A 288,358-nucleotide genomic window follows, 5' to 3' on the forward strand; every position below is an offset into this window, starting at 1 on the left:
AGATGCTTATTAGTTTGAAGGCAGTCTGGAAAAATGTTTAAATATGGATTTTAGCCAAATGAAGCAAACAAAAACAATTGAACGCTTTTATACGTACAGTGGTGCTTGAAAGTTTGTGAACCCTTTAGAATTTTCTCTATTTCTGCATAAATATGACCTAAAACATCATCAGATTTTCACACAAGTCTTAAAAGTAGATAAAGAGAACCCATTTAAACAAATGAGACAAAAATATTATACTTGGTCATTTATTTATTGAGGAAAATGATCCAATATTACATATCTGTGAGTGGCAAAAGTACATGAACCTTTGCTTTCAGTATCTGGTGTGACCCCCTTGTGCAGCAATAACTGCAACTAAACGTTTTCGGTAACTGTTGATCAGTCCTGCACACCGGCTTGGAGGAATTTTCTGTCCACAAAACTTTTTTTCCAATAGCTTTCTGGCTTGTCCACGTGATCTTTAGCAAACTGCAGACGAGCAGCAATGTTCTTTTTGGAGAGCAGTGGCTTTCTCCTTGCAACCCTGCTATGCACACTATTGTTGTTCAGTGTTCTCTTGATAGTGGACTCATGAACATTGGCTAATGTTAATGTGAGACAGGCCTTCAGTTGCTTAGAAGTTACCCTTAGGTCCTTTGTGACCTCGCTGACGATTACATGCCTTGCTCTTGGAGTGATCTTTGTTGGTCGACCACTTCTGGGGAGTTCTCTAACAACGGTCTTGAATTTCCTCCATTTGTACACAATCTGTCTGACTGTGGATTGGTGGAGTCCAAACTCTTTAGAGATGGTTTTGTAACCTTTTCCAGCCTGATGAGCATCAACAACGCTTTTTCTGAGGTCCTCAGAAATCTCCTTTGTTTGTGCCATGATACACTTCGACAAACGTGTTGTGAAGATCAGACTTTGATAGATCCCTGTTCTTTAAATAAAACAGGGTGCCCACTCACACCTGATTGTCATCCCATTGATTGAAAACACCTGACTCTAATTTCACCTTCAAATTAACTGCTAATCCTAGAGGGTCACATACTTTTGCCACTCACAGATATGTAATACTGGATCATTTTCCTCAATAAATAAATGACCAAGTATAATATTTTTGTCTCATTTGTTTAACTGGGTTCTCTTTATCTACTTTTAGGACTTGTGTGAAAATCTGATGATGTTTTAGATCATATTTATGCAGAAATATAGAAAATTCTACAGGGTTCACAAACTTTCAAGCACCACTGTATATAAAAACACTGATATATGTGTTGCATTGATGTTTTCTGGGGGTTGGGGAGGAGGGTAAGACACTTCCCTTCAAATTTACAGAAAAATACCAGAGAACAAGAAAAAAAACTTTTACATGCATGTTATATATTTTTTTAAATAGTCGCAGTCGTAGCAGTCAAGCTTGATGAGGAAGAGGATGCAAATAATTAATAATTATAACAATTTTTGAATGTATGAAACAGGTTTGGTCATTTTAGATTTCAATATAGTATCATTATGTTAGCTTCACTAAGTTTCATTCTTAATAATGTTTTCCAGATCGCTTCAAAACCACTTGCTGTTTCCTCTCTTCCACTGCAGCACAGTTGTGCTGATGTGCTGGTCAATGTGTCGTAACAGCGCCATCTCGTGGCTATATGCATATTACATTCTGTTCAGTTGCACACTGGATAGATAGATTCTTTATTGTCATTGCACATTCCGATATAACGAAACACTGTTTGAGGGCTCAGATAACAGCAGCATATCAGTAAGATAAATAAATAAATAACCTTGTGAGATGTCAGTAGGAAAGAAATTTTTTACTATAGAACTTTAATCTATATTGCAATCTCCTAACCCCCCCCCCCCCCCCCCCCCCCCAATTTTCTTTCCTACTGACATCTCACTAAGTGACCATTTTTATCCAAAGCGATTTACAAATGAGGGTAATTCCAACTCCAAATATGAAGAAGACAGATAAATGTTATGTTTTGAGTCAAAGAACAATAGCAGCCTAATATTTGTAATAATAACAGAAACACACACACACACACACACACACACACACACACACACAAAATAATAACATGCAAAATCTCACAAGTGCACTTGTGAGATTTTGCATGTTATTATTATTATTATTATTATTATTATTATTATTATTATTATTATTATAGTTATTATTATTATTATTAAAGTTATTATTGTTATTATAAAGTTTTCCAACAATAACTAAAACATGCTGAAATAAGTTTCTTAACATGCAGGCTAAAACAGTTAATTACTATAGTAATTAACTGTTTTAGCCTATATGTTATGAAACTTATTTCAGCATGTTTTAGTTATTGTTGGAAAACTTTTCTGTTTGGCTGTTATATCTTTTTTATTTTTAGCCAACCTAATAATGATGACAACATCATAATAATAATAATAATAATAATAATAATAATAATAATAATAATAATAATAATAATAATCTCATTCTCATTATCTCTAGCCGCTTTATCCTGTTCTACAGGGTCGCATACAAAATCTCACAAGTAGTAATTAACTGTTTTAGCCTATATGTTATGAAACTTATTTCAGCATGTTTTAGTTATTGTTGGAAAACTTTTGTTTGGCTTTTATATCTTTTTTTTTTAGCTAAACTAATAATGATGACAGCATACTGTGAATAAAATACTTTATTCTTATGCTCTCCATCTGTCCAAATGCTTTTTTCTTTGGGTTTCATTTTTAGTCGATATTTAAAAAAAAAAAAAAAGCAGTAGGATGTTTCGTTTCATTTCCTGTTTCTGTAGAAACGAAACCTATCACATGAACAGCCCCCATAGAAAGCCTTATTTTATATCCTCCAATAAATAATTAAACACGAATTTCCTGTTAATGGAGCAACCCTAGTTTACTGAATCCACACTTTCTGTGGCAAGTCTAACAGAATTAAAACACCTTTCCACTTCTATAACTCCATGTGAAAATAAATACTGAGAGGGTTAAGTTTTGTGACTCTTTCATGTGTGACTTGTGTGTTTCTGTCCCCCTCTCTGAGCACATAGTGTACCATGCACTTTAATATCTGCACAAAGCAAATGACTGGGCCTGGATGGCTGTGACGCTTTACAGGAGGGAGGATCACAAGCTCTGTTTAATGTTTAAACTTTCAACATCCTCTCACAGGAAGGTCACCCACACATCCTCAAGAAAGCTGGTTTCGTTTTGAGAAAAAATATCTGCAGAACTGCGAGTCCACAACCAACAGAAAGGTAAGAGTCTCAAATCTTGCATTTCATTTGTCTGTTCATTTGACTGAACATGTGGAGCTTTACCTTGGTGACCCTCAGAAGGTTTAACTTTTTCTTTTTTCAATGTTTTTTTTTTCTAGTACGATATTTTACAACTTTCTAACTTGGCACTGCTATAGTTTTCCTGTTACGGGCCAAATTCCAAAGTATCACAGCACACTGTAAAGAGCAAGTTTACTTTAGCTTCATGCTTTATGGACATGGACCTGCAGTTTATCTGGAGATTTTTAGTAGAGCAGCAGCTACAGTTATCGACACCTTAATCATCTTGGCCATTACAAAAGCAGAAAAGACTTTCAATGCATGAACAGTTACTCAAACTTCCACTGTAAAAAAAAAAAAAATAGCTGATCCCAGATTACTTAGCGTATCAGATCATGAGACACCATTCCACAATTGTCGACACCTTTGTCTACAGTTATCGACACCCAGATGATTATTTATAACAAAATAATCGGTATATAGATTTAAGTGGCGGCACGGTGGTGTAGTGGTTAGCGCCTCACAGCAAGAAGGTTCTGAGTTCAAGCCTAGTGGCCGGCAAGGGCCTTTTTGCATGGAATTTGCATGGTGTGAATGGTTGTTTATCTGTATAACTTGTCTAGGATGTACCCTTCCTAGTCACTGATAGTGAGCTGGGATAAGATCCAGCTTGCCTGTAGAACAGGATAAACAGCTACAGATAGTCGGGTCATAATGTAAGGTTCTGTGACCATCCTCTGGCAACAATGTTTTGATGATTGATTTGACCTCTATGGACCCTTTAGAAAAGATTTACACTGTAGCTCCCATGTCCCTCCCAAAAATCCCGGCATTTTTTGCTACAGAGCCAAATTCAAAATGGCGCCCGGCGCCATCTCTAAAAAATAACTTTTCATCTGAATGACCTAGAATCATGTATGAAGGCACTTTTTCATACAAGTCAACCCTGAGGATTCCAAATCTGACATCATTTAAATAATCAAAACTAGTTTTGATATTGGGGCGGCACGGTGGTGTAGTGGTTAGCGCTGTCGCCTCACAGCAAGAAGGTCCTGGGTTCGAACCCCGGGTCCGGCGAGGGCCTTTCTGTGTGGAGTTTGCATGTTCTCCCCGTGTCCGCGTGGGTTTCCTCTGGGTGCTCCGGTTTCCCCCACAGTCCAAAGACATGCAGGTTAGGTTAACTGGTGACTCTAAATTGACCGTAGGTGTGAATGAGAGTGTGAATGGTTGTCTGTCTATGTGTCAGCCCTGTGATGACCTGGCGACTTGTCCAGGGTGTACCCCGCCTTTCGCCCGTAGTCAGCTGGGATGGGCTCCGGCTTGCCTGCGACCCTGTAGAAGGATAAAGCGGCTAGAGATAATGAGATGAGATGAGATGAGTTTTGATATTGAAATTCAAGATGGCCGGCATTCAGTAGAGTGAAAATAGCCAGATAGCCAGCTGGGGGACTGCTCCCTTTGGGCCTGCCATCCCGCCCTGAACCATTCTTCGTCAGGCCCCTCACCAGAGACCAGTTTGTCATGGGAGGCCCTACCAAGAGCACGAGGCTCCAGACAATATAGCTCTCGGGTCATAGGGACGCACAAACCCCTCCACCACGGTAAGGTGACAGTTCCCGGAGAGGGTTTTTTTTTTGTTTTGTTTTTTTGTTTTGTTTTTTTTTAGTTTTTTTTGTTTTGTTTTGTTTTTTTTGTTTGTTTTTTTGTATTTTTTTAATGCGGAGGTACCACCCGCTGCATTATGTGGAGAGGTAGTTATCATCACCAATAACGGCAACATACGGCAACCACAAAACACGTATCAGTCTGAATCAGAGCATTCTGAGTCACTGCCTTCTGAATCATCGGATTCAGATGACTCCACCCTCTTCTGTGCAACATCCTCCTCCTCATCCTCACCTCTTTCAACTTCCTCGTCCCCTTCAACCAGCCCTGGTGCAGGTAGGTGTGTGGGGAGTGCAGGCCGAGTGTGGCGGACAGGACGACAACGACCACCCACCAACTCCCAACCATGTCCGAGTGGCGACAGGTGGTCCTTCAGTGTGGGGTGGCGCACTAGATATGCCAAGTAGTTGGCACGGAGGCAGTGTTGCCGTAAGCTATCTGCATCTGGAGGGAGACGGATAAAAGACTTTCTCTTCATGGTCTTCCACTTGGAAGCACGGGCTTCAGCCATGGTGCTACTCTTCTTGTCTCCATAGATCACCTGTCTCGTGAATGCAAATAGCTCTTGTTCTACCTCCTCTTCAAGGTGAAGGCTGTCTCCACACCGGGAGAGTTGCTGCCGTGCCACAGAGCTGTTTGCCACCTTCTCATACACTGATGATTTCCCTTTGCCATAGAAACCTGAGTTGGCATCACAGCCTGTAAAACAGTGTAGCTCCACAATGCAGTGTGCCATCTCTTCTGTCAACATGCCACGACAGAGGACTGTCTCTTTATTCCTTTTGATGCAAAGCATGCCAGGGAGCTGCTGTGAGATGACCGATGCTGCGATGTATACATCAGTATCAGCTGCATCAATAACAACAGGGCCACTATAGCCTGATTGCCGTAGACCAGCATAAACAGTGAAGAGGATGGTGTCAGCTTCAGACTGGTCAATGCTGTAGTCTTCCATCGGTTGCTGTGTTGACAAGTTGGTACAATGTGGGCCAACAGAGTAGACAATCTCAGCTTTCATGTTCTGTGCCAGGTCAGTGAGGTGGCTGCATATTAGTTTTTGCAACCGCCCCTTGTTGCTGACACTACATAGTAGCATTTTGAATGCCTTGGCAGAGGGGAAGGGGCCATCCAATTTCATGTAGGTGTTTGGTACATGTACCTTCCCTTGTATCCGCAGGTCTCGCTCATCATCTTTAGTTGTATATGCTGCATCGTATGGATCGTTCACACAAATGATACGGTGAGCATCAGAGTGGCGGGCAAGGATGATGGATGACACCTTTTGGACATAGTCCAACCACTTGTATGGGCTGCCGTCTTGGGTCTGCCGATCTTCTGCTGATGGAGTTGCCATCCTCCAGATCATGCCCATGTCAATGAGAGCAACGTAGGGTTGTCTGATAACAATTGTTTGGAGGGAGAGCTTCTGGATGAGCTTGCTCTTCTGTGTCTTCCTGTATGTGCCATTGGGGTTGAATAAGGCCACACATTCCTCAACAACATGGTGTTCCAGCAGCTCGGGGAGCTTGACAAGTTGACTGTCTTCAACCAGGTTGATCACTGCTTTGAGAGCACTTCTTTCCATTTCAGCAGCTCTTGCCTTGAGTTCCTCGCCGGGCTTGTCAATGCATGCCTGCTTGGAAAATGTCAAACGTTTGCTCAAACTGACAGGTGAATGGAGGGATTTATTCTCGCTAAAGGACATGTCAAGGCATGAAAGGTAAAAAGAGTTAGAATCAAGAAAACTGGGTATGATGTGCACAATATAAAATGAACAAAATAGTATGAGTGCATTATTCACTGGCCTTTTTTTGCTTTTAAACAAAAGTTATGTTTTCTAACCTATGGGTCGAGACACAAGGTGTTTTTTTTTTTTGGGGGGGGTGATAATGTAAGAAACTCAAAGTAAAACCACCTTGGCTACTCGGTAGCGTACTGTAGGTCGCTCTTGATGTACTGTACGTACCTTCACATAAATTGGGGGGTCACGGCCTGAAAAGGTTGAGAACTATTGTACTAGATGGCAGCCATCTTGAATTACGTGATCAAAACAAAGTTGTATTATCAAAATGGTGTCAGATTTGGAATCCTCATGGCTGACTTGTGTGAAAAAGTGCCTTCATACATGATTCTAGGTCATTCAGCTCAAAAGTTATTTTTTAGAGATGGCGCCGGGCGCCATTTTGAATTTGGCTCTGTAACAAAAAAATGCTGGGATTTTTGGGAGGGACATGGGAGCTAAATCTTTTCTAAAGGGTCCATAGAGGTCAAATCAATCATCAAAACATTGTTGCCAGAGGATGGTCACAGAACCTTACATTATGACCCGACTAAGATAATGGATGGATGGTATTAAGTTAACAAAACATAGTTTTTATTTTAAATTTGTTTTACATACTTATATTTAGTACAAAATATCCTTCCATTATCTGTAGCCACTTATCCTGTGCAGGGTCGCAGGCAATCCCAGCTGACTATGGGCGAGAGGCGGGGTACACCCTGGACAAGTCGCCAGGTCATCGCGGGGCTGACACACAGAGACAAACAACCATTCACACTCACATTCACACCTACGGTCAATTTAGAGTCACCAGTTAACCTAACCTGCATGTCTTTGGACTGTGGGGGAAACCGGAGCACCCGGAGGAAACCCACGCAGACATGGGGAGAACATGCAAACTCCACACAGAAAGGCCCTCGTCAGTCGCTGGGCTCGAACCCTTCTTGCTGTGAGGCAACAGTGCTAACCACTACACCACCGTGCCGCCCCAGTACAAAATATCTTTTATATAAATATATCGATGTCGGTGTTTGCGTAAATGAGGACGTAATTCTAATGTTTGTAAACAAATTAAGTGATAATGTTGAACCTGTGTCAGAAAATCTTTTTGTTCCACTTTCTACCCACTTTCTAAGTATTTTTGTAGATCACATTTTGTTAATCATTCGTTGTTGTTTGGATTAATTTCTAGTTTTGTAGTTTACCAATAAATGTCCACAGGCAATTGACATTGTAACCACTTGAAAATCCAGGTCAAAGATTGATACATAACAGTTGTAAATGTCACTTAATTCCACAGCGTGTCCATAATGGTGGACACCGGTGAAAATGATCACTATTATCGACACCTCACGTGACTTCTCAAACGCACGTTTAGATACAAAATGGTGACTGTCAAATGAAAGAGTGCTGCAATACAGATGCGAGTGGGGAATCAAACTCTCACGGTTACCAGAGGACTAGCCCCCCATTGTAACCCGAGCTATGTAATAGGTGAGAGGCCGAGGGCTACAGAAACGGAGATTGGCGCCGCCATATGGTGTGGGAAGGACTTTCGGACTTTTTTTTTTCCAGATAATCACATAACCAGCTACACTGCCCTGCAAAAAAAAAAAAAAGTTGTGCATGCTAATATTTGGTTGGACTGCTTGTAGCTTTGATTACAGCATGCATTTGCTGTGGTATTGTTTAGACAAACTTATGCAATGTCACAATATTTATTTCAGTCCAAAGTTGTATTAATTTTTCACCAAGATCTTAAGTTGAGGATGGGAGAGTCGAAGCACTGCGTAAAGTCTTCTCCAGCATCCCAAAGATTCTCAATGGGGTTAAGGTCAGGAGTCTGTGGTGGCCAATTTATGTGTGAAAATGATTCCTCATACTTCCTGAACCACTCTTTCACAATCTGAGCCCTAAGTTTATGCCCGTGACATCAGGGAAGAAAAATCCATTGATGTGAGAATAACCTGGTCATTCAGTACATTCACTTAGTCAGCTGACTTCATTTTCTTGCCCCATAATGTTGCTGAGCCTCGACCTGATCAACTGAAGCAACCCCAGATCATAACACTGCCTCCAGAGGCTTGTACAGTGGCCACTATGCATGATGGATGCATCACTTCATGCGCTTCCCTTCTTACCCTGACACACCCATCACTCAGGAATAGGGTCAATCTGAACTCATCAGACCACATGACCTTTTTCAATTGTTCCAAAGTCCAATCTTTATGCTCCCTAGCAAATTGAAGCCTTTTCTCCTGATTAGTCTCACTAACAACTGGTTTTCTTATGGCTACACAGCTGTTTAGTTACAATCCTGCGAGTTATCATCACATTGTGAGTGCAGAAATTTTCTTAATTTCACTATTACTCATAGCTGTGAGTTCTACTGTCAAGATTTTTTTTTTCTACGATTTGACGTGACCAAGTGTTTAAGTGTTTCAGAAGGGTCAAATTATTGGCCTGAATCAAGCAAAGAAAACAACCAAGGAGATCACTGAAATGACTGGAATAGGTTTAAGAACTGTCCAATGCGTTATTAAAGCCTGGAAGGATAGTGATGAACCATCAACTTCTTGGAAAAAAATGTGATTGGAAAAAGATCCTGACTGACCATGATCAAAAATCACAGTAACATCTTTTCCATGAGCACAGGGTATGTCTTCTGACATGTTTGTTTAAGAAATGAGAAGCTACTCACTGCATCATCTCATCTCATCTCATTATCTCTAGCCGCTTTATCCTGTTCTACAGGGTCGCAGGCAAGCTGGAGCCTATCCCAGCTGACTACGGGCGAAAGGCGGGGTACACCCTGGACAAGTCGCCAGGTCATCACAGGGCTGACACATAGACACAGACAACCATTCACACTCACATTCACCTCACTGCATCAGTTAGGGTTAAAAGAATTGTTGCCAGCTGAAACATATCAATCACTGCAGTAATTATCCAATCAAAGGCTCTTATATATTTGCTTATTTAAATCCAAATGGAGACTCTTTTTTTTTTGGCTGGGCAGTGTATTTGTGGCATCTTCATCATCATCATCTTCTTCTTCTTCATTATCTTCAACCACGATCAACCCACTGCAGAACAGAAGCCTCCCCAAGTTGGTGCCATAGATGCCTACCTTGTGCTAATGCAATCCATTTGTTACCAAAGAACTTTGTGAACTCATCACTCCATCTCAGCTTCTGCCTTCCCCATTGTCTTGAGCCCAAACAAGGTCTCCATTCTGTCACACATTTAGTTCACCTATTGTCAGATATTATTGCAAGTTGGCCAGCCCATCTCCCTTTCTTTCCATTGATTGTCTGTATTACAGTATGTCCACTATTCGAGTCTGGTTTCTGATAATAAATAACAAACTTTATTTATGTAGCACTTATACCAATAATTGTTCTAAGCACTTCACAAAAAATATATAAAAATGTAATTACAAAATGTAAATTAATACAACTATAAGTCAAATTAAAAATATGCTAACTATAAGTTACAAAAATAATGCTAAATATATATTAAAAATATATTGCTAAACTCTAATTACTAACTTAAGCTTAAAACTAATTACAAACGCTGTTGTAACCAAGAGAAGTAGGCTTCTCAAAATAAGTGAGTTTCCAACTGACTCGTAAAGAAAGTAATAGAACTTGCTTGCATAATATTTAGAGGGATCAAGTTCCACAATTTAGGTTCTGCTACTGAAAACCTAGGATCCCCATACGTTTTCAACCTAGACTTAGGAACTTGTAACAACCCATCGGAGCAGGAATGCAAAGAGTAAGAACTGGTGCAAAAACTTATTATGTATATAACTCAGTGCCACCAGTCCATTCAGTCCCTTATATACTAATAATATAACCTTATAAATAATACGATATTCAATGGGCAGCCAGTGTAACTCAATTAAACTAGGCATTATGTGGTCATCAAAAAAGTCAAAGTCCCTTCTACGCCAGGATCTGGTCTTCCCAGGCAGTCTCCTGTCCCTGTACTAACCAGCTCTTTGAGGCGCATGGGTGCAGCGTCGGTCTCCATTTCTATAGTCCTCGGCCTCTGGTAACCACGAGAGTTTGACTCCTTACTCGCATCTGTATGCTTGACTTGCAAGTGACGTCAAAGTAAAATAGATAGCACTCATTTGCTTTACAGAACTGTGCTCTGCTTTGGTCAAATTCCATTGAGACTTCCTCCTTTCTTTCGAACAAACAAATACCTGAAATATAAAGTAAATGATGGTGCGTTTGAAAAAGACTTTGGATGAAATGACCTGTATTCGTACTCGATGGTCAGTAGAAGCATCTTATCTTCAGAAAAGTCTGACTTTTTAAAATAATATGGGTCAAAACCATACATATCTATCTTCTTTTTGTACCGAGTCTTCTCTCGATCGTTCAAATCATGGTAATACTGAGAAAATTCAGCATTGTTTACAGACACGCTTTCAGCGGCTGTCATCCTACCGTAGTTGCTCTGTATATCCACCATCATGGCGGACGCTCATGATGGAGCACATTTTGATCACATAGTTACAAGTCATCTATTGCAGTGTGCCTTGCCAGATGGCAGTAGGTACCATTTTTATGATGGTCTTTGGTATGACCTGACTGCGAGTAGAACTCACGATCTCGTGGTCGAGAGGTGGACACGCTAAACACGAGGCCAGCTCGCGGTCATTATGTGGTCATAGTTCTTAGTAAACATTGCAATATGTGCTCAGTGTTCTGAACTAGCTGCAGCCAGCTCAGAAGAACTTTAGATAGACCATATAAAATAGCGTTACAATTGTCCAATTTATAAATAATAAAAGCATGGATAAGGATTTCAGTCAATTCACAATTTAAATACTTCCTAATTTTACTAATGCTGTTAAGAAGGAAATGGCATGATTTGTAAATCTTCTTAACATGATCTTCTATACTGACGCTTGGGTCGAAGATAATTCCCAGATTCCGAGCTGATCCACTGGAGCGTCTCCTTATTGCGCTTAGGTATTCCAGGCGTGGTACGCTTCATACTGTGCTGTGTAGCTTTAAGTTTCTGTTCCATTTTCTTTGTTAGAGCCCAGGTTTCCGATCCATAAATCATTGCAGATGGAACACATTGATTGAAAAGTTGGGGCACCCATTGCCAAATCACGTATTTTGTTGATTTTTGATTTGAAAGGAGGTAAACGCAGCCTCTGCTAGCAAACTATTTTCAAAAGTAATATTTAAAATAAAATCAGAACTATGTCATGTGCAAAAGTTTGGACAACCTTCCAGTTGTAAAGTCTCAGACCTTGTTAGGCCTTAATTGATCCATTAGGACTCATTATTCAGCTCATGAATTGTCTGATGCAAAATAAATTCTTTGACTTTTCATACTTTGAGTAAACACTTGACACCCAGTGGATTTCTAAGCAGAGGACTACTTAAAAAAAAAAAAAAAACAGCTAATGCTTTGGAATGTCCCTAACAGTCCCCTATCTTAAAGTGTATGTAATACCTTATTGTAATGCTTTAAAGTGAATATATATCATTAGTAATGACCAAAGTTAATTAATAAAGTGGGGGGGAATAATATTAATTATTTGTTATTTTATTATCAAGCACAAAACTATCGATAAATTGTGGCTTCCGGATCCTGTAAAAAGGCAGCCTTGCCCCAGGACTAATCTCACGTGACGTCACACGTGGAACCCCGGTTATTTGGGTCATTTTGGTTCATCTGACTCTGTGCTTGTTTACTCGCTGAAATTGGATATTGTTGTTGGAATCTTACAAAAATAATGATGTGAAAGCGCTGAGTTGTGTTTGTATGTTCAAATTCATATACAACAGGACGTTCAGTTCAAGAATTTCCGAGAAATGACCCTAATCTAAAGTGACAGATGGTGAGGTTTGTGCAAACAAAGCGGGCAGGTTTTGTGTCGCCTGCAAATAATAAATCTGATTCATCAAGTGTTCATCACCACCAGAACGACCACATGGGTCTTACTGGAGCAAAGAAGAAACCCATTTATTTAATAAATGACATTTGATTTGACGTTTGGACAGTTCGTCGATTCCCCTATTATCTCACACACACACAGTGCACCAGACGCAGATTTATGGGCAACATTTACATGCTTGCGACATCCAATCTTATCATATCTGATGCACTTTAACATGAAGAAAAATGCACGCATGCAATCTCATCTCATTATCTGTAGCCGCTTTATCCTTCTACAGGGTCGCAGGCAAGCTGGAGCCTATCCCAGCTGACTACGGGCGAAAGGCGGGGTACACCCTGGACAAGTCGCCAGGTCATCACAGGGCTGACACATAGACACAGACAACCATTTACACTCACATTCACACCTACGGTCAATTTAGAGTCACCAGTTAACCTAACCTGCATGTCTTTGGACTGTGGGGGAAACCGGAGCACCCAGAGGAAACCCACGCGGACACGGGGAGAACATGCAAACTCCGCACAGAAAGGCCCTCGCCGGCCACGGGGCTCAAACCCGGACCTTCTTGCTGTGAGGCGACAGCGCTAACCACTACACCACCGTGCTGCCACGCATGCAATCATCATCATTAATTATTAACTGAAACGTGTTAAATTCTCTCAGATTGCAACATGGTAAAACTTGATTTGTTTTTAGTTTTGTTCAGGAAATCATGATGAAAGGTAACCACTGCATTCTGCACATCTCTCTCTATCTATCTCTCCATCTCGCGCGCGCTACAGAGGAAGACTGTTGTGAACTGAGTGAACTGGCAGTTTCTCATCTTGGGGGCTCGAAAATATAACCATTTACTCCGGAATATCCTTGATAATCATCTGCCCCTTCATCCGACATATAAGAATCCCAATCACTAACAGAATTCTCTCCAAAATGTGATTCCATATCGAGACTGGTCTAACCACTGCTGCGCACGGGAATGAAATTGATACCTGAATTGTTACACGTGTGACGTCACGCATCCCTTCGGGATCTTCCGGTTCAGTCTCGGCAGATTCCGTGAAAATCATCTGATCTTATTGATTTTCCATTCATTTATGGCCTTTTGGATCAGCTGTGGTTCGAAAACACATGGTCAATCAACATAATGATTGTTGCTTTGTACAAGGAGAAAAAGTGGGGTTTAGAGGCATTGCATACACTTTAAACAAAATTGAAATCTTAAAGATACTACAAGATGGCCCATGAATATCTCAGAACTAGAAACCTTCTTCAAGCAGCTGACTGGCTCAGAAAACAAACCTGGTGCCTACAAAGCAGAGGAAGTTGATAAAAAGACATCAAAACACTTCCGGCTCAAGATTCCTGTAAAAGTAAAGATAAAATCTGGAACACCAAGAAAGGTTTCAGATAGAACTGCCTGTATAATGGAAAGAAATGTAACGCTTGGTGGCATGTAAGGACCTGCAGGAATGTTTAGCTGACACAAGAATGGTGGTGCACACTTCTACTCAACAACGTTGCTTGTACAAAGATGATCTGCATGGTCGAGTCATCAGAAGGAAACCTTACTTGTGAACTCATCACAAAAATACCAGAGGCATTTTTTTGGGAAAAAAAAAACAATTACCAAAGGTATATTTGAAGAAGTAAAAGGGGCACGATTTGAGAACACCTTTTCAACTCTTAAACATAGGGATATGGATCTACAACCCCGATTCCAAAAAAGTTGGGACAAAGTATAAATTGTAAATAAAAACGAAATGCAATAATTTACAAATCTCAAAAACTGATATTGTATTCAGAATAGAACATAGACAACATATCAAATGTCGAAAGTGAGACATTTTGAAATTTCATGCCAAATATTGGCTCATTTGAAATTTCATGACAGCAACACATCTCAAAAAAGTTGGGACAGGGGCAATAAGAGGCTGGAAAAGTTAAAGGTACAAAAAAGGAACAGCTGGAGGACCAAATTGCAACTCATTAGGTCAATTGGCAATAGGCCATTAACATGACTGGGTATAAAAAGAGCATCTTGGAGTGGCAGCGGCTCTCAGAAGTAAAGATGGGAAGAGGATCACCAATCCCCCTAATTCTGCGCCGACAAATAGCGGAGCAATATCAGAAAGGAGTTCGACAATGTAAAATTGCAAAGAGTTTGAACATATCATCTACAGTGCATAATATCATCAAAAGATTCAGAGAATCTGGAAAAATCTCTGTGTGTAAGGGTCAAGGCCGGAAAACCATACTGGGTGCCTGTGATCTTTGGGCCCTTAGACGGCACTGCATCACATACAGGCATGCTTCTGTATTGGAAATCACAAAATGGGCTCAGGAATATTTCCAGAGAACATTATCTGTGAACACAATTCACCGTGCCATCCGCCGTTGCCAGCTAAAACTCTATAGTTCAAAGAAGAAGCCGTAACTAAACATGATCCAGAAGTGCAGATGTCTTCTCTGGGCCAAGGCTCATTTAAAATGGACTGTGACAAAGTGGAAAACTGTTCTGTGGTCAGACGAATCAAAATTTGAAGTTCTTTATGGAAATCAGGGACGCCGTGTCATTCGGACTAAAGAGGAGAAGGACGACCCAAGTTGTTATCAGCGCTCAGTTCAGAAGCCTGCATCCCTGATGGTATGGGGTTGCATTAGTGCATGTGGCATGGGCAGCTTACACATCTGGAAAGACACCATCAATGCTGAAAGGTATATCCAGGTTCTAGAGCAACATATGCTCCCGTCCAGATGACGTCTCTTTCAGGGAAGACCTTGCATTTTCCAACATGACAATGCCAAACCACATACTGCATCAATTACAGCATCATGGCTGCGTAGAAGAAGGGTCCGGGTACTGAACTGGCCAGCCTGCAGTCCAGATCTTTCACCCATGGAAAACATTTGGCGCATCATAAAACGGAAGATACGACAAAAAGGACCTGAGACAGTTGAGCAACTAGAATCCTACATTAGACAAGAATGGGTTAACATTCCTATCCCTAAACTTGAGCAACTTGTTTCCTCAGTCCCCAGATTTTTACAGACTGTTGTAAAGAGAAAAGGGGATGTCTCACAGTGGTAAACATGGCCTTGTCCCAACTTTTTTGAGATGTTTTGTTGTTATGAAATTTAAAATCACCTAATTTTTCTCTTTAAATGATACATTTTCTCAGTTTAAACATTTGATATGTCATCTATGTTCTATTCTGAATAAAATATAGAATTTTGAAACTTCCACATCATTGCATTCTGTTTTTATTTACAATTTGTACTTTGTCCCAACTTTTTTGGAATCGGGGTTGCATTATGCTTTGGTGTTTTGTGGCACAGAAAACATTTCTGGAAGCTAATGTGACTGAATCATTCAAAGAACTGAAGCTGAAAAGAGATTCACTTCTACAAAAGCACAATGATCCAAAACATCATAATCTACCATGAACTACTTAAAAACAAACAAACAAACAAACAAACAAACAAACAAACAAACAAACAAACAAACAAACAAAACACAAGCTGAAGCTTTGGAATGGTGCTAATAGTCCCTTGTCTTGAGCATCATTGAAATCTTAAAGATACTGCAAGATGGTCCAAAAATATCTCAGAACTAGAAACCTTCTTTAACAAATAGTGGTTTAAAATTCTTAACGCAAGAATTGAGAGAGTGTAGCACAGTGGTGAGCCACCTCACAGCAAGTAGGTTCTAGGTTTTAACCTGCCAGTTAGCTGGGGCCCTTCTGTTTGGAGTTTGTATGTTCTCTTTGTGCTTGTGTGGGTTTCTTCCAGGTGCTCTGGTTTCCTCCCACAGTCCGTAGACATGTGGATTAGGTCAACTGACTACTCTAAATTGCCCATAGGTGTGAAAGTGATTGTGAATGGTTGTCTATCTGTCTGTGTTAGCCCTGTGATAGATTAGCGACATGTCCAGAGTGTACCCCACCTCTTGCCCAGTGTCAGCTGGGATTTACTCCAGTTTACCCATGACTTGCAAAGTAATATAGAAGCTGTATGAATGAATGAAGAATAGAGAGTCGCAACTGGCTACAAAAAGCATTTGTATGTTGTGATATATGATAAAGGGGGTGTTACTAAGATACTAACTTAGTAGGGTGTCCAAACTTTTGCACTTGGCACAATGTTTATACTATGTTTATAAAGTTGTATAAAATAACTGTGCATTAACATTTACAGAAAAATGCTATGTATTACAATATTTTGCTGCACAATGTGCGTTTACTTCTTTTAACTAAAAATCAACAAAATATGTAATTTGTTGAGGGATACCCACACAATTGTACCAACGCCTTTTTGGCTTGGTAAAAGCATTTATGGTATGGTGTGTTAGAAGAGGAAAACACAAATATTTATCAGGCTGTGGACCTTCAGGATCAGAGATTTGACCCACGATCTAACCTTGGTATTTAGACTAACCAAAAAAAAAAATTGAGCTAGATGTGAAATTTAGCAAAGCGATTACTATACAACAAATTAAGAAGAGGAACGTCAAGTCAAGTTTATTTGTATAGTGCTTTTAACAATAAACATTGTCGCAAAGCAGCTTTACAGAATTTGAACGACTTAAAATATGAGCTAATTTTATCCCTAATCTATCCCCAATGAGCAAGCCTGTTGTGATGGTGGCAAGGAAAAACTCCCTCAGACGACATGAGGAAGAAAGCTCAAGAGGAACCAGACTCAAAAGGGAACCCATCCTCATTTGGGCAACAACAGACAACATGACTATAACATTAAGGAAAGGGATGTTACCCAACAATACAGTTCTGAGTTGTTTAGATGTAAGAATTCAAAAAGTCAAAGTAAAAGAGCTGTGTACCAAACTTGATCTCGGTTGCAAGCTAGACTTCAATATACCTTAAAAGACAAAGTCCAAAAGCGTGTCCTGCTGTAGTAAATAACACATAAAAAACTTATTCTGTTCGTCAAAACTGTATGATTTTATTCTTTCACTGTTTTGTCTTTTGAGGTATGGCAGTCCAACAACAGATTACCACAGTGGTGTCGCACACAGCACACTCTTCTGGCACATGGACCACAGGCATCTGTGACTGCTGCTCTGATATGAGCACTTGTAAGTCATTTTTTTCTATAAAGTCATGCCTATATGCAAGACTTTTGCACTTTACGATGAGCATATCTACTTCTCCATTTTTAATCTTTTTATGCACATCATAAATTCACAGGGATGTAGAGTTACCGTTTTTGTTTTTTAATTTTCTTATTTTATCTGCTAGTGTGCTGAAAGATTCCCCCCCCCCAAAAAAACCCCAGTTGATTGCAGTTCCTGTTTTTTGTTTCTGCCTTTTTATTTCAGATAGAAATAAGATTTAGCCTTTATATCTCTCATTGTAGCCCTGTGATGACCTGGCGACTTGTCCAGGGTGTACCCCGCCTTTCGCCCGTAGTCAGCTGGGATAGGCTCCAGCTTGCCTGCGACCCTGTAGAAGGATAAAGCGGCTAGAGATAATGAGATGAGATGAGATCTCTCATTGTACAGTCTAACTGAAAGTAAGCAGGGTTAACTTTATCTTCTTTTGCAAGAGACTCAACCCTAAAATTAAGCAAAAAGGACAGAAAGGAGAACCTCTCTAGCCAGGCCTCTCATGGTCTGATCACCATTCAACTAACAAATAGCTCAAAAGCTTTATTGAAGCTCTCAACACACATAGAATAAACAATTCACCTTCTGAGCCACCTGTTGATGTTGTAGTTGGAGGCCCAGCTGAGATGTACTGTGCGTAATGAATCTCCAAGGCAGTATCCACTACTAGATTTGGTCAGGTCACATTCAGACAATTATCATATTGGTTCAAGAATTGTTCTCCCTGGAGTTGGGATGGACATTAGGTTGTACCCAAAAAAGCATCAAGGTTTCATGGACACAGAGTTTTTTACATCAGTATCTAAGCTTACTTGCTGAAACAAACCCAAGTCCTACTGTATATGAGAGTGTGTGTCTTCCTCTATCATACAACAGCTATGAACCAGAGAGGCTGAAGGCCAACACGTCCTTCCTCTGAGATTTTTGTTCATTTTGCTCCCTTTGAGTCTTAGGCACAGATACCTGTGGGATTCAAACTCTAGTTTGAACAAATTTCTATTGTGCCACTTGGTAGCAGTAAGTATCATTCAACTGTTTAACCTTATAGCTATGGTTTTTTACAAATTTCTTACTCAGCCAGTTTTCAAAGTAAGAACCAGTGACGCTTCGCAAACTTTGTACACAATCTCTCTTCTAGGTCTACCTTCCATGTCCTTCACATACATTCTTCTGGCATGAGAATGCTACTGGTTGCAATGGCAAAGTTGCAACTCAAGACACAGTGGACTTGTCAGGGAATTGACACTGTGGATCTGTGTGTTACAGGTTGCTGTGGTCTGTGGTGTTTCCCATGTATGCAGTGTCAGACTGCTTCTCAGTTCGGCTGGTGTTTCTGCATGCCCCTTCTGGACTGCTGTCTGGCTGTCTCCTGCTGCCTTCGCAGCAAGATGAGAGAACGCTACAGCATTCATGTAAGACACAAACACAAATCAGAATGAGAATCAGAAATACTTTATTAATCCTGAGGGGAAATTGAGTACATCTGCATTTGCTCACACTCAAGTAAAGAAAAGAAATTACAAAATTAAACAGATGTGCAAAAGTATAAAATAAGTAAAACATATATTTTTTGGTCTGTAACCGCTATCCCGTGCGGGGTCGCGGGGCAAGCTGGAGCCTATTCCAGCTGACCATTGGCGAAAGGCAGGGTACACCCTGGACAAGTCACCAGCTCTTTCGATTACGTTCATTATGTCTTATATTAAATATAGTTAGTTTTTTTTTTTTTTCTTTTTTATCAGACATCTAATTTATGGGTTTGTTTACCTGACATGTTTCGACGTACAACTTCCGTCTTCCTCAGAGTGTCACCGGATGTTAATTGGTGACGCATCTTTTATCAGCTGCTGTTTCTGAAGGCGTGGCCTTCCTGTCTGGTTTGACAGGTCGGTCACGCCTTATACTGTCTGTTCGTCCCCTGTAAGATGTCACTCCAGGTATGGGAGAGCATGTATGCTCCCTCATCCCGGTTGATGGTCCTCGGGCTTCGCTTACGGATCTCTATGGCCTCTATGGCCTTCAGAAACAGCAGCTGATAAAAGATGCGTCACCAATTAACATCCGGTGACACTCTGAGGAAGACGGAAGTTGTACGTCGAAACATGTCAGGTAAACAAACCCATAAATTAGATGTCTGATAAAAAAGAAAAAAAAAAACTAACTAAGTCACCAGCTCATCGCAGGGCTGACACACACGTAGAGACACAAACAACCATTCACACTCATGGTCAAATTAGAGCCACCAATTAACCTAACCTGCATATCTTTGGACTGTGGGAGGAAACCCACGCATACACGGGGAGAACATGCAAACTCCACACAGAAAGGCCCTCGTTGGCCGCTGGGTTCGAGCCCAGAACCTTCTTGCTGTGAGGTGACAGTGCTAACCACTACACTACCGTGCTGCCGGTAAAACATGTATAAATATATAAAATGTGTAAAATTATGTAAAATGTGTACCATATATTATTGCACATAAATAGCCGTATGGAAGGAATAATAGCTGTGCAGATGGACTGAAGAAAGTTATTGCACAGTTATTGTTAAAATTATTGCACATAAGTAGTAAATAATGGCTATGGTACGTACAAGTTATTACACTAGTATTGCACATTGAGGTATCCAATAGTTATACCGTGTAATTATTGAATGTAGATACAGTGTGGATGGATGTAGTACAATGGAATTATTACACAAGTGCAGTATTGAATCAATTGGTTACTGAGTACCTGAGCCTCTGAGGGAGAGCTTGAAAAGTTTCATGGCCATGGGCAGGAATGACCTCCTGTGGCACTCTGTGGTGCATTTTGAGGGAATGAGTCTTTCACTGAAAGTATTCCTTTGATTGGCTAGCATGCTATGAATTGGGTGGGAGATATTATCCAGGACAATATGCAGTTTAGCCAGCATCCTCCTCTCAAACACTGTCTCCAGAGAGTCCAGCTCCAGTCCCACAGTGTTACCAGCCTTGCGGATCAGTTTATTGAGTCTGTTGGCGTCTGCTGCCCTCAGTCTGCTACTCCAGCAAATGACAACATAGAGGAGAGCACTGGCCACCACAGACTCACAAAACATCCTCATCATAATCCTGCAGATGTTAAAGAACCTCAGTCTCCTCAGAAAGTAGAGATGGCTTTGGCCCTTCTTGTATATGGCCTCTGTATTTTTAGTCAAGTCCAGTCTATTGTCAATATGTACCCCTAGGTACTTGTAGTCCTCTACAATGTCCACTTTGACCCCATGGATGGAAACGTGGGTCACTGGTGCCTTGTTCCTTCTCATGGCCACCACCAGTTCTTTAGTCTTTGTCACATTGAGCTGCGGATGGTTCCACTCACACCATGTAACAAAGTTTTCCACCACCGCCCTATACTCAGCCTCGTCATCCTTACTGATACGTCGGTAGGTGCTTATCAAATCAAAGCAGGCTTATCAAATCAGTCTCATGTAAAAAAGGGATCAGTCTCATAAATTCATTAATCACTAATTCAAGTGTCTGATATTTTATAGCTAAACTATTAAAATCAAAAGAATAACTTAGTGGTGATGTTGCTATAGTTTAGTGAGTATTGTAGCTCTAATGTAATACGTTTACTCTAGATCTATAACATTCATATAACAACCAAATGGGCGAAGGCAATTAGAATACTTGTTTGGCAGAGGATGGCACTCAGTGAATGTTGTAGCAATAGACAGGACACAGTTTATTCCAAAGATACCATTTATTGAAATAGCTGACATGAATTAGCAAACTAATACTGATCAGATATAGCAACAATAGCAGCCAAGGAATAATTCAATATAAATGGTGATACAATGTATACAAATAAGAATCAGTAATGAATATGATGATAACTAAGGCACTAATGGCGATCAGAAGTAATAAGCTATATGCAAGTTTACAGTGTAGAGGCAAGTGGATGTTAAACTGTGAGAGGGAAATCATGTGTTTATGTGTCTGTGTGAGAGTGTGTGCATGTGTGTGTATGTGTGTGTGTGTGTGTGAGTGTGAGCATGTGAATGGAATGCGCGAGCTTTGTGCTAGGCCTCGCCTAAAGGGGGATAGGCAACAAGGAGAGAGGGAGACAAAGGATCTGTAGTTTAAAACTAGTCTTGGCTAGGCCTTAAACCCAACTTCTACTCAACCCTTAGCTACTCCTGAAATCCCAATGTTGAGGAGTGTAGTGTGACAGAGGGAGTTAAAAAGAGAGTGAGAGAGAGAGCGAGAGAGAGAAAGAGAGAGAGAACACATGCACGATCTAACTAAATACAGATAGTAAACAAAGCAAATCAAACAACACGCGGTCTAAGACCGACTTTCATGTGAATCAAAATACGTACATTTAAACTATGAATGAATTCAAATAAACAACACTCCTCACATTAACTAGCCACAACTAAGACTAACAATTGCCCAGATGCCAGCCTTACTTGAGATCGCTCTTGCTTGGCAACTAAAAGTGCGCTGTCTGTTATCCGAAGACAGCGCAGAGCGCAGGTCCAGGGAGAAAACAGTTCTGTTCCTTTCACTTTTACAGTTTGTCAGCTGAAGATCTTCAGTGTCCCGTCGGTTGTCTGATGATCTGGAAGGAATCTTGTTTGTAGTTTGTCGATGTTGAGAAAGGGAAAAGGGATCCGGTTGCTTTTTCTCTTTGAAATACTGCGTGGGCTGCAGTAACTAACCGGTTCAGTTATTATTACAACTATGCGAAGATCAAATACATTGAACTTTGGCTAAAGGTCTGGTATCAATAGCTCGTTCTTTGTCCTTTGTTTTCCTGTAGCACAGATGCAACGACGTCTCTCTTTCACGCTTGGAAACCCACCGCCAGAGAGAAAGAATTTCGATTCCACAGTGGGTTTAAAGCACAGTCATGACGTCACTGTATTTGGTATCCGGTATCATCTCTGTATCCAATACCATTACAGGGAATCAGAAGAATGGGCGGAGATAGAACATGGCATCGAGTACAGGGATTGGTGTGTTCAATGCTGTACAGTGAAAGGGGGAAGATGGTTACTATGCCTACGGCATGGCAATCCATCCCTACACATCCAACTACAGCAGAGTCATCAGAGTACTTCTGAAGATGGCAGGATTCTGTCTGATAGTTGAAGTCCATCATGTAATGAGTGAACAGGAAGGGAGAGAGGACTGTCCCCTGTTAGGGCCAAACTAAATTCAAGTGTAGATGCTGTACAGTCATTACGCGCTTATCTTAAAACACTGTGCCCGGCTGTTGCTCATACCTGTGTTCATAGATGGTAGAAGAGGCAGGCGAGTAGGGAGAGGGCACACGGTCAGGCAAGCAGGTAGCAAGCAGGCAAGCAGATAGAAAGAGGTAGGTGGCAGGCAGGCAAGCAGGTGGTACACAGTGGAGTAAATCCAAATTTTTTGTAATCCACAGGGAGAGGATTAATCCAAAGTATAAATTTCAAGCTTCAATATAAGTTCCAAAAAAGGGTGAAATCCAAGTATTCTAAATTCTATTTAAGTGTAGTTCAAGGTTTAGAGTTAAAGCAGTAAAAAACTATTCAACTACGGCATCTTCCATTGTCTAATTGAGACTGAGCACCATGTGGAAGACGCCATCTTTAACTTGACAGGTGACCTAAGGCTATGTCAAAATAAAAGTTACAGGCTGAAGGCCAGCAAATCTCAAACAAAGTAAAAGTCTAAACCAAAGCAAATTTTAACCAAATTTGGCTCGAACAGTTCCCTGTGGTGCCCCAGTATTGCTAACCACCTTACCTGACACACAGTGTCGTAAGTGTACAACACCGATTACAAAAAAGTTGGGACAAAGTACAAATTGTAAATAAAAACAGAATGCAATAATTTACAAATCTCAAAAACTGATATTGTATTCACAATAGAACATAGACAACATATCAAATGTCGAAAGTGAGACATTTTAAAATTTCATGCCAAATATTGGCTCATTTGAAATTTCATGACAGCAGCACATCTCAAAAAAGTTGGGACGGGGCAATAAGAGGCTGGAAAAGTTAAAGGTACAAAAAAGGAACAGCTGGAGGACCAAATTGCAACTCATTAGGTCAATTGGCAATAGGTCATTAACATGACTGGGTATAAAAAGAACATCTTGGAGTGGCAGCAGCTCTCAGAAGTAAAGATGGGAAGAGGATCGCCAATCTCCCTAATTCTGCGCCGACAAATAGTGGAGCAATATCAGAAAGGAGTTCGACAGTGTAAAATTGCAAAGAGTTTGAACATATCATCATCTACAGTGGATAATATCATCAAAAGATTCAGAGAATCTGGAAGAATCTCTGTGGGTAAGGGTCAAGGCCGAAAACCATACTGGGTGCCCGTGATCTTCGGGCCCTTAGACGGCACTGCATCACATACAGGCATGCTTCTGTATTGGAAATCACAAAATGGGCTCAGGAATATTTCCAGGGAACATTATCTGTGAACACAATTCACCGTGCCATCCGCTGTTGCCAGCTAAAGAAGAAGCCGTATCTAAACATGATCCAGAAGCGCAGACGTCTTCTCTGGGCCAAGGCTCATTTAAAATGGACTGTGGCAAAGTGGAAAATCGTTCTGTGGTCAGACGAATCAAAATTTGAAGTTCTTTATGGAAATCAGGGACGCCGTGTCATTCGGACTAAAGAGGAGAAGGACGACCCAAGTTGTTATCAGCGCTCAGTTCAGAAGCCTGCATCCCTGATGGTATGGGGTTGCATTAGTGCGTGTGGCATCGGCAACTTACACATCTGGAAAGACACCATCAATGCTGAAAGGTATATCCAAGTTCTAGAGCAACATATGCTTCCATCCAGATGACGTCTCTTTCAGGGAAGACCTTGCATTTTCCAACATGACAATGCCAAACCACATACTGCATCAATTACAGCATCATGGCTGCGTAGAAGAAGGGTCCGGGTACTGAACTGGCCAGCCTGCAGTCCAGATCTTTCACCCATAGAAAACATTTCAAATCAAATCAAATCAAGTTTATTTGTACAGCGCTTTTAACAATAAACATTGTCGCAAAGCAGCTTTACAGAATTTGAACGACTTAAAACATGAGCTAATTTTATCCCTAATCTATCCCCAATGAGCAAGCCTGTGGCGACGGTGGCAAGGAAAAACTCCCTCAGACGACATGAGGAAGAAACCTCGAGAGGAACCAGACTCAAAAGGGAACCCATCCTCATTTGGGCAACAACAGACAGCCTGACTATAATATTAACAGTTTTAACAGGTATAACCCTCAACTGTCCTCATGGGGCCGTCCTTCACAGGAGTGGGGCGATAAAACTCCGACCAGACACAGGGCACCAGGATGGATCAAGCAGGTCCGAGGGGCAGAAGAGGCCAGCATCTCAATCCCAGGATCAACATGTAACTCAGAGGGACAGATGGGGGGGGAGAGAAAGAAAACACGTTGTTAGGTATGCCCTAAAAATGACAAGTATTAAATCTGTGTGGTAGGCTCGCAGAGACGAGAGTCTTTACATCAGGCATGACGCACAATGGCATGTTAATATGGTAAAAAATATATCATGACCTGCTCTGGCTGGATGCTTGATTGGGTGATGGGAGCACACTCCTCAGCAATGATGAGATGCAGATGGGACCCTTAGGCCTGGCCAAGACAATTCAGTTACATTTCACCGGGTCTGGGACATGCGACAGAACGTCTGACGGCCGATTCCCTGCAGGCTACGATAGCCAGTCGAGGTCCCCACCGTCTCCACCAAAAGATTTCCTGTTGACTCCATGTAACTCAGAGGGACAGATTTGGGGGGGGGGGAAGAGAAAGAAAACACAGGTGGTTAGGTATGCCCAATGTCACCTGAATAAGTAGGAACAGTATACATATTGCACCGAGTACAAGCAGGGACTCCGGCAACTAACTATGACAGCATAACTAAAAGGAGAGAGCCAGAAGGTAACACAGGCATGAGGGGCCCCGGGACATAAAGCAGCCAGCCACTGCACCGTCAACAAACTCGAGTGAGCAAGCGAGTGGGGACTGACAGCATCCATACATCCCAGTTTACCAAAACACTCTATGTCTGAGGACCCTCCAGATCTACTCCTTTACCTCATAAACACCATTAACAAAAGGCTTGACTAAACAGATATGTTTTCAGCCTAGACTTAAATGCTGAGACTGTGTCTGATTCCCGAACATTACTTGGAAGGCTGTTCCATAACAGTGGGGCTTTGTAAGAAAAGGCTCTGCCCCCTGATGTAGCCTTCACTATACGAGGTACCAGCAGATAGCCTGCACCTTTTGATCTAAGTAGGCGTGGCGGGTCATAGAGGAGCAGAAGTTCACTCAGGTACTGTGGTGCGAGACCATTTAGTGCTTTAAAGGTCAATAGTAGTATTTTATAATCAATACGAAATTTGATTGGGAGCCAATGCAGTGTGGATAAGACAGGCGTGATGTGGTCATATTTTCTAGTTCTAGTAAGGACTCTTGCTGCGGCATTTTGAACTAACTGGAGCTTGTTTATGCACTTATTGGAACATCCAGACAGTAAGGCATTACAATAATCCAACCTGGAGGTAACGAAAGCATGGACTAGTTTTTCTGCATCATGCAATGACATTAAATTTCTTATCTTTGCAATATTTCTGAGATGAAAGAAAGCTATCCGGGTGATGTTATCAATGTGAGTTTCGAATGAAAGACTGGGGTCAATAATCACTCCGAGGTCTTTTACTGCTGCACGTGAAGAAACAGAAAGGCCATCCAGAGTTACTGTGTAATCAGAAAACTTACTTCTAGCTTTATGTGGTCCTAGCACAAGTACTTCAGTCTTGTCAGAGTTAAGCAGAAGGAAATTTATAAGCATCCAGTGTCTAATGTCCTTAACACATTCCTCAATTTTATTAAGCTGGTGTCTCTCATCAGGTTTTGCAGAGACATACAACTGTGTGTCATCAGCATAACAGTGGAAACTAATACAATGTTTACGAATAATATCGCCCAAAGGTAACATATATAGAGAAAAAAGCAGTGGACCCAAGACAGAACCTTGTGGAACACCAAACTTTACCTCGGTACGTCTAGAAATATCACCATTTATATCGACATACTGATAACGATCAGTTAGATAAGACCTGAGCCAGGAGAGGGCCATTCCCTTAACTCCCACAACATTTTCTAGTCTATCCAGAAGAATGGAATGATCAATGGTATCAAATGCTGCACTAAGGTCAAGCAACACAAGTAGCGAGACACAGCCCTGATCAGACGCCAACAGTAGGTCGTTTACTACTTTAACCAGTGCTGTCTCTGTGCTATGATGAGGTCTAAATCCTGACTGATACATTTCATGGATGTTATTCCTATGTAAATATGAGCATAACTGCTGTGCCACAGCTTTTTCAAGGATCTTGGAGATAAAGGGGAGGTTTGATATTGGCCGATAATTGGACAGCTGACAGGGATCAAGGTCAGGTTTTTTAATCAGGGGTTTGATAACTGCTAGTTTAAAGGATTTGGGTACATAGCCAATCATAAGAGAAGAATTTATTATTTTTAGAAGCGGTTCAATTACTCCAGGCATTATCTGTTTGAATAGATGTGTCGGTAAGGGATCTAGTACGCAAGTTGAGGCTTTTGATGTAGAGATTAATGAGAGTAATTCAGTTTCTTTTAGGGGAGTAAAACATTCTAACTGATGATCTGATACAGTTATATTGTTAACTACAAGGTCGCTTTCATTGTCTAACCTTAAATTAGTAGTTTGAATTTTTTGTCGGATATTCTCAATTTTGTCATTAAAAAAATTCATGAAGTCGTTGCTACTACATACTGCAGGTGTGCATGTGTTGATAGTGGACTTATTCCTGGTTAATTTTGCTACAGTATTAAATAGGAATCTAGGATTATTTTTGTTATCTTCTATTAGGGAGGAGAGATATGTTGATCTCGCAGCACTAAGAGCTTTTTTATACTTCAGGAAGCTCTCCTTCCACGCCAATTTGAACACTACCAATTTTGTTTGACGCCATTTACGTTCCAATTTTCGAGTGGTCTGTTTTAATGTGCGAGTGTCATCATTATACCAGGGTGCTAATTTTTTGTCTCTGACCATTTTCCTTTTTAGAGGAGCTACATTATCTAAAGTATGGCGGAATGTTGACTCTAAGCATTCAGTTGCCTGATCGAGTTCTGCAGGGGCTGACAGTGACCCAATCAAAGTTGACAGCTCTGGGAGATCATTTATAAAGCTCTGTGCAGTAGTTGACGTGAAAGTACGTTTAATACAGTAGCGTGGTGAGGTGCATATATTATTACTCAGACATATTTTGAATGAGATGAGACAATGATCTGAGATAACTTCAGACTGTGGAAGTATGACTATATTGTCTACGTTTAATCTGAATGTTAGTATTAGATCAAGGGTGTGACCACCATTATGGGTCGGTCCTATGACATTCTGCTTAATCCCGACTGAATCTAAGATGGACACAAACGCTGTTTTTAAAGGGTCTTCTGGGTTATCAAAGTGAATATTAAAATCTCCGACAACTAAAGCTTTGTCTAAGGAAATAACCAAATCTGAGATAAAATCTGCAAATTCAGAAAGAAACTCAGAATATGGCCCCGGGGGCCTGTAAATAATAAGCAATGGAGATAACTGGGTAGACTTATTTTTTGAGACTACATACATTATATGAGTATGAAGAACTTCAAATGTATTAAATTTATAACCAGGTTTGTGTGTTACACCTAGATAATCGTTATAAATAACCGCGATGCCTCCTCCTCTGCCAGTTAGACGAGGCTGGTGTATATAACTGTATCCAGGAGGACTCGCTTCATTTAATGCTATATATTCATTTGGCTTAATCCATGTTTCTGTTAAACACAGTACATTAAACTCCTGATCAGTAATGAGTTCATTAACCATTAGCGCTTTAGATGTAAGAGATCTAATATTTAATAGCCCCACCTTTAGATCAAAGGTGCTGGCAGCAGCTGTACAGTCAGTCTGATCTAATTTTATATTGATTAGGTTACTGGAACAAACTCTCTGAAAATTTCTACCTTTTTGTTGAGCTCGGGGAACAGACACAGTCTCGATGTAGTGGGCCCTGAGTGACGACTCTGTGCAGCTAGCAGACAGTCGGTTTAGCCTGTTCGTCTGCTCCCTGGCCTTGGCTCTGGATTGTCAGAAATTAACTAGGCCTGTTCTGAGACTATGACCTATGCTGCAGGAAATGAGAGCAGCACCTTCCCGAGTGGGATGGATACCGTCCCGCCCTAACAGGCCAGCAGTGCCCTCAAAATTAGCCCAGTTATCTATAAAGCCCACACTGTTTTCAGAGCACCACCTGGACAGCCAGCAGTTCAGCGACCATAACCTGCTGTAAGCTACATCGCCACGCCGCATTGGGATGGGGCCAGAGCATACTACAGCATCGGACATCGCCTTCGCTAATTTAAACACCTCTACAAAGTTACTCTTAGTAACCTCAGACTGACGAAGGCGTATATCATTAGCTCCTGCATGGATAACTATCTTTGAGAACCTATGCTTGCCTAGGACCCTAAGATTACCTGCTATGTCCGGCGCCCTGGCTCCCGGTATACACTTGACTAAAGCTGCTGGTGCCCCTAAAGGCTGAGCTAATTTCACGTGCCGTATGATAGAGTCCCCTATAACCAGAGCTCTTTCAGGTTTCTCAGTGGGTGCATCACTAAGGAGAGCAAACCTGTTCGACACGTGACGCGGAGAGGAGTGGTGCTCCCGTGGGCGAGCCTCAGCGGTAGCTTTGGCTCTACGCTTATGCCGCCGAGCCGTCACCCATTCGCCCCGCTGTAAGGGCTCTAATGCCGGAGTTGGGGGATTGCTAACTCCACCTAGGGCGTCCAGACTTTCCCTAACAGAAACTACACTGTTCTGACGCTCACTAACCTGCTCTAAAGCCTGGACACGCGCTTCTAGCACTGAAATCTTCTCCGTCAGAGAGCTAACTAATCTGCACTTATCACAAGTAAAGCTAATAGAGCTATCGCTAGTGACGGAGGAAGAATGACTAAACATCCTGCACTCAGCACACTGAACAGGCTGAAGGTGTGCCATGATGAAAAGATTCACGTACCTTAAATGAAGATCTGTTGATATTAAAGCAGATCAGATGGCCTCCGCTTGTGGAGGAGAAAAAAAGAAAAAAAGAAAGCTTCCGGTCTCGGGGTTCTTCCGAAAAAAGAAAGAGAAAAAACCGGAAAAAAAAAACCGGAAAAAGGAAAGCGAAAGTGAAAAGTACAAAAATGAAAGCGACAGTATAATAATGAAGACAATACTGGAAATTTATTTATAGAAAAAAAGTTAAAAAAAGGATTAGTAATTAACGCCGGCACTCGCGGGAAAAAAGATTCGGCGCGAACAACTCGCGAAACGGCGCGAAAACATTTGCCGCATCATAAAACGGAAGATACGACAAAAAAGACCTAAGACAATTGAGCAACTAGAATCCTACATTAGACAAGAATGGGTTAACATTCCTATCCCTAAACTTGAGCAACTTGTCTCCTCAGTCCCCAGACGTTTACAGACTGTTGTAAAGAGAAAAGGGGATGTCTCACAGTGGGAAACATGGCCTTGTCCCAACTTTTTTGAGATGTTTTGTTGTCATGAAATTTAAAATCACCTAATTTTTCTCTTTAAATGATACATTTTCTCAGTTTAAACATTTGATATGTCATCTATGTTCTATTCTGAATAAATATGGAATTTTGAAACTTCCACATCATTGCATTCTGTTTTTATTTACAATTTGTACTTTGTCCCAACTTTTTTGGAATTGGGGTTGTATATACTGCATCGGCGTCGCCAGGGGTATTTTACTGGGGCACGTGCCCCAGTATAGATCTGTAGTGCCCCAGTAAAAAAAATCCAGTGACGAAACGCTCTGAATTTTAAACTTGGGAATAGCTGCAATTTAATTAATTCATAACGTGGGGTAGGCTAACCGATGCGCGAAGAAGACCATCTACAATGCTTTTACATTGGTAGTTTTGGCTGGCCTCGCGCACACTAAGCAATGTGAAAAAAGTGTGCGCGTGACATGAGTAACATCTTGGTTGCTATGGGGACCGCAGACTCCAGCAGCCCTCAGATGCAATGAAATTCAGAGCAGGGGAAACCATCTCTCCGTGTTTTTCAACTGTTTACAGGTTAGTAGACAGTAATTCCACTGTCATTTTTGTAACACACACACACACACACACACACACACACACACACACACACACAGAGTGGTGCTTTTAGAGGCTTTTGGATTGTGTTTAGAGATGTTCAATGCTGAAAATGCGTGTGCTTACAAAGATATGTTTGGTGATTTAAAAGGTATCAAGTGTGAATACTGTTGGCCATTAAGTACTCTTGGTTGAGTTTAAAAACTCGGCGGTGTTGTATTGTATGTTAATATGTTCTTTTACAATATTACCAACAGTATAAGTATTACATTGCTATTATCACAAATGTTGCAAATATTCATACTGTTATTATTAAATGATTGACCTGGATTCAGTGTCCTCGTAATCATTTTGAGTTTTACAGCTCTAGTGACTAGTTTTAAGCAGGCCGTTTCTAAATATAAATATCAATATATAAATATATATTACATAAAATATAATATATATTACATAAAATGTAATATATATTATATAAAAAATATAAATATAAATATAAATATAGTGCAAAATTTTTAGCTTGCGCGCTTCGCGCGCTCGCATACATTTCCTGTGCCCCTTTTGTGCCCCAGTATGGTCTTGGGTCTAGTGACGCCCCTGATATACTGTGGCCTGCCAATCAGGTAATTGGCAATCTAGGACATGAGAGAGGCCTCCACATGCATCACCATCAGCTTCTCACCTAGATGCACTGGCTTGATGGTGCTAAAATCACTCAAGAAGTCAAAGCATGTTATCCTCACAGTGCTTACCAGTTTGTCCAGGTGGGAGTAGGTGTGGTCTAGCAGATAGAGCTGGCATAGCAGTAATAGTCTGTTATTTTAGAGACATTCTCTGTACCTGTGGTTATGTGTCATTGTTCCTGATGAATTATTTTTGCAGTACAGGATGCACCTGCTTGTGACCACAGTTGGTTTCATGTTTTAAGTGAACAACTCAAGAATGTCAGTAATTAGTAATAGGGCCTTGAGAATATTAAAAATTGACTTTCATTTTAGTAATATAAGGCTACTGTCAGGAATGCAGGGGACAGATGGATATAAATGCGTGAGAGTGTTTATTCAGCAAACTGGCGAACAGATCCAAATCGTAAATCAAGCTCAGTGTCAAAGTGTAGCAAAAAGTCAGGCGAGGCACAAACAGGCTATCAAAGGCAGATCAAAAGGCAAAGTCCAGAATACACAAGTGAAGTCAACACCACAGAAACAGTGCAGTAATAGAAAAGCTTGGTAAAGTCAGGCAATCAAACACTGAGCATTTACTTTGGAATCCTGAAAGTTGGTGATGCTGCCAAATAACATTGGGTTTCTGCCAGCATACAGCAATACTATAACTAATGCTGCTGTGCCATCTGAGCTATTTAGCAACTTTTTGTGAACATAAAAATGAACTGAATATACAGCAATGGGAGTTTAATATCATGTAAGTTGCATGTTAATGGCAGTGTACCAAATGTCCAGTGTTAGCATTGTAAACAGTTAGCTCGAAATATGTCTTTAAAATGAACAATTAACAGCTACCTATCTTGGTTCATTATTCTCTAATGTTATACACTATATGGGCAAAAGTTTGTGGACACCTCATCATCATCACACCCGTGTGTGCTTTTTGAACATCTTATTCCAGATTCAGTCCCCCTTTGCTATTAAGGTAACCTTTATTCTTCTAGGAAGGCTTTCACTAGATTTTTGGAGCATGGCTGTGTGGCATGTGTTCATTCAGCTACAAGAGTATTAGTGAGATTGGGCACTGATATCAGGCAAGGAGGTGGGGTGCAGTTGGCATTTTAATTTATCCTAAAGGTGTTCGGTGGTGTTAGGACTAGGACTGTTTTGGCCTCTAGAGGCCGCTGTTATTTCCTTTTCATGTCGTGTTTATTTTGGCCTCTAGAGGCCGCCACTGTTCCTGTGTCTTGTGTTTGTGTTAATTGCCTAATTATCTTCACCTGTGTCCTTAATTAGTTTGTCTATTTATACCCCTGAGTTCAGTCCTCTTGTCACGGAGTCTTTGTGCTGTTATGTTTATCTCCAGTTTCCTTTGTACTGTGTTTTTTGATCTTCTTAGCTTTTGAATTTTTGCACTTTGCTTTTCTTTTGGATTATACTCTTTGGTTTTTTTTTGTCTTTTGTTTTGCCCTGTATATAGTGTATATAGTTTAAATAAACCTTTTGATTCTTTTTCTACTTCCGCCTCACGCCTCTGCATTTGAGTCATCCCCCTGGTGGCCTAGTGGGGGTTTGCTGGATTATCACACCAACGAACCAGGTTCGAATCCCAGCAAAACCCTAACAGAAAGACTCCGTCATGACCGACTCAGCAGAGGCTGCTTCAACTGTCTACCCGGCCAACCTTCAGGGAATTATGGCAGCTTTGACACGCTTCGGAGCGACCATGGACGCTCATGGACGTACGCTCACCAGCCAACGTGAGGCCCTCGCTCGCCACGAGGAACTGCTTCAGCAAATTGGGAAAACCCTGGCACAGCTGACATCTCTGCCTGCATCTCCTGCTCCTGATCCAGTTCCTGCTCCTGATCCAGCTCCCACTCCTGCTCCAGTGCCTCCTGCAATGCTGCCTTCTTCACCTCGCGAACCCAGCCTTCCTGCACCACAGAGGTATGACGGCAAGCACAGTGAGTGCCGAGAGTTCCTTACCCAGTGTCAACTCACCTTTGAGCTTCAGCCTACCACCTACACTACGGATCGCCGCAAGATTGCCTTTGTGATCACCTTATTAGCTGGTAAGGCGCGAGCCTGGGCTACTGCTATCTGGCAAAGACAGGGACCTGAGTGCTTTGATTTCCAGCTGTTTTCTGAAGAGATGCTTCGGGTCTTCGATCAGGCAGACATCAGTACCGACGCAGCCCGAAAGCTCATGTCCATCCGGCAAGGAGGAAGCGTCGCAGATTACGCCATCTCGTTCCGAACACTCGCAGCAGTAAGTGGATGGAACGAGACTGCCCTGGTGTCAGCCTTCCACCATGGTCTGTCTGACCCCATCAAGGACGGTCTGGCCTCTATTGGATGCCCAAGTGACCTCGAAACCCTCATCTCACATGCTATTCGTCTGGACAACAGGATGAGAGAACGCCACCAAGCCTTGAGCCCCCCCAGCCTCCCTACCTCTACCTGGAGACCGTCTACCTCCTTCAGTGACTGTCCAGAACCCATGCAAGTGGGTCGTACTCGCCTCTCCGCATCTGAGAGGGAGCGCAGAAGGAGGGACAAGTGCTGCATCTACTGTGGCAAGCCTGGTCACTTCCGAGCATCATGTCCCGAACTCTTGGGAAAAGGACCGCCCCGTCCAGCCGAGGGAGGGTTGTGACGGGGCCTACCCTCTCTCCCGGACTCCCTGGCCAAGGAATCTACATCCCGGTCTCCATCTCCTGGGGTGAGTCTGTCCACTCTTGTCAAGCTTTGATAGACTCAGGGGCGGCTGGGAACTTTATGGATATTCACTTCGCCCAAAGCATCAATATTCCGACTGCACCTCTTGAAGTCCCACTGTCTGTGTCTGCCCTCGATGGCCAAGCGTTAGGTGATGGAAGAGTCACCCAAGTTACTTCTCCAGTTTTCCTCCAGTCTCAAGGTCACAAGGAAGAAATATCCCTGCACCTGATTCCTTCACCTGAGTTCCCAGTTATTCTAGGCCTTCCTTGGCTTACTCGCCACAACCCTCGCATAGACTGGGTAACAAGCCAGGTTGTGGAATGGGGCCCTGCATGCCATGCCTCTTGTCTGCTCTCTAGCTCTCCTGTGTCTCCTGCCGAGCCCCCTGATCTCACCGAGTTATCTCAAGTTCCCACAGAGTACTGGGATCTCAAGGAGGTATTCAGCAAGAGCAGGGCCGCCGTTCTTCCTCCGCACCGGGCCTACGACTGTGCCATCGACTTGCTCCCTGGGACTACCCCTCCTCGTGGCAGACTGTTTTCACTCTCTCAGCCAGAACGCAAGGCCATGGAGGAATACCTCAAAGATGCCCTGGTCTCTGGGTTTATTCGACCCTCCACTTCACCTGCTGGAGCCGGCTTCTTCTTTGTCGGCAAGAAGGATGGGGGGCTCCGACCATGTATTGATTACAGGGGCCTGAATAAGATCACTGTGCGCAACCGATATCCCCTTCCGCTGATGTCCACAGCTTTCGACCTGCTCCAAGGCGCCACCGTCTTCACCAAGTTGGACCTACGGAACGCATACCACCTCATCCGTATCCGACAGGGAGACGAGTGGAAGACTGCCTTTAACACCCCGTCTGGGCACTACGAATACCAGGTGATGCCCTTCGGACTCACCAACGCACCAGCTGTTTTTCAGGCCCTAATCAACGACGTCTTAAGGGACATGATTAACCTATACGTTTTTGTCTACCTCGACGACATCCTTATCTTTTCCAAGACCGTGCAGGAGCACCGCCACCATGTCCGCCAGGTTCTCCAGAGGCTGCTACAGAACAATCTGTTCGCCAAGGCCCAGAAATGCGAATTTCATGTTCCCGAGGTCTCCTTTCTGGGATTTATTGTACGGACAGGCCAACTCCAAATGGACCCTGCCAAGACCCTGGCCGTCCGGGATTGGCCTACTCCCAAGTCCGTTAAGGAGGTTCAGCGGTTCTTAGGATTCGCTAACTTCTACCGCAAGTTCATCAGGAACTTCAGTTCTGTGGCAGCACCCATGTCAGACCTCACCAAAGGGACAGGTGGATCTTATGGCTGGTCTCCTCAGGCAGAAAAGGCATTCAAAGACCTCAAGGACCGCTTCTGCACGGCACCCATTCTGGTTCTCCCGGACACCTCCCAACCATTCATCGTGGAGGTGGACGCCTCAGACAGTGGTGTCGGCGCGGTGCTCTCTCAACGTTCGGAAGGAAAGCTGCACCCCTGCGCTTACTTCTCCCACCGCCTGAGTCCTGCTGAGTCCCGGTACGATGTGGGGGATCGAGAACTGCTAGCGGTCAAACTGGCCCTTGAGGAGTGGAGGCACTGGCTGGAGGGAGCACAACATCCATTCCTGGTTTGGACTGACCACAAGAACCTGGAGTACCTCCAGCAAGCCAAGAGACTGAACCCTCGACAGGCTAGGTGGGCCCTGTTTTTCAGTCGGTTTGACTTCACCCTCTCATACCGCCCCGGCTCCAAGAACACCAAACCTGACGCACTGTCCAGACTGTTCTCTGCCACTAACAGGGAGAATGAAGTCGGGCCTATTATCCCTGTGTCCCGGATTGTGGCCCCTGTCCGCTGGGGTATTGAGGAGGCTGTCCGACGAGCCCAACGCCAGGACCCCGGTCCTGGGACGGGGCCACCAGGCCTCTTGTACGTCCCACATCAAGCCCGGGCCAAGGTTCTCCAGTGGGGTCACTCTTCCCCTCTCACCGCCCACCCGGGAGCTCGGAGGACCCTGGACTTCCTGAAAAGACGCTTCTGGTGGCCTAACATGGAGAAGGAAGTAAGGTCATTTGTCCTGTCCTGTGAGGTTTGCACCAGAACCAAGAACCCACGACAGCATCCCCAGGGTCTCCTGCATCCTCTGACCATTCCCCGGCGTCCCTGGTCCCACGTGGCAGTCGACTTTATCACGGGTCTCCCTGAGTCACAAGGTAACACGGTCATTTTGGTCTTAGTTGACAGATTCTCCAAGGCCTGCCGCTTCATACCACTGTGCAAACTCCCCTCTGCTCTTGAAACTGCGAAACTTTTGTTTAATCATGTCTTCCGAGTCTTTGGTCTTCCACAGGACATCGTCTCAGACCGAGGGCCCCAGTTCTCCTCCCGAGTGTGGCACGGGTTCTGCAAGGTCATCGGAGCCACTGCCAGCCTCTCCTCTGGGTTTCACCCACAGTCCAATGGTCAGACGGAGAGGCTCAACCAGGACCTGGAAACCACCCTGCGAGGCCTGGCTATGGATAACCCGACATCGTGGAGCACCTGGCTGCCATGGGCGGAGTACGCCCACAACACCCTGCAGTCATCGGCCACCAAGCTGTCGCCATTCCAGTGCCAATTCGGGTTCCAGCCACCTCTGTTCCCGGACCAGGAGGAGGACGCGGGGGTGCCCTCGGTCAACCAATATGTGAGACGGTGTCGCAAGACCTGGAGCAAGGTCAGGAAGACCCTCATACAGACCTCCAGAACCAACCAGACTCAGGCCAACCGCCATAGAAGACCTGCACACGCTTTCCGCCCTGGGCAGCGTGTTTGGCTGTCCACTAAGGACCTTCCACTGCGGGTGGAGAACCGCAAGCTTGCTCCTCGCTACATTGGCCCCTTCAAGGTGGTGCGCAGGGTGAACCCTGTCTCCTACCGGCTCCAGTTGCCCCGGACTCTGAGGATCAACCCCACTTTCCATGTTTCCCTGTTACGGCCCGTACTGACGTCTACGTATGCCCCTGCCCCTAGGAACCCCCCACCCCCCCGCATCTTCCAGGGGCAGACTGTGTTCACTGTGAATCGCCTGCTTGACTCCCGCCGGGTCCGCGGCGGGTTGCAATATCTGGTGGACTGGGAGGGCTATGGTCCTGAGGAGCGCTGCTGGGTTCCTGCTCGGGATGTCCTTGATAAAGAACTATGTCGGGACTTCCATTCGGCCCATCCGGATCGCCCTGGGAACGTCAGGAGACGCTCCTAGAGGGGGGGGTCCTGTTAGGACTAGGACTGTTTTGGCCTCTAGAGGCCGCTGTTATTTCCTTTTCATGTCGTGTTTATTTTGGCCTCTAGAGGCCGCCACTGTTCCTGTGTCTTGTGTTTGTGTTAATTGCCTAATTATCTTCACCTGTGTCCTTAATTAGTTTGTCTATTTATACCCCTGAGTTCAGTCCTCTTGTCACGGAGTCTTTGTGCTGTTATGTTTATCTCCAGTTTCCTTTGTACTGTGTTTTTTGATCTTCTTAGCTTTTGAATTTTTGCACTTTGCTTTTCTTTTGGATTATACTCTTTGGTTTTTTTTTGTCTTTTGTTTTGCCCTGTATATAGTGTATATAGTTTAAATAAACCTTTTGATTCTTTTTCTACTTCCGCCTCACGCCTCTGCATTTGAGTCATCCCCCTGGTGGCCTAGTGGGGGTTTGCTGGATTATCACACCAACGAACCAGGTTCGAATCCCAGCAAAACCCTAACAGGTGGGGGCGGCATGGTGGTGTAGTGGTTAGCGCTGTCGCCTCACAGCAAGAAGGTCCGGGTTCGAGCCCCGTGGCCGGCGAGGGCCTTTCTGTGCGGAGTTTGCATGTTCTCCCCGTGTCCACGTGGGTTTCCTCCGGGTGCTCCAGTTTCCCCCACAGTCCAAAGACATGCAGGTTAGGTTAACTGGTGACTCTAAATTGACCATAGGTGTGAGTGTGAATGGTTGTCTGTGTCTATGTGTCAGTCCTGTGATGACCTGGCGACTTGTCCAGGGTGTACCCCGCCTTTCGCCCGTAGTCAGCTGGGATAGGCTCCAGCTTGCCTGCGACCCTGTAGAACAGGATAAAGTGGCTACAGATAATGAGATGAGATGAGAGAGGTGTTCGGTGGGGTTAAGGTCAGGGATCTGTGCAGGACACTTGAGTTCTTCTGCTCCAATCTTGGCAAGCCATGTCTGTATGGATCTCGCTTTGTGCATGGGGCATGGTTATGCTGTAACAGGTTTTGGCCCTTACTTCAAGTGAAGAGAAATTGTAATGCAGCAGTATACAAAGACATTCTAAAATTTGTGGGCTTCCAAGTTTGTCTCAGTAGTCTGGGAAAGATACACATATGGGTGTGATGGTCATGTGCCCACAAACTTTTGGTCACATAGTGTGTTTCATGTTAATTTTTATAAAAGAAAGCAAGACATTGGCTGTGACTGCACCATCTACAACTGACAACTTTATTAAGAACTCTTGGAATATTATGTGATGTGTTTGATTGAAGGATTTGTTGGGTAATGTAAGGTTCATTTAACTGATATTGTTACTTTTTTATTATCTGATGATGGCTATTATTAAATTTGCAGGATAAAAAGGTGCTATCATTGGGAATATGGGGTTTTGTTCTGTCTCTTGGTTGGTGGTGGTCTGATTTGAACAGATTTTTGTTAGGCTGGTCTAGATCCAAAGTTTTATGAATGTATTGGGCTTGATAGAACAATCTGGGGTTATGGTCAGCTGGTTTAAAATGTATAGTTAAAGCTCTATGTAAAAGTGGCTTTATAAACTTTGCTTAAAACATTAACAAAACATTTATTTATATAACTGATAACTTAATAACCTATCATCTGCCAGCTTCAGTAGGGAGGTATCTATGTGGCCATTCAAATTTCTATAGGGACTGTGGCTACTGCAGGCACCCTCCAGAAACCACTGCATCACTAACTGAGCAGACATAAGAGTGTTTTGAACTCGCACTCACCTTTCTTCCCTCTCGATTAGGTGAAAATTAAGGAAATATTTCAGGTGAGAATGATTGCTTGAATCATGAAAAAGTACTAAATGATTAACTCTCTCTCTCTCTCTCTTTCTCTGTCAGGGTTCATGCTGTGATGACTGCTGTACTGTGTGTTTCTGCTACACCTGTGCCTGGTGCCAAATGGCACGTGAAATTAAGATTCGTGCTCGAGCTGGCACTGGTGCCACTGTTATCACTCAGCAGGTTATGGGCTAGCTGAACCTTTGCTGTTTGAAAGTTCAAATGCTAAACCTGAGCATTTAGAATTTAAAGTTTAGTGCATATTGCTTACTTTTATTTTGATTTCTTAAGTTCTGATCACACAATAACAAAAGTACATATAAATAGATGCTTTCTGTTATGTTAACCAGTCTGTTAAGTAAATGACTTTGATATATTGCTTTTGCTTAGCATGTTCCCCCTTGCAATGTTTATAATTTGATAAATAAAGCATACAACTTGTACTAAAGCCTTTTTAAAAAAAATTGTTTTACTATTGAATCATATGTTTTGCTAATTCCACTAAAAGATTTTTACCTTTCTTCTCTCTGTTATTCTGTGTGGTTCCTTGTATCAAAAACCAGCATGTTTCCTGTTTTTTAACAGAGTATGTTACATTGCAGGCAAGAAATTTGCTTGTTTTAGCAGGTGTACAAAGCTTTACTGATTACATTTACATCTCTTGACAGTTTGCGGTCTCCTTTGAAAACATATCCTCACTCTAGTACAATAAGCCTTGGGTTTAATTATACTATGATGGGGGATAGTGATAAAAATTATAATGGGACACATGAAAACAAGTCAAGGAGTTAATCCTACATCTCACAGAGAAGTCATAATGGGACACATGAAAACAAGTCAAGGAGTTAATCCTACATCTCACAGAGAAGTCATAATGGGACACATGAAAACAAGTCAAGGAGTTAATCCTACATCCCACAGAGAAGTCACATTTACAAACCGATAATGATCATTCAGAAAAGATCTGAACCAGGAAACAGCCTAAACTCCAACAAAATTATGTAGAATATTGTAATGAATAGTTTCAAAAGCAGCATTGATAATAAGTATACAAGCAACGAGACACAACCCTGATCAGAGGCGAGTAGTAGATCATTTACCACTTTTACTAGCACAGGCTAAACATCAGGGTTTTTATTGAACAAATACTTTGGAAACTTCTAGTTTACAAGTTTTATGGCCACAACTCGTGCTATTTTTGATAGCGATTGGATTAGTTCAGAGTTCATCGCTGTAAGTAATGATTACCTAAGGTTCAAGAGCTTTATTGTCAATACGTCCATATACAAATATACAGTGCATTGAAATACTGTTTCCCTCAGACTCCCCATGGTGTATTTACAGAGAAAATAGAACATTACAAAACAAGGTATATAAATAACTCTATCTATAGCTAAGTAGACATTTAGCTATTTAACCATCTAGTTGTCTAAACATATATCTATCTAAGCACAATAAGCAACATAAATGGAAAAAATAAAATGGAAAAAGTGAGCATTGTAGCGGCACGGTGGTGTAGTGGTTAGCACTGTCACCTCACAGCAAGAAGGTCCTGGGTTTGAGCCCAGTGGCCAACAATGGCCTTTCTGTGTGGAGTTTGGATGTTCTCCCCATGTCTGTGTGGGTTTCCTCCGGGTGCTCCGGTTTCCCCCACAGTCCAAAGACATGCAGGTTAGGCTAATTGATGGCTCTAAATTGACCGTAGGTGTGAATGTGAGTGTGAATGGTTGTGTGTCTCTATGTATCAGCCCTGCGATGACCTAATGACTTGTCCAGGGTGTACCCTGCCTCTCACCCGTAGTCAGCTTGCCTGAGACCCTGTACAGGATAAGCAGTTACAGATAATGGATGGATGGAAATGAGCATTGTGCATTACAAACCTTATGTAATCCTTGAACCTTACATAATCATCACTTACAGTGATGAACTCTGATCCAATCCAATCTCTGTTCAAAAATAGCACTAGCTGTGGTCATAAAACTTTTAAAGTAGAAGTTATCAAAGTTTTATTGGAGGACTCCCTAAAGTGAATGACGCATGAAATGGAATGACGAATGACAGGTAGTAAATTTGAACAATAAATTGTCCCTTGTCATTCAGATTCTTACAAATGGAATAACGATTGAAATCTTTAGTTTTAGACCTCCCTAGGATAAGATAAGTGGGTGCTTGGTGGGATATCAGCTTTTACAAATGGAATGACAAGGTTTCTATATGTATTGACTTACTTTGAGCTAATGTTGTCAGTGATATCACCTTTTACAAATGGAATGATAAGGTTTCTAGGTGGAATGACATACTTTGAGGCAATGTTATCAGTGATATCAAATTAACAAATGGAATGACATTGTTTCTAGGGTTAGGGTTAGGGTTAGGTTATAGGTGATATCACTGATAACATTGCCTCAAAGTATGTCATTCCACCTAAAAACAGTCATTCCATTTGTAAAAGGGGATATCACTGATAACATTGCCTCAAAGTATGTCATTCCACCTAAAAACACTGTCATTCCATTTGTAAAAGGGGATATCACTGATAACATTAGCTTAAAGTATGTCATTCCACCTGGAAACGCTGTCATTCCATTTGTAAAAGGTGATATCACTGATAACATAACCTACAAGTATGTCATTCCACTTAGAAACAATGTCATTCCATTTCATGAGCTGAAAGCATGTCATTCCACCTACATTTCAATCGTTATTCCATTTATAAGAATCTGAATGACAAGGGACCATTTATTGTTCAAATCACTAGCTGTCATTCGTCATTCCATTTCATGTGTCATTCACTTTAGGGAGTCCCAAGTATTGGTTTAAAAAAACAAACAAAAAAAAAACCCTTGATGTTTAGCCAGTGTTAGAGAAAGTGATGAATGATCTACTACTCGCCTCTGATCAGGGTTGTGTCTCCTTGCTTGTATACTTGATATCAATGCTGCTTTTGATACTATTCATTACAATATTCTTAATTTTATTAATTAATTATTAATTATTTATTCTAAATAATTTTGTCTGAGTTTAGGCTGTTTCCTGGCACAGATCTTATCTGAATGGCTATTATCTGTTTGTAAATGTGACTGCTTTGTGGTATATGTTGGAACAAAAAGTCTGATCCACTGTGACTCCACCTCACAGCATACACGATTTAAAGGACCTGCAGCTAATTTCGTGCTGCCAGATACCCCATGGCACCATCAGAGATCTTGTAGAAGCCATATCTTGGTGGGTTGGAGTTGTTTTGGTGGGACGCAGAGATCCAATAACCTATTAGGCAGTTATCATAATGTCTTGGCTCACTGATGTATAATGTCATTGCATTACACCCCTATTACCAACAAAGCCAAAAACACTAGTCCACGAGGCTCTTTCAAAACATAAGGAAGACCTGCATCATGACTCACTGTACTGGCATCAGATGGTGGAATGGACTCCGAGCTGACCAAAAAGCCAAGTCTTCAAGTAAAACCTGAAGATTACAAAAGGAAGTTTTTTTTTTAAATATACAAAGCAAGATAATTTATATACAAAAGATATAAAAATAACTCTTAAAACATCAACCTCCCTAGTTGGGCTTTACTGTAACAAGGTCAAGACAGAGTACATTTCGACATCCTCGGATCCCTCATCACTAACTGCCATGTCTGGGAAGAACATCAAATGTGTCGATAACTTCAAGTATCTGGGCTCTTTTATAATGGACTCCTTTAGGGACTTCAAGATTTGTAAGGCACTGGCTTGGAAAGCCTGTAATGACCTCGACAAAATATGGCACTCTAACCTGGCCAAACACCTGAAAGTAAACCTGTTCAGATCTGTAGTGGAACCCATCCTCCTATATGGTGCCAAAACATGGACCATGATGTACAAACAACAGCAGAGTCTAGATGAAACTTATACCAACCTCCTATGTCAGGTTCAAAACATCCATTGGTCTACCCATGCCACCTTGGAGGAGATATATGGGAACTTGTCGCCAGTCACAATGAGACTCAAATTGAGAAGAGTCCTCTTTGCAGGGTACTGTTTTAGAACCGAGGGGGATGTGATGTGGGATGTGTCAAAAGGGGGGATGGTAGCAGAAATAACAAAGAGATGGTTCACAAAGGGGTTTTCAAATTATGCTGTGAAATTTTGCAAGCAATGCTTGATATGTGCACAACATAATGCAGGTCAAGGTATCAAACTAACTCAAGCAGCACACCCAATACCAGACAAACCGTTTGATCATCTCCAAATGGACTTCATTGAACTGACACCTAGTGAAGGGAAAAGGTATTGCCTGGTAATAGTTGACATTTTCAAAATGGGTTGAAGTATTCCCCACAGCTAAACAAGACTCAGAGGCAGTAGTCAAAGCACTCCTGAGAGATATAATTAATAGGTGGGGTATACCTAGCAAAATCTCAAGTGACAATGGAACACCCTTTGTTAATGCAGCCCTAAAGAAAATAGGAGCATTCCTAGGGATAGAATAGAATAGAATAGAATAGAATGCCTTTATTGTCACTATACACATGTACAATGAGATTAAAGCGTCTCCAATAACAGTGCAAACAGCATGTAGAGAGAGAGAGAGAGGAAGGGGGGGAGGAAAAAAAAGGGGGGTGTAAGGGGGGTAAGGTGCACAGTCTGAGGTGTATGTGTTGTGTTACACATTATGGAGTGAGGTATTGCACATATAAAGTATTGCACAGAGACAGTCACATTATAAATTATTGCATGAGAGAGTCACATTATAAGATAAAATATTACACATTATGAAGTATTGCAAGGTAAGGTAAGGTGCACAGACTTGGTGTATGCACTGTGTGTAAGGTGCACAATACTGAGGTGTATGTGTTGTGTGTAAGGTGCACAGTCCTGGGGTATACGTGTTGTGTGTAAGGTGCACAGTCCTGAGGTGAATGTGTTGCGTTTCACATTATGGAGTGTGGTATTGCACATTATAAAAGTATTGCATAGAGAGTCATCTTATAAAGTACTGCACATTATAAATTAGTAAAATAGTAAAATAGTAAAATAAATAGACTATAAAGTCAGAGCATATCCGAGTTCAGGGCGGTTATGGCTTTTGGAAATAAGCTGTTTTTTAATCGATTTGTCTTTGTCCTGATGCACCTGTAGCACCTCCCTGAGGGATAGACCTGAAACAACATTGTGCCTACCATCCTGCCAGTGTGGGAGCAGTAGAGAGGGAAAATAGGTCCCTTAAAAATAAATTAAGCAAAGCTTGTGCAGAAACAGGGCTAGGATGGACAAAGGTCCTCCCTGTAGTACTTACATAAATGAGGATGCAAACTAGGCCTAAACATGGGTTAAGCCCATTTGAAATTCTGTTTGGACGAGTACCCAACACGGGGATAGGGCCAGCTCAAGGAACACTGCCGGACACCACACTGTGTGATGATGCAATGTTGAATTACTGTGCAACATTGTCCTCTGCTTTGAAATCTATCCACAAACAGGTAAAAGAAGCACTTCCCAAGCCTGCTGAGGGACCTCTGCATGATCTACATACAACCAGGGGATTGGATAGTAGTGAAGGACTTCCGACGAACCAAGTGGAACAAGCCACGGTGGAATGGCCCATTCCGGGTCCTGCTCATGACCCCAGAGGGAGTGAAGGTCACGGGCAGAGTGACATGGATCCACGCTAGCCACTGCAGGAGGGTTCCTGAACCGGCTGAGCAGGAGGAAAAGGAAGGCCTAAGTGACCCGGACGCTGACCAAAGCTCGTGAGGAAGAAAGGCATCACTACATGGAACAATGCGAGTATCACATCAATCATGCAAGCACCTGAGAATTAGTGGACACTGGAAGGTGTAACCCATTAGGAGATGGGCTGTGGGTCCTTATCACGGACGAAGAGGTCAGGGCGACAGCTCTGGGAGGACAATCCCAGCGGACAAATCTGAATGACACCAACGAAGAGAAAGAAGTGTTAATTGAGTACATCTTAGCACAGAACCCCAACCATAAGGTGAGACAAGTGGTAACCCAAGATTCAGGAGGAGAGGTAAGCAATTATCATTTAGAAGGTGTCCCTCATGTCCGCTTTCCCACCTTGATCCAAACCACGTGGCGAGCAAGTTCAGCGGAACTGAGAGCGGCAGCACAGTTACACTGTTGCACCCTCAATAGAGAAGAGTATTTCAGTATCTAGTCAGTAAACTGGTTTCAGAAGTCCCGAGTTTCTCCAAGCCCTGATGAGGTGGGACGAGGGCTGATAGGGCATGCCCGCCCTCTGAGCACCAATACACGTCAAGAAGGGCAAGGGTTAACTCAGAGACCTAGTTAACATAAAAGGCCTTCAATTTCCTGGGAATTACCATCTAACAAGACTTGAAGTAGGAATCCAACACCAACTCCATCCTTAAAATAGCCCAGCAGAGGATGTACTTTCTGCGACAACTCAGGAAGTATGGTCTATCACAGGAGCTGCTGACACAGTTCTACACTGCTATCATTGAATCCATCCTGTGCACATCCATCACAGTTTGGTTTGAAGCAGCCACAAAACAGGACAGGAACAGACTGCAGCAAACAGCAAGATCAGAAATATGCACATCAGTGTGAACATCACAATAACAGAGTACTGGGTAAAAATGCATAGGCTAATTTGGTTTACGGTTATTTAGCACCGGTACTTTGTCATTGTGATGTTCACACTGATGTGCATATTTCTGCAAAACAGAGGAAACTAGATGTAGCCACTGGAGATAATCATTCAAAGTCTGCTGACTCGTGTTTTTCAAATAGACCACAGATTGGTTGCAATAACGTGTTTTTCCCAGAGAGGTCTCCAAATACCCAGATTTTTTCACTGCTAACACAAGTACTGAGGGCTGCGTTTAACTGATGCTTTTCCACATGCCCTGTCATTTCTTCTTCTTTTTTTTCATAAATGAAAAATATTCCAGTATATGCTGAACCACTAGAGCAGTGGTCGCCAACCTTTTTAAGCCCAAGATCCCTGAGCTCCACCTTGGTGACAGGCAAGATCTACCTATTGAAGCGCTGAAAGAAAAAGACAGCCCAGATTGCAGATTGTACTTCTAACTCGACGCCTTTTATTCAGGCTAATTGGATTTGAATTACATGAAATGCTTTGGTCCAACGTTCATATTAATGAAACCAAGAAAACACTGTAACTAACATATCAAACTGGCCATAGCTGTCTTCTACAACACATCAACTTCAATTCTAAGTTTAATTATTCATTTCAGCACAAAAAAGTAAAGGCATGCGACCTATTTTCCACTTATATGAGGACAATATTTTGTTTATGGTAGACAAACAGATCATATCAAGTGTTATGCTTATCCACTGAAGCTTCATTCAAGTCACATTAATAGCATTTTAGAAAATAGAACTGTAATGCTAACAAAATTCTCAGTCAATGCAATTGGGCCAAGTGCAGCTTTATGTCCAACACATAAAATAAAGGTGTGGCCTATTTCCTTTTGTATGAGGCAATTATTTTGTTCATAGAAGGCACACACACACACACACACACACACACACACACACACTATCAGTGAGCAGATCACATGCAAGTTACATAGCGTCAGCATTTTAGAAAATAGAACTGTAATTGTGTGTGTTAACACAATTTTCAGTCAGTGTAAATAATGCAGTTATGTCCCATCTTATGTATCATCACTTTTCACATTGCTATCAGATGTCAAAACTGTCATGTTATTTGCACAGGTTAGTGAGATGGCTGTGACTGCATGCTGTCTGTGAGTGCTTTGTAGTTTGGCTCATAACTGCTGACAGCTAGTCTGAGACAGTCTGTGAGGTGTTTGTCAGTAAGGCGGCTCATGTGCTTTGATTTGATTATTTTCATCTGTGAAAACGCCATTTCACAGAGGTAAGTGGATCCAAAGTAGGCACTCACTCTTAGTGCACATGAGGTGAGGAGGGGAAACTTCTCCCTGCTGACAAGTCCCCAAAAGTCACTGTCCTGTGATCTTGCTTTAAGTTCAATGTCATTTTGCAAATCAACCATCTCCATGTCAACCCCAATAGGCAGAGCAAATACCTGCTGAAATTTGGCTGCTACCTGTTCTACATCAGTGGTCAGGAATGGGTTTGAGACGAATGCAGCAACATCTTCCATGACGTCTAATTCACCAAAACGCCGACTGAACTCTGCTACCACTTTGTCCAGGTGAACACAGTACTGCTCAGGGTGAAAAGCGTCCTTGTCACTGATGGCCTGTGACATTTTCTCCAGGTTGGGAAAGTGTGTCAGCCTCCCGTTTTTCAGATGTGTGTTCCAAACACCGAGCTTGGCCTTGAACGCATTCACTGCGCTTATCATGTGGGGCAGGTGTTGGTCTTTTCCCTGGAGCTCGTTGTTCAGTGCGTTCAGTTTTGCCATCAGGTCTGTCAGAAACCCCAGGTCCAGCAGCCACTGATCATCTGACAGCTCCTCATGCTCCTCGTTCCTTGTCTCCAGAAAAGTCTTTATCTCGGGCAGCAAATCAACAAATCGCTGCAGCACTTTGCCGCGACTCAACCACCGGACATCAGCGTGGAGGAGTAGGTCTCCATATGCGGCATCGAGCTCATCCAATAACACCTTGAATAAGCAGTGCTGAAGTGCTTTTGCTGGAATTGAGTTGATCAGTTTGACCACCAGAGTCATAACATGAGAAAAGTTCACGACCTTCCCCACCAAGGCCTGCTGGTGAATGACACAGTGGTAATTCACGAAGTCAAGAAAATCATGGTCATTACGGCACAGCGCAATAAATCCAGTGCGCACACCGCGCATTGCTGGGGCTCTATCAGTAGTAATTGCCACCAGTTGTGAATAGGGATGTCATTATCGCGGACATATTTTTTAAACTCGTTGTAAATATCCTCACCTCTCGTTCTCTCCTTTAAGTGCAAAAGAGTGAGGAGATCCTCTTTTGTTGTAGAGTCCAGGAACACCATCCTGACAAACACAACAAGCTGAGCTGTGTCCATTACATCCAGGGATTCATTAAACTCATCTCATCTCATCTCATCTCATCTCATCTCATCTCATCTCATCTCATCTCATCTCATCTCATCTCATTATCTCTAGCCGCTTTATCCTGTTCTACAGGGTCGCAGGCAAGCTGGAGCCTATCCCAGCTGACTACGGGTGAAAGGCGGGGTACACCCTGGACAAGTCGCCAGGTCATCACAGGGCCGACACATACTGTAGACACAGACAACCATTCACACTCACATTCACACCTACGGTCAATTTAGAGTCACCAGTTAACCTAACCTGCATGTCTTTGGACTGTGGGGGAAACCGGAGCACCCGGAGGAAACCCACGCGGACACAGGGAGAACATGCAAACTCCGCACAGAAAGGCCCTCGCCGGCCACAGGGCTCAACATACTCAACAGTATGTCCCAACATAGTGTTTTGAGTGTCAGATAATCTTAACATGTAAAATAAACACATAATTAGAATGTTATAAGCATAGGCTATAATTTTCCTGAAATTCACAAAGCATAACTGATTCTTATGTATGTGTGGATCTGCTTTGAGTCCTTTTTTGTTTTCCATAGTGATGGATAGCTTGACGGACGAAGTGAGGCAAGAGTCACTGTGGAACATGATGTTTGTGGATGATATTGTGATATGTGGTGAAAGTAGAGAGGAGGTTGAGTTGGGTTTGGAGAGATGGAGGGATGCACTGGAACGAAGAGGAATGAAGGTGAGCAGGGGCAAAACAGAGTACATGTGCATCAATGAGAATGGGGATGAGAGTGTAGTGAAGATGCAAAGAGTAGACATAAAGAAAGTTGGTGAATTCAAGTACCTGGGGTCAACTCTTGCAGGAAAATGGGGACTGCGATAGTGAGGTGACAAAATGAGTGCAGGCAGGGTGGAGCAGTTGGAGAAGGATTTTGGGAGTCATTTGTGATAGGAAAGTCCCAGCAAAAGTGAAAGGCAAGATGTATAAGAGAGTAGTGAGACCAGCTGTGATGTCTGGATTGGAGACCATACCCTTAACGAAGAGACAGAAGGCAAAGTTGGAGGTGGTGGAGTTGAGGATGTTAAGGTTTGCAATGGGAGGTTGGACAGGATAAGGAACGAGTACATCAGAGGGACAGCACATGTGGAGAGCTTGGGAATTAAGCTAAGAGAGATGAGACTGAGATGGTACGGGCACATCCTGAGAAGAGATGCAGAGCATGTGGGAAGGAGAATGTTGAGGATGGAGCTGCCAGGCAAATGAAAACGAGGAAGGCCAAAGAGGAGATACATGGATGTGGTGAGAGAGGACATGAAAGTGGCAGGTGTGGTAGAGAAGGATGCGGAAGACAGGGAGCAATGGAGACGAAAGATCCGCTGTGGTGACCCCTAATCAGGAGCAGCCAAAAGAAGAAGAAGAAGACTGTTTTGAGTGTCAGAGAGTGTTTTTGCACATGTGCTAGGTGTAAAAACGCAGATATGCAAAGTTACATGCAGGTTTTGTCAAATTGTGAGGATAAATTGCACTTTCACATCCACAGAATAAAATATGTATTATTAAATGGATAGGCTTGATTCTCAAATATGATACGAAGAGAAAAGGCAGCTGAATTTGTTGTTAATCTGTGAATCATCTATTGAGCCTGCATATGTTTTGTAATCCGCTACAGTTGGCCTCATCAACAAGGTCAGACTCAGACTGTGATCGCTGAGTCTGAACTCACACACACTCCCAATGCATCACATTAATGCACTTTCAAAGATTCAAAGATTTTTTATTGTCAATTCACTATATATCCAGGACATATAGAAGAATCAAAATGCCGTTTCTCTCTCACCTTACTTGTAAAAACAGATAATTACACAAAAAAATTAAGAAAAACAATATATATAAATATTTATAAATATAGATAATATAGATAAAAATACACTCTAAAATCAAACAATGTACAAAATAGCAGTAATGCAAATACAGTATAATATCTAATGGAGAAGGTGCTTAGAAGAGCAGCTTATGAGGTGTGTATGAACAGTAGTGCAAATGAGCAATAGCAGCAGATACAACAGTAATGCAAATGATTGTAGTGTGATGTGCAAACGGATGAGAGTTTCTTGTGTGAATGAATGTGTTACAGACCAGGGGTAGGTAGTGAATAGTGTTCAGCATCCTGACAGCCTGGTGGATGAAGCTGTTCAGCAGTCTTGTGTAGCGGGCCCGGAGGCTCCGGTACCTTTTCCCTGAGGGCAGGAGGCTGAAGAGTGAGTGTGAAGGGTGGGAGGTGTCACCAGCGATGCTGATGGCTCTGCGGGTAAGATGGGAGTGATAGACATCCATAAGGGAGGGCTGAGGGGTACCAATGATCTTGCTGGCCGTGTTCACTATGCGTTGCAGAGTCTTCCAGCAGGAGGCACTGCAGCCTCCGTACCACGCAGTGATGCAGCCAGTGAGGACACTCTCAATGGTGCCCCTGTAGAAAAAGCACATGATGGGGGTGGGACTCGTGCACTCCTCAGTTTGCGGAGGAAGTAGAGGCAAGTTTGAGCCTTCTTGGCCAGCGATGCCATGTTGTTGGACCAGGAGAGGTCTTCAGTGATGTGCACCAAAAGGAATTTGGTGCTGCTCACCCTCTCCACTGCAGCACCATCGATGGTCAGAGGGGGATGCTGTGAGTGACCTCTCCTGAAGTCGACTACAATCTCTTTGGTCTTCTCCATGTTCAGGAAGAGATTGTTGTCTTTACTCTACTGGACCAGTTGGCTCACCTCATTCCTGTAGTTGGCTTCATCGTTGTTAGTGATGAGGCCCACCACAGTCGTGTCATCCACAAACTTGATGATGTGGTTGGTGCTGTAGATTGGTACACAGTCATGGGTCAGCAGGGTGAAGAGCAGCAGGCTGAGCACACACCCTTGTGGGGCCCCTGTGCTCAGCATGATGGTCCTAGACGTGTTACTGCTGACCCGAACATTCTGTGGCCTTCCTGTAAGAAAGTCCAGCACCCAGTTACAAAGAGAGGTGTTGAGTCCCAAATGTCAGAGTTTTTGTATTAGCTGCTGGGGAATTGTATTTCCCCTCTGGATTGCTGTTTGCACTCATACTCTTTGCACATACTCTTTCAATTAGAAATCACTTTATTTCTTTCCTAACTGTATATTTTAGGTTTCTTCATATTTTTTATTCTATTTATATTTCTACTTTTGTCTCTTTACTTCATATTTTTTAACCTTAATTGTCACGCACTAAACACCAAAGCAAACTCCTTGTATGTGAGAATATACTTGGCAAGAAGCTTGATTCTAATTCTGAACACAAAAAAAGACTTGTTTTTTTTATTTACACCCATTAATTGCCTTGGCTATCAAACTCCAAAAACAGCAATTAACAGAAAAGACAAGCAAGTGGAGCATAGGATGATGCAGGCTCTTGTTCTGACAATTCCAAAATCAGTGACTCTAAAAAGGCTTCCTGCATCTGTGACTTTGCCAAAGTGGCCATTTCCTTATGAACGCATTTTAAAAAAATTGTACACTACCGTTCAAAAGTTTGGGGTTACCCAGACAATTTTGTGTTTTCCATGAAAAGTCACACTTTTATTTACCACCATAAGTTGTAAAATGAATAGAAAATATAGTCAAGACATTTTCTGGCCATTTTGAGCATTTAATCGACCCCACAAATGTGATGCTCCAGAAACTCAATCTGCTCAAAGGAAGATCAGTTTTATAGCTTCTCTAAAGAGCTAAACTGTTTTCAGCTGTGGTAACATGATTGTACAAGGGTTTTCTAATCATCCATTAGCCTTCTGAGGCAATGAGCAAACACATTGTACCATTAGAACACTGGAGTGAGAGTTGCTGGAAATGGGCCTCTATACACCTATGGAGATATTGCACCAAAAACCAGACATTTGCAGCTAGAATAGTCATTTAGCACATTAGCAATGTATAGAGTGGATTTCTGATTAGTTTAAAGTGATCTTCATTGAAAAGAACAGTGCTTTTCTTTCAAAAATAAGGACATTTCAAAGTGACCCCAAACTTTTGAATGGTAGTGCATGTCCAAGATGGTAGTGTATGTGCTGTGAAGCCGTTTTGTTGTAGCCAATAACATCATCAGAGATATCCACTTCAATCATGTTCAATAATGTTATGGGTGATTGGTGTATATGGAATTACATGGCAAACAAAAAAAGTGTTAAAAAAAGCAAAATATGCTTCATATTTTAGATTCTTCAAAGTAGCCACCATTTACCTTGATGATGTTATATCTGTGTGGCAGCGGGGGCGTGGTCAAGCGCCGGTCTGTGACAGGACGGCGGAGTCAGGGAAGGTAAGTGGCAGAATCACTACACCTGAGAGCAATTAACCTGTGTTTGTGTGTCTTCCCAGTGACTGCGCCCTATATCAGGAGGGACAGCGAGAGCGAAAGGAGCTCCCCCAACCCAAAGACTGGTGTGTGTGTGTTAGACTGGGAGAGTGCATGTTTAACGCTGAAAAGTGTAAAATAAAACAGTCTGTCAAACCTTATCTCTGTCCTGCCATCCTCTGTGCTCCACCCACCAACACAGAATCGTTACAGTGGTGCCGAAACCCGGGATCTGGAGCACAGCAGCCAAACAGCCCCGTGGAGTCCTCCCCGTTCGCTGAACTGGTCCACGCCCTCGCCACGGCCCAGCAAAGCCAGCACCAGGCGCTACTCACCCTCCGAAAGGAGCAAGAACAGTGGTTCGAAGCCCTGGTGCTGGCTCAACAAGAAGATCGAGAGGCGTTCCGGCACCTCCTCGCGTCGGCGGGGTCCACCAGCACTCCTACCGCGGGCCCGTCTCCCCTCACCGTCACCAAGATGGGCCCGCAGGACCACCCCGAGGTGTTCATCACGCTCTTTGAGCAAGTCACCGAAGCCTCGGGGTGGCCGATGGAGCAGCGCGCGGCGCGCCTCCTCCCCCTGCTAACGGGAGAGGCACAGCTGGCCACGCTACAGCTCCCCGCCGACCGCCGGCTGGCCTATGCGGATCTCCGCCGGGCCGTCCTCCAGCACGTGGGGCGCACACCAGAACAGCAGCGCCAGCACTTCCGCGCGTTGCGCTTGGAGGAAGTCGGCCGGCCGTTCGCATTTGGCCAGCAACTCCTGGACACCTGCTGGCGGTGGTTGAGGGCCGACAACTGCGACGGTGAGGAGATCGTCGATCAGGTGGTGCTGGAGCAGTTCGTCTCGTGCTTGCCAGCTGGAACCGCGGAGTGGGTCCAGTGCCACCGCCCGGCATCGCTGGATCAGGCAGTCGAGCTGGTGGAGGACCATTTGGCGGCTGTCCCAGCGGCAGGACAGCAGATGGCATCTTCTCTTCTCTCCTCTTCTCTCTCTCTCTCTCCCCCTCCTCCTGTGTCCCGTCCTTGCCCCATTCCCCCACCGCGGAGGTGGGGGCCGGCACCACCCCAGCCGGCCCGCCGCACCCGCGGTGCCCTCCCGTTTCTCCCTTCTGTGTCTGTCTCTCCCCCACCTCAGGTGAGTGAGCCCCAGATCACCGGTGCAGAGGGAAAGCCCGGGCCGGTTTGCTGGCGCTGCGGGGAGCCGGGCCACCTTCAACAGCAGTGCACGGCAATGGAAGTGGGCGCGGTGGTTCGGATCCCCGACGCGCCAGAGGCCGCCCTCGATCAGGCCGGAGCGTATCGCATACCGGTGAGTATCCAAGGGGCTACATATCAGGCGTTGGTGGATTCTGGTTGTAATCAGACCTCAATTCGCCAAAGCCTGGTTCAAAACGAGGCATTGGGGGGAGCACAAGGGGTGAAGGTGTTGTGTGTGCACGGGGATGTTCACTGCTACCCTTTGGTGTCGGTCCACATTATTTTCAGAGGGGAAAAATTTATAGTGAAGGCGGCGGTTAATCCTCGCCTTACCCACTCTTTAATTTTGGGGACTGATTGGCCGGGATTTCGGGGTTTAATGACATGCCTAGTAAAGAGTGGGTCCTGCCATTTGACAGGGGGAGGTCCCGGTGTTGCTTTGGCAGGAGCAGCTGTCACAGAGCCGTCTACATCATCTCCGCATCAGAGTGAGGAGCCGCCGGCTCCTCGTCTCTCTATTGGGGAATCCCTCATGGATTTCCCATTAGAAAAGTCGCGAGATGAGACTCTGAGGCATGCGTTTGACCAAGTGAGAGTAATCGATGGTCAAACGCTCCAGCCGAACGCCACCCCATCCTTCCCCTACTTCGTGATTATGAAGGATAGATTATACTGAGTGATGCAGGACACTCAAACTAAAGAGCGAGTCACGCAGCTTTTAATTCCGAAGAGCCGCCGGGAATTGGTATTCCAGGCGGCTCACTTTAATCCCATGGCTGGACACTTGGGGCAGGATAAAACACTAGCCCGAATAATGGCCCGATTCTATTGGCCGGGGATTCACGGCGATGTCCGTAGGTGGTGTACGGCATGCCGCGAATGCCAGTTAGTAAATCCAGCGGCCATTCCAAAAGTGCGTTTGCGCCCTCTACCATTAATCGAGACCCCATTTGAGAGAATTGGGATGGATCTCGTCGGGCCATTAGATCGGTCAGCACGAGGGTACCGCTTTATATTAGTTCTGGTGGACTATGCAATGCGATACCCGGAAGCAGTGCCTCTGCGCAATATCTCAGCACGCAGTATTGCAGAGGCGCTCTTCTGCGTCATCTCCCGAGTTGGAATCCCGAAAGAGATTCTGACTGATCAAGGCACTACGTTTATGTCACAAACACTGTGCGAACTGTATGGGTTATTGGGGATTAAGCCGATCTGCACCAGCGTGTATCACCCACAAACGGACGGTTTAGTGGAAAGGTTCAACCGCACCCTCAAAAATATTATTAAAAAAGTCGTAAGTGAGGACGCACGTAATTGGGATAAGTGGCTCGAACCCTTGTTGTTCTCAGTGTGAGAGGTCCCCCAAGCCTCCATGGGGTTCTCCCCGTTCGAATTATTATATGGGCGTAAGCCGCGCGGCATCCTGGACGTGCTGCGGGAAAATTGGGAGGAGGGACCTTCACAAAGCAAGAACGAAATTCAGTACGTTATGGACCTGCGCGCAAAACTCCACATGCTCATCCACCTAACCCAGGAGAATTTGCAGCAGGCCCAGGAACAGCAAGCCCGCCTGTACAACAAGGGTACGCACCTTAGAGAGTTCACACCGGGAGATAAGGTACTCGTACTGTTGCCCACGTCGAGCTCCAAATTGATCGCCAAGTGGCAAGGACCCTTTGAGGTCGCACGGCGAGTCGGGGACGTCGACTATGAGGTGAGGCGAACGGACAGGGGTGGGGCGCTACAGATTTACCACCTCAATCTGCTTAAACTCTGGAACGAGGAGGTCCCCGTGGCGTTGGTGTCGGTGGTTCCGGAGAAGGCGGAGCTGGGGCCGGAGGTTCAAAAAGGGACATTGGCATCACGTACCTCTCTGGTCCCCTGTGGAGACCACCTCTCTTCGACCCAACTCACGGAGGTCGCCCAGTTGCAGACCGAGTTTTTGGATGTGTTCTCGCCCCTGCCCGGTCGCACTAACCTCATAGAGCACCACATAGAGACGCCCCTGGGGGTGGTAGTGCGTAGCCGCCCTTACAGGCTACCCGAACACAAAAAAAAGGTGGTTCGGGAAGAACTTCAGACCATGCCCAAAATGGGCATCGTTGAGGAGTCCCACAGTGACTGGAGCAGCCCGGTGGTCTTGGTCCCCAAGGCCGACGGGTCGGTCCGGTTCTGTGTGGACTATAGAAAAGTCAACGCAGTGTCTAAATTCGACGCGTACCCAATGCCTCGTATTGATGAGTTGCTCGATCGACTCGGCACTGCTCGCTTTTATTCGACGCTGGATTTGACGAAGGGATATTGGCAGATCCCCTTGACTCCACTATCCCGAGAAAAAACGGCCTTTTCCACACCGTTTGGTTTACACCAATTCATCACCCTTCCGTTTGGGCTGTTTGGGGCGCCCGCTACGTTTCAGCGGCTGATGGACAGAGTCCTCTGCCCTCATGCCACTTATGCAGCCGCGTATTTAGATGACATCATCATCTATAGTAATGACTGGCAGCGGCACCTCGAACATCTGAGGGCCGTCCTTAGGTCGCTGAGGCGAGCGGGGCTCACAGCCAACCCAAAGAAGTGTGCGATTGGGCGGGTGGAAGTACGGTATCTGGGCTTCCACTTGGGCAATGGGCAGGTGCGTCCCCAAATTAATAAGACGGCAGCAATTGCGGCCTGCTCGAGGCCCAAGACCAAAAAGGGGGTGAGACAGTTCCTGGGGCTGGCTGGCTATTATCGTAGGTTTATACCTAATTATTCGGACGTCACCAGCCCGCTGACTGATCTCACTAAAAAGGGGGCACCAGATCCGGTCCAGTGGACGGAGCAATGCCAGCGGGCTTTTTCTGGGGTAAAGGCTGCACTGTGTGGGGGGCCACTTCTACACTCCCCTGACTTTACTCTCCCCTTTATGTTGCAGACCGATGCATCAGACAGAGGGCTGGGGGCGGTTTTGTCCCAGGAGGTGGAGGGGGAGGACCGCCCTGTCCTGTATATCAGCAGGAAGCTGTCGGTGCGTGAGGGGCGCTACAGCACCATAGAGAGTGTTTGGCCATCAAGTGGGCGGTTCTCGCCCTCCGGTACTACCTGCTGGGGCGCCCTTTCACCCTCTGTTCGGACCATGCGCCCCTCCAGTGGCTCCACCGCATGAAAGATGCCAACGCGCGGATCACCTGTTGGTATCTGGCGCTCCAACCCTTTAATTTCAAGGTGGTCCACAGGCCGGGGGCGCAGATGGTCATGGCGGACTTCCTCTCCCATCAAGGGGGGGGGGAGTTGGCTGCAGGCCGGATGGCCGCCCGGCCTGAGTTGGGCGGTGGGGGTATGTGGCAGCGGGGGCGTGGTCAAGCGCCGGTCTGTGACAGGAGGGCAGAGTCAGGGAAGGTAAGTGGCAGAATCACTACACCTGAGAGCAATAAACCTGTGTTTGTGTGTCTTCCCAGTGACCGCGCCCTATATCAGGAGGGAGAGCGAGAGCGAAAGGAGCTCCCCCAACCCGAAGACTGGTGTGTGTGTGTGTTAGACTGGGAGAGTGCATGTTTAACGCTGAAAAGTGTAAAATAAAACAGTCTGTCAAACCTTATCTCTGTCCTGCCGTCCTCTGTGCTCCACCCACCAACACAGAATCGTTACAATCTGGCATTATCTTAATCAGCTTCATGAGGTAGTCACCTGGAATGCTTTTCAGCTAACAGATGTGCCTCGTCAAAAGTTAATTAGTACAATTTCTTGCCTTCTTAATGTGTTTGAGATCAAACAGTAAATAGTAAATAATAAAAATACAGTAAATAGCCCTATTCCACAACTGTAGTAATCCATATCATATCAAGAACCTTTCAACTAAGTAAAGCGAAATGACATCCATCATTACTTTAAGATACGAAGTGTCTTTTAATTAATAAAAATAAAGAAAAAACATTGATTTAGAAGATGTGTCCAAACTTCTGACTGGTACTGTGTGTAACAGTCACACTGACTTTTTTGATACAGAGGCAACACATAAGACACAGGAGATAATACTCAAAGTCTGTTGACGTTCCACTTGCAAATAAAATTAGCACAACTAGCCATGTGTTGCTTGCAATAATACATTTTTCCCAAAGATGTCTCCATATCCCCAAATTTCCTCACTGAAAATTTAAATACCAATTTATCAAGGGCTGTGCTTAAGTGATGCTCTTAAACACTCCCCATCTTTTTGTTTTTACAAAAGAAAAATAGTCCAGTGACTGAAAACCGGCTTCATTCTGAGCCAATAGAGGATCTGCATAAGACAAATCCCACACTGAACAGCGAAAAGGTAAAGTAAGATTAAATGGTAAGGTTTAATTTCATTTTGTTTCAAGATGTAATTTAATCTTTTTCTACCTTTCTTCAAAAGAACAGGTGGATTTCTAAGGTGGATTTGCTTTATTTTGCGCAAGGATATTTCAGAGTTCACACTCGACTCATAAACAGTGTTATCACAGTTTTAGAAGCACATATAAATATTATGAATTTTAATTGCAGCCTTTCCACAGCCACCCACCTTTCAGTGACTGTTACTGGTGATTTTATTTAAGCTGCCTGCGATGAATATTTCAAATCAATCCACATTTGAGATTTTTGTTCAAATACACACTTTTCATGAGTTGTGTTGTGTGGGCCTGCTTGATAGGTCAGAATACCGTGGATATTCTTTTAAAATTAATAAACACAGACATGATAACCAGTGAAAATGGCAGAAGTTAATGTGAGTACATAGCCTTGGGGAAATAATGTTAACACAATTAAACCATTATACGACTGTTTTTTTTTTCCCCCAGGAAAATTATAGCCTAAACCTATAACATACTAATTACTTTTACATACTCGAATTTGTTTCATTTCTGGGGTAAATTGGTTTCACAACAATATGGTGATCCACTGGGATACATAATTATTTTAAGGGCTATTTACTGGTCAATGCTGGAAAGAGAGAAGCAGGGAAGACAGAATTTTCCAAGAGACAATGTAGGTTTACTCAAAACAGAGTTTAAAATACTGCATGATTAGCGTTTTAACTGCAAATTAGTCATATGCTAGAAATAAGATTGTGTCTTGATATCAGTGTAGAGTATATTGTAGATTTAGCCCAACATACTGCTTTGAATGTCAGAGACTGTTTTTGCATACACCAGGTGTAAAAATGCAGATATGCAAAGCTACATGCAGGTTTTGTCAAATTGTGAGGATAAATTGCACTTTCACATCCACAGAATAAAATATGTATTATGAAATGGATAGGTTTGGTTCTCAAATCTGATACGAAGAGAAAAGGCAGCTGAATTTGTTGTTAATCTGTGAATCATCCATTCAGTCTGCATCCATCCATCCATTATCTCTAGCCGCTTTATCCTGTTCTACAGGGTCGAAGGCAAGCTGGAACCTATCCCAGCTGACTATGGGCGAGAGGTGGGGTACACCCTGGACAAGTCAACAGGTCATTACAGGGCTGACACAGATAAGCAACCATTCACACTCACATTCACACCTACGGTCAATTTAGAGCCACCAATTAGCCTAACCTGCATGCCTTTGGACTGTGGGGGAAACCGGAGCACCCAGTGGAAACCTTCAGTCTGCATATGTTTTGTAATGCAAAAAAATACATTTAAAAAAAATCACACCCATTAATTGATGCGGTCAATTAATTTGCTCACTTGGGAAACTGCAATGTCTCTGGATTGTCACCTTTGTTTCCTGCAAAGATTGGCCTTTTAAACTCCCGCTCCATCACCAACAAAGCATCACTCATTAATGACCTAATTATCCAAAAGACCCTGGACATACTTCTGCTGGTGGAAACATGGCAACAGGGTGAGGACTATCTACATTTAAACATGTCTTCACCAGCTGGATACACACACATATCAAAGCCACGTCTCACAGGGAAAGGTGGATGTCTAGCTGCAGTCTTCCGATGTGGTTTGAAACTTAAAGAGATTGTTTTTCATGATGTTACATCTTGTGAATATCTGGCTTTGAAAATCTCCACTCCCACACGGATGTTGCTGCTCTTAAAGTGCATATCCTGGACCAAATTCATTTTTTTTATATGAAAGAATGTCCCTTTACACACTCATCCAGAAGGGTAATTTTGCACAAGGCCAGCTGTCTACAGCAGAAAAAAATAAAATAACAAAACGCGCCTGGAAAAATCCCAAGGGAGTCTGGAGCCAGATTCGTGACGTCACCTGCGGAAACACCAGCAGGCTGCGAGAGGTTGCGCAGTTTCAGTGCACAGCTTGTGTACACCAAGTTTAGCAGCTAGCGATTTTGCATTGAAATACGGAATTGTCACCTGATCGCAATGTGGAAAACGATGAGTACTAATCCCATCAAGGTTGGTGTTGCTACACCCTCCTACGATACATCTGTTAACCATTTTAATAATTATGTGATAGCGTTGAAGAAATTTGCAGAAAACCACCAGGTCGTTTTCTCATAAACAAACCAGAGCTGACGTAGGATTCAGAGGGAGGCGTCCCACACGCGACGTCATGAAAATCAATGCTTCCCAGGAAATCCAAATGGCAAGTTTTTTCAGAGGCGGACCAATTCGCCTCAAATGGCTTGATTTCAACTGAACTGGTTGAGTTGGTCAATGCGTTTATTGTTTCTTGTCTTGACTATTGCAATTCTCTCTTTTATGGTCTCCCTGCCGCATTGCTCAATCGCCTGCAGTCCCAAACTCAGCAGCTAGAGTCCTCACACTCACCAAATGCACTGCTCACATTACTCCTGTTTTACAGCAACTGCATTGGTTGCTAGTTATTTCTCAGATTAAATACAAAATCTTCCTTTTAATCTATAAAGCTCTTCATGGTTTTGCCCCTTCCTAGCTCTGTGAGCTAATTCATTTGTAGGGTCCCTCCCGCTCCCTCAGATCTTCTGTCTGTGGACTTCTGACTGTCACACGTTTTAAACTGGCATCTATGGGTGGCAGATCATTCAGTGTTGCTGCTCCTAAACTTTGGAACTTATTACCACAATCGCTTCGTGACTGTTCCACTCTCTTCCTTCAAAGCTAACTTGAAAACTTTTCTCTTTACCTCACACTACTCTTCCTAGTGTGGCTTTTTTTTGGGGGGGGGGGAGGGGGGGTAACTCCTATGTAAAGCATCCTTGGGTTTGTGAAAGGCGCTATATAAATTTAACTTATTATTATTATTATTATTATTATTATTATTATTATTATTATTATTATTTTCCTGCATCTTTCTTATTCAAATCCTCACATCTCCCCCTGCTTTCCCATTTTAATGTTAAGAGTGGAAAATGAGAAGTTAAACATTAGAAAAAGGTGAGAATTCAGGATCTTGCTTGTTTTATGTGAACCAATCCATGTTTGTTTTACAGAATCATAATAGGAACAAAATAGATTTTCATTTTGTTTTTGATTTCAAAATAGCCCTATGGACTCAATGGATGATGCATGGACTGTTGTAAAATCTTAAAGAATTAAGCAAAAGAGATGGGGAAGAACAAGATCCTAAAAAGATTGCATGTTACATGGCTGTGTTGTGGTGTAGGGCTGAGCAATATGAGGATATAATAAACATATCATGATAAATTATGTCGAAATACACAATTCTTGGAGATATCGCTGATATAATTTTTTTTAACTTTTTTAATTACAGTGGCATACTGTAATTAAAAGCAGCTGATTTGATGTTAAAATTTCGTACTAAATTCTGTACTAAAATGTATTCAAAAGTCATTATTAGGTTTTTTTGTATTATTAATTGGTTATTCCTTTTCAGTTTAAAGTAAATTAGTTTGATAGAAATTGAAGAAGAAGAAGAAGAAGAAGAGGAAGAAGAAGAAGAAGCCTTTATTTGTCACATGCACACTCAAGCACAGTGAAATTCATCCTCTGCATTTAACCCATCTGAAGCAGTGAACACATGCACACACACACCCAGAGCAGTGGGCAGCCACACCAGAGCGCCCGGGGAGCAGTTAGAGGTTAGGTACCTTACTCAAGGGCACTTCAGCCCAAGGCCACCCCACGTTAACCTAACTGCATGTCTTTGAACTGTGGGAGAAACTGGAGCACCCGGAGGAGAACATGCAAACTCCACACAGAAAGGCCCCCTGTTGGCCACTGCGCTCAAACCCAGAACCGTCTTGCTGTGAGGCGACAGTGCCTAACCACTACACCACCATGCTGCCATTGCAGACCTTTTTTCAACAAGGTTTTCAGAGTCCTAGTTGGGTTTCTGATCAGTGGTTACTAAACCTATATATTGTGAAACACATCATGAAAATATCTTCAAGAGATTATTTTTCTGTTATATTGCCTGCCCCTATTGTGGATGTATTTGGATATAGTACATTTCAGTATTTGTTTTGATATATTTGCATTATGTTTTAATACTCAGTGTACTGAACAAAACTGATGCAGTGAGGTTAAGTACATATTCTGAAACTTAACACGTGTTGACTCCTCCAGCCCTCCCATGGCATCATTAATATCCTCACTGCACTGTGGTCAGCATACCTACACTTTTGGCCCGAGATCTTTGAAGACTTTCACCACTACTGTATTACATTTTTTTTTAGCACTGTTGTGTCTATATGGTTTATACAGTGGTGCTTGAAAGTTTGTGAACCCTTTAGAATTTTCTATATTTCTGCATAAATATGATCTAAAACAACATCATATTTTTACACGAGTCCTAAAAGTAGACAAAGAGAACCCAGTTAAACAAATGAGACAAAAAATATTATACTTGGTCATTTATTTGTTGAGGAAAACGATCCAATATTACATATCTGTGAGTGGCAAAACTATGTGAACCTCTAGGATTAGCATTTTATTTGAAGGTGAAATTAGAGTCAGGTGTTTTCAATCAATGGGATGACAATCAGGTGTGAGTGGGCACCATTTTATTTAAAGAACAGGGATCTATCAAAGTCTGATCTTCACAACACATGTTTGTGAAAGTGTATCATGGCATGAACAAAGGAGATTTCTGAGGACCTCGGAAAAAGTGTTGTTGATGATTCATCAGGCTGGAAAAGGTTACAAAACCATCTCTAAAGAGTTTGGACTCCACCAGTCCACAGTCAGACAGATTGTGTACAAATGGAGGAAATTCAGGACCATTGTTACCCTCCCCAGGAGTGGTTGACCAACAAAGATCACTCCAAGAGCAAGGCGTGTAATAGTCGGCAAGGTCACAAAGGACCCCAGGATAACTTCTAAGCAACTGAAGGCCTTTCTCATATTGGCTAATGTTAATGTTCATGAGTTCACCATCAGGAGAACACTGAACAACAATGGTGTGCATGGCAGGGTTGCAAGGAGAAAGCCACTACTCTCCAAAAAGAATAGTGACCTGTTGTCCAGGTCAATATGTGAGGATTGGTTCCCTTTTGGGTCTGGTTCCTCTCGAGGCTTCTTCCTCATGTTATCTGGGGGAGTTTTTCCTTGCTACTGTTGCCATGGGCTTGCTCATTGGGGATAGATTAGGGATAAAATTGGCTCATGTCTTGGGTCATTCAGATTCTGTAAAGCTGCTTTGGGACAATGTCTATTATTAAAAGCGCTACACAAACAAACTTGACTTGACTTGACTATTGCTGCTCATCTGCAGTTTGCTGAAGATCACGTGGACAAGCCAGAAGGCTTTTGGAAAAATATTTTGTGGACGGATGAGATCAAAATAGAACTTTTTGGTTTAAATGAGAAGCGTTATGTTTGGAGAAAGGAATACACTGCATTCCAGCATAAGAACCTCATCTCATCTGTGAAACATGGTGGGGGTAGTATCATGGTTTGGGCCTGTTTTGCTGCATCTGGGCCAGGACGGCTTGCCATCATTGATGGAACAATGAATTCTGAATTATACCAGCGAATTCTAAAGGAAAATGTCAGGACATCTGTCCATGAACTGAATCTCAAGAGAAGGTGGGTCATGCAGCAAGACAATGACTTTAAGCACACAAGTCATTCTACCAAAAAATGGTTAAAGAAGAATAAAGTTAATGTTTTGGAATGGCCAAGTCGAAGTCCTGACCTTAATCCAATCGAAATGTTGTGGAAGGACCTCAAGTGAGCAGTTCATGTGAAGAAACCCACCAACATCCCAGAGTTGAAGCTGTTCTGTACGGAGGAATGGGCTAAAACTCCTCCCAGCCAGTGTGCAGGACTGATCAACAGTTACCAGAAACGTTTAGTTGCAGTTATTGCTGCACAAGGGGGTCACACCAGATACTGAAAGCAAAGGTTCATATACTTTTGCCACTCACAGATATGTAATATTGGATCATTTTCCTCAATAAATAAATGACCAAGTATAATATTTTTGTCTCATTTACTTAACTGGGTTCTCTTTATCTACTTTTAGGACTTGTGTGAAAATCTGATGATGTTTTAGGTCATATTTATGCAGAAATATAGAAAATTCTAAAGGATTCACAAACTCTCAAGCACCACTGTATGTGTCTGCTTGTTGAATCACGTCTTGCTTGGTGTTCTGGTACCTCATGGTTTACAAATTAAAAATTGGCAGTTGGTGAAAATACTGCGAGCACAAAGTGAGATTTTCACCTCCACTCAGATGCTCTGAAAACGGGAGACATCATCCTGTTATTCACAGCATGAGTACCTTTACAGCACCTTAGTAACTGCTTTATCTTGGTGATAATTTTCCATGGATCCAGAGCCTATCATAGTGAGGATATGAGGCTGGCTAGGATGGCAGATCATCTCAGGCTGCTATGCACAAAAATGTTAAACACCTACAGGCAGTTCACAAGCATGTTTTTGAAAGTTGGGAGGTAACTGGAGAACCATTGCAGACATGCAAAACTCCACACAGACAGTAATAACTAGCAATAATTTACTATCACCTCTTTTCAGCCATGGCGATCCAACAGCAGATTACCACAATAACCACAAGCATAACCTCCAGTTCAGGCACCTGGAGCACAGGCCTCTTTGACTGCTCATCTGATATGAAAACCTGTAAGTCTGCACCCATGTGGATTTCCATCTAGAACTCTGAACTAATTGCAAGACTTATGTTTCAGAATGATTTTATTTTTAATATGGACATACAGTAACTTGCATGATGGCAATCCTAGCAGGACAAAAAAATTTAGATGTTATTTGGTAGACTTAAACTTACTTGTTGGACCAGTTGGATGGCCCAGTATGTCTCGTCTCTCTCGTCTTCTTCCGCTTATCCAGGACCGGGTCGCGGAGGCAGCAGTCTAAGCATGGAAGCCCAAACTTCCCTTTCCCCAGACACCTCGGCCAGCTCCTCGGGAAGAACACCGAGGCGTTCCCAGGCCAGCCGAGAGACATAGATGTGTATGTGTTTAATAAAAAAAAAAGAAAAGTCCCAAGACATTTAACCCAATAAGTTATTGCTAAACTATACATTTGGAGTTATCACCTTGAATGATAATTCTATATGGCCACATACATCAAAAATTTAATTCTAAAACTCACAAGACCTAATTATCTACCTTATGATGTGAATTTGGTTAAGGAAAAGCAAAACACTCTTTAAAATATCCTCATTCTACACTTATTATGACAGCCAGGAACAGCACAAAATGAAGCCTTTCTCATTCATATTGACAAAAAACAGCACATGGTATCCAGGCAGAAATACGTAATCAAGTTCATGATCTTGGCATCATAAGCATGATTAATTAAACATTTTTTTGCAGCTTATTTCCATACATAGGCTGAGGAATTAAACAATTTTAAAAAGGAAATTGTAATTACTGTGTGTATGTGTGCTGCAGGTTGTTGTGGCCTGTGGTGTTTGCCATGTTTGCAGTGTCAGACTGTTTCTGATTTTGGTTGGTGTTTCTGCATGCCGCTGCTTGACTGCTGTCTGACTGTCTCCTGCTGCCTTCGCAGCAAAATGAGGGAGCGCTATAATATTGAAGTGAGACACACACACACACACACAAATTGTACTAACAGTACGAGGAGTAAAAAGTTTGAATAACATAGGCAAAGCATAGACATATCGTAAGTGAGTCTTTGTCTCTCTCAGGGCTCCAGCATTGAAGACGGCCTCACTGTGCTTTGCTGTTACCCCTGTGCCTGGTGTCAGATGTCACGCGAATTAAAGACCCGTGGCTAAACAGATTGTGGAAATTGCTCTTTTGCTTTAGAAGTTTCAACATTTAAAATCTTCTAAACTTGTGACTAAAATCAGCTTGTGATTAAAAAATTGCATCAGTGTGTAGCACATTGCTTGTTTTTTTTTCTTTGATCATGCCCCAAAACCATCACTTGTTCCAAATATTCTTTTTTATACAATATTAGCCTATATAAATAATCTCTGGGCACGCCCCACTGGGTGGAGACCCCGGAGCAGACCCAGGACATGCTGGAGAGATTACATCTCTCGGCTGGCCTGGGAACGTTTCGGTATTCCCACGGAAGAGCTGGTGGAGGTGGCTGGGGAGAGGGAAGTCTGGGCAGGTCTGTGTAGGCTGCTACCCCCATGACCCGGACCCGGATAAGCAGCAGAAGATGGATGGATGCATGGATACATGGATGGATGGATAAATAATCTCTTTTAATTTTATTTCATCAGACTTACAGCTCACTATATACTTTACAAAAAAATGTTTCACTCAGGCTTTGCATGTTACTTAGTGATTTTATAAAGGAGAATCAGAATTTATTGTCACTATACCAAGTACAACAAAATTAAAAGCTAATCCTAAAGTGCAAGACCACATAAAAATAGAACAAGACCACATAGGAATAGAACAGACAAAAACAACAAAAAAACCCCACAACAAACCAAAAAACCCACCCACACAAGACCACATAAAATAGAACAGTACCCAAAACATACAACACACACAACATACATTAAAAACAAACAAAGTGCATATTGCATTTGTTATTATTGCACTATTGAGGTGGATAACTAATAATAGATAATAAATAATATGGAACAGCCAACAAGGAGTGGGGTTAGTGCATGTTTGCATTCAGCAGGGTTATGACTCTAGGAATAAAACTGTTCTTGAGTCTGTTCATCCTGGACTTGATGCACCTGTTGCGTCTCCCAGAGGGCAGCAGGTCAAACAAATGATTGCTCAGGTGAAAACTGTCCTTAACAATATTCCTCGCTCTGGTGAGGCAGCAAGAGTTGTAGATGTCATCTAAGGTGGGGAGAGGGTGGTCGACGATTTTCTGCGCTGTCTTAACCACTCTCTGCAGCCTCTTTCTGTCTGCTTCAGTGCAGCTGGCATACCACACAGAGATGCAGTACGTCAGCAGGCTCTCAATGCAGGATCTGTAAAAGGTCTCCAGCAGCTTACTACCCAGGTTGTTCTTCCTGAGCACCCTCAGGAAGTATAGTCACTGCTGGGCCTTCTTGATAACTGCCGTGGTGTTTACAGACCAGGAGAGGTCCACAGAGATGAGGGTGCTGAGATACCTGAAGGTGTGGACCCTCTCTACATAGTCACCATTGATGTAGAGGGGGGTGAGGTCAGCACTGTTCTTCCTGAAGTCAACAATGATTTCTTCAGTTTTTGAGGTGTTAAGTAACAGATTATTTGTTGAGCACCACTCTGTCAACTTCAGGACCTCGTTCCTATTAGTTCACCTCATCATGTCCTGAGATCAGCCCAACCGCAGTGGTGTCATCAGCAAATTTAACGATGGTGTTTCCAGGGTAGGCAGAGGTGCAGTCGTGTGTGTAAAGAGACTAGAGTAGGGGGCTCAACATGCAGCCCTGGGGAGAGCTGGTGCTGAGCCATAACATTAAAACCACTGACAGGTGAAGTGAATAACATTGATTATCTCATTACAATGGCACCTGTCAAGGGGTGGGATATATTACACAAAAAGAGAACCAAAAGTGGTCCAAGCAGTGAACTGATGACAAGATGATGGTCACCCAAGGCTCACTGTTACACATACAGTGGTGCTTGAAAGTTTGTGAACCCTTTAGAATTTTCTGCATAAATATGACCTAAAACATCATCAGATTTTCACACAAGTCCTAAAAGTAGATAAAGAGAACCCCATTAAACAAATGAGACAAAAATATTATACTTGGCCATTTATTTATTGAGGAAAATTATCCAATATTTCATAACTGTGAGTGGCAAAAGTATGTGAACCTTTGTTTCAGTATCTGGTGTGACCCCCTTGTGCAGCAATAACTGCAACTAAACATTTGCGGTAACTGTTGATCAGTCCTGCACACCGGCTTGGAGGAATTTTAGCCCGTTCCTCCGTACAGAACAGCTTCAACTCTGGGATGTTGGTGGGTTTCCTCACATGAACTGCTCGCTTCAGGTCCTTCCACAACATTTCAATTGGATTAAGGTCAGGACTTTGACTTGGCCATTCCAAAACATTAACTTTATTCTTCTTTAACCATTCTTTGGTAGAACGACTTGTGTGCTTAGGGTCGTTGTTTTGCTGCATGACCCACCTTCTCTTGAGATTCAGTTCATGGACAGATGTCCTGACATTTTCCTTTAGAATTCGCTGGTATAATTCAGAATTCATTGTTCCATCAATGATGGCAAGCTGTCCTGTCCCAGATGTAGCAAAACAGGCCCAAACCATGATACTACCACCAGAATGTTTCACAGATGGGATAAGGTTCTTATGCTGGAATGCAGTGTTTTCCTTTCTCCAAACATAAAGCTTCTCATTTCAACCAAAAAGATCTATTTTGGTCTCATCCGTCCACAAAACATTTTTCCAATAGCCTTCTGGCTTGTCCACATGATCTTTAGCAAACTGCAGATGAGCAGCAATGTTCTTTTTGGAGAGCAGTGGCTTTCTCCTTGCAACCCTGCCATGCACACCATTGTTGTTCAGTGTTCTCCTGATGGTGGACTCATGAACATTAGCCAATGTGAGAGAGGTCTTCAGTTGCTTAGAAGTTACCCTGGGGTCCTTTGTGACCTTGCTGACTATTACACGCCTTGCTCTTGGAGTGATCTTTGTTGGTCGACCACTCCTGGGGAGGGTAACAATGGTCTTGAATTTCCTCCATTTGTACACAATCTGTCTGACTGTGGACTGGTGGAGTCCAAACTCTTTAGAGATGGTTTTCTCACCTTTTCCAGCCTGATGAGCATCAACAACGCTTTTTCTGAGGTCCTCAGAAATCTCCTTTGTTCGTGCCATGATACACTTCCACAAACATGCATTGTGAAGATCAGACTTTGATAGATCCCTGTTCTTTAAATAAAACAGGGTGCCCACTCACACCTGATTGTCATCCCATTGATTGAAAACACCTGACTCTAATTTCACCTTCAAATTAACTGCTAATCCTAGAGGTTCACATACTTTTGCCATTCACAGATATGTAATATTGTATCATTTTCCTCAATAAATAAATGACCAAGTATAATATTTTTGTCTCATTTGTTTAACTGGGTTCTCTTTATCTACTTTTAGGACTTGTGCGGAAATCTGATGTTGTTTTAAGTCATATTTATGCAGAAATATAGAAAATTCTAAAGGGTTCACAAACTTTCAAGCACCACTGTAGGAGTGCAAGCTAGCTTGTCTGGTCCAATCCCACAGAAAAGCTACCATAGCACAAACTGCTGAAAAGGTTCATGCTGGCTGTGATAGAAAGGACTCAGAACACATACACATTACAGCTTGCTGCGTAGCTACAGATCAGTCAGAGTGCCCATGCTGACCCCTGTTCACCTCCAAAAGCACCTTCAATGGGCACATAATCATCAGAACTGGACCATGGAGCAAGGTGAAGAAGGTGGCCTGATCTGATAAATCATATTTTCTTTTCTATCTTGTGGATGGCCGGGTGCTTGGGCGTCTCTTAGCCGGGGATGAGATGGCACCAGGATACACTATGGGAAGAAGGTAAGCCGGTGGAGGCAGCATGATGCTCTGGGCAATGTTCTGCTGGGAAACCTTGGGTCCTGGCATTCATGTAGAGGTAACAATGACACGTCCCATCTACCTAAACATTGTCGCAGACCAAGTAAACCTCTTCATGGAAACGGGATTCACTAATGACACTGGCCTCATTCAGCAGGATAATGCAACCTGGTCCAGTGCAAAAACTCTTCAGGAACCAAGGTGCTGACTTGGCCTCCAAATTCCCCAGATCTCAATTTTATCAAGCATCTGTAGGATGTGCTGAACAAATTAGTATCATTCATGGAGGCCCCACCTTAAGGGGTCATAAAAGCTCTGCTGCTAATGTCTTGGCACCAGATACCACAGCACACCTTCAGAGGTCTTGTGGAATCCGTGCCTCGACAAGTCAGATTTGTTTTGGTGGCACAACTTTTTTTTTCATTCATTTATTCAATTTCTGTACCAAATATCCATTGTGGGTCACGGGTGAGCTGGAGCCAATCCCAGGTGACACCCCAGCTATATTTTTATGTTCAAAAAACAATTAAATTTTTCAGTTTCAACATTGATCTGTTGTCTTTGTACTATTTTCAATGAAATATAAGGTTTCCAAGATTTGCAAATCATGATATTTTGTTTTTTATTTACATTTTACACAGTGTCCCAAATTTACGGAATTGGGGTTGCATGAATGAATAGGTGTATCCAAACTTTTGATGGTACTGTGTGACGGTCCCTGCCTCATTGGCTCTGCAGTTGTTGTGGATAAGTTATTGTGTCTATGTGTTCTTTAAGGTAATAGAGGGAGGTGATCACGGCCAGGGCCGTAACCAGGATTTTTCAAATACCGAGGTCAAACATTGCGATACATCTTATTTGCCAAAAAAAAATGTCCTAATATGGTGACTTTTCATACATTTTGGAAACGAGTCAAAATCACAAGCCCAACAAGATGAACATGTAGGTGAACATGTTTATTTTAACAATTTCAAAACTGCACAATCACAAAAGTATTTTGTGTGTGTGCGCGTGAGTGAGTGAGTGTGGGTGAGTGAGTGAGAGTTTGAGAGAGTGATGGAGTGTGAGTGAGAGTGAGTGAGAGAGAGAGTGTGAGTGAGTGAGAATGAGAGTGTGAGTGAGTGAGTTAGTGTGAGTGAGAGAGTGAGTGAGAGAGTGTGAGTGAGTGAGTTAGTGTGAGTGAGAGAGTGTGAGTGAGTGAGTGAGTGAGTGAGTGAGTGAGTGAGTGAGTGTGAGAGAGAGAGTGTGAGAGAGAGAGTGTGAGAGAGTGAGTGAGTGAGAGAGAGAGTGTGAGTGAGTGAGTGAGTGAGTGAGTGAGTGAGTGAGTGAGAATGAGAGTGTGAGTGAGTGAGTTAGTGTGAGTGAGAGAGAGTGAGTGAGTGAGTGAGTGAGTGAGTGAGTGAGTGAGTGAGTGAGTGTGAGTGAGTTAGTGTGAGTGAGTGAGAGTGTGAGTGAGTGAGAGAGTGTGAGTGAGTGAGTGAGTGAGTGAGTGAGAGAGAGAGTGTGAGTGAGTGAGTGAGTGAGTGAGTGAGTGAGTGAGTGAGTGAGAGTGTGAGTGAGAGAGAGAGTGTGAGTGAGTGAGGAGAGAGAGTGTGAGTGAGTGAGTGAGTGAGTGAGTGAGAGAGAGTGAGAGTGAGTTAGTGTGAGTGAGAATGAGTGAGTGATGGAGTGTGAGTGAGTGAGAGAGAATGAGTGAGAGAGAATGAGTGAGTGATGGAGTGTGAGTGAGAGAGAGAGAGAGTGTGAGTGAGTGAGAGTGTGAGTGAGTGAGAGAGAGAGAGAGAGAGAGAGAGAGAGTGAGTGAGAGAGAGAGTGTGAGTGAGTGAGTTAGTGTGAGTGAGAATGAGTGAGTGAGAATGAGTGAGTGATGGAGTGTGAGTGAGTGAGAGAGAATGAGTGAGTGATGGAGTGTGAGTGAGAGTGAGTGAGAGAGTGTGAGAGTGAGTGAGTGTGAGTGAGTGAGAGAGAGAGTGTGAGTGAGTGAGAGAGAGTGTGAGTGAGTGAGAGAGAGTGAGTGAGAGAGAGTGAGAGTGAGTGAGTGAGAGAGTGTGAGTGAGAATGAGTGAGTGAGAATGAGTGAGTGATGGAGTGTGAGTGAGTGAGAGAGAATGAGTGAGAGAGAATGAGTGAGTGATGGAGTGTGAGTGAGAGAGTGTGAGTGAGAGAGTGTGAGTGAGTGAGTGAGTGAGTGAGTGAGTGAGTGAGTGAGTGAGTGAGTGAGTGAGAAAGAGAGTGTGAGTGAGTGAGAGAGTGTGAGTGAGTGAGTGAGTGAGTGAGAGAGTGTGAGTGAGTGAGTTAGTGTGAGTGAGAATGAGTGAGTGATGGAGTGTGAGTGAGTGAGAGAGAATGAGTGAGAGAGAATGAGTGAGTGATGGAGTGTGAGAGTGTGAGTGAGTGAGTTAGTGAGAGAGAGAGTGTGAGTGAGTGAGTTAGTGTGAGTGAGTGAGAATGAGTGTGTGTGAGTGACAACACAATCTAGCCGAGCCTGAATGGACTTCAATTGCTTTTTAAAAAATATATGCCCTTTTCAGTAGCAAAATACTAGACGGTTATTGGACAAAACCGACTAGCGTCACTGGAGATGGGAGTCAATAAGAGGAGCGGGACAAGACTTCCCGAGAGGAGGCTCATCTCCAGCTGGTGATCGGAGGAGGAGCTGTGAACGCGGCTGGGCTCTTCATGATTGACAGAAAGCAGTCAGAGGCGGTACATCATGGCTACGTTCACATTGCAGGCTGAAGTGACTCAAATCCGATCTTTTCGCCCATATGTGACCTGTATCTGATCTTTTATTGACAATATGAACGACACAGATCCGATTTTTTCAAATCCGACCCAGGCCGTTTGGATATGTGGTCCTAATTCCAATTCCTATCCGCTCTTTTCATATGCGACTTCAGTCTGAACCGCCAGGTCGCATTCATCCGACTTACACGTCATCAACAAGCCACAAACGTCACTATTCTGCGCTGAAGTAGGCGGCGGGTCTCTCAAAAAAAGTTACAACAACATGGCGCATAATCACAGGCGCAGATAGAGGGGGGGACGGGTGGGATTCGTCCCACCCAGATTTAAATTCACTTCGTTCGGTCCCCCCCACTTATTGAGGTATTTCACTCACGTGACCAAGTCATGTGATGCTGCCATTTTGGACGGCACGGCTCGAATCAGTTTGAATGCGAGGAAGGCGACAAAGGAAAAACATAAAAGAAAAAGGAGCGAGATGCAGAAAACACCTTCACTATCCAGCGACGTAGGGCATTTACAGGGCGAGCAGAGGGAGAGGTATTTGCAAAAATTGAGGTTAGCAGTCTTAGAGAACGACGTTTACCTGCTTCCACCAGGATTGTTCACTGACGTACGGAAGTACACGAAGCCCTCGTCTTTACCTGACTTCGGCCAACATGATCTGTGTACCTATGTCGTTAAAAACCCATCGCCATACACAGGTATTGATCTGAAAGCGTATACGAGTTTGGATGCCTACAAATATTTTGTGTCAGGCTGGGTAACATGCCTACATCAGTGAGTCGTCCCTGGAGCCGGTGGTCGCCATCTGATTACAGCTAAGGTTTGTTCACATTTTCATTTACTTTCGGTCCTCAGGATAAACAAAATGTTATTAAATGTCATTGAAATAACTTCTTAGTCTGTTGAGACATGGCCCGTTATAAATTTGTTGTTACCAGGCAATGACTAAGAACTGTATTATTAGGGTCGGTGTAGTTGTAGCAGTGTATTAGCAACTAGCTGTTAGCACTAGCTAATGTCAACAACATCGTAGCTGTTACTGTAGCAATGTTTACGTTCAGTCATTTGGATGACTGTTAAAACCTTTCAGTCTCAAGTTTTTCCTTTACTGGATTTACTAGTTTACTGAGCTAGCGCGCTCGCCGGCCAAGCCGGGAGCCATCGCGCGCTCGCCGGCCAAGCCGGGAGCCATCGCGCGCTCGCCGGCCAAGCCGGGAGCCATCGCGCGCTCGCCGGCCAGGCCGGGAGCCATCGCGCGCTCGCCGGCCAGGCCGGGAGCCATCGCGCGCTCGCCGGCCAGGCCGGGAGCCATCGCGCGCTCGCCGGCCAGGCCGGGAGCCATCGCGCGCTCTCCGGCCAGGCCGGGAGCCATCGCGCGCTCTCCGGCCAAGCCGGGAGCCATCGCGTGCTAGCCGGCCAAGCCGGGAGCCATCGCGCGCTAGCTCAGTAAACTAGTAAATCCAGTAAAGGAAAAACTTGAGACTGAAAGGTTTTAACAGTCATCCAAATGACTGAACGTAAATATTGCTGCAGTAACATACTAGCTACTGTTGTTGACATTAGCTAGCTTGCCGTCCAAAATGGTGGACACCGGGGCGTCACGTGACCCTGTGACGTCAGGTGAAATACCTCAATAGGGAGGAAAAAACGTCTATGCTGTCTTTCTTTGCATAAGGCAAATCTCACGGAAAAATCAAAAGACTAATTACCATTCGGTTTATTGAGGTGCACAGCAGTGTATACATAGTTGCAACAACTCGCATAAAACAAAACAAAGACTGATATTCGGTTGGTTGAGCTGCGCAGACTGCACAGGTTGCGAGCTCGAGCTTGGTTGCTATGGTAACCCACAACAAGTTTGACAGGCATATCGGGGTTGGGGTTGGTTTGCTGGCAGCTTTGTCCCCCCCAGTTTTTTGTCCCCCCCAGTTCAAAAACCGTATCTGCGCCCCTGCGCATGACATCAATGCGAGGGACGCTTCGGGCTGTGAAGGTTCTGAATCTTCTCAATGGAAGGACGCAGAGGTTAGGGAGCTGATTTCCATTTGGGGGGATGCAGCTATTCAAGCTAGATTGGATGGGTCATACCGCAACCGGGTGGTTTTACTTCCGTAAACACTGGCCATGCTCACTGCGTGTGACGTCGTCGTATCCTGCAATGCACATGCGGAACACTTTTAGGTCGCTTTTCGTTCATACTGAGGATCACATACAAGTCGCATATATTTGTTAATGTGAACGACCTCACAAAAAAATCGGATTTCACAAAAAAAGCGGAATTGAGCATTAAGCCTTGCAGCGTGAACGTAGTGCATGTTGTAAATAAAATGTGAACATGATAAGTTTGCTACCCGTTTTCATTTCCGTTCGAAAATACAACCAATGATCAAAACAATAGTGTCTTGTGTTCACGTTAGCCTATAGTCTGGTAAGTTAGCAAAATAGTTCAAGTCTCGTCAGCACCCAATAACTTCATAAACAACAGGTCACGACTGTCCAGCCTTTTCTGATCTGAAACGCACCAAATCAAATCGAGAGAGAGAATAAAAGAGTTTGTGCCGCCTGGAAAACGAAAATCCTATCTAGCTAAGTGGCTTCGACTGTTGTTGCTTGAAATGCTAATTAAAATTGCACTGTTAATGATCATAAGCATTCCGGCACATAACTGTCAGTCACTGGCAAAATTAACTCACCTTCTTCCCTCTTTCTTTTTCTCTCACTTGCTGACTTTCCAGAGCTGAGTTTGGTTTGTTTTAGTGTAGTAGACTTCTTCATCTTATGTCAATTTTCAGATTCCACGACTTATTGACAAACTGACTGGCTGCGGAGTCGGACCAAAAATGATTATGTGGACTTTATTTTTAGACAAACAAATGAGAACAGGGGGATGCAAGCTGAATTTAGAATTTTCCACCGATCAAAGTCAGAACGATTTTCATCATATATTAATTTCACATTTCTGAGTGAAAAAAAAATACCGTGGGAAAAAAATGCCGAGGACATGACCTCGGTGTCCTCAGTGGTAGTTACGGCCCTGATCACAGCAGCCTAATTTGGAGCACCTGGGACGTGTGCTCCTGCAGCTTAAAAGCACGGGCCTATATCGCTCTCGCTCTCTCTCACTTGGACTGACTCCTGCGGGCAATGGCATGGTTTTCTCTGTTTGGTTTTTGTCTTTTTTTTGCCTTACGATTTGACACGTTTCATATTTATATTGGTTTCTTCAGTTGATTCAGGGGTTTTTTTTTGTAATAAATATTCAGACTCACCATCTGTAGCTGTGTCCCTTCCTTACTTTGTCATGGCCTACATGACAACTGCATGTGTTCGTCAGTGAAAGTCCATTTGCTTCAGCTGTCCGACTCAAAAGGCAAACGACTTTATTAGCTTTGTGGATGAACCTTGTGCTTTAAGGATGTGACACTTATGTGAGTTTCTATTCGTATTGTTCTTCAGTACATTCTGCATAGGTAACGGTTTATTACTTGCTTGTGGAAATCAAAACACTTCCCTGATCAAAATGTTTCCCTGAGTCATTGTTTTGACAACACTCTCTCAAGCTATATTAACTTTGATTTTCCTCTATTTTCAAATGTATATCTCTTAAGTAATAAGATACTGAAAAAATATTCTTTGCCCCCCAAACAAAGCAGCGACTGTACCAGAATTCACAAATAATGTTTTTCTGTCAATTTCTGATGGTATTGAGGGCTATACTGTAAAACTTTTCACTGTGAATTTACAGTAATTAACTGCAGGAGTTTTGCCAGCAAAGTACTGTATTTGTTACAGTTCCTTACTCTATTTTAGAATTACAGTATTTTACTAGAAATAAATGTGCAGTTCTTTACTGTATTCTGGTAATTTACAGCACAATGCTGGTCACAGTTTTGTCAGTAAATTACTGTATATTTACAGTATGTAATCTGAATCTACAATACTGTAGATTCAAGCACAGCTTACATACTGTAAATATTTCAGATGCAGTTCCTTCTCAGATATTTCCTGGGAAAAAAAGTGCAGCAAGTGACACCTGAATAAACCTCAACTCCCTGCCTGTTATTGTGTCTTTGCTTCATTCATTTGAAAGATTTACAATTTTTAATTTAAATGACAGTGCATACAATATTTGGTCACTCACAGTAACAATTTTTATGTGTATGTATTTAGAAAAGAACATCAAACTAGCTGTTTTTAATTAACCTGCTGCAGAACAGCAGCAGTCTAGTTTGCATGAGTATTACAGCAGGGAAGTGAACACAAAACAATCACACTGTTTCTATTTTACTGAACAGTATAAAACTTAAGATCCAACAGTTTGAAGAAGAAAAGACACTGGGTGTAGTCACATGAGTGAGTGAGGGAGTAAATAAATGAACACATGGCTAGGTGAGATATTGTGTGTGTGTGTGTAAAACAGATCAAGTCCCACTTGAAGTCACTGAGCTTCTTGATGAGTTTGCAGACATGTGGATTCAATGACATTGGCTTCTTTTTGACCATCTTCCCACTCCTCTTGCTCTGCACTTTCTCATGGCATGCTTTTGTGCCCCTCTCAGGATTGATGCCAATGCAGGTTCTGAAAAATATTGCAGGATGAAAAAAAAACTTCTTTCAGGTGACATTAATCTATGAATGTGGTGTATCAAACAAGAACCTGTTCAGTACAAAGTAGTGGTCCAGAATATTGAGCCACGTGATTAATACATTTCACTAAGTCGGTATGTATCAATTCACACCAGTGATCAAGTTAAAAAGAAGAATGTGATGGAAAGGAAATAGTATCAACCAGAACAATATTAGTAGAGGCAGCAGTAGCATGTATACAGTGGTGCTTGAAAGTTTGTGAATCCTTTAGAATTTTCTATATTTGTGCATAAATATGACCTAAAACATCATCAGATTTTCACACAAGTCCTAAAAGTAGATAAAGAGAACTAAGTTAAACAAATGAGACAAAAATATTATACTTGGTCATTTATTTATTGAGGAAAATGATCCAATATTACATATCTGTGAGTGACAAAAGTATGTGAACCTCTAGGATTAGCAGTTAATTTGAAGGTGAAATTAGAGTCAGGTGTTTTCAATCAATGGGATGACAATCAGGTGTGAGTGGGCACCCTGTTTTATTTAAAGAACAGGGATCTATCAAAGTCTGATCTTCACAACACATGTTTGTCAAAGTGTTGAACAAAGGAGATTTCTGAGGACCTCAGAAAAAGCGTTGTTGATGTTCCTCAGGCTGGAAAAGGTTACAAAACCATCTCTAAAGAGTTTGGACTTCACCAGTCCACAGTCAGACAGATTGTGTACAAATGGAGGAAATTCAGGACCATTGTTACCCACCCCAGGAGTGGTTGACCAACAAAGATCACTCCAAGAGCAAGGCGTGTAATAGTTGGCAAGGTCACAAAGGACCCCAGGATAACTTCTAAGCAACTGAAGGCCTCTCTCACACTGGCTAATGTTAATGTTCATGAGTCCACCATCAGGAGAACACTGAACAACAATGGTGTGCATGGCAGGGTTGCAAGGAGAAAGCCCCTGCTCTCCAAAAAGAACATTGCTGCTCATCTGCAGTTTGCTAAAGATCACATGGACAAGCCAGAAGGCTACTGAAAAAATATTTTGTGCATGGATGAGACCAAAATAGAACTTTTTGGTTGAAATGAGAAGCGTTATGTTTGGAGAAAGGAAAACACTGCATTCCAGCATAAGAACCTTATCCCATCTGTGAAACATGGTGGTGGTAGTATCATGGTTTGGGCCTGTTTTGCTGCATCTGGGCCAGGACAGCTTGCCATCATTGATGGAACAATGAATTCTGAATTATACCAGCGAATTCTAAAGGAAAATGTCAGGACATCTGTCCATGAACTGAATCTCAAGAGAAGGTGGGTCATGCAGCAAGACAACGACTTTAAGCACACAAGTCATTCTACCAAAGAATGGTTAAAGAAGAATAACGTTAATGTTTTGGAATGGCCAAGTCAAAGTCCTGACCTTAATCCAATCGAAATGTTGTGGAAGGACCTCAAGCAAGCAGTTCATGCGAAGAAACCCACCAACATCCCAGAGTTGAAGCTGTTCTGTATGGAGGAATGGGCTAAAATTCCTCCAAGCCGGTGTGCAGGACTGATCAACAGTTACCAGAAATGTTTAGTTGCAGTTATTGCTGCACAAGGGGATCACACCAGATACTGAAAGCAAAGGTTCACATACTTTTGCCACTTACAGATATGTAATATCGGTTCATTTTCTTCAATAAATAAATGACCAAGTATATTTTTGTCTCATTTATTTAACTGGGTTTTCTTTATCTACTTTTAGGACTTGTGTGAAAATCTGATGTTTTAGGTCATATTTATGCAGGAATATAGAAAATTCTAAAGGATTCACAAACTTTCAAGCACCACTGTATGTGTCTACTTGCTGAATCACGTCTTGCTTGGTGTTCTGGTACCTCATGGTTTACAAATTAAAAATTGGCAGTCGGTGAAAATACTGTGAGCACAAAGTGAGATTTTCACCTCCACTCAGGTGCTCTGAAAACAGGAGACACCATCCTATTATTCACAGCATGAGTACCTTTACAGCACCTTAGTAACTGCTTTATCTTGGTGATAATTTTCCATGGATCCAGAGCCTATCATAGTGAGGATATGAGGCTGGCTAGGATGGCAGATCATCTCAGGGTGCTATGCACAAAAATGTTAAACACCTAGAGGCAGTTCACAAGCATGTTTTTGAAAGTTGGGAGGTACCTGGAGAACCATTGCAGACATGCAAAACTCCACACAGACAGTAATAACTAGCAATAATTTACTATCACCTCTTTTCAGTCATGGTGATCCAACAGCAGATTACCAAAATGACCACAAGCATAACCTCCAGTTCAGGCACCTGGTGCACAGGCCTCTTTGACTGCTCATCTGATATGAAAACCTGTAAGTCTGCACCCATGTGGATTTCCATCTAGAATTCTGAACTAATTGCAAGACTTATATTTCAAGTAAAGTCAAGTCAAGTTTATTTGTATAGCGCTTTTAACAATAAACATTGTCGCAAAGCAGCTTTACAGAATTTGAACGACTTAAAATATGAGCTAATTTTATCCCCAATCTATCCCCAACTAGCATGCCTGTGGCGACAGTGGCAATGAAAAACTCCCTCAGATGACACGAGGAAGAAACCTCGAGAGGAACCAGACTCAAAAGGGAACCCATCCCCATCCGGGCAGCAACAGACAACATGACTATAACATTAACAGTCCTCACAAAGTCAGCTTCGTTGATGCTATAAACCCCCCACCAACGGAAACTTGAGTGCAAAACCGTTCATGACAACTTCAGTCCCAAAGTCAGCAAGTCAACTGCAGTCCTAAAGTCAGCAAGTCAACTGCAGTCCCCAGCCACAAAAACACCACTGCAAGAGTCCAGAGCATCCTCCAGGCGCGACCCCCAACTGTCCACATGGGGCCGCCCTCCACAGGAACGATGCGATGAGACTCCAACCAGACACAGGGCACCAGGATGGACCAGACAGGTCCGAGGAGCAGAAGAGGCCAGCATCTCGATCCCAGGACCAACATGCAACTCAGAGGGACAGATTTGGGGGGAGGGGGGATAGAAGAGAGAGAAAACACAGGTTGTTAGGTATGCCCAATGTTACCTGAATAAGTAGGAACAGTATACATATTGCACTGAGTACAAGCAGGGACTCTGGCAACTAACTATGACAGCATAACTAAAAGGGGAGAGCCAGAAGGTAACACAGGCATGAGGGAGCCCCGGGACATAAAGCAGCCAGCCACTACACCGTCAACAAACTCGAGTGAGCAAGCGAGTGGGGACTGACAACATCCATACATCCCAGTTTACCAAGACACTCTATGTCTGAGGATCCTCCAGATCTACACATTTACCTCATAAACACCATTAACAAAAGGCTTGACTAAACAGATATGTTTTCAGCCTAGACTTAAACACTGAGACTGTGTCTGATTCCCAAACATTACTTGGAAGGCTGTTCCATAACTGTGGGGCTTTGTAAGAAAAGGCTCTGCCCCCTGATGTAGCCTTCACTATACGACGTACCAGCAGATAGCCTGCACCTTTTGATCTAAGTAGGCATGGCGGGTCATAGAGGACCAGAAGTTCACTCAGGTACTGTGGCACGAGACCATTCAGTGCTTTAAAGGTCAATAGTAGTATTTTATAATCAATACGAAATTTGATTGGGAGCCAATGCAGTGTGGATAAGACAGGGGTGATGTGGTCATATTTTTAGTTCTAGTAAGGACTCTTGCTGCTGCATTTTGAACTAACTGGAGCTTGTTTATGCACTTATTAGAACATCCAGACAGTAAGGCATTACAACAATCCAACCTGGAGGTAACGAAAGCATGAACTATTTTTTCCGCGTCATGTAGTGACATTAAATTTCTTATCTTAGCAATATTTCTGAGATGAAAGAAAGCTATCCGGGTGATGTTATCAGTGTGAGTTTTGAATCAAAGACTGGGGTCAATAATCACTCTGAGGTTTTTTACTGCTGCACATGAAGAAACAGAAAGGCCATCCAGAATTACTGTATAATCAGAAAACTTACTTCTAGCTGCATGTGGTCCTAATACAAGTACGTCAGTCTTGTCAGAGTTAAGCAGAAGGAAGTTAATAAGCATCCAGTGTCTAATGTCCCTTACACATTCCTCAATTCTATTAAGCTGGTGTCTCTCATCAGGTTTTGCAGAGACATACAACTGTGTGTCATCAGCATAACAGTGGAAACTAATACAATGTTTACAAATAATATCACCCAGAGGTAACATATATAAAGAAAAAAGCAGCGGACCCAAGACAGAACCTTGTGGAACACCAATCTTTACCTCAGTACATCTAGAAATATCACCATTTACATCAACATACTGATAGCGATCAGTTATATAAGAGCTGAGCCAGGAGAGGGCCATTCCCTTAACTCCCACAACATTTTCTCGTCTATCCAGAAGAATGGAATGATCAATGGTATCAAATGTTGCACTAAGGTCAAGCAACACAAGCAGCGAGACACAGCCCTGATCAAACGCCAACTGTAGGTCGTTTACTACTTTAACCAGAGCTGTCTCTTTGCTGTGATTAGGTCTAAATCCTGACTGATACATTTCATGGATGTTATTCCTATGTAAATAGGAACATAACTGCTGTGCCACAGCTTTTTCAAGGATCTTGGAGATAAAGGGGAGGTTTGATATTGGCCGATAATTGGACAGCTGACAGGGATCAAGGTCAGGTTTTTTAATCAGGAGTTTGATAACTGCTAGTTTAAAGGACTTGGGTACATAGCCAATCCTAAGAGAAGAATTTATTATTTTTAGAAGCGGTTCAATTACTTCAGGTATTATCTGTTTAAATAGACGTGTAGGTAAGGGTATTTAACCTATAATATTTCAGGATTATTTAATTTTTAATATGGACATAACTTGCGTGATGGCAAGCCTAGCAGGACAAAAAAATGTAAATGTTATTTGGTAGACTTAAACTTACTTGTTGGACCAGTTGGATGGCCCAGTATGTGTTTAACTTAAAAAAAAAAAAGCAAAGTCCCAAGAAGTTTAGCCCAAGAAGTTATTGCTAAACTATACATTTGGAGTTATCACCATGAATGATAATTCTATATGGCCATCTCTCTCATTATCTCTAGCCGCTTTATCCTGTTCTACAGGGTCGCAGGCAAGCTGGAGCCTATCTCAGCTGACTACGGGTGAAAGGGGGGGTACACCCTGGACAAGTCGCCAGGTCATCACAGGGCTATTCTAAAACTCACAAGGCCTAATTGTCTACCTTATGATGTGAATTTGGTTAAGGAAAAGCAAAACATTCTTTAAAAATATCCTCATTCTACACTTATTATGACAGCCAGGAATAGCACAAAACAAAGCCTTTCTCATTCATGTAGAAAAAAACAGCACATGGTATCCAGGCAGAAACACGTAATCAAGTTCATGATCTTGGCATCATAAGCATGATTAATTAAACATTTTTTTGCAGCTTATTTCCATACATAGGCTGAGGAATTAAACAATTTTAAAAAGGAAATTGTAATTACTGTGTGTATGTGTGCTGCAGGTTGCTGTGGCCTGTGGTGCTTGCCGTGTTTGCAGTGTCAGACTGTTTCTGATTTTGGTTGGTGTTTCTGCATGCCGCTGCTTGACTGCTGTCTGACTGTCTCCTGCTGCCTTCGAAGCAAAATGAGGGAGCGCTATAATATTGAAGTGAGACACACACACACACACACACACACACACACACACACACACACACACACACATAAATTATACTAACAGTACGAGAAGTAAAAAGTTTGAATAACATAGGCAAAGCATAGACATAACGTAAGTGAGTCTTTGTTTCTCTCAGGGCTCCAGCATTGAAGACTGCCTCGCTGTGCTTTGCTGTTACCCCTGTGCCTGGTGTCAGATGTCATGTGAATTAAAGACCCGTGGCTAAACAGATTGTGGAAATTGCTCTTTTGCTTTAGAAGTTTCAAAATGTAAAATCTTCTAAGCTTGTGACTAAAATCAGCTTGTGATTAAAAAATTGCATCAGTGTGTAGCACATTGCTTGTTTTTTTTTCTTTGATCATGCCCCAAAACCATCACTTGCTCTATAATCATGTTCCAAATATTCTTTTTTATACAATATTAGCCTATATAAATAATCTCTGGGCATGTCCCACCGGGAGGAGACCCCGGAGCAGACCCAGGACACGCTGGAGAGATTACATCTCTCGGCTGGCCTGGGAATGTCTCCGTATTCCCATGGAAGAGCTGGTGGAGGTGGCTGGGGAGAGGGAAGTCTGGGCAGCTCTGTGTAGGCTGCTACCCCCATGACCCGGACCCAGATAAGCAGCAGAAGATGGATAGATGCATGGATGGATGGATGTATAAATAATCTCTTTTAGTTTCATTTCATCAGACTTACAGCTCACAATATCTCATCTCATTATTACCTAGCCGTTTTATACTGTTCTACAGGGTCGCAGGCAAGCTGGAGCCTATCCCAGCTGACTACGGGCAAAAGGCGGGGTACACCCTGGACAAGTCGCCAGGTCATCACAGGGCTGACACATAGACACAGACAACCATTCACACTCACATTCACACCTACGGTCAATTTAGAGTCACCAGTTAACCTAACCTGCATGTCTTTGGACTGTGGGGGAAACCGGCAGCTCACAATATACTTTACAAAAAGAATATGTTTCACTCAGGCTTTGCATGTTACTTAATGATTTTATAAAGCAGAATCAGAATTTATTGTCACTGTACCAAGTACAACGAAATTAAAAGCTAACCCTAAAGTGCAAGACCACATAAAAATAGAACAGTACCCAAAACATACAACACACACAACATACATTAAAAACAAAGTGCATATTGCATTTGTTATTATTGCACTGCTGAGGTGGATAACTAATAATAGATAATAAATAATATGGAACAGCCAACAAGGAGTGGGGTTAGTGCATGTTTGCATTCAGCAGGGTTATGACTCTAGGAATAAAACTGTTCTTGAGTCTGTTCATCCTGGACTTGATGCACCTGTAGCGCCTCCCAGAAGGCAGCAGGTCAAACAAATGATTGCTCAGGTGAAAACTGTCCTTAACAATATTCCTCGCTCTGGTGAGGCAGCAAGAGTTGTAGATGTCATCTAAGGTGGGGAGAGGGTGGCCGACAATTTACTGTGCTGTCTTAGCCACTCTCTGCAGCCTCTTTCTGTCTGCTTCAGTGCAGCTGGCATACCACACAGAGATGCAGTACGTCAGCAGGCTCTCAATGCAGGATCTGTAGAAGGTCTCCAGCAGCTTACTACCCAGGTTGTTCTTCCTGAGCACCCTCAGGAAGTATAGTCGCTGCTGGGCCTTCTTGATAACTGCCGTGGTGTTTACAGACCAGGAGAGGTCCACAGAGATGAGAGTGCTGAGACACCTGAAGGTGTGGACCCTCTCTACATAGTCACCATTGATGTAGAGGGGAGTGAGGTCAGCCCTGTTCTTCCTGAAGTCGACAATGATTTCTTCAGTTATTGAGGTGTTAAGTAACAGATTATTTGTTGAGCACCACTCTGTCAGGGCGGCACGGTGGTGTAGTGGTTAGCGCTGTCACCTCACAGCAAGAAGGTCCGGGTTCGAGCCCCATTGCCAGCGAGGGCCTTTCTGTGTGGAGTTTGCATGTTCTCCCCGTGTCCGCGTGGGTTTCCTCCAGGTGCTCCGGTTTCCCCCACAGTCCAAAGACATGCAGGTTAGGTTAACTGGTGACTCTAAATTGACCGTAGGTGTGAATGTGAGTGTGAATGGTTGTCTGTGTCTATGTGTTAGCCCTGTGATGGCCTGGCGACTTGTCCAGGATGTACCCCACCTTTCGCCCGTAGTCAGCTGGGATAGGCTCCAGTTCGCCTGCGACCCTGTAGAACAGGATAAAGTGGCTAGAGATAATGAGATGAGATGAGACCACTCTGTCAACTTCAGGACCTCATTCCTGTAGTTCACCTCATCACGTCCTGAGATCAGCCCAACCGCAGTGGTGTCGTTGGCAAATTTAATGATGGTGTTTCCAGGGTAGGCAGGCATGCAGTCATGTGTGTAAAGAGACTAGAGTAGGGGGCTCAACATGCAGCCCTGGGGAGAGCCGGTGCTGAGCCATAACATTAAAACCACTGACAGGTGACGTGAATAACATTGATTATTTCATTACAATGGCACTTGTCAAGGGGTGGGATATATTACGCAACAAGAGAACCAGAAGTGGTCCAAGCAGTGAACTGATGACAGGATGATGGTCACCCAAGGTTCACTGTTACACATAGGCATGCAAGCTAGCTCACATGGTCCAATCCCACAGAAAAGCTACCATAGCACAAACTGCTGAAAAGGTTCATGCTGGCTGTGATAGAAAGGACTCAGAACATATATGCATCACAGCTTGCTGCATAGCTACAGATCAGTCAGAGTGCCCATGCTGACCCCTGTTCACCTCCAAAAGCACCTACAATGGGCATGTAATCATCAGAACTGGACCATGAAGCAAGGTGAAGAAGGTGGCCTGATCTGATAATCATATTTTCTTTTCCATCATGTGGATGGCCGGGTCCTTGGGTGTCTCTTAGCCAGGGATGAGATGGCACAGGATACACTATGGGAAGGAGGTAAGCCGGCAGAGGCAGCGTGATGCTCTGGGCAATGTTCTGCTGGGAAACCTTGGGTCCTGACATTCATGTAGACGTAACAATGACACGTCCCACCTACCTAAACATTGTTGCAGACCAAGTAAACCCCTTCATGGAAACGGGATTCACTAACGACACTGGCCTCATTCAGCAGGATAATGCAACCTGGTCCAGTGCAAAAACTCTTCAGGAACCAAGGTGCTGACTTGGCCTCCAAATTCCCCAGATCTCAATCTTATCGAGCATATCCATGGGATGTGCTGGACAAATTAGTATCATTCATGGAGGCCCCACCTTAAGGGGACATAAAAGGCAGCCTGCAACAACTAGCTCCATCAGGAGGTGGTCCCCTGAAATGGAACATGCCCTCAGGGACTGTTATGACATCACGGACTGGGATGTCCTGCTTAGCCCACACTGTGAGGACATAGAGGGGCTGACACACTGTCTGACGGATTACCTTAACTTCTGTGCAGACGTGGTCTACCCCGCTAAGACTGTACGATGTTACCCTAATAACAACCCATGGGTAACACAAGAAGTCAAAGCTGTCCTCAACAGGAAGAAGGCCACCTTCAGGAGCAGGGATAGGGAAGCAATGAAAGCAGCACAGCAGGAGGTAAAATGCTGCGTGAGGGAAGCTAAGGACAGCTACAGGAGAAAGGTGGAGCAGAAGCTGAAGGAGAACAGCATGAGGGAGGTCTGGGAAGGTGTGAAAACCATCACAGGCCACAGTACAAAGACCAGAGTCGTTGAGGGGACAGTGGAGAGGGCGAATGAGTTGAATTACTTTTTCAATCGGTTCAACCAGCCCACGTCCCCCCACCCTCTCCCTCACTGCAGCCATCTCTCCTTCTTCCCTCAACACACCTCCCCCCAGTCATCACAGCAGCCCCCTCCTCCCCCACCTCCCCCCACCTCCATGCATTACTGCAGACCAGGTCAGAGGTCAACTGAGGAAGCTTCACCCCAGGAAAGCAGCAGGCCCGGACAAGGTGTGTCTCCGACTACTGAAGACCTGTGCTGCTGAACTGGGTGAACCACTCCAATGCATCTTCAACCTTAGCCTGCAGCTGGGGAGAGTGCCCACCCTCTGGAAGACATCATGTATCATTCCAGTTCCTAAAAAGAATCGGCCCAGCAAGCTGAACGACTTCCGACCGGTGGCACTCACTTCACATCTGATGAAGACGTTGGAGCGGCTCTTCCTCAGCCTCCTCAGACCCCAGGTACAACATGCCCAGGACTGTCTGCAGTTTGCGTACTGGGCAGGTGTTGGTGTGGAAGATGGCATCCTCTACCTGCTACACCGAGCCCACTCGCATCTGGATAAGGGAAATGGCACAGTGAGGATCCTCTTCTTGGACTTCTTGAGTGCCTTCAAAACCATCCAGCCCCTATTGCTTCAGGACAAACTGAACAGGATGCAAGTGGACCCCTGCCTGGTCACCTGGATCTCCAGCTACCTCACTGACAGGCCGCAGTATGTCAGGCTGAAGGACATCACGTCTGACACTGTGATTAGCAGCACCGGAGCACCCCAGGGCACGGTGCTGCCCCCTCTTCTCTTCACCCTGTACACCACGGACTTCTGCTAAAAGTTGGAGCTGTGTCACATTCAGAAGTTTGCCAATGACACAGCCATCGTTGGGAGTATCAGTGACGACAGAGAGGAGGAGTATAGGAGCCTGGTGAGGGACTTTGCTGTGTAGTGCAACAGGAACCATCTGCAGCTCAATACCTCGAAGACCAAGGAGCTGGTCATTGACTTTGGGAGGTCCAGACCAAGTTCATGACCAGTTCTGATCGAGGGAGTCGAGGTGGAGGCTGTGGATTTCTACAAGTACCTCGGGCTGTGGCTGGACAGCAAGCTGGACTGGACTTGCAACACCAAACACTTATACAGGAAGGGACAGAGCAGGCTATACTTCCTTAGGAGGCTGCGGTCCTTTAACATCTGCAGGAAACTCCTGTGGATGTTCTATCAGTCTGTGGTCACCAGTGTCCTGTTTTACACCGTGGTGTGCTGGGGGGGCAGCAGGGGTGTAGGTTTGGTTTGGAAAGTGGTGGGGACATAAATTTGGCATGTTGTCAGGGAATTCAATTTTTCACAATATAGTCAGATACATCGCGTGGAAATTTGGACCAGATAAAACTATATATTTGCATACCTCTCACACTGAAATACATAATAGCGGGTGAGACGGGGTATGTCTATAATATTTTACAAAATTAGATTTAGAGTCTTGATTTGTAGTTTTTTTAATTATTTTTTTGAAGAAGAATTTAATAATCCATGCATTAAAAGGTTACATACATACAGTAGGACTCATACAGAGATACAAATGTTTTTGTTAACATCTCAAGCTTGGCATGCAACTTTTATAACAAACCTACTCATGTGGCTGAACCAAAAACATATAAACTGTAACTCATGGACACATAATGAGCTTTACTCATTTGTGAAAATCATAGCTGTGTTGCTGGCACCTCACACTACATCCAGCTACAAGCTCAAATGAATGAACCAAAACATGTTGTCTTCTTTCACAGACTGACACAAGCTGCCTATTACTTTGAGGTTTACTTTATCCATTGTGTTTTTATGGACATGTCAGACTGCAGAATGGTTAAATACAAACAACTCATACAGACATACTAATTCCTTTGTTAATATCTCAAACTTGGCAATATCTATTACAAACCCACTTATGTGGCTGAACCAAAAACATATAAACTGTAACTCATGAACACATAATGAGCTTTACTCATTGGTGAAAATCATAGATATGTTGCTGGCACCTCACACTACATCCAGCTACAGCTACAAGCTCAAGTGAATGAACCAAAAACATGTCGTCTTCTTTCACAGACTGACACAAACTGCCTACATATTACATTGAGGTTTATTTTGTCCATCATGCTTTTATGGACATGGCAGACAGCTGCATGATTAAGTTGCTCTTGAGACATAGTTGATGTCAACCGTGTCTTCAGTCTCCTCAAAGCGCTAAAGCTCCTCTCAGCCTCTGTAGAGGACACTGGCACAACAAGTAAGAGCCTAACCAAGGCCTCTACCTGGTCAAACAACCCCCTCACCTCAATGGGCATGTCCCTGAGAATACTGGCTGCATCACCACTGGACTTCACCTTGTGTTTTAAAAGAAACATTTGCAGCTGGACCCTTAAAACATCCATCTCAAGTTCAGGATATGGCTCCACAACATCAGACACCTGGCCTGTAAGGAGGACCATTTCCAATTTATACAGAGTAGCCAAGTCAGCCTGACTAAAGTGGTCTTCAAACTGCTGCTCTACAGTGTCTAACACTTTGTAAAACTCTGACCTGAAGAAGTCTTCAGCAGATTTAGCAACATGTTGCTCTGCTTCACAGCTGTATCTCTTTCTAGGCTTTCTCTGACGTGGCATTTCTAACACTTTGTAAAACTCTGACCTGAAGAAGTCTTCAGCAGATTTAGCAACATGTTGCTCTGCTTCACAGCTGTATCTCTTTCTAGGCTTTCTCTGACGTGGCATTTCTAACACTTTGTAAAACTCTGACCTGAAGAAGTCTTCAGCAGATTTAGCAACATGTTGCTCTGCTTCACAGCTGTATCTCTTTCTAGGCTTTCTCTGACGTGGCATTTCTAACACTTTGTAAAACTCTGACCTGAAGAAGTCTTCAGCAGATTTAGCAACATGTTGCTCTGCTTCACAGCTGTATCTCTTTCTAGGCTTTCTCTGACGTGGCATTTCTATTGGTTCAAAGTCGAACGAGTTGACCATGGCCTCAGCATTCTGAAACATATTATGGAAGCTCTCCTCATTTCTCTTGGATTGTATAGACTCCCTCACATATTGCACAGCTTCTCTCATCCCACAAATGGTTTGTGTCTCTTTTTGTAATGATTTGTTTAGATTCTCCAGTTCCCCAATAACCTCTGAACCCATCATGAACCACAGGACAGTCTTTCCCTTACTAAATGTCTCGAACAGACCACTTGCTCTTGAGCCCATGTCTGATTTATTGGAAGATGCCATGTCCTCTAAAGTTGCCAACACATTTTCGTACTGCCTAAGAACAGATTGAACTGCTTTGTAGCACACTGTCCATCTGGTTGGACACAGTGGCTTTAAGGCAGTATTTGGTTCAGGGCCTGCATTTGCTTTAAACATAGCCTTAAATTTTCCTGACTGGTTACTCAGGCACCCTAGCTCATTAATCCAAAACAAAGAGTCACGGACAACAGTTGATGCATTGTAAGCAGACTGTGCAATCAAATGTGAGCAGTGGGCACCACAGTGCACATAGAGTGCCAGTGGTTGATGTCTCTTTACCAGAGCCTGTGTGCCATTGAATTTTCCTGCCATATTGGCAGCACCGTCATAGGTCTGTCCACGCAAGCCAGACAAAGGAAGATCCATACGCTGAATGACATCTTCAGCTACCCTAGCAATGTCTTCCCCTCTGGTTGCCGATACCTCATACAGCCCCACAAAATCTTCATGGGAAACCAAGTCATGGTCGACAAATCTGAAACATATAGATTCTTGTTCCTTCCCTGATATATCCTGGGTGCCATCAATGATTATGCTGTACTGCAGAACAGACTGAGATTTTATTGATGTTGCTATTTGTCTGACAATTGTGTTACCAAATACACTCAGAAGTTCATTTTGAATTTGCAAACTGGTATAATCATGTGATTGCAACAACCAATTAGCAAGAACATGGTCATCCTTAGCTAAGAATTTTAAAAGCTGGGGTAAATTTCCCTCGCTTACCACATGGCCTCGAATAGCAATACCCTGCCTTGCAAAGTAATGCAATGCACCTGCAATCTTTTCAAGACAGTGCCTAGCATCTATCTGTTTTTTCTCCCAAGCCCTAGAGAGATGGGCATCCACAGGGGTAGCTTCTTGGGCATTGACATGGACTGCATGATGGTGAGCTTTACTCTGCTTGTGTTTCTCAAAATTAATAGTTGAATTTTTCCGGATTTTGTAACCTCTTGTTGAAAATGCTGGGTCAGCATTTTTGGCTAAATTTCTCTTTTTAATCACATATGCTCTAACACAATCAAAGCAAAGCACTGCCTTTAGAGATGGGCAGTAATGAAGGAAGGGATACAGTTGATACCATTTTGCCTGGAAACGTAACACTCTATTCAAGACAATTTGGGGCTCTATGTATTTGGGGTCAGGTTAATTAGGCTTTGTGCCAATGTCCATCATGACTTCGTTTCCCTGAGGTTCCCTCACGTTATAGCACACAGTAGAAATCCTTACCTGGTAACCTCTTTCCCCTCTCTCCACCTGTCCTATGCTCAGGTGCTCAATCTGTGTGCCTTCAATTCTGTCTGATACCTGGTGTATGAACAGCCACTATGTTGTCATTGCAAAATTAGCCTATATAACATTACAGCACACAGTTGAAATCCTTACCTGGTCACCTCTTTCTCCTCTCTCCACCTGTCCTATGCTCACAGTTTCTCCACCTCTCTCTCTCTGTTTGGCCTCATCTCTATCTGATGCCTGTATGAAAAGCAATTAATATTGCAACACAGGCCTACGCAACTTACATTTGTAGCCATGTCTTCATCTTTATTGTGAATTTGAAAGATATGATTGATGGAAGATGACTGTTCTACAGCAGTAGACAAATTACAGCGCCATGTTGGCTATCTTACCTGTTTATTACTACTTTGCTCTCTCCCTGTCAGATCTGTACTTTCCCTCTTTCTTTTTTTGCCTGATGTCTGTGCACAGCAAAACAAATGAGTCAAATCATCTGGCATTCACATAATGCTATGCAAATTTCGAAATTAAGGTAGGCTACCTAGCTAATAAGCTTACATGAATTATTATATCATATGAAGTATTTTCTCCATCAAGTTACCAAGGCTTAGCATAACTGTCTAGATAGCCTAGTACCTAGATTCAAGAAATAAGACCTTATACGGTATCTCTTTTTTTTGTCCCAGTGTCCATGATGCTAATCCATCTGCCTGCTGAAATAAGGGTTGTTTTACAATCAGGGTACAAAGTTTGTGTCACAGGGGTCCAAAATTCAAATTGATTCAAACTTGTTCTTGTACCAGTTTTTAAGTGAAGGACAAGTTAAAGAACAGATTTCAGGTAATTTTTTGACAGGTGTGTATGGTAGTTTTGTGTAATCTGCTATAAGATGGGAGAAACAAATGAAGTGATTCTCGGAGAGGACATTTTTTTTGACAATTCAGAACCCACTACTTCCATAGTGCTTTTAAATATAAGGCTGTAAGCTTTGTGTTAGTTGTCTCTAATATTTATGTCCCAATATCTTGACCACATTTTAGGATGAAAATAATCATTTTAGATATGTTATTTTATATTGAAAAATTAGCTGTCTCGGAGAGGACATTTTTTTGACACAATTACATACTAATTTGATCAAAATAGTCTGAAAACTTACTGACATTCAACATTAAAACTTAACTATGTTTCCAATGATATGGAACCAAATATTTGTTTTATGGTATAAAGAATGATGTAAGTGCATCCCTTTTGGAGTTACCTGTGGTCAAAAAAAGCACTTTTTCTAAATGACACGAGTAATTTTGCTAAATATGACATATATTGCCATACATTCACCAAAAATAACGTTATCACCAAATTTTTTTTTTTGCATGGTAAATAGAGCTATCACAGGGCTACAATAAACAACCAAGTTTATTTAGTCAAGCCTTTTGATATTAAAGATAATAAGTGTTAAATGTGATTTTTAGCTTGTGTACCCTGATTGTAAAACAACCCATAATGTTATATTGCAAGTTGACCACGTGACCAGCAATAACACGAGCGCATTTCAGTGTGGCATTCAACGTAGCATCTACGTTACAGTCATGGGCGCCGCCAGGGGGGGAAAGGTTAGAACAATTCTAGGGGTCCAGCACTGCCATGGGGCCCTTTAAGGGGCTGATAATATGCTTTTAATGATTTTAATAAGACTTTTGAAATAACAACAATGCAATATTCCATCTGGTAAAATGAGCTAATTGAACAAGGTTGTCTATTTCTTGAGTTCTTCAACATATTGTCATTTAACCCTCCCCCTTTTGCGAAATGGTACGGTCCAGTTCTGGTAGAAGCGCGATGCGTTAAATATGTGTGCTGATCAGTGCAACGCTACTTGCTGCTGTGTCGCGGTGCAGCAGCCAGCCAGCCAGCCATGGAGTGCGTACAGTCTATGATCGCTAAATATGAAGAGTGGCTGTCAAAAACGTAAAGAAAGGCAGCTGAAAGCTGAGAGGGACCGGAGAGGCAGGCAACTGGTCACTCAGTTTTTCCCAAAGAAAGGTAGCTATCGCTCACATGTGTGTTCAAAATATTAGCGAATGGTAAATGAACAGTATGAATGTGGTTGGATTAGCCTATCAAGAGAACACTTTTACAGTTTGTACAGTGACATTTTTTCCATTTTAATAACTGAACTGACTTGTGTGATAAACAAGATGAAATATTACGTTATGCTGGTGCTAATAACTAGTGCTAATAACCAGTTTCATAACTAATGGGGTGCCCTAAATATGCACAGATTCAGCCTCAGGGGGACCTCCGCCCTACCAAACCACTGAACCCCCCTTTGGAGAAGGAGGTAAGCAGCAATACAACCCATAAATGCTTTAGGATTGAAGTTTTTAATGAGCGAGCGCCATATACAGTTTGCTAGATTAAAGTGTTGCTAATAACGGACACCAGTCAAGTGTTTGACATGGTTACATGTGTGGAATGTTCACACGTTTTAAACCATTGGTTTCAAATTGAGGAGCTGGAGAAAGCGCAGCACACATAAAAGAGGGATAGAGGTTACAACATATGAAGAAATACGTACGTAATTGATCAAAATGAAATGCAAAATCTTGAATTTTCATTTGTGATTGTAAATGCACCAGAATTAGTCACTGACCAGCATAGACGTCGCCAGACCCATTTTAGGGTAGCTCCAGCCACCCTATCTTATGGCAAAGCCACCCTATATTTTTTGCCCTTTTTTAAATTATTTATATTTTTATTTTTTTTTCCCAAAAAAAACAAAGGCAGTAAAGCACTGAACATGAGCCATCAACATCTGCCCCTCGGACCTGCTTGATCCATCCTGGTGCCCTGTGTCTGGTCGGAGTTTTATCGCCCCACTCCTGTGAAGGACGGCCCCATGAGGACAGTTGAGGGTTATACCTGTTAAAACTGTTAATATTATAGTCAGGCTGTCTGTTGTTGCCCAAATGAGGATGGGTTCCCTTTTGAGTCTGGTTCCTCTCGAGGTTTCTTCCTCATGTCGTCTGAGGGAGTTTTTCCTTGCCACCGTCGCCACAGGCTTGCTCATTGGGGATAGATTAGGGATAAAATTAGCTCATGTTTTAAGTCATTCAAATTCTGTAAAGCTGCTTTGCGACAATGTTTATTGTTAAAAGCGCTGTACAAATAAACTTGATTTGATTTGATTTGATTTGATCAACAACGCAAGTTAATCCGAACAACAGTTTCTGCTTGCTTATTTATTGTTTAATGCAATATTATTAATATCGTTATGATTCCTCCTCATTGGCTCTGTGTCAAGCGTCACGTCGAGTGGTAGGCTAGTAGGACTTAAAAAACTACGCGGGCATTCTGCAGCAGGCGCGGTGCGGGCTTCCATTGAGTTGGGTTTGCAGAGAGTCAGAATTCTATGCTTTCATTTGCAGACACACACGGTGAGATTGTAATTTGATGTCAGTGGTTTGCATTTGCTTAACTTTACCTAGGCTATATTGAGTCTTCTGTAGAATGTTTACATGATTTGTGAAGCACTTGCCCTCTTCAGTTTGCGCAGGAATGCATGACACCTACCATTGTTTTTTTCACATTTTTGTAGTTTAGCTGGTGAAGTTGCTTCAGCAAGCAATTAAATGATGAAAGCAATTTTAAAATAGAATAGAAATGGTGGGAAGTGTGTCCCCAAGGTGTGATGCTCTTGAAATAATGAATTTATTGACAGCCTTAGTAGGTGCTCTGAAAAATGTTCGGCGCGCGCTGCGCGCGCGCAATACCTTTAATCCTCTGGGTGCTAAGCTACCCCTGTCTCTCAAACCTAGTGACGTCCCTGCTGACCAGTTTTCATCTAGTCCCTGGTAGGTTAATACATAAAATGTAATAAAGTCACAAACTCAAGGTCCATGGGCTATCAAAAGTCAAATAATGACAATAGTGCAATTGTGACGAGGGTGGGCAAAGTTGGGGGGCCCAAAATTCTAATCTTTCATGGGGCCCAAAATTTCTGGCGGCGCCCCTGGTTACAGTTACAGTTGTTTTTTGCTAAAATAGATTAGTTCAAGGTCTAGAATGCCATAGATAGCCTACTTAAGCCTTAGATCTCTGCAGGAAATGTTGGTAATTGATTTCATACCTCCTCCTGAACAACCGATCACAGTTAACTGTCTCCTACTCATGCGTTGTGTGTTTCCTTTCAAATTATTCCGCTATGGTAAAACAAACATCCCAGGACTACACATAGGCGGGACCAAAGAGGGAAAGCACCAATCAATTGCTATTTCCCAAAATACTCTTTGGGGATATGACTCGGAGGCTGTTCGTGAAAATAGGCCTACTTGAGCATTGCGTAAAGCTACAGTATTTGCACGATTTGTGAAAAAGTGGGAAAAAGTGGTGGGGACATTTTTAGGTAATTTCAAAAGTGGTATGGACATGTCCACACCATAAACTATGCCCATGCTTATTTGTACTCTTTATATACTGCTTGGGAACATATATGTAGCTTTTTGGCCCTAAAAAGGTACACACAAGCTAATGAGCCCTACAGGGTCCATTAGTGTAGATTGTACCTTGGGGGACAGAAATGGACTCCTACTGTACAGTTTATTTGTGCCAAAAACCTGGATGTCTTTGGGACAATCTGCTGGTTATGTCATAGCCCGGGCAAGTAAATATTTGTCTGATTCAGAGAATTCCCTCTCCTTTGCATTTCACTCATGTTCAGTTTCAGAACTTAGCAAATGCAAAAATCTACTTTTTGGTACATGATTTTTAAAGAATCCAACCAGCAAGAAAGATTTGCCAAAAAAAGAGTGTAGTACTATAATCTGAATGTCTGTATATGCTCAGAGACACAGGGTAAAGATCCCTGTGCACGAGGCACATTGTGTCAAAACAGTTGGAGTCAAAACCAGAAAAATCACCAGTAACAAAGAACACATTGAAAAAGAGAATCCAGGAAAAGAGTCATTAGACAGGACAGGGTCAAAATATCAAAAATCAGATCAGGTTCAGCGAATAATGGACCAGGTAAAGGCAATATAAGTCAAAGACAGAGAGTCTACCCAGAAATACATGGCCCAAAATGATTATTAATGACTATCTTGGTTTTAGAGAGTGGTACTCTCAGTTCATCACTTATACTATAGTTTCCGATCCTTGATATGGTGACTTAAGGCTTCTTGAGAGTTTTAGGATGGTATATTGGATTGTACCTTAAATGCTAAAGGCTGTTGTGCCAGTGAAAGTTGTGACTAAACTAGTGGGCATGGACATATCATGTTCCTCTGAAGTACTGGGTCGTTTGCAAAGTATCTTTGATGTTTCCATGTAGATACATTTAACAATGTGCGATTCATCTGTATGAGCTCCACCTGTTACAAAGTTAAAGAACGTACTTTTCATACTTCCTTTCTTTGTGGTACTTTGCTGTATTTAGGAAAAGCATCCAGTTCCTACATTTGCTCAGGGTTTATTTCCTCATGCTCTGAAATGTGTTCTATTCAAAAACAAGCTCTTTGTCAGGAGCAAATGCCATTCATGCATTCTTCATAAGTGCATTTTGTTTTAAGTCTTTGACATTTCAAGCTTCACAGAACCATAAACATAAAATGATTTGTAATGTGAAATCTGAATGGTGAGGCAGGTAGAGTTTAAGTTTTTTGCATCATAGAATTTCTCAATTTTTCCGCATGTTCACTTTTGAATGAATCCCATATTATTTTTAAGTGACAGGGCACTGCAACCTTTCCTCTGCCAACCATAAACTATTTGGTAAGTGGAATCAATCTTTGTCATGCACATTGCTCCAAAGTCTGGTGTGTTTGGTCTGTTTTTGTATTTTTCTACAATGTAAACCTGACATCCAAACATTTTCATATTCTAGAATTCCGTCACACAGGATCTTTAGAGGGGCGGCACGGTGGTGTAGTGGTTAGCGCTGTCGCCTCACAGCAAGAAGGTCCGGGTTCGAGCCCTGTGGCTGGCGAGGGCCTTTCTGTGTGGAGTTTGCATGTTCTCCCCGTGTCCGCGTGGGTTTCCTCCGGGTGCTCCGGTTTCTCCCACAGTCCAAAGACATGCAGGTTAGGTTAACTGGTGACTCTAAATTGACCGTAGGTGTGAATGTGAGTGTGAATGGTTGTCTGTGTCTATGTGTCAGCCCTGTGATGACCTGGCGACTTGTCCAGTGGTACCCCGTCTTTCGCCCATAGTCAGCTGGGATAGGCTCCAGTTTGCCTGCGACCCTGTAGAACAGGATAAAGCGGCTAGAGATAATGAGATGAGATGAGATAAAGGGATAAAACTGCTAGAGATGAGATGAGATGAGGATCTTTAGAGGGAGACCAAGCAACAGCCTCTTGAACACTGGCTGATCTCTGTGTTTCTGGAATACGATCTGTTTCATTTCTTCACTATAAGATATGTTTATTTGATTTGTTCTTATAGTCACTTATCTCAAGTTCATCTTTCAGTTTGTATTGCATAATTTTTAAGGAACAGGTATCTGTGGAATGCTATCAAATGTGATGGCTGATATTGTTTGACAATTTTCATAGCAATTTTAATCCCATATGTCAATGTAACAGTTCAATACATGTGGGTGGAGCACAGAGGACGGCAGGACAGAGATCAGGTGTAAACAGGGCTTTATTGCCACACTTTTCAGTCTAACAATATATATTTCGAACGCACAGAGACACACACATCAGCGTCTCATCCAGGGATCAGCCCCTCTGCTCTCGCTCTCCCTCCTTACATAGGGCGCGGTCACTGGGAAGACACACACAAACGCAGGTTAATTGTCGTCAGGTGTAGTGATTCTGCCACTTACCTTCCCTGATTCCGCCCTCCTGTCACAGACCGGCGCTTGACCACGCCCCCACTGCCACATACCCCCACCGCCTGACTCAGGCCGGGCGGCTGTCCGGCCTGCAGCCGACTCCCCCCCCCCCCCCCCCCCCCCGATGGGAGAGGAAGTCCGCCACGACCATCTGCGCCCCCGGCCTGTGGACCACCTTGAAATTGAAGGGTTGGAGTGCCAGATACCAACGGGTGATCCGGCGTTGGCATCTTTCATGCGGTGGAGCCACTGGAGGGGCGCGTGGTCCGAACAGAGGGTGAAAGGGCACCCCAGCAGGTAGTAACGGAGGGTGAGGACCGCCCACTTGATCGCCAGACACTCTTTCTCGATCGTGTTGTAGCACCCCTCACGCACTGACAGCTTCCTGCTAATGTACAGGACAGGGCGGTCCTCCCCCTCCACCTCCTGGGACAAAACCGCCCCCAGCCCTCTGTCCGATGCATTGGTCTGCAACACAAAGGGGAGAGAAAAGTCAGGGGAGTGTAAAAGTGGCCCCCCACACAGTGCAGCCTTCACTTCAGAAAAAGCCTGCTGGCATTGCTCCGTCCACTGGACCGGATCTGGTGCCCCCTTTTTAGTGAGGTCAGTCAGCGGGCTGGTGACGTCCGAATAATTAGGTATAAACCTACGGTAATAGCCAGCCAGCCCCAGGAACTGTCTCACCCCCTTTTTGGTCTTGGGCCTCGGGCAGACCGCAATCGCTGCCGTCTTATTAATTTGGGGACGCACCTGCCCGTTGCCCAAGTGGAAGCCCAGATACCGTACTTCCACCCGCCCAATTGCACACCTTTGGGTTGGCTGTGAGCCCCGCTCGTCTCAGCGACCTAAGGACGGCCCTCAGATGTTCAAGGTGCCTCTGCCAGTCATTACTATAGATGATAATATCATCCAGATAGGCGGCCGCATAAGTGGGGTGAGGGCAGAGGACTCTGTCCATCAGCCGCTGAAACATAGCAGGCGCCCCAAACAGCCCAAACGGAAGGGTGACGAATTGGTGTAAACCAAACGGTGTGGAAAAGGTTGTTTTCTCTCGGGATAGTGGAGTCAAGGGGATCTGCCAATATCCCTTCGTCAAATCCAGCGTCGAATAAAAGCGAGCAGTGCCGAGTCGATCGAGCAACTCATCAATACGAGGCATCGGGTACGCATCGAACTTAGACACCGCGTTGACTTTTCTGTAGTCCACACAGAACCGGACCGACCCATCGGCCTTGGGTACCAAGACCACCGGGCTGCTCCAGTCACTGTGGGACTCCTCGACGATGCCCATTTCGAGCATGGTCTCAAGTTCTTCCCGAACCACCTTTTTTTTGTGTTCGGGTAACCTGTAAGGGTGGCTATGCACTACTACCCCCGGGGGTGTCTCTATGTGGTGCTCTATGAGGTCGGTGCGACCGGGCAGGGGCGAGAACACATCCGAAAACTTGGTCTGCAACTGGGCGACCTCCGTGAGTTGGGTTGGGGAGAGGTGGTCTCCACAGGGGACCGGAGAGGTGCGTGATGCCAATGCCCTCTTTTGAACCTCCGGTCCCAGCTCCGCCTTCTCCGGAACCACCGACACCAACGCCACGGGGACCTCCTCGTTCCAGAGTTTAAGCAGGTTGAGGTGGTAAATTTGTAGTGCCCCACCCCTGTCCGTTCGCCTCACCTCATAGTCGACGTCCCCGACTCGCCGTGTGACCTCAAAGGGCCCTTGCCACTTGGCGATCAATTTGGAGCTCGAAGTGGGCAACAGTACGAGTACTTTATCTCCCTGGGTGAACTCCCTAAGGCGCGTACCCTTGTTGTACAGGCGGGCTTGCCGTTCCTGGGCCTGCCGCAAATTCTCCTGAGTTAGGTGGGTGAGCGTGTGGAGTTTTGCGCGCAGGTCCATAACGTATTGAATTTCGTTCTTGCTTTGTGAAGGTCCCTCCTCCCAAATTTCCCGCAGCACGTCTAGGATGCCGCGCGGCTTACGCCCATATAATAATTAGAATGGGGAGAACCCCGTGGAGGCTTGGGGAACCTCTCGCACTGAGAACAACAAGGGATCGAGCCACTTATCCCAATTACGTGCGTCCTCACTTACGAATTTTTTAATGATATTTTTGAGGGTGCGATTGAACCATTCCACTAAACCATCCGTTTGTGGGTGATACACACTGGTGCGGATCGGCTTAATCCCCAATAACCCATACAGTTCGCGCAGTGTCCATGACATGAATGTAGTGTCTCGATCAGTCAGAATCTCTTTCGGGATTCCGACTCGGGAGATAACGCAGAAGAGTGCCTCTGCAATACTGCGTGCTGAGATATTGCGCAGAGGCACTGCTTCCGGGTATCACATTGCGTAGTCCACCAGAACTAATATAAAGCGGTACCCTTGTGCTGACTGATCTAATGGCCCGACGAGATCCATCCCAATTCTCTCAAACGGGGTCTCGATCAATGGAAGAGGGCGTGAAGGCGCTTTTGGAATGGCCGCTGGATTTACTAACTGGTATTCGCGGCATGCCGTACACCACCTACGAACATCGCCGCAAATCCCCGGCCAATAGAATCGGGCCATTATTCGGGCTAGTGTCTTATCCTGCCCTAAGTGTCCAGCCATGGGATTAAAGTGAGCTGCCTGGAATACCAATTCCTGGCGGCTCTTCGGAATCAAAAGCTGCGTGACTTGCTCTTTAGTTTGAGTGTCCTGCATCACTCGGTATAACCTATCCTTCATAATTGCGAAGTAGGGGAAGGATGGGGTGGCATTCGGCTGGAGCGTTTGACTGTCGATTACTCTCACTTGGTCAAACGCATGTCACAGAGTCTCGTCTCGTGATTGTTCTAATGGGAAATCTGCAAGGGATTCCCCAATAGAGAGAGGAGGAGCCGGCGGCTCCTCACTCTGATGCGGAGATGACGTAGACGGCTCTGTGACAGCTGCTCCCGCCAAAGCGACACCGGGACCTCCCCCTGTCAAATGGCAGGACCCACTCTTTACTAAGCGTGTCATTAACCCCCGAAATCCCAGCCAATCAGTCCCCAAAATTAAAGAGTGGGTAAGGCGAGGATTAACCACCGCCTTCACTATAAATTTTTCCCCTCTGAAAATAATGTGGACCGACACCAAAGGGTAGCTGTGAACATCCCCGTGCACACACAACACCTTCACCCCCTGTGCTCCCCCCAATGCCTCGTTTTGAACCAGGCTTTGACGAATTGAGGTCTGATTACAACCCGAATCCACCAACGCCTGATATGTAGCCCCTTGGATACTCACCGGTATGCGATACGCTCCGGCCCGATCGAGGGCGGCCTCTGGCGCGTCGGGGATCCGAACCACCACGCCCACTTCCATTGCCGTGCACTGTTGTTGAAGATGGCCCGGCTCCCCGCAGCGCCAGCAAACCGGCCCGGGCTTTCCCTCTGCACTGGTGTTCTGGGGCTCACTCACCTGAGGGGGGGGAGAGACACACACAGGAGGGAGAAACGGGAGGGCACCGTGGGTGCGGTGGGCCGGCTGGGGTGGTGCCGGCCCCCGTCTCCGAGGTGGGGGAATGGGGCGAGGACGGGACACAGAAGGAGGGGGAGAGAGAGAGGAGAGGAGAGAAGAGTAGACGCTGTCTGCTGTCCTGCCGCTGGAACAGCCGCCAAATGATCCTCTGCCAGCTCGACTGCCTGATCCAGCGACGCCAGGTGGTGGCACTGGACCCACTCCGTGGTTCCTGCGGGTAAGCAAGCGATGAACTGTTCCAGCACCACCTGGTTGATGATCCCCTCGGCGTCGCGGTCGTCGGCCCTCAGCCACCGCCAGCAGGCGTCCCGGAGCTGCTGGCCGAACATGAATGGCCGGCCGACTTCCTCCAAGCGCAGAGCGCGGAAGCGCTGGCGCTGTTGCTCTGGAGTGCACCCCACGCGCTGGAGGACGGCCCGGCGGAGGTCCGCGTAGGCCAGCCGGCGGTCGGCGGGGAGCTGTAGCGCGGCCAGCTGTGCCTCTCCCGTTAGGAGGGGGAGGAGGCGCGCTGCTCCATCGGCCACCCCGAGGCTTCTGCGACCTGTTCGAATAGCGTGATGAACGCCTCGGGGTCGTCCTGTGGGCCCATCTTGGTGACGGTGAGGGGAGACGGGCCCGCGGCCGGAGCGCTGGTGGACCCCGCCGATGCGAGGAGGTGCCGGAACACCTCGCGGTCTTCCTGCTGGGCCAGCACCAGGGCTTCGAAGCGCCGCTCTTGTTCCTTCCGGAGGGTGACGAGCGCCTGGTGCTGGCTTTGCTGGGCCGTGGCGAGGGTGTGGACCAGGTCGGCGAACGGGGAGGACTCCATGGGGCTGATCGGTTGGTGCTCCACTCTGGATCCCGGGTTTTGGCACCACTGTAACAGTTCAATATGTGTGGGTGGAGCACAGAGGACGGCAGGACAGAGATCAGGTGTAAACAGGGCTTTATTGCCACACTTTTCAGTCTAACAATATATATTTCGAATGCACAGAGACACACACATCAGCGTCTCATCCAGGGATCAGCCCCTCTGCTCTCGCTCTCCCTCCTTACATAGGGCGCGGTCACTGGGAAGACACACACAAACGCAGGTTAATTGCCGTCAGGTGTAGTGATTCTGCCACTTACCTTCCCTGACTCCGCCCTCCTGTCACAGACCGGCGCTTGACCACGCCCCCGCTGCCACAGTCAACAATGACAAGTCCACTCAGGCCTCCATTCTGAACCAAACTTTGCCAGAGATATTTACATTCATCCACACATACATGAACATATTTTCCTGGAAGACAATTTAATGATAGGATTCATTGTGCAGCTTTGACATTTGCATACTTTCACCTGATTTGGAAGTAAGGTTTGACAAGTACAAGAGGGTCTAAGACTGAATTGATATTGATACTATATGTGTAAAGCTTATAGCATTTTGTGAAGCATCCAGGGGGAAAAAAAAGCTCATTCACATCCATCCATTATCTGTAGCCGCTTATCTTGTTCTACAGGGTCGCAGGCAGGTTGCAGCCTATCCCAGCTGACTATGGGTGAGAAGCAGGGTACACCCTGGACAAGTCGCCAGGTCATGACAGGGCTGGCACACAAACAACCATTCACACCTACGGTCAATTTAGAGCCACCAGTTAGCCTAAACTGCATGTCTTTGGACTGTGGGGGAAACTAGAGCACCCAGAGGAAACCCATGCAGACACGGGAAGAACATGCAAACTCCACACAGAAAGGCCCTCGTCAGCCGCTGGGCTCAAACCCAGGACCTTCTTGCTGTGAGGCAACAGTGCTAACCACTACACCACCATGCCGTCCAGCTCATTAACATATTTGTCTTTATTTTTCTGGGTACTGCATTGAATACCATACAATCTGAAATGGGGCGTGGAGTTAAGGGGTGTTTGGAAGTGTCTATAAAAAGACTTATACAGTATACATTTCATTTTATTGAATCCACAGGCTGTCAATAAAAGGAAAAAATCGAAAACTTTTTATTAGGTACAGTTTATTTGTGCCAAAAACCTGGATATCTTTGGGACAATCTGCTGGTTATGTCATAGCCCAGGCAAGTAAATATTTGTCTGATTCAGAGAATTCCCTCTCCTTTGCATTTCACTCATGTTCTGTTTCAGAACTTAGCAAATGCAAAAATCTACTTTTTGGTACATGATTTTTAAAGAATCCAACCAGCAATAAAGATTTGCCAAAAAAGAGTGTAGTACTATAATCTGAATGTCTGTATATGCTCAGAGACACAGGGTAAAGATCCCTGTGCACGAGGCACATTGTGTCAAAACAGTTGGAGTCAAAACCAGAAAAATCACCAGTAACAAAGAACACATCGAAAAAGAGAATCCAGGAAAAGGGTCATTAGACAGGACAGGGTCAAAATATCAAAAATCAGATCAGGTTCAGTGAATAATGGACCAGGCAAAGGCAATATAAGTCAAAGACAGAGAGTCTACCCAGAAATACATGGCCCAAAATGATTATTAATGACTATCTTGGTTTTAGAGAGTGGTACTCTCAGTTCATCACTTATACTATAGTTTCCAGTCCTTGATATGGTGACTTAAGGCTTTTTGAGAGTTTTAGGATGGTATATTGGATTGTACCTTAAATCCTAAAGGCTGTTGTGCCAGGGAAAGTTGTGACTAAACTAGTGGGCATGGACATATCATGTTCCTCTGAAGTACTGGGTCGTTTGCAAAGTATCTTTGATGTTTCCATGTAGATACATTTAACAATGTGCGATTCATCTGTATGAGCTCCACCTGTTACAAAGTTAAAGAACGTACTTTTCATACTTCCTTTCTTTGTGGTACTTTGCTGTATTTAGGAAAAGCATCCAGTTCCTACATTTGCTCAGGGTTTATTTCCTCATGCTCTGAAATGTCTTCTATTCAAAAACAAGCTCTTTGTCAGGAGCAAATGCCATTCATGCATTCTTCATAAGTGCATTTTGTTTTAAGTCTTTGACATTTCAAGCTTCACAGAACCATAAACATAACATGATTTGTAATGTGAAATCTGAATGGTGAGGCAGGTAGAGTTTAAGTTTTGCATCATAGAATTTCTCAATTTTTCCCCATGTTCACTTTTGAATGAATCCCATATTATTTTTAAGTGACAGGACACTGCAACCTTTCCTCTGCCAACCATAAACTATTCGGTAAGTGGAATCAATCTTTGCCATGCACATTGCTCCAAAGTCTGGTGTGTTTGGTCTGTTTTTGTATTTTTCTACAACGTAAACCTGACATCCAAACATTTTTATATTCCAGAATTTCGTCACACAGGATCTTTAGAGGGGCGGCACGGTGGTGTAGTGGTTAGCGCTGTCGCCTCACAGCAAGAAGGTCCGGGTTCGAGCCCAGCGGCTGGCTTGGGCCTTTCTGTGCAGAGTTTGCATGTTCTCCCCGTGTCCGCGTGGGTTTCCTCCGGGTGCTCCGGTTTCCCCCAAAGACATGCAGGTTAGGTTAACTGGTGACTCTAAATTGACCGTAGATGTGAATGTGAATGGTTGTCTGTGTCTATGTGTCAGCCCTGTGATGACCTGGCGACTTGTCCGCCTTTCGCCCGTAGTCAGCTGGGATAGGCTCCAGTTTGCCTGCGACCCTGTAGAACAGGATTAGATTAGATTAGATTAGATTAGATTAGATTAGATTAGATTAGATTAGATTAGATTAGATAAAACTTTATTGATCCCTTTGGGATAAAGCTGCTAGAGATAATGAGATGAGATGAGGATCTTTAGAGGGAGACCAAGCAACAGCCTCTTGAACACTGGCTGATCTCTGTGTTTCTGGAATACGATCTGTTTCATTTCTTCACTATAAGATATGTTTATTTGATTTGTTCTTATAGTCACTTATCTTAAGTTCATCTTTCGGTTTGTACTGCTTAATTTCTAAGGAACAGGTATCTGTGGAATGCTATCACATGTGATGGCTGATATTGTTTGACAGTTTTCATAGCAATTTTAATCCCGTATGTCAACAATGACAAGTCCACTCAGGCCTCCATTCTGGAACCAAACTTTGCCAGAGATGTTTACATTCATCCACACATACATGAATATATTTTCCGGGAAGACAATTTAATACTATGATAGGATTCATTGTGCAGCTTTGACATTTGCATACTTTCACCTGATTTGGAAGTAAGGTTTGACAAGTACAAGAGTGTCTAAGACTGAATTGATATTGATACTATATGTGTAAAACTTATAGCATTTTGTGAAGCATCCAGGGGGGGAAAAAAGCTCATTCACATCCATCCATTATCTGTAGCCGCTTATCTTGTTCTACAGGGTCGCAGGCAGGTTGCAGCCTATCCCAGCTGACTATGGGTGAGAAGCAGGGTACACCCTGGACAAGTCGCTAGGTCATCACAGGGCTGGCACACAAACAACCATTCACACCTACGGTCAATTTAGAGCCACCAGTTAGCCTAACCTGCATGTCTTTGGACTGTGGGGAAAACTGGAGCACCCGGAGAAAACCCATGCAGACACGGGAAGAACATGCAAACTCCACACAGAAAGGCCCTCGTCAGCTGCTGGGCTCAAACCCAGGACCTTGCTGTGAGGCGACAGTGCTAACCACTACACCACCGTGCCGTCCAGCTCATTAACATATTTGTCTTTATTTTTCTGGGTACTGCATTGAATACCATACAATCTGAAATGGGGCGTGGAGTTAAGGGGTGTTTGGAAGTGTCTATAAAAAGACTTATACAGTATACATTTCATTTTATTGAATCCACAGGCTGTCAATAAAAGGAAAAAATCTAAAACTTTTTATTAGGTAAAACTTTGAATTTCTTATTCATACTTGAGGCTGTTTAAATGTAAATACATTTTTCTTTATACTTGCAGTATATTTTTGGCTACCGGTTTCACTTTTAATTGAGTCAAACTTTCACACAGTACTTTTGCACAGGAATCCTGTATTGATCACTCACACCCCACATATAGCAAAAGTCATCTGAGGAAAGCTTGACGCATGTCAGACGTCACACACCTCAGTCATAATTTGTCTGACTCCATGCCATCTGAGAAGCAGTGCGAAAACATTTGGGCACAAACCACCATTTACCATCAAGATTGTCACAACAGCAACATTTACATACCTTGTCTGATTAAGAAGAAGCCTTTATTTGTCGCATGCACACTCAAGCACAGTGAAATTCATCCTCTGCATTTAACCCATCTGAAGCAGTGAACACACGCATGCACACACACAAGTGAGCAATGAGCGCACACACATATCCAGAGCAGTGGACTGCTATACTATAGCACCCAGGGAGCAGTTAGGATTAGGTGCCTTGCTCAAGGGCACTTCAGCCCAAGGCTACCCCATGTTAACCTAACTGCATGTCTTTGGACTGTGGAGGAAACCAGAGCACCTGGAGGAAACCCACGCAGACATGGGGAGAACATGTAAACTCCACACAGAAAGGCCCCTGTCGGCCACTGGGCTCAAACCCAGAACCTTCTTGCTGTGAGGCGACAGTGCTAACCACTACACCACCGTACTGATTATTTATACTTGATATTTGTAAATGTTCCCAATGTCTAGTGCAGCAGGGCAGTGAAGGTGTGGGACAGGGTGTGTCTTTCACCACATCACCTCATTCTTGCTGTTTCTCTTGCACCTCCTGTTGGGAACGTAGTCACAACTGTTTTTGAGGAATACAAATATATATTTTATGTCAGTATCAACTTCTAAACACTAGGTGGGAGAGTTGCACAAGTAAAAATACAAAGCCTCTGTAGTGATCTGGCATAAAGTAGACGATAGCTTTGAAATATTAAAGTTTCAAAACATTAAAAATCAAACAAATGTAATTAATAGCAAATTATTTTTTTAAAAACATTTGGTAAAGATATGGTGAATAACTATCTTGAATAAATTATTATTAGTATGACAACTAAATATCTAGCTGGTCTACACAGATGAATAAAGTATTTTGATGTGCCTTGATCTTTATTAAAATACACACAATCCCAAATTCACATGTATTTTTCAGTCATTATCCTTCTGAATAACTTTAATGTTCTTCAAAGGTAAAAAAAACATTAAGCTGTCATTTATGTTAATCAGTGTTGTCATTTTTCTCTACACACTTCTTTATATGATTTTCATTTCCTGTGCTTTCCGAGCACTTTCTCAACCACAATCAATGCGTAAAACCAAAAATGCTCTCAACTGGTAAATTTATGTCTGGGTCCAGTTGTCGTCATGTCAGTTATCAGTTCTCAGTAAAACTAAACAGCTGTGGCAGACCTTTGACTGACATAAAATACGCTGCTCTTTACCACAGCCACCAGCATCATCATCATGTAGAATGTGTGCCAGGGTGCACTGAAGCTGTTCTGATGGTTCATGGTGGCCCAATATCTTACTAGGGCATTTTATGTTGATTTATTGTCACATCTATAAGCTGATGCCCCCTTTCAGAAGAGATTAAAGACTTTTGTGCTGTGTCTCTGGGGTGGGTGGATCCAGATTTGGCAATCAGTGCCTCCAATCAGTGCTTCCACTCCTCCAAGGCTAGTTTCACGGCCAGTAGTTCTCGGTCGCCGATGTCGTAGTTTTGTTCAGCTGAGGATAGCCAGAGGGAGAAGAAGGCACATGGGTGGACCTTATTGTCATTGGCCCTCTTGGATAGGATGGCTCCGACCCCTGACTCGGAGGCATCGACCTCGACGATAAACTTCTTGGTAGAATCGGGTATGGTGAGAATGGGTGCTGTGGTAAACCTGTGCTTGAGACTGGAAAAGGCTTTCTCTGCTTCCTCCCCCCACTTGAACTTGGTCTTGGTCGAGGTCAGGGCTGAGAGAGGTCCAGCCACCGTGCTGAAGTTGTGGATGAAATGCCTGTAAATGTTGGCGAACCCCAGGAAGCGCTGGAGCTCTTGTCTCGAAGATGGGGTGGGCCAGTCAGCGACTGCCTCCAGCTTGAGGGGGTCCATCTGGATCTTGGCTGGTGAAATGATGAACCCCAGGAATGAGACAGAGCCTTGGTGGAACTCGATCTTCTCTGCCTTAACGAGCAGTTTATTCTCCAGCAGGCATTGAAGAACCTGACGGACGTGACCCCGATGTTCCTCCAGGGAACAAGAGAAAATCAAGATATCATCCAAGTAAACAAAGACAAAGGTGTTAAGAAAGTCCTTCAAGACATTATTAACCAACGCCTGGAATACCGCAAGTGTGTTAGTCAGGCCGAAAGGGACTACGAGGTACTCATAGTGGCCTGCGGTGGTGTTGAAGGCTGTCTTCCACTGGTCCCCTTCCCTGATCCTAACTAGGTGATAGGCATTGTGTAAGTCCAGTTTAGTGAACACCTTAGCTCCCTGGAGTAGTTCGAAGGCTGTAGTCATGAGCGGTAGTGGGTAGCAGTTCTTGACTGTGATGGTGTTGAGACCTCGATAGTTAATGCAGGGGTGGAGCGACTTGTCTTTCTTCTCCACAAAGAAGAATCCCACTCCTGCTGGGGGGAGGAAGGGCGGATGATCCCAGCTGCCAGAGACTCAGTGATGTATTTCTCCATGGCTTGTCTCTCGGTGGGGGAAAGAGAGTAGAGACGTCCCTTGGGTGGCGCCGTCCCTGGCAGGAGGTCAATACCACAGTCATAGGGCCTATGAGGGGGAAGGGACACTGCTTGGGTCTTATTGAAGACAGGCTTGAGGTCCAGATATTCCGGAGGCACATGAGAAAGGTCGGGAAACTCGCTGGCTGAGGGCTGAGGTGGTTTGGCGGGAGGCAGAGCGGAGTTCAGGCAGGAAGCCAGGCAGGAAGGACTCCAGCCTAAGATGGTGTGGTCAGTCCAGTTTAAGTGGGGGTTGTGCTGCATCAACCAGGGTAATCCAAGAATAACGGGAATGTGAGGGTTGTTCATGACGTGAAGTTGTATAGTTTCGGAGTGATTGCCTGAAATCCTTAGGGTGAGTGGGGTGGTGAGGTGAGAGATGGTGGTCAAGCCAATGCCATTGAGTGTCAGGACGGTGGGAGGGACCTTGAGGGCGAGTAACAGGATTCCGAGATCCTTGGCGGTGGGGGAGCAGATCAGGTTCCTGTCTGCCCCTGAGTCCACGAGCACCTGAAGATGGTGATGCTGATTGTTGAGAGTGATGATGACGGGGAGCAACAGTTGGTCGGCAGGGGACTGGTTCTGAGCATTGCCTACCAGGGTCCCTTGATTCACTGGTGGGCTCGTCCTTTTAGTGGGCAGGCTCAGCAGATGTGTCCCTGCTGACCGTGGTAGAAACAAGCCCCCATGCTCCATCGGCGCAGTCATTCCTCCACTGACACCCATACCTGATCTACCTGCATGGGTTCAATGGACGAGGCGGGTGGTGGAGAGGGGTTGAAGTTGCGGCAGCAGCCCCTCCCTCTCCTCCTTTGTTGGACCCACGCGTTAATATGATTGGCAAGGTCCATCAGGCTGGAGGAGTCCGACGGCAGTTCCCACGAGATGAATTCATCCTTGATGGCATCGGATAAGCCATGTAGGAACGCATCAACCAGGGCACTCTCGTTCCAACCACATGACACTGCCAACGTACGGAACTCGATAGCATGATCCGAGGTAGATCGGGACCCCTGCCGCAGCTCCATGAGCTCTCTTGCCACCTCCCAGCCGGACAGAGAGTGGTCAAATGTTTGCCTCATTTCCTCAGAGAATTCCTTGAAGCTGGAACAACAGGGCGTGTCGGTATCCCAGACCGCCGTCCCCCATTCCCTGGCCTTGCCGGTGAGGAGCATGATGGTATAGGCTACCCAGGAGCGTTCTGTGGGGAAAGCCAGAGGTTGAAGCTCCAAGACCAGTGAACACTGTGACAAAAAAGATCTGCAGGTACCTGGTCCTCCGCTGTAGGGCTGAGGCAAAGGAAGTCTTGGTTCGTGGAGAGCGGCGGTGGCGGGAGGTGAAGAAAGAGACGGCTGGGCAGGGGTAGGCATGGCTTGGGAGTGCTGGAGTTGTGTGGCTAGGAGGTTGAGTGAGTCGGACAGGGTGGCCAGGTTCTGAGTGATCTGCCTGAGTTCCTGTTGGTGGGTCCCAAGGAGGGCTCCTTGCTGCTGCATAGCTGTTCTCAGATGGTTAAGTTCTGCTGGATCCATGTTGGCCAGAACGTACTGTTATGGGTGGCGAGATGTGGTGAGTTAGGATCCAATAGCAGAACACAAACCAGAAAATCCAATGAATAAAAAATGATTTAATTAAAGTCCAAAAAGAGTCAATGAACAAAAATAGCAAAAATAATCCAGACAACAATGAGGTAGACAAAGACAAAGTGCTAATATGAAAAAACATGAAACATATTTCTGACAAAAACTGGAGAAAAAAAAACGTAGTGCAAAAAATATTAAAAAACTGACAAAACGTGAGTGCAAAGAACTGTGGCTAAGACTAGGCAAAACAGAGAGCAAAAATCCAGGAAGCAAAAAATGGCACAGAGACGACATGAGAAACAGATAAGATGTTCTGGCAAAGTCCCCTTCTGAGAACGGCCTATTTATACACAGCAGAGCAGACCAGGAAGTGAATGCCAGCAAGATGGAAGTCCCGTCCCAGATCCGGATTGTGCTGAACTGGGAGATAGTAAATCTCCAGAGTGGAAGTCCGGGGCGGCTCATGACATGTCTAGCCAGTTACATACAGTGTAATGACTGTTTAATAATCTGATAATCTCAGTTGGGTGACACAGTGGTGTAGTGGTTAGCACTGTTGCCTCACAGCAAGAAGGTCCTGGGTTCGAACCCAGCAGCTGACGAGGGCCTTTCTGTGTGAAGTTTGTATGTTCTCCCCGTGTCTGCGTGGGTTTCCTCGGGTGCTCCGGTTTCCCCCACAATCCAAAGACATGCAGGTTAGGCTAATTGGTGGCTCTAAATTGACCGTAAATGTGAATGCGAATGGTTGTTTGTCCCTGTGTCAGCCCTGCGATGACCTGGCAACTTGTCCAGGGTGTACCCCGCCTCTCGTCCATAGTCAGCTGGGGTAGGTTCTAGCTTACCCATGACCCTGTACAGGATAAGCGGTTACAGATAATGGATGGATAATCTCAGTCAAAAACATTCATTCATTCATTCATTCATTCACTGCTTTGTTAGGATTGAAGTGGATCTGCTGAGGTGATCTCGGGAATACTTAGTGCAAGGTACACTTAGGACAGCAGTCCATCGCAAACAAACAAGCAAGCAAATAAGCACAAATTACTTCATGTACTGACCTATAAGGAAATACCAAAATTGAAATAAAATAGGTTTTACTGACTGATAACAATGCAAATGGTACATTTCTATCTGACATCCATATACAGTAATAATCATTTATGTAGAAGAATAATTGACAAGATTAGTTTCACTTCCAAGCTGAGTCTACAGTTTGAGTCTCTCTCTCTCTCTCTCTCTGCTCAGAGAAACAGGAAGTTTATATTCTCTTGACAGGAATCAGAAGAGACCGTTTAGTTTAGTTTGGTTTGGACCTACGCTTTCTCTCAGTTCCCTACTTGCTCTGCTCTCTGCCACACTGCTGAGTGCTGATGGAGCTTTTTGAAGAGGCGCTGCAGTATCTTATATCCTCCGGTATACCGGGTAGGTTCAGGGTTTCAAAACCCACACATCATATATTGTACACCATTTATTTCATGTTGTCATTGCATTCAGGTTTCCTGAGCTTAGAACTCTTTAGTATTTGAATAATGGTGCCTGCAATCTGCAATCCTGAGATGGCTTGATTATTCTGAAAGATATTATTATTATTATTATTATTATTATTATTATTATTATTATTATTATTATAGGTTTTTTTGTCATTATTGGCAGATATGGTAGGCTATTCTGTTTTTTTTAACATTTGACAGTGAAAAATTAGTTTGTAATTAACATTTAAAACTGAGATGAGAACTGATGCCTGTTATAAACAGTTATACATTTTATTTCTTTTTTATGGATTTGTCACTGCTTCTGTTTTTTTCTATTATTGTTATTATTTCTATGGTTATGTTTCTGCTGTATGAGTTTATTAGTAAAAGAGTAAGGCTGTTCAGTGTTTTTCATGTTGAATCTCTTTTGCTTGCATTGTAAAATCAAACATGCAATCAATAAATCATTTTAAGTTAAAAAAAAAATCTCACCGATTTCCATCTTGTTCCGACTGTCACTGATAGTGGAGGAAAATGAACCTGTGGATTCAGAATTCGCTCATGAAGTGTTTGAGGATGAGAATGACTGGATTCCTCACATCAGTGAGGAGGTAGCAGTATTTCCAGACACACCGGTGAGTCGATCATCTATCACAGTGCTTCTCAAAGTGGTGTCTGTGATTTACTTTTATTTTGTTACAGTGATAGGAATCACAACCCAGGTTTAACCAAGTATTTACTGTATATTCTATTATTAAGTTCTTTAGCCTGTTTAACTGGTCACATCAGAATAAGTTGAACCCAATCTTCAGTATCTCAAAGTAAGTAGCCTACAAATTAGGCTTAATATGTTCTGTCATGGGGCGGCACGGTGGTGTAGTGGTTAGCACTGTCGCCTCACAGCAAGAAGGTCCGGGTTCGAGCCCCGTGGCCGGCGAGGGCCTTTCTGTGCGGAGTTTGCATGTTGTCCGCGTGGGTTTCCTCTGGGTGCTCCGGTTTCCCCCACAGTCCAAAGACATGCAGGTTAGGTTAACTGGTGACTCTAAATTGACCGTAGGTGTGAATGTGAGTGTGAATGGTTGTCTGTGTCTATGTGTCAGCCCTGTGATGACCTGGCGACTTGTCCAGGGTGTACCCCGCCTTTTGCCCGTAGTCAGCTGGGATAGGCTCCAGCTTGCCTGCGACCCTGTAGAACAGGATAAAGCGGCTACAGATAATGAGATGAGATGTTCTGTCACTGGAAATGTCAGGAATAATATACTTTATGGCTCCAAAAATGACCCAATATACACTATATGGCCACAAGTTTGTGGACACCTGACCATCATACTCATATTTGGCTCTTCCCCAAATTGCTGTCACCAAATTGGAAGCACATGATTACATAAAATGTCTTTGTATCCTGTCGCATTAAGATTTCCCTTGACTGGAACTAAGGGGCCCAAACCTGTTCCAGCATGACAATGCCCTTGTGCACAAAGCAAGGTCAATGAAGATATGGTTTTCCAAGTCTGGAGTGAAAGAACTCTGACCTCAACCCCAGTGAGATCTTTGGGATGAATTGGATCACTGACTACACCCCAGGCAGATCAAAACATCTTGACATAGGGAGGCATCTCTAGGAGTGTATAGCAACTCACTCTTGCTAGGATTTAATTTCAGCTGATGAGCTGCCATCAATGACAAAATGGCCAGATGTACTGAAATCTGTGCAGAAACACAAATGTTTGAGGGAGGAAAGAAGAGAATGTGTTGAGTGTCATTAGTATAGCAGTGGTATGAAAACTCATGTGAGGATTTGACCTTGCTTAGAGAGTGTTTATAGTTAATGAACAACAACAAAAAAATGCAGCTGTGCTACAAGTAAGAAGGACACTAAACTTTATTTGAGGAACCAAGTAATCATTAGCTTGAAGTATTTCTGGCCAAGTAGTTCTTGAGATTTGGATATCTATACAACTACACTGGGTGGCACGGTGGTGTAGTGGTTAGCGCTGTCGCCTCACAGCAAGAAGGTCCGGGTTCGAGCCCCGTGGCCGGCGAGGGCCTTTCTGTGCAGAGTTTGCATGTTGTCTGCGTGGGTTTCCTCCGGGTGCTCCGGTTTCCCCCACAGTCCAAAGACATGCAGGTTAGGTTAACTGGTGACTCTAAATTGACCATAAATGGGAGTGTGAATGGTTGTCTGTGTCTATGTGTCAGCCCTGTGATGACCTGGCGACTTGTCCAGGGTGTACCCCGCCTTTCGCCTGTAGTCAGCTGGGATAGGCTCCAGCTTGCCTGCGACCCTGTAGAAGGATAAAGAGGCTTGAGATAATGAGATGAGATGCGACTACACTGCCTAGCTAAAAAAAAAAGGTGCTTTTTGGATTTAAATAAGCAGATGCTTAAGAGCCTTTGACTGGATAATTACTGCAGTGATTAATAAATTTCAGCCGGCAACAATTCTTTTAACCCAAACTGATGCAGTGAGTAGCATCTCATTTTTTTTAACAATCATGTCAGAAGATGTATCCCCTGCTCATGGAAAAGATGTTACTGTGTTTCAGAAGGGTCAAATTAACGTCCTACATCAAGCAAGAAAACAACTAAGGAGAAGGAATTCATTAAGAAGCTGAACTGACTGAAATTGAGTTAATGACTGTCCAGTGCATTATTAAAACCTGGAAGTATGGTGGCGAACTATCAAATTCATGGAAGAAATGTGGTTGAAAATTTTTTTGACCGACCATGATCAGAGATCACTTAAACACTTGGTGAAATCGAGTCGTAAAAAATTGACAGCAGAACTCACAGCTATGTTTCATAGTGAAATTAAAAGCATTTCCACATGTACAATGTGACGAGAACTCACAGGATTGGGACTAAACAGCTGTGTGGCCATAAGAAAACCATTTGTTAATGAGCCGATTCAGAATAAAAGGCTTCAATTTGCTAGGGAGCACAAATACTGGACTCTGGAGCAATGGAAAAGGTCATGTGATCTGATGAGTCCAGATTTACCCTAGTCCTGAGTGATGGGTGTGTCAGGGTAAGAAGGGAAGTGCATGAAGTGATGTGTCCAACATGCATAGTGGCCACTGTATAAGCCTCTGGATGCAGTGTTATGAACTGGGGCTACTTCAGTTGGTCAGGTCAAGGCTCAGCAACATTATGTGGTAGGCATGTAACAATTCACGATTTGATTCGATTCATGATACTGCATTCATGATTCGATTTTCCAACAATATTTTTGGAAAAATAAATTAACCTTTTTGGACACAAGGAAAAATGCTATGAAACTTCACGTGTACAATTGTACACATTATGTCCGAAGGGGTTATTTAATTAATTAAGTAAATTGTATTAGCAAAAAATCTGCAACATTTATTTTCCTATTCTTCCAACATAAGTTTTGGAATTTAAATATGACTTTTGTTAAAATAAAAATTGAATGAAAGGGTTTTTTTTTCTTAATTACCAACAATAATTATTTACCCACATTTATAAAGGTTGGCGTAGAATATAATAGCCAATTAAATAAAACATTCCTTTTAATTAAAAATGAAAAATGTTAATAACAAGTAGGCCTTTTCTTAATAAACATTTATGAACATTTGTGAAGGGTGTATCAGCTTAAACACCACCTTAAACAGCTACCTCCTTTACTTCTTTAGCTTTCGGTCATCGATAAAAAGATAGCTCTGATTTCTTATTAAATCTATTCGCTGCAGCACGAGAACTTCTGCTGAGGGTAAAGTCGTGTGCATTCCCGCTATTGTATGTTAATGCTGTCTAAACATTACTAAAATTACAGCTAGAAAAAATTAAGAGATTAGCTTGATAATAATAATTGCAATTCATTTTTTTATTTCCGTGATTCGAATCATCATGAAGTTGCATGATATATCGTTAGATGCCGATTATGTGGCAATCAAATAAAGTCAGTTGACGACCTGAATGTACTGAATGATCAGGTTATCCCATCAAAGGATATTTTCTTCCCTGATGGCATAGGAATAAAATTAGGGCTCAAATTGTGAAAAAGTGGTCCAGGAAGTATGAGGAATCATTTTCACATGTGAATTGGCCACCACAAGGTCCTGACCTTAACCCCATTGAAAGTCTTTGGGATGCGCTGGAGAAGAATTTATGGAGTCGTTCAACTCTCTTGTTGTCAATACAAGAACTTGGTAAAAAAATAAAATAAAATAAGGCAACTATGGATGGAAATAAATGTTTTGACTAGTGTTGTAGTCAAGACCACCTAAACCGAGACCAAGTCATGACCAAGACCAAAGTGTATTGAGACCAAGGCAGGGTGAGACCAAGTCAAGACCAGGACCAGACCACTGTGTGTGAAGGGGGGCGGGGAGGAGTGACAGCTGTTAACAGGAAGAAAATTTTCAAATTAGCAATGAGTCATGTTATTGGTAGCATTTGAAGCAAGAAATTTAAATTTGATTCTGAGACGAGACTGAGACCTTCAAAAAGTGGTCTTGAGATCAGTCTCAAGTACTACAACATTAGGTGTGAAGTTGTATAAGGTTGATGAAACAATGAACGCATGCAGTAATCAAAGCTAAAGGTGGTCCAAGTAAATATTACTGTGTCTGAGGTTTTTTGGTTTTGGCCAGGCAGTGTATCATTACTTCTCAGTTGTGTACAGTATGAGTATTAATATTAATAGTTCTCAGTATGACTGTGATTGGTTCTCTGTTGAACTGGCAGAAACAAGTCTTTAGAGTGAAGAATTTCTGAAGTGAGTTATTTGATTGTTTGATGTTCATGATGAGCTGTTGTTCTAGACGTATAAAAGCCCAGAGGACATGCTGAATAAAAGACTGCAGCTACTCAGAGAGATTTTAATCAGTGAAGAGATCTACCTGAATGAGTTGGAAACCCTGCTCATGGTAACACACACACACACCAACACATACAAAGGAATATACTTGTGGAATTTGCTATTTCTTTCATTCATTCTTTCTTTTTAGTAACCACTTTATCCTGGTCAGGGTCATGGTGGATCTGGAAACTATCCCAGGAACACTGGGTCCAAGGCAGGAATATACCCTGGATGGGATGCACCATGCATCCTGGGGCAATTTAGCATAGCACATGGACCTACTGGCATGTTTTTTGGAAGTGGGAAGAAACCAGAGAACCCACAGGAAACCCATGCTGACATAGGCTGTATAGTGCTTTGAACAATAGATACGATCACAAATCAGCTTTACAGTAAATATAGAAGTAGATCTGAATTTCTGATTTAAGGCATGTACCATCTCATCTCATCTCATTATCTCTAGCCGCTTTATCCTTCTACAGGGTCACAGGCAAGCTGGAGCCTATCCCAGCTGACTATGGGCGAAAGGCAGGGTACACCCTGGACAAGTCGCCAGGTCATCGCAGGGCTAGGCATGTACCAATGTTATCATATTATTCTATGAAGATAATAAATAAGTGGGGTGGCAGAATTGCTGCCTCACAGCTCCATGGTCCCCTGCTCAATCTTAAACTTGGGTGTGCTGAGGTTCTGTGCTTTGTTCTTCCTTCCTAAAGGTGGACTGGCTAAGATAAATTGTCCATAGGTGTAAATGAGTGTGTGAATGTGTATGCATGGTTCCCTGCAACAGACTGGCACCCCATCCAGGGTGTATTCCTGCCTCATCCGTAGGATAGACTCCCAGGATTGATTTTGTATCTCCTATGGCCCTGACCAGGATTAAAATGGAATGAGTAATAAGCAAATATAAAACAGTCACCTCCAAAAGTATTGGAATGGTAAGACATTTTCTTTATTTTGTTATGCACTGAAAACATTTGGCTTTGAGATTAAAATATGAATATGACATGATGGAGCAGAATTTCAGCTTTCATTTCCTGAGATGTGTAAAGCAACTTAGAACATGGACCTTTTTTTTGAACATCCCCATTTTTCAAGGGATCAAAAATATTGGAACATGTGACTGACGCATGTTTCTTTTTGTCCAGGTATGCCCTGCTAGATTGGTTGTTTAAACAATGAATGCAGCTTTGAATGTCTACTCATGCTTTGAGCACTGGGTTTTGTCTGTGTTGATTCTGCATTTGTTGTTAAAAAAAAGGATAAACCAACATGAAGACCAGAAACCTGTCTATGCGAGAAAAGTAAGCCATTTTGAAGCTGAGAAAAGATGTAAAATTGATCAGAGCCATTGCACAAGTATTGGGCATAGCCAACACAGCAATTTGGGAAAGCTCTGATAAAGAAAGAAACCACTGGTGTACTAACAACCAGATACTGCACAGGTCAACCAAGGGAAACAACAGCAGTTGATGACAGAAACATTGTGAGAGCTGTAAAGAAAAACCCAAAAACAAGTCAGTGACATCACTAACAACCTCCACAGGGCACAATCCAGTGTTGGAAGAAGACTTTGAGAGCAGAAATATAGTACCACAAAATCCAAATCCACTCATCAGCAGTAAGAATTAGAAGGCCAGATTGAAATTTACAAAGAAATACAGCAATGAGCCACAAAAATTCAGGAACCAAGATTAACGTCTACCAAAGTGATGGAAAGACCAAAGTGTGGAGAAAGAAAGGATCTGTTCTGCTTCTGTAACAGGCTCTTTATTGATGATGTAACTCATGATGGTAGCAATAGAATTAATTTAGAAGTCTACAGAATCATTCTGTCTATGAATACCCAGAGAAATGCATCCAATCTAATTGGTAAGAGCTTTATCATGCACCGAAACAATGACCCAAAAAAACACTGCCAACACAACAAAGGAACTTCATTGGGGGGGTGTTTAGCCTGGCCAAGTCACTCACCAGATCTTAACCCAATTGTTCATGCATTTCACCTTCTGAAGGGGAGACTGAAGGCCAAAACCCCACAAAACAAACAAAATCTCAAAGAATCTGAGGTACAAATCTGAAAAACATCAGCAATATCAGGAAATGAAAGCTGAAATTCTATCATCTCATATTCATCTTTTGATCTCAAACTCAAGTACCTTCAGTGTATAGGGAAACAAAAGATCTGCCCTTGCTGTTTCAGTACTTTTGGAGGGCAATGTATGTATAAATAATTGTGAGTCCAGGAAGTCATTATATTTCTAGTACTCTGCTGGCCAGCAGCTCATGCCTTATACATTCTCCACAGTAAATGGAAAAAAAGAATACTTCCTCTTTCAGTTTGTCCACCATCCAACTTCTTCCTACTAGTCATAGGGAGAAAGTGAAGTACTTGTTTCATGTCATACTGAACGAGATGGGTTTAACAGCAATAATGCTGTTAAATGAAATCATTTTCATCATCATGTTCATGAAATCATTTTTATGAACTTGTAAATGATGAGAATGAGTATCACTTAAGTAGTTATAAATTCTGTGTTTCTTTCCAAAATGCTTGTTGTCTCTTGCATCTTCACTTATCAAGGCAATGCCTGTGTTTCAGTTTGCCTGCCAAGAGCATGCGTGTAAGGGACCTGCTATAATCCTTGAAACAGAATGAACACTCCCCCCCACAATCAAACAGTCATTTGGGTCTTAACTGGAGATGTTCAACCCACAGGCCATCTGCTGTACACTCAGTGGCCATGTTATGACATGCTTTCTTCTATTTAGACTAAGGCCAAGTTTACATTAGACCGTATCTGTCTCGTTTTCTTCGCGGATGCACTGTCCGTTTACATTAAAACGCCTGGAAATGCCGGGAAACGGGAATCCGCCAGCGTCCACGTATTCAATCCAGATCGTGTCTGGTCTGGTGCTGTGTAAACATTGAGAATACGCGGATACGCTGTGCTGAGCTCTAGCTGGCGTCGTCATTGGACAACGTCACTGTGACATCCACCTTCCTGATTCGCTGGCGTTGGTCATGTGATGCGACTGCTGAAAAACGGCGCGGACTTCCGCTTTGTATCCCCTTTCATTAAAGAGTATAAAAGTATGAAAATACTGCAAATACTGATGCAAATACTGCCCATTGTGTAGTTATGATTGTCTTTAGGCTTGCCATCCTTCCACTTGCAAGTGGTAAGTGATATGCGCTGGGATCACACACACAGCGGCTCAGTCCCGAATCATTGCTTGTGCACTTCACTCGCGCGCTCTGTGAGCTGCGCAGGGCCGGAGTGCGCACCCTCCAGAGGGCACTCGCTGTTCAGGGCGGAGTGATTTGGAGCGCAGGATGCCTGCAGAGCCGAGCGTATCCGTGTATTGGCATTGCTGTGTGCACGCGAATCGTTTTAAAAACGTTAATCTGATGATCCGCTGATACGGTCTAATGTAAACCCCACCTAAGTGGTTATTTTATCGAGTAAACTTATTATATAGATACACTTTGTAGGCATACAATTGCTGATGGTCAGGCCCCCACTACCATGATATAGTCACTGGAATTAAGAAATTGCTCTTGCATTTGTGGCCCCACCATCCAGGAACTAAAACATGGGCGTATTCAAGATTAAAATTATCAAATTTAGACATGTAAAAACTGACAATGCCGCCTAGAAACTGGCAGAACCTAGGATTCTGGAAAGGCTTACAGGTTCTTAAAACAATCAGGGGAGCAGAGTTCAAAAAACAACAGGAAAGCAGAACCCAATTTAAAATTCAATTTATTACACAATAAAAACATAACTCAGGAATGAATCTTTAAATTAACACCACCAATAGACAGTAAAAATAAATAAAATGCTAAGCAGGCCTGCAAAAAAACCAACAACCCTGGTTCGCAGGAGAATTAAAACCCCATTAAAAGTTCAGGTCCTTTTCAGCAGCTCCTCCTGTGTCCATGCATCTTCTCTCGGTCACTCAATATCCTCCTTGCACGCCTCTCACACCGAGCCGAAGCCATCAGATCTGTGGTGGAATAGAGAGACAAGGCGAGTAGTGTGTTCCCCACTTCCACTCTGCACTAACTCCAGCAACATCTCTCACTGATCTGCATCGCTGTGCCTGCCTTCCCAATATGACAAAGGATACTCACGGTTTTCCTGGGCGGCAGATATCTCGCTGCCTACTCAGGCCTGAGTGGAACAGCGTTGGCAGACACTGGCTGCTGCACGTCTCCCCACTGCGACTTCTCACAGATCGGCGCTGGCTAGTAACTCCAGGGAGGACCGCTTCTCCAATGACTGTTCTCTCCAGCATCTGCCCCCCTGCATACGCCTTGCTCTATCCTTTTTTGTCCCAATAAAAATCCATCTAGATCGTGTGGCGCATCCCACCGCACTTGTCGCTCATCAAGTAATACGCAGGGTGTACTCCCAAGGTCATCACAGTTCGTTTCAACTATTTTAAAAAATGCACTCCACAACAAACTAAAAACATCAAACAATTCAAATAAAAAGAGAATAACAAACCACAGCAAACCAGGTAAAATATTATTTTTTTTAAAAAAAGCATGCAAGTGAAATAAAAACACTCTTGTAAAAAATGCAATTATATAAAAACCAAAATATAACATGCACATGCATTTTGACCCTGTCACACCTTACTCTGTTACAGATAGTCTCACAAACCACTGTTTCCATGTTGTTGCACAGGCTCTCTTTTGTGGTAACATAGTTTTCATAGTTTCCTCCTGCATTGTTCAGTGTGAGTCAAATGGCCTCATTCTGTAGTTCTTAGCCACACTGACTGATAAAAAAAAATTGACTTCTTAACCCTTTGATGCAAAACATATGCACACCCCTTCTAATGCACAACATGGGTCAAAAATGACCCGCATTCATTTTCCAGGTTATTTCATGCTGACTGAGTTTTTCTTTGCTCTATCTTTTGAAATCAATTTATTTTCTCATCTCATCTCATTATCTCTAGCCGCTTTATCCTTCCACAGGGTCGCAGGCAAGCTGGAGCCTATCCCAGCTGACTACGGGCGAAAGGCGGGGTACACCCTGGACAAGTCGCCAGGTCATCACAGGGCTGACACATAGACACAGACAACCATTCATACTCACATTCACACCTACGGTCAATTTAGAGTCACCAGTTAACCTAACCTGCATGTCTTTGGACTGTGGGGGAAACCGGAGCACCCAGAGGAAACCCACGCGGACACGGGGAGAACATGCAAACTCCACACAGAAAGGCCCTCGCCGGCCACGGGGCTCGAACCCAGGACCTTCTTGCTGTGAGGCGACAGCGCTAACCACTACACCACCGTGCCACCATATTCCAAGTATTCTTTAAATATCTTGTTTTTAATTACCACAAATCATTAATTTAATTTTTTCTTTCCTACTTTATGAACAAAAATACTTTTTATATTTCTACACATGGGTCATCCAAGTGTGATTTAAAATTAAATGTCTTAATACTATAATGATAATTTGTTTCAAGTAATTACTTTAGCAGTGAATGGGGCCAGTTATTTATTTATTAACTATGTAGTTAGCTAAGCCAACTACAATAAAATTAGCTAACTAAAGTAGAATATGTCAACAGCTCGGTAGCTAATAGTAATTACTTGTAACTTTCTGACAAGTAATCTACTCACTCTCAAGGGAACCTAAACATAATCAATTTTTTTCTAAGGTAATGTTAGAACAATTGAAAAACATTACTTCCATGTATTAGATGGGCAAAGGGCGCTGTGCTGAGCTGTGAAATGTCTGACACAATTCACAGTTCCCACCAAACGCTGGAGTAAATGCATGCGGGTCGTTTCTGACCCATGTGTGTAAACTCGATGTAGAATTACAAAAGCTGTGCTTGTTCATAACTTAAGAAAGGAAAAATAAAAATGACAATTTGTGCTAAACAAAAGCAAGATATTTACTGCATATTTGGAAAAGTAAATGACAAAATGAATTTATTTCAAAAGTATATCATAGAAACACTCAGCCGTACATGAAATAACCTGGAAAATGAATGCAGGTTGTTTTTGACCCATGTTGTGCATTAGAAGGGTAGTGATACAAAAAGGGTTTTTATTCAAAAAATAAGAAAGGAAAAAATAAAATAAGGCTGTATGATGATCAAAAACAAGTTAATTGAGGAATACCTTGAATACTGAATGATGGAATTAATTTATTGCAAAGATATAGAAGATAAAAACTCAGCCGGGTCACTTTTGACCCATGTTTTGCATCAAAGGGTTAACCTCCTCTTACTCCCACTCATTAGAGCATCATTATCATTTTGCAATCAGTGCTTTATGATGATACTGACGGCTCTATTGCAGATATACAGTACATTGGATACTTATCTATAGTTCTCTCTCTTTCGTCTTCCTTCTCTTTTCCTCAGCCCATGAAGGCTCTCAGGGCCTCAGCTGGTACATCCCAGCCTGTGTTGTCCATTGAACAGGTCCAGACCGTGTTCTTCCAGCTGCCAGAGCTCTTAGCTCTCCACACTGAGTTTCACAGCAACCTCAGAGATAAACTACAGTTGTGTTTAGATCTAGAGCTAGGACTTCCTCTGCAGCTGCACCATGAGAACCATGACCTGTCTGTCGGAGACCTCTTCATCAAATTTGTGAGTCCTATTTTTTTTTTTTTTCATTGTTAATGTCATAGGCCTTTTGAATCAGCCAGAGAGCCCCTTACAGAAGAGTAAGCACTGGGTGATTTTCATTGGGCTTTAGACTGCACATGTTGAGTTTTTCATATGTAGTGCATAGGTGATGTTTCACATAAATCCTTTATTTTACTATGTGATTTTGACACACAATGCTTTTTTCACACTATTTTTTTCCACACATGTAGGGCATGTGGTATTATTTTTAATGTGTGATTTTTTTTCTCCACATTGTTAATTAATTTTCACCTGTGATCACAGATTTATGTTTATCACATACAATCTCATACACAATGAAATACAGTCAGGTCCATAAATATGTAGACTGTCTACCACAATGCACTGGAGTTGTAATTAAACAAAGAATATGAACCCAAAGGGTGGCAGCACAGTGGTGTAGTGGTTAGCGCTGTCGCCTCACAGCAAGAAGGTCCTGGGTTCGAGCCCAGCAGCTGGCAAGGGGCTTTCTGTGTGGAGTTTGCATGTTCTCCCCGTGTCTGCGTGGGTTTCTTCCGGGTGCTCCGGTTTCCCCCACAGTCCAAAGATATGCAGGTTAGGCTAATTGGTGGCTCTAAATTGAATGTGAGTGTGAATGGTTGTTTGCCTCTATGTGTCAGCCCTGTGATGACCTGGTGACTTGTCCAGGGTGTACCCCACCTCTCGCCCATAGTCAGCTGGGATAGGCTCCAGCTTGCCCGCAACCCTGCACAGGATAAGCGGATACAGATAATGGATGGATAGATGATCCCAAAGTGCACACTTTCAGCTTGTTTCCTGCTTGTTCTTGGTACCTTGAGCAAGTGAAATGCATGCTCAGTTGTAGTTAGGTCAGGTGATTGACCTAGCCATTGCAGAACATTCCACTTCTCTGCTTTAAAAATGCTTTGGGTTGCTTTTGAAGTATGCTTCAGGTCATTATCTATCTACATTGTGAAGCACCATCCAATGGATTTTGAAGCATTTGGCATTTGAATCTTGGCAGATAATATAACCATATACAATTGAGATTCATCCTGCTGCTTTTCAAACCAGTTTTGTACCTTTTATCTGCTTACTTATAATTGAAATAATTAGGGAATCAAATGCCTGGCCAAAAAGGTTGGTGCCTAAAAAGAGATTGACCCAATTTGCATATACTTCCCGTTTGTTGTAAAAAATAAATCTGCTTATGCCTCAGTTTGGGCACATCGTCAGTGGTGTTCCTGGGATCATCAGGTGTTTCGGGTCTTTCAACATCATACACTCTCCTCCAGGTGACCCCACCGGGGTTGATCAGACCCCAGCATGTGTCTAGACAGCTCTAGCTACTCTATCCCCATGGCTCTCTTCTTTTTAGCCACAGCCATCTTGAGGCTCTTTCAGCCACTTCGATAGTGCTGCGGATGGTGCTCCTCTTCCTCTTGCCTTCAATGGCCAAACTACTGAAGGCTCTGGTGAGAGAATGGGCCACGAATCCTGTACAACCAACTTCCACTGGAAGACATCTGGCTCTCCATCCTGACTGCTGACAATTACTGATCAGTTCTGCGTACTTGAAGAGCTTCCTTTTGAAAGGCTTCGTCCAAGCGATTTTCCCATGGGACTGTTAGCTCCAGCAGCACCACTTGCTTGGTGGATTCAGACACAAGGACAATGTCTGGTCACAGGGTGGTGACTGCAATGTGGCTAGGGAACTTCAGCTGCCGTCCGAGGTCCACCAATAGCTGCCAGTCTCTTGCTGAGGTCATGATGCTGCAGATGATGATCTCTTGGCAGGATTTGACTGCTCTCCAGCTCTGACAAAGGCAGTGGTCTTCTTGGAGGGTCGGCATCGCTTCGCCCAACCAAGTCCAGTGCTGATATTTTCAGCGATAGTCTTCAATACCAGATTGTGCCTCCATCTCATATTTAAGCTGAAAGTCTGCACTTTGAGGTCATTTTTGTCATTTCATTTCAACTCCAATATACTGTGGTAGCCAGTTAAAATAACAATACCTGTGTGAATATCCAAAATATTTTTGGACCTGACTGTATACTTTTACATGTTTTACACATGAACACATCATATATTACATAATCACATGTGGAAAAGCTTATGATCACAAGTGAAATGTATGTGATTTTTCTTTGAGGAATATTCTAACAGGCCATGTTTTTGTCATGCGATGTGTAGGTGAGCCAGTTAGGAGTGTACCGAGGATTTATTGATAATTATGAGAATGCTGTAGAGATAGTGAAGAAATGCACTCAATCAGACCCACGATTCCGAACTCTTGCTCAGGTATGTATGCTGTGTGTGTGGGGGGAATCTGACTGCAGGGCTCTTTCAGAAAGAAATAATGAGCTCACATTCCTTTGCACTTCCCCGTCATTTAGAGTATGAAGTCCACCAGAGGATCAGACAATTGCAGAGCAATGTACACCTTTGAAGGTAACAGAGGAGTGATGGTTGTTTATCAGTTATTCAGCCATTTTGAGTTGTCCATTTCAATTATTTGTCATATCACAGCTCTCCTGTACAAGCCTCTGGACAGAGTGACTAAGACTACACTTGTACTGCATGTAAGACAATTATATGTCAGTTATCATGTCCGTTATAATGATCTTAGAATGTACAGTAGTTTTGATTCTGTGTTTAAAATATGGCTTTATTTCTGTGGTTCACTGTTCTTCCTTTTGACAGGTCTCATGTCTATTCTCCTTCCTTTACAGGATCTGCTGAAACACACTCCAACTGATCACCAAGACAGTGTAGTGCTACAGGAAGCTTTACGTGTTTCAAGCAGCTTCCTGTCTGGGGTTAATGAGGGATTGCAATGCAAGACATCAGTCACAATTAGCAGAGGAGAGGTACACACACACACTATCCCACAAATTTCACAACTGGTTTAAACTTAGAAATTAAGGTTCTCCTGCTACCTTAAAACATGAGTAAACTCAACTTGAACATAACCTTTGTTTCACACTGAATAACTTCTGAATCGCGGTGGCCTCTTTGTATTTCCTGGTATTTCCTCAACATCACACCTCTTCCCCCTTTCCCCTTTCAACTTATAACTTACAGACATGAGTTAAATGAACATTGACAACCCAGACAAAACTTACAAATAGTCAAGACAATGGATTACTTAAAATTTAATTTTTGAAAAATTATAAACTTGAGTTCAATATCCAAACCTTGTCTTGACAATTGGGGTTAAAGAGAAGAAATATGTCCACACAACTTAATGGAGTTTTATTTATTTATTTATTTATTTTTACATTTACTAAAACCACAGCTAAGCGACAGCTAAGTATGTACCTTGGTATAACCATTGACAGTGATCATTTGAGCTCCATACAGTATGAGTAACATCTCAAAAACCACATACTAAATTTAAGAAACATAACCAATATAGCCTATAGCCTTACGTGATGCTGAGGAAGTAGCATGCGCTTTCATTGTCTTTTACACTGATCTAATGCAAAGTGTTACTAGTTGTCTCCTTTGGCTAACTCTGCTCAGAATGTGACAGCCATTGTCCCTTACATAAAAAAAAGCATATTACCCCAGTCTAACTTCAATTCAATTCAGCTTTATTTGTATATATTATCAGTTATATTTGCATAGTGCTTTTAAGAATAGACATGATCACGTCATGTCAGCTTTATAGAAATATATCACAAAACATGATAGCACCATTTACAGACATACAGATGTAGATTATATTTAGATCCCTAAGAAGAAGGCCAGACCTGACAGTTACAAGAAAAACTGCCATGAAATGACATGGGGAAGAACCTGGGAGGAACTTCAGTTAAAAGGGAACCCATCCTCTAATGGGTGGAACCGTAGTCCAATTATAAACCATTACTCTACAGCTGTAGATTATAAAATCAAGCAGTACTAAGTATGTTGAAAAGATATTCATGAGCATATTGTGAATAGGAGTCCTGGGGTTTGTACAAGACACTGTTTATGATTACAGCAGCATGTCTTGGGTAAGTCTACAGTATCCAGGTGAGATTATCCACTGAAGCAAGGGTGAGCACTGAGTGTAAATGATTTCATTTTGGAAAGTGCAAATTGTAAAAGTATACATGTGGGACCATCCAGAGCAGTATAAAATGAGTAGAAGCAGAAGTAGGGCATTAGGATGAGTCAGATCATGCTCAATCTTCATTCTCCTCACATGCAGTTTCACACTGGTTCCACAGTTCTCCTTTTGATGTGCAAACTGTAAACAGTATACTGATTTAGCTTGCTGATTATGCAAAGCTATATACAGCAGCAGTCAAAAGTTTGGACACAACTTCTAATTCAGTAATTTTCTTTATTTTACTTCATTAAAACATACTTTGTGTCTTAAAGTAATGATGGATGTCGTTTCTCTTTACTTAGTTGAGCAGTTCTTGATATAATATAGATTACTACAGTTGTGGAATAGGGCTATTTATGGTACTGTATTTTTATTATTTACTGTTTGATGATTGCAAACACATTAAGAAAGCAAGAAATTGCACTAATTAACTTTTGATGAGGCACCTGTTAATTGAAAGCGTTCCAGGTTACTACCTCATGAAGCTGGTTAAGATAACGCCAATAGTGTGTAAAGCATCATCAAGGTAAACGCTGGCTACTTTTCTTTCATGGTGTAGAAAAATCTACAACATGAAACCTATTTTGTTTTTTTTAACACTTTTTTGTTTACCACATCATTCCATATATGTTCCATATGTTATTTCATAGTTTTGATGTCTTCAATATTGTTCTACAATGTAGAAAATAGTCAAAATACAGAAAACCCTATGAATGAGTAAGGGTGTCCAAACTTTTGACTGGTTCTCTAGTTCATCCAGGGCACTTTGCTGAGGTGTTGCAGGCCTGTTCAGCTGGTAGAAGTATAGAGTTCAAAATAATAACAGGAATGTATTATAGCTCTATGGATGTTTATAAATGTATTAAATTAATGTTTCATCATAATTACTTTTTTTATTTATTATGCTAAGCAGGCGGCACGGTGGTGTAGTGGTTAGCGCTGTCGCCTCACAGCAAGAAGGTCCTGGGTTCGAGCCCCGGGGCCGGCGAGGGCCTTTCTGTGTGGGGTTTGCATGTTCTCCCCGTGTCCGTGTGGGTTTCCTCCGGGTGCTCCGGTTTCCCCCACAGTCCAAAGACATGCAGGTTAGGTTAACTGGTGACTCTAAATTGAGCGTAGGTGTGAATGTGAGTGTGAATGGTTGTCTGTGTCTATGTGTCAGCCCTGTGATGACCTGGTGACTTGTCCAGGGTGTACCCCGCCTTTCGCCCGTAGTCAGCTGGGATAGGCTCCAGCTTGCCTGCGACCCTGTAGAAGGATAAAGCGGCTAGAGATAATGAGATGAGATGAGATTATGCTAAGCACTATCTGATCACAAATTAAACTGTGCTATATACAGTGGTGCTTGAAATCTGTGAACTGATTCGAGTTTTCTATATTTCTGGAAAAATATGACCTAAAACATCATCAGATTTTCATACAAGTCCTAAAAGTAGTTGAAGAGAACCCAGTTAAACAAATGAGACAAAAATATTCTCATCTCATCTCCTCTAGCCGCTTTATCCTGTTCTACAGGGTCGCAGGCAAGCTGGAGCCTATCCCAGCTGACTACGGGCGAAAGGCGGGGTACACCCTGGACAAGTCGCCAGGTCATCACAGGGCTGACACATAGACACAGACAACCATTCACACCTACGGTCAATTTAGAGTCACCAGTTAACCTAACCTGCATGTCTTTGGACTGTGGGGGAAACCGGAGCACCCCCACACAGACAACATGCAAACTCCACACAGAAACGCCCTCGCCAGCCACGGGGCTCGAACCTGGACCTTCTTGCTGTGAGGCGACAGCACTAACCACCACACCACCGTATCACCACAAAAATATTATACTTGTTAATTAATTTATTGAGGAAAATGATCCAATATTACATATTACATATCAGTATGTGGGAAAAGTATGTGAATCTTTGTGTTCAGTATCTGCTGTGATCCTGTTGTGCAGCAATAACTGCAACTAAATGTTCTGGTAACTTTATTTCTGAGAGGTTGGTGGGTTTCCTCACATGAACTGCTTGCACAGTATTTCTATTGGAGCTAACACTTTTTAATTTGGTGTACACCTTTCCATTTTTAGGGTATTATTCCATACACCAGATGGGCTGGTTTGAGTATTTCAGAAACTCTTGATCTCCTTGGCACTGAATCACTGACACCATGTTTTTCATAATTGACAAATTATGAAAATTGTAGACTTTACTTCCAGTGCAAGCACACAAACATGCACGAACTCATTTTGGAGCTACATACCAGTATACAAGCTGCATAGTATACATGCACAATTAGTAACTCATGCAAATTTGCTGGGGCCACAGCAACACCATAAGAGCTCATTCACTGTGTGTGTGTGTGTGTGTGTGTGTGTGTGTGTGTGTGTGTGTGTGTGTTTCTCACAGAGACGACAGCTTGTGCGTGATGGATTTGTGGTGGAGGTCTGTGAAGGTGGGCGGAGCCTCAGACACCTTTTTCTCTACACAGATCTACTGCTGTGTGTCAAGCTGAAGTATGGGGCTATGGGGTGAGGGATTTTTTTGCTTTCAAAAAAGCAAATCGCCATTGTAAAATACTAGTTGCTTTCTCCACTTAGCAAATAGTTTTCACTGGCTGTGTGTGTGTGTGTGTGTGTGTGTCAGGAAGCAGCCTCACTACAGGTTTTGTTGGTATATGCCAATCACGGGACTAAAGATAACCTGGGCAGCAGAGCAGGAAGCATCTGCTGACCTTCAGCTTAAAATCAGCAACATGAGACTAAAGTTGTTCCATTTGAGGCGAGCATTCCGGCAGTTCATGGTAATGTGTGTATTTGTGATTATGTCAGCATGAAAGTTGTGTGTTTCTATGTTTAGTTATTATCGACATTCTAACTGCATATATGTAAATACAGTTTGCTGTTTTCCTCTTGTCATTAAATTGGGTCGCCTGAATGAAAACACTGGGTACTTAAGTCATCTGAAAATTGGAAATCTGCTCTAAATGATTGAGGCAAACTGAATTCACTGAAGAAATATGACATTGTATTGTTGACAAGACAAATTTAGAGCTATTTGTATCCAGGCTAAGTGCACTATATGGCCAAATATATCTGGACATCTGACCATCCCACCCATATGTGGGTCTTCTGCAAACTGTTGGCACAAAGTTGAAACCACAGAATTGTACAGAATGTGTTTGTCTGCTGTAACTTTAAGAATTTGCTTAACTGGCACTATGAGGCCCAAGCATGTTCCAGCATGACAGTGCACCTGTGCACAAAGTGAGGTCCATGAAATCATTGTTTCTCTACTCTATTCTGATGGTCTTCACAAAGCCCTGAACTAAACCCCACTTATCACCTTTAAGATAAACTGTAACATCAAGTGGACGTTAGTGTCCATCCATTATCCGTAACCGCTTATCTTGTATAGAGTCGTGGGCAAGCTGGAGCCTATCCCAGCTGACTATGGGTGAGAGGCGGAGTACACCCTGGACAAGTCGCCAGGTCATCACAGGCCTGACATATAGATAGATACAAACAATAATTCACACCCACTGTCAATTTAGAGCCACCAATTAGCCTAACCTGTATGTCTTTGGACTGTGGGGGAAACCAGAGCGCCCGGAGGAAACCCACGCGGACACGGGGAGAACATGCAAACTCCACACAGAAAGGCCCTCGCCAGCCACTGGGCTCGAACCCAGGACCTTCTTGCTGTGAGGCGACAGCGCTAACCACTACACCACCGTGCCGCCCCGCATTAGTGTCCAACCTCACTAAAATTCTTGTGGCTGAATGAGTTCAAATCCCCACAAAATCGTGTTCAACAAGTACATATGGATCTGATGGTTAGGAGTCCGCATGCGTTCGGCCATATGGTCTAAGGATAAATACAACCCTGATTCCAAAAAAATTGGGACAAAGTACAAATTGTAAATAAAAACGGAATGCAATGATGCAGAAGTTTCAAAATTCCATATTTTATTCAGAATAGAACATAGATGACATATCAAATGTTTAAACTGAGAAAATATATCATTTAAAGAGAAAAATTAGGTGATTTTAAATTTCATGACAACAACACATCTCAAAAAGGTTGGGACAAGGCCATGTTTCCCACTGTGAGACATCCCCTTTTCTCTTTACAACAGTCTGTAAACGTCTGGGGACTGAGGAGACAAGTTGCTCAAGTTTAGGGATAGGAATGTTAACCCATTCTTGTCTAATGTAGGATTCTAGTTGCTCAACTGTCTTAGGTCTTTTTTGTCGTATCTTCCGTTTTATGATGCGCCAAATGTTTTCTATGGGTGAAAGATCTGGACTGCAGGCTGGCCAGTTCAGTACCCGGACCCTTCTTCTACGCAGCCATGATGCTGTAATTGATGCAGTATGTGGTTTGGCATTGTCATGTTGGAAAATGCAAGGTCTTCCCTGAAAGAGACGTCGTCTGGATGGGAGCATATGTTGCTCTAGAACCTGGATATACCTTTCAGCATTGATGGTGTCTTTCCAGATGTGTAAGCTGCCCATGCCACACGCACTAATGCAACCCCATACCATCAGAGATGCAGGCTTCTGAACTGAGCGCTGATAACAACTTGGGTCGTCCTTCTCCTCTTTAGTCCGAATGACACGGCGTCCCTGATTTCCATAAAGAACTTCACATTTTGATTCGTCTGACCACAGAACAGTTTTCCACTTTGCCACAGTCCATTTTAAATGAGCCTTGGCCCAGAGAAGACGTCTGCGCTTCTGGATCATGTTTAGATGCGGCTTCTTCTTTGAACTATAGAGTTTTAGCTGGCAACGGCGGATGGCACGGTGAATTGTGTTCACGGATAATGTTCTCTGGAAATATTCCTGAGCTCATTTCATGATTTCCAATACAGAAGCATGCCTGTATGTGATGCAGTGCCGTCTAAGGGCCCGAAGATCACGGGCACCCAGTATGGTTTTCCGGCCTTGACCCTTACGCACAGAGATTCTTCCAGATTCTCTGAATCTTTTGATGATATTATGCACTGTAGATGATGATATGTTCAAACTCTTTGCAATTTTACACTGTCAAACTCCTTTCTGATATTGCTCCACTATTTGTGGGCGCAGAATTAGGGGGATTGGTGATCCTCTTCCCATCTTTACTTCTGAGAGCCGCTGCCACTCCAAGATGCTCTTTTTATACCCAGTCATGTTAATGACCTATTGCCAATTGACCTAATGAGTTGCAATTTGGTCCTCCAGCTGTTCCTTTTTTGTCCCTTTAACTTTTCCAGCCTCTTATTGCCCCTGTCCCAACTTTTTTGAGATGTGTTGCTGTCATGAAATTTCAAATGAGCCAATATTTGGCATGAAATTTCAAAATGTCTCACTTTCGACATTTGATATGTTGTCTATGTTCTATTGTGAATACAATATCAGTTTTTGAGATTTGTAAATTATTGCATTCAGTTTTTATTTACAATTTGTACTTTGTCCCAACTTTTTTGGAATCGGGATTGTAGAAAGAACTAAGTTAAGTTCTTGATTCCTTATTTTAAGAGTACAGTATGTATAAATGACAATGTGTGTGAGAGTGTGTAGGTTTTGTTTGTTACAGAAAGAGAAGAAAGGGTCTCTTTCTCGTGCTGCTGATCGCTGTAAAAGGAAACTCGAGACTTGTGAAATTTGGCTTCTCACCCATGAGCCTTCTTTTATCTTAGATTTACATAGCCCCAGCAGTAAGGTGAGATCTTGTCACATGCATATGTACATTACGATAAATGCACAAATATTAGAGTTTGCATTGAGTTGTTACAACCCTGCAAATCTTTTTTGTTGTACTAGTACCTTATAGACACCTCTCTCCTTCTTTCTCCCTTCAGAGTCACACCATTCACTTACCTTCTCTGTATGAACTGGATGAATGGAGAGAAGCGATTAACAAACACAAAGCAGAGGGTGGGTGGAACTTCATCTCACATATCACACTGAATATACCTAAGCGTTGTGATAACTTGTATCACATCATTTTGATCGACATACACTGTGTGTGTGTGTGTGTGTGTGTGTGTGTGTGTGTGTGTGTGTGTGTGTGTGTGTGTGTGTGTGTGCGTGCATGCACCAGATGTAGAGACAGTGCCACCAGACTTACTCTCTCTAACCAACTCTTGTGTAAAACTACGAATGACTCAACATCTCCCCCTTTGCTGCCTTCAGCCTGGTCTGTACAGTACCTTTCACCTTTCTTCTTACATCTACACAGACAATCGCAAAATCTGTAACCTTCACTGAATTTTCCATTTCTCTCTCTCTCTCATGAACAGACGAAGAGGAAAATAGCATGTGTGGGAGTGTGTATGTGATTGTGCATTCAGCCTGTGGGCTACAGCAGCCAGCCAGTAAGTTCTGTTTCTCACAGTTGCATTCATGTTCACACACAAAAGCACATGACACATACTGTGCAACTTAACATTCACTGGTTTCAATTTTTTCAATTGCTTAAACAATTTCTGAAAAAAAAAATCACACTATCAAATATATCACACTATCAAATCAATTCCAAAGCACAGTTTACTTGAACTGACCTAAAGCGTGCAAATTCCTTTGCTTTTAACAGCCATTTTGCATTCTAATATTAGCTAATATAATAATACACAGATCATACACCTGCTTAAATGAAGTAATCAGAATAAACTAAAACAATAATAAATGTAGGCGGCACGGTGGTGTAGTGGTTAGCGCTGTCGCCTCACAGCAAGAAGGTCCTGGGTTCGAGCCCCGGGGCCGGCGAGGGCCTTTCTGTGCGGAGTTTGCATGTTCTCCCCGTGTCCGCGTGGGTTTCCTCCGGGTGCTCCGGTTTCCCCCACAGTCCAAAGACATGCAGGTTAGGTTAACTGGTGACTCTAAATTGACCGTAGGTGTGAATGTGAGTGTGAATGGTTGTCTGTGTCTATGTGTCAGCCCTGTGATGACCTGGCGACTTGTCCAGGGTGTACCCCACCTTTCGCCCGTAGTCAGCTGGGATAGGCTCCAGCTTGCCTGCGACCCTGTAGAACAGGATAAAGCGGCTACAGATAATGAGATGAGATGAGAATAATAAATGTACCTGTATTTGTGGGTTGTTTGTTTCTTTTGCTTGTTTCTTTCGCATGTACTCTGCCGCATTAAATATGTTAAGTCTGTATTGTATTAAGTCTGTATCTATAATTAGAGTAACAAGTGTGAAAAAGAAATCTAGATCTGTTGTTTGGATAGAATGGTTTTGTTTTGGCAATTCTGTTGTACTGAGATGGAGGAAATCATTTTGCTAGGCTTTTAATCGAAAAATTATTGCCAGCAAAAACCGTAATCAGTACTCATCTCTTTTTCTATATTAAAGGTAGACTACCTTTCAGATTTTTCAAGTGTAGGTCATAAAAAGTATTTTCCCTGACACCCAATTATTTTTGTTTAGTGGACCGAAAGCTACTGAATTCGAATCACAGACTTCCAATTTTATTATTATTATTATTATTATTATTAGTAGTAGTAGTAGTAGTAGAAGTAGTAGTATTTTTTTTTAATGGAACAATTAATGAATTTAGGGCCACATGGCCCTAAATTCTCTGCTATTTTTTCTTGCTTCACCATGACGCAATACAAGAGACTATGTCATGCATCACGTGGTGGGCTTTCCCTGTTTGTGCAAGGCATTGTAGGATACAAATTTGAAAGAGGAGAGAAAAATGGAGGATGTGAGTGTGCGAATGAAATATGAAAGACCGACTACAGTAACGGAAAGCGAGAAGAAAAGACATTATGTTGCGAAGGAAAGGAAACGCAGGATGAAACTAATAAATATCCACGGTCAGCGAGCACCTCAGTGTGATCAGCTGTTTGTTTAGTGACAGAATGATGGAACTGTCAGTGCACGGTCAAGGTAAAGCTGCACGTGCCGTGCACACACGGACTTCCTCTGTCTGCTTGACTGTGCGAAGCAAGTGATTTCATGCGCATTATTTGCTAGGGAATCTCATCAAATTAAATAACTTCCCAGCCACAGAATGGCCTGGGGTTTTTGTTTGTTTTAGATAATTATATAAATAAACATATATCACAATGACCAAATTTCAGAGGGAACTAAATTTTACTGATTTTATGAAATTGAAAGGCCATCTACTTTTAATAACAAACATTAATACATAATTACATATTGCTACTTATAATTAAATGCAACTTAGAACTATTACAAATCATGTAATACATAATAATTTCTAGTTCAGAATTTTGAAAGGAATTACATATTACAGTTGCTGTCAGAAGTTTACAGACATGGACATGAATGTCATGGCAATGTTGCGCTTTCAGTAATTTCTTTGAAATGTTCTTTTTTTGAGACAGAATGACTGTACAGTGTACATATTTAATTAAAAAAAAGAATTTGGTGCAAAAGTTTTAATTTATTTTGAGTTTTCTGAAATCAACACAGGGTCAAAATTATTCATACAGGGTCAAAACTATACACACAGCACACACTTAATATTTGGTTAAATGTCCCACAGCATGTTTCACCTTGACCAGATGCTTTTGGTAGCCATCAGTAAGCTTCTGGTAGAATTTTGGTTGGATATTTGACCACTCTTCTTCGCAGAATTGGTAGAGTTCAATTAAATTTGTGTGTTTCCTGGCACAGGGATGGCATGGTGGCGTAGTGGCTAGCACTGTCGCCTCACAGCAAGAAGGTTCTGTGTTTGAGTCCAGTGGCCAACGGGGGCCTTTCTGTGTGGAGTTTACATGTTCTCCCCGTGTCTGTGTGGGTTTCCTCTGGGTGCTCCGGTTTCCCCCTACGGTCCAAAGACATGCAGGTTAGGCTAATTGGTGGCTCTAAATTGACCACAGTGTGGATTGTTGTTTATCCTGTGCAGGGTCACAGGCAAGCTGGAGCCTATCCCAGCTGACTATGGGCAAGAGGCAGGGTACACCCTGGACAAGTCACCAGATCATTGCAGGGCTGACACACAGAGATAAACAGTTTATCTCTGTGTGTCAGCCCTGCAATGATCTGGTGACTTGTCCAGGGTGTACCCTGCCTCTTGCCCATAGTCAGCTGGGATAGGCTCCAGCTTGCCTGTGACCCTGCACAGGATAAGCGGTTACGGATAATGGATGGATGTTTCCTGGCACACACCTGGCTTTGCAGATCTCTTTGTCAGATCTGCACTGAGCTCCTTGGACTTTCCCATTGTACTGTGCATTGGTCAATCCAATGAGTGCTCTCAAGAAATCAGTTTTTATGTTGGCACAGAGAAACTACCAGCTGTAGTCAATATCACTAACAGGAAGTTAAGAGGCCTTGGCCTTGGCAAGTTAAGACATTTTGGAACTTTCAGCACCACTGAATTAACAAGTGTTGCCAGGCAAAACAAACCTCGCCCCGTAGCACTTATGATGAATATGAAGGAAGACATCTTGAAAAAAAATAAGTATCCTATGAGTACATGTGGCTACTGCTTATAAATAAAATTGTTTTCTGATACCATGTCCACACAGTAAATATAGCATATATATTTACTCTATGAGGCAGTAGCCATGAAAATGAAGCACAATCCAAAAATGAGCAATTTAAAAATAACAGAAGTAAAATATACCAAGTGTCTGTACTTTATATTATTCTACTCTTACCTCTTATAGTTTTTGAAACTGAAACCTCTGAACCGAGGCTGACATGCACACGCTGTCGCCATGACCCAAACTCTTATTTCCCGGAAATGGCCCGGCGCTAGAGCTCAGTGGAATGCACTTTCCCTCGGTAATAAGCATAAACACGTCTGAAAGTGATTTCTTTAGTCTAGTCCACTTATTTCAAATGGTGAACCGAATTGTATACACTCATCATCGGCCATTTTAATCAGAACATGTGTGTGCACATTATGCAGTGTGCGATCGTTACACTCTTACATTCTTACAGCATGATGACACAGTGGCTAGCGCCTGTATATGAGGCAGCAGCCACAACAAAAACGATTTTGACCTTCTTGGTGACCTTGACCGGATGACCCTCAAAATGTTGGAGGTTCTATTTGAGACCAATGCCCATCTATCCTGAAAGTTTCATGAAGCTTGGTTCTGCCTTTTTCCTGTAATATCATTAACAAAAAACCTGAGAAACCTGACCAAAAACAATACCTCGCCCCCTGGTGGACTCCATCCCGGGCGAGGTAATAATCTAAGTGGACGTATGTAAATTTTTGACCCAATATTGATTTCAGAAAACCCAAAACAAATTAAAACTTGTGCACAGAATTCTTCCTTTTTCTTGCTAAAGATGTATGTTGTACAATCATTCTGGCACAGAAAAAGAACAGTTCGAATAAATAACTGAAAGCCATGGCATTCATGTCCATGATGATGTTCATGTCCTTGTATGTAAACTTCTGACTGCAACTACTGTAGGTACAAATTTATGTTTAAATTAAAATAGGCATTTTTATATTAGAATAATGTTTGAGGACATGTGTATGTGAGCTGTCAGCCCTAACTCTGTGTGTACTTTTGTACGCATGACTGCAGGTGTCTATGTGTGTGTGGAAGTTGATGGCTTTGAGATTTCTGACAGAAGAGCTCAGACTTGTCTTTCATCATATAGTCCGACGCCACAATGGGATCAGGTACAGACTTAACACATGCAAACACGTCCACATTCTTTTACATTGCCTTTCTTTTCAGTTTGATTGACTTATTTAATCTGCAATTCATATCTGATTGAAATGAGTTTAAATGAGGCTCTGAAAAAATACTGAGCTTCCCTAAAGCCTGTAATCTCCAGGTGATGCTATGGCAGTGAATAAGACCTTAATAATAGTTAAGCTGATCTTAACACCGTGAAGCCTTGGGTAAAATGGTGTGTGTGTGTATGTGTTAGGAGCTGGTGCTGAAGGTGGATGGAGCTCAGCACCTCCGCCTGCTGTGTGTCTCTCAGTCAGAGGAGAACATTATGGGCAGAGCTGTGATACAGGTAAGATGTAGCTTCTTTTGGAATTGAGCTATATATCAGTTTCCTTAACATAATCACAGACCATATGCATACATTTTCTGTATAATATAGTCATATTATTTTTGGAGCGTATTGGGGCACTCTATATAATATGAGAATGAATCTGCCTGTATGTTTGTCACAGTTAAATCCTGTTGAGATGCTAAAAAAGTGGAAGAAAATGAGCGTGAATTTGGGCTCCGTAGAGGTGATGCTGTCAATCAAATACTCACCCCATGTACTCGAGCCACCCAGTTCAGTCCCTCTCCAGCACAAGCCTGTATTCTGTGTGCTGATTGGAGATGTAGCAAGGTCAGAATTTTCTAACCATTCAACTATTATCATTTTTGCTTTCCTGTCGAAGAAAATGCTGTGTTTTTTCAAGAAAAGAAAAAATAGAAATGGCTTAAAAATAGTTGGAATGTCATTGGTTTATTGCATTTTATTCAGAGATACAAACCAGTACATACAAGTTAGTCATCGTAATCTTCTCAGATTGTGTCATCCTGTGAACCACTGAGAAAGAGCAAAAATTTATTCATCCTTTTTAACAAAACAGAACTTGAGAGATGGCTGAGGAGTGATGAGTCTAAAAGGAAATGTAGTTATGTAAGCCTGGAATATTACAGCATGGCAAAGGCCTGGAAAGTTCTGCAAAAAGTAAAAGTATGCTTTCTGTCACATTCAGGGTTAGTTTCCTGCGTGATTTGTTAAGAAATATCCTCTTTTGGGTGAGCTGTATTTATTCATGGATGTTACTAACTTATGTAAACTTGCCTTCTTTGTACGTGTGTGTGTGTGTCTTTGTTTGTCCGCTGCAGACAAGAGCACGTGCTGGTTCCTCATATAGTGCGTTCCTGTGTGGATGAGGTCGAGAGGAGAGGACTGGAAGAAGAAGGCATTTACAGAATCTCAGGAGCCAGCAATGAGATTCAGGCTCTAAAACATGCATTTAATACCAGTAAGTGTGTGTAATGTAAGAGGTCGCATATGAAACATGGTCATTTTTAATCCCAGAGTTAATTCTGTGCCACAAAATGTACTACTGAACTACCACGACAAAACCAAATGCAGTAACATACAAAAAAAAAAAAACTGTTATGGTGTTATTCTGTGTGCAAGAATGAATACATTTAAAGGAATTGTTCATTTTGCACATTGAATTGATAAGAAGAAATCAGTTAAGTACTATATGTATTTGTAGGCCTGATGGTAGAGATACTTGCTTGTGAGAAAGCATTGTAAGTTAAATATGAAATATGCTTAACGGGGTGGCACGGTGGTGTAGTGGTTAGCGCTGTCGCCTTACAGCAAGAAGGTCCGGGTTCAAGCCCCGTGGCCGGCGAGGGCCTTTCTGTGTGGAGTTTGCATGTTCTCCCCGTGTCCGCGTGGGTTTCCTGTGGGTGCTCCGGTTTCCCCCACAGTCCAAAGACATGCAGGTTAGGTTAACTGGTGACTCTAAATTGACCGTAGGTGTGAATGTGAGTGTGAATGGTTGTCTGTGTCTATGTGTCAGCCCTGTGATGACCTGGCGACTTGTCCAGGGTGTACCCCGCCTTTCGCCCGTAGTCAGCTGGGATAGGCTCCAGCTTGCCTACGACCCTGTAGAACAGGATAAAGCGGCTACAGATAATGAGATGAATGAGATATACTTAACGGGGAAGCCATGGTCTAATGGTTAGAGAAGCAGCTTTAGGACAAAAAGGTTGCCAGTTTGATTCCCTGGACCAACAGGAATGGCTGAAGTGCCCTTGAGCAAGGCACCTAACCCCCAACCGCTCCCCAGGCTGCTCTGGGTATGTTGTATGTCAGTCTGGATAACAGCGTCTGCTAAATGCCTGTAATGTAATATATCAACCAATCTTTCATAGTTTAGCTCAAACCATGTGGGAGTCCAATAATATATTTAACCTTTATGTCCCTCCATCCCTCATTGTTCTTCTCCTTCACTGTTCCTCTGTGTCCTCAGATTACTGGGAGGCTATGAATAAGGTGAGAAATGTGGATGTGAATGTAGTGTCTGGCACTCTTAAGCTGTACTTGAGAGAATTGCCTGAGCCTCTTATTCCTGCTGCACATTTTCAGAGTCTCTCTAAAGCAATGGGTGAGTTTCTTGCTCTGTCTTTCCCCCAATCACTCTCTCTCGCACACTCACAAACTGACACAGTGTATATCCCAATCAGATCTGACAGACCCAAATCTCAGAGCGAGCACCATGTTGTCTGAGCTGCAATCCTTCCCTGACGTCAATCGCAACACACTTCTCTTCCTCTTACGTCACCTTAAATGGTAACTTCCTATTCTCTAATTGCATTCACTCCTATAAACGTGAGTATTTTATTATTGCATTAGGAGTAAGGGTTGTCTGAGCATTTAGGTTTCACTTCCAGCAACCTGTCGGGTTTAGTCAGTAAGCAATATCTTCAAGTAAAGATTAATTGTTCTATTTTTCAGAATTAGAATTACTTTATTAATCCTCTCCAACCTTCTCGTATCTCTGCTTGTCTGTAACTCTTTCTTTTTTCTTTCTTTTTTTTTGTGTCTCAGGGTTGCACAGAAGGAGGAACTGAATAAAATGTCTCTCAGTAATCTGGCCACAGTGTTTGGCCCCACTTTAATGCGCCCCCCAGTGGCCAGTCTAGATCAGTACGCTCCACCGGTGGACATCTCTCAAGAGGTTGAGGTTCAGGTCAGTTTGCTGCCATTCCGTGTCTCAAAATGTGAAATTTACTACAGTTATCTCCAACGCTAAAAGAATAGAAGCAGACAGTGTATTACAGAGGTACTGGAGTCCTTGTGTATCAAGTCAAGTCAACTTTATTGTCAAATATGCTATACATGCTCGACATACAGCACAGATGAAATATCAGACCCATGGTGCAAACTGGCAATGCAATAAGTAAAAATAGAATAATTGAAAAAAACAAACAATATAAACAGTATAAACACTCTAGATAGGAACTAGACAGACTAAACACTCAAACAATATAAACAGAATAAATAAACAGTATAAACACTAGATAAGAACAAGACAGACTAAACACTCAGACAATATAAACAGTATAAACACTCTAGATATGAACTAGACTAAACACTCAAACAATATAAACAGTATAAACACTAGATAACAACAAGACAGACTAAACACTCAGACAATATAAACAGTATAAACACTAGATAACAACAAGACAGACTAAACACTCAAACAGACAATATAAACAGTATAAACACTTTAGATATTAACTAGACTAAACATTCATACACACACACACACACACACACACACACAAATTGGTACAATAACCAAACAGTCAAGGGCACTTGAGGTATAGCAGGTAAACATGAAACATGAAATATGAAATAAGCAGAATGAACAAACTAGCAGCTGTTAAGGTGTATGTGTCTTTCTTCAGGTCCACGTGATTTACCGCTACCTCCAGATTCCGAATCTACCAGAAGCTCTCACTACAAAACCACTGGATACTGAGGAAGACCCGTGAAAGTTAATGTTGTGTGTTGTACATACATACATGCATAACAGGAGCAAACATCTGGCAAAATATCTTCTTGTCAAGTTCACAGGCAATTTATAGGAACCATGTACATACCATGTATATTTATTTTATTTATTCTGAAGATTAATTGTATCACCCTGTACATTGCCTCTATGATTACAAGAAACTTGTACTGTATTTTATAATAAAAATTAATTGATTAATAAGGCTGTTACAGTTGCATTTAGAGGTTGTTATGAGCTCAAGCACAAGTGGACAAAGTTACAGGTTTGTGGAATGGCAAGCAGAGCTGAGCTTCAGTATTATAATTTCATGGAAATATAAATCATTTCTAATATTAATATTAAATTCTGAAATCCACTGCGGGCGGTGCGGTGGTGTAGTGGTTAGCACTGTCGCCTCACAGCAAGAAGGTCCTGGGTTCGAGCCCCGTGGCCGGCGAGGGCCTTTCTGTGTGGAGTTTGCATGTTCTCCCCGTGTCTGTGTGGGTTTCCTCTGGGTGCTCTGGTTTCCCCCACAGTCCAAAGGCATGCGGGTTAAGCTAATTGGTGGCTCTAAATTGACCGTAGGTGTGAATGGTTGTCTGTGTCTATGTGTCAGCCCTGCGATGGCCTGGCGACTTGTCCAGGGTGTACCCCGCCTCTCACCCATAGTCAGTTGGGATAGGCTCCAGCTTGCCTGCGACCCTGTAGGACAGGATAAGCGGCTACAGATAATGGATGAATGGATGAAATCCATTGATCAAATTGATGAGATAAATTGCTCTGGCTGAAAACCTCTAGACATCTAACTACACTAAAACTCCAGAGTTCACCCTGACCCATTAACACTGGAGTCCCTGAAAATTGGGGTGGTGGTGGTGGTTAATTTATCTTTGCTGCTGTTTCATATTTCAAATAGCTACAGAAAATATGTAACGATGCCTTGACCTAGATTATTATGCGAGATTTTTTTGCCATTGTTTGTTTTTCCTCTTATATGTTATTATTTTTAGTAATTCCAAAAATTCTGTCACAGGTTAGCAACTAGTTTGCATTGCTTAACCAGAGCTATTCACTAGTTAACAGCATACTTTTGCTCAGAGCCTCAATTCCACAGAGTTTATTAAAGGTTTAGTGAGAAGTTTGGCCAGAAAAAGAACTGTTAAATCTATGAATAAAATACTACACAGGAAATTTGCCTAAGTAAAAGGCATGGTGGTGTAGTGGTTAGCACTGTTGCCTCACAGCAAGAAGGTTCTAGGTTTGATCCCAGTGACCGATGGGGGCCTTTCTGTGTGGAGTTTGCATGTTCTCCCCGTGTCCATGTGGGTTTCCTCCAGGTGCTCCGGTTTCCCCCAAAGTTCAAAGACATGCAGTTAGGTTAACATGGGGTGGCCATGGCCTGAAGTGCCCTTAAGTGAGACATCTAACCCCCAACCGCTCCCCAGGTGCTGTAGCATAGCTGCCCACTGCTCTGAGTGTGTGTGTGTGTGTTCACTGCTTCAGATGGGTTAAATGCAGAGGATGAATTTCACTGTGCTTGAGTGTGCATGTGACAAATAAAGACTTCTTCTTCCTCTAAAATTTAATCAAATTGAAAAAATTGTATTCTTGCCAGGTAACATTTGGTCCCTCTCTAAAAAAATTTTCTTCAATTTGAGTAAATTTTACTCAGGCAAATTTCCTGTGTAGTGGTGATTTTGCTAGTTCAAATGTATCATGTGCTGTATATTTGCCAGGAGACAATCAGATGATATTTGATAGTTCTTTGAAGGTAAAACTGAAGAAATACTGAACAAACTTGGCCAGGTCAAGCTGGTTGACCAGCATCACCAGTTAAACCAGCAATAAGACCAGCATTGCCCAGCTTAGACCAGCAACATACAAGTATTTTTCCAACAGAAATTAGCATCCAGGTATATTTAATTGTAGTTGGTTAGATTAACTCTTTGATAGAAAGAGTTATTTATAAGAGCTTTTCATAACATATTTACATTTCCAGCATTTTTCAGATGTCATTATGCAGAGTGACGAACAGAAGTGCTTTGTAGTTTCAGTCAAAAACAAAATCCTTATGCTAATAAAATAGGTCAGGGTTTAAAAATAAAATCAATTTCTATTCCTGTTCAAAGGAAATTTGTACAATAAATAGAAACTCTTTTTTTTTTTACTCATAAATTGCACTGTACTGTTCCCACATTGTTGGCATCCATGAACAAATTAACACTCCCCCACTAAATAAATACCAGCTCTACAGTTGATCCGCTAGGTGGGACAGTGAACTCCTGCAACCTCTTGCCTTTTGAGAGGCTACAGATCTAAGGTTTACGGCAACTGTCCAACATATACACTATTGAGTCACCAATAATATCTCTACCATCGCTGCACAAATCTCCCCACACCATCCAAGCAAATCAATCCGCTATGGTTTGACTTCAACAAGACCAAGCTGAAAATTACATCCTGTAAGACATCTGGAGGACACACACACTCTCTCTCTCTCCAGAATCTGTACTGATCCATCTCTGCTCATACAGCAGGGTGTTAACTTTCATCATGCACACACCACCTGCTTAGAGCAGGCTACCCGTTTTGTCTCCCTCCACTTGTGCCTTTGATCCGTAATCCTGACTCTGGGGCAAAGAACTCTCCTGCTCCCAAAATTCCAAAAACACCAGACAGGGAAAAAAATCCTCTGGTGTCAGATATGCACAGAAACGCGGTCCAAACATCGACATGGTAACAATGAATGTCAGATTAAAGTATGCCATAAATCAGCAGTTCTCTGGTTCCTATGACTAACTATAAGCACGCAGAAGGGAATGAAAATGAAAAAACAAATGCCCAAAGCTTCCACTAACTTGGCTTTATCTTTCGACAGGCTCTTGTAAGCTCAGGAAAAGAGATCAAATGGCAGTAGATAGAGAAACCAGAGTTTAGCTCATGAAATCAAACCTGATTTTTGTAGAATAGTGGAATAGTCATAGACACAAATGGCCCCCAGACATGATGATTATATGCAGCTTTCAATTCAGTATAACCTTACAGCCATTTTCCCAACACAATAAAGTCACAAAGGATACATATATACTTCGAAAAATGAATATTGTGCAGAGGTACAGTGAAATTGGAAGGCACATTGGTCTTCATCTTTATGCTGAACATTCATTTCTGTCAAGGTCCTGAATTGTATTTACTGAGCAGCTGCTATGGTCAATAAATCAAACTTGATTTGCCCCCTTTTTTTTTTTTTTTTTCCGAAACGTGATATTTCTTGGGCTGTTAACTGTTCCTGTACTGGTTATTTTGAACACCGTGTTTGTACATTAGGACATGGTGAACTATAGATGGCACTGCTTTTACTGGAGTTTATGTGGAGCTTGTGGAGGGGGCCGGGGGGTGGGGGGTCTTGTTGCTATGGATGCAGTACATTCATATGAAAGGTATTCATGCTTGGGATCAAGTGGATTGACCCCCTTGCTCTCGGGTTAACAGAAGCCGCATGCGTATCTGGTTCCCTCGGCTAACATGTGTGTCTGTGGAAGAAGAAGAAGGGAGAGTGGCTGTCTGAGTATGAGTGTATGTTTTTGAAACACTGTGGGAAAGATTTCAGAGTATGTTGAGGTTTAACTTTTGGTGTCAGTGTTAATCAGCCTTCGGTCATAGAAACAGAGAGAGAGAGAGAGACTGAACTTTGGCTCGAGAGGTCTTAAGTCCCGTAAAAATTCTTCTTGCTGGGCAGTAAACGTAGAGCTTAGAACATGGTGTTTATCCCACACATATCCTCCCTGTGTGTGTGTAAGTAGGTGTCAGTAATGAGGCATGTTCATCTGTCTATAGCAACATACTCCAGCTTGTTCAAACACAGAAAACAGAGCACTGAAAGACCACACTTGATGATAGTCAAGTATATGTTTGGGGACTCAGTTGGTGCAAAGTATGTGTTATTCGATACACACAGTTGGCACGTAGACAAAATACCGAACATGTCGGTGTAAAAGCATGCATGTGTGAGAGTAATACTTGAGCAGACATTTTTGTGTAGTGCCAGGAGCAAAGAGCTTTTACATTTATACTCCGAAGAAAACGTCATCATAGGCAGAGTGAAGACAGGTGCTGCCTGGACAAACAGAGGCTCTTTTTCCCTTAAATGAAACACGCACCCTGATGTGCATATCCATCTTTATAATTAACACAACTGTTCACTTCACTGTGATTATCAGTTTCCTACATTACTCCCAAGTTCTACTAACCACTGATAGTGGTTCCAGTGGGATTTCACTCTCACTTAATGTCTGCCTAAATATAGAGTGATAGAGCAGTGCTTTATTCCTTTAGTCTGTCCAGCTCTCTCACCTCCTCATCTGTACACTCTGCTCAAACAGATAAGGTTCCAAAGATTCATCTTACAGTCTAGTGCCGCCATCAACACCACCATGCTTGTCATCTCCTAGATTGCTAACTAGAGGAGTCGAGTATCTGCCATAATGCGGTGTAACTGTGTCATTGCATTCTACATTGCATTCTGGAACTTTGAGTCCATCGTTTGCAGTCTCCCCTGTTTCTATACTGGACGTCTCATTAATGTGACATTGAATGTCAAAGGCAAATGGTGACTGAGAAAAGAAGCTCTTATGCTATTCTTTTAAGAGCTAACAGTAAAACCTGACTTGTCACTTATGTTTGAGGTAATTGAAATATTTTCACCTATTAAAATCATTGAAACGCCATCCATCCATTGGATAATGGATGCAGGTTAGACATGCAGGTTAGGTTAATTGGTGGCTCTAAATTAACCCTTAGGTGTGAATGTGAGTGTGAATGGTTGTTTGTCTCTATGTGTCAGCCCTGCAATGATCTGGCGACTTGTCCAGGGTGTACCCCGCCTCTCGCCCATAGTCAGCTGGGATAGGCTCCAGCTTGCCCACGACCCTGGACTGTGGGGGAAACTGGAGCACCCAGAGAAAACCCACACAGACACAGGGAGTAAATGCAAACTCCACACAGAAAGGCCATTGTTGGCCACTTGGCTTGAACCCAGACCCTTCTTGCTATGAGGCGACAGTGATAACCACTACACCACCATGCCACCATATACAGTGGTGCTTGAAAGTTTGTGAACCCTTTAGAATTTTCTATAGTTCTGCATAAATATGACCTAAAACATCATCAGATTTTCACACAAGTCCTAAAAGTAGATAAAGAGAACCCAGTTAAACAAATGAGACAAAAATATTATACTTGATCATTTATTTATTGAGGAAAATGATACAATATTACATATCTGTGAGTGGTAAAAGTATATGAACCTTTGCTTTCAGTATCTGGTGTGACCCCCTTGTGCAGCAATAACTGCAACTAAACGTTTCTGGTAACTGTTGATCAGTCCTGCACACCGGCTTGGAGGAATTTTAGCCCATTCCTCCGTACAGAACAGCTTCAACTCTGGGATGTTGGTGGGTTTCCTCACATGAACTGCTCGCTTCAGGTCCTTCCACAACATTTTGATTGGATTAAGGTCAGGACTTTGACTTGGCCATTCCAAAACATTAACTTTATTCTTCTTTAACCATTCTTTGGTAGAACGACTTGTGTGCTTAGGGTTGTTGTTCTGCTGCATGATCCACCTTCTCTTGAGATTCAGTTTATGGACAGATGTCCTGAGATTTTCCTTTAGAATTTGCTGGTATAATTCAGAATTCATTGTTCCATCAATGATGGCAAGCCGTCCTGGGCCAGATGCAGCAAAACAGGCCCAAACCATGATACTACCACCACCATGTGGGATAAGGTTCTTATGCTGGAATGCAGTGTTTTCCTTTCTCCAAACATAACGCTTCTCATTTCAACCAAAAAGTTCTATTTTGGTCTCATCCATCCACAAAACATTTTTCCAATAGCCTTCTGGCTTGTCCACGTGAGCTTTAGCAAACTGCAGATGAGCAACAATGTTCTTTTTGGAAAGCAGTGGCTTTCTCCTTGCAACCCTGCCATGCACACCATTGTTGTTCAGTGTTCTCCTGATGGTGGACTCATGAACATTAACATTAGCCAGTGTGAGAGAGGCCTTCAGTTGCTTAGAAGTTACCCTGGGGTCCTTTGTGACCTCACGGACTATTACAGTACACACCTTGCTCATGGAGTGACCTTTGTTGGTCGACCACTCCTGGTGAGGGTAACAATGGTCTTGAATTTCCTCCATTTGTACACAATCTGTCTGACTGTGGTTTGGTGGAGTCCAAACTCTTTAGAGATGGTTTTGTAACCTTTTCCAGCCTGATGAGCATCAACAACGCTTTTTCTGAGGTCCTCAGAAATCTCCTTTGTTCATGCCATGATACACTTCCACAAACATGCATTGGGAAGATCAGACTTTGATAGATCCCTGTTCTTTAAATAAAACAGGGTGCCCACTTGCACCTGATTGTCATCCCATTGACTGAAAACGCCTGACTCTAATTTCACTTTCAAATTAACTGTTAATCCTAGAGGTTCACATACTTTTGCCCCTCACAGATATGTAATATTGGATCATTTTCCTCAATAAATAAATGACCAAGTATAATATTTTTGTTTCAATTGTTTAACTGGGTTTTCTTTATCTACTTTTTGGACTTGTGTGAAAATCTGATGATGTTTTAGGTCATATTTATGCAGAAATATAGAAAATTATAAAGGGTTCACAAATTTTCAAGCACCCTTGTATAAGATAAACAGAAGAAACATATGTGTACATGCATATTCACAACTTTTATTGTATTGTTTTACATACAACACCAAATCAGAAAATGCTGGGACTTTATGGAAAATAGAAATAATAATTTAAAAACAGAAAGCAGTGATTTTTAAATACTTTTTTCTGATTTGAGGTTGTATGTTCAAAGAAAACAATCCTGTCACAGAGCATTTTTAACATAGTTACTGGGAGACCAAATGGTCTCCCAGTGGCCAGATTTGGTCTCCTAGTCAATGCCAAACCAGCTTCACTGGGAGACCAAATTTTAAACCAAGTTATGTTAGATTGATGCTGAAAGGTAAAACTGAAATGGGATTATGGGAGGTGCTTGAATTGCTGGTCCAAATTCATAAGACTGTTTTCTTTGGATTGGAATGTTTAAGAAATATTGAAGTTGGGTTGTCAAGACTGTTCCAATTTCCAAATTATAGACTAAATATACAGTTATTTGATACTATGTTTCACATTGAGCAATAAAATTGAAGATTTTCTTATTTCTTATTTTTCACTGTTTCTTAAAATACATAATATGAAACTTGATAAAACAATAACTTAAACTCATAGTGTAATTTTAGTATTTTACCATACTTATGATGAAGTTAGGCGGCACGGTGGTGTAGTGGTTAGCGCTGTCGCCTCACAGCAAGAAGGTCCTGGGTTCGAGCCCCGTGGCCGGCGAGGGCCTTTCTGTGCGGAGTTTGCATGTTCTCCCCGTGTCCGCGTGGGTTTCCTCCGGGTGCTCCGGTTTCCCCCACAGTCCAAAGACATGCAGGTTAGGTTAACTGGTGACTCTAAATTGACCGTAGGTGTGAATGTGAGTGTGAATGGTTGTCTGTGTCTACGTGTCAGCCCTGTGATGACCTGGCGACTTGTCCAGGGTGTACCCCGCCTTTCGCCCGTAGTCAGCTGGGATAGGCTCCAGCTTGCCTGCGACCCTGTAGAAGGATAAAGCGGCTAGAGATAATGAGATGAGATGAGATGATGAAGTTATGGTAACTTGGCACTGCATTAACTATGTTGATATTATGCTGGCTGAAACGAGGATTCGTAATGCGGCAATTTGCATCACAGAATATGCCGCAGCGGTGCAGCTGCATGGACTCTGGGGCCTGTGATTGTATTGCCCAGACCAGTTGGTCTCCTAGTGGAAAATCCTTAAAAAATGCTCTGCATTGTACACTCATATGAGTTAATAACAGCTTGTAATCCAAACATGTCTAGTAATGAATAGTGGCTAATTTGCACGATACAGGTACAATCATGCCAAATACTAGAACTGTTCTGGGTGAAATGTTCCTTTGAATACATTCTTGATAAATATCTTCATTGTAATGAGAGATATGATTCAGAACTGCAAATTTTGCTTGTTTTACATCCAAGAAAGCTTTTTTTCAAACTGTGAAATGATGATTTGAGATAGAGGCTTTGGGGGTTTTGTGAACTCTTTAGTGAACCATTTTAAAATGTCACTAATGGATTCACAACAAAAGCCAAACCAGAAATGCAAAAATCACTTTCTCGATTTTATACACTGATCAGCCGTAACATTAAAACCACTGACAGGTGAAGTGAATAACGTAGATTATCTCATTACAGTGGTGCCTCTCAAGGGGTGGGATATATTAGGCAGCAAGAGAACAGTCAGTTTTTGAAGTTGATGTGTTGGAAGCAGGAAAAATGGGCAAGTGTAAGGATCTGAGTGACTTTGACAAGGGCCAAATTGTGATGGTTAGATGACTGGGTCTGAGCATCTCCAAAATGGCACATCTTGTGAGGTGTTCCTGGTATGCAGTGGTTAGTACCGACCAAAAATGGTCCAAGGCAGGACAACTGGTGACACCTTTCTGTTTTAGCCAGCATTAACTTTTCCAGCAGTTTTCGCTACAATAGTTCTGTGGGATTGGACCATATGAGCTAACCTCTGTGCCCTATGCGAATCAGTGAACCTTCAACACCCATGACCCTGTCGCCAGTTCACTGGTTGTCCTTCCTTGGACCACTTTTGGTAGGTACTAACCACTGTATACCGGAACACCCCACAAGATGTGCCATTTTGGAGATGCCCAGACCCAGTCATCTAGCCATCACAATTTGGCCCTTGTCAAAGTCACTCAGATCCTTACACTTGCCCATTTTTCCTGCTTCCAACACATCAACTTCAAGAACTGACTGTTCTCTTGCTGCCTAATATATCCCACCCCTTGACAGGTGCCAGTGTAATGAGATAGTCAACATTATTCACGTCACCTGTCAGTGGTCATAATGTTATGGCTGACTGGTGTATATCATGATTAATTTACAATTTATGCCCATTTTTTTCTGTCATGCTACCTCACAAATTTGAGTTTACCTGATAAATTTTTAATGAGACAAGGAAAGCTTCTGTGAGATCAGTTAGAACTAATTGAACTCCTCAGACATGTAATTTCTTCATGCTTCAACTTGCCTGAATAGCAATGCCAATCTATCAGATAAGGATGTCACCAGTGTCTTGAGATAATTCCTGTCAATCAAGCTTGAGGTCTGGTGATTTTGCAGGCCAGTCTCCGTGTTCCATCAGGCTTGTTGATCAAATCACATACAACTGGCTCTGTGCACCCTACATTTGTCATGCTGGAACACTGGCGTGTCAGTGTTGTGTTTTTTCTTGGACATTAAAGGAAATACACAGAACCTTTATTTTTAAATAAATTTCTGAGTGGATAGTATCTCCATCCTTGACTCTTGTATGCTGCATAAATGGGAATAAAAAATATATTTTTGAGAGTTAAAATCGACCACAAAGTTGGCATTCGAGCTTTCTTCCACATAAGGGTGAGCTATTGCTGCTGAGGCAAGCATATCCAGTGGTGAAAGCAGACAGCTGGTCCACTCATTCTCCATTTTCTCCATACTGAATACTCTGCCATTACTGCTCAGCTCAGGCAATTACTAAAACCTGGGACGGGATGTCACCGGTTTTAGCAACAACCGCGGGGAGGTGACTGCCCGAGCGATAATATGTCACGTCCCATCCTGTTCCGTCCTGGGTTTTACCAACAACCCTCGGCTCACACTGCGGGAGAACTGGTGCAACTGAACTTACTTTCCTTTTTTAAAAAATAAATAAATAAAACAAATACTTTCCTTTTCTTGTAGCTTTCTTTTCCTTTAATTGTTGGTATTGCACCCTCTTTCAATACAGGCTTATAGCCAATGCTCCTCAACAGATCTGAGGTCTTGTACGAGTCCTCAGTAAAATGTGCAGAGCAGAGGAGAGACCACTTCGTAGGCGCCCAATGTGCTCGTGAACTTCTCACGAAACGCGTCCAAATCTTTGCAGTTTGAACATTCTTGGGCCATGAATGCAACGTAAATCCACCTTCTGTCGTGTTGCTGCAGCGGCCAGCAACACATCTACATTGCATGGTGATAAATTAGCTCAAAACGGAGGATCGGAGTTGCAGTCAGCTCTGTGTTTTAGTATAGCGGAAATGGCGATGAGACCGATAGACTTCCTGCTGTGACGTCATGGACGTCAAGGTCATTCACTCAGACCGCTACCTATAAGAATTACTTTAATTGTAAAAATGACTATATTAGATTTATTGTTAATGCTTTAAAACTATTCCTGTGCCATTCTTGAGGTCTCAAGGCATTTATAAACAGAAAGTGAGGCCATGGCTCTGCGTACTGTATATGCTTTAAGGACTAAAGACAACCTCAGATTCAAGCCAACTACTGACAGTCTGGTTTTATGCTAAATTACATTTATCAAGATGTGTTATATATCAACATGTCCAATAAGTCACTGCTGTTGAATGTGGACGTGACTAATTTATTTGTAGCTGGAGTTTGCTAACATTAAAAGTAACAGTAAGTTACTCATAGGCAGACAGCTTTCATGAACATGCAAGTGTATTAAGGACTAACGCAATTTATATTAAATGGATACATTTATTTGGGGACAGCTACAATAAATAATTTTAATCAGAGTAAGTCTGGCACATTCAACCAGTATAGTGCATACCAGTTGAGTTATGGAACTGGAGAGATTTCACAGTTAATAAGACATGAAAAAGACAGAAATGTGTTTTTAAAGTTGCTGTTTATGTTTTAGTAATTTGGCAAATTAAATCTATTTCACACAACAACTTCTTAGTATCTGACTTTTCATAACATCTAGGTAGTCCCTCATTTTAACTTCTGCAGACTTTCGTTCCCCAAATGTCCTGTTTTTGATTCAGAACCTGCTGCACAAACATACAGCTACTTTAGTTTATATTTTAGATCGTGCAATATACTCTCATTATTATTCATTTAAAAAAAAAAGACTGGCCTGCCAGCTGCAGCTGCTGATTTGGGGGCTCAAATAAGACACAAGATATCTCTAGAGACTATGAGCCAAAACACAAAAAGCATTCTTGCAACTGTGAACAGGCTGATTTGATACTGGAATAAAGCACTACAGGATGGTGTGATACTGTTACCACTCCAGAGTTGATTATTTTCCTATAACAGCACATCCTGAAGTGTTTTATTCTTCTTATATTACAGCAATTTCCCAACAATTGCCATCCATCCATCCATCTATCCATCATCTGTAACCATTTATCCTGTGCAGGGTCGTGGGCAAGCTGGAGCCTATCCCAGCTGACTATGGGTGAGAGGCGGGGTACTAGAAGGGCATTCTATAGAGTGCGTACCTCCACCAAGCCACAAATTCGGATTTGCATCAAAATCTAATCAATTGTCCCATGGCTCACCTTCACTGTAAAAAAATAAGACATGTCTACGGTGCCTTGTCCAGGGTGTACACCGCCTCTCGCCCATAGTCAGCTGGGATAGACTCCAGCTTGCCTGCGACCCTGTACAGGATAAGCGGCTACAGATAATGGATGGATGGATGTCTAGGGTATTTACACGAAACACCAGGGTATTTAAATAATACTTCAGTATCTTCTAGGAAGACATGGCTGTATATAGAGGATGCAAGAAAACACGCGTGTCTATTATAAAGACACCGGCGTCTATCAGTAGACACAAGACATGTCTTCCAGACATTGCTAAATACCTTAGACATGTCTTCCAGGTATTTTTAAATACCTAAGACATGTCTTCTAAGTGTTACATTTAGGGGTATTTAAATAAGACATGTCTAAGCCTGGCGGCATGGTGGTGTAGTGCATAGACCGCGGAACCGCCCGGGCCAGGGGGGCCGTGGCCCGGGTAACTTTTTGAAAATTATTTAAAAAATAAATAAAATGTTGGCCTGCGAGTGTTTTTCAACTCAAAACATGTCGACAAAATCGAACTTAAACCCAACCCATGCTGTAATTTAATCAAACATTTGCTTAAACATTTCCTAAACCAATATTTTTTGACGTTGAGCAACGTGTATACGTCGTGCGTGAAATGTTGCAAAATGTACACAGCACAGTTTCTGCGCAGTTATGTGCTGGCATATTGTGGAAACGCACACACTCACACACACACACAGACGTGCACTCGCGCGCGCGGACACACACACAGCTCTGACAAAACTGCAGGCATATTCCCATACTTTCCTCTGACCGAGCACCGCCGAGTGCACTTCTCTGTGTTCAGTGTTTCTCTCTATAGTGCTTTAGTACTGGTACAAGCAAGCAGTTTAAGTTGAGTTACCACCGACCACCGAGGTGCTTTTCTTGTGCATTTTAATCTGCGCGGTTCTGTGCTGGCTGTCATGACTGATAGCATTACGTGCGTGTCCGTGTATAATGTAGCCTATATGCATCATGTCCGACCTAGCATTTCGGTGACACTCTCTTGCGATTGTGGCCCCCCCTTGTTCAAATGCATTCCGCGGTCTATGGTGTAGTGGTTAGCACTGTCGCCTCACAGCAAGAAGGTTCTGGGTTTGATCCCAGCAGCTGGTGAGGGCCTTTCTGTGTGGAGTTTGCATGTTCTCCCCGTGTCCGCGTGGGTTTCCTCCGGGTGCTCCGGTTTCCCCCACAGTCCAAAGACATGCAGGTTAGGTTAACTGGTGACTCTAAATTGAGCGTAGGTGTGAATGTGAGTGTGAATGGTTGTCTGTGTCTATGTGTCAGCCCTGTGATGACCTGGCGACTTGTCCAGGGTGTACCCCGCCTTTCACCCGTAGTCAGCTGGGATAGGCTCCAGCTTGCCTGCGACCCTGTAGAACAGGATAAGCAGCTACAGATAATGGATGGATGGATGTCTAAGCCCTTTTTATTTACAGTGTTTCCTCACAATTCCTTCAAAATCTGCTCACTACTTTTTGAGTTACATTGGGAACAGACAAAAAATAAATGCTGGCTCCACATGCATATCTGGATTTGCATCAAAATCTAATCAATTGTTCCTTGACCCATGGCTCACCTTTCCTCAAAATTTCATCAAAATCCATTTACTAGTTTTTCAGTTACGTTGGGAACAAACAAACAAATGGAAGGCAAAAACATAACCTTCAAAGTTGGCAGAGGTAATTAAAGAACAACATATTTTTTCAGTTTTGGTACATTTGATACTGTTGAATGTCTGCAAAACAAGTCGATTCCTCTTATCACTTACATTAATAGCAGTTATAGCAACAGTTCTTATCCAGCCAGCCTCTGTTTTCGCTCTCTCTTGAAGTTCATAAGGAAAAAAAAAACCCACAGCTTATCATGTTAGTGAGAGCCCAGAAAACATAAAGTTCTCTGTACTGAAGACCTTCCCATGGTGGAAAACAGCACTAACACTGGAGACTCCTTCCATTAATATTAAATAAACTCTCCTTACTGAAAGCTCCTCCATATCAATAATTATAGATTTTTCTTTGTTAAATAACAGCACTTTTTATTTCGTCTAGAGTATGTGAAACGTCAACTGTACAACTCCCTGTGCTATGAAACGACAATGTTTTAGAATAAGCACATTAATATAAACCTGTGGTTTGAAATACGGATGGCACTGTTGTCAGAACTGCTGTTATAGAAGATGAATGAACACTTTCTGACAAAGCATGTTCAAGAATTCAGCAGCACTTTCATATAAAATCACATATCACACCAAATCCTTTTGCTTTAAAACACAGGCAAATGTCAGTCCTAGTTGCTCTTTCTACTGGAGAACCAAACTGACAGCATGGCATTTCTTTGTGCACTGCATAACTCATTCCATCACAGTTATTTAATGTGTACTTTCTGTTTCGGTTGAGCTTTCTTCTTTTCGTCCATGTGTTACAGAAAGCACTGTTGGTGATGTAGGCAGACCTGTTGTGTGGACCTGCTGAGGCTCATTAGATGGGCTATTTTTTTCTGGCACGTCAGTTGGAGGGCATTGTGTTTCCTGCAAAAAATTCTGGGTATCTTCATTCTCAAATTTGTCTCTGTCGAGACCAAGCTGTCTTTGTACGTCCTGGGTATCTGTGCGATCTTCATGTGTGTTGGGAGGATTGATGTGTGAGTGTGTGTGAACAGTTTCTTCAGGCATTCCAGACAGTTGATGATGAATTTGTAGCCTCTCAGCTTCTGCAAGATGTGGAGGGATGTATTTCTCATGTGTGTGTAGGGAAGAGTGTGTCCGTGTTGTGGAGTTTGTGTGTGGAAGGCATTTCCCCCTATTGTCCTGGCCACGAAATCCCCTTAGTTTGGGATTCCAGTGTTCTCGCCACTGTAGGGCCATGGTGGAGCGATCAGCAACAAGTCGCCTCTCTTCTGGGGCCCAGCCCCTCCTGTTTTCCTCCGCACCAATCAAAAGGAAGGTCCTGCCCACATGGATGCTGGGGCAACCGCAGCTGACATCACGATCAGGAACCCAGAGAGTCTGGAGACCTCTTTTAACTTTAGAGACTCCAACACGGAAAACAGACTGCACCCACACGGAGAACTGCCACCAGGGACCAGAGCGCTCCTTACCCCTAACCTGAACCTTTAGCACTGAGAGAGAGAGAGAGAGAGAGAGAGAGAGAGAGAGAGATCTCCGTTACTAAAGTCTACTCAACTGATGGATATAGTTAAGAAAAAATAGTTTTTGATTAATTTCATATTTTATTCCTTTATTCCTTGACCATGGAATCTTACCATAGTCTTTAAGGCAGAATGTCTCTAAATTCATTTTGACTTTGGCTTGAGAAGGCTGACAATAAGAGAGGCACTCTTCAGCTGATAGAAGTGGATGAAAGACAGAGAAAGATGGAGTGAAATATTTGGGTATATACAGGAGAAGACGCACATAGTCCACTAGGTGGCAGCAGTTAATAATGAATAAGACTTCAGTAAATAAAGACCCAGCATTAAAAAAAAAAAAAAAAAAACTCACAAAACATTTACAGTCAGGGGCAAAGGTATTTGGACAGTGGCAAATTTTCATAATTTTGCACATGTTCTGGGAGTGTGTCCAAATCAGACCCTTCTGGAATGAAATATGTTAGGACTGTTAATGTTATAGTCATGTTGTTGCCCAAATGAGGATGGGTTCCCTTTTGAGTCTGGTTCCTCTCAAGGTTTCTTCCTCATGTCGTCTGAGGGAGTTTTCCTTGCCACCGTCACCACAGGCTTGCTCATCGGGGATAGATTAGGGATAAAATTAGCTCATGTTTTAAGTCGTTCAAATTCTGTAAAGCTGCTTTGCAACAATGTTTATTGTTAAACGCGCTATACAAACAAACTTGACTTGACTTGAAATACTTTCTATAATGTCATCACTTGATATTGACATCCAACCCAACCCCTGCCTCTGTCTTCTTAATGATGACTCACAGCTATCCCTCACTCTCAATCAGTGTAGACTGCTTTTAGCAGGGCCCACTGCAGCAAAAAAAAAAAAAAAAAAATTAAGACATTGGTTCCATGCTACTCTACCCTTAAAACAATCCTGGCTAACTGCCTATCAGGTATATCGCCTGTCTTGAGTACACAACTGCACGCCTCAACAAGGTCAAACCCACAGCTGTCCAGGCGTGGTCATGGATGGCATCATCCATTCGAGACCTCCTTGAGAAACAAATCATTGTGGCTTAAATGTAGGTGTCAGAAAGCCCCCCCCCCCTTTTTTTTGGGGGGGGGGGGTCTCATCTCATCTCATTATCTGTAGCCGCTTTATCCTGTTCTACAGGGTCGCAGGCAAGCTGGAGCCTATCCCAGCTGACTACAGGCGAAAGGCAGGGTACACCCTGGACAAGTCGCCAGGTCATCACAGGGCTGACACATAGACACAGACAACCATTCACACTCACACCTACGGTCAATTTAGAGTCCCCAGTTAACCTAACCTGCATGTCTTTGGACTGTGGGGGAAACCCACGCGGACACGGGGAGAACATGCAAACTCCGCACAGAAAGGCCCTCGCCAGCCACGGGGCTCGAACCCGGACCTTCTTGCTGTGAGGCGACAGTGCTAACCACTACACCACCGTGCCGCCCTGGGGGGGGTGCTTTGCATATTTAATTAACAATGTAACTGCTGTCTGTTTCATTGTCATCATCTCCTTTTTCTCATGAGCTGTATACTGAGTCATAATGTAGTTTGTGGTTTGTGTGTGCACTGTAAACTGTAACTGTGTGTGTAAAATTACATGTCTTCTCTAATAAAAAAAAATGTTGATCACAAAAAATAATAATAATTTTGCCTGTGCATTCCACCACAATGAATTTGAAATGAAACCAGAGATGTGATTGAAGTGTAGCTTTAACTTTCAGCTTTAAGTCAAAGCATTTAATTAAAATATTGTTATTAATCGTTTAGGAATTAGAGGCATTTTTTTTTACATAGTCCCTCCATTTTCACAGGCTCAACAATAATGGGACAAACCAACACAATTATACATATAGGCATTATTTTTCAAACTTGGATGCAAATCCTTTGCAGTCAATGACTGCCTGAAACCTGGAACCAATGGACATCACAAATGCTGAGCTTCCTCTCTTGAGATGCTTTGCCATGCGTTTACTGCAGCCACCTTCAGTTGCTGCTTATTTGTGGGCCTTTCTGTTTTCAGTTTTGTCTTCGGTAAGTGAAAAGCATGCTCAGTTGGGTTTATCGACTATTTAAAAACTTTCCATTTCTTTGTCTTAAGAAGCTCTTAGGTTGCTTTAGCAGTATGTTTTCTGTCATTATTCATCTGTACTGTGAAGCACTGTCCTATCAGTTTTGCAGCATTTGACTGAAGTTGAGCAGACAGTATAGCTCTATACAGTATACTTCAAAATTCATCATACTACTTCTATCAACAGTCACATCATCAATAAGCACCAGTGACCCAATTCTAATGGCAGCCATACCCCGGGCCGTGTTAACCCTTGCCGAGGCCCTGGGCAGACACCCCCCCGAGGCCCCACCCCCGCCTGTTGTCAACTGCGCTCAGCAAATTCACCCCCTCAGACGTGCCTGTCTAACTAAACACAGAAACTTAAATAATGACAGTGGCACAATTAGAAATACTATTGAACGATAAAACTTTATATCCATCAACACCTATTTAATCGAGAAAAGGCAATGGTGAAATAGGCAATTGCATGGTGAAAAAAATCCATCAGACATCACGGTTAACAAGTCTGGTTAACTAAAGTTTAGCCTCAAGAAGCCTTTGAATGAGTGAGTCAATGAACAACATGTCAAGAGCATAACCTCGGCCTACAACAGTTTCTTTAGTATTCAGAACAAGAACATTCATTTGGTATATAACCGTTCGTTTTCATTTTGGAATCCAGGCGACTTTTAACTTGTGAAAACAAAGAGCTATAACAAAGAAAGAAAAATATCTTGCTTCTCAGAAATAAATCTCAAAATGTTAGGCTATGTGAAACATTTCATCCTTTCACACACGTAATGTCCCAAACAGCAGTGGCACACAGCTTTGCGCATTCAGTTTGACAGCCATGGGTCAACTTACAAGGGCACTTTCCTACTTTTCTGGAAAGCGAAGTCATTAATTAAATCATTGAACTCAAGCTGGCGTAGCGTGTGAAGACATGGTGGACAGTGATCATATTGACAATGACGGGTGATTTATGCGACGGGACAAGGTGGGCTTCCTTACGGGTGGCGAAATGCATCAAAAATGTTGTCAATATGATCAAAACTTCTGAAAATATCGTTTCATATTTTCCGATCTCGCTACCTCCGAGGCCCCCTAGTGGCCGAGGCCCTGGGCAGCTGCCCATGAAGCCCATTAGGATAACGCGTCCTTGGCCATACCTGCCCATGTCCACCATGCCTGATAGATGATGTGGTATGTTTTGAATCATGAGCCCTTCCTTTCCTTCTCCATACTCTTCTCTTCCCATCATTCTGGTAAAAGTTAATCTTGGTTTCATCTGTCCAAAGAATCTTGTTCCAGAACTGAGCAAGCTTTCTAGCAAACTCTAATCTGGCCTTTCTGTTCTTGAGTGTTACCTGTGTTTTGCATCTTGAGATAAACCCTCTGTATTTACATTCATCAAGGCATCTCTTGATTGTAGATTTTGACAATGATAGGCCTCCTTGAGAGTGTTCTTGACTTGGCTAGTTGTGAGGCTTTTTTTTTTTAATTCATCAAGGAAATAATTCTATGATCATCCACTTTACTTGTCTTCTATGGTCTTCCAGGCCTTTTGGTATTGCTGAGTTCGCAAGTGTATACCAAATTGTTGATTTGACCACTCTTAAAGTTTCTGCTATCTCTCTGATAGGTCTGTTTTGTTTTTTTCAGCCTAATGTTGGCCTCCTTCACTGGCATCAACACGTCTTTGGACTGCATATTGAGAGTTCCCATGAACAGCTGTGAAATGCAAATTCAACAATCCTAATCAACTCTAGATCTTTTATCTCCTTCATTTGTCAATCACTGAAATAACGAGGAAACCAGCCATAACCAGCCATGAAACTGCTTATCAGTCAAATGTCCAATTACTTTTGAGCCTACGAAAATGGACAGACTATGTAAAACAAATGGCTCTAATTACTAAAAGCCAGTGGTGAACTGTTACTATTAGAGCTGGGACTTGAGCTCAGCCAAAACTTAGCCAGACACACCAAAAAAGCAACAGGGCAAAGGATTTTGCAAGGGATTAGCAGCAGGCTGCCAGGTCGCTCCATTGTGTGTAGTTGTCGATGTTGATTTTAAAAGTAACTAAGTAAATTACACAGGGAAATGAATACTTAAATCTGAGTGAAAAATACTGTAGTGAAGAAGAGTCTGGAGACCGAAATCATAGTTTCTTGGTCATTAGCCTGTGCTACTTGCTCTCAATAGCACTGGCTTGACTGCTTTATTAGCGTTCACTAATGCCGCTTTTCCACTACCAACGCGGCTGAGTTGGGCTGAGCCGTGCCGTGCTGAGTTGGGCTGAGTCAAGCTGAGCGGGGCTGTTGGAGTTGCATTTCGACTACAACCGCGCTGAACCGTGCTGGCTGGAAGTGGGTGGACACATTGGGTGGAGTTAGTGAAAGTGGGTGGACGTCACGTGATGATGTTAGGCGGCGCAAATAGTGACATCAGTGACCTTTTAAGCGGTAGTCTCACGACCCGGATAGTAAACAATAAACATGGAGGACATGGTGTCGTTAGTGTTGCTGGTCTTGGTGCTGTGGCTTGTTGTCACCGACAACGCCAACAGATACTGGCAAGAGCGTATAGATGAGGCGAGGCGCATAAGGCTTCATAATTCTCGTAATTCATAATTCTCCTTCTTCCGGGTTTACGGTGTTTACAGATCCCAGCGTGCTCGTGGGGCGTGTGTGGGCATGTGAGGACACTCCTCCTCACCAATCAGTGCACAGGGGAGTGTCTCCTCACGCCCCTAGCCTCACTCAGCTCGGTTTGGCTCGCTTCAGCCCCACTCCAAAACCGTGCGAGTTTTGGGGGCTGAGCAGGGCTGAAGCGAGCTGAGTCGTGCTGTTCTTAGATAGTCGAAACGCGAGCCGTGTCGGGCTGAAGTGAGCTGAAGTGAGCTGAAAAAGGGTAGTGGAAAAGGGCCAATAACACTACTGATGAACGCTACACCGGCTGGAAGGTGACTTCACTGCTGTGCTGACTGCACCGGCTCGCGGTTAAGCTCGCATTGGCCTTCAAGAAGGTTGAAGGCGATAAATTTTTGGTCCCTCCCACTATAACTCAAAATCTGATTGGTTAATTCATCTGTCACTTCCTACATAAACATACACTGCCATGACCTTCTGTCCCGGTAATGAAGTCCAAACCGATGAGTAAGCCGGCTCGAAACTCTTCTCAGCCTCAAGACAACAAACACAAAAATCTCAGTGGATAACTTGATTTTAATATTTTCAGGACAGTAACCCTTTCATTTCTGAAGCAAATTTGATAGAAAATGAGGCCAAATTAGAAAAGAATAATTATAATGAAATTATGAAAGAAATTAAATATAACATTTGAAATGCTGATATGTTTGGGCCTTCTCTGAAGCACTAGAAAGCCCTGACGGTTCCTCTCTGTTAAAAGGCTAGTGCAATATTTTTGTTAAACACCTTGAATTAAAACTGAAATTCGACACTTCAATCACATCTTGATGGCTTCATTTCATTTCATATCCATTGTGGTGGTGCATAGAAGCAAAATTATGAAAACTGTGTCACTGTCCAAATACATATGGACCTGATTGTATATCGATACAATCCTTAAAAGTTTCTGCAAATAAGTGATATGATAGCAATTCAAATATAAACAAAATATATCTCACCTATGCTATATTGGGGCTGGTAAACCGGGGTTGGTAGAGCAGCTTCTGGGATGCCTGGTGACAGAGAGAGAGGCTCATTATAGCAAGCACTGACAAGTTTATTTGTGTGCCTTTGATTTAGTCTCTGAGCTTTTTTGCACCTCTCTGGTGTGTGTGTGTGTGTGTGTGTGTGTGAGAGAGAGAGAGAGAGCTCTCTAATCCCAGTGGTGGCTCATTAGTGCATACTGATCATGCATCTGCATGTGTCTGTGTCTTTGCACAGATGCCAGAATGCGGATGTGTGTGTATGCTGGTTCTCTCTGTGTACTTCTCTCTATCGCTTACTCTCCCACACACACACAGATACACTTTAGCCATGAAATGCCTGCAGCTCTGGGCCAACCATATATTAGCACTGAGACTTGTCCTTTTGCCCATAGCTGTGACACAACTGGGACAGTGACACCTTATCCCTCGGCTTGGCCCCATACTGTAACCTCCTCTAGTTGCTTGTACATGTCACCATGGGCTTCATACCCTACACAGGATGTGCATGCAGTCAGTTCAAATATGTAGCTAGTATATGATTAATTTTCTGGCTGCCCCTCTACTTACACCAGTGAGGTTTTGCATCCTGTCACAGTAAGTCTCTTTGTGCCATAAATGTTCTGCATAACTCCTGGCATGCAAGAAAAAAGACCCCCCACAGTTCTGCTGGTGTCACGCTAATAATATAGCTCAGGTCAGTTTCCGAGTGTTGAACGACGCGGACATTTCCTGTTCTGTATTCAGTGGCAAATGTTTCATGGGTGTGGGCCTTTGCTTAGTTTGTATCTGTGGCCCGAGAGAAGACCTCTGGTTATAAATAAATGAGTCGGGTCCTGCTCAGTAAAACAACAAACAAGCTTGTCTTTCACTGAGCCCTTACTAGTGAAGAATTATGTGCCTGCCAAGCGGGGAGAGATGCTGGCTACTCGCCTGAGTGCTGCAACAGGTGCCTCTTGTATGTGTCACCTGAGTGGAGATTTAAAAGTGTCGCCACATCCACTGCTCAGCTTTGCCAGAGCAATATATGCAGATTATCACTCTCTGGGCCAACATCAGCAAGAATAGAAAGTTTGTAAATCCAGCAAAAGCTGACTACCAGGTGGATAAGAGCTCAGGCATGCTAACAAAGACCAGAGGAGGTTCGGAGCCTTGTCTGGAATCACAGTTAATCACAGGAATGAGAGGAAACTTGATGGGATTTCTTTTATATCCCACATCAACAAACGACACGGTAAGACAATATATTGATGTTGTGCCCAGTACATGAATTAAACAATTTATATTAATTAGGCCAAGAGCAGTCAATGTCAACATATAAGTTAGAAGTCATTTGAATGCAGAGAGGATGGTGGGAGCAATCATGGCACCAATCTACTTGATAAAATTCTATCGTCTCCCTTAAATGTGGGCTTATCCAGTGAAAGCTTGGCATAGTCCTGGATTAAAATACAGCATATAGGTTTAATTCAAGCTTAAGTGGCACTTACGAATGCAGGGCCGGAGGTGCGAGCGGCCATGTTTATAACCTGGAGCACAGCGGTTACATCTTTGTCCTGTAACTCCCTCCCTGCAAAGACACTGGCCTGTGGACTGATTACACCAGCGGCCCACCGCGCCGAGAGGATGGCACTGACACGCTGGAGTAGTGAAGAGAAAGAGGCAAAAAGAGAGAGACACAAAAAGGGTTAGAGAGAAATCATAAGGAAATGATTGCGAAAACGAAACATTCACATGCATTTTTTTGTTCCCTTGGAGACGTGACCTGTATTTCGCAATAAAATTTTTTTGACACATTTCCTAAGAAAGGAGTTCATGAGTGAGTCATATAAATGTGGGAGATTGATGAAAGGAAACAATATAATATAAATCCACCTAAAGGAAGCAGGAATAAAAGGGCTGTAAAAACAGCAGACAAAACCAAGCAGCTCTGTCAGTCTGCACTCATTCAAACAAACTGCCTCGCAAAAACGTAAAGTGTTTTCAGTGATCAGGCCAGTCTCAAGAGTACAACAGTGTAAATCTATCCAGTTTATCCAATCTGAAATATTTACTTAAACTAAAATGTTTAAAAAATAATACATGACAATGCTTTAGATGTTGCACACAACCCTTTGATGAATTTTCTTGTTAAATTATTAGTGAAGCTATTGGAGCATGATATGTACATGACGTTTACACACAAAGGCTGCCCACAGTGTGAAGTTATATTAGGACTGAAAGCTCCTATAAGCATGCCATGAACATGAGAGCAAAGGCCAAATGTCAGAGCACATTCCAGCAGTCAAAGTGTAGCCATAACATAGACACAATCTCTCATGTTTTCCTCTCTTTCACGTAGGTTTGAACGTCAGGTAATGCAATGCCGCTATCTATTGTAAATATTTAACATTTATTCCATGAAATCGAGTCGTACATGAGCTGATAGCCGACGAGACACGTAGCACCGAGTTGGCTATAAGCCGTGTATGACGAGATTGAGTGGAATAACTGTTTTATTCTATCCACATTCACTGGATTTTGAGAAACAGAGCATTTTTATTTTTTGCAAATGTGATAAATAAAAACTTTATACAAAAGATCCGACAAAATCATTTCCGCTTAGAATGTAAACAAACTGGCGAAATGGCAGGAGCAATTTGTGAAAAATGCTATAATAATAATAATAATAATTCATGAAAAATAAAAAAAGATACGTTCTTACCATCAAATAATTTCATTCCATATTTTATTACCTTTTTTTGTATTTTTTGGGGTTTTGTTTTTGAGTAGAGTTTTTATTTCGTCCTTGGTTGGTTCAGCAACATGCTCCGCCATTTAGTTTTTCTCTACTCATGGTACAGTGGTGCTTGAAAGTTTGTGAACCCTTTAGAATTTTCTACATTTCTGCATAAATATGATCTAAAACATCATCAGATTTTCACACAAGTCCTAAAAGTAGATAAAGAGAACCCAGTTAAACAAATGAGACAAAAATATTATACTTGGTCATTTATTTATTGAGAAAAATGATCCAATATTACATATCTGTGAGTGGCAAAAGTATGTGAACCTCTAGGATTAGCAGTTAATTTGAAGGTGAAAATGGAGTCAGGTATTTTCAATCAATGGGATGACAATCAGGTGTGAGTGGGCACCCTGTTTTATTTTATTTAAAGAACAGGGATCTATCAAAGTCTGATCTTCACAACACATGTTTGTGGAAGTGTATCATGGCACGAACAAAGGAGATTTCTGAGGACCTCAGAAAAAGCGTTGTTGGAAAAGGTTACAAAACCATCTCTAAAGAGTTTGGACTCCATCAATCCACAGTCAGACAGATTGTGTACAAATGGAGGAAATTCAAGACCATTGTTACCCTCCCCAGGAGTGGTTGATCAACAAAGATCACTCCAAGAGCAAGGTGTGTAATAGTTGGCGAGGTCACAAAGGACCCCAGGGTAACTTCTAAGCAACTGAAGGCCTCTCTCACATTGGCTAATGTAAATGTTCAAGAGTCCACCATCAGGAGAACACTGAACAACAATGGTGTGCATGGCAGGGTTGCAAGGAGAAAGCCACTGCTCTCCAAAAAGAACATTGCTGCTCGTCTGCAGTTTGCTAAAGATCACATGGACAAGCCAGGCTATTGGAAAAATGTTTTGTGTACGGATGAGACCAAAATAGAACTTTTTGGTTTAAATGAGAAGCATTATGTTTGGAGAAAGGAAAACACTGCATTCTACCATAAGAACCTTATCCCATCTGTGAAACATGGTGGTGGTAGTATCATGGTTTTGGCCTGTTTTGCTGCATCTGGGCCAGGACAGCTTGCCATCATTGATGGAACAATGAATTCTGAATTATACCAGCGAATTCTAAAGGAAAATGTCAGGACATCTGTCCATGAACTGAATCTCAAGAGAAGGTGGGTCATGCAGCAAGACAACGACCCTAAGCACACAAGTCGTTCTACCAAAGAATGGTTAAAGAAGAATAAAGTTAATGTTTTGGAATGGCCAAGTCAAAGTCCTGACCTTTATCCAATCGAAATGTTGTGGAAGGACCTGAAGCGAGCAGTTCATGTGAGGAAACCCGCCAACATCCCAGAGTTGAAGCTGTTCTGTAGAGAGAAATGGGCTAAAATTCCTCCAAGCCGGTGTGCAGGACTGATCAACAGTTACCAGAACATTTAGTTGCAGTTATTGCTGCACAACAGGATCACAGCAGATACTGAACACAAAGGTTCACATACTTTTGCCACTCACAGATATATAATATTGGATCATTTTCCTCAATAAATAAATGACCAAGTATAATATTTTTGCCTCATTTGTTTAACTGGGTTCTCTTTATCTACTTTTCAGACTAGTGTGAAAATCTGATAAAGTTTTAGGCCATATTTATGCAGAAATATAGAAAATTCTCAAGGGTTCACAAACTTTCAAGCACCACTGTATATGAGCTGTAGTAGAGTAGCCTCGTAGTAGAGTAGCCAGTCAGAGCATGTGATTGCTCATACCCAGTAAATGTGGATAGAATAATTGTATTTGTATCTGTATTTGAACTTAAACCCAAAATGGGCATGGGTTAAACTGTTTTGTGCTTCAAATATCTGTACCTGTATTGGTAATTCTCAGACGTAAACCTGAACTGGTTGGACTTATTTTTTAGAGATCTGCACAAGACATTTTACTCACAACCATGCAGTTATTTTTGTTTGTGTCTACCTGCCTCATTTTTTTGTTGGATTTATTTCCCAGAATATATGACACAACAAAATATAGTTTAATTTACATCACAGTGACCCTGAGCAGTCAGTCATTAAGATATCTAAATGCATCTCTGTAAAAGCATCATTGTGCAGTGCCTTGCAAAAGTATTCATCCCCCTCGGTGTTTGTCCTGTTTTGTCACATTACAAGGTGGAATTAAAAATTTTTGGGGGGGATTAGCACCATTTGATTTACACAACATGTCTATCAGTTTAAAGGTGCACATTGTTTTGTTATGTTTTTATTGTGATACAAACAATAATTAAGATGAAAAAAAAAACAGAAATCTGGAGTGTGCATAAGTATTCACCTCCTTTCATATGAAACCCCTAAATAAGAGTTGGTCCAACCAATTCACTTCATAAGTCACATAATTAGTTGACTAAGATCCACCTGTGTGCAATCAAAGTGTCACATGATCTGTCACATGATGTCTGTATAAATCAACCTGTTCTGGAAGGACCCTGACTCTGCTACACTACTAAGCAAAGAACATGAGAACCAATGAGCCTCCAAACAGGTCAGGGACAAAATTGTGGAGAAATATGGATCAGGGTTGGGTTATAAAAAAATATCCCAAATTTTGAATATCCCAGGGAGCACCATTAAATCCATTATAGCAAAATGGAAAGAATATGGCACCACTACAAACCTGACAAGAGAAGGCTGCCCACCAAAACTCAGACCAGGCAAGGAGGGCATTAATCAGAGATGCAACAAAGACAGCAAAGAGAACACTGAAGGAGCTGCAAAGATCCACATCGAAGATGGAAGTATCTGTCCATAGACCACTTTAAGCTGTACACCCCACAGAGTGGGACTTTATGGGAGAGTGGCCAGAAAAAAGCCATTGCTTAAGAAAACACATTTGGAGTTTGCCCAATAGCATGTGGCAGACTCCCCAAACACATGGAAGAAGATTCTCTGGTTCAAATGAGACAAAAAATTAACTTTTTGGCCATCATGGGAAATGCCATGTGTGGCACAAACCCAACACCCTGAGAACACCATTCCTACAGTGAAGCATGGTAGTGGCAGCATCGTGCTGTGGGGATGTTTTTCATCTGCAGGGACAGGAAAGCTGGTCAGGACTGAAAGAAAGATGGATGGCACTAAATGCAGAGCAATTCTGGAGGAAAACCTGTTTGAATCAGCCAGAGGTTTGAGACTGGGATGAAGGTTCATGGTCCAGCAGGACAATGACCCTAAACATACTGCTAAAGCTACACTGGAGTGGTTTAAGGGGAAACATTTAAATGTCTTAGAATGGCCTAATCAAAGCCCAGACTTCAATCCAGTTGAGAATCTGTGGCATAACTTGAAGATTGCTGTACACCAACACAACCCATCTAACTTGAAGGAGTTGGAGCAGTTTTGCTTTGAGGAATGGGCAAAAATCCCAGTGGCTAGATGTGCTAAGCTAATAGAGACATACCCCAAGAGACTTGCAGCTGTAATTGCAGCAAAAGGTGGCTCTACAAAGTATTGACTTTGAGGGGGTGAATACCTATGCACACTCCAGATTTCTGTTTTTTTTTTCATCTTAATTATTGTTTGTGTCACAATACAAAAACAATGTGCACCTTTAAAGTGGTAGGCATGTTGTGTAAATCAAATGGTGCTAATCCCCCCAAAAATCCATTTTAATACCAATTTGTAATGCGACAAAACAGGACAAACACTTAGGGGGTTGAATACTTTTGCAAGGCACTGTAAATACATTGATTTTTTTATGTTGATGAATGTGGGGGTTTTTTTGCACCCATGAACTTCATACTTATCTGACTGCTTGCCTGCATGAAAGTCTAGTCTCAGCCAGGATGCCATGTGAACATTTCTGGCAAACTCTTGAAAAAAAAAAACGCAGAAAACAAAAACGAATAGTGCACCTCCTGTTCGCATCTGTATTTGTATCTGTTTAGAACAAATTAACTCTTAATTCCAAATAATGTATAAATACATAGTTTATATGATGACAATCATTTAACCATAATATAGCTTTGTATGGACATGCACACAAATGTAAATACACACGCACACACATGCATGCACACACACACTGACGTTGGCAAGCTTTGCGATGATTGAAGGACTTGCTGTGGTCACGGGTGTATCCATTCTGACACAACTGACAATGACGTCCAGTTGTGTGGTGTCTGCACTTCAAACACACCCCTCCACTGACCCGGCCAGATTGCTGGAACACGGTCATACTGAACCTGCACTTATTGGAGTGGCCATTACATTGACATGCTGAAAGGGAGAAGGAAAGAGGAGGGTAACGGGAAAAAAGTATTTTTATATAATATATTACATCTTTCAGAGTTTCTGAACCAGCCTATTAGTGGAAGTTAAAAAGTGCTAAACCATTATGAGATCATGGTAGACAAAGACATAGACACACACAGCAGTCATAACTCACGGACGCACGGGTGTGGCTGGGTGGGTGTGGCTCGTTGCCAAGGGCGATCATAATAAAACGGCTCACAGACATCGCAGTCTGGTCCAGCTGTGTGATGTTCGCATTGACATACTGCATGGCCTTGGTCATCACGACGACATCGAGATGCATGGCCATTACATTTGCACCTGCCGCCCACCTGGACATCCGAGAGAGCAAGAAGAAGTGTGGGTGGGGTCAAGAGAGGGGATGGTGGGAGGTGATGGGCAACCTTATTTCTTAATCTGGAACGAGACCCTTGGCGTCCTGCATTGTTTCTCCGCTTCCTCAACTCCTTCCTCTTAGAACTTTGCCTCTGACTTTCTATCATCCAATCACACACACCATCCTGGCATGGCTTCCACTGAGATGTGTCTTTCTTATGGCCCTGTCCTTTGCCTCTGCCTTCTTGAGTCTCCGTCTGTTTGCGGGTCACATTGTGTCCAGTTTCTTGTGAGGAACTCTTGTTGCGGTTTCTTCTTGATGATTTTTCTATTTTTTCCCCTTTCCTGTGTCTCCTTATTTCAGCACTTTTAATCCATGCATTCTCTGCTCTTTGTTTTTCACTTTGAGTCATTTCATCAAATGACCTCACTGGCCATTTCAGAACCCCGCCCACCTCATCTGGCTTCTTTTCCTGCTTGACTGATTTATCCTGTGATTGATGAAACACTATCCTGATATCAGTGGCTGTCACCCAGTCCTGTAGGCCAGGACTGTATTCGAAATCAGAGGAGGAAGGGCGTCCATCTAGAGTGGAAAAAGCCAAAACAACCCCACCACGGTGTTTCTGTAAAGGCCTTGGATCCGAGCACAAAGACTCAGTCTCCTGGTGTCTGCTAAGAGCGACAGACTGAGCGGGGAGACCGAATCTCCCAATGCAGTCACTGGAGTAGAACTGCAGGGGACGCCAGCTGCGTCCATAGTCCATTGACTTTAGGATAGAAATAGAGAAAGGATCAATGGGCTCCACCTGCTGGCAGAACTGTAAGCTGATGTATGTGACCTCAAAGCGTCTGCCTAGGGGAACGGTAAAGGTCCAGTCTGCAGTGACTGAACTTTCTGAAGCTTTCCAGCAGGTCAGATTATGGGGATTATGAAGGTCAGTCAGGCTGCTGATATTTCTCTCAGTCCCTTGATGCAGGTCTTCAGCCCGTACAGGCACACCGTAAGCAGCATTAATAAAATCGGACAGGCAGTGTCGTGCACTCCCATCCAGGTGGTAGCAGGGGTCATGAGGTGAGCTCCAGCGAAGGGGGGATTGAGAAAGAGATGGGGAGAGAAATGAGTGAGGGAAGAAACTGAGAAAGAGTGAAAAGAGAAAAGAATGGGCTAGGGAGGGAGGGGAATGATACTGGAGCATGATGTCATCAGGCCTGCAACAGAGAAGGCGACAGAAGAAAGAAGGGATTTCTTTAATAAAGAAGAGGTCAGATCATAACATGAAAGGATTATAATGGATTTATTTGACACAAGAATAAAACCAAAAGAGTGAGAGCATTACAACATCCATTTTCTCCACCTGCACCATCTGTGCCCCAATTGAAAACATCCCCATTCATGCCACAGAATGGAAGTCGACCATTTTACAGGAAACGCTAACCAACCAATCAGTGGCCAGTGTATCAGTGGGGTGCGTCTTTCATTTTCTTCAGCATTGTAGGTTCTAGCTTGATGCAGCCTTTTAAAACATATCTGACCTGACATCTCAGGATAAAGATCCCACGAAAAAGGAATGAGAGCAAGCGAACGTGTGAGGCATGAAGGCAGTTTCTGTGAGAAATGTCAAAAAGTACAGGGAACAGCTGTCTTATGAGCCCAGCCCCAGCGCCATTCATCAAATTTATAGTCACTTTCCCATTCCTAATCCAAACCTGGGGGTACAGAGAGTAAAGGATCGAGGAAACAGTGAAAGCTTGAGTGGGGAAGTAAGAAACAGGCTGAGTTTTAATAGTTTACAGAAATGGGAGCTGGAGAAAGATAGCAATAACGAAAGAGAGTACAAAAGGGTAAATAACAGAGACAGTTCGAAAAGCAGTAAATATGAGACACTTATGAAGAACGGATACAAATGCACTGAAATAACCTGCCGTTTGTTTAACATTCTAGGGCCAGACCATGAACTTGTGAATTAGTTTAGTATATTGATGTGACAAATTCTAAATTCTGCCTATGATGAATTTTGAAAAGCATGCAGTTGACATATTTTGGTCTCCTGTTCTCAAGATGTTGTGGTTATACCACTATGCCTTATTAAAATGTTTTTGCAATGCCTGTCAACGAGGAAATGGTAACAGGCAAAGGCAACACGGAACTTGGACAGCTGGCTTCGGGGAGCAAGGGGAGACGAGGGGAAATGGAGATTAAACAGGAAAACTGAGTGGTAGATTTAGTGACTCAGTGTGAAAAAGCATGTACCACTTACTGTGGACTTACTGTAATACGTCTTAAAGCAGAGCATGGTGCAGCTATCCTCTCTACAGCTATGTGCAAATGAGTATCTGTTTCCTGCTTAACTCTGAAATCTCTGCTTTTTATTTATTGCAAGAACTTGTCACCTGCAGGCGTGACACACAACGAAGCAATTTTCCCATAACAGTCTGATATATTAGTTTTAGACAGTATAGATAGATATATTGGAGGGGAAAAAAACACAACCTTGCATACCACATGCATACCAAACCACTTTTACAATTTGGTACATTTTGATGAACACACACACACACACACACACACACACACACACACACACACATCCAAAAAATAGTACACATTTTTCGCTCAATACAGTACTGCATTATATCAGATTCTGCTATTTTTCTGTATGGTTTACTTTAAACTTCACAATAAATGGTAAGCTTAGGAAATATATTTTATATATAAATATAAAAAGTTCAGAATAAAGCTAATTGAGATCATTTTTAGCATTATAAATTCATAGGTTAACCTGTGTAGGGCAGGCACAAGTAATATAAAACAGACGCCAACAGGTGTTATAGATGTTTTCGTTAGTATTGTAAGAATATTTATAATAATTATATGTATAGTAATTTCTCTTTAGAGGTCTCTTAGAAATTTGCCCACTTGTTCCTAAATACTATGTATTCTCAGTATAACTTTTAATTAATTATTAGTAAAAAAATATATCTATATATATTTCTCGGACATTTTATAATCATCTGCAGATCCAGTCAATATTCTGAACAAATCTATCCATTTGTTCTCAACAAATTGTTTAAAATATCTGTGTAGTATTCTTATTTATTAAAAAAGAGAGGTATGTATGCATCTGTCACTTTTTGATTAAACAAATAATAATAATCTGATACTGTAATACTTGCTTTTGTGAAAGCCCCAGGTTTGTTTTTGTCTTTGAACTCCTGCCAGAGAGTCTCAGAAGGTTTATATATTATCTGTGTTTGTCATGTAAATATCCCAGTGCAATCCCAGTAAATATCCCAGTGTAATCCCAGTAAATGTCTCAGTGGGAAAAACAAAACAAAACCTATTTAATCAAAGCTGTAGCTGTACTGTCCAAAGAAGCAGGTAGAAAGTATGAGATAGAAGTCATTCAGCTGTATGTGATTCCTCATTTTTGGAGCATTTTTGTATGCACTGCCCCAAATGCATGTTAAAGTACATATCCGGGACCAATGTTTTATATATATATATATATATATATATATATATATATATATATATATATATATATATATATATATATATATATGAAAGAATGTCCCTTTACACACTCATCCAGAAGGGTAATTTTGCACAAGGCCATCTGTCTACAGCAGAAAAAAATAAAATACCAAAACGCGTCTGGAAAAACCCCAAGGGAGTCTGGAGCCAGATTCGTGACGTCACCTGCGGAAGCGCCAGCAGGCTGCGAGAGCTTGTACGGTTTCAGTGCACAGCCTGTGTAGACCAAGTTTAGCAGCTAGTGATTTTGCATTGAAATACGGAATTGTCACCTGAGCGCAATGTTACTTCACCTTTGGATGAAGAATATAATGAGATGTCAGAATTGGGGCTTCATCTGTTTGGATTTGATGATGATTCAAGTAGTGAAGACGACGGAGACAACACCGGGGATGTAAATAATACGGTCGTTTTCTCATAAACAAACCAGCGCTGATGTAGGATTCAGAGGGGGGCGTCCCGCACATGGCGTTACGAAAATCAATGTTTGCCGGGAAATCCAAATGCCAAGTTTTTTCAGAGGCGGACCAATTCGCCTCAAATGGCTTGATTTCAACTGAATTTTTCTGGTATTGCACAAGGTAAAAAAATTGCACAAAATGCAAAATGTGGCAGATATTTGACCAAAGTTTAATATAAAATAGGAGAATTACATTGATCTTGCTCCTGAATTTACCCGTGATATGCACTTTAAAATGGAGGGCTACTGATTTCTGTCTTTTCTTTCTTTCCTTAACCCTTATCACCTGCTCCTATCGTTCTTGGACTATTCCTAAATGGTGTTAATGTCCTAACAAGCGTGTGACACTGACAGCAGAGTCAGCAGGCCTGTGTAAACCGGCTCAGTAGGAGAGAGGGAGAGAGAGAGGGAGAGAGAGAGAGAATGCGTTTGTGTGCCATCTGTAGGGTTGCCAGATCAAGGCTTGCCTTTATTTATCCCAATCCCAGGGCAGTCAGCAATCGAAAACAATGTCAAAATCAATATAAAAATAAAAGCAACTAAGACAAACAGCAGGATTTTAGCAGTAACCTGTCAGTCTCTAAATATGATTTTAAGAAGACAAAAGACAGAGAATACAAATGATTACAGATTAGTTCTACTTCAGACTGAAACCTTTAAAGCAGGGGTATTAAACTAAAACTTGTAAGCATCCGACTACATGAAATTCCTTGCTGACAAAAGTCCAGGCAAGCAACTAACGTAACTGAAGAGGGTAAATAAAATGAGAAATGGAGCAAATTTAAGAAATGTCTTCATTTCTCCCCTTTCTGAGCTATTGTCTCTCGCCTTGCAGCTAACTCTGGTCCTGTGAGCTGCCTTCAGCAAAATAATTTGCACATATACAGCAACAGAGTCTCTTACAGCCGAGATGGTTCGTTATGTTTTAAAAATTAGAATAGCTGAACTACGGTCAGTTTTCCCCCCAAATGATTATTCTGTTTTTGTCAGGGTGGCACATGGTGCACTGGTTATCACTGTCGCCTCACAGCGAGCAGGTTCTGGGTTTGAATCTGCTGGTCAATTTGGAGTTCACATGTTCTCCTTGTGCCTGCGTGGGTTTCTTCCAGGTGCTTTGGTTTCTTCTGACAATCTAAAGACATAAGAAGAAGTCTTTATTTGTTACACTCAAGCACAGTGAAATTCCTCCTCTGCATTTAACCCATCTGAAGCAGTGAACACACACATGCGCACACAAGTGAGCAATGAGTGCACACACACACACACCCAGTGCAATGCTACAGCACCCAGAGAGCAGGTAGGTTAGGTGTCTTGCTCAAGGGCTATGATACAGAGGGAGGGAAAAGTGCTGTTCATTTACTCAACTCCCCTCACATTTTTTCCATTTTTCCATTTTCAATGTTCAGGGTTTTTTTTCTGCTTAGGATTAGATCAAATGGCTACTCTACTAGGTGTGAATGTAAGTGTGAATGGCTGTCTGTCTGTCTATGTTAGTCATGCCATAGACTGGAGACCTATTCAGGGGATTGGCTCCAGCTTATCCAAGATCTGCGGCATAGAAAATGAATGAATGAATGTTTATGAATGCTGATGCTTTAAACCAATGTAATTTTTGTTCATTACTACAATCTTAAAGGAGAACCGAAGGCAAATTTTTTATTTAAAAAATTCTATTTCTGGCGGCACGGTGGTGTAGTGGTTAGCGCTGTCACCTCACAGCAAGATTGTCCGGGTTCGAGCCCCGTGGCCGGCGAGGGCCTTTCTGTGCAGAGTTTGCATGTTCTCCCCGTGTCCACGTGGGTTTCCTCTGGGTGCTCCGGTTTCCCCCACAGTCCAAAGACATGCAGGTTAGGTTAACTGGTGGCTCTAAATTGACCGTAGGTGTGAATGTGAGTGTGAATGGTTGTCTGTGTCTATGTGTCAGCCCTGTGATGACCTGGCGACTTGTCCAGGGTGTACACCGCCTTTCGCCCGTAGTCAGCTGGGATAGGCTCCAGCTTGCCTGCGACCCTGTAGAACAGGATAAAGCGGCTACAGATAATGAGATGAGAAATTCTATTTCTCATTTTATTAAATATAGGAATGCATTCTTGATAGCTATTTTGTCACTGCTAGAGCAAGTTATGAGTGTTTGAAATATGCTCTGTAATATATCAGTCCATATGTCAAAGCAATGGCCGTAAACAAGATTCGTTGAGACCTGTGCGAGACATCGTAGGACGGAAGTAAAACGTACAGCGGAAATCAAAGTGACCAACATCTGCCAACGTTGTCAAAAGACGTGCGCGCTCTCCTTCAAATGCTGACATAATCAAGCCGAAGTTTTGTTTGTTCTGATAGCAAATCAGGAAAGTTTGAAAAAAGTCAGCAGTAATCGTCATTTAAACTCATTTTTGTGCAATATTTTGCTTAGAAAACAGGTTTCAAAATGGCGGCACTGACACCCGGCTGACACTTCACGTTTCGAAGTCTCGCACAAGTCTCGTGAAGATCGTGCGGATAAGCGCCGCCTACCGTGGACCAAACGAACTAAATTCAACACTGCTAAAAACCGAATAGGCCGATAAGTATCATATTTAATTGCAATTAGTTGCCAATACGAGTCACGATATAAGGTTATTAAAACTGAAAACGTAATTGAATAACACGTTAATTAAGAAATAAAGCAAGCTTAAAAATGACTTCGGTTCTCCTTTAATATGCACTATTTTATGATGATAGTGAAAAGTAATAATTTTTGTTAGTTAAATTGCATTTCTTTTCAAAGCTAATTTTTTATTATTTCTTTTATATGTAGTAATATTATTTATGGGGTGGCATGGTGGTGTAGTGGTTAGCACTGTCACCTCACAGCAAGAAGGTCCGGGTTCGAGCCCACCAGCCAGTGAGGGCCTTTCTGTGTGGAATTTGCATGTTTTCCCCGTGTCTGTGTGGGTTTCCTCCGGGTGCTCCGGTTTCCCCTAAAGACATGCAGGTTAGGCTAATTGGTGGTTCTAAACTGACCATAGGTGTGAATGTGAGTGTGAATGGTTGTTTGTCTATGTGTCAGCCCTGCGATGACCTGGCGGCTGGTCCAGGGTGTACCCCACCCATAGTCAGCTGGGATAGGCTCCAGCTTGCCGGCGACTCTGTAGAACAGGATAAAGCGGCTAGAGATAATGGATGGATGGAATATTATTTATGTACTTTCTTTTTATAGATTTTATATGCTGTGGATTTGGTTTAAAATCCTCAATCTGGCAACGCTGTCCATCTGCATGTGTCGCGCCGCGACCCGGCCGCAGGGAGACATGCGAGGCTGCTGTCACAGACTCATCGGGCTTTAATTGACCATCTGATTAATTGGCTCTCAGATATCTCGGTGGCTTCTCTGTATCAGCAGCCTGATGAGTAAGATGGAAAGTTAGGACAGAAAGTGAGCAGGGACTGAACGCCAGCTATTCACAGTTTGAGGCACACAGCTGACAGGCTAATAAGAGGCTGTGCGTGTGGAGGCATGAGCGTGTGTTTTGTGCCTGTGCTCGGATCTACTAGATTGTTGACTGAATAATGAAATACAGCTTATTAGTCTCAGTGGACTCGATGAATTAGTGGCCCTCTGTGAGTTTGGACATTCACTACACTCCCTGAAGGCCACATATATATACACACTGTTTTAGTATGGTATCGCCTGATGGCCATTCCAGCAGTGCGGATGTGGTTTCAACAATTTATCCTTCACTTTCCATAAATTCACAGTCTGTGCGAGACAGGAGCAAGATACTTGAGCCACTTCGACTGAAGTTGACTTTGAACATGAGAGGGGCTTCTTCTGTAGCCTGACAGGCCGGTGTGTTATCACGTCAAAGAGAAATTGTCCAAAATAGTTTTGTTTATCTTCAGACATACATAAAAGTCTTATGTCGACCACACAAGTTAAACCTAAAATGTTTATCCTTAAATGAAGGCATACTCTATATTTGTATAGGGGAGAGCAGGGGAGACTTTTCAGCTTTGTGTTTTCAGCTTTTGTGAAATTCTTTGCTGGTTACGTCATTCATATTACATTAGAGAGTGTTTACTATACCCTCTTACCACAACATTAGTTTCTCAGCTTATCACATATACTGGCCTTCAGGCTTCTTCTTCTTTTTTTTGCAGGGACACATGAGACATTGAGGAGAGATATGGGGCATTATGTTGGGAGATTTGGGACATAGTGAGGAGACATGAAACAAAGATAAAATAGCTAGGCCTACATGTTTCATTTTTATTTATTATCAAAACTTGTAACATATGAACTGTATGAACACACAATGCTCAAAGCGATAGAAAAATGTCAGTTCATTTACCCAAAACCTGACTCGACAAAACAGTTCCGTTCTCAAGAAGGAATGAAATAAGATTCATCCTCACGCAGGTACATTCCTACATTTTTAAACAATTTTATATTTGTCAACTACAAGAAAAATCCTGGAACATGATGAACTGTTCCAACTCTCTCCATCTGACCATTTTGGAAAAGAAAAAAAGAATCCTTCAATGTTTTTCCCCAGAATTTACGTTTAATAAATAATATTGTAACTCAAGGCTACATATTTTAATTCCTAACAAATCCTGAATTAACCAGCGTACATTACACCATAGAATGGCGGTAGACTGTGAAGTCGAAAATACAAGTTTTGGTTGATAAAAATGTTGAACTGCACAAACCTTACTGCAGTGTCCAGCTTTGTGGCTCCAAAGGAAGTCGGTTATTCTAAGGGGCAACATCTAAATTCTGATGTCATCTAAAACCTGATTGGTTGGAATTAATTTATGGGAATATAAACTGTCCCAAGTCTCCTGAGTCCCAGGTCTCCCCGCTCTCCTGTATTATGGTGTTACAGAATGTGTTTTGGTTTAGGATAGCTTTAATTAATGTTGAACTAAATTCAATTTGCATGTAAAGCTTATATAATAATAATAATAATAATAATAATAATAATAATAATAATAATATTTTGGATGTTTATAATACATACATACATTTTATATACTATATATATATATATATACACTACAGTATAATCTGGTTTATTTATTTGTTTCAACATAAATATTTTTTTCTGTTCTTTTTTCTAAGCTTACTATCCTACTCTGATGATGATAATTAAAAAAGGGCATATTTTCGCCAGAGGTTTATGGGCATAACTTCAAGAGTTTAAAGACCACTTTATAGAATAGTTAAAGATGGTTACATAGTTATAGACCACTAACGAGCTCCATTCAGGCCCACATATGTTATTTTATTCATTTACGAGATTGAGGTCCTGCACAAGTCCCTCTCTGTCCAATCTCCCTGAAATCGATTTTACACACGGTTTGGCTGAACTTGAAGAGACCTGGATACCTGTCAGATTCCCTGCTCCTGCTGCTCTTCCCATGCTAAATGGGAGCTCTTGCTGTCTGACAGATTGCTGAGATTTGGCCCTGTTGTCCAGCTTGAACAGAGCTCGTCATGGAGCCTGAGCTGATCCGCAGTGCTGGCAGCATCCAGGGCGCAGGGACAGAGAGGGAATTACAACACACACCTGGAAGCTCCAGAATGGATGATGGATTGTTAGGAAAACACCCTGGTATTAATACATCGCTGCATGTTTAATGTTTTCTTTTTCCCAGAAAAATAGCCTGCATGCACGAATAATTAACGGGGCCTATTTCAGTGACATTACACACATTGCAAACGATTTAGTGAGCAAAACAGAAGTGCACAATTCAACTGAGTGCAAATAAATAAACAAACAAACAAACAAACAAATAAATAAATAAATAAATAAATAAATAGCAGACTTTTGGGAGCAAATTAAAAGATAATGAGGAAATTTAACCAAGACATTTACTGTGAGTTAGGTTTTATGTGTTTTTTTAGACTATCACAAATATCAAAATATACCCAAATAGAATAGTTTAAGATATTAATTTGCAACAAACAAACAAACAAAATTCTGAATGTGTATCTCTTTGAATATCTACAGCCCTGTTTTTGAATGTGATCTAGCTCATATTCTGTAATAAAGTATCTGCCTCTCCAAGCACCATTAGGAGACTCTCTCTTTCTCCCTTATTATATTCATCTTCTGTGCTTCTTGGCATCTTTTTTTTTTAATTTAAACATATTCGGGGTCAGAGTGTGCCCCAAGAGCATTAAAGCTAATCTAAGGGGGCTTACTCCGAACAACATTTTACATTAATATATAGAACAAACAAAAACAACAAAATGACAAAACATCTCTGTTCTTAATTTGCAAATCTTTGCCCATTTTCGTGATATATCTGTTAAAACTGTCCCAGATGTCCTGCATAGCTTTCTTTCAATCAGATCTGGAGAGAATTTCACTTTTCCAAACAATATTTACTGTTTTCTATGGTTTGGATTAGTGCACCCACATTTTTTTTTTTGTATTCTTGGACGTCTTTGTAGCTTACATAAACTGTAAAACAGGGCTGCATTTTTATATATCTTTTCAACTTTCTTTTAAACTCATGTTTGATGCAAACAATTGCAGTCATCTGGTGATTTCTTTGTGCCCCAGAGAGCATTCATATAGGCTTACATTTTAATTTGGTTTAATATACAGGCAAGGTTTAGGTAGGAGGGGGAAACCTAATTATTTCACGACTAGTAAAGTGAGGAAGGCAAGTGACAGTCCCTATATAGAAATATATGGAGAGAGAGAGAGAGAGAGAGAGAGAGAGAGAGAGAGTGAGCTTTTATAATTAAACATATGGATAAACCCACACTGCTGCTATCACCTTTGATAGTTTTAGTTGTCCTCGGAAAGTTGACTTTCTAGAGGATCTCGGGGCCCAAGCACAGTGGCCACTTTGTGCATCAGGTGCATGAATCTTTTTTTTTTTTTTTTTTTAAGAAGCAGTGATCTGACAAGCCTCAGAAAATGAATTTCGTATCTTCAGGTTGAGGCTCCTGTTTATTCCGCAGATACACACCTCGCCTGTGGCCTCAGTGGTTCCTATAAATTATAGTACGGTACGTGGTACGATGGTTTGCATTAAAGGGATTTGATTTTGTTTGACCACATTAAACCACAAACCCAAGTTTTTCTCTTATTAGGAGTGTGAAAAATGTCGATTGCAATTAAGCCTCCCCCCCCCAACACTTTTGCCAACACCTCATGGAGGATCCAGACTTGCTCCATGAAGTAATGTTCTTAATAGACATGTCCAGACATGGGACTCATAAATCTACAACCTGCAAATAGATGCTCATGCTGTCTTGTAAGTCCTAATTCAGCCAAACCCTGAACCTTCATTTGCTCTAAGCACATATATTATGCTCAATCCACATATGCCATGGATATACTGAGTTATACACTGAGTTATACTGTTCATAGGTTTAACAAAACAAAGGCCTGGTTCAAGTTTGAAGGAGAAACCATATGGGAGAGAGAGAAAGAGAGAGAGAATCACACACTCTCCCACGCTAGATTAGGCACCCTGGCATTGAAATTTCCTTGGGAGTTTTTGCTCCACTGTCAGTGTTGAAAAACTGAAAAACAGATGCACATGAACTCGCCCTAGAGCGTCTTTCCCAAATGCCAAGCACAACATTTCCACAGTGAAATCAGAGCGAGCTGTCAGACCTGCACATCGGTTCCACCTCATTTAAGCTTCAAGGCACATGTGCTGGTTATGATCTTAAATGTTAATAACACTGAAGAGGGTCCTGTGGACATTTTTCCAAAAAGCATCATTAACTTTGAAATCACACCCTTCCACAAATGCTCATCCGACTAATAGAGCATCATCAATAAAACCCTTCAGAACCATGTCTTCAGACACTTACAGCAATTTCTTTCTTTGTTTTTGCTCTGGGATTTGAATTAACCCTAACTCTGTTCAATCATTATAATGATCATTTAATGAAAAACTCGGTTTATGGCTATATAATCACAACCAGTCGGATGTATCAGGTGACCCGACATGTGTCGTTGTGGAAAAGTGAGCCAGAGGAAAAGGCAAACGGAAATTGCGTTTTTAATAAGAACATCAGCCTTTTGCAGCTGGCCACCTCCACAGGCCATAGGTCACCAAAGGCTGCTTTTTGTCTTCTGGGTGTTGTTTTTTTGGTTCCATAGTTTTAAAGTGAGACCATCATCACAGTTAATCAGATTATATAAACAACCACCACATGGTGTCCAAACCAAACATCATTAATCTGATTAACAGGAACAGGAATTAGCCGATCTGAGGTCAGATATTTCCTGAAAATTTTTAAATAGTTTCAAACAACTATTTCATAATTAGGGCACTAAATCAGAATATAATTAGCGTCCAGATGAACAAAGTATTTCCATAACCTTCATGCTATTTTGCAAAGAGCTATTTAATTATCTCATGTGCTTCCTATTTGAGATTAAGTTTCCCATTTCTACAATGAAACAAAACAAATGAAGATGAAAATCTGCACGTGTCTCCGAGTGCTTCATTTAACCCGAATAATAGGAGCCACATGGAACTCATTTGCCCGTTGCGCATAAATAAACGCGTTACCGCACAATTACGCATCAAAACCTTCACATCTGTCCGCAAAACAATTAGGGCTAATTGTCTTAACATACATCATAAATGATTTGATTAATCATATCTCAATTTCTGCGAATTATATCAAATTATACGAGATGCTTTTTTTTTGTTATTTCATAATATGAGAATAATAAAATAATTGAGAGGCTTTGTTGCATAGACTTAATTGTCAACAACAACAACAAAATAATAATAATAATAATAATAATAATAATAATAATAATAATAATAATAATAATTATTATTATTATTATTATTATTATTATTATTATCTGACACGTTGTTATTGTCAGATTATATTAGTATTGGCCAAAGTCTTCCAAAATACTTGCAAATGTACTGAATTCTCTTATAAGGAAAATTTAAAAGCAATCAAGGTAAAAACGACACCGAAATGGAAAGATATTTATTTTTTTAAGTACATTAGCGCTATTAATTTCTGAAATATTCAGTCCGAGATTTCTCTACTACTTCAGTGCAATATATTCTTCATTAGAAAGTATTTTATATTATTGGCCTGGGTTTTTTTTTTTGTTAAATAAATCATCCAACCTGTGTATGATTCACCTTGCTGTGTGTAAGTCTACAAGTCCCCTTGCTGTCCATGTAATCTGTCTCAGAGTTCAGACTGACTTCAGGAGGACACACGCTTCAGCCCCATTGCTGCTTCACCACCAATCAATGCTCACGACTGCACGTCTATATTTAAAGTTTCTATTCTGCTAGAAGCCCATAACCGGCCACAGACCAGCTGCAATAGGTAATAATTAAGAGGAATAACGGAAATAGTCAAAACAGTGAGTCCTACCATGTGCCGCGCTGCTGGTTTTCCTGCGTCTCATAGGGGCTTTGATCAATAGTGCCGCAGTAAGCACGGCGCGCTGCGAACCCATTACTGTCGACGTGACGTCACAGTCTCACCCACACACACACACACACACAGGCGCGCGTTTTGAACAGGTGGTAGCGAAAATCATAATAAGACGAAGTGCGCAATTTTTTTAGCCACCATATTTTGGACAGAGAATAATTTGGGATTTGACCCGAAGCTATTCTGTGAGTGTGTAGGTTAAGGGCACGACGCTAGCGTGAAGCGACAGACGCGTGCTCATTAAGCCTGGTGTCAGTTAAACACACAACTGACTGAAAGAACACTTGAGCAAACAGAACAATCCCTGGAGTGGACTAGCTGACATGATTAAAACTCATACACTAGAGAGAGAGAGATGAAGCCACTTTCCCAGAGCAGTCTCATAAAGCTGATTGATGACTTCCCTTGAGGACTATTTCCCAGGTGTGTGTGTGTGTGTGTGTGTGTGTGTGTGTGTGGGTCCTAACGCATTAGTGCAGTTTAGACTTTGATATCCTTGGACAGGAGACAAGTAAAATACCTGGCAGGATGATTACGCATCACATGAAGCTGTTAGTACAGTGGTGTAGTTAGCACTGGTTAGCACCGTCGCCTCACAGCAAGAAGGTTCTGGGTTCAAACCCAGTGGCTGATGAGGGCCTTTCTGTGTGGAGTTTGCATGTTCTCCCCCTGTCTGCATGGGTTTCCTCCGGGTGCTCTGGTTTCCCCCAAAGACATGCAGTTAGCTTAAAGTGCATATCACGGGTAAATTCAGGCGCGAGATCAATGTAATTCTCCTATTTTATATTAAACTTTGGTCAAATATCTGTTGCATTTTGTGCAATTTTTTTTTACCTTGCGCAATACCAGAAAAATTCAGTTGAAATCAAGCCATTTGAGGCGAATTGGTCCGGCTCTGAAAAAACTTGGCATTTGGATTTCCCGGCAAACATTGATTTTCGTGACGTCGCATGCGGGACGCCTCCTTCTGAATCCTACGTCAGCACTGGTTTGTTTATGAGAAAACGACCTGGCAGTTTTCTGCAAATTTCTCATTCTCATCTCATTATCTCTAGCCGCTTTATCCTGTTCTACAGGGTCGCAGGCAAGCTGGAGCCTATCCCAGCTGACTACGGGCGAAAGGCGGGGTACACCCTGGACAAGTCGCCAGGTCATCACAGGGCTGACACATAGACACAGACAACCATTCACACTCACACCTACGGTCAATTTAGAGTCACCAGTTAACCTAACCTGCACGTCTTTGGACTGTGGGGGAAACCGGAGCGCCCGGAGGAAACCCACGCGGACACGGGGAGAACATGCAAACTCTGCACAGAAAGGCCCTCGCCGGCCACGGGGCTCGAACCCGGACCTTCTTGCTGTGAGGCGACAGCGCTAACCACTACACCACCGTGCCGCCCTTTTCTGCAAATTTCTTCAACGTTAATATTAAAATGGTTAACAGATGTATCATAGGAGGGTGTAGCAACACCAATCTTGATGGGATCAGTACTCATTGTTTCCCACATTGCGCTCAAATGACAATTCCATATTTCAATGCAAAATCGCTAGCTGCTAAACTTGGTCTACACAGGCTGTGCACTGAATCCATGCAAAGCTCTCGCAGCCTGCTGGTGCTTCCGCAGGTGACGTCACGCATCTGACTCCAGACTCCCTTGGGATTTTTCCAGACGCGTTTTGTTATTTTATTTTTTTTCTACTGTAGACAGATGGCCTTGTGCAAAATTACCCTTCTGGATGAGTGTGTAAAGGGACATACTTTCATATAAAAAAAGAGAATTTGGTCCAGGATATGCACTTTAACATGGGGCGGCCTTGGGCTGAGGTGCCCTTGAGCAAGGTACCTGACCCCTGAATGCTCCCTGGGCGCTGTAGTGTGGCTGCCCACTGCTCTGTGTGTGTGTTCACTGCTTCAGATGGGTTGAATGCAGAGGATGAATCTCACTCTGCTTGAAGTGTGCATGTGACAAATAAAGGTTTCTTCTTCTTCTAGTAAGCTTGAGCTAGGAGTAAAGCAGCACTTCAGCTCATAGTGTGCAGGGAATTGTGGAAATAAGGTGCACTGTGTGATGGAGGAAAGGAGCAGGAGAAAGTCCAGACACAGAGAAAGTCTCCAACACCATAAGTGCAAGTGGAGTGCAAATGAAAGGTACCGTGTCACTCAACCCCAGATATTTGAGGCCAGTAGCAACCTTCTTGGAGCTGGTTTAATAAAACATATAGTAACATAGGAATAAAAGCTTCGCAATCACAAAACAACAGGTTCTTCTATCCAACACAATTTGTTGTTATGGCTGTAAAATACATTGCTCGTAACATTGAGTGATGCAAACAGATCAAAAATGAAAATGATTTACATTTCATAAAATACCTCCCAACATGAACTTGCAATTTTATTATTATTATTATTATTATTATTATTATTATTATTATTATTATTATTATTATGTAATTACACATCCTATTGCCTCACTTCCATCTTTTGTGATGGCCATTTTTCAATGCCATTTTGTTTTAAAATTATTCCTACCCTAACAAGATACAACTAAGAGTGTTGTGGAACGAGCAATGCACTGAGAGCCTAATTTTTCTTTACAGCAAATGACAATGTGAATCCGTGGCGGGCAGCTGCTGATTGGAGTGACATTGTGAAGCATGTTAGTATTAATTACATGGATATATTCTCACAACATTTGAGACCAGTCAGTGAAAGTATGCAACATGTGAAGGGAAATTCCACAGTACTGATATCAAAACAAATCCATGCCTAGACAAAGAAAACATTATCTAAGAGCAATTACCTTGGTATTTGGTCCTAACTCCAATTTAAAGTTGTCCAAGAGACCGTACAAACACACAGCGTTCCTAAGGGAGAGAATCTCAGTATAGAGAGAATAATAGAATGGAGAAAAGCACAAACACTGAAACTAAAGGGAGGAATTTTTTTTTTCCAAAAGCATGTAGCTTGCCCTCTAGTGCTATTTTTTATTTTTTTATTTTTTGCAGAAGACAGACAAAACAATGTCCCAGTGTTTTGAATTGCATTTCACAGTACATTCTCTTCTGAACACAAACTTGCGCAGAAAGACAGTATTCATACTGACTCACAGAAGACCTCATCATAGCAGCATGTCATAGCCTACTCTAGATGGTATGACTTTTCATCATCATAAACAAATCTGGGTGGAGGGCAGATACGTGTAAAACCAGGCACATTCTGGTGAAATTGTGTTCTTGAAGGTTAATAGAGCCTGCTGTAGTCGCACCTCCAAATAAAGCTTTCCAGTAAATTAAAATCACACCTAATCACATGTGGAAGTTAAGGCATGTAATGAAGTGAGTAGTAAATCACTAAAGTGAACAGCTGATCCAGTGAAGTTTATCAAAAATGGGAAAAAGGAGAAAACCAGTCTTGATTGCTGATGAATGTCATATGCTGGCGTTTCCTCAGTACAAAAACATTTTAGAGTCCAAACGTTCATTTTCCAGCACAAAATTAAATATTACAGAATTTTTTTTTGTTTTGTATCTGAGCAGCATATTACATAAGAGACGACTTTTCAGATTAAAAAAGAAAACATAATGAAGGCTGCTGGGTTTTGGTGCAAAATGAAAAAGCGAGTGTGACAGTCAAAGTGTCCAGAAGAACTGTGGCTGGTTCTATAAGATGCTCAGTAAAACCTACAGCTCATTTCCTAATAAAACTGCACTCACTGGACCTGAGACTACTTTTTTTTTTTTAAAGCAAAGGGTCGTCTCACACCAAATATCGACTTTGTTTCATTTATTATGGCTTACTGATTACTGTTTATAGTATTTTTTTAATGTTGAAACATTTCATTTCATTTCATTATTTTTAAGCCATTTTGGTCGACAGCATTTCTTTACATGTGCCTAAGACTTTTGCACAGCACTGTATGTATATCACATTGTCCATTAAAACCAACTTTCATAAGCCTTCTTATTACAATGAGCCAGCTACAGTAATATGACTAAGAGAATATATGTGCCATGAAACATCAAGCAGGTTTGCAAAGTATTGACGATTGGTGCTTTTATGCCTGCTTGTCAAAATTATACAATTACACAACGTTATGCAATTTCAAAATAATCATCAGCACTGCAAAATGATATCTTCAGACACACCAACTCAAATTAGTTGAATTGATATTAAATCTCTAGTGATAAGATTGTGATCAAAACAAATGTAGGATTATTCAAAAGTATTTTCACATTTCAAACTAGAAATATGTAAAGATGTAAATGCTTAAGAAAACGATAATTATAAATGCTTAATATATACGTTTTGTTGTAATCTCAATTTGAGATATATTCAATTTATTTATGTTTATTCAAGATATTTTCGTTTGCTAAGATGCTTTTTTTCAGTGAGCACATGAATTGTTTCTATTCGAATACAACTTTCATTTCCAACAAGACTGAAGAAGACTTAACACAAATTTTTGCCATTAATGCTTTATTCTAGTCTTATTTATTCTATGTACAGACAAATGCAAAACTATTGTATCTCATTAAGTATGGTATATCAATAAATATTATGCATCAAACATTACCTTTTCTCCAGTCATTCAAATTAACACTGAAATTGATTTATGCTGATAGATTTACTGGATAATCCGAATGTCTACCGGTATGTGCCCAATTTCCCATTAGATCCCATTAGAGGCTTCTAAGCATTTTAATTGTGTAGCTTGGGCTCTGTCTACTCAGAAATATTGGGTTTTTTTTTTCTTTTTTTCTTTCTTTGTTTGCATTTATAAGCATCTATCATTCATGCACATAACTCAAGGCTATAGGCTTATGTACAGTATGTCATAGGCATTTAAGTGTACCGAAATACTTTTAGTCTGGTCTCCAACTAGAGATCTCTAAAAACAGTAACAAGAGCAGGGAACAGTGTAGTACTGCAACAAAACGCATATATTTTAAACTATTTGCTGCAATCCTATTTTACTCTGTCTACAATGAAGACCCAATTACAAATGCCTCTGTTATGCTACAAATACTGTATGCACTCTCTCTCCAAAGGTTCAGTAGTTACAAGGAACAGATTCAGCATTTTCTACTTAGGACATGATGGTATCCTGCCATCACCCTAAAATGGGCTCAACCACCCATCCCATCCCATCCCTGTCACCTGGCTCAATCTAAATAATATTATTGTAGGAACAGGTGAAATACATTTGGTTATTCCACAGATCTCCACCTGATGCTAGAGGGGTTTTATTTTTTAAGGCAATTTTTAAAGCATGGTAGACGTATGCAATTATAAAACAAATCACATTCTGCTGCAGTTTTAACTACAGTAACTGTTTTATCCTGGTCAGAGTTGTAATGGATCCATAGTCTATCCAGAGAACACTGGGCATGAGGGAGGAATGCATCCATTACAGGGCACACCTAGGGACAATTTAGTGTAGGCCACAGGCTTGTAGTACTCGAGTCCAGGACTCAGACTCGGACTCATGCCCTAATTCTAAGAACTCATGACTTGACTCGGACTTGGACTCGGACTCGTGCATTAACTGTATTCGGACTCGTAAATCAGAGATGAGGAATCGGATTTTTTCTTTATTTTTTGTAACATGCCATAATAATTTGGTATAACATATTTATATCTACATTAATTTTTATACTAATTTTGTCCAAGAGTATGCACATAGGATTGTCTGCTTTACAATCCTGCTATACAGACTTCTCGTGCAGTGGGAAAAAATGCACTGCTATGTGTTCCATATGTAGAAGAACTATCGAGGAGACGACGGGGACAACCTCGAACTTCAATCGTCATTTCCAAGACTCCACCCAGAGAAGGAAGTGACACGCTATGTTCATTGCCCTGTTGATAGCAGGGCTTGCTGACCAATGAACTAGCTAGTGTTAACCCTCTTTCGTATGATTTGCCCTGTTGATAGTGGGCGGGGCTTGTGGACTGATGAACTAGCTAGTGTTAACCCTCTCTCATGTTATTTGCCCTGTTGATAGTGGGCAGGGCTTGCTGAGTGATGAACAAGCTTTTCATCTGTAGCCTATTAACTAAAATGGGGCAGTCGAGCAGTAATGTTAGTCCAACACAGTAGCAGAGACGCTTTCACATAAAGGCAGCAACAGCCACCGTCAAATGGTGCAGTTGGAGTCTTGTTCTCGGACTCGACTAGGATCAATAGTGGACTTGACTCAGACTCGACTTGAAATTTTCTTTAATGACTCAGACTTGAACACTGGGGACTCGAGACTGGACTCGGACTCGGGGTTTAGTGACTCAACTACAACACTGGTAGGTATTGTAGGCAATCCACCAAATTATATGTTGTTGTTTTTTTGGGGGGGTGGGGGTTTGGAGGAAGGAAACCAGAGAACCCAGATGAAACCCATACAGATTCAAGAAGAACATAAACTTCACTCCAGACCTGAGCTCAGGATCAAACCAGGAACCCTGAAGCTGTGATGCACAAACACTATGCCACTGTGCCACTCATGAGCAAAACTGATACAATTAATTAAGCACTAGTCAATTTAACGGTGTATTTTGAAAGGATAACGCAAAGAATTCATCTATAAAACATGCCGTAACACATTGTTGCTCAGTCCCAGTCCTAGAGACTCGTTCATGATTTCCCTATTCACACACCAAGTGAAAGGACTAAACCTCTGGGGTCAGGATTAGTGAGGATTTTACTCTATCAGTGCAAATCATTCTGTCCTTTCCCATCATTAATTCCAAAACAATCTGTCAGGTGTCACTTGTATTATATAGATAAATTACTGAGGTGTCTAGAGAGATGGATGTAGCAGATTTCCCTGGGGGTGAGGGATTAAATTGTTTCAGCTTCACTCGTCACAAAAATGAACTGGAATTCCCCAGTCCCTGAAGGATAACAGTGAGTGACCTGAGGAAAAAAATGCTATTGAGATCGAGCTAAAGGAAGTAGGATGCCTTAACAGTAGAAGGAAGCCACAAGTCATGTTCAAATTTCAACTTGTTTTTTTTTTTTTACAAAAAGAAGGTAAATAAATATTCAGTGATATGTGAGAAATGTTAAAAAGATATTCCTACCTTTCATCAATGTAAGACCAAGTGTCACACTAGGACACTATGAACAGGATACAGATATGAGAGAAATACCGGTATATGATCGAAAATACAGTAAGCATATTGACTGGGATATCTTTTCTCCCAGAGGTAATAAGGCTGTACCCTTTCTGAAGGGAAGGATTCCCGAAAGCCTAAATGCTGCTTTACTGTTGAGTCAGTAGGATTTTTGCACATGTAAAGTTAAGAAGAATATTTAGAATTTTATTGTCCATTATAGGGGCGGCACGGTGGTGTAGTGGTTACCACTGTTGCCTCACAGCAAGAAGGTTCTGGGTTCGAGCCCCGTGGCCGGTGAGGGCCTTTCTGTGTGGAGTTTGCATGTTCTCCCCGTGTCCGCGTGGGTTTCCTCCGGGTGCTCCGGTTTCCCCCACAGTCCAAAGACATGCAGGTTAGGTTAACTGGTGACTCTAAATTGACCGTAGGTGTGAATGTGAATGGTTGTCTGTGTCTATGTGTCAGCCCTGTGATGACCTGGCGACTTGCCCAGGGTGTACCCCGCCTTTCGCCCGTAGTCAGCTGGGATAGGCTCCAGCTTGCCTGCGACCCTGTAGAACAGGATAAAGCAGCTAGAGATAATGAGATGAGATTGTCCATTATATAGGTTTATACCTACATATACATTTTTAAACAAATCTACATAAAACAGCCAAACATTTATTTCTAGGAAAATGCATCCATCCATTACCTGTAGCCGCTTTATCCTGTTCTACAGGGTCGCAGGCAAGCTGGAGCCTATCCCAGCTGACTACGGGCGAAAGGTGGGGTACACCCTGGACAAGTCGCCAGGTCATCACAGGGCTGACACATAGACACAGACAACCATTCACACCTACAGTCAATTTAGAGTCACCAGTTAATCTAACCTGCATGTCTTTGGACTGTGGGGGAAACCAGAGCACCCGGAGGAAACCCACGCGGGCATGGGGAGAACATGCAAACTCCACACAGAAAGGCCCTTGCCGGCCACGGGGCTCGAACCCGGACCTTCTTGCTGTGAGGCGACAGCGCTAACCACTACACCACCGTGCCACCGATTGCAAATATATTAAAATTAATCATGAACCTTATCTTCCAAATAAATATTTTCTCAGCAGTAAGATGCTGCTTTAATCAGAGCTGATGCTGAAAGATGTCATGCACTTACCCATTATTTGTAATGAAAGCCTATCTGGGCCAGTGGCAATGTCAGATGTCTATGGAGTAACACAAATGTGCACATAGACATGAAGTGTCAGGTGTCAGTCTGTTTCTACATTTATAAAATGTTCCACCATAAGGCCACTCACTTCCCCAACCACATGCACAGCAGCAAGTGGCAGGAAATACTACAAGTGCTAACTGACAAGTCTATTTGGATTGGATGGGAGAGCAAACATTCTAAATCATTAGGACACTACTGCCTCCTGGTGGCCAAAAAACACATAGGAACATCGTAAGGGACAAGTACGTTGTCAAAAAATGGCAGCTATTGGGGATTTTATATATATATATATATATATATATATATATATATATATCCACATTCACTGGATATGAGCAATCATGCACTCTGATTGGCTACTCTATTACCAGGATATCAGCTCATATACCGTGAGTAGAGAAATGAAAACTCTACTCGAAAACAAAAATACAAAAAAAAGTAACAAAATATGGAATAAAAGTATTTGATGGTAAGCTCCTATCTGTTTTATTTTTCAAGAATTACTATTCTCTCAGGCGGCACGGTGGTGTAGTGGTTAGTGCTGTTGCCTCACAGCAAGAAGGTCCTGGGTTCGAGCCCTGGGGCCGGCGAGGGCCTTTCTGTGTGGAGTTTGCATGTTCTCCCCGTGTCCGCGTGGGTTTCCTCCGGGTGCTCCGGTTTCCCCCCACAGTCCAAAGACATGCAGGTTAGGTTAACTAGTGACTCTAAATTGACCGTAGGTGTGAATGGTTGTCTGTGTCTATGTGTCAGCCCTGTGATGACCTGGCGACTTGTCCAGGGTGTACCCCGCCTTTCGCCCGTAGTCAGCTGGGATAGGCTCCTGCGACCCTGTAGAAGGATAAAGCGGCTAGAGATAATGAGATGAGACTATTATCTCATTTTTCAGAAATTGCTGCAGTCATTTCAATGGTTTGTTTACATTCTAAGCGGAAATTATTCTGTTGGACGTTTTGTGTAAAGTTTTTATTTATCGAATTTCAAAAAATAAAAAAAAAATTAAAAATGCTCTGTTTCTTAAATTCTAGTGAATGTGGATGGAATAAAACAGTTATTCCACTCAATCTCGTCGTACACAGCTTATAGCGGCCATCAGCTCATGTACAATTCAATTTCATGGAATAAGTGTTTTTATATATTGCTGTGCAAAAGTCCTAGGCACATGTAAAGAAATGCTGTCGACGAAAAATGGTTTAAAAATAATGAAATGAAATGTTTTGATGTAAAAAAAATACTATAAATAGCAGTAAATCATAATAAATTAAACAAAGTCAGTATTTGGTGTGAGACGACCCTTTGCTTTAAAAAAAAAAAAGTAGTCTCAGGTCCAGTGAGTGCAGTTTGATAAGGAAATGAGCTGTAGGTTTTAGTGAGCATCTTACAGAAGCAGCCACAGTTCTTCTGGACACTTTGAGTGTCACACTCACTTCTTCATTTTGCACCAAAACCCAGCAGCCTTCATTACGTTTTCTTTTTTAATCTGAAAGTGCTCTCTTATGTAATATGCTGCTCAGATACAAACACTTTTTTTCTGTAGCATTTAATTTTGTGCTGGAAAATGAACGTTTGGACTGTAAAATGTTTTTGACTCGATAATGTAGGAGTCATAAAATAGAAATCTATAACAAAGTTTGTATGAAAAAACATTAGGGTGCCTCAGACATTTGTACAGTACTGTGTGTGTTACCACCCCTATGTTTCCAATAAGAGCACCTCCCAAAGTGGTTTCATTCTTGTATATAACCACAGGAATTTCCAAACAGTCACAATTTTATATCCATGACCCCGATTCCAAAAAAGTTGGGACAAAGTACAAATTGTAAATAAAAACGGAATACAATAATTTACAAATCTCAAAAACTGATATTGTATTCACAACAGAACATAGACAACATATCAAATGTCGAAAGTGAGACATTTTGAAATTTCATGCCAAATATTGGCTCATTTGAAATTTCATGACCGCAACACATCTACAAAAAGTTGGGACGGGGCAATAAGAGGCTGGAAAAGTTAAAGGTACAAAAAAGGAACAGCTGGAGGACCAAATTGCAACTCATTAGGTCAATTGGCAATAGGTCATTAACATGACTGGGTATAAAAAGAGCATCTTGGAGTGGCAGCGGCTCTCAGAAGTAAAGATGGGAAGAGGATCACCAATCCCCCTAATTCTGCGCCGACAAATAGTGGAGCAATATCAGAAAGGAGTTCGACAGTGTAAAATTGCAAAGAGTTTGAACATATCATCTACAGTGGATAATATCATCAAAAGATTCAGAGAATCTGGAAGAATCTCTGTGCGTAAGGGTCAAGGCCGGAAAACCATACTGGATGCCCGTGCTCTTCGGGCCCTTAGATGGCACTGCATCACATACAGGCATGCTTCTGTATTGGAAATCACAAAATGGGCTCAGGAATATTTCCAGAGAACATTATCTGTGAACACAATTCACCGTGCCATCCGCCGTTGCCAGCTAAAACTCTATAGTTCAAAGAAGAAGCCGTATCTAAACATGATCCAGAAGCGCGGACGTCTTCTCTGGGCCAAGGCTCATTTAAAATGGACTGTGGCAAAGTGGAAAACTGTTCTGTGGTCAGACGAATCAAAATTTGAAGTTCTTTATGGGAATCAGGGATGCCGTGTCATTCGGACTAAAGAGGAGAAGGACGACCCGAGTTGTTATCAGCGCTCAGTTCAGAAGCCTGCATCCCTGATGGTATGGGGTTGCATTAGTGCGTGTGGCATGGGCAGCTTACACATCTGGAAAGACACCATCAATGCTGAAAGGTATATCCAGGTTCTAGAGCAACATATGCTCCCATCCAGACGACGTCTCTTTCAGGGAAGACCTTGCATTTTCCAACATGACAATGCCAAACCACATCTCATCTCATCTCATCTCATCTCATCTCATCTCATCATCTCTAGCCGCTTTATCCTGTTCTACAGGGTCACAGGCAAGCTGGAGCCTATCCCAGCTGACTACGGGCGAAAGGCGGGGTACACCCTGGACAAGTCGCCAGGTCATCACAGGGCTGACACATAGACACAGACAATCATTCACACTCACATTCACACCTACGGTCAATTTAGAGTCACCAGTTAACCTAACCTGCATGTCTTTGGACTGTGGGGGAAACTGGAGCACCCGGAGGAAACCCACGCGGACACGGGGAGAACATGCAAACTCCGCACAGAAAGGCCCTCGCCGGCCACAGGGCTCGAACCCGGACCATCTTGCTGTGAGGCGACAGCGCTAACCACTACACCACCGTGCCGCCCCGCCAAACCACATACTGCATCAATTACAGCATCATGGCTGCGTAGAAGAAGGGTCCGGGTACTGAACTGGCCAGCCTGCAGTCCAGATCTTTCACCCATAGAAAACATTTGGCGCATCATAAAACGGAAGATACGACAAAAAAAACCTAAGACAGTTGAGCAACTAGAATCCTACATTAGACAAGAATTGGTTAGCATTCCTATCCCTAAACTTGAGCAACTTGTCTCCTCAGTCCCCAGACGTTTACAGACTGTTGTAAAGAGAAAAGGGGATGTCTCACAGTGGGAAACATGGCCTTGTCCCAACTTTTTTGAGATGTGTTGTTGTCATGAAATTTAAAATCACCTCATTTTTCTCTTTAAATGATACATTTTCTCAGTTTAAACATTTGATATGCCATCTATGTTGTATTCTGAATAAAATATGGAATTCTGAAACTTCCACATCATTGCATTCTGTTTTTATTTACAATTTGTACTTTGTCCCAACTTTTTTGGAATTAGGGTTGTATAGCAAGTCATAATTTTATTGATTTAAAGTTAAGATTTATGCTGTATCATCTCCATGAGACAAGTCAGTTCCTGTTAACACTTACGTGATAACAGCTATAAATAAAGTCATTCCCTCACCAGGCTTTCTCTTGAAGTTAATCAGAAAAAAACCCTGCAGCTTTTCATGTTACAGAGAAACTGTGACGTCGTCCTTTCCGAAGACATTTAAGTGTGACAACTTAAAATTACAGATTTTACTTAAACTGATACAAAGTCTTCACACTGGAGAGCCATTCCATACATGCCAAATAAAGACATCTTCACAGAAAACTTCACCAAAGAAAGAAAGACTTTCAGACAGGGTTGAAAAGAAACTCATAAGTTAAAACTCATGTTCTCGTCTATTTATGAAGAATTTATTAAGTATAACTGGAATTAGCAAGGAAAAGCGTAATGAAGAAAAACTGAACAATGTAAGTATAAAATACTTTATTCAAATCCATAAAATACACACAATTCACCTGAAGTCAGTACAAACACTTATTATGGCTTGTGTGTGTTCAGATCTTGAACATAAAACTGAGACAATTTATGACATATAAGCACTGTGCATGGAGTGACTTCATTATCGGCAGCACTGCATAGTAAACAATTTATAAACAAAAGTCCTTGCTTAACAAATGAGTAACCACACTGAGGTACAGCACTTTACTGCCTGGAACACTGTCACGGTCTCTTTTTGAGGTGACTGTTTTTTCCTGCATGTTATTTATTTATAAGAATGTTTATACAGGAGGCTCTCATCACCGTGGTATTTTTCAGAGAGGTCCTGCACATATATAATCATATCTATCCAATAAACAAATAATATGAATATAAAAATTATGCAAATATTTTTTGCAGAGCGAAATATCCATCCATCATCTGTAGCCGCTTTATCCTGTTCTACAGGGTCGCAGGCAAGCTGGAGCCTATCCCAGCTGACTATGGGCGAAAGGCGGGGTACACCCTGGACAAGTCGCCAGGTCATCACAGGGCTGACACATAGACACAGACAACCATTCACACTCACATTCACACCTACGGTCAATTTAGAGTCACCAGTTAACCTAACCTGCATGTCTTTGGACTGTGGGGGAAACCGGAGCACCCGGAGGAAACCCACGCGGACACGGGGAGAACATGCAAACGCCACACAGAAAGGCCCTCGCTGGCCACGGGGCTCGAACCCGGACCTTCTTGCTGTGAGGCGACAGCGCTAACCACTACACCACCGTGCCACCCCAGAGTAAAATATTTCAAAATAATATAAAATATATGTAACACACACACACACACACACACATGATATATATATATATATATATATATATATATATATATATATATATATATATATAAAAAAACCCGATTCCAAAAAAGTTGGGACAAAGTACAACTTGTAAATAAAAACGGAATGCAATGATGTGGAAGTTTCAAAATTCCATATTTTATTCAGAATAGAACATAGATGACATATCAAATGTTTAAACTGAGAAAATGTATCATTTAAAGAGAAAAATTAGGTGATTTTAAATTTCATGACAACAACACATCTCAAAAAAGTTGGGACAAGGCCATGTTTCCCACTGTGAGACATCCCCTTTTCTCTTTACAACAGTCTGTAAACGTCTGGGGACTGAGGAGACAAGTTGCTCAAGTTTAGGGATAGGAATGTTAACCCATTCTTGTCTAATGTAGGATTCTAGTTGCTCAACTGTCTTAGGTCTTTTTTGTCGTATCTTCCGTTTTATGATGCGCCAAATGTTTTCTATGGGTGAAAGATCTGGACTGCAGGCTGGCCAGTTCAGTACCCGGACCCTTCTTCTACGCAGTCATGATGCTGTAATTGATGCAGTATGTGGTTTGGCATTGTCATGTTGGAAAATGCAAGGTCTTCCCTGAAAGAGACGTCGTCTGGATGGGAGCATATGTTGCTCTAGAACCTGGATATACCTTTCAGCATTGATGGTGTCTTTCCAGATGTGTAAGCTGCCCATGCCACACGCACTAATGCAACCCCATACCATCAGAGATGCAGGCTTCTGAACTGAGCGCTGATAACAACTTGGGTCCCTGATTTCCATAAAGAACTTCAAATTTTGATTCGTCTGACCACAGAACAGTTTTCCACAGTCCATTTTAAATGAGCCTTGGCCCAGAGAAGACGTCTGCGCTTCTGGATCATGTTTAGATACGGCTTCTTCTTTGAACAATAGAGTTTTAGCTGGCAACGGCGGATGGCACGGTGAATTGTGTTCACAGATAATGTTCTCTGGAAATATTCCTGAGCCTATTTTGTGATTTCCAATACAGAAGCATGCCTGTATGTGATGCAGTGCCGTCTAAGGGCCTGAAGATCACGGCCACCCAGTATGGTTTTCCGGCCTTGACCCTTACGCACAGAGATTCTTCCAGATTCTCTGAATCTTTTGATGATATTATGCACTGTAGATGATGATATGTTCAAACTCTTTGCAATTTTACACTGTCGAACTCCTTTCTGATATTGCTCCACTATTTGTTAGCGCAGAATTAGGGGGATTGGTGATCCTCTTCCCATCTTTACTTCTGAGAGCCGCTGCCACGCCAAGATGCTCTTTTTATACCCAGTCATGTTAATGACCTATTGCCAATTGACCTAATGAGTTGCAATTTGGTCCTCCAGCTGTTCCTTTTTTGTACCTTCAACTTTTCCAGCCTCTTATTGCCCCTGTCCCAACTTTTTTGAGATGTGTTGCGGTCATGAAATTTCAAATGAGCCAGTATTTGGCATAAAATTTCAAAATGTCTCACTGTCGACATTTGCTATGTTGTCTATGTTCTATTGTGAATACAATATCAGTTTTTGAGATTTGTAAATTATTGCATTCCGTTTTTATTTACAATTTGTACTTTGTCCCAACTTTTTTGGAATCGGGGTTGTACCAGCTGGGCAGTCCGTATCGTGAAATATCGTGACCGAGGTCTTGAAAGTACTGAGCGAGGCCCTCTGGGCCGAGGTCAGTATTCAAGGCCGAGGTCACAGTATTTCACCATACGGACCAACCTTACACTGGTAAATAATATATTTATTTTTTTCTTTACCAAATTCTAACAGAAAACGAGAGCGCCCGAAAGGGAAAACCGAGCCGGGCCGCCATTTTGAATCCTCATTCACGGCTGTACTACAAATGGCTTCCTCCTTTGTATACAAGTGCACTTCTATGGCAGGGAAAAAAAACTACATGTTGCCGCCTATGTAGTCCCCTATTTATACAAATAGGAGTCATTCAGGATTCAGCCATGTTTTTGCTCGGTGTTAGCAAGTTACAGGTTTTTAGCTTTCTCCTGAAATGTTTTCTTTTATTTCGTCTTCCTCAGGGTAGTAAAACTCGCTTTCGCTGTGAACACTGTCATTATCACTATCCATGCTGTAAAATTAATGCTATTCTCCTGAGAAATGCTGGCAAAAATGTATAAGATTTTTGAGAAACTTATAAATAAATCTCATAAAAAGAAGATAAATGTTGACAAAAAATGCTACTATGTTTGTTGTTGTTGTGAACGAGCGAGTCACCAGAGGTCTATTACCGGGGTCCGTATCGTAGGATACGGACCCGCTCGCCAGCCAATCAGAGCGCAGGATTTGATGGAAACCGGACCGCGAAAAAAATAAAAATATATATGACTGAGAGTTGGCCTCATGGTTAGCATGTCTGCCTCTTGATCGGGAGATCATGAGTTCTGCTCACGGTCGGGTCATACCAAAGCCCATCATAAAAATGGAACCTTCTGCCGTCTGGCAAGGCACGCTGCAATACAGATGCGAGTGGGGAGTCAAACTCTCGCGGTTACCGGAGGACTAGCCCCCCACTGTAACCCTAGCTATGTAATAGGCGAGAGGCTAAGGGCTACGGAAACGGAGATTGGCGCCGCCACATGGTGTGGGAAGGGAGTTTGATAAATATATATGAGAAATTAAATTCATCTTAAAAACGATTATTATGCACTGTCGTGTCGATTAGAACCAACGTACAGTACATAAGCACGTTCCTGTAAACACTTCTCCCAGTTCGTTGGCCTTTCAGGATGACTTTTCTTTCTCAAGACGCTCTCTACAAAGAAGGCTGAAGTCCAGCTGTCGGAGTTTGTCAGCCATGTTTCTGCTGTTAAAGTTCTCCTGCGTCGTGTGTTTGACCATCTTCTTCTCGCTCGCTCTCCAAGTCTCCAGCTGATCCCTTCACACCCAAGTCTCCTTTCCATACCTCTTTCAGACATTCTGAAAAACAGTGGAGTTAGCAGAAAAAAAAAAGTAATGCAAATGTCTGACTCTATAGCTCTCTGGGATTACATTAATGTGTATAGGATTTTCAGTGTAAATTAATTTAGTAAATGATTAACATGCCTAAATATTTTATTAAATCCTTCCACTTATCCTTATTTCTCTTTTGCCTTACTAAAGTCTTTACGGAAAAAATGAAAAATTATTTTGAGAGAAATGAACTTTTGAAGTGCAAAATGATCATTCAGAATAATTAACTGCTTTATAATAATATGATATCTATAATAATACTTCACATTATAACTATAATCATACTATAATATCAAGCCAGAGTCAAACTACAAATTAATGTTTTTTGTTGTTTGGAAAACACTGAGGCCCTGTCCACACGGCAACGGATTCAAGTGAATCTGATAAAATTGTTTATCGTTTCGGCCTGGCGTCCACACGGCACCGGCGTTTTGGGTGCCCCAAAACAATATTTTTTGAGAACAGGTTCCAGAGTGGAAAAATCTGCCAACGGCGCCGTTGCAAAGTCGTCTGGATGAGTAGAACGGATTTGTTTATGATGACGTCACAACCACATGACTAGAACAAGCAGCACTCTCGCGCGCATCATTCGTAACAACAACAGCTTTTCTTTTAAATAAACAAGTAACTGAACCATTTCTTGAATTTCTTTTTTTTATTGGATAAGACTGCTTTCCAAAATGTTCACACACAATATAAAAAGTTATATAAATTATAGTGCTGTCAAGCGATTAAAATATTTAATCGCAATTAATGTCACGACAGTCATAGTTAACTCGCGATTAATCGCAATTTAATCGCACATTTTTGTCACATGAAAAACCATTGTAATTCTCTTATCAGCATAAAAAAGTGAATGGGCTTGCTTTGTACCAATGTTGTTTTTTTTTTATTGCAGAGCATAACACGTCTTGTCACAGCCACTGCAAAGTCGGGCTGGAGCCGCCGATGGGAAAACGAAACCTAAGCCGAGCACCATGGCTCTTCGTCCCGAAGCGCGGGGCTAGCGCGCCATGCCCGCACTGGTTCTTTGGGGGGAGGGCAGAGGACTCTGGCTGTGTGGGGCGCGGCATTACAGTCTAGCTCCTATCGTTTTTCTAAGCAAAGTCTCTGTTCCAAGTTCCTGGCAGTTTCAAAAGCTTATGAAAAACCTACATCATGTCACAGAGCGTTAATTTCGGGATAAAAAAATTATCGCCGTTAAAATTGAGTCAAGTTAACGCATTAATAACGCGACATTTTTGACAGCACTAATAAATTATATAAAAATGCTTTTCAAAATGTTCACACACAATAAGAAAATTAAGTTATATAAAACTATGCACACTAATAAAACTCATTTGTACACACAGAAGGCACGATTTCCTCGCGTAGTCGCAGCCATCTTCTTCTTGTTGTTGTGTGCTTGTTCCTGTGAGTGCTTCAAGCCGGGTAGAGGAAGGGGTTTATGCGCATGCATCCTACTTCTTCTATTGTTCTGGTGTCTCCAATGGGACCGTCTTACAGCGCACGTAGAGGTATGGCATGTGTATTGCATCGTTTTCAGCAAGCGTTGCCATATGTACCTGATATTTTACTGATCCGTTGCCCATGTGGACGCGATATTATTTTTACCCGCTAAAAAAAAAAATCTCGTTGCCGTTGTCGTGTGGATGTAGCCTGATTTTCTTTATGTAGAAGCTGTTGCAGGAAAAAAAATATTCACACAGTTACAGTATTCAATACACTGCATGTGTGTGTGTGTGTGTGTTTCTCTCACCTGACTCTGAATTTTTCAGGACGTGAGCTTCGCACAGGAATTTCTCTAGTCTTTCCTCCTGGTGATTGAAATACCAGTCCTCGATCACCTCTTCATATTCCTCCAACATGGTCTCACACTGAAACATAATAGTGTGGGTTACCTTGTGCACACCCCTCTCACCTTCCAACGCACTCTCACACTGAAACATATACAGTGTTAGTTTGAAAAACACACCTCTAGCATGCTGTCACATTGTAGCTCACACATGCTGTGGGTAACAAGAAGAAGAAAAAGAAGAAGACGACGACGACACCTTTATTTTTCACATGCTCAAGCACAGTGAAATTTCTCCTCTGCATTTCACCCATCTGAAGTAGTGAACACACGCATGCACACACATGTGAGCAATGAGCGCACACACATACCCAGAGCAGTGGGCAGCTATGCTACAGCACCCAGGGAGCAGTTAGGGGTTAGGTGCCTTGCTCAAGGCCACTCAACTCCCCTCACATTTTTCCTGCCAGTCCCAGGAATCAAACCAGTGACCTTTTGGGCCCAAGGCTGCTGCTCTAACCTTCAGCTGCCCCCACACTATCACTACCCTCTTCCACATTCACACATTTCTCAGACAAACAGAACACATGAAAGTGTGCACAAACTAAAAGCCCACATTCACTGGAGGGTTTTTTTTTCCAGTGGCTGGTTTTTACCTGTTTCTTCATGTCTGCCACCTCCACTGACGGCTCATCCCACAGCTCATAGGGGATGCCCAGCTCCACCTTCACCCCCTTATTAACCAGGTTCTTCAGTGTGTTCATGGTCTGACTGGTGCCCTGCCCAACACACACAACTTTCATCACAAACTCTTAAATCCATTCTTTCTTACTGATGGAACAAGAACGTTGTAGTTCTCACAATACAATACAATATTATTAACTTCCTCCCCCAAGGGATTTGCAGAAATTAATTTACAAAAATAAGTTTAACAATATATAATAACTGTAAAAGCATATGAATATCAATATATGAATATTAAATACAAGTATTAAATGTCATTGTTCATTAAAAATTCTTTAGCACTCTTCTTGGCAGCACGGTGGTGTAGTGGTTAGTGCTGTTGCCTCACAGCAAGAAGGTCCGGGTTCGAGCCCCGTGGCTGGCGAGGGCCTTTCTGTGCGGAGTTTGCATGTTCTCCCCGTGTCCGCGTGGGTTTCCTCCGGGTGCTCCGGTTTCCCCCAAGGTCCAAAGACATGCAGGTTAGGTTAACTGGTGACTCTAAATTGACCGTAGGTGTGAATGTGAGTGTGAATGGTTGTCTGTGTCTATGTGTCAGCCCTGTGATGACCTGGCGACTTGTCCAGGGTGTACCCCGCCTTTCGCCCGTAGTCAGCTGGGATAGGCTCCAGCTCGCCTGCGACCCTGTAGAACAGGATAAGCGGCTAGAGATAATGCATGGATGGATGGATGGATAGCACTCCTCTTGAAAGCGCAGATGGTATTAGAGTCTCTGTGTCGGGTAAAGAGTCTGACGATTTGGGTCCATGGAAGAAGAAGGAGCGTTGGGCTGTCTTTGTGCAACACCATGGTATATTGATGTTGTCCTTTCCTCTTGTGTTGTAAATATGTGTATCAGATTGTAAATATCGCCTGTTTAAATCACTGTGTAACTGCACTTCGGTTACACAGCGATTTAAGACCAACCTAGGCTGTGTACAGTCTAGCCTGTTTGAGTTCTCTATTTAGTTATACTTTATATAGTTGGTTTGTTTCCTTGGCTGGTTGAGTATTGATACTTCAACAGAATATTACACTCGGTATTGCTGTCACTTGTTCAGTCGGTACTAGAACTTTCTTGTCTAGAAGTTCAGCACTTTGCGTACCTGACTTTTGCACTTGTTGTATGTCGCTCTGGATAAGCGCATCTGCTAAATGTAATGTAACGTAATCTAATGTAAATCCGCCTTCATCACCCACTGCTGGTTCTATTTGATTTGAGGACAGTATGGGGCAAAACAAACAAACTTTGTCCTATGGCTGGGTGATATCACAATACAGTATCATTACTGTGATCAATTACAGTATGTCACATTTCACTTTTCCGAGATATTGTGGGTATTGTAGTATTTTTGCGATGTCTTTCTAACGTTTTTTATACATTTTAACACTTAAAAATCCCTCCATTGTGTTCTAAATAATTTAATTTCATAGACATGAAATAAAAATATCAAGCACTTTTTAAAAATGTAAGAAGGTTAGCAACTTCTATATCAGTGTTTCCCACACATTGACGAGACTATGGCGCCCCGCCATAGTCTAATTTGGGCCGCCGTAGTCTCAGTCCGCGCCCACCCGCACCCGGCCTGACATTGCGTGTGTTGCCTATCTGAGACAGCATGAGGAGACAGCTCTGATAAGCTACATCCTGTCTGCATCTACATGTTAAGGTAAGTTTATACAACTTTATGTAGCCTTTGACACGATTGAGAAGGTGACATTTAGGCTACGCTATTGTGCTTTATAGGCGTATGGAGAGCGCATTGATGGATGACGTTAAGTGTATTGTTTCAGTAAAATTACTTTGTCCATTTCGTACTGGCAAACCTACCTTTTCTGTAAGGCAACAGTAGGCTATTTTGAGGCAATATTAGTTAGCCCTACGTAGTTATCTAATTGGTCAAATTAACTTTATCATCCTACCAGGATCAGGTCGTTTCCAAATTCACCGGCGAAGTGCTTCCCGCTTGACATTGTATGTGCGCAGTCTATCCAAGTGATGGAGACGTGAAGTGACAGCAGTGATAAACTAATCTAGGTCTGCATGTACATGTGAAAAGGGAAAAGTAGTCTATTCTAACAGAGAGCGAACTTCGATGCCACTTTTGAGAATTAGTGCTAGTAGCCTTAAAGGAACAGTCCACCGTACTTCCATAATGAAATATGCTCTTATCTGAATTGAGACGAGCTGCTCCGTACCTCTCCAAGCTTTGCGCGACCTCCCAGTCAGTCAGACGCGCTGTCACTCCTGTTAGCAATGTAGCTAGGCTCAGTATGGCCAACGGTATTTTTGGGGCTGTAGTTAGATGCGACCAAACTCTTCCACGTTTTTCCTGTTTACATAGGTTTATATGACCAGTGATATGAAACAAGTTCAGTTACACAAATTGAAACGTAGCGATTTTCTATGCTCTGGAAAGTCCGCACTATAATGACAGGCGTACTAACACCTTCTGCGCGCTTCGGCAGCGCATTGATCAATGCGCTGCCGAAGCGCGCAGAAGGTGTTAGTACGCCTGTCATTATAGTGCGGACTTTCCAGAGCATAGAAAATCGCTACGTTTCAATTTGTGTAACTGAACTTGTTTCATATCACTGGTCATATAAACCTATGTAAACAGGAAAAACGTGGAGGAGTTTGGTCGCATCTAACTACAGCCCCAAAAAATACCATTGGCCATACTGAGCCTAGCTACATTGCTAACAGGAGTGACAGCGCGTCTGACTGACTGGGAGGTCGCGCAAAGCTCGGAGAGGTACGGAGCAGCTCATCTCAATTCAGATAAGAGCATATTTCATTATGGAAGAACGGTGGACTGTTCCTTTAACGCGATTTGTTACTGGTGAGACGGAAGATGTTAAATTATTTTTAGCCTTTTCTAATAAGCTACCTTCTAAAGGTGAAGCTATTAGGCCACGTAATTAAGGGAATGTAATGTTAGTTACCTACTTAATTAAATTAACTTCTTGACTCAAATTTGATCGTTTTTGATTGATGTGATGTGAATCTCAATTGGTGATCGTTTTTGATTCACCAGTGATGTGAATTTCAATTTACATTTACCCATTGTTTTTATGCTCAAATCCCACCTTAGTTCAATCTCACTTTCACTTAATTAAATATTTCAGAGTGAGCGCTACAATCACATGACTCATTGTAGTAACAAGTTGTTTGCCATTTTAGGTCAAAACAGACCTTCGTAACAGACTGCAAGGAGAGCACCTGGCCACCTGCTTGAGGATTTCCATTAACGGGCCACAACCAGAAGATATAAATTATGAAAGGGCACTCGAACTCTTTTTCTCAAAGCCAAGAAAAATCAAATGCCCAAGTGCAGGGTGTGGTCTTTGTAAATAGGGCAGGCATTTGTTAGGGTCACTTTTGGCATACAGCAGAGCTAGAAGTCCTTGTTTTGTAGGACTTTTTGTAGGAGTTCAGGGTGTGAAGTATTGTAGGATTTTTGCTTTGGTTTGGTTTAGTTGCTATCTGTAATATGTTCTTCTTGTAGGACTGCCCTTTGTAGCAACATGCTAAAATAAAATACAAGGTGCATAACCAATACCAACGAATTTGTTCTTTGTTAGTCTTAGTTTAGTAGTATTAGTAGGCTAAACAACCCCCGCGCACCCCTGCAATTCAACCGGACACGCGCGCCACACGCTAAACAACCCCCCGCGCACCCCTGCAATTCAACTGGACACGTGCCCCACGCACGCCACCCCCCCATGGGCTGCCCCCATAGTCTCCAAAATTTCTGTGGGAAACACTGTATATACAGTACTGTACAAAAGTCTGCAGCACCTTATTTTTTATTTTTTACATACGATCTTTGTTATAGATTTCTATTTTATGACTTCTACATTGGGCGGCACGGTGGTGTAGTGATTAGCGCTGCCGCCTCACAGCAAGAAGGTTCTGGGTTCGAGCCCCGTGGCCGGCGAGGGCCTTTCTATGCGGAGTTTGCATGTTCTCCCCGTGTCCGCGTGGGTTTCCTCCGGGTGCTCCGGTTTCCCCCACAGTCCAAAGACATGCAGGTTAGGTTAACTGGTGACTCTAAATTGACCGTAGGTGTGAATGTGAGTGTGAATGGTTGTGTGTGTCTATGTGTCAGCCCTGTGATGACCTGGCGACTTGTCCAGGGTGTACCCCGCCTTTCGCCCGTAGTCAGCTGGGATAGGCTCCAGCTTGCCTGCGACCCTGTAGGACAGGATAAAGCGGCTACAGATAATGAGTTGAGACTTCTACATTATCAAGTCAGTACAAAAACATTTTAGAGTCCAAACGTTCGTTTTCCAGCACAAAATTAAATATTACAGGAAAAAAAAATGTTTGTATCTGAGCAGCATATGACATAAGAGACGACTTTTCAAATTAAAAAAAGAAATCATAATGAAGGCTGCTGGGTTTTGGTGCAAAATGAAGAAGCGAGTGTGGCAGTCAAAGTGTCCAGAAGAACTGTGGCTGCTTCTGTAAGATGCTCACTAAAACCTACAGCTCATTTCCTTATAAATCTGCACTCATTGTACAAGAGACTACTATTTTTTTTTTTTTAAAGCAAAGGGTCGTCTCAGATCAAATATTCACTTTGTTTCATTATTATGGCTTACTGCTGTTTATAGTTGTTGTTGTTGTTTTTAATGATGAAACATTTAATTGCAGTATTTTTAAGCCATTCTTGATCTACAGCATTTCTTTACATGGGCCTAAGACTTTTGCACAGTACTGTATATGGAAACGTTCATTATCTGGAATGTTCAATATTCAGGATGTTATTTCTAGACCACTATTTAAATTTAAACATATTTCTAATATTAAAAATGCTAATTCCTTTGCACATGAGGATTTTTGAGTCTTCTCTGTTCCACTGAAGCACATGTTCTGATTAATTTGCAAACATGTATCATCAGGTTTTACAAAAACTTGTGGAGTCCACACCGGTTCGAGTACACTCAGTCAGTAAAGCAAAAAAGGGATGTACCAAATAACAAGAAACTGGAATTCATATCAATAAATATTCCTCACATCCCAATTTTCACTCACATTGTTGCTGATAATATAATATGTAATGAATTTTTTTGCATTAAATTTCACTAATGGTATCAGATTTTTGGACCCAGATGTATATTCGTTTTATAATTTTAGATAAGGCCACACCAATTTAATTAGTTGGTTCTCGGATTTTTTCAGGAAAAATATGAAGCGAGCGGGCGAAATAAAAAAATGCTCTGATGGTAAAATTAGCGGTGGAAATAGACCAAACAATACAGGCAAACCAGTAAACAGATAGACTAAATAAACGACTGAATTACGGTCAACTGAACATCTACAATGCACAGAAAAAAAGATTTGACCAGGAGTAGGCTACTTCACAAGTCTTTAACGAAAGTGAAAGGGGCGATTTGATTGGTTTTCGACGTCACGTGATCTCACGTCACGTGACCTTTTCTGTTGGCGGGAGTTTGATTTCGATTTTTTTTTCATTTTTCATTTTCTTCAAGCAGCAATTCCGAGAACCAACTAATCTAATTAGTGTGGCCTAACCTTGTGTTGGATGTGTTAATAACGAGTCGAGGAATTAAACTACCTTGGCATACCGAAGACTCCCAGGTCTCTCAGCATGGACACTGTACTGCAATATTCCCTCACAGATATTGTCCACAGCTTCTGTTAATCTTGTTTCCCTTGTTTAAAAAAAAAAAACAGCAAACAAGAACCATTAATCCACTCGTATGCTTTTAACACAGATTACAAATGGATGCAATTAACAATCCAAAACTATGTCAGTCTATCTGTTGTTCATCTAACCAAGTTTCCTTGGCTTTTCCCCATTAGACAGTGCCGTGGAAACTCTCCCAAGCAAGAATAATTCAAAATCGAAGAGTTTGCAGAAAAGTTTGGACTTTTATTAAATCAATTAACAAAAGCCGAGTCAGTCTTCAGAGTGATCCGACCCCAAAAGTGCAAAGCCTCCATTTTTATAGTGTTCTAACATAGAGTTTGACACAATTTACCAAGTATAATGAAATTTGACTGGTTCACACATCTCGCCATACAAGACCTCATTTCCACCAATATTTTCTACTGGGCCATATAAACCCTTTCACTTTCAAGTTTGTCTCCACCAGTGGTGGCTGGTAGTCTTTCAAACAGGGGAGGCTGGTCGGTTACGATATTTCCAGATTTTAAAAGAAAAAAGAAAAAACACATCAATTTTGCCCATACTCTTGCCTCTGATCTGGCTGATTGTTGGCAGGGTCACAAACTGTGAAATAACAGGTTCTTTTGGCCCATTAGCCTACTGTCCAATATACATGATGGTGGTGTTGGGGGGAGGGGGGTATATTTTAACATTTTATATTTTAAAATTGTGGCATGTTGTTTAAAAATTGATCATTATTGAAAGCAGCTCTTTGTCAGGAACCTCAGCAGGAACAGCAGAGTGTTCTGGAATAGGCACAAGCACTGACCTTGGGGAGCCAAACATAGAGCTGGGTGCCACACATTTCATTCAATGACACTTTCCCTATATTTTACTTATTTTGACTGAGAAATGTTTTATTGACAATTTTGATAACCCTTCACTTTTAATCCAGGTCTGTAGTGTGAAATGTTCTCGGCTGTGTTTTTGTTTAAAAATATTTTCCAAATCGTAGCTGTGTTTAATTCATATCCAGAAAAATATATATTCCAATATAATATACTCAGCATAAACATTTTAAATAGATTCTATATTTTTGGTCCATCCATGACATATTACTAAAGTAGCCTATTTACTGTTGTTGATGTGGGTCACCACCATATCAGTATTATTTAAAAGAAAATTCTGCCCTCCTTTCTTTTTCTAGAAAATGTTCAGTTACCCTGTCATACCAGGTGGGAGTCTTCTCTAGAGACTTGACTAACTTCCTCTCAATTGCAAGTAGAGCAAGGTTGCTGAGTCGACTTTGAGTACATGCTCATTGCTGATCTCATGCCTTTTATATGCCCTTGTGAAATTGTGCAGGTCATCAAAGCCCAAGTTTTACCAAATCACGGATCCGGGTTTAATCAAGAGGCATGGCCAACAATACATTTTCCTTGTCACTGAACTTGCTGTTAGCCAATTCACTTTCTCGTACCAGGAGAGCTGAAAGGAACGAGTATTATTCCCTACCTTTTTCACCAAGTCAATTTGAGGCGTTGGTCTACCCTGCTCTTTAATTTTAATTTTTTCCTCGAAAGGAAGACTGGCAAATGGCTTCGCCAAAATTAAATCAGCAATGCTTGGCATCCATGCGCAGCTTTCTTGCTAGCTGACTAGCCCCCTCAAGTTCAAGTTCAGTCACTCAAATAAACGACATTTCTGGAACTAAGATAGCAAACTTGACAACACTATATTTACACTTTATTTACAATGAAAATATATACAAACTAAAAAAGCTGGTAGAAACCGTATGTAATGAATGAAATCGAAATGTAAGCTGATCTGTTACAATACACCACAGCACTTGTGAATCCGCATGGGACTGAACTGAAATTCACCACTGCCTGTCTATATTTGAAACGAGCTGTCAATCAAAGAAAATATCCGGCCGCTTTCACCGATCACCAGTCTCCTCGCGGAAAGCTTTGCCATGTCCCTCCCACTGTGAGGCTGGGAGTCCGTGGGGCAGGCGTTTTCACAGTATTTGTCTAATAACCGTCTTGCATTTTGATATTGAAAGCGCAGAGCTCCCAAATGCCATTGAAGTCCACTGAGGCTGGGAGTCCGTGGGCGGGCGTTTTCACAGTATTTGTCCAATAATCGTCTTGCATTTTGATATTGAAAGCGCAGAGCTCCCAAATGCCATTGAAGTCCACTGAGGCTGGGCTGCATCGCGCTGTCACGAGGGGGAAAAACTCACGCACACATTAGGCAAACTGGGGAAAGTTATAAGGGAATGATTTCGCACTGTAGTTGGGTTGAGCACATATATTTCTATGATTCTGGGTCTGAAATAGCAATGTTATAAGGTCGGCTATAACATAAGCCTAGCGCAATTCATCCTACACGATGTTCGTCATTTTTAGAGGAGGCTGAGCCTCCCTCGTTGTCTTAGAGCAATTGCCTGTGGTCTCCACCAATATTTCCAGTGTGGCGCTGATGTCATTTTTAAAAAAGATGCTTTCAGGTCTCACTCTACCAATATTTCCAAGGTTTCACTGAGTTGGCTAAAAAAAAAATTCATTTAAGCAAGACTTTATTCTGATTTTAGATATGATTCAAAGTTCTAGAACAATGTAATGTTTTAACTAATCTATTTGTAATTTCTTTTTAAGTATAATCAGCTTCATGTACTCTTCAATGAAAATCAACATGATTGGCTTTAAATCAAAAGACAATCAACATAAAACAAATCACTGTATGTGTGATTACATTAAGGTATATGTGTGTGTGTGTGTGGTTACATATGCATAAAATAACCACATTAGTGACATTATGATTCACTTACGAGGTGTTGTACTTGATTTTGCGTTTGCGTTTCCCAGTGTCCAGCACTTCTCCGAGCTCCAGGACCTCTTTGGAGCGGCCGGTCTTTTCCAAAGTTGCCTGAAGCTCGACTGTCAAAAACTTGCACACTGTCAAAGTGAAAGAATACATCAGTAACTAAGGGGTGCAAATAAGATATTAAACAAACAGCAAAGGAAGAGTGATACACTGACATTAGAGTGATAAGAAGGGAGGCAGATATAATGGTCTTCTGGCACAAAATAATTTTACTACAAAAACTACGGTTTTGTAAGTTTTACAGTTTTATGTTACTGTGCTTAAATTTTAAGTCCCAACAAATCGTTGCTTTTCAAATCTCTCTCAGTCTCTCTCTCTCTGTCAGTCTGTCTGTCTCAGTCTGTCTCTGTCTCTCAGTCTGTCTGTCTGTCTCTCAGGCTCTCTCTCAGTCTCTCGGTCTCTCTCTTTCTGTCTGTCTCTCGGTCTCTCTCTCTCTCTCTTGGTCTCTCTCTCTCTTTCTGTCTGTCTCTCGGTCTCTCTCTGTCTCAGTCTCTCTTTCTTAGTCTCTCTCTCAGTCTGTCTGTCTGTCTGTCTGTCTCTCTCTCAGTCTGTCTGTCTCTCTCTGTCTGTCTCTCTCTCAGTCTGTCTGTCTCTCTCTCTCAGTCTGTCTGTCTCTCTCTCTCTCAGTCAGTCTGTCTGTCTCTCTCTCTGTCTGTCTCTCTCTCTCTCTGTCTGTCTCTCTCTCAGTCTCTCTCTCTCTCTCTGTGTCTCTCTCTCTCTCTGTCTGTCTGTCTCTCTCTCTCTCTCTTAGTCTCTCTCTCTCAGTCTGTCTGTCTCTCTCTCAGTCTGTCTGTCTCTCTCTCTCTCTCTGTCTGTCTCTCTCAGTTTGTCTGTCTCTCTCTCTCTCTCTCTCTCAGTCTGTCTGTCTGTCTGTCTGTCTGTCTGTCTCTCTCTGTCTGTCTGTCTCTCTCTCTCTCTCATGGTAAAATGCTATATCTTTTTATTTACATCTTTTTCAGCACCAAATCTCTAAACTCCTCAGTAAACAGCTCAGAAAGTCCTTACTGTACCTTCACATTTATTTGGAAGCCTTTCTTCTTCTTCCGCTGCTACAAAACTGAGCATAAAATACACACATAAAGATAAAACTTCCATGTCGACTTTATTTAATGCTGAAATAAAAAAACCTTGGGTTAAAAAAAAAACAGCCACATCGGCAGTCCCAGGTAGTCAAGAAGAATGAAACTGAGCATGCGCATTGTAGACAGCAGTCTGAGGGAAGGGTTGCCAGATTCACTTAAAATAGGCATTCGTAGCTCAACAAAAATATAAAGGGACCTTAGTTCCAGTTCAAGGAAATTGTAGAAACATGAGATACTCTACCCACAGTGGGAACCTTACATTACGAAATAATATGAGAATATAATCAAATATATAAAAATCCTCGAGATTTATAGTTTTTTTTTCAAGCAAATAGTCAAGAAAAAATAAGCTGTTTGCCCGCAACGAAGTATTAGCCGTAGTTGATCACGTGATTTTGCTCTACTCTTTCTTTTACTTATTTATTACAATTGCTATGGAAAGAAAGAAAGAAAGACCTCACAAAAATGTGGGATTAATTATTAAGATTTCTTCATTTGATTTTAGACCAAAGAGTGCTACAGTGGTGTAGTGGTTAGCACTGTTTCCTCACAATGATAAGGTTCTGGGTTCAAGCCCAGAGGTCAACGGGTACCTTTCTGTGTGAAGTGTGCATGTTCTCTCCATGTCTGTATGGGTTTCCCCCACAGTTCAAAGCCATGCGGTTAGGTTAACGTGGGGCAGCCATGGGATGAAGTGCCCTTGAGCAAGGCACCTAACCCCCAACTGCTCCCTGGGCGCTGTAGCAGAGCTGCCCACTGCTCTGGGCATGTGTGTGTGTGTGTGCGCTCATTGGCTTCACATGGGTTAAATGCAGAGGTTAAGTTTCACTGTGTGCTTAAGTCTGTGCTTGGGTGTACATGTGACAAATAAAGGCTTCTTAGCTCCTTCTTCTAAAGAAGTCTGGACTAAATTGTGTTTGTTGCCTTTTGTGTATATTCATACACATTAAGTCATATGATAATCATGAATATTAGAAATACTGAATCGTAGCCTGTATTTGAAACATTTTAGACTTGGCATGGGTGGCATGGTGGTTAGCACTGTCGCCTCACAGTGAGAAGGTCCTGGGTTCAAGCCCAGTGGCCGGTGAGGGCCTTTCTGTGTGGAGTTTGCATGTTCTCCCCATGTCTGCGTGGGTTTCGTCTGGGTGCTCCGGTTTCCCCCAAAGACATGCAGGTTAGGTTAATTGGTGGCTCTAAATTGACCGTCGGTGTAAGTGTGAATGGTTGTTTATGCGATGACTTGGTGGCTTGTCCAGGGTGTACCCCGCCGCTCACCCACAGTCAGCTGGGATAGGCTCCAGCTTGCCTGTGACCCTGTAAAACAGGATAAGTGGCTACATTCTTCTTCTTCTTCTTGTTTTATGGCAGTTGGCAACTAGCTTCAGTGGTGCATTACTGCCACCAGCTGGACTGGGGTGTGGTACTTGAGTTTAACCTTTCCAAGTATAAGGCAAAACAAAAAAACAAACAAACAAAAAACTAAATTCTTTTAATTAGACCTGTGTTCCTTAAGAAGCTAAATACATAGTTGAAGCAGATTTCACCTGAACTTCTTTGCAGAATGTCCTCCAAGTTTAACATTAATTGTTTCCCTTGCAACTGTAAAATTAGTCTTTGTCTTTCTTCCTGATATTTAGGACATTGCAAAATAACATGCTCTATAGACTCTGGGCTGCCACAGAATTCAGTTTCCATCTGCATGCTTCTTTATTATCAACAAAGAACTATTTAGTCTTGTGTGTCCAAACCTCATTCTTGAAAAAGCGTCCTCCTCTTCCTTGCTTCTATTGGTATTTCTACTCTTTCCCACTTTGTTCTGGATATTATAGAACTGTCTCCCAGTCTAGCCATTTTCCCTTAACTATGTTTTTAACCATACTTTTAATTTCTGCCTTGCTGTAAGCGACTTCAATATCCATGCTGGAATTTCCAGCTGCTTGTTTAGCACATTTATCTGCCATCTCATTCCCTACAACTCCTATATGAGCTGGTACCCACACAAGAGTTATCTTAACTCCTGTCTTTAACAGATTATTTGCAACTTGTAATATTTCAAACAAAATGCCCTGCTGTGATTTTGACTGGAACGTTCTGATGCTGATCAAAGCTGAGCTGGAGTCTGAAGCAATTACTGCCTTCCTTGGCCTATTAACTTCCACCCATAGCAGAGATAAGCGGCTACAGATAATGGATGGATGGCTAGACATGGGCGGCACGGTGGTGTAGTGGTTAGCGCTGTCGCCTCACAGCAAGAAGGTCCGGGTTCGAGCCCCGTGACCGGCGAGGGACTTTCTGTGCAGAGTTTGCATGTTCTCCCCGTGTCCGCGTGGGTTTCCTCCGGGTGCTCCGGTTTCCCCCACAGTCCAAAGACATGCAGGTTAGGTTAACTGGTGACTCTAAATTGACCGTAGGTGTGAATGTGAGTGTGAATGGTTGTCTGTGTCTATGTGTCAGCCCTGTGATGACCTGGCGACTTGTCCAGGGTGTACCCCGCCTTTCGCCCGTAGTCAGCTGGGATAGGCTCCAGCTTGCCTGCGACCCTGTAGAACAGGATAAAGCGGCTACAGACAATGAGATGAGATGAGATGGATAGACATGGCGTGAAGAGTTTGTGTTGTAAAAAAAAAAAAAAAAGGTGACTTTTATTTTGAAGTCTCCTCGCACCACATCCCGGAAGTCGGTGATATTGATGCTAAGGATTTTGTTTAAACAGCTCATGATAGCAGTTGATTTATCTTCTTTTTTATAAACCCCTGACTTCACTAGTTTTGAGTTGTGTGCGGTGTTAAATGTGTGACAGCGGTCTCTCTAATAATGGGATTCCCACCAAACGCAGCGTGGTGTATATTTACAGCCCGGACTATGTGGAGACCTGTGACTCTTTATCAAAAGTCCCAAACAGAGTGAGTTCTGGAGCAGCTCTACTTCACTATGAACACCATGGCAACGTCATAAACCGCATTATATACTACAGTGTGCTATAATAGTCGGCTACGAGTTGTTATTAGGATTAGTAACGTCCACTTTTTATGTAGTGTTGAGTGCAGGTAGTCTGTTTAAATAATATTGGCTGGCGTTGAGTGGTATATCAGATATATTCCATTCAGTCTGGATGATATTGAACGAGTCAAAGACGAGTTCAATATCATGCTAGCTGAACGGAATATATCTGATATACCACGGGGGAGCCATTATTATTATTATTATACATTCCTTTCGGGTGTTTAACGCGTCTTTCTCTTTCAGAATTTTCTCAAAATCTTCCAAAGCAAACCAGGCGGCCATGTTTGTTTACAAAGTCGCTTGCTAACGCGGAAGTTTTACGTCTCCGACGTGTGACGTCATGTTGTCTTGACAACCATGCAGTATCGTAAACCATATTGCATCCTCATTCTCCATTAGCTAGAGTGACGTAATAGGCCATGTGCAGGAATTGGTCACGTGTCAATTTTCCCCATAGCAACAAGCTAACTTGACATTCCTTGACAACTGTTAGTTTGACTGGCGATGCGAAGCAATCCATTTCTATAATAGCTGTTTTTACCTTTTCGACTCTTTTTTGACCCGGATTTTTTCGTGTGTACTTGGAAAAAGTTTGTGGTTTTAACTTCTGTCGTAAGTTAAAGCGAATCATTGGCCGTAAAAGAGAGTTTTTTGGACTCAAGTTGGTCGCCGCCGAAAGAAATTCACGCGCGAAATGGCAAATACAGTGGGGCAAAAAAGTATTTAGTCAGTCAGTCACCAATTGTGCAAGTTCTCCCACTTAAAAAGATGAGTGAGGCCTGTAATTTTCATCATAGGTATACCTCAACTATGAGAGACAAAATGAGAAGAAAAAAATCCAGAAAATCACATTGTCTGATTTTTAAAGAATTTATTTGCAAGTTATGGTGGAAAATAAGTATTTGGTCAATAACAAAAGTTCATCTCAATACTTTGTTATATACCCTTTGTTGGCAATGACAGAGGTCAAACGTTTTCTGTAAGTCTTCACAAGGTTTTCACACACTGTTGCTGGTATTTTGGCCCATTCCTCCATGCAGATCTCCTCTAGAGCAGTGATGTTTTGGGGCTGTCGCTGGGCAGCACGGACTTTCAACTCCCTCCAAAGATTTTCTATGGGGTTGAGATCTGGAGACTGCCTAGGCCACTCCAGGACCTTGAAATGCTTCTTACGAAGCCACTCCTTCATTGCCCAGGCGGTGTGTTTGGGATTATTGTCATGCTGAAAGACCCAGCCACGTTTCATCTTCAATGCCCTTGCTGATGGAAGGAGGTTTTCACTCAAAATCTCACGATACATGGCCCCATTCATTCTTTCCTTTACACGAATCAGTCGTCCTGGTCCCTTTGCAGAAAAACAGCCCCAAAGCATGATGTTTCCACCCCCATGCTTCACAGTAGGTATGGTGTTCTTTGGCTGCAACTCAGCATTCTTTCTCCTCCAAACACGACAAGTTGAGTTTTTACCAAAAAGTTCTATTTTGGTTTCATCTGACCATATGACATTCTCCCAATCCTCTTCTGGATCATCCAAATGCTCTCTAGCAAACTTCAGACGGGCCTGGACATGTACTGGCTTAAGCAAGGGGACACGTCTGGCACTGCAGGATTTGAGTCCCTGGCGGCGTAGTGTGTTACTGATGGTAGCCTTTGTTACTTTGGTCCCAGCTCTCTGCAGGTCATTCACTAGGTCCCCCCGTGTGGTTCTGGGATTTTTACTCACCGTTCTTGTGATGATTTTGACCCCACGGGGTGAGATCTTACATGGAGCCTCAGATCGAGGGAGATTATCAGTGGTCTTGTATGTCTTCCGTTTTCTAATAATTGCTCCCACAGTTGATTTCTTCACACCAAGCTGCTTACCTATTGCAGATTCAGTCTTCCCAGCCTGGTGCAGGTCTACAATTTTGTTTCTGGTGTCCTTTGACAGCTCTTTGGTCTTGACCATAGTGGAGTTTGGAGTGTGACTGTTTGAGGTTGTGGACAGGTGTCTTTTATACTGATAACGAGTTCAAACAGGTGCCATTAATACAGGTAACGAGTGGAGGACAGAGGAGCCTCTTAAATAAGAAGTTACAGGTCTGTGAGAGCCAGAAATCTTGCTTGTTTGTAGGTGACCAAATACTTATTTTACCGAGGACTTTACCAATTAATTCATTAAAAATCCTACAATGTGATTTCCTGGATTCTTTCCCCCCATTCTGTCTCTCATAGTTGAAGTGTACCTATGATGAAAATTACAGGCCTCTCTCATCTTTTTAAGTGGGAGAACTTGCACAATTGGTGGCTGACTAAATACTTTTTTGCCCCACTGTATCTCTGTATTTATATATCTGTGTTTATTTTCAAGACTCTTCACACGTTAAGTGAATGATAAAGGTAGAAAAGGAGAAATTAGTATAGGTAATCGTATAGGGCCGAGTAAAATTAAGGATTAATTTCACGAGTGATTTCGAAGTTTTGAAAATTCTAAACTTTGAAATCATGAGTGAAATTGAGCCTTAATTTTACGAGGAACCATACGATTACTTGTTTATAATATATAGGGCCAAATTCATACTTCGGAAGCCATTCAAGTTCACAACATTTGTCATTCACGTTTTCTGAACCAATCAGGGCGCGAGACTATCTTGCACATTTGAATCAGTTTCTAAAGCGTTCCTTGTTTTCGCAAATCTCTCACTTTTCCCTCGAGGACTTTTCGTGATTCTTGAAAAGTAACATCTTTCAGGATTGATCCTGGATATTTCTCTTGTCTCAGATGTCAATCCATTACTTTAAAGTGCATATCACGGGTAAATTCAGGAGCAAGATCAGTGTAATTCTCCTATTTTATTAAACTTTGGTCAAATATCTGTAACATTCTGCATTTTGTGCAATTTTTTTTTTACCTTGCGCAATACCAGAAAAATTCCGTTGAAATCAAGCCATTTGAGGCGAATTGGTCCGCCTCTGAAAAAACTTGGCATTTGGATTTCCCGACAAACATTGATTTTTGTGACGTCGCGTGCGGGACGCCTCCCTCTGAATCCTACGTCAGCGCTGGTTTGTTTATGAGAAAACGACCTGGTGGTTTTCTGCAAATTTCTTCAACGTTATCGCGTAATTATTAAAATGGTTAACAGATGTATCGTAGGAGGGTGTAGCAACACCAATATTGATGGGATTAGTACTCATCGTTTTCCAAAAGACCGGACAATGAGAGAGAAATGGGAGTGCTTGGTCTACACAAGCTGTGCACTGAAACCTCACAAAGCTCGCGCAGCCTGCTGGCGCTTCCGCAGGTGATGTCACGAATCTGGCTCCAACCTCCCTTGGGATTTTTCCAGACGCGTTTTATTTTATTTTTTTCTGCTGTAGACAGATGGCCTTGTGCAAAATTACCCTTCTGGATGAGTGTGTAAAGGGACGTAATTTCATATTAAAAAAAACACGAAATTGGTCCAGGAAATGCACTTTAAGAGAGTCTGGTTCGTAGTTTCCCCCATTTTGTTTCCTCACTTCTGCATAAAACTGCAATAGCACCTTGTCTAACTCACAGCATTCATATGCCACTAGAGAGTCGTTTATTTGTCTTTCTGCGGCCCGTTTTTTAAACACGGAAAGCCAACAATTTGTACTTTTTTGGTATTTTCATTTTCGCTTGCAGCTTTTAATTGGTTTATCATTTCTTCGTCAAATATAGCGAAACGTGGCATTGCTGAGTCAGCCATTTTGTTGACAAAATTTGCTAATTTTTGTAACTGTAACCAAGCAACGAACCAGCCAATAGCATTTCAGAAATACGGCCCCGTGTTAAGGAAAAAAAAGCCCTCCTTGATTGACCAATCAGAATTGAGTAATTTGGCCCTATGTATTATAATAAGTTATAAACATACCTGGGAAATCCGCCATTTCGCGCGTGAATTTCTTTCAGTGGCGACCAACTTGAGTCCAAAAACCTCTCTTTTATGGCCAATGATTCGCTTTAACTTACGACAGAAGTTAAAACCACAAACTTTTTCCAAGTACACACGAAAATTCGGGTCAAAAAAGAGAGTAGAAAAGGTAAAAACAGCTATTATAGAAATGGATTGCTTCGCATCGCCAGTCAAACTCTTACGGTTGTCAAGGAATGTCAAGTTAGCTTGCCCACCACAGGCTTGTTGCTATGGGGAAAATTGACACGTGACCAATTCCTGTAAATGGCCTATACACGTAGGATAAGCGATATGCTACATGGGCGTAGCTAGGATTTTTCAAAGGGGGGGGGGGGTCACACACTGACTGGCAGCCTGAGTGCATTATGTAACAAAAAATAATTCCCATTGCTAGTTTTAGGTAGCTTAGAAACCAGCTCTTCCATTATTGCCGTTTCTTCCACGTTTTCTTGATGTTGTGATCTAGAAACGGCACTAAAACTTGGCTTCGAAGCCACAAAATGCAACTTTGATGGAAAAAATACATAATGAATTGCTTACCTCTCTTCACGTCGAAAGAAGAAGGAAAGTTTCGCTTGCTTTGACATGGCGAATTATTAACATGAGGAAATGCTCGTAATTCGCAACTAAAAAGACTGCAGCTACACTGGCAGCTTGACCATGCTTTCTAGTGCGATCATGTTGTGCTTGTGCAGAACGGTCTCAGTCCCGCGCACCTTGGCTCGTGCACCTGAAGGCGCGCCTCAGCCTGCGTGTGCGCCTAACGAGCTCCGGCACATGCACCATTAACAAAGAACACTGGTCTTTAATCAGTGAACTACGTTTGGGCTATTTAAGGACTGCGCCCAAGCAAGGACGATGCGAAGTATTACGCCGCGTCTAGTGCGCCTTACTGAGCCTTGTTTCCTGTCTCTGTCCTTGTTGACCTCCTGGTTTTTCGACCCCTGTTTCTTGTCCCTTGATCTTGTATAGTTTTGCCTCTGATATTCTCTCCACGCCTTGATTGACCTCCTGCCTGTTTCCTCGATTACGACTTTGCCTGCTGTTTCGGACTGTTTGCCTATTGTGTGCGTTTCACGCACTTTATGCTCATATCGCACTGTGCATTATTTACCATATCTCCACTTACATCCGCCTCTCCCACACACACTCGGACAAACTGGGTTTTCGCACCCAAACCACAGGAAGTCAAGGTTATAGAAACCCTAATGAGGCCGATGTGACAATCTAGTTTAAAAAAAAAAATTAGAAAAATTAGTGTGCGCTTTTCTAATATTCTTATGCGGCTATTGAAAAAATGTGTGGTCTGACAAAGGGCGGGTCACGGACCCCCCCAGCTACGCCCCTGTGCTATCAATATTGCATGCTATCAAACCAAATGAATGAAATTTGCTAGAAGTGAATAGAATACATGTTTTTATTCCATCGAAAAAATCTCCTGTATGTATGACAGTGTATACGCTTGCCTTTAGGATATGTAGCTCGTTATAACCTAATTTACAGATTCTTACTTTTACATAATACTTATACATGAAAGGTAATGGTTGTTAGTTTGTAATTTCAATGTTTAACTTTTAAAATAAAGGGCAATTCCACGAAATGGTCAACCCAAGGGGTGAAAATTCATTTTGTATATATGGTGTTATTAGTAATGATTGGTTCATTCACTGCAGTCAATATTTTTGTGGGGAACTCATGTCACATGACTGGCGGCCATTTTGAAATTGGCAGTTCCAAGCACATACTTTAAACCCAAAACTAACAGACACAAAGAAGCACTCAAACTGCTGTCAAAAGTCCTCATCAGGTAAGTTAAACTGTGTTTTATATCAAATGGACTTTATTCTTTACATTTCCATGAAAAAATTGATTCCATTGAGTCATTATCACAGCTTTGGGGCCTTTTAGATCTAACAAGTAGCTTTGTTCACTGATTGATATTATGACTAAGAGAAAATTACCACATTTCATCTCTCTCTGTACATCAAATCATATGTAAATTTGGAAAGTGTTGCGTCAGTTACCAAGAATGTTGCGTCAGTTACTGTACATTCCATGGTCGCGACTGTCAGTTCTAAACATTTTTTTCATGGTTTATTGCTTTCATTGTATACTAGTAAAATTGCAACAAGTTTCACAGAAATTGGCGTTTGGACTAGGGATGGCGAAAACTAAAAAAAATCTTGACCGACCACCGAGCCTCATTAGCCGGTTAAAGTCGGTTAACCTATGAGTTTACAGGGATGCAAATGGCGCGCCTTTTGGCGAATGCCGCCTTTTTCACGGCTGAATTGTGCAGATCCGATTTTTTTTTTTTTAGGGGGGGCGTTGGAGTGTCTGAATAATTTCATCAGAGTAAATTCTGTATTAAAATTACTAAATAAGCAAATGCCGTTACAGTCCATGAAACATAGGAAGTGTAAGTATGAGAAGAAAACAGTAAATCAGAAAGCTGCGCAAGTTTTCGTGGAATTACTGTTTTTACTGTACGGAATTACTGATTTACTGTTTTCTTCTCATACTTCCTATGTTTCATGTAACGGCATTTGCTTATTTAGTAATTTTTAATACAGAATTTACTCTGATGAAATTATTCAGACACTCCAACGCCCCCCCTAAAAAAAAAAAAATCGGATCTGCACGATTCAGCCGTGAAAAAGGCGGCATCCGAAACATACTTTCAGAATGCACTGGCCAAGGCAGGACTAAACTCGATGTGCCTTCTAATAATAATAAAAAAAAAAACAGAATAGTAATTTGTAAGCTAAAAAGCCTGTGTCTACACTTTTCTTTCGCCGAGTGGCAGCTGTCTTTAACTGGGGCGGGAGGACGGGCCATGACTGAATGGGTGTTTCTGATTTGTCAGCTGTCGTCCTTACACCGCATGGCATGCCCCAAGCGTTTACAACACAGAATTCCAGGTTCTCCATTCCAAAATCGGCAGCTTCAAAACGATTGATTTTTTTTTTTTAACCGACAACCAAAAAAAAATTAACCGGTTGACGTTGATTCGGTCAACCACCGGTCAAACGGTCATCGGTTAACATCCCTAGTCTGGACTTGTGTGTTCACGGTTGTCGAATTCTCCAAGTTGCGTCAGTTACCAATGTTATCTGCATGCCACAAATGTTCATATCTGGGAAAAACTCTGTGTTGTCCAAGATGGTCTTTGGGCCTTAAGTCATCATAAATTTGTTTGAGTTTGCTCTTTCTATAATAGCCACACAGTTTAATTTTAAACCCTCTGAATGTTGTGTCAGTTACCCATGGAATTGCCCTAAAACGTTAATTTGTTGTGTTTATCTCCACAGGCGAGTATGGTGCATTCCCTGATTGAAGCTTATGGCTTATTAAACTATATGAGGTTAGTGTGTGTGTGTGTGTGTGTGTGTGTGTGTGTGTGTGTGTGTGTGTCTAACTACCTACTTACAGATTTATTTGTACAAGACCCATCCCGTCTCCAGGCAGGGGAATTTGGGTGTTAACAGTAGCAGAAAGACAGGTGAAGAAGCATAGATAGAAATACAATAAATATGATACAAGGCTGTTTCACAATCATTGTTATCTTTTTGAATAACACCAGCTACCTCCTGCATCTAGGTCCTGTGTATGTATGCACTGGAGTTTCTTATCCCTTATTTTACAGGGACACACCAGCCCTACCTACAGCAGGAATGTCTCTCTTCTAAGTTCTTATAAATATCAGTCAAATGCACGCTCAGTTTTGTCCTTGTTGTCTTTTCATTTAATTCTACTTTAATTATTACACTTAGATTTGTATAGGTAATCGTATGGGGCTGAGTAAAATTAAGGATTAATTTCACGAGTGATTTCAAAACTTCGAAATCACGAGTGAAATTGATCCTTAGTTTTACGAGGAACCATACGATTACTTGTTTATAATATATCGGGCCAAATTCATACTTCGGAAACCATTCAAGTTCACAACATTTGTCATTCACATTTTCTGAACCAATCAGGGCGCAAGACTATCTTGCACGTTTGAATCAGTTTCTAAAGCGTCTTTCATCATAACACGGTGACACGACACGAGGATTTACATCTTTCAGGATTGATCCCGGATATTTCTCTTGTCTCAGATGCCGATCCAATGCTGCCTGCATCACTTTAAGAGAGTCTGGTTTGTAGTTTTCCCCATTTTGTTTCCTCACTTTTGCATAAAACTGTGATACCACCTTGTCTAACTCACAGCATTCATATGCCACTAGAGAGTCGTTTATTTGTCTTTCTGCGGCCCATTTGTTAAACACGGAAAGCCAAAAATTCGTACTTTTTTTTTTTTTTTTGGTATTTTCATTTTCGCTTGCAGCTTTCAATTGGTTTATCATTTCTTCGTCAAATATAGCGAAACGCGGCATTACTGAGTCAGCCATTTTGTTGACAAAATTTGCTAATTTTTGTAACCGTAACCAAGCAACGAACTAGCCAATAGCATTTCAGAAATACAGCCCCGTGTTAAGGAAAAAAAGCCCTCCTTGATTGACCAATCAGAATTGAGTAATTTGGCCCTATGTATTATAATACTGGTTAAATTCAGAATCACATTTTTTAGCACTAACTATGTTTTTTACTTTGGGACATATACTTTCATTTGCAAGAGAAAGATATTTAAGTGGAAGTTACATGTTTTTTTGTAAACTTAGCATTTCGGACAGTATCCTTTGTCTGTCGAAAATGTCCTCTCTGAAAAACACTGACCATATGATGAGGTTGTAAATTATTTTTTAAAGGAAATATTTGTCTCTTTTGAAGCAGAGTACTCTGTTTTTGCACAGTTAAAAAAAAAAAAACAGGACTTGAAACAGATCTGAGACACGTTTGCAGCGGAGCTTCACATGTGGTTGAAATGTGTGACTGTCAAAAAGTCTCCTCTCTGGAAAACCATAAGGATCGTCACCACTTCAGTTGTTATTACAGTTACCACCATGAACAAACATCGCTGCACAGTACTTGAAAATTTGTACTTAAAATCGCATCCATTTCAACAATTTTTCACTTTGTATCCCTTATTCTTGTGGACTATAAGAAAGGTGGTCAGTTTTAGAAATGCATCATGTGGTGTCTTCTCACCACAAGTAACCATGTCCAGTATACGACCTGTAGCTCTGAAATTCCACGCAGTTAGTTTTCATCTCAAAAGGCCATTTTTGGCAGGAGAGAAACAAAAAACAGCTCTTATGTTGTAATGTGTAATATAGTAATGGCAATAAAAGACATCAAATGTGCAAACAACTGCACATGTGGTACAAAAAAAAAAGATATGATATTGGGAAATAAGCAAAACAGGTTCAGGTATGGGCGGCACAGTGGTGTAGTGGTTAGCACTGTCGCCTCACAGCAAGAAGGTCCGGGTTCGAGCCCCGTGGCCGGCGAGGGCCTTTCTGTGTGGAGTTTGCATGTTCTCCCCGTGTCCGCGTGGGTTTCCTCCGGGTGCTCCGGTTTCCCCCACAGTCCAAAGACATGCAGGTTAGGTTAACTGGTGACACTAAATTGACCGTAGGTGTGAATGTGAGTGTGAATGGTTGTCTGTGTCTATGTGTCAGCCCTGTGATGACCTGGCGACTTGTCCAGGGTGTACCCCGCCTTTCGCCCGTAGTCAGCTGGGATAGGCTCCAGCTTGCCTGCGACCCTGTAGAACAGGATAAAGCAGCTAGAGATGATGAGATGAGGTTCAGGTATTTGCAATATCCAAATATATATGTAGTGCAAAATAGCATGATAGAAACAATAAACAAATGAGTAAACAGGATCGGGTATCTAAAATGTTTGATGTTTAAGTATATAAATTAAATTATGAAGTGCTTGTGCGAGGTATTGAAAGTTTCTTGAATAAAAGCACTATTGTTTTTATCTAACCCATTGCTGGTGCATTATATTTTGCTTATCTCATTTAGAAAACATTTCCTAACGTTAGCGTAGTTGGGTTTGGAGTCTGTGCACTCTCACTTAAAAAAAAAAAAAAAAGTACCAAACTACATGTATTATTTCCAGGTAAGTGCACAGTAAAGGTACAAAAAGCTGTGCTCATGAGGGTACTTACTGCACCAGTGATGAGGAAACGTGCAGCTATTTAGTGCCTGGTTTACTGAGAGTGTGAGATTGATGATCTCGCATTAGCTCGTGTGTGTAATATTCTGAATAACATTCCAGTGTGGTTAAGCCTCGTGTGGCTACGATGGAGGAGATGGCAGTGTTTCACACACACTCTTACCTCGAGCACCTGCACAAGATCAGCCAGAATGGAGACAATGATGACCCTCAGTCAGTGGATTTTGGGCTGGGTAAGACTTTCTGCGTTTATGTATTTATATAGATTTTACTTTGTGTAATAGTGTGGGTTTTTTTAATGTTGTTGAATGTCTTTGGAATGTCTCAACCTATCTATCATAGATGTAGTAACAACCCACTCACCAGATCTGACTGTCCACTGTGCCGTCCATCAAACGTACCTCATCAACACTGGATTGTGTTTTTTGATGAACAGATCGAGGGGGATAACAAAATGTGCAAAGTAGTAGACAGGCTACAGGAAAACTGCATCCTGAAACACATTAAATATGTTTTTTGTCAGATATCTGTAATATGCTTAGCGACTCTGGAGCTAATTTTCGGTCTGTGCTGTATTTTTGTTCTTCTGTAAGAAGGTACTGGTTCTCTGATGCATTAAAGTGCATATCACAGGTAAATTCAGGAGCAAGAGCAATGTAATTCTCCTATTTTATATTAAACTTTGGTCAAATATCTGTCACATTTTGCATTTTGTGCAATTTTTTTTTTTACCTTGCGCAATACCAGAAAAATTCAGTTGAAATCAAGCCATTTGAGGCGAATTGGTCCGCCTCTGAAAAAACTTGGCATTTGGATTTCCCAGGAAACATTGATTTTCATGACGTCGCGTGTGGGACGCCTCCCTCTGAATCCTACGTCAGCGCTGGTTTGTTTATGAGAAAACGACCTGGTGGTTTTCTGCAAATTTCTTCAACGTTATCGTGTAATTATTAAAATGGTTAACAGATGTATCGTAGGAGGGTGTAGCAACACCAATCTTGATGGGATTAGTACTCATCGTTTCCCAAAAGACCGGACAATGAGAGAGAAATGGGAGCGCTTGGTGTACACAGGCTGTGCACTGAAACCGTGCAAAGCTCGCGCAGCCTGCTGGCGCTTCCGCAGGTGACGTCACGAATCTGGCTCCAGACTCCCTTGGGATTTTTCCAGATGCGTTTTGTTATTTTATTTTTTTCTGCTGTAGACAGATGGACTTGTGCAAAATTACCCTTCTGGATGAGTGTGTAAAGGGACATACTTTCATATTAAAAAAAAACGAATTTGGTCCAGGATATGCACTTTAACATCACATGGGAACCATGTCAAAGGCCATCTATTTAGACATTTTATTATTTGGTGCCTTTTGTAACATCATGACTAAAATGTGGGGGAAGCCACGGCCTAATGGTTAGCAGAGGTGGACAGTAATGAAGTACATTTACTTGAGTACTGTACACTTTTTGAGTATCTGTACTTTACTCGAGTATTTTCTATTTTTTTGGAAACTTATGACTTTAACTTCACTACATTTGACAGACAAATATCGTACTTTTTACTCCACTACATTTCTATCAAGGTCCTCGTTACTATGAAGCAGCTCTGAAAGTGGATGTTTGGGTTTTTTTTTTTCTAAAACGTGATTTTGATTTTTTTTCCGCATGGGACACTGAGACAGCCTGTTAGTAATCACTAGGGTCACGTCAATAGACTATAAAATCAAGTTCAATGATTTCTCAGCATGAACTTGATCAGTTGATGGAAGGAGGCCGTTCTTCTGGGGAATGCACGCACTCATGGCTTTGCCTAGAACCTATGTTTCAGTTTTCTGAAAGGATTAAAGATTTGTTCTGTTTTTAGTTGTTTGCTTTGTTTGCCTAAAACGAAGGACGTCAAGGCCTACAAAAACTCGCCACCCAACCTGCGAAAGCATATTGACCTATATAAACATTTTATTCCAAGAGAAAGCTTGCAGTGAAGTTGTCTGTGCTTTTAGAGCTAGCGATAACATTGCAATAGCTATGCAGTCTGGTTAGTCAAATGACTTTCTATGGATTTGCCCGCCAAGTCGCCATAGCCTTGTCCACGGCTAACGCTAACACATAGCTAGTTAACTTGGATGCTGTTAGCATGTAAAAACAGAGTTACCCTAACATAAATAACGTTAACTTATCTGAAGTCCTTTCAGAAATATGTTTCAGCATAATCTTACCAAATAAACAGAATGTAGAAATCTGTGTTTAAAGGTGTTTATTCGACAGGTTCTACAAGCTAGTCAGTAAATCCAGTCGGTTGCTTCAGAGGCGTTAGGTTTTGTAAGCGTTGTGGCAATAATACAACGATGCGTTGACAGAAAATGTACTTTTAATATTTAAGTATTTTTAAAAGCAAGTGCTTCAGTACTTTAACTTGGTTAAAAATTTGACTGTACAACTGTATTGGAGTAACATTTGACCAGTGGGATCTGTACTTTGACTTCAGTAATGAACTTGGGTACTTTTTGTCTACCTCTGACGGTTAGAGAAACAGCTTTGAAGAACAACAACTTTATTCATCACATGTACATTTTAACACAATGAAATTCGTCCTCTGCATTTAACGCATCTGAAGCAGTGAACACACAAAGTGAGCAATGAGCTCACACACATACCCAGAGCAGTGGGCAGTTGTGGGTTTGGTGCCTTGCTCAAGGCTGCCCCATGTTAAACTAAGGACTGTGGGGGGGGAACTCACACAGACACGGGGAGAACATACAAACCACACAGAAAAGCCCCCGTCAGCCACTGGGCTCGAACCCAGAACCTTCTTGATGTGAGGCAACAGTGCTAACCACTATACCACCATGGGACCAAATGGTTGCCAGTTCGATTCCCTGGACCAGCAGGAATGGCTGAAGTGCTCTTGAGCAAGGCACCTAACCCCCAACTGCTCCCCAGACTGCTCTGGGCTTGTTGTACGTCACTCTGGATAAGAGCGTCTGAAAAATGCCTGTAATGTAATGACGCAGTGGGGTGCTGCCTTCCTTGTCTTGAGTCCCCAGCTTTAGTAATATAATGGTTGGTATTTTGAAGTAGTTGAAATCACTCTCAGGAAACAAATGTTGCTCTTTTTTTTCCATTGGACTATATTCTTTCTTAAAATTAAGTTCCCTCATAATGGAAATTGCAAAAATGCACTTTCCACATACAAGTTATGTTATCTCGCAGTGGTGTCTGGGGATCAGTCCTTTGGGAGAGATCTAGCTGGAGCTTTGTATATTCTCTGTGTCTGTGTGGGTTTCCACTGGGTTCCTCCCAAAAACATGCCATTCCCCCAGGTGTAAATTAGTGTGTGGGGGGGGCGGCACGGTGGTGTAGTGGTTAGCGCTGTCGCCTCACAGCAAGAAGGTCCAGGTTCGAGCCCCGTGGCCGGCGAGGGCCCTTCTGTGCGGAGTTTGCATATTCTCCCCGTGTCCGCGTGGGTTTCCTCCGGGTGCTCCGGTTTCCCCCACAGTCCAAAGACATGCAGGTTAGGTTAACTGGTGACTCTAAATTGACCGTAGGTGTGAATGTGAGTGTGAATGGTTGTCTGTGTCTATGTGTCAGCCCTGTGATGACCTGGCGACTTGTCCAGGGTGTACCCCGCCTTTCGCCCGTAGTCAGCTGGGATAGGCTGCAGCTTGCCTGCGACCCTGTAGAAGGATAAAGCGGCTACAGATAATGAGGATGAGGTGTGTGTGTGTGTGTGTGTGAGATGTCCTACAATTCCCTGTGATCCAGAGTGCGTCCCTGCATTGTGCCCAGTGTTCCTCTTTAGATTCCCGATCCACTGCAACACTCAGCAGGACAAAGTAGTTAGTGAAGACTTATGGAAAAAATACATCCATGTGCATTATGGTATCGTGTGGTTGCCCATGTCAGACACCAGAGGACAGTGTAGGCCAAACGCTCTTTAAAACCAGTTCATTTTCAGTTCGAGTCTGACAGCATGATGAGAGTTCAAATTTATGTTGGATGATGTCCATGTGTGCTTAGATTTTTGACATTCATTGTGGGGATAGAATTTTTGATTATTCTTATAGTAAAGAAAACAATGCAGCTGACAGATTTTCTGTTTGAGTGCGACTTGTTATTGTTTCCCTGCCACCCCCAGGGTATGATTGTCCAGTGGTGGAGGGTATATTCGAGTACGCAGCTGCAGTTGGTGGAGCCACTCTGACGGCCGCCCAGTGTCTGCTGGATGGAAAGTGTAAAGTTGCCATCAATTGGGCAGGAGGTTGGCACCATGCCAAAAAGTAAGAGCACACAGCAAGCCTGTTTTGTTAACCTTTTGAACAATGACTGAGTCAACGGATTAAATGTTCCCGAGCATATTAGTCAAACTACTGATATTTCTCACATGGACGTCTCGATCTATTTATTTAAAACCAATGAAAAGTTAAAACTGCACTCTGTAAAATCCGAAGCTCACCGTTTAAATGCTTTGTTGCTACTTTGCTATTGCTGAAAAAAGATCGAGCTCTAATTTGTGCTTATAGACAGTCATTTGATTGTCCTGGCTGACGGGTCAGAGATGCCCCAGCGAGCTCTCCAGCACTCAGACAAAAGATGAACAGTGCTCAGACATTTAGAGTGCTGGCTCTGTGAAGACCGGCCTTTGTCTCTAGTACAATATATTTGACGGTTTCTAATCAAAATACTTTCAACATTTTGTCATGAGCTTGCCTTCGACTTGGAGATCAAGTCTAGAACTTGTCATAGACTTGGAGGTCTGGAGATCGTCATAAAAACTATTCGATATTTAAAATACTTTGATACTAAGGCCATTGAATGACATCCTCTGGAAAAAGCTTAAATATTTCTTTGCTCTCAGCTGTATCACACAATCTTGTACTCAATGTTATTTTCCTTTAACAGCATGTCCTGAGGTGATTTATTACACTGACACTACAGCCATTTGCCAATGCTAACAATGTTTAATTTAATTATAACAGCTATAAACAGTTGTTCCCTCCTTGGTCTTTCTTTCTTTCTCTCTCTCTCTCTCTCTAAGTTAATAAGATAAAAAAAAAAAAATGCAGCTTGCAGATAACGGGGGGGGGGGAACTGCCAAGCCTTCCATCCTGAAGATTTTCCCATGCCAGAAAACATACTAAGACCGTTGAATGACATCCTCTGGAAAAAGCCTAAATATTTCTTTGCTCTCAGCCGCATCACACCATCTCATCCTTGATTATTTTCCTATAACAGCATGTCCTGAGATGATTTATTACACTGACACCACAGCCGTTTGCCAATGTGAACAATGTTTAATTTAATTATAACAGCTATAAACAGTTGTTTCCTCCCTGGTCTTTCTCTCTTTTTCTCTTTTATTTTTGAAGTTAATAAGACAAAAAAAAGAGGCGGCATGGTGGTGTAGTGGTTAGCGCTGTCGCCTCACAGCAAGAAGGTCCTGAGTTCGAGCCCTGGGGCCGGCAAGGGCCTTTCTGTGCGGAGTTTGCATGTTCTCCCCGTGTCCGCGTGGGTTTCCTCCGGGTGCTCCGGTTTCCCCCACAGTCCAAAGACATGCAGGTTAGGTTAACTGGTGACTCTAAATTGAGCGTAGGTGTGAATGTGAGTGTGAATGGTTGTCTGTGTCTCTGTGTCAGCCCTGTGATGACCTGGCGACTTGTCCAGGGTGTACCCCGCCTTTCTCCCGTAGTCAGCTGGGATAGGCTCCAGCTTGCCTGCGACCCTGTAGAACAGGATAAAGCGGCTAGAGATAATGAGATGAGATGAGAAGACCAAAAAAAAAAAAATGCAGCTTGCAGGTGACCGAAAAAACCCCAAAACCTGCCAAGTCTTCCATACTGAAGATTTTCCCATGCCAGGAAACAAATTTACTTAAACTCTGACTTTTACAAAACGCTACCATGGGTCTGATATGCAAGTCCATGTGTAAGTTGTTACTATTAAATTGATGTAGTGCATTAATTCAGTATATGGTTGTAATTTCCATGCATTACGCCAGTGTCCTGTGCCATGTATGACTTCGTTCACTGTTTCTTCTAAATGTATTACATCAAAATAAAGAGTTTAGATCCTAAAATATCAACACAGAAGATCTTTGAACGAGGCTGTCAGTGACGGTATAGCTAACGCTGGCCCCGTCTAGCCCAGAAGGAACAATCTAAAGTGGGCCACCTTGTGCAATTAATGTTGCAAACTATATACAAGATGTATACAGAAGCTATATACACCCTGGGAATACTGACCTGTTTGCCAGAAAGAATCCAAAACGGCGAGGAATTGATCAAGAAGGTGCGATTTTTGTTGAACTGCTCGTTAAGGATTAATTAGTCCATGACTTCATTAATAATTGTAATTAAGAAAATCTGGGTAGGAGTTATATGCACCCTAGGTACCCGTACCTTCATGCCAGAAAGAATCTAAATCGGTGAAGAATTGAGGGAGAAGAAGTGATTTGTGTGGAAACTGCTTGTTAGGGTTTAATTACTCCATATCTTCATTATTAATTGCGATTGTGTAAATTTGGGTAGAAGTCATATGCACTCCAGGCAGACCAACCTTCCTGCCAAAACGAATAAAAATTGGTGAAGAATTGAGAGAGAAGAAGCGATTTTTTTTGTGGCTATTGCCTCATAGAGGCTGTAGCCAGTATGTCATCGTGTTGTAAGAATGAGTGTAACAATTGTGTGCTGCGCGTGCAGGTGTTCCTATTAAAATGGTCAGTGAGTGTATACAATTCGGTTCACCATTTGAAATAAATGGATTAGACTAAAGAAATCGCTTTCAGATATGTTTATGCTGATTACCGAGGGAAAGTGCGTTCCTATTTTAAAATATACTCCAGGTCGTCCCCCTTTCCTCGCCTTCTTCCGCTAGTGGTCCCATGCGTGATGTAGATGTGACGCACTTCCGAGTTCTTACAGGAAATTGTCAAAGAGTATTGAGACCACTGAGCTCTAGCACCGGGCCATTTCTGGGAAATAAGAGTTTGGGTCATGGCGACAGCGTGTGTATGTCAGCCTCAGTTCAGAGGTTTCAGTTTCGAAAACTGTAAGAGGAGAATAATATAAAGTACAGACACTTGGTATATTTTACGTCTGTGATTTTTAAATTGTTCATTTTTGGATATATATATATAATCAGCATCACTTTATTAATCCCCGGAGGGAATTTCAAATTTGCTACCAAGCTCCTGAATCAGAGAAGTAGTAAACATGTTTAAAAATAGAAGATAAAATCGTCTGAAAAAAGAATACATTTAAATACACTACCATTCAAAAGTTTGGGGTCACCCAGACAATTTTGTGTTTTCCATGAAAAGTCACACTTTTATTTCCCACCATAAGTTGTAAAATGAATAGAAAATATAGTCGAGACATTTTTCTGGCCATTTTGAGCATTTAATCGACCCCACAAATGTGATGCTCCAGAAACTCAATCTGCTCAAAGGAAGGTCAGTTTTATAGCTTCTCTAAAGAGCTCAACTGTTTTCAGCTGTGCTAACATGATTGTACAAGGGTTTTCTAATCATCCATTAGCCTTCTGAGGCAATGAGCAAACACATTGTACCATTAGAACACTGGAGTGAGAGTTGCTGGAAATGGGCCTCTATACACCTATGGAGATATTGCACCAAAAACCACACATTTGCAGCTAGAATAGTCATTTAGCACATTAGCAATGTATAGAGTGGATTTCTGATTAGTTTAAAGTGATCTTCATTGAAAAGAACAGTGCTTTTCTTTCAAAAATAAGGACATTTCAAAGCGACCCCAAACTTTTGAACAGTAGTGTAAGTTCAATAACATAAGTAAGAGCAAAATGAAGTGATTTTATATACAATGATTCCTATATACATATATTGCACCTGAGTTAAGGATTTTATTTATTTATTTATTTATTTATTTATTTTTAACTGTATGGACGTGGGATCAGAGAACAATTTTATTTATAAGCAGTAGCCACATGTACCCACAGGGCAGGGGTCTTCAATCCTATCCACAAAGGGCCAGTGTGGCTGCAGGCTTTCATTCCAACCAAGCAGGAGCTACACCTGATTTCACTTGTTTAATCATTTCACCCTCGTCTCCAGTCAACAATCAAGTGAGCCTCCAATTTGGCTGTAATGAAAGCCTGCAGCCACACCGGCCCTTTGCGGATAGGATTGAAGACCCCTGCCATAGGGTACCTGTTTTTGTGAAATGTAGACGATGCTGGACAGATGACGGACAACACATGATGGCATAAGCTCATTGCCTGTCGGCCAGATGAGCTAATAATCCAGGCATTTAACCAAGTGAAAAAAAATTACTTTGAATTATAAGCCAAGTGAAAAACCATGAGAGTTATATTTCTGATATAATGCAATGGTGGTATTGGTCATTTCTTAATAAATTTTGTGTGTGTGGGTGTGTGTGTGGGTGTGTGTGTGTGTGGGTGTGTGTGTGTTTTGTAGGGACGAGGCATCAGGGTTCTGCTACGTAAATGATGCTGTTTTGGGGATCCTCAAACTGCGGGAGAAATATGAGAGGGTGCTTTATGTAGACGTGGACCTTCACCATGGTGATGGTAATATCTCCTCACTATTACAACCCCGATTCCAAAAAAGTTGGGACAAAGTACAAATTGTAAATAAAAATGGAATGCAATGGTGTGGAAGTTTCAAAATTCCATATTTTATTCAGAATAGAACATAGATGACATATCAAATGTTTAAACTGAGAAAATGTCTCATTTAAAGAGAAAAATTAGGTGATTTTTAAATTTCATGACAACAACACATCTCAAAAAAGTTGGGACAAGGCCATGTTTACCACTGTGAGACATCCCCTTTTCTCTTTACAACAGTCTGTAAACGTCTGGGGACTGAGGAGACAAGTTGCTCAAGTTTAGGGACAGGAATGTTAACCCATTCTTGTCTAATGTAGGATTCTAGTTGCTCAACTGTCTTAGGTCTTTTTTGTCGTATCTTCCATTTTATGATGCGCCAAATGTTTTCTATGGGTGAAAGATCTGGACTGCAGGCTGGCCAGTTCAGTACCCGGACCCTTCTTCTACGCAGCCATGATGCTGTAATTGATGCAGTATGTGGTTTGGCATTGTCATGTTGGAAAATGCAAGGTCTTCCCTGAAAGAGACGTCGTCTGGATGGGAGCATATGTTGCTCTAGAACCTGGATATACCTTTCAGCATTGGTGGTGTCTTTCCAGATGTGTAAGCTGCCCATGCCACACGCACTAATGCAACCCCATACCATCAGAGATGCAGGCTTCTGAACTGAGCACTGATAACAACTTGGGTCGTCCTTCTCCTCTTTAGTCCGAATGACACGGCGTCCCTGATTTCCATAAAGAACTTCAAATTTTGATTCGTCTGACCACAGAACAGTTTTCCACTTTGCCACAGTCCATTTTAAATGAGCCTTGTCCCAGAGAAGACGTCTGCGCTTCTGGATCATGTTTAGATACGGCTTCTTCTTTGAACTATAGAGTTTTAGCTGGCAAATTCCTGAGCCCATTTTGTGATTTCCAATACTGAAGCATGCCTGTATGTGATGCAGTGCCGTCTAAGGGCCCGAAGATCACGGGCACCCAGTATGGTTTTCCGGCCTTGACCCTTACGCATAGAGATTCTTCCAGATTCTCTGAATCTTTTGATGATATTATGCACTGTAGATGATGATATGTTCAAACTCTTTGCAATTTTACACTGTCGAACTCCTTTCTGATATTGCTCCACTATTTGTTGGCGCAGAATTAGGGGGATTGGTGATCCTCTTCCCATCTTTACTTCTGAGAGCCGCTGCCACTCCAAGATGCTCTTTTTATACCCAGTCATGTTAATGGCCTATTGCCAATTGACCTAATGAGTTGCAATTTGGTCCTCCAGCTGTTCCTTTTTTGTACCTTTAACTTTTCCAGCCTCTTATTGCCCCTGTCCCAACTTTTTTTAGATGTGTTGCTGTCATGAAATTTCAAATGAGCCAATATTTGGCATGAAATTTCAAAATGTCTCACTTTCGACATTTGATATGTTGTCTATGTTCTATTGTGAATACAATATCAGTTTTTGAGATTTGTAAATTATTGCATTCCATTTTTATTTATAATTTGTACTTTGTCCCAACTTTTTTGGAATTGGGGTTGTATATCCACAATTTCATCTGTTTTTTTTTTTTCTAAATTAGCTCATGCAGTTAGTTTCATCGATGCAGTGGTCTAACCGAAGTGTAGGTCTACTAAGCATATCTCATGATGTTATCAACCTATAAAAGCTACTTTTTTTTTTTTTTTTAATGGACAGCCTGTCTCTTCATGATCTGATCTGTGGTCTGATATGCAGGCGTAGAAGATGCCTTCAGCTTCACTTCCAAAGTGATGACTGTGTCTCTGCATAAGTTCTCTCCTGGCTTCTTCCCAGGTTGGTTCAGCATGCTTCTTTTGCTTCAGCGCAGATCAGCCTGCCTTTTAATTCATTAAATTGACAGCCATGTTTTAACTGATGCCAAGCTCAGAGCAGCCAGCTCCACATCAGTGCCCGTAGAGTCTGATTACCGATCCGATAGTTCGACACAATGGCTTTGCTGACTTGAGGAGAATAGTGCACAGCAGGGGCCAGCACCAGCATTTCAGTCACTGAGCTAATTTGGCATTTTTTTTTCTTCTTACATTCAGTTACCAAATGTTATTGCGTTGGCACTAGAAAGAATATAATCTGAACCCAGTGCTGTTCTTCATAACCCATCCCACCCATCATGCCCAGCATGTATGTACTGATAATGGCACCATGATTTCAACTCGCAGAATTACCACGGACGCTACAAGGCTGTGTTTCTGTATTAGACTGATCACTTTTTAATATCAGATCAAACCCTATCTAATGTGCCAACATAGGTTTTTATGTAACTCAAGAAAACGAATGTCAGATTCACAATACGGCTGTCGGAACAAATTTCCATTTCAGAATAATTCTAATTCACCAAATAAATACTTGATAATATTGAGTACAAGTTAATCATAAATATATGTTATTTCCCAGCTGGGAGGTCCGTATCATGAAATACCGTGACCGAGGTCTTGAAAGTACTGAGCGAGGCCCTCTGGGCCGAGGTCAGTATTCAAGGCCGAGGTCATGGTATTTCACCATACGGACCGACCTTAAGCTGGTAAATACTATATTTATTTTGTTCTTTACCAAATTCTAACAGAAAACGAGAGTGCCCAAAAGGGAAAACCGAGCCGAGCCACCATTTTGAATCCTCATTCACGGCTGTAATGCAAATTGCTTCCTCCTCGGTATACAAGTGCACTTCCATGGCAGGAAAAAAAACTACATTTTGCCGCCTATGTAGTCCCCTATTTATACAAAATTGAGTCATTCAGGATTCAGCCATGTTTTTGCTCGGTGTTATCAACAGTTAGAGGTTTTTAGCTTTCTCCTGAAATGTTTTCTTTTATCTCTTCTTCCTCAGGGTAGTAAAACTCGCTTTCGCTGTGAACACTGTCGTTATCGCTATCCATGCTGTAAAATTAATGCTATTCTCCTGAGAAATGTGAAAATACATGTTGACAAAAAATTGCTACTATGTTTGTTGTTGTGAACAAGCGAGTCGCCAGAGGTCTGTAACCGGGGTCCGTACCGTAGGATACAGACCCGCTCGCCAGCCAATCAGAGCGCAGGATTTGATGGAAACCGGACCGCGAAAAAAATAATTAAGTTATTCGCCAAAGGCAAAGTGAATATCGGTGGATAATAGCCGAGCTGAAGTCAAGGTTATAATTCACCAATATTCACTGAGCCTGAGGTGGATAATTGTTTTAGTATAAATACACAGGTGGTTTGTTTATTTATTTATTTTAAAAATCATATTTAAAAAATTTATTTCAATCTTCAAAAGCGCATGCAAATGTAATGTGCACAGGTTTGTGTCACTCATCTATACCGAGTCACATAAAATACTTTGTTTTGAAACGGATAAAATAAATCTAAATTCCACCTTACCTTTGAATAGTTTTAGACCAAACTTTGCAGCATCTTTAGTGCATTTAGGAACAGCATTTTCTTTCATAATTTGTAATTCTTCCTCACTTACAGTAACAAAGCGATTGACCGCCATTTTGCCGAGTCACTCGAGGTGATAATCGAGAAATGGTCCGAATCTCTTAACCGATCAGCGTGCGCGATTTCCGATAATCACATGCGTATTTATACTGAATGACATTAATGCATGAAAGCAAATGTTCTAAGGATTAAATTATAATCTGACAGCATAGTGGGTGTGAAGTATGATTGAAGCGCGTCCTAAAATGCTCCCGAATGAGACTTGTTTGTAATTTTTAATAAGGTCTTATGGTTATGTAGTATATTGTGATAAAATCTTTACAGTGATATTAACGTTTAATATGGACACATGAGCTAGACAGTCAGTGAAAAGGTGTGATGGGAAGAGTAGTATCATCCACTGGTGAGCCAGATGTAGATTACATCTACCGTGTGAGTGTTGTTAGTAACAGTGGTGTTGTCAAGTCACTAAACCTCGAGTCCGAGTCCAGTCTCGAGTCCCTAGTGTTCAAATCCGAGTCAAGTCCAAGTCACTAAAGAAAATTTTGAGTCAAGTCCACTATTGAGCCGAGTCAAATCCGGGAACAAGACTCCAACTTCACTCCTTTACGTGAAAGCGTCTCTGCTACTGTGTTGAACTAACGTTACTGCTCGACTGCCCCATTTTAGTTAATACGCTACAGATAAAAAGCTTGTTCATCGCTCAGCAAGCCCCGCCCACTATCAACAGGGCAAATAACATGAGAGGGTTAACACTAGCTAGTTCATCGCTCAGCAAGCCCCGCCCACTATCAACAGAGCAATGAACAAACGCTACGTTCACACTGCAAGGCTTAATGCTCAATTCCGATTTTTTTGTGAAATCCGATTTTTTTGTGAGGTCGTTCACATTAACAAATATATGCGACTTGTATGTGATCCTCAGTATGAACGAAAAGCGACCTAAAAGTGTTCCGCATGCGCATTGCAGGATACGACGACGTCACACGCAGTGAGCATGGCCAGTGTTTACGGAAGTAAAACCGCCCGGTTGCGGTATGACCCATCCGATCTAGCTTGAATAGCTGCATCCCCCCAAATGGAAATCAGCTCCCTAACCTCTGCGTCCTTCCATTGAGAAGATTCAGAACCTTCACAGCCCGAAGCGTCCCTCGCATTGATGTCATGCGCAGGGGCGCAGATACGTTTTTTGAACTGGGGGGGGACAAAAAACTGGGGGGGACAAAGCTGCCAGCAAACCAACCCCAACCCCGATATGCCTGTCAAACTTGTTGTTAGTAACCATAGCAACCAAGCTCGAGCTCGCAACCTGTGCAGTCTGCGCAGCTCAACCAACCGAATATCAGTCTTTGTTTTGTTTTATGTGAGTTGTTGCAACTATGTATACACTGCTGTGCACCTCAATAAACCGAATGGTAATTAGTCTTTTGATTTTTCCGTGAGGTTTGCCTTATGCAAAGAAAGACAGCATAGACGTTTTTTCCTCCCTATAAGTGGGGGGGACCGAACGAGGTGAATTTAAATCTGGGTGGGACGAGTCCCACCCTCTATCTGCGCCCGTGATTATGCGCCATGTTGTTGTAACTTTTTTTGAGAGACCCGCCGCCTACTTCAGCGCAGAATAGTGACGTTTGTGGCTTGTTGATGACGTGTAAGTCGGATGAATGCGACCTGGCGGTTCAGACTGAAGTCGCATATGAAAAGAGCGGATAGGAATCGGAATTAGGACCACGTATCCAAACGGCCTGGGTCGGATTTGAAAAAATCGGATCTGTGTCGTTCATATTGTCAATAAAAGATCGGATACAGGTCAGATATGGGCGAAAAGATCGGATTTGAGTCACTTCAGCCTGCAGTGTGAACGTAGTGTGTCACTTCCTTCTCTGGGTGAAGTCTTGCCAAATGATGATTGAAGTTCGAGGTTGTCCCTGTCGTCTCCTCGATAGTTTTTCTACATATGGAACGCATAGCAGTGCGGGGGTTTTTTTTCTCACTGCACAAGAAGTCTCTATAAGCAAAGCGGACAATCCTAGGGACATTCTCTCCAGGCATTTTAGCGCCATCAACGTTAGTTTGTTCCTGAACATGATGTATGAACAGGTGAATGTGCATTCCCTTGCACGAAATTAGTATAAAATCAATGTAGATATAAATATCTTATGCCAAATCGTTATGGCATTTTACAAAAAATAAAGAAAAAATCCGAGTCCTCGTCTCCAATTTACGAGTCCGAATGCAGTTAATGCACGAGTCCGAGTCATCAGTGATCACATCCAAGTCATGTCACAAGTCCTTAAAATTAGGGCACAAGTCAGACTCGAGTACTACAAGCCTGATTAGTAGTGCTTTCATTTCCGCAGGTACAGGTGATGTGTCCGACACAGGCCTCGGGAAGGGCAGATGGTATGCTGTTAACGTGCCTCTGGAGGATGGAATCAGAGATGATCGCTACCTTCAGGTTTTTACCAGGTCTGCTGCTGCTCCTCACAGAGAACTGCGATGCTGATTTACCTCCAAGTTTGTGCTTATAAATGCAGATTAAATTGAGCATCTGATATGGAAACTTATTGAGCCTTTTGTTTTTGACAGTGTCATACAGGAAGTGAAAGCGCTGTTTAACCCTGAAGCAGTAGTGATGCAGTTAGGGGCGGACACCATGGCTGGCGACCCCATGTGCTCTTTTAACATGACTCCAGTGGGGGTAAGCAAATGCCTGAGCCATGTGCTGGAGTGGAAGCTACCTACACTGTTGCTGGGAGGAGGTTAGTGTGCGTTTAGTACACTGCTATTCTTTACACGGCAACCATCCGAATACCAACAACACCTAAGAATATTTGCACATTTACACACTACCGTTCAAAAGTTTGGGGTCACCCAGACAATTTTGTGTTTTCCATGAAAAGTCACACTTTTATTTCCCACCATAAGTTGTAAAATGAATAGAAAATATAGTCAAGCCATTTTTCTGGCCATTTTGAGCATTTAATCGACCCCACAAATGTGATGCTCCAGAAACTCAGGCTACATCCACACGACAACAGCAACGAGATTTTATTTAAAAAAATATCGCGTCCACATGGGCAACGGATCAGTAAAATATCAGGTACATATGGCAAGGCAACGCTTGCTGAAAACGATGCAATACACATGCCACACCTCTACATGCGCTGTAAGGGCCTCTGCATGCTCTTGCGACAAGGCTTTCGCAGATAGCTTTTCGCAGACAGTTGTAATTTATCGTTGAGCGGGGAGTAATAGGCGTGCGCGATGTTATTCACCACCACAACGCAAGGGGGCGCGAAGTCGCAAAATCGCTAGGAGTACTTGGTGGGTGTGGTTAGTAGAGTGTTTATCCTCCAGTTACTTATAATGACTAGAACTGGAGTCGTATAGATGTACGTACTTCCTCACTTCCTCGATCAACCGCTCTTCGTGCTGCTCCATCTTCGCTCGTGTTTTTAAAAATGGCGGTAGTGAAAACAAACCAAACCGGGAAAGTAGGGAAGCGGAAGTGCGTGTACAGCGGATGTAGAGTGGACCAATCAGAGCCCTCTTGTCTGCGACGCTGTCTGTGAGGCTTCTGCGGTGGTCACAATTTTTGGGAGGTGCGCGCAGAGCGTCTGCGAAGGGGGGGGGCTACGCAGACGCCATCTGCGACACCATCTGTGAGGACTGCATTGTCAGCATAAATTGGCCTTTAGACGGTCCCATCGGAGACACCAGAACAATAGAAGAAGTAGGACGCATGCGCATAAACCCCTTCTTCTACCCGGCGTGAAATACTTACAGGAACAAACACACAACAAGAAGAAGATGGCTGCGACTATGCGAGGAAATCGTGCCTTCTGTGTGTAGAAATGAGTTTTATTAGTGTGCATAGTTTTATATAACTTAATTTTCTTATTGTGTGTGAACATTTTGAAAAGCATTTTTATATAATTTATATAACTTTTTATATTGTGTGTGAACATTTTGAAAAGCAGTCTTATCCAATAAAAAAAAGAAATTCAAGAAATGGTTCAGTTACTTGTTTATTTAAAAGAAAAGCTGTATACAAAAGTGAATGCAATGCAGTGGTTCATATAAAACAGCGAGAGTGCTGCTTGTTCTAGTCATGTGGTTGTGACGTCATTGTAAACAAATCCGTTCTACTCATCCAGACGACTTCGCAACGGCGCCGTTGCCAGATTTTTCCACTCTGGAACCTGTTCTCAAAAAATATCGTTTTGGGGCACCCAAAACGCCGGTGCCGTGTGGACGCCAGGCCGAAACGATAAACAATTTTATCAGATTCACTTGAATCCGTTGCCGTGTGGACAGGGCCTCAATCTGCTCAAAGGAAGGTCAGTTTTATAGCTTCTCTAAAGAGCTCAACTGTTTTCAGCTGTGCTAATATGATTGTACAAGGGTTTTCTAATCATCCATTAGCCTTCTGAGGCAATGAGCAAACACATTGTACCATTAGAACACTGGAGTGAGAGTTGCTGGAAATGGGCCTCTATACACCTATGGAGATATTGCACCAAAAACCAGCAGCTAGAATAGTCATTTAGCACATTAGCAATGTATAGAGTGGATTTCTGATTAGTTTAAAGTGAGCTTCATTGAAAAGAACAGTGCTTTTCTTTCAAAAATAAGGACATTTCAAAGTGACCCCAAACTTTTGAATGGTAGTGTATAAATATGACATATATATTTATATATATCTTATTAAAGAAGTTCAGCGAAAAGTCCAGTCTGCTTATTTTGTCCCAGCACCTCTGAGATGTAAAATAAAGCAAGAATAAAGCAGTTTGAATCCTGCTATCTGGTCTGGTGGGCTTCGAGACGGCATTGAAATCTTTCAAAGCGATTCGGAGTTAACCGTCACGACCCTCATCACAATCACGCGACAGTAAAGCAGCGTGTTTATTTGTGTTGATAAGTAGAATTCCATTTTTGCACTAGTGTTAAGCAGTCAAGTTGATCATGCGTAACAAAAGCTCAAAGACGAGCTCATGTCAGGGACGCCGATTGTGTTTGTCCGTTCCTGCTGGTTGCCTCTTGTTCCTGTTGCCAGGTTGAAGCCTCGGCCAAAAAGTTTATTAGTGTGTGATTAAATGGGGGGGTGGTAAGAAAGTAAACTTTGTGATTTTAGCCATTTTGAAAAGAGCTCTGAACTCCAGACCTGCCTGACTAAGCATTGGATGAAAGGTAGTAATTACAGCAGTACAATAAGGCCCTTTGCTGAGATTCTCTCTCTCTCTCTCTCTCTCTCTCTCTCTCAGGTGGGTATAACCTTGCGAATACCGCCCGCTGCTGGACCTATCTGACAGGGACAGTCCTGGACCAGACTCTGTCCTCAGAGATACCAGACCACGAGGTAAGACCCCATCCCCTCTTTACTTTCAACACTCCCTAAAAATCATCCTCTTCCTTCCATCCTTCGTCTACCCCCCCTCCCCTCTGCTGAGTCACTGGCTCTAATCAAAGATGTCCAAGCGCCTCTCAATAAACGCATTTGTTTTCATGTGATTCAAAGAGGAGGGGTGTGTGTGCGCGTGTGTGTGTGCGCGAGCACAGTGTGAAGGGGGTCTTAACAATACCACTCTGTCCCTGCCGCCTGACAGAGAGGGGCTTGTGCTTTTCTTTCCTCAACCTTTTTCTCCCTCTCTCCTCTTTCCTTGGAGAAAGAAAGGGCATGTGTGTGCACACATCATACTGAAAGGAAGGGTTTTTTTTTTTGGAGAAGAAGGATTGTAAATTCCCACATAATTGCTTCTTCAGTAGAGAGAGAGCCGGAGAGACAGTGTTTGTAGGGGAGGGTAGCTGGATGGAAGAGCTTTCTGAATGTACAGTGATAGGTTGATATCTCTCTCCCTCTCACACTCACAAAGAGGGTCTTTTAGCGCTATAGAGGGCGCTTTCATGGTCAGCTAAAGAAAAGATGCTCTTGTTTCTTCAAACCTGAACTCTGGCAAGAGGTTGACCTTTAACCTCATTATTGGCCAAGCACCTCAAAAAAGACTGCGTAAACGTGGACTGACCACGGCGTGGAATAGAAAGCATGTGGGGTTATTGTGCTTTTATTCTATCCTATCTTATCATGTGCCTAAATTAGGAATAAAGCACAACCGTGCATGCTGTTATACAAAAATAATCAGTGACGGAACGGTGTGAGATTTTCCCACCCAGTAACAGCATGGCCAGAACAGTGGCGGCTGCTGGTTTTTAAAACAGGGGAAGCCCATTTTACGCATTCATCGTAAAACCTGTAGGCCGGATATCAAAGCATAGAAAGGTGTGCCCCATTAGCATAGTGAACTAGACAACCCTACCTAGTGGCAGAAAGTATTTTTGCTTGTACATTTCATGTTATAGTCTGGCTTGCCAGGCTAGTGCCTCATATCCTTAATCAAAAATATCAAACATCCAAAAATCACTGGCTATTCAACGAAGAGCCTTGAACATCATACCCTGATATGCAACACAGAGTCTTTAACACAACACCCAGCTGTGCAACACATCCTTGAACATCTTCTGCAACACAGTCTGGAAATTCATAACCAGGTAGGCTATGCAACACACAGAACCTTGAATATTATACCCAGGTATAACCTATAACACAGAGCCCACCATTCTCTTAACATTACTGAACAATATACACACTTCAGATTCATGAACATGAACACTATTTATACACAAATTCTGCCCTCCGCTCCTTTTCCAGAAAATGGTCTGTGACCCTGTCATACCAGCTGGTTGTGCTTTCCAGAGACTTCACCAATTTCTGTTAGCAGCTAGCACTGCAGATCCCAATAAGGCTCAAGCTAGCCTACAACCAGATTGAACTACAAATGAAATAAACGAGTGAATTCACGAATGATCAAACTGATAGAATGGATGAAAGTTAACGGAGCACAACGAGTAATATTTACATTTATTTACAGAGTAATGTACAGAGACATCAATGAGAAGAAACGTTTAGATGAAAAGAAATTCGGACAGCACTTTGGCACACGACTACACTTTCTCAACATCCGCTAGGGACTGACTGATCATACTTCCGTGTTCCTCGCCGAAGTACCGCCCTCCTCATGTCTTTCAAACACTACCTCCAATAATCCTTTATCAGCCCGGCTTCTTGTCCCTCCCACTGTCTCGTTTAGTCCCAGAGAAGCCCGGCTTCCCTGGAAGTGACGATTTTGTTGATTTTAACCAATAACAACTAGCCGAAATTGGCTGTTCAGAGCCGTCTCGTAGACTGCAACGGATACCCGGCTGCCAGTCAGTGTTGCCAGATACTGCTGACGTTTTCCATCCCAAAATATGTTCAAAACCCGCCAAAATGCACTTAAAACCGCCCAATCTGGCAACACTGCTGCCAGTCCATAGAGCCCATTGAAATAAGAAAGGTTACAGCCTGGCAGCAAAGGTGCTTCTCGTAGCGAACTGCAAGTTCGTCAGACATCACTCAAATAAGTTACAGGATAGTTATGAACATAAATACAATCTTGGGCATATATTATGTTATGCAAGTTATCGTTTTAATGAGAATTCAACGTCATAGACGCCGCAGTTTGGGGAGAGAATTTTAGGGGAAGCTCGGCTTCCCTTGTTGTCTCTGAGAAATCGCCCCGGTCCAGAAGTGTTTTATTCCTCTATAACCACATCAGGTTGTTACTGATTTCAGTTGTTCTATTAATTAAATAACACACTTTTAGTCATTTATAGTTAATGTTTAATGTTGTAGGACATCCACAAAACAAGTAGGTTCCTGTTATCCCTTATATTATAGCAGCTATGAACAGAGGCTGGTGAGAGAACATCTGTTTTTCCTCTCAAAGTTATTAAGACAAAAAACACAGCATGTCATGTTAAGAAACCGCAGACGCTGAAGATTCTCCTGAGTCAGAAAACATAAAGGAACGGTTTCTTTACCTAAATATCTCCTTACATCAATAATTACATGCTGTTTAAAAAAAACTGTGTTTATTATTAGGCTTCTATTATGTGGAACATCAACCATGTCAGGGCTTTCCACAGAAAAAAAATATATACCAGAGCGGTGCTACTGATGCAGAACCCAGCCTGTAAGGGCTGGCCTGGCCCGGAGGGCCCCGGATGCGGATAAGGGGGTGCGGGGGCATGCTCCCCTTGAAATTTTTGAAATTAGAGGCTTCGAATGGTGCATTCTGGTGGCATCTAGGGCTGATTTAGGCACAATTTGACTTTTTATTAAATTTGTTGTTTCTTGTCAAATATGCAAGGGGCAAAATTAGATTTGAAATCAAAACACTTCCTAGCACGCCTCTTCATTTTCCAATTCCAGGATGCCAGGATGGTTGGCACGGTGGTGTATTGGTTAGCGAAGGTCCGGGTTCGAGCCCCGTGGCCGGCGAGGGCTTTTCTGTGCGGAGTTTGCATGTTCTCCCCGTGTCCGCGTGGGTTTCCTCCGGGTGCTCCGGTTTCCCCCACAGTCTAAAGACATGCAGGTTAGGTTAACTGGTGACTCTAAATTGACCGTAGGTGTGAATGTGAGTGTGAATGGTTGTCTGTGTCTATGTGTCAGCCCTGTGATGACCTGGCGACTTGTCCAGGGTGTACCCCGCCTTTCGCCCGTAGTCAGCTGGGATAGGCTCCAGCTTGCCTGCGACCCTGTAGAACAGGATAAAGCGGCTACAGATAATGAGATGAGATGAGGATGCCAGGACCAGAATCGAGGTCAAATCACACAACAGCGCCATCTAGCGACCAGTGCTGAGAACATGGTTTTATGCATGTTGCGAATGGCAGGCAGTGCACGCAGCGAAACCCTTTTTCACTTCTGAGTTGAGTTCCAGGAGATAGGAGGTCTGTATCGTGAAATACCGTGACCGAGGTCTTGAAAGTACTGAGCGAGGCCCTCTGGGCCAAGGTCAGTATTCAAGGCCGAGGTCACGGTATTTCACCATACGGACCGACCTTAAGCTGGTAAATACTATTTTTTTTTCTTTACCAAATTCTAACAGAAAACGAGAGCGCCCGAAAGGGAAAACCGAGCCGAGCCGCCATTTTGAATCCTCATTCACGGCTGTAATGCAAATTGCTTTCTCCTCGGTATACGAGTGCACTTCCATGGCAGGAAAAAAACTATATTTTGCCGCCTATGTCGTCCCCTATTTATACAAAATTGAGTCATTCAGGAGTCAGCCATGTTTTTGCTCGGCGTTAGCAATTTACAGGTTTTTAGCTTTCTCCTGAAATGTTTTCTTTTATTTCTTCTTCCTCAGGGTAGTAAAACTCGCTTTCGCTGTGAACACTGTTGTTGTTATCCATGCTGTAAAATTAATGCTATTCTCCTGAGAAATGTGAAAATACATGTTGACAAAAATTGCTACTATGTTTGTTGTTGTGAACGAACGAGTCACCAGAGGTCCGTAACCAGGGTCCGTACTGTAGGATACAGACCCGCTCGCCAGCCAATTTGAGGAATTTCACGCAACTTGACAGGATTCTTTGTTATATGTCGCTAATACGCATATTGCGATTTCGTTCAGTTCAGTCACATTTTACCAGAGTTATGGCATAGTCGCCAGCGGAGGATATTGTGCTCTCCGAGCACTCTTCTTTTGGTGTGCAAGTGACAGTGTGGCGCTGACATCTCACAGCGCTGCGGAGCACCACGTATCCATGCTTTGGAGAAAGCCCTGCATACAAGTTCCTCCTATAGAAATGCTAACATATTACAAGTGTATGAATATAAATAATTAATATAAACCCTGCAACCAGCACGACTGTCTGAGCTGTGATGCTGTGGAAGATTAATCTGACTCATTATAATTGAGCATTCAGCAGTGCTGTGGAGCAATTTCCATTAACCACCTTAATTAGATTTCAGCCTAAAGCTCCATATCAGCTTATAAAGACACTATAATTTATAGTCAGCTATTAGTGTTATAGCACAAATATACATCCATGATAATCACTTTATTGCATAATGTATTGAGGAACATTGATGTTATGGTTTATGTCGTACCCTGGGAAGTATTTAAACCCAGTCCCTTGAGGAGAGTCCAGCCTCATTTCTCGTATGTCATTCTCAGATTCCCTGTATAGCCCTGTAAATGTTTTCCCATTAGTGGTGACCTTCCTTTGCTTAAACTATCTTTAACCCCAACTCTGCCTGTCGAAACTTCAGTATACGAGGTGCACACTGTGAGCGCTCCTCTCTTCTCCTCATCACCCGTCTTACGCCCTCCCCCCTCCTTCCTCTTTTCATAGTCTCTCTCTTATTTTTTCCCTTCAGTCTTTCAAATCACAGCAAGAGTCCCCCACCGCATGCACGGGCTCCCTCTCTCCGCCACTATTGTGTGTCCATCCAGGCCAAACAAAACACTCTTTAGCTGTAGTATGAGTTCAGAGAAGGCGATCAGATGGACAATTGGGGAAAGAGAAAGACATAAAGCTGATATAAAGTGTAAGGAACTAACCGAATGTCGAAAGCTATTTGAGCATGGAACGCTACTTTACTTGTCTTTCTTTCTGTGCTGGAGACTCTTTCTATGTTTTGCCCTGCCAACAGTGGAAACAATAAGAGGCAGAGATACTAAAGTAGGGAATACAACAGCTTCATTCAAGCAGTCGAGCTCCGCACACTCACACAGGCAGATGACCAAATGGAAGGCCAACAGAGGGTTATATAGCTAAACCCCAGCTGAGGACAGAACTGTCTTTTCTTTTCCTTTTATTTAGGAAAGCAGTCATGAGGTTGATGAAGCTTTTTCTCGCACGTTCAACACTTTACGGTTTGCAGTAGATGTGTACAAAAGTCTGCTTTTCGGTTCATAAAATTTGTAAGTTCTAAATGTCTTAAGTCTTAATTCATCCCATTATCCCTGTAACGAACATAAACTCTTCCTGTCTCTTGCTATTTCAGACACTTGTCTGCATTCCCGTAATGCACTATGTGCACCTGTCCTATGGTAGAGCTGGAGTCTCAAGCTGTGTCCAAAACATTCGCTGTAGCTGCCTTCATCCTCGGGCGGCACGGTGGTGTAGTGGTTGGCGCTGTCGCCTCACAGCAAGAAGGTCCGGGGTTCAAGCCCAGTGGCCAGCGAGGACCTTTCTGTGCAGAGTTTGCATGTTCTCCTCGTGTCCGCGTGGGTTTCCTCCGGGTGCTCTGGTTTCCCCCACAGTCCAAAGGCATGCAGGTTAGGTTAACTGGTGACTCTAAATTGACCGTAGGTGTGAATGTGAGTGTGAATGGTTGTCTGTGTCAGCCCTGTGATGATTTGTCCAGGGTGTACCCCGCCTTTCGCCCGTAGTCAGCTGGGATAGGCTCCAGCTTGCCTGCGACCCTGCACAGGATAAGCAGTTACGGATAATGGATGGATGGATGCCTTCATCCTTTACCTTTTGCCTGTGTTGTCTCATAAGGCGGTCTCCTAGAAGGCAGCACTTTGATATCTATGATAGTGAGGTAACTGTTTAAAGTAGGCTTCACACTGTTGCCAAGCTACCAGCATGTGCTAACTCTCAAAAGTCTGTTAGATAATGGAACGAATATTCTACGACTACATCAGCCAAAAATAAGTACAATTATTCTATCCACATTCACTGGATATGAGCAATCGCGCCCTCTGATTGGCTACTCTACGACTAGGCTATCAGCTCATATACCGTGAGTAGAGAAAAAACAAAATGGTGGCGCGTGTTGCTAAACCAACTGAGGGCGAAATAAAAACTACTCCAAAACAAAAACCCCCAAAAATACGAAAAAAGCAAGAAAATATGGAATAAAAGTATTTGATGGTAAGAACGTATCTTTTTTTTTTTCAAGAATTATTATAGCATTTTTCACAAATTGCTCCTGTCATTTTTTTTTTTTGCCGGTTTGTTTACATTCTAAGTGGAAATGATTTTGTCAGGCGTTTTGTATAAAGTTTTTATTTATTGAATTTGTAAAAAATTCAAATAAAAATTAGTCATGAAAGTGTTCCGGAATTCCGTATTTTTAGATTTTCCTCCGGATTTTTTCTGCTAATGACCCGGAAATCCGGATATTTGACAACTCTTGAAAATCACCGGTTTTCCGAATGGAGAAAATTTATTTTTCGGATTTTCCGCGTTCCTAGATGCGGCGTAATACTTCGCATCGTCCTTGCATGGGCGCAGTCCTTAAATAGCCCAACCATAGTTCGTTGATTAAAGACAGGTGTTCTTTGTTAACGGCGCGCGTGCCGGAGCTCGTTGGGCGCGCGCGCCCAAGGTGCGCCTTCAGGTGCATGTGCTAAGGCGCACAGGACTGACACCGTTTTAGTTGCGAATTACTTGTGTTAATAATTCGCCATGTCAAAACAAGCAAAACTTTCCTCCTCCTTTCGATGTGAAGAGAGGTAAGCAATTTATTAATTTTTTTCCCCATCAAAGTTGCATTTTGTGGTTTCGAAGCTAAGTTTTAGTGCCGTTTCTAGATCACAACATCAAGAAAACGTGGAAGAAACAGCAATAATGGAAGAGCCGGTTTCTAAGCTGCCTAAAACTAGCAATGGGAATTATTTTTTGTTACGTAATGTACTCAGGCTGCTAGTCAGTGTGTGACACACACACCCGATGCCCCTAATTTATATGAGAAATTTGTTATTCATTGGTGTGTTTAAGTTTACAGACAATATGAACTAATGTAAACAATTGGCTTCAACTCGCATAAATATGAATTGGAAATGTTTAGTTCACTTTAGCTTCTGCAAACGCACAACTCGACTAAAAGATTGATAAACGAGGCTCAAGGTCCCCAACCTGAAAGCTTTAGAAACTCTAACAGACCTTTACTTTTTAACAGCACTGTTTTGGGATTTTGCTGAGTTTACCTTCAACTGTCTGATTTTTTTTTTCAAAGTAATGAACTGTGTAGCAGGAAAATCACCGTGTTTTCTAAATGCACTCAGGAAAATTACTCATTAACTAGGGGAATTAAATTTGATATTTTTGACATGTTAATCATTAATGTACATGAAAGAAAAAGGCTTAAAAGTTATAACTTGTTTTAGTGAAAATAAGTACTAAAATGCACTAGAATGCAGGGTTTTGCGTGTTATTAAAATATTTTCCGGGGACGTTGCCGCACCCCCCATATTTCAGGGTTTTTTCCTTTGCTCCACTTTCATCTCTAAAAAATGCTCTGTTTTTCAAAATCCAGTGAATGTGGATAGAATAAAACAGGTATTCCACTCGATCTCGTCGTCATGTACGACTTGATTTTGTGGAATAACTGTTAATTAGCTGATATGACTAAATTAATTTGTCAGTGCTGGCTGTTGATGGAGCTGATATTCCAACTTATGGGACATGAAGGATGCCTTTATTCCACCTTCACCCAAAAGAAGGAATCTCAGAAGGCGCCAGCATTGGCTTTGGATATGTTTGGAAGCCTTTCTGCATATATACAGCATGAGTAAGCGGCATTATTGCGTAGGTCTCTGTTTTGGAGTCGTCCAAATCCCTCCCTCTCTGAGCCTGACTAGGTCCCTCAGATACCCATGATAAAAGCTTCTGCCCTGTCCAGGCACAGTTTGTTCCTTTAGTCTGCGACTTTCAGCTTAAATCTTTCGTGTTTCATTTGATGTTTTCAATGTTTGTAATTGGAATAATTTTACAATGAGAAAATCCCTCAACTCAGTCTAAAAATAAGCCTCAGCTGACGAACCATCCAGGCAGAATTAGGCTTTGTCTTTATCTGGCCTTATCAGTGATAAGTGGGAGAAGCAGATAATGTTTTTGTACCCGTGGCATTAGGCGCCTGGCTGTGACCCCTGGGTGGAAATGGCCATCGCTGTTCAGCAGGCTGTCTGTATGTGTACATCCTCTCTCCTCTTTTTTAGGCCTTGTTTTTAGTCGTTTCCGCTGAGCTGTTCCCAGCACAGCCCAGTGAAATAACAAACAGCAAGTCCTGTGTTTCCCCTCACCATAGACTCACTCCATTACTCAGCTTCTCGCTGTCTTTTTTTTTTTAAACTTACTTTCCCGTATCCATCTTTTCTTTTACATGCACTTTCTCCTTTTCTTCTAGATATAGACACACACTCGTGCTCTCGCTTTCTCTCTGTTCACTTTGTGGTGAGTTTGGGAGGAGTCCAGTACAAGTTTCAGGGTGTTAGATACCGGTAGCTGGACAATCAGCACCATTTCCCTCTATTGTGCGATCTCCCTCTCTCTCTCTCTCTCTCTCGACTAAAGAGTCAGTGTCATATAGAAAACTATACAGTTAGCACATACATTACAAGTACAAGCTGCACATGCAGTTATATATATATGCACGCGCGCGCACACACACACTGGAGGACAGCTGTGGTTATGCTAGTCAAACATTGCTAAATGGATTAGGAGCACTCCTGTCCCATGTGAATGATATTTGGAAGGGGAGGGTCTGGCCCTCCTGGGATGAGTTCGTGGAATAAAAGAGACCGCACTTTCTAGTGTTTGTGCTGGTTCTTAGGCGAAGAGAATTGGGTGTGAATAGAGTGTGAGAGCTGCACATACAAAGAAATCCTTTTAACCATCTTACCCTTGTGGTACATTTGGATCTGTTGAATAATTGGAATGCAGCTCGATAAAGAGGACTGTATGGCAGGAGCACATCACAGATTTTGATTTACTGATTTAAAGCAGCTCATACCATCCTCTTTTAGTTGTTCTTTAACGTGTGATAACGTTTCTGAATCTTGTGTACGTGTGGTGGTGCATGCGGCTGTGCATGTGCTTGCGTGCACTCCCTGTCGGTGGTTGGATTTTTTCTGAGCTCCACCAAACTCTGGCGACGGTTAATCTGCCGCTTCTCCACCTCCCAGTCTGTCTCCACACGGTATTGTGGTATACAGGCCAGTTCACACAAACACACAACCACACAGAGGTGGTGCTACAGAGGAAGGCAGTAAGACTAGACGACGTGATGTTTTTGCGTTGTCTGAGGATTTGCCCCTTAAACATGGGTTCATTTCCTGTTTTTAAGTTGATGTAGAAGGTAGAGCTGGAAAAGAATAGCACAATATGAATGTAATGTAATACGTCATCATTGCAATATTTCTCTCAACATATTGAACCCTGGCAACACTGGCAACACTTTGTCTGACACCGTAATCATTTGATTATAATTCATTTCTCACTCTGTTTTTAGAGATTTATCGAAACACTCGGAGAAACCTTATCCAGAATCTGTAGCTGAATACAAAGAGCATACTGTGCAGCAGTAGCTTAAAGCATATTCGAACAGGTCTAATGCACAGCATTAATGAAGAAATGGATCATGTTCTCTCTGTAGTCAGGAAGATGAGCACGGGTAAGTTCAAACAGGGTTGCATCATTTCTTCATGAATCTATATTCAACTGTAAATGCTAATTCGCATCTAAATTACTTCTGAAGCATTTGCAGTTGTCTCACACAGCAGTTACGCTCACACTTCAACCAGTGTTTCAGTCCATCTGACTCATGTCCCTCAAAATACAAGATAATCTGCTTTTTGTTTTTTTCCCCCCCCACCCTATTGTCTTTTTCATTGTAGAGATTGATTGATTTATATCGTGCACTTTCACTTTCCGTATGTCATGAACTTTATCCAGATTAAAACACAATGGAGCATGCTGCTGTAGGAAAATAATCAACTATGGCATCTCCTGAAGTGCTTTGTTCCAGTTATAAGCACAGCAGTTTGCCAACACTAGTATGTTCTTTATTTACACAACCAACATCGAACAGCAAATGGACTCTCAGATCATTTACCTATCTGGTGACTCAGATGTGGAACAATCTCCCTTTAATCAAGTTTAAAGTGCTGATGACACGTTTTTGACATCTTTGGCGATGTTTTATAGCATAAAAAGTAATTCCCGATGATCCATATATTAATTCATGAAGGCGCCTATTTTACAAGTTATGATAAACGCGGCTATTTGGGCAAATTTGACGGGGCTGCAGCACCCAGGAGACGAAAGAGGAGGAGGAGCTATATGACGTCAGCGAAAGAACCTTCCTCCTAACTTACCAGTTTGTTGTTGATGCGGCAGGTGTTCAGTTTGTCATTATTAGTATTATTATTATACATCATTATACATTTTATATAGTTATTATGCCTTCGCGTTGTGTTGCCGGCTTTTGCTCCAAAACCCACAAGGATGGGGTAAGTTTATTCAAGTTTCCCAGAGATCCCGAGCTGCATGCAAAGTGGGTGAAGCAAGTCAGGTGCACTCGTGACAAGTGGGAGCCCTCACCAACATCTGTCCTGTGCTCTGAACACTTCGATTTGGATTGTTTTGACACCCTTCCCAGCTTAAAAGAATCTCTTGGGTGTTCAGTTCAGCACAAACGTGTGTTACTACCATCAGCAGTGCCTACACAGTGTTGCCAGATTGGGAGGTTTCCCGCCCAGTTGGGTGGTTTCAAGTGCATTTTGGTGGTTTTTGAACATATTTTGGGCTGGAAAACGTCAGCAGTATCTGTTGCCAGATACTGCTGACGTTTTCCAGCCCAAAATATGTTCAAAACCCACCAAAATGCACTTGAAACCGCTCAACTGGGCGGGAAACCTCCCAATCTGGCAACACTGCCAGTATTCCGGAGGGGGTCTACTAGTAGCTATGCCGGATCCAAAGACAGTCCTCCTGTCAGAACATGTGTTGTGAAACGACATAAGATAAAGGTACGTAGAGCTATAGATTCTACATGATAATCATAAATGTAATCATAAAGTCGGCGTGATATCAGTCATGTATTTGCTTGTGAAAGCTTGTGGCTTTCATGTAACTGCCGCCTAGCAACGAGAGGCAAAGGGTAAAGAGGGTAGACTATCAGATTCTATTCGGAAGAGATCAACACAATTCTAGACTCCCAGAAGAGGAAGAGCTAGCACTAGAGAGTTCACCGGCGTTTTCATGCGCCATTTCCATTGAGTAGAACCAGAGTAGAACAGCCAGTGAACCGCAGCGTGTTCTTCCGCTGATGTCACAGCATGGCCGCGAGCCACGGACCCAGTTTTCTTGCGCTGTGCAATTAAAAGTTGGATATTTGCGTAACAACAGCTTCTTTTCACGTAATTATAACAGAAATCTAACATGTTTGCCATGTTGTATAGTTTATTTAAGAAATTGCATAGAGTCATGTTTGTGTCATCAGACCTTTAAATGCGCCATAAAGAAAACAAATCATACTAGTGGCATGTTGGGCAAATGTAATATTTCTGATCAATAAGGTTAAATTGTATTTAGTTATATGTTCAATTTAACGACATTTTAAAATTTTTTTAAATTTTTTAATTTAATATTATGTCATATAAGACCTTGATATAATGGTTTATATTCTATCCACAGTCACTGGATATGAGCAATCGAGTGCTCTGATTGGCTACACTACTACTAGGATATCAGCTCATAGAGAAAAACAAAATGGCGGAGATCATCAAGCCAGATATATTGCTTTGTTATCAAGTATTTAAAAGAAACAGAAATAGCTAAAAGAATATAGTAGAAGAAGAAACCTTTATTTGTCACATGCACACTTCAAGCACAGTGAGATTCATCCTCTGCATTTAACCCATCTGAAGCAGTGAAAACACACACACCCAGAGCAGTGGGCAGCCACACTAGAGCACCTGGGGAGCCGTCAGGGGCCAGGTACCTTGCTCAAGGGCACTTCAGCCCAAGGCCGCCCCACGTTAACCTAACTGCATGTCTTTGGACTGTGGGGGAAACCGGAGCACCCGGAGGAAACCCACGCAGACACGGGGAGAACATGCGAACTCCACACAGAAAGGCCCTCGCCGTCAGCCACGGGGCTCGAACGCAGAACCTTTTTGCTGCGAGGTGACAGCGCTAACCACTACACCACTGTAGGACTGATCAACAGTTACCGGAAACGTTTAGTTGCAGTTATTGCTGCACAAGGGGGTCACACCAGATGCTGATAGCAAAGGTTCACATACTTTTGCCACTCAGATACGTAATATTGGATCATTGTCCTCAATAAATAAATGACCAAGTATAATATTTTTGTCTCATTTGTTTAACTGGGTTCTCTTTATCTACTTTTAGGACTTGTGTGAAAATCTGATGTTTTAGGTCATATTTATGCAGAAATATAGAAAATTCTAAAGGGTTCACAAACTTTCAAGCACCACTTTAACTTAAAATATCGTTGTGGTGGTAACACTTAAGGAGCAGAAGTTGCTTAGGTTATTCAGATGTGTTTACGTGTGTCCCATCCAGTGTGAATTCTCAGTAAATCTCTAAGCGACATGAAGAAATGGACAGCCTGAACCAGGTCTCTGAACCTCCTTCCTGTTGTGTCATGTCTGGAGAGAGGAAGCTTGACGCGTTATGTTCATCACACCTCTGTTATGAACTCCAAGGCCTTTCTGTGTGAGGTGTTTGTTTCCATTGTAAACATTGCAGCGTTTAATACGTGTTGGGTGTAAATCCATTCACATCTGTCAATTGAAAAGGCACTGCCACTCACCAGCTGACCTCAGATCAGCACACGAGAACTGCATGGCTGGGAAAGCACTGCCATCCCGTGAGGGAAATGACTGGCTCCCACAATTCCTGAAGTGGGATAAATGCAGGAAACAAGTCTAGAGGAAGTCAGTTCCAGAGCAGACCTGGTGTTATGACATGAGGGTTAGAGGTCCAAAGCCAAGAGCTGATATTTAAACCAGCTTTTATGTTGTGTAAGTGTATGAGGGACAATGAGATTTTGAGCAGCGTTTTGACCTTTATGCTAAATGTATTGTTCTTGGGTTCTGTGTCAGTTTCCCATAGCTGTTCTTGTGTGACTTGTCCTGTGAAGAAGAGAAACTTGACCCTTGTTGTGTTTGCATTTTGAAAGTTTCTTTTCTCCATCAAGGTTTGCAGATAGAAGTGATTGATTGTAGGTACTGCTTTTGGAGGTCTTTCTCACATAAAGCCAAGGGGAAAGAAGCCAAGGGTCCCGTCCCCCCCCCTCCCCTTTTTAAGTACTCGGTATTAGTTTGGGAAGAAATCAAGCATATAGTATGATGATAAGACACAAATATGCACTAAATGTAACACACACTCCAAAATACTGCAAATACTATGCGTGTTTGTTGTGCTTCGACGACTTCTTCAAAGTGGTCTTGATGTGGTCCAAACCAAACAGTCCAGCGGTGAAGCGGACAGAGTTGTCTCAGCTTGATCTACATGGGAAAGCTGGAGTTCATGGGAAAATACAGGAGTGCATGCGTATTGTGTGTGTACATGTAGCGTAGCAAACGGTAATGGGGATAGCTACAGTATATGTAAATGAATGTGCTTGTGAAATATTTTGTTTTTTTACATAAATTTGGATTTGTATGCATATTAAGGTATGTGTAAAATATTTTAGTACCGTATGTGCATGTATTTTTATATACTGTGGGTGTGTGTTGTTGAGGTTCTATAATCCCTTGCATGTCGAAGCGCCTTGGGATCGGAGGTAAGCCGGATAAACAAGCAGGAGATAATTGAAAGCAGAGTTGAACTAACACACAACCCACTCTGCTGCTAGTCCAATCCAAATGCCAAATATATCTCCAAGACAAAGCAGTCAATGTCTTTCAAATTAGCACAGCAGCATGGCTGACTGTATTGTTGGATAGCCGGTATTGTTTCCATTTGAAAAACATAATGCATCGTTAATTGGCATTCTGTTGGTATCGCACAATAAGGGGAAAGTTTTTCTGCTTGTTGGCTGACCTTCAAAACTAAGAGGTCAGACATGGGGTTGGATAACAAAGAGCACAGCCATTTGGAGGGAGAGAGAGAAAGTGTGTGTGTGCGCTGCAGAGTGATATCTGGAAAAAAAAATTGAGTTTTTTTCATCGATCAAATTAAAAGTCCCATGTTGAAGTACTACACACACTAATGTTAATCCCAGGACCTGTTAGATAATTGTTTGCTTAACTTCTACCCATCGCTGAGTTAAACTTTGCCATGGCTGGATTTTATTAGTAACATGTTTACGTTTCTTCCTTCTTTCTACCTTCTTGGAAGTTATCGTTTTAAACAAAGATTATATTTAAATTAAATCTGAAATGCAGATATAAGCAGACACTTGTATCCTTTGGGTTATTGACGTGTGAGCCCCGGCTCCATAAGGCATTTATACTTGCTGCTGTGAGAAACGTGAAAATCTCAGATCAGTCATACTGAAGCTTTAATAAAATAACGGTTTATTGAATTAACATGTGAATGGATTTCCAGACTGGATGTTCTGCTTTCTGAGCAACAGTTGTTTTTATTTCCCATGCAGTTCTTTACGGAATACGGTCCGGATTATACGTTGGAGATAAGCCCGAGCTGCCGACCCGACCGCAACGAGAGCCAGCAGTTGGAGCGGGTCATCGGCACTATCAAAGGTAATTGTTTTGATGACAAGCAGAACTGAACCAAACACAACTGTTGCGGACTCGCACTGCACCCCTGCTGCACACCTCAGAGCAGTGCCATTTCTACACATGGAATTACTTTGGTCTCTTCAAAGGAACTGGATATAAAGTCCAGAACATTTGCTCTGTTTATGTAGATGGTCACTGATGCTCGGTTGAATGGCGTAATGCCGGTTTCCATATGCCATTCGTTCATTCAGCTGTCCCTTCTGACTCCAAGATCTTCCTCTCTGTTCCTGCTCTATAAATCTCCTGACCTAACCATGGCCACCCCTCCATTACTACCATAAGCATCAGTCAATCAAGGAAATGAATAAAATATCTAGGCTCGATGTTCCCAGGAAGTAAACAGACCCTCCGTGAGACCTGAAGGATGCCTCTAGAGAGAGTAGGGTATGCAAAAGTTGGCGCGCTCTTTAAATGACTTTTGTTCTCTTACTTTTGTTACGGTCAGCATAGTTGTTGCTGTGTATGTTTACGATTGAAACAGTGATCTTTTCTGTTTCCATGAATGAGTGTTTTGGGTGTATATAACCAAACTGCATTTGAGCCACTGCTGCGTGGTTTAACTTGTGAGAACGGAATGCGTGCTCCAGCTTTTCGTCTCCTGTGGGGTGTGTGTGTGTGTGTGTGTGTGTGTGTGTGTGTGTGTGTGTGTGTGTGTGTGTGTTATGGGTGACAAATATCATCATGCTCTTTTGTCTTGAACACATCACTCCCTTTGGGACCAGCCTGACTGGAATAAAACCACTCTGGACTTAGCCTGGGTTCAGCCTTTGAAACTCAACTGCCTGAAAATGGAAATGAAAGGCTGTCTATGCCAGTAAAAATCCATTTAAGAGCAATCCTAGCTTCATCAGTGATGGTATCATCTGCTTTACCATCAGCATAGATTTCCTTTGACCCATCTTTAATGGAAAACTCTATGCATTTGTATTATTGTCTTTCACTCTCCGTTCCCTTCTGGCTAATGGCTGCTCACATGTTAGAGATTACTTGTTAAGCTAAAGGTCATGCAGAGGTCACGGGCACCCTTAAAACTTCAGCTGACCTTCAAGAACCTTCAGATGATTACCACTTGGCCTGTGTAATGATTAGCTTTATTAGCTCATCCGGCCAACAGGCGATGAGCTTATGCCATCATGTTTCGTCCGTCCATTGAGCATCGTCCACGTTTCACGAAAATCGCTTCTTCTCTCTCAGTTCATCACCAGTTTTTATTCTTTTTGGCAGGAAGCTCAGTCTGCCTGGGGTGCATAGAGCTTCTGCCCAAATTTGCATAATTGCAATTAATAATGAAGATATGGAGTAATTACTCTAAGCCCTAACAAGCAGTTTCCACACACATCACTTCTTCTCCTTCAATTCTTCACCGATTTTGATTCTTTCTGGCATGAAGGTAGGGGTTCCTAGGGTGCATATAACTCCTACCCAGATTTGCTTAATTACAGTTATTAAAGGAGAACTGAAGTAATTTTTAAACTTGCTTTATTTTTTAATTGACGTGTTATTCAATTACGTTTTCAGTTTTAGTAACCTTATATCGTGACTCGTATTGGCAACTAATTGCAATTAAATATGATACTTATCGGCCTATTCGGGTTTTAGCCATGTTGAATTTAGTTCGTTTGGTCCACGACAGGCGTCGCTTATCCGCACGATCTTCACGAGACTTGTGCGAGACTTCGAAACATGACGTGTCTGCCAGGTGTCAGTGCCGCCATTTTGAAAACCGTTTTCCCAAACAAAATATTGCACAAAAACGAGTTTAAATGACGATTACTGCCGACTTTTTTCAAACTTTCCTGATTTGCTATCAAAACGAACAAAACTTCGGCTTGATCACATCAGCATTCGAAAGAGGGCGCGCGTGTCTTTTGACAACATTGGCAGATGTTGGTCACTTTGATTTCCACTGTACGTTTTACTTCCGTCCTACGATGTCTCGCACAGGTCTCAACGAATCTCGTTTACGGCCATTGCTTTGACATATGGACTGATATATTACATGGCGTATTTCAAAAACTCATAACTTGCTATAGCAGTGACAAAATAGCGATCAAAATGCATTCCTATATTTAATAAAATGAGAGAATTTTGATGATAAAATTTGCCTTCAGTTCTCCTTTAATGAAGGTATAGACTAATTAAGCCTTAATGAGCAGTTCAAGAAAAATCGCTTCTTCTCGATCAATTCCTCGCCGTTTTGAATTCTTTCTGGCAAACCGGTTCCCAGGGTGTATATAGCTTCTATATATAGCTTGCAACATTTATTGCGCAAGGTGGCCCATTTTAGATCGTTCCTTCTGGACTAGACGGGGCCAGAGTGAGCTACACCATCATTGACGGTCTCGTTTATACGTTGTTTTGGGCCAAGCTGTGTTACTGTAGGAGTTGAGAAGTCACTACAGGCAACGATAAGCTGTCTTTTCAGCTTTTGTTTTAAAACAAAGCCTATAACTAAAAACTCAAAGTTGGACAAACAAAAGTTGTAGGCTTTACATTTCAGACAGCTGGAGCCACACTGTTTGAAGTTACTACTTTTGCTGCGAGGCTTGAGCATTATTAGAAAGTAAAAACAAACTCGGATCAGGAAAAAATGCCAATTTTCATCTGTGCCAGCCTCTGCTTATATTTAGTACCCATGTGGTATGTGTACAATGTAGCGGCTGTGCTCCCTCCCTGCCATGCCACCAGAGACTAATTAAAAAGAGCTTAAGCTGCAGACATTCCAGTTTCTTTCTTAAGCTTTAGAAATAGCATGCTGTGCATATCCTATATGAACAGGTCTGGCGTCAGTCTGCTGTTACTGTTTAAACTAGTCATCGGTGTATAGTACAGAGTCCTGATCTTTGGGCTGTTTCGGGTAGGCAGGCCCTCACAGCATTGCCGTGTTGTCTTTATTCAGCTCCACTCACGTCTTTTATTTAGACTGTTTGTGGCTGCTTTGAATGAACCAGGGCGTCTATAGATGCATACGTTAATGGAGCGTATGAAAAGTGTCAAATGCAAAGCCATTAGTGAGATTTTCCTGTTTGCAGAGCCTCGTCGGTGAAGTACCTCCTCAGATTGTGTGTGAGAGGGGAAATGCTTACCTTACCAGGATTGAGTCCGAGTGGAACGGCTTGATTGACTAAGTGATGCGGTTACACTGTCGAGCCTTGTACAAGGTCGTGCAGTTTGCACCATGTGGGTACGAACCCGGGTTTCTCACACACCTCCTGTGCCAGGCGAGCAGAATGTGGTGTAACAGCTGGCCTCTGTGTCCCTGCTAAGAGTAGGTTGGCAGTATCGCATGCCAGCGTTTGAGCTTCCCCACCCTTGGAAACCTCAAACAAGAATGAGAGCTTTTCTAAAGAATAATGGACTGCTGCTTGACCAGTGCTGGGCATGGCAGTGGAATCTCCACTGTGTCAGGGAGAAAATGAAATGGATTACTTGGTTGAGTGTGCTTAATGAGATCATGGAGTAAATGAAAGCCATTTGAGTTGGTGTCAGGGTTGGAGCCTAGCACTTTGTGGTGTACTATTGCCCCTCCCATTTTTTTCTTCCATTCCATTTCTTCCACTAAATTTTTTTTTTTGTGTGTGATTTTTTTTTTTTTTCCCCCCCTTCATGAATGTTATAAGGTGTTGCCTGGGCAGAGGCGGCATTGTGACACGATTGTTATCCTGTGATTTCAGGCTTTAGAAATAAACGTTGGCTTGTTGATGGTTTACAGTACTAACTTCTTTGTCCTTCTATCTGGCTGTCCCATGAAAAAAAACAAAACAAAGACCCTCTGCTCCAGAAGTGTCCTCCTTGTATCAACCAGATCATATTTTAATTAACTGTGGCAGGATTTGAATTTTTTTTAATTGTCTAATTTATGTTGTGTGTGTGCGCACGCTGTGTTCATGAAGGTGGTGTGAAATACCATCTCCTGGAGTGCAGAGAAGAAAATAAACCCGTGAGATTAGTGCACACAGCAGGGCAGCGCGAGATAACCACTAGCCCACATGCTCTGCAAACAGGCTATTCATTCATCCAAGGGCCCAATACTGCAATCCACTATACTGATGTCAAAACAGTATGCTTCTGGTGTTATTTTGGCAAACTATTTAGTGTGGTACTAAGTGGTTTTGGACATAGCCAAACAGTTCTTTAAAAACTGCGATTGATTAACACGGGTAATAAATGGCTCGGCCCTCGGCCCCTATGCATTAGCGCAGTTTCCGAGCACATCTGGGGAACATTTATGAGACTCTGAGCCCTCTGCTATATGAGAGGGGGGGAGAGAAGAGAAGAGAAGAGAAGAGAACAAAAAAAGCATTTAAACACCACACATGGTTGATTTCACTAACCCCCAGTTAGTGCATTGCTAGAGCAATTGAAATCCCTATTGACTGTGGCCTTGCATAAGCTAGAACAGCAGGACTGGCTAATGAAACGTTGGCTGTGTGAGCACTATGTGCTGCAAAACAAACAGGAAATAATGTAACCAATAACAAAACTGAATGCATTATTCTACGACTTTGCTTTTTAACAGTCTTTTCCCACAGTCCGATTGAGCCACAGTGTGCTGCACTTACAGCGACGAAAACAACTGAAGCAAAAATCAATCCAAATTTGTTGGATTTTTCTAACTCCGACAAGAGCTACCTAACGCAAACCCAAACAGATGTAAGGGTGTAGTTAGCACACTTTAACCGCTTATAACAATGTTACATCCATGCTGAAGGAATTTGTGGTCTCATGTGTAACCAATAATGTCGCGTAGCCTTAAACAGCTGCCTGAAAAATTTACACAAAGATGACTTGTGAGTAATAGGAAACAGGACATGCCAATCACTTCTGTTGCTCCGCAGTCAGAAATGTGGAAATGTTTCCCTTTTTTTTTTTTTTTTTAAACACAGGACTTCATATTGGCTTCGGTAGGTGCTTTTCATTGCTTAGACAGGCATAATGTCATGAAAACGCCAGCAGGCCAGGGCAACAGGGATGTCCTTTTCAACATGAGTTAAGTGTCATGCAAATCAAAACAGGAGGCTCACATAGTGTCGATTTACATGCTGTCATATTTGCATGCTTTTTTGCCTCCCCAGGAAATGCAATAACCTGGATATTTCCATTCTGACAAGCTGTGAACATTGGCTTTGTAAAAGTGTCCGTGTGAGATAAGATCAACTGCAGTTTACCTGCCACTAATTGACTTGGTAATTCATTCGAATGTCACCATATTTTCTTTCCTTATATACAGTGGTGCTTGAAAGTTTGTGAACCCTTTAGAATTTTCTATATTTCTGCATAAATATGACCTAAAACATCATCAGATTTTCACACAAGTCCTAAAAGTAGATAAAGAGAACCCAGTTAAACAAATGGAGACAAAAATATTATACTTGGTCATTTATTTATTGAGGAAAACGATCCAATATTACATATCTGTGAGAGGCAAAAGTATGTGAACCTTTGCTTTCAGTATCTGGTGTGACCCTCTTGTGCAGCAATTAAACGTTTGCGGTAACTGTTGATCAGTCCTGCACACCGGCTTGGAGGAATTTTAGCCCATTCTTCCGTACAGAACAGCTTCAACTCTGGGATGTTGGTAGGTTTCCTCACATGAACTGCTCACTTCAGGTTCTTCCACAACATTTCGATTGGATTAAGGTCAGGACTTTGACTTGGCCATTCCAAAACATTAACTTTATTATTCTTTAACCATTCTTTGGTAGAACAACTTGTGTGCTTAGGGTCATTGTCTTGCTGCATGACCCACCTTCTCTTGAGATTCAGTTCATGGACAGATGTCCTGACATTTTCCTTTAGAATTCACTTTCATAATTCAGAATTCATTGTTCCATCAATGATGGCAAGCTGTCCTGGCCCAGATGCAGCAAAACAGGCCCAAACCATGATACTACCACCACCATGTTTCACAGATGGGATAAGGTTCTTATGCTGGAATGCAGTGTTTTCCTTTCTCCAAACATAACGCTTCTCATTTAAACCAAAAAGTTCTATTCTGGTCTCATCCGTCCACAAAACATTTTTCCAATAGCCTTCTGGCTTGTCCATGTGATCTTTAGCAAACTGCAGATGAGCAGCAGTGTTCTTTTTGGAGAGCAGTGGCTTTCTCCTTGCAACCCTGCCATGCACACCATTGTTGTTCAGTGTTCTCCTGATGGTGGACTCATGAACATTAACATTAGCCAATGTGAGAGAGGCCTTCAGTTGCTTAGAAGTTACCCTGGGGTCCTTTGTGACCTCGCCGACTATTACACGCCTTGCTCTTGGAGTGATCTTTGTTGGTCGACCACTCCTGGGGAGGGTAACAATGGTCTTGAATTTCCTCCATTTGTACACAATTTGTCTGACTGTGGATTGATGAAGTCCAAACTCTTTAGAGATGGTTTTGTAACCTTTTCCAGCCTGATGAGGATCAACAGCACTTTTTCTGAGGTCCTCAGAAATCTCCTTTGTTCGTGCCATGATACACTTCCACAAACATGTGCTGTGAAGATCAGACTTTGATAGATCCCTGTTCTTTAAATAAAACAGGGTGCCCACTCACACCTGATTGCCATCCCACTGATTGAAAACACCTGACTCTAATTTCACCTTCAAATTAACTGCTAATCCTCGAGGTTCACATACTTTTGCCACTCACAGATATGTAATATTGGATCATTTTCCTCAATAAATAAATGACCAAGTAGAATACTGTTGTCTCATTTGTTTAACTGGGTTCTCTTCATCTACTTTTAGGACTTGGGTGAAAATCTGATGATGTTTTAGCTCATATTTATGCAAAAATATAGAAAATTCTAAAGGGTTCACAAACTTTCAAGCACCACTGTAATTCTACTAAGAAACAGACCTGCACTGTAAACTTTTATTATTATTATTATTAACCTTCTTTATGATTGAACTCGTTGATCTTTTATTGGGAATAAAGTGTTGGATTGAGCTAAAGTCACGTACTTTTGGATTTTTTTTTCCTTCTGTTTCCGTTTGTGGGAAAAAAACGGAGTCAGAGTGTCAAACGCCGAGTTTGGACAACTCCTGCGAGATCGTTTGACTTGAAACAAGTGCTTGTGTTCCAAAAATGTGCGTTTTTCTCTTCATGACTTCACCACTGTTGTTGTAACATTAAAACAAATCATGATCCTGTTCACTGCTTTCTATAGTAACTTGATTTATCCTCATTTTCATTTTTTCTCTCCTTTATTTTGTTGCTTGTTTACAGGGAATCTGAAGAATGTCGTTTAAGCAGTGGGCTCTGAGCTCATGTTTCCAAATCAGACTCTGCTCTGCTAATGAAGACAGTATGTGGGAGCCATCAGCGGAGCGGAGCTTTGGAAAACATTACTCGAATGTTTCCGAGGAACTTTGTTTAATGAGAAAATGAGCAGGCCAGCAGTGCCCCGTGTGAGGAGTCCGTAGTCAGAGCAGGTCACAAGGTGAACAGTCCAAATGTTTCTATCGTATTTTTAAAATTCCATTGATATTTTGAATCGAAAAGCAAGACCTGACCAAGCCAATCCTATCCTCTTAAGCTAAAACATGTCAAGAAAGAATTTAAATGCTGGTATTTGGTGCTTTTTTTTTTTTTTTCCCCTTCAGCGCGGTTTTGGTTTTGATAGCCATCACTTGTTATCGTCATGGATCCATTTTAGAAATGCGGTTCAAGTTGGAGGACATGTTTAGTGTTGGAATTTGTTGTCAAAGATATTCACTTGGTTTTATTGTCTATTTTATTTTAAGTGGTATGTCTTTCAATGTTCCCTGGTGAAATGGAGTCATTGTCATATAACGCTGCCAACACACACTCATACTCTCCAAAAACACAACAAACTGCTCCACCCAAGCAAGCTCGCAGAAACTGGAGGATAGACAGAAAGGATAGAGGGATGAGAATGAAGAATGTAGGTCAACTAAACTTGTTAATTCCCTTTAATTAACATGTATAATAAATACTGTTGCCCCATTTAAGATTTTTTTTTCTGTGGATTTTATCATTGGAGTGTAAATATTTCTTTTCTAATAAAATCCTAAGGGTAAGCAAGCGTGTGTGTGTGTGTGAGATCTCTAGAGCTCGAAGCTTTGTGTGGGTTAATCTGGTATGGCCATATGTGGAGCAGCACTGCTTTTACTCACCTATCATCTTTATAATTTTCTCAGTGACTGTGGTTTCTTTTAATGGCACTGCAAGTGTGATTCATTAACTTGTTTATTAGCACTGAAAAACGTTATTCCATTTGAATGCCATAAACGAATCAACAGCAAAAAGAGCAGACTATAAAACTGGTGAGAGCTGTCTCTCTGGGATTTTTACTTTTATAAAACACTGCAAGGAAAAGTAGCACAGTCGACAGATGAAATGACATTAAAAGATCTGTGGTCAACTTTTTTGGCATAAAAGGAAGACAAAGCGTCATTGGGTTGAAAGGAGGATCAACACCAGCAATTAGTTAAATATACTACGGAGTCGTGTAAATTTATGTATATTGCAGAATATACCGTAAATGTTGACTTTCAAATGATGGTGTTATGAAAGCCTACACTCAGAAATAAAAGTAGTGAACTGGTTTTTCTTTTCCAATGGAGTGGTACCATCAAGAGTACAAGCTTTGTTCTTTATCGAAGAAGATGCACGTGGCATATCTTCAAGGCACAACAGTGATCCTTAACGTCCAGGTATGTACCTTAAATCATGTTAAACTTTTCAGATAAAAGATAAATTCTAAAGGTACAAAAGCTGTACGTATCATTGATCGTGCCACCACAACGACAAGGAAAGGTACAGCGCTGCACCTTTTATTTCTAAGAGTGAAGACACAGAACATTGCTCATTGTACATTGATATTCAAGCCTTCGCCTGCAAATGGATTGGAGAGGAAATGAAATGACTTTATTCATTTCCAGCTGGACAAAGTGTGCCAGCAGCTTGCTCAACTGACTGATTGCCAACACTGTGTTAATACCCATGGCTTAAATGGGTGTAATGGTTAGGTGTCCACATATTTTTGGCAACTTTGAGTGTATGAATTTGAATTAATGCACCGGACACGTGCTTTACATGAATCTGACAGGATATTTGAGAAAACTTTCCCTTTTGAAAGCATTTATAAAATTCCTTTTGAGGCCTGTGAGTGCTTCATCGGAAACAGATGAACGCTGTGCCTGTGAGTTCATTTATGCGTTCACACCCATCAGTCCAGCTTGAAGACGCACCCAACAGTCTGCTGTCTCCAGACACATCATCTTGTCCAAATCGCTGTCTGTCAGGTTATTTTTCACTGTTATAGAATTGTGCTGAAACTATAGTTTGCTGTTATAGTGCTGAATAGCCAAAATGCTTCACTTCCTTGCCCTTGTTTGCTGACTGGGTTTTACCACATGGTGTAAAGTTTGCAAAGCAGGGGCCTTTTTTTTTTTTTGGATAATCTCTTTTGTTTCCAAGTGTCACTTTGATCATTTCAAGTAACCGCTCTATGCTTAAGGTTTCAGTGAATCTGGAGCCAATCCAAAGCCGAACACTGCATGCTAGGTGGGAATACACCCTGGACTGGGTACACCATAGTCGCCTAGCTCATTTCGACCATTCATTCATTTCATTTATTTTCAGTAATTAATTTATACTGATAAGGGTTGTGATTGTTCAGGAGGGATACAAGTCATTTCATCCAATAGTTAAGACATTTCGTCCAAAGCTTTTTTTTTTTGTACGCACTATCAATCATTTTTATATTTCAGGTATTTGTTTGTTTGAAAAAAAGGAGGAATCCTCAGTGGAATCTGACTGAAGCAAAACACATTTTTGTAGCATGTAGTTTAACCACTCGCCAAATGCGAGTTGTGAAATCTAATGGCGAGTAAAGATCGCCCCAGATTCGCCTTTCTCGGCGAGTGTGGTCAAAACGATGGAATACCTAGTATTCATGTAAAATCCAAGGTATTTCAGGTATTTGTTTGTTTGAAAAAAAGGAGGAATCCTCAGTGGAATCTGACTGAAGCAAAACACATTTTTGTAGCGTGTAGTTTAACCACTCGCCAAATGCGAGTTGTGAAATCTAATGGCGAGTAAAGATCGACAAAAACTCCTTCTGTGAGATGGTAACACTACCTGCTGCATCCTGATGTTAAAGTTCGACAAAAACTCCTTCCTCGCGTATGTTGGGGGCCGCCATTGCAAAATGAAAACAAGACCGGAAATGATGGGAATCGGTGAGTGTCAGCTTCAGGTGGGGCCGCCTGTGGGGAAAGATCGTTTTTATTAGACCAAATTACATAGAAAATCTATACTCGCACTTGCCAGATATCCTTTTTTGGGGCCTCAACTATTATGTGGGTGTCAGTCCTGCGCGCTTTGGTGTGGGCACCTGAAGGACTCTTGGGCGTGCTCTGGACTGCGTGCACGCCGAGCGGACTCTCGCACGCGCACTGCTAATGAGGCTCACCTGCACATGATCAAGAGGCATCAGCATGTCTATATAAAGACTGAGAAAATGCACGTTCAGTGCGAAGTATTACGGCACGTCAGCGTGCATTACCGAGCCTTATTCTCCTGTGTAGATTCCCTGGTTTTCCGATCCTGTTCTTCGTTGCTGTTTTTTTTTTTCTCAATCTTGTCGCACATATTGTCACCATGAATAAAATAATTGATGGTGTGTATGAAAAAGGCCTTGGACGAAATGGTCATTGGATGAAGTGTCCTGATCCCTTTCAGGAGCCAATCCAAGAAACAGGAGAAATTAAGAATGGCCAATCCACCTCACAGCATGAAGGAAATGGGAGAACTTGGAGGAAACTCATATAGACACGAGGAGAACATGTGAAACTCAACGGTAACCCAAGCTCAGGCTCAAACCGTGGACCCTGGCTACTGTGAGATGGTAACACTACCTGCTGCATCCTGATGTTAAACTTCTTTAGTGTTCTAAATAATGGCAAGTCCAAGTTTCTAGGGAAGAATTACAGTAGTGGGTTCCCGTTGCCTTCTACTGGATTATTTATAGAGGTTTTCTCTTCTCAACCATTCACACTCACGGGCAATTTAGAGTAGCCAGTTAACCTAACTGCATGTCTTTGGAATGTGGGGGAATTAAGCACCTTGAGGAAACCCACGCAGACATGGGGAGAACATGCAAACTCCACACAGAAACTCCAGACTGGGCTCGAACCCAGAACCTTCTTGCTGTGAGGTGACAGTGCAAACCACTACACCACCATGCCGCTCTGATGTCAAACATCCATCTATTATCCATAACCGCTTCTCCTGTGCAGAGTCGCAGGCAAGCTAGAGCCTATCCCAGCTGACTATGGACGAGAGGCGGGGTACACCCTGGACAAGTTACCAGGTTATCGCAGGGCTGACACTGAGACAAACAACCATTCACACTCATATTCACACCTACAGTCAATTTAAAGCCACCAATTAGCCTAACCTGCATGTCTTTGGACTGTGGAGGAAACCCATGCAGACACGGAGAGAACATGCAAACTCCACACTGAAAGGCCCCTGTTGGTCACTGGGCTTGAACCCAGAACATTCTTGCTGTGAGGCAACAGCGCTAAGCTGATGTCAAACAACTTCCCTTAATTTATGTACTGTACTATTCACTAGAGTAAGCCTGAAGACTTGACACTAATTGAATAAGTAGATATTACAGATAGGGGAATAATCATTTGTGAGAAAATAGAGACAGAAGAATTGACTTCTATGAAGGAGTAGAAGTAAGTAGGTAGATGTTGGAACTAATTTTGCAATGAGCAGAATGAAATTGGGATAGTTAAGGCAGGATCACTAAATTTGCCATTGTTGCTAAATTTAAATACTTATTTTGCACATTTATTGATTTTGTTGTATTTTACTTTTGAAATATTTTGCAATTTGCTGCTGTTCTTCCCCTTGTCTTAAATTTCCACACATATGTAAACCCACTGCCTAATGGCAGTTTGTTCTGCAGGTTGGCATTGTTTTGGCGCACACACACACACCAATTTGTTCGCACCTGCTCGTGCTTCTCTTTTGACTTCCCAACGGGTTTATGCAAAGTGCTCATCTGGCTCTATTACAGGCCAACAGCCTCTTACTCCCACACACATCCACTGTTTCTCTCTCACACAAGCTCAGTTATGCCCGATCAACAAATATTACAACATCCACTCTGTTTTCTTTTATGTGATGTTTGCTTTAAAAATGAAAAGAAATGCATTTGCCAAGAATCTGTCCTGATTGTGTGTGTGTGTGTGTCCCCTGTCCTGTGACTCATGTCTTGGGCGTTTACAAACCAACATTAAACTGTCTTTCTTATTTGCATCCCATGTCCCCAGAGGAGTAGCCTAAAGGAGACATCATTCTGTTCCTCATCTACATGTGAACTGTGTGGACTCCACGAGTCAAAGTGCCAGATGTAGGCTCAATCCCAAACGCCAGTGTGTGTGTCAGGAGAGTCCCTGATTCAAGTTAATGGTTGGTGAGGAAAAAATTGCTGCATTATGGGAATGCAGCCACTATCAAGAAATCTTGGTAGAACTGATTTGGTGCAGCTTAGATTTTTCTTTAAGTGTCTCTAATAATAACACCACTATAGACAGAGCAATTGGGACAGCGCCTAAAGGGCAAGATGATAATTAAATGACGCTTCCTGCAAGTTAACTATAAACTTTAGCAACAATTTTTAAATAGAAATACTGTCCTCTTTTATTTTTGGCTGGAACCAATTTCACTACCTGGACCCTGCATCCTCATTAGCTGACCCGTAATTTTGGATAACACTCTGCCCTGAATGTCAGGGGGCGTGTCTACAGGGCAAAAGAATCCTTGCCACCCCAGTTGCCACCCTAACTCCATGCAGTTCCTTAAGTTGATTAAAATCATTAGGCTATATAATACACTACCGTTCAAAAGTTTGGGGTCACCCAGACGATTTTGTTTTTTCCATGAAAAGTCACACTTTTATTTCCCACCATAAGTTGTAAAATGAATAGAAAATATAGTCAAGCCATTTTTCTGGCCATTTTGAGCATTTAATCGACCCCACAAATGTGATGCTCCAGAAACTCAATCTGCTCAAAGGAAGGTCAGTTTTATAGCTTCTCTAAAGAGCTCAACTGTTTTCAGCTGTGCTAACATGATTGTACAAGGGTTTTCTAATCATCCATTAGCCTTCTGAGGCAATGAGCAAACACACTGTACCATTAGAACACTGGAGTGAGAGTTGCTGGAAATGGGCCTCTATACACCTATGGAGATATTGCACCAAAAACCAGACGTTTGCAGCTAGAATAGTCTCATCTCATTATCTCTAGCCGCTTTATCCGTCTACAGGGTCACAGGCAAGCTGGAGCCTATCCCAGCTGACTACGGGCGAAAGGCGGGGTACACCCTGGACAAGTCGCCAGGTCATCACAGGGCTGACACATAGACACAGACAACCATTCACACTCTCATTCACACCTACGGTCAATTTAGAGTCACCAGTTAACCTAACCTGCATGTCTTTGGACTGTGGGGGAAACCGGAGCACCCGGAGGAAACCCACGTGGACACAGGGAGAACATGCAAACTCCACACAGAAAGGCCCTCGCCGGCCACGGGGCTCGAACCCGTGTGAGGCGACAGCGCTAACCACTACACCACCGTGCCGCCAGCTAGAATAGTCATTTAGCACATTAGCAATGTATAGAGTGGATTTCTGATTAGTTTAAAGTGATCTTCATTGAAAAGAACAGTGCTTTTCTTTCAAAAATAAGGACATTTCAAAGTGACCCCAAACTTTTGAACGGTAGTGTATCTAATAAGAACTATGGATCAGTTAGAAGGTTGATGCTAAGATGTGACCTATTTAAGAGCTATTCTGCAAATAAACATAATGAGATGCTGTTTATTATGTTTTTGTGCCCTTTCTGTAACCCCATATAGATAATAAACTGGACACCCCAGTGCCTGTGGGCTGGGGTAGTGTTTGGTACAGTCATAAAGACAAAGTAGAAAAAAAAGGAAAAATCCACTGTTATGAAGTGTTTTGCTGCTGCTTTGGATTAATAATCAGTGTGAATTAATTTTTTTTTAATTGATAGTTTTTGACTGGGTTATTCTTGGAGCCGTTGCTCTGTGTGTGTGTGTGTGTGTGTGTGTGAATAGCCAGCATCTGTCCACTTAACTCGCTTTCACAGCGGCCAAAGAGAAAACCCGGATAAGGCATTGGATTGGACTTTGAACCTGAAGTAAAAACACTATAGTATCCATTTACATCTGTATTGACATGTATTACTGTTTCATCATCATATTGTTTAATGTTGTAGGCCAATTCTTTCCTATAAAAAAATCATTATTAAAAATTTAAAACTCGCATACACAAACAACTATCAGCATCAGGACCACAAGGAGACGGCACATGCTCTACGTTTTAATAGCAATATTGGCCTTTTGCAACATTTATTCATTCATTCTTTTTCTATACCATTTATCCATTGCAGGTTGTGGGAGAGGGCGGCATGGTGGTGTAGTGGTTAGTGCTGTTGCCTCACAGCAAGAAGGTTCTGGGTTCGAACCCAGCGGCCGGCGATGGCTTTTCTGTGCGGAATTTGCATGTTGTCCGCATGGGTTTCCTCCGGGTGCTCCGGTTTCCCCCACAGTCCAAAGACGTGCAGGTTAGGTTAACTGGTGACTCTAAATTGACTGTAGGTGTGAGTGTGAATGGTTGTCTGTGTCTATGTGTCAGCCCTGTGATGCCCTGGTGACTTGTCCAGGGTGTACCCCGCCTTTCACCTGTAGTCAGCTGGGATAGGCTCCAGTTTGCCTGCGACCCTGTAGAACAGGATAAAGCGGCTAGAGATGATGAGATGAGATGGGTCGTGGGAGAGCTAGAGCCAATCCCGGCTGACTTTAGATGAGAGGCAGGGTACAACCTGGACAGGTCACAAATAACACGGTTCTCCGGCAGACAGCCGTTCACACTTAGTTGACCTAATCCACATGTCTTGGACTGTGGGGGAAACCCATACAGGCACGGGGTGAACATGCAAACTCCACACAGAAAGATTGGAACCCAGAATCTGCTTGCTGTGAGGCAGCAGTGTTAACCATTATGTCACCCTGCCCTTGTAATGTGTGCATTTATATTTCAGAAGGCTGCACTAGGGTGGAGGCATGGTGGTGTAGTGGTTAGCACTGTCGCCTCACAACAAGAAGGTTCCGGGTTCAAGCCCCATGGCCGACAAGGGTCTTTCTGTGTGGAGTTTGCATGTTCTCCCCATGTCTGTGTGGCTTTCTTCTGGGTGCTCTGGTTTCCCCCACAGTCCAAAGACATATAGGTTAGGTTAATTGGTGGCTCTAAATTGACTGTAGGTGTGAATGGTTGTTTGTGTCTCTGTGTCAGCCCTGCGATGACCTGGCGACTTGTCCAGGGTGTACCCCGCCTCTCACCTATAGTCAGCTGGGATAGGCTCCAGCTTGCCTGCGACCCTGTACAGGATAAACGGCTATGGATGGATGTAGTTTTAAGGCTATAACAATATGATTCACCGGTTTACCTTTTAATATATCCAGCCATCCATCATCTGTAGCTGCTTATCCTGTTCTACAGGGTCGCAGGCAAGCTGGAGCCTATCCCAGCTGACTATGGGCGAAAGGCGGGGTACACCCTGGACAAGTCGCCAGGTCATCACAGGGCTGACACATAGACACAGACAACCATTCACACTCACATTCACACCTACGGTCAATTTAGAGTCACCAGTTAACCTAACCTGCATGTCTTTGGACTGTGGGGGAAACCGGAGCAAACCCACGCGGACTACATGCAAACTCCACACAGAAAGGCCCTCGTCGGCCACGGGGCTCGAACCCAGACCTTCTTGCTGTGAAGCGACAGCGCTAACCACTACACCACCATGCCGCCTGGAGACACAACAATTGCGGTAAAATATGCAAATATCGATTCAGTGTGATTCCAAGTGAAAATTGTCGCTAATTTTATATTTTATCGCAATTGTTGTGTCTCCAACTAGTCGCAGACCAGTGAGGTACTACCCATAGGCTGCATTTAGTAACAATATGGAAAACCATTTTAAATAAAGGGACTGGAACTAATTAAACTGTTCATTGTGTTTCAGTCCAGTCCCAAGGATCCACTCCACATTAATGAGTCAACTCCAGTGAACGCACTCCTTTTGTGTATGTGTGTGTGTGTGTGTGTATTTAGGCTTAGTGCCTTTGATGGAGGAGCTGGACTCTGTGATATTGCAGAGAGACAAGTCTTCAGCAGGGCACAGACTGCACTTTGCATCTTTCACAGGAACTTATCAACGCATATGTGGGGTTTTCTTCCCCCCTTTCATTTATTTATCTTGCAGATATTTATTTATTTGATGACCAGCAGCCAGCCTTGAAACCAGACCCTGCTGACTTTTTCTCAAAGGTAAATTCTTACAAATAGAAAAAAAAGATCTGATGTTTATTTCTTACCCTTTCTGCTTCTGTATAGATTTGCCAGTTGGAGTTTGCAGCTTTATCAGATGGTTTGTTTTATTGAACCACAGAGCTTAATATGCTTTAATGTGCCAGAGTTTCTTTTTCAAGAGGTGTACAGTGAGTATGTTAAAGCTATAATAAGGTAAAATTAACAATTTCACTACATGTGTAACTTCATATTTTTATCCTGCTCCTGCTTGAAATAGTAAATGAATCAATTTTTCACTTTAATGTTTTGATTAAGCTTATATAGGCTAAAAGTTGTATCTGTACCAGTTGGGTGAATGAAACAAACTGATCTTTCAACTAACTTGTAACATAATTAGTTGTGTAACAGACACCACTAATGACTGGCTAATCCCAACCATTTCATTGGCTATTGATACTGAGAGAGAGAGAGAGAGGCTTGGCTAGGCTTGGCTTGGCTTGTAGTAGAGTAGTCCTTAAAACAATGTCTTTCTTGTGACATTACTGGCACAATGACTCGTTTCCTTTGGGAAAAGATCCTGCCATGCAGAATTACAAGAAATATAATGCAATGCATGTCACAAACCCCATCGCAATCAGTCAACACTTGTGTAGAAGTAAAATAATCTTGTCCGTAAAGTTATGTATTGTGTACTGTATGTTTAGGATTTTCACAGACAAGTAACTTTAAAAAACTTCCTCTTCTGGACCAACGCATCTCTTTGGTCGATGCAAATGAAGTTGTAGGCTTAACCATGTATGTAACTGCTTCCAGGCAATGAATAATGCACACTGTCTTATCATGAAGATCCTGAGCTGAATGCCCTACAGCTGTTGGCATCAGGAAGGGCTGATGAGATGAGCTTGTGTGGTTTTTTTTGTTTTTTTTTTTTCTTCTCCTTGCTAGAGGCCTGTTCCAGCTGCATGCCAGCCTTTCGCAATTATGTCTTCCCACTAAACATGAGCCTAAAGAGGAATGCAGGGAAATGGGGCCGTGTAAATGATTAAATGATTAAGTGCCTCAAAGTCAGCCTCATGACTCTCACACTCTGTGAGTGTTACAGGGTCACATGACTTCACTACCATATTCATAGGCTCATAAATGGTTCCCAGGCGTATTCAGCGTATTCATAATTCTGATTCTTAAAACCCCAGTTTGCTTGAACAGCTTCATGGCTGCCTCGTGACTAAAACACGGTGGTACAGGGTGTACGTTTTAATAGGTAGCTAACTTTTTTGTTCAAAAATTATTGCTGTACAAAGTATGCTACATTTAAAAAAAAAAAGGGTGGGTGGAGAGAATAAAAATAATTGGTCTGCTGTTGTTATTTCTACCAAATACCCCTTTTCATTGATCAAGGACTGGCAGTTATAATTTGCTGCCCATTAAGTGTGTACAGGTGCAGGTTAGTAACGACCAGATTTGACTGCCTGCTTTGGAATTTAGTTGATGAAGCATGATTTTATAAAAATTACTCAACTGACAAGCTTGCTTGTTGCTTAGCAAATGCATTCGGAGATGAAGAGGAATATTTCTGAACACGGCATTAACCAGGACTCTGGTTTAGGGTTAATCTGTGTTGGGGAAACCACTTTATAAGTACACTGGTTCACTATTTGCACAACATCTTTTTGTGTCACAGGTGTCACCAGGTAATGAGCTTACTGCTGCTGTCCAACTCCAGCATGAAGGACCGTGACTCTCTGACCCTGCTGCACTACACAAACTCTGGCAAAACGGGCCCACAGTACCCCCCTCCCAATCTCCATTCTTCTTCCCCAGGCCTCACCAAGTCTCAGCCCTTCTGTCTGCAGTCCAGCCAGCACCTCATAGCCTCCATGCAGCTGCAGAAACTCAACAGTCACTATCAGAGCCTGGCTGCTTCTTCTACAGTCTCTTCTGGATCCAACAGAGGATTTGGCACTGCTTCAATGAGTCCAGCACAAATCCCTGGCCCTGGCATGGCTCAAGGGTCTGGGATCATAGATTCTGATCCGGTGGATGAGGATGTCTTGATGTCTCTGGTAGTGGAGCTGGGTTTGGACAGGGCTAATGAACTTCCAGAACTGTGGCTGGGCCAGAATGAGTTTGACTTCATATCAGATGTACCTGCTGGGTGCTGACCACCTAAAAGAAAGTCCCCAATCAATTTTTGGCTGCCTTTCTTTTCTTTTTTTTGCACCTGAGACACTGTTGGATGGCTTATGAAAATGTGAGGTTTTTTTTGAAGATTCCCCCCCCCAGTTTGTAAAAACACTTCTTCTAGTTCAAGCTGCAGAGGAAGAAGTGACTGCACTCACAATCAAGACTACTTGGACAGTTGAAACTAAAATACGGTAACTCTCTTGCTATTCACGTTGATGTCTTGCTTGTTCTAATCCTTTCTAAGCTCTGGTTTCAAAGTGGTGCAAGAATTTCTCCCAAGTCACCAGACATGGAGTTAAGTCTTAAGCTTCACACACGGACTAGACCTCCAACATGACCACTACCAGACGTGTTTTTTTTTTTTTAAACTTCATGTTCACCACCTACAATAAAATTTGTGAATCCACAGAACATTTCTTCTGAAAGACGAGACATTCATGTGGTCTCTAGTGTATTGACTTCATCTTTTGCCACCTGCCATCTGTGTGTTCTCTCCATACGAGCAGCCAGGTGGTGGTTCTGTTCTGTAATGGAAGGTGATCCTGAAACCAGCATGCATTTTCCAAAATGCATGTCATCGCAAGACTCCTTTCCACTGGGGTAACCTGATCTATCGGACACTTTTCCATGGTTAAATATATTAATGATGGACGTGTCCAGTTCCTCCGCTGGTAGCCTCACTTTAAGCCTACAGATTGTGAACAGCAGAAACTCGACAGATTATTTCAAGCAAACTAAATAGTTTAGAGTATGAACCCTACTACAGAAGCACTATATTTGTACATGTTTAATCAAGGGTTTGTTTTTGTTTCGTATAAGAATAGAAGAAATGTTAGAAAGATCTAAGAGACTCTGCTGTCATGTTGTTCTTTAGCGTTAACTAATGCAGACCTGTGTTGATAAAATAATGGAGTAATCTCTTTTTTGGTTTAACAGTCCTGAATGAATCATAAGTGATTGTGTATTTTTTTTTTTTTTTTTTTTTAGCACTTTCCTTTCACCTGGTGTATTTTTCTACAAAAGATGTGATTACTGTTATATTTAAATAAGCGTACTCTGCTATTTTGTTTTTCAAAATTATACATTAATAAAAACAATTAAAACATTTACTCTGCCGTGTGTAATTGATCACTTCTGATGAGAACAGGATTGAGAAGGGACCTGGAATAAGAGGCCCATCAGAAAATGGCCAAATTTCACACTTTTTTTTTTTTTTTTTTTTTTAATGGTCCATCAGCACACCCTCTGAGATGATGAGTGTGATGTAACAGAATTGTGATTAGATCATGATTTAAAATGTGAAGTTTTTACTATTCCAGCTAATTAATGTTTCTTAGTGTGCTTGAGTGAGTTTTAAAACAGGGTCACCTGAAGTTTCAAGAAGTCTAAATGAGTTTCTGCATTGTTTTTGACCAACTGCTGAAGTATTTAAAGATAATTAATACAAATAAGAAATCTGGGCTGCTGCTTTTAAAATATTCCACATCAGTCCCCCCCCCCTCCCTTTTTTTTTTCTTTATTAAATTGTCCTGTCTCATCCCTACCACCAACTAAGGCACTAATTACCATAGAGGAAATTTTCCTTCAGTTCCACCTGGAGTTAAAGTTTACAAGTTTCCAGTTAAACTCTACTGCCACCTAGCGGACACTATTGAATCTTCCACATCCAATAGTGGTGTACTGTGGGGAAACCAGCCAGCTATTCACTTAATAGCCAGTGTTTACACACCAAAAAACAAAGCACAAAGAAAATAGTAGTTCACTCACTGAAATATTTAAATAATATTGGCTGGCTTTTTTTTTTTTGTGGTCCATCAGATATATCCCATTCAGCTAGCATAATACTGAACAAGTCAAAGATGAGTGCAATATCATGCTAGCTGAATGGAATATATCTGATAGACCACAGGAAAAAAAAAAGCCAGCCAATATTATACTTTTTTTAATTAAATATTTATTGAGGATGCCAACGTCGGAGTGATTTACAGAAGGGTCCTTGAAATAAAGAAATTAAATATAAACTATAGAAGTAATATAAAATATGAAAAACTGACAGGGAAAACCCCCAGGTCTAATCAAAATCAATCTCATCTCTAGCCGCTTTATCCTGTTCTACAGGGTCACAGGCAAGCTGGAGCCTATCCCAGCTGACTACGGGCGAAAGGCGGGGTACACCCTGGACAAGTCGCCAGGTCATCACAGGGCTGACACATAGACAACCACTCACATTCACACCTACGGTCAATTTAGAGTCACCAGTTAACCTGTATGTCTTTGGACTGTGGGGGAAACCGGAGCACCCGGAGGAAACCCACGCGGACACGGGGAGAACATGCAAACTCCGCACAGAAAGGCCCTCGCCAGCCACGGGGCTCGAACCCAGACCTTCTTGCTGTGAGGCGACAGTGCTAACCACTACATCACCATGCCGCCCATCAAAATCAATAAAACAGAAAAAAAAATCTGACTAAAGCACAATAGACAAAATGTCAAGAGTTAATTAATATCACACTACTAATTTTACTAGAAAACTATATTCCTGAGACCTTTTTAAAGTTTACTTAATGATGTCTCTTCCCTTAATGTCTTCTCTAATTTGTTCCAGTCATTTACAGCAAAATTTTTTGGATGTCCACAGGCCCCAGTTTATACTAACTGCTGTTTTTCGAATATTACTGTTGAATCTCGTGTTATAGTTGTGATGGTCTTTATTAAAATTAATATTAAACTTATGAGCAAACAGCTGATTTAGGCATTTGTAAATGAAAACTCTATGTTTGGCACATCTTCGGCTAAGCGGTACCCACTTAAGATTTTTTAAGGCCTCCGTTCCTGACGAAGGAAAAGGTAAATCTAAGATTATATGTGCTGCTTTATTGTGGAGAACTTGAAGTTGTGCCATAAGAGTAGAATTCCCCCTATCACCCCCATATGATGTCAGCGTAGTCGAAAATAAAATATAGCTGTTAAAAAAACAATATCCAGGCCTCTTTAATTCGCCTGAGAAGATCCAACTTCTTATTTTTGGACAAATGTCTTCTTGGAAGCGAATATTTCTTTAAAAATCATGCAAATGGCCAATAACAATCTTTGAAAGTTTTTTTTAAATATACAATTTCTTTCTCATTGCCAGTGATCTTCATATCAATATACTCACCTTCCAGCCGGTGTAGCGTTCATCAGTAGTGTTAGCGAAGGCCAATGCTAGCACAGTCAAGCCAGTGCTATTGAGAGCCAAGTCAAGTTTATTTGTATAGCACTTTTAACAAGAAACATTGTCGCAAAGCAGCTTTACAGAATTTGAACGACATTAAAACATGAGCTAATTTTATCCCTAATCCATCCCCAATGAGCACACCTGTGGTGATGGTGGCAAGGGAAAAACTCCCTCAGACGACATGAGGAAGAAACCTCGAGAGGAACCAGACTCAAAAGGGAACCCATCCTCATTTGAGCAACAACAGACAACATGACTATAACATTAACAGTTTTAACATGAAGTCAGTTTCGTTGATGTTATAAACTCTTTATTGATGGAAACTTGAGTGCAAAACTGTTCATGACAACTGCAGTCCGAAAGTAAGCAAGTCACCTGTAGTCCTCAGCCATAAAAGCATTACTGTAAGTGTCCAGAGCGTCCTCCAGGTGTGACTTTCAACTGTCCACATGGGGCCGTTCTCCACAGGAGCGATGCGATGAGACTCCAACCAGACACAGGGCACCAGGATGGATCAGACAGGTCCGAAGAGCAGAAGAGGTCAGCACCTCGATCCCAGGACCGACATGTAACTCAGAGGGACAGATTTGGGGAGGGAGAGAGAGAGAGAAAACACAGGTTGTTAGGTATGCCCAATGTCACCTGAATAAGTAGGAACAGTATACATATTGCACTGAGTACAAGCAGAGACTCCGGCAACTAACTCATCTCATCTCATTATCTCTAGCCGCTTTATCCTTCTACAGGGTCGCAGGCAAGCTGGAGCCTATCCCAGCTGACTACGGGCGAAAGGCAGGGTACACCCTGGACAAGTCGCCAGGTCATCACAGGGCTGACACATAGACACAGACAACCATTCACACTCACATTCACACCTACAGTCAATTTAGAGTCACCAGTTAACCTAACCTGCATGTCTTTGGACTGTGGGGGAAACCGGAGCACCCGGAGGAAACCCACGCGGACACGGGGAGAACATGCAAACTCCGCACAGAAAGGCCCTCGCCGGCCCCGGGGCTCGAACCCGGACCTTCTTGCTGTGAGGCGACAGCGCTAACCACTACACCACCGTGCCGCCCCGGCAACTAACTATGACCGCATAACTTAAAGGGGAGAGCCGGAAGGTAACACAGGCATGAGGGAGCCCCGGGACATAAAGCAGCAGCCACTACACCGTCAACAAACTTGAGTGAGCAAGCGAGTGGGGACTGACAGCATCCATACATCCCAGTTTACCAAAACACTCTGTCTGAGGATCCTCCAGATCTACACCTTTACCTCATAAACACCATTAACACAAGGCTTGACTAAACAGATGTGTTTTCAGCCTGGAGCAAGTACTGTAGCACAGGCTAACAACCGAGAAACTAAGATTTCTATCTCCAGACTCTTCTTCCACTCACGCTCACTACAGTATTTTTCACTCAGACCTAAGTATTCATTTCCCTATATAATTTACTTAGTTACTTTTAAAATAAACATCGACAACTACACACAACAGCGTGACCTTGCAGCCAAAATTCTCTCAAAATCTTCCACTTTTAACGACGTCGTAAACCTGGTGGCCATGTTTTTTTTTTTACAAATTGTCACAGTCACTCACTAGCACGGAAGTTTTACGTCTCTAACGTGTCTCTTTTCCAGTTATTCAATGTCCATTGGTATGTTTTGTCTTGTAAATATGCATGAAGAATCTCTAATGAAGTTTTGGTAGGCTTTCAGGTGTTCAGCACGTCTTTAGTTTCAGTTTTCAGTTTATTTATTTAGTGCTTAATTATAGCATAGCTAATCTTAGCAGTAGCACTGGATCAGCCTCGTCTTTTCTCTTTCCCGGCAGACAAAGAAATGCTTCTGCACATGTGCAGCAGAAAAGTTTTGTCACTGGATATTCGCATCAGCTCCGACATGTGAAGTCATGTTGTCTTGACAACATGCAATATTGTACGCTCATTCTCTATTGGGTAGAGTAGCATAATACACGTAGGATAAGTGATATGCGAACAATATTACATGCTATCGAACCAAATGAATGAAACCCACTAAAAGGGAATAGAACACGTTTTTATTCCATGGAAAAAGTGTCCTGTGTGTATAATAATATACATTAACACATGTATAGACGACACACATTGCAGTACATCACCTTACAATAGATAACACATTGAAGATAAAAATTTGGCATGGTCAGCTTTCATATGAAGCAGAGAAGACAAACACGAATGTAGCTATGAGGAAAGAGGTCAGACATGCAGGCCATCATTTACAGATAAGCCACTGACCCACTTTATCTTCTATCATTAACACAAAGCTGTTCTGTCCCACTGCCTGGTATTTCCTGAATGAGATTGTTATTCATAAAGAAGAGATATCTGTCCAAAAATAAAACCTGTTACACGTTAAACCACTAGTTTGATGTATCTGAGGCAAGGTGAAGCCATAAATATACATAGACTATTTTTAAAAAATCTCAAAATGAAATTCAACACACTTCCTCTTATTTATTTATTTACTTACACCCAGCTCACATCAGACAAAGTGCACATTTTGAGTCATGTTTTCAGCAGGTGATGCAAAATATCACAATCTTTCCGACACACTTCACCCTTGATTCATTCAAGAGCAGACAGCATACGTAGGCACATATACTGGGCAGTGTTTATTTCTGGGCAGTGTTCATTTCTCAGTGTTTGTAGATAGGAGATAAAGACTGTCCTACTTGATTCCTGGATAAATTTGAAGGCAGGATCAAACATGTCCTTCTCTAAAAGAGCAATGTAATCGTTCTAGTGGTCGTCTATAATGGTACAATATAATAATAATAATAATAATAATAATAATAATAATAATAATATACTTTCCTGAAATGTTATATAAAACAAAAGGGCAATGAAAATATCTGCAGAACTAAGGTCAAACTTTGCAGCATGTGTCCATTCATTAAGTCTGTCCTTTTTTCTTTTCTTTTTTTTTGCACTTTTATAGTTTCTGAGTACAGAATGAGCCTGAACATATTTTATCCCTTATGTTCAGTTCATTACACCATTCAGTGTTGTGAATTTATAGAAATACAGTCATCATTACATTTAAAATATCATATTTTAATGGCAAGTGTGTGTGTACAGGTGGGATCAGACATAAGAGACAGGACAGGAGAACATTTACATATAGCACATTTAAGAAGACCTTTATTATCCCACAGTGGGGAAATTTCCTGTTTGCAGCAGCACAGTGGATAGCAGCAGAAGAGGACATATCAAGCCACACAAGTAAAAAAAAATTACACACACACATATATATATATATATATATATGATGTTGTAGTGGTTAGCGCTGTCGCCTCACAGCAAGAAGGTCCGGGTTTGAGCCCCATGGCCGGCGAGGACCTTTCTGTGGGGAGTTTGCATGTTCTCCCCGTGTCCGCGTGGGTTTCCTCCGGGTGCTCCGGTTTCCCCCACAGTCCAAAGACATGCAGGTTAGGTTAACTGGTGACTCTAAATTGAGCGTAGGTGTGAATGTGAGTGTGAATGGTTGTCTGTGTCTATGTGTCAGCCCTGTGATGACCTGGCGACTTGTCCAGGGTGTACCCCGCCTTTCGCCCGTAGTCAGCTGGGATAGGCTCCAGCTTGCCTGCGACCCTGTAGAAGGATAAAGCGGCTACAGATAATGAGATGAGATATATATATGATGTTGTAGTGGTTAGCGCTGTCGCCTCACAGCAAGAAGGTCCGGGTTCGAGCCCCATGGCCGGCGAGGGCCTTTCTGTGGGGAGTTTGCATGTTCTCCCCGTGTCCGCGTGGGTTTCCTCCGGGTGCTCCGGTTTCCCCCACTGTCCAAAGACATGCAGGTTAGGTTAACTGGTGACTCTAAATTGACCGTAGGTGTGAATATGAGTGTGAATGGTTGTCTGTGTCTATGTGTCAGCCCTGTGATGACCTGGCGACTTGTCCAGGGTGTACCCCGCCTTTCACCCATAGTCAGCTGGGATAGGCTCCAGCTTGCCTGCGACCCTGTAGAACAGGATAAAGCAGCTAGAGATAATGAGATGAGATGAGATATATATATAAGTAGATGAAACACATTTATTGCACATATCAGATGGTCATAATTGCAAAAGATAAAACAGAAAAAAATAGAAAACAATGCAACAACTATCGACAGACATACATATATGAGTCTACTGTGAGCAGTAGTTTTCCTTACTACTCCAACCCAGATCATCTCATCTCATCTCATCTCATTATTTCTAGCCGCTTTATCCTGTTCTACAGGGTCGCAGGCAAGCTGGAGCCTATCCCAGCTGACTACGGGCGAAAGGCGGGGTACACCCTGGACAAGTTGCCAGGTCATCACAGGGCTGACACATAGACACAGACAACCATTCACACTCACATTCACACCTACGGTCAATTTAGAGTCACCAGTTAACCTAACCTGCATGTCTTTGGACTGTGGGGGAAACCGGAGCACCCGGAGGAAACCCACGCGGACACGGGGAGAACATGCAAACTCCACACAGAAAGGCCCTCGCCGGCCACGGGGCTCGAACCTGGACCTTCTTGCTGTGAGGCGACAGCGCTAACCACTACATCACTGTGCCGCCCCAACCCAGATCATCTAAGTAATATTTTGAACATGATTTAAAAAAGAAATAAAATAAAATGCTTGTTAGAGAAGTACAGCAAACAGAACATAAGTGTTTAGGATGACATACAGCATGGCTACTTATGAAAGAAATAACTAATCTGCCACAAAATATTGATTTTAAATTATTTTACTGATTTAAAAATGATTTTATTGCTTCTACTAATCTTGTGGTCTATAGCAGCAGTCTATTATACAAATCAACAGACTGCTACACAAAAATAGCAGAGTGTAGAATGCCCAAATTGACCAATCAGAATTGAGTATTCAAATGAGCCGCATAATAATTAAGGGATTGATTGATTGATTGATTGATTGATTGATTGATTGATTGATTGATTGATTGATTGATTGATTGATTCCAAACAGTAAAGAAAAAATAAAAATAAAAAATGCAATAATCAAAACATAGTCATGAACAAATTGGATAGCGTAGCCACAAGGCAGTAACATAATAATGTTCGGAAAGGATTAGGAAGAAGTAAATAACTTATCAAATCCTAACCCTTTATACCACCGCTAATCAAACGTCACTTTCCGCCATAATAAAAATATATATAAAAGAAAACAAAAGCAACAAACAAAAAAGAAAACATACCAACATACCAACATGGTATAATATAGAATAAATCAATCATATATACAGATACTTAGTATGTTATACATATATACACACATACAATACATATATACAGTACATACATATACACATATACATACACATCCATACATACACAGACACCCATAATATAATATATATATATATATATATATATATATATATATATATATATATAAAATATGCATAATTATATCACACACAATACTCATTATGATATAAATATATATCCGTACGTACCCATACATGCATATATACACTTATATTATCAATAGAATGTTATTGTAATGGGATAACATACAGAGCAGGCCGTTACTGCAAAAATAAACCCCGATAGGGTGATACACAGCTACTTAGGAAAGAAAATCAATAATTTGACACAAAATATTGATTCAAAAATTATTTTATTGCTTTAAAAAAATCAATCTGCACAGTGGTGTAGTGGTTAGCACTGTCACCTCGTAGCAAGAAGGTTCCAGGTTCAAACCTCACCACACTTTTCTGTATGGAGTTTGCATGTTCTCCTCATGTCTGCGTAAAATAACCAGACACTGGGGTTCTAAAAGATGGTGCATACTTAGTGCCAGTCCCAAGCCTGGATAGATTGGGGAGGGTTGTGTCAGGAACGACATCCGGTGTGAAACCTATGCCAAATCAAATATGCAGAACAGATCTGCTGTGGCGACCCCTAACAGGAGCAGCTGGAAGAAGAAGAAAAGTGATTTTGCTGCTTGTGCTAGTGACGTGGCCCATAGAAACACAGTTTGTTGTACTTTACAACATTCTGTTATAAAGAAATAACAGACCAAGAAATGCCATAATTGACCAATCAGAATCGAGTATTCAAATGAGCCGCATAATAAAAACAATTATACAACGCTTGGTTCTGGTCCACGAATCTGATTGGTTGAGCAACGTTTCAAGAGTTCTAACATTTCACATCAGGGCCCTGGCGTGGTTCCACACTGTGTGTATCACTCCGTTCATCTGTGTCCTCTATGTTAAATTCCACTTCCTAGTTAGAAATGGTCGTTGCAAGTGATACTTTTCAAGAATAGAACTTTTTGAAAATATGAAAGCTCGTCAGTTCAAGATGAAAATGATGAAGGGAAACTAATTTTACCTGAAGCACCTTTAACTGGAATGTACAAATCAATATGAGCTAGCCAGCTAGCCGCCGGGTGATAAGAGCGTAATGTGAGGGTGGCGTCTTCGTGATCTTTTTCCGCGAATGGAGCAAAAATAAACAAAATATTTGGTCATATTGTGTCTGAAATGTCACTTTTACTTGTGACACTAATTTCTTGTTTATGTAACTGTTGTATAAAAGCAATATCACACTTGAGGTCGTACTGAATATCAGCACGTCTGTGTATCTACAGCACTCCGTCTCCTGTGATATCTCATCTCATTATCTCTAGCCGCTTTATCCTGTTCTACAGGGTCGCAGGCAAGCTGGAGCCTATCCCAGCTGACTACGGGCGAAAGGCGGGGTACACCCTGGACAAGTCGCCAGGTCATCACAGGGCTGCCACATAGACACAGACAACCATTCACACTCACATTCACACCTACGCTCAATTTAGAGTCACCAGTTAACCTAACCTGCATGTCTTTGGACTGTGGGGGAAACCGGAGCACCCGGAGGAAACCCACGTGGACACGGGGAGAACATGCAAACTCCGCACAGAAAGGCCCTCGCCGGCCATGGGGCTCGAACCCGGACCCTCTTGCTGTGAGGCGACAGCGCTAACCACCACACCACCATGCCGCCCTCCTGTGATATTGCTTAAACAATTTAATCTTTAAAACACATTTCTTTAAATTGTTGACTGCTGTAAATAATTACAAATCTTCGAGTTTAGGTTCAAATTTTAGTTCTAACATACACTCACTGGCCACTTTATTAGGAACACCTACCCACCTGCTGTTTTATGCGGTACTCTAATCAGCCGATCCCCTTGACAGCAGCACAGTGCATCAAATCATGCAGATACAAATCAGGAGCTTCAGTTAATGTTCACTTCAAACATCAGAATAGGGAAAAATTGTGATCTCAAAGTGTGACTTTCACTGTGGCGTGGGTGTTGGTTTGAGCCAGATGGACTGGTTTGAGTATTTCAGAAACTGCTGATCTCCTGGGGTTTTCACACAACAGTCTCTCGAAGTTACACAGAATGGTGCGAGAAACAAAAAACACTGAGTGAGTGAGTGACAGTTCTGTGTCACCTTTTTGATAAGAGAGGTCAGAGGAAAATGGCCAGATTGGTTTGAGCTGCCAGGAAGGATATAGCAATTCATAGCAACTCTTTACAGCCGTGGTGAGCAGAAAAACATCTCAGCATGCAACAGCAGAAGACCACATTGGGTTCCACTCCTCCCAGCCAAGAACAGGAATCTTAGAATCAAAATAAGTTCCTACAAGTGTTGCCAGGCAAAACAAACCTCGCCTGGTAGCACTTATGATGAATATGAAGGAAGATACAGGTATCGCGAAAAAAAAGGTACCCTAGGGGTGCATGTTACTACTGCTTATAAATAAAACTGTTTTCTGATGCCATGTCCACACAATAAATATAGCATACGGTATATTTACTCTATGAGGCAGTAGCCACAAAACTGAAGCATAATCCAAAAATGAACAATTTAAAAATCACAGAAGTAAAATATACCAAGTGTCTGTACTTTCGAAACTGAAACCTCCTAACCGAGGCTGACATACACATCTTGTTGCCATGACCCAAACTCTTATTTCCCGGAAATGGCCCGGCACTAGAGCTCAGTGGAACGCACTTTCCCTCGGTAATAAGCATAAACATGTCTGAAAGCGATTTCTTTAATCTAGCCCATTTATTTCGAATGGTGAACCGAATTGTATACACTCACTGACCATTTTAATCAGAACACGTGTATGCGCAGTGCGCGACTGTTACACTCTTACATTCTTACAGCACGATGACACAGTGGCTAGCGTCTCTATATGAGGCAGTAGCCACAACAAAAACGATTTTTACCTTTTTGGCGACCTTGAGCGGATGACCCTCAAAATGTTGGAGGTTCTGTTTGAGACCAATGCCCATCTATCCTGAAAGTTTCATGAAGATTGATCCAGTCGTTTTCCCGTAATATCATTAACAAAAAAAACAAAGAAACCCCACCGAAAACAATACCTCGCCCCCTGGTCCATATCAACCTAACCGCATGTTCAAAGACATGCCGTTAGGTTAATATGGGACTGCCTTGGGCTGAGGTGTCCTTGAGCGAGGCACCTAACTCCCAATTGCTCCCCGGGCACTGTTAGCATGGCTGCCCACTGCTCTGGGTATGTGAGTGTGTGCTCATTGCTCACGTGTGTGTGCATGTGTGTGTTCACTGCTTCAGATGGGTTAAATGCAGAGAGGAAATTTCACAAGTGTGTGATGAATAAAGTTCAAGTTCAAAGTGTTTATTGTCTGTGGCAGCAGGGGCGTGGCCAAGCAGCAGTCTGTGAATGGAGGGCGGGGTCGGGGAAGGTAAGTGGCTAAGTCATTCCACCTGCTGTCAATTAATGTGTGTGTGTGTCACTGTTTGTTACAGGGATGGAGCATAAAAGGAGAGAGAGAGCAGAGAAAGGGAGCTCTCTCCCCAACCACAATGGATCTGTGCTCCACCCACATCAGGAAGTATTACAGTGGTGCCGAAACCTGGGAGAACAGAAGGGAACCACCCCATGGAGTCCCTGCCATTCAAAGCGCTCATCCTTGCCCTCACTACCGCCCAGCAGAACCAGCATCAAGTGCTGATCGCCCTCCAAAAGGAGCAGGAGCAACGCTTCGAAGCCTTGATGCTGGCCCAGCAGGAAGATCGTCAGGCGTTCCGGCACCGGCTCACATCAGCAGGGGTGTCGACCACCGCTGCCGCCACCCTCACAAAGATGGGACCGCAGGATGATCTGGAAGCGTTCCTCGCTCTTTTCGAGCAAGCAGCCAAGGCGTGGGGGTGGCCGCAGGAGCAGTGTGTGGCGCGCCTTCTCCCGCTCCTGACTGGCGAGGTGCACCTCGCAGTGCAGCAGCTCCCTG

At 42.3% G+C, this 288,358-nt stretch overlaps 10 protein-coding genes across 16 annotated transcripts; 7 read left to right on the top strand and 3 right to left on the bottom strand.

Moving 5' to 3' along the window:
- The first annotated feature begins 3,051 nt into the window (after positions 1-3,051).
- Positions 3,052-39,911, top strand: LOC132887080 (cornifelin-like). The gene is made up of 4 exons (XM_060922471.1): positions 3,052-3,248; positions 17,637-17,741; positions 19,038-19,183; positions 39,448-39,911. Exons 2-4 carry the CDS (start codon positions 17,639-17,641, stop codon positions 39,580-39,582), a joined length of 384 nt encoding a protein of 127 aa, XP_060778454.1. The 5' UTR covers positions 3,052-3,248; positions 17,637-17,638; the 3' UTR covers positions 39,583-39,911.
- On the bottom strand, positions 28,795-29,886 carry LOC132887014 (uncharacterized). The gene has a single exon (XM_060922350.1). The coding sequence runs from the start codon at positions 29,853-29,855 to the stop codon at positions 28,941-28,943; it is 915 nt and encodes a 304-aa protein (XP_060778333.1). The 5' UTR covers positions 29,856-29,886; the 3' UTR covers positions 28,795-28,940.
- A 5,331-nt stretch (positions 39,912-45,242) lies between the features above and the next one.
- On the top strand, positions 45,243-58,318 carry LOC132885200 (zinc finger and SCAN domain-containing protein 29-like). The gene is made up of 4 exons (XM_060919587.1): positions 45,243-45,370; positions 52,638-53,963; positions 58,134-58,220; positions 58,307-58,318. The coding sequence occupies exons 2-4, from the start codon at positions 52,839-52,841 to the stop codon at positions 58,316-58,318; spliced, it is 1,224 nt and encodes a 407-aa protein (XP_060775570.1). The 5' UTR covers positions 45,243-45,370; positions 52,638-52,838.
- LOC132888651 (cornifelin homolog A-like) lies at positions 57,285-66,130 on the top strand. 2 transcript variants are annotated; one of them, XM_060924722.1, is made up of 5 exons: positions 57,285-57,426; positions 58,134-58,238; positions 64,812-64,916; positions 65,708-65,853; positions 65,965-66,130. In XM_060924722.1, the coding sequence occupies exons 3-5, from the start codon at positions 64,814-64,816 to the stop codon at positions 66,052-66,054; spliced, it is 339 nt and encodes a 112-aa protein (XP_060780705.1). In that variant the 5' UTR covers positions 57,285-57,426; positions 58,134-58,238; positions 64,812-64,813; the 3' UTR covers positions 66,055-66,130. The 2 variants fall into 2 exon arrangements, with proteins under 2 accessions (XP_060780705.1, XP_060780698.1); XM_060924715.1 differs by having other exon boundaries at positions 58,134-58,220.
- A 13,283-nt stretch (positions 66,131-79,413) lies between these two features.
- LOC132888666 (cornifelin homolog A-like) lies at positions 79,414-83,077 on the top strand. The gene is made up of 3 exons (XM_060924733.1): positions 79,414-79,516; positions 82,697-82,842; positions 82,988-83,077. The coding sequence occupies exons 1-3, from the start codon at positions 79,414-79,416 to the stop codon at positions 83,075-83,077; spliced, it is 339 nt and encodes a 112-aa protein (XP_060780716.1).
- Positions 83,078-111,891: 28,814 nt separating this feature from the next.
- si:dkey-33c9.6 (active breakpoint cluster region-related protein) lies at positions 111,892-142,263 on the top strand. 2 transcript variants are annotated; one of them, XM_060921858.1, is made up of 22 exons: positions 111,892-112,012; positions 112,588-112,697; positions 116,847-116,951; positions 123,290-123,517; positions 125,712-125,819; positions 125,915-125,969; positions 126,048-126,100; positions 126,251-126,388; positions 130,011-130,132; positions 130,248-130,404; positions 133,185-133,310; positions 133,450-133,525; positions 133,692-133,787; positions 133,891-133,965; positions 138,116-138,213; positions 138,468-138,560; positions 138,724-138,890; positions 139,400-139,539; positions 140,548-140,682; positions 140,762-140,867; positions 141,126-141,267; positions 141,992-142,263. In XM_060921858.1, the coding sequence occupies exons 1-22, from the start codon at positions 111,961-111,963 to the stop codon at positions 142,076-142,078; spliced, it is 2,469 nt and encodes an 822-aa protein (XP_060777841.1). In that variant the 5' UTR covers positions 111,892-111,960; the 3' UTR covers positions 142,079-142,263. The 2 variants fall into 2 exon arrangements, with proteins under 2 accessions (XP_060777841.1, XP_060777929.1); XM_060921946.1 differs by lacking the exon at positions 116,847-116,951.
- A 13,339-nt stretch (positions 142,264-155,602) lies between these two features.
- On the bottom strand, positions 155,603-183,279 carry ntn5 (netrin 5). 3 transcript variants are annotated; one of them, XM_060922150.1, is made up of 7 exons: positions 183,203-183,279; positions 169,650-171,043; positions 169,292-169,480; positions 163,965-164,114; positions 162,451-162,504; positions 156,856-156,936; positions 155,603-156,711 (listed from the first exon to the last, which is right to left on the bottom strand). In XM_060922150.1, exons 2-7 carry the CDS (start codon positions 171,028-171,030, stop codon positions 155,963-155,965), a joined length of 2,604 nt encoding a protein of 867 aa, XP_060778133.1. In that variant the 5' UTR covers positions 171,031-171,043; positions 183,203-183,279; the 3' UTR covers positions 155,603-155,962. The 3 variants fall into 3 exon arrangements, with proteins under 3 accessions (XP_060778133.1, XP_060778051.1, XP_060778214.1); XM_060922068.1 differs by having other exon boundaries at positions 169,286-169,480; XM_060922231.1 differs by lacking the exon at positions 169,292-169,480.
- A 14,032-nt stretch (positions 183,280-197,311) lies between these two features.
- On the bottom strand, positions 197,312-211,895 carry cnpy4 (canopy FGF signaling regulator 4). Its single transcript, XM_060924744.1, has 6 exons — positions 211,745-211,895; positions 210,679-210,805; positions 207,792-207,888; positions 202,143-202,265; positions 201,451-201,568; positions 197,312-199,658 (listed from the first exon to the last, which is right to left on the bottom strand). Exons 1-6 carry the CDS (start codon positions 211,827-211,829, stop codon positions 199,549-199,551), a joined length of 660 nt encoding a protein of 219 aa, XP_060780727.1. The 5' UTR covers positions 211,830-211,895; the 3' UTR covers positions 197,312-199,548.
- A 2,604-nt stretch (positions 211,896-214,499) lies between these two features.
- On the top strand, positions 214,500-265,296 carry hdac8 (histone deacetylase 8). Of its 3 annotated transcripts, none has more exons than XM_060922667.1 (12): positions 214,645-214,722; positions 220,416-220,549; positions 222,054-222,106; positions 224,914-225,044; positions 228,940-229,081; positions 233,254-233,366; positions 235,140-235,217; positions 239,219-239,327; positions 239,448-239,620; positions 242,126-242,220; positions 257,113-257,218; positions 264,477-265,296. In XM_060922667.1, exons 3-12 carry the CDS (start codon positions 222,060-222,062, stop codon positions 264,497-264,499), a joined length of 1,017 nt encoding a protein of 338 aa, XP_060778650.1. In that variant the 5' UTR covers positions 214,645-214,722; positions 220,416-220,549; positions 222,054-222,059; the 3' UTR covers positions 264,500-265,296. The 3 variants fall into 3 exon arrangements, with proteins under 3 accessions (XP_060778578.1, XP_060778650.1, XP_060778724.1); XM_060922741.1 differs by having other exon boundaries at positions 214,648-214,722; positions 220,474-220,549; XM_060922595.1 differs by lacking the exon at positions 220,416-220,549 and having other exon boundaries at positions 214,500-214,722.
- Positions 265,297-273,454: 8,158 nt separating this feature from the next.
- cited1 (Cbp/p300-interacting transactivator, with Glu/Asp-rich carboxy-terminal domain, 1) lies at positions 273,455-276,824 on the top strand. The gene is made up of 2 exons (XM_060924756.1): positions 273,455-273,657; positions 275,321-276,824. The coding sequence occupies exon 2, from the start codon at positions 275,334-275,336 to the stop codon at positions 275,799-275,801; it is 468 nt and encodes a 155-aa protein (XP_060780739.1). The 5' UTR covers positions 273,455-273,657; positions 275,321-275,333; the 3' UTR covers positions 275,802-276,824.
- Positions 276,825-288,358: the final 11,534 nt, after the last annotated feature.

Source organism: Neoarius graeffei, chromosome 1 (assembly GCF_027579695.1).
Source record: "Neoarius graeffei isolate fNeoGra1 chromosome 1, fNeoGra1.pri, whole genome shotgun sequence".
NCBI classification, from domain to species: Eukaryota; Metazoa; Chordata; class Actinopteri; order Siluriformes; family Ariidae; genus Neoarius; species Neoarius graeffei.

Excerpts from the sequence above, each read along its gene's own strand:
- cited1 (XM_060924756.1), top strand. The coding sequence starts at position 275,334 with ATGAGCTTACTGCTGCTGTCCAACTCCAGCATGAAGGACCGTGACTCT.
- si:dkey-33c9.6 (XM_060921858.1), top strand. The coding sequence starts at position 111,961 with ATGGAGCTTTTTGAAGAGGCGCTGCAGTATCTTATATCCTCCGGTATA. Across the intron at positions 130,405-133,184 it reads GAGCATTCCGGCAGTTCATG|AAAGAGAAGAAAGGGTCTCT; the intron begins GTAATGTGTGTA and ends TGTTTGTTACAG. Across the intron at positions 139,540-140,547 it reads AAAACATGCATTTAATACCA|ATTACTGGGAGGCTATGAAT; the intron begins GTAAGTGTGTGT and ends CTGTGTCCTCAG.
- LOC132888651 (XM_060924722.1), top strand. The coding sequence starts at position 64,814 with ATGGCGATCCAACAGCAGATTACCACAATAACCACAAGCATAACCTCC. Across the intron at positions 64,917-65,707 it reads CTCATCTGATATGAAAACCT|GTTGTTGTGGCCTGTGGTGT; the intron begins GTAAGTCTGCAC and ends TGTGTGCTGCAG. Across the intron at positions 65,854-65,964 it reads GGGAGCGCTATAATATTGAA|GGCTCCAGCATTGAAGACGG; the intron begins GTGAGACACACA and ends TGTCTCTCTCAG.
- ntn5 (XM_060922068.1), bottom strand. The coding sequence starts at position 171,030 with ATGCTCCAGTATCATTCCCCTCCCTCCCTAGCCCATTCTTTTCTCTTT. Across the intron at positions 169,481-169,649 it reads CCAGCCACACCCGTGCGTCC|CATGTCAATGTAATGGCCAC; the intron begins GTGAGTTATGAC and ends TCTCCCTTTCAG. Across the intron at positions 156,937-162,450 it reads CCAGCCCCAATATAGCATAG|CTGAAGAGTGCCTCTCTTAT; the intron begins GTGAGATATATT and ends CACTTCTATCAG.
- LOC132887014 (XM_060922350.1), bottom strand. The coding sequence starts at position 29,855 with ATGGCACACCTTCAGCCTGTTCAGTGTGCTGAGTGCAGGATGTTTAGT.
- cnpy4 (XM_060924744.1), bottom strand. The coding sequence starts at position 211,829 with ATGGAAGTTTTATCTTTATGTGTGTATTTTATGCTCAGTTTTGTAGCA. Across the intron at positions 202,266-207,791 it reads GGAGTCTTCGGTATGCCAAG|GGCACCAGTCAGACCATGAA; the intron begins GTAGTTTAATTC and ends TGTGTTGGGCAG. Across the intron at positions 201,569-202,142 it reads TGGCAGACATGAAGAAACAG|TGTGAGACCATGTTGGAGGA; the intron begins GTAAAAACCAGC and ends ATTATGTTTCAG.
- LOC132885200 (XM_060919587.1), top strand. The coding sequence starts at position 52,839 with ATGTTTAACGCTGAAAAGTGTAAAATAAAACAGTCTGTCAAACCTTAT. Across the intron at positions 53,964-58,133 it reads AGCAGTGCACGGCAATGGAA|AAAAATAGTCCAGTGACTGA; the intron begins GTGGGCGCGGTG and ends TTTTTACAAAAG.
- LOC132888666 (XM_060924733.1), top strand. The coding sequence starts at position 79,414 with ATGGTGATCCAACAGCAGATTACCAAAATGACCACAAGCATAACCTCC. Across the intron at positions 79,517-82,696 it reads CTCATCTGATATGAAAACCT|GTTGCTGTGGCCTGTGGTGC; the intron begins GTAAGTCTGCAC and ends TGTGTGCTGCAG. Across the intron at positions 82,843-82,987 it reads GGGAGCGCTATAATATTGAA|GGCTCCAGCATTGAAGACTG; the intron begins GTGAGACACACA and ends TGTTTCTCTCAG.
- hdac8 (XM_060922595.1), top strand. The coding sequence starts at position 214,609 with ATGTGTGACAGCGGTCTCTCTAATAATGGGATTCCCACCAAACGCAGC. Across the intron at positions 239,328-239,447 it reads TACCTTCAGGTTTTTACCAG|TGTCATACAGGAAGTGAAAG; the intron begins GTCTGCTGCTGC and ends TGTTTTTGACAG. Across the intron at positions 242,221-257,112 it reads CAGAGATACCAGACCACGAG|TTCTTTACGGAATACGGTCC; the intron begins GTAAGACCCCAT and ends TTTCCCATGCAG.
- LOC132887080 (XM_060922471.1), top strand. The coding sequence starts at position 17,639 with ATGGCAGTCCAACAACAGATTACCACAGTGGTGTCGCACACAGCACAC. Across the intron at positions 17,742-19,037 it reads CTGCTCTGATATGAGCACTT|GTTGCTGTGGTCTGTGGTGT; the intron begins GTAAGTCATTTT and ends TGTGTGTTACAG. Across the intron at positions 19,184-39,447 it reads GAGAACGCTACAGCATTCAT|GGTTCATGCTGTGATGACTG; the intron begins GTAAGACACAAA and ends TTTCTCTGTCAG.